This window comes from Harpia harpyja, chromosome 3, assembly GCF_026419915.1.
Source record: "Harpia harpyja isolate bHarHar1 chromosome 3, bHarHar1 primary haplotype, whole genome shotgun sequence".
NCBI lineage: Eukaryota > Metazoa > Chordata > Aves > Accipitriformes > Accipitridae > Harpia > Harpia harpyja.
In genome coordinates, this window is record NC_068942.1 from 57,616,699 (window position 1) to 57,905,056 (window position 288,358).

General features: G+C 44.2%; 3 protein-coding genes and 3 long non-coding RNA genes across 13 annotated transcripts; 4 read left to right on the forward strand and 2 right to left on the reverse strand.

The window, feature by feature from the left end:
* Nucleotides 1-10,064: 10,064 nt before the first annotated feature.
* LOC128139825 (uncharacterized) lies at nt 10,065-129,533 on the reverse strand. The gene is made up of 4 exons (XR_008234522.1): nt 129,453-129,533; nt 120,723-120,803; nt 66,610-66,789; nt 10,065-11,152 (listed from the first exon to the last, which is right to left on the reverse strand). It is a non-coding gene; the product is annotated as an uncharacterized LOC128139825 (long non-coding RNA).
* A 648-nt stretch (nt 129,534-130,181) lies between these two features.
* Nucleotides 130,182-145,407, forward strand: VASH1 (vasohibin 1). Of its 6 annotated transcripts, none has more exons than XR_008234523.1 (8): nt 130,182-130,457; nt 135,339-135,427; nt 136,532-136,588; nt 137,663-137,737; nt 138,767-139,148; nt 139,533-139,645; nt 140,241-140,444; nt 140,669-145,407. XR_008234523.1 is itself a non-coding variant. In XM_052782798.1 (8 exons), exons 1-8 carry the CDS (start codon nt 130,387-130,389, stop codon nt 140,311-140,313), a joined length of 1,008 nt encoding a protein of 335 aa, XP_052638758.1. In that variant the 5' UTR covers nt 130,262-130,386; the 3' UTR covers nt 140,314-145,407. The 6 variants fall into 6 exon arrangements, 4 of the variants coding, with proteins under 4 accessions (XP_052638757.1, XP_052638758.1, XP_052638760.1 ...); XR_008234524.1 differs by having other exon boundaries at nt 140,716-145,407; XM_052782798.1 differs by adding an exon at nt 132,837-132,984 and having other exon boundaries at nt 130,262-130,457; nt 140,241-145,407.
* On the reverse strand, nt 131,133-161,497 carry ANGEL1 (angel homolog 1). 3 transcript variants are annotated; one of them, XM_052782795.1, is made up of 11 exons: nt 161,440-161,497; nt 158,874-159,473; nt 158,116-158,342; nt 157,458-157,527; nt 156,605-157,038; nt 155,784-155,910; nt 154,784-154,894; nt 153,938-154,007; nt 153,334-153,497; nt 152,305-152,469; nt 131,133-131,268 (listed from the first exon to the last, which is right to left on the reverse strand). In XM_052782795.1, the coding sequence occupies exons 2-11, from the start codon at nt 159,238-159,240 to the stop codon at nt 131,258-131,260; spliced, it is 1,746 nt and encodes a 581-aa protein (XP_052638755.1). In that variant the 5' UTR covers nt 159,241-159,473; nt 161,440-161,497; the 3' UTR covers nt 131,133-131,257. The 3 variants fall into 3 exon arrangements, with proteins under 3 accessions (XP_052638755.1, XP_052638754.1, XP_052638756.1); XM_052782794.1 differs by lacking the exon at nt 161,440-161,497 and adding an exon at nt 161,227-161,362; XM_052782796.1 differs by lacking the exons at nt 131,133-131,268; nt 152,305-152,469; nt 153,334-153,497; nt 161,440-161,497 and adding an exon at nt 161,227-161,363 and having other exon boundaries at nt 153,954-154,146.
* Nucleotides 161,498-163,648: 2,151 nt separating this feature from the next.
* LRRC74A (leucine rich repeat containing 74A) lies at nt 163,649-182,672 on the forward strand. Its single transcript, XM_052782801.1, has 14 exons — nt 163,649-163,764; nt 167,858-167,968; nt 169,214-169,389; nt 169,962-170,069; nt 170,797-170,893; nt 171,325-171,374; nt 172,167-172,248; nt 173,880-173,965; nt 174,313-174,507; nt 176,171-176,266; nt 179,107-179,250; nt 180,399-180,506; nt 181,131-181,216; nt 182,514-182,672. The coding sequence occupies exons 1-14, from the start codon at nt 163,701-163,703 to the stop codon at nt 182,587-182,589; spliced, it is 1,479 nt and encodes a 492-aa protein (XP_052638761.1). The 5' UTR covers nt 163,649-163,700; the 3' UTR covers nt 182,590-182,672.
* Nucleotides 182,673-202,386: 19,714 nt separating this feature from the next.
* Nucleotides 202,387-211,294, forward strand: LOC128139299 (uncharacterized). Its single transcript, XR_008234310.1, has 3 exons — nt 202,387-202,407; nt 207,801-207,869; nt 211,137-211,294. It is a non-coding gene; the product is annotated as an uncharacterized LOC128139299 (long non-coding RNA).
* Nucleotides 211,295-224,793: 13,499 nt separating this feature from the next.
* LOC128139829 (uncharacterized) lies at nt 224,794-244,744 on the forward strand. The gene is made up of 3 exons (XR_008234525.1): nt 224,794-225,220; nt 238,573-238,663; nt 244,409-244,744. It is a non-coding gene; the product is annotated as an uncharacterized LOC128139829 (long non-coding RNA).
* The last annotated feature ends 43,614 nt before the right edge of the window (nt 244,745-288,358 follow it).

The following is a 288,358-nucleotide window of genomic DNA, read 5'->3' on the forward strand; positions in this document are numbered from 1 at the left end:
CTGGCTTAAACCCAACAGTGACATCATGAGTGTTGCAAGCATTACAGCAGCTGTCCAGTGCTTATAAAGGGGGTGCAAGTGCTGAAGTCATGGCATTTGCATTGATCTGGTGGTCAAGTGGTGCAGGAGGGCAAGCTTATGTCTGCTTGAGAAAGCAGAAGGAAACGCGCTGTGGTAATTGGGGCAGAGACATGAGAAACAAGGACCCCAGTTTTTTATTCTACCTCTGACTCTGCTGAGCGCAGAGAGCATCACACCCTGTGTAAGGAGCACCATCTCCACACACCTCAGCCAATGCTGCTAAGGTCCTTCTTTCAGGCAATGGCACTCACCGGGATGATGCGTCCAAACCAGGCAACCAAGAGGCCTCTCAGCCTGCCCGCAGGAGGAGGAGGAGGTGGCTGAATTATTAGTGGTGGCCAGCAGGAAAGGCCATGGGCTAGAAATGAGCTTGAATGAAAAAACAAGATGAGCACAGAGCTAGAGAGCGAGGTGGAGAACAACAAGGTTTTTCTACACTTACAGCAGCTAACCCCTGCCCCACAGTCACCACCACTCTGACCGTGACAGGCTCAATCTTTGAACCAACACAATCCCTTTCCAAGTTCAGATAGGCACCTCACAGTCCCCACCTGCTCACACTCCCCACCCATAGCCCACCTGCATGGAGCGCTTGGGCCGTCTGAATGGTGTATCCGTTCACAGAAGGTTTGGAATTGGCCACCACAGTAGGACTTCAGAACGGACTTTACTTTGGGTTAAATATAGCACAGGGACGGTCAGTCTGTGGCTTTGCGAAAGGCAGCAGTTCTGGGGTTCTGAAAAGTTTATTGGTACTGGAGCTACCAGTGTCAAGAGATTGGTAAGGGTAGCCAGAGGACTATGGAGAGCTCAGGCCTCACTGGTCTCTTCAAACACCATTCAAGGGACATAAGCTTTCCTCAGTCCCTAACCTCTAAAGTGGCAGCGGCCTTCCTTACATTTCCTGGGCACCCTTCTGCTTTGTCTATGTTTTTCGAGGCTTCCCTTACTTTCCTTATTATTGTTCACTCACACTGGAATTTAAAAAAAGGGGGGGAGGAGGGGGTTGGCTTTTTAGTAAGCACACTGAGCATTGAGAGAAACTGAGGACAACCTGAAATTTCCCCTTACAGAAAAGCTTCACAGAAAAGACTGGAAAAGTATTCTATGTTTTCTCGGATTAGCTGGGGAGGGAGGGAGGTTTCTCTACTAATCAATGTTGAGTTCTTTAAATACATTTCTCTCCCCCAAAGTTAAAGGCATGTTTAACTGCTTGGATATGTTCTTAAACTCCAAATGTTAAAACATGATTGCAGTAGTTATTTGTGGCTACCTGCACACAAAATAAAATGAAAACCAACAAGAGTTTTCTCTTTCAGGCTAAGGTATCACACAGGGAATCAAAGCAAACATTAGCTGATGTACAGAAAACTTCAGTGTTCAACTTTCCAGTAACAGAAAGCTAGAGAGGTTGTGCTGTGTGCCTGGCTTTCTTTACAAAGACATTCTCTCCCATTGCAACCAATTTGAAATGACACCATGGCAAAACCTGGACACCTGCGCCTGGGGAGCAGGAGGACTAGCCTAGCAGTGTGCTGTGGTAGCTGGAAGAGACAGAGGCTGATAAGTGACTAATGCGAGTTGGGTTTAGAAAGCACAAGGATGGTTCAGCAAAGCACAGCTTCCTGATCCAAAACACTGCTGCCCGCCAGCCAGAAACAACACCCTTGCTCCAAAAGAACTGCAGCCAGTGAGTCGCTTTACATTAGTACTAATCAGCTTTGAGAGGCTCATCATGCTCCTGGTCTTTGTGTGCTTGCTTCCACAGGGCTTGGGTGAGGCTAGAAAAGTCTTCAGCTCTGGGAGTAGCAGCATCCAAATAATTATAAGTAGGAGTGAAGTCACAGGAACGATCAGAGCTGGCCAAAGGCTCGAAGTATCTTTTGTAAGAAAAACTGAGAAGGCAGACAACAGCTACCACTAACACATCACAGATTTGCTAAAGACTTCAGTGCTTCACCGAGCCCTTTGTAAATCTAACCAGTCACACATCAACTGCAGCCATCTCTTGGCAGCACGCACAGCACGTGCAGAAACAGCTATATTGGTTCAGATCACAGACGCATTTAGGCCAGTGCCCCCTCTCTGCTAAAGTGGCCAGTAGCAGGTGGCCAGAGAAGAATGTAAAAACAGGGCAAGGAGGTATGATTAAGTCTCCCAGCGATTTAAGGATCAAAGACTACCTGAGCTAGAGATGAAGTCTTTGCATTTCACACGCCTCCCCAATGATTATTTTTATATTAATTTTTCCAGTCCTGTTTTCAACTACAACAAGCATTCAGCCTCTGCAGCACCCTGCAGCAATGAGTTCCATGGATCACTGCTCAAAGCGGTATCTTTTTGCCTGTTCTGAGCATGCCATCAGTTCATCCTATTATTTCATGCTCCTACGGCTCGTATTAGAAGACAAAACAAACAGGCCCATGCTCACTTTTCCCTAGCATTCACAATCGTCTATGTCTTGATTTCACTCATGGTCATTTCTTTTCAGGGAGGAAGTAGAGCTGCCAGCCTTACCCCTTCACAGGGTACACATTGCACCAACTAAGTTACAAAAATGTTATAATGAGAAAGGCAAATGGCTACCTTCCACCACTTGATCTTGATGGTTTAAAGACAAGTACAAAAACCTAGTCCCTATCTGAGATGATACACAGACAGATAGATAGAGACCTTGCTTTTGTAGCTATCCACACACCAATATACACACTCATTGCATCTCTTAGCTATGCTTTCTTTCACAGCACTACTGGAGTTCACGTCTACCTTCAAAATAGCTGAGTAACAAGATTAGCCTATTTAAACGATATTTTCCCAACAACAGCAGATTGGAATCCCTACTCCTTTACATGAATGCAGCCTTTTACCCGACAGATCTTTTTTCTCTTTTTCATCCATCTGAAACAAACAGTGGAAACTAAAAAGGCACCTTGGCCTTTCTCTGATATAATCCTTTTATTATAACACAAATGAGTGTTTTAAAAACAGAAGATTTTAATGCATTCCTTGATGTATTGAATAAGATTTTTTTTTAAATGTATTCCTTCCTATTGCACAATAAGGAGCTGATTTCTATTTAGAAATCCCAGCTTACTTAGTTCAGAAATACCAAACCCTTGCTTTTCTAAATGCTTAAAATCAGCACATTGACCATTCTATAAAAAGTCTCAGCATCCAGTGCATTATTTTGATCAATGAAATTATTATACAGTTTGTTCTCTGATTTCAAGAAACTGGCATTACATTTTCAATAAGCTTTATCACACATCCCTGACGTAACTGCAATTGTTGAATAATAAAAGGCAGGGCAGTGATCAGGTAAGGAGAAGCCAGGACAGAGCAAACTGAAATCACTTTGCCTAAAGAGGCAAGAATCAACACAAAACAAGGTTGCATTTAATAGATCGGTTAGAACAAAGCACATAAATCATGTTTTTGAGAGGGGTTAATTTACACCATATGCCAATTAAGTCAAGTGCAATACATAAGTAAGTTATGAATAATCTCACTGGAGTGAAGAGTGCTATATTTGGAAGGAAAACAATTTAACTGAAGCCAAAATTATAATCACCTTCAAAAATTACATTTCCAGCATTGTAAGTTCTTTTCCATCGCAACATTGAAAGCAGTCAATGCTGCAAGTAATTTTCTATTACCATTTACATTATTAAACTCAAACACATTAACCAAACTCTTGTTTATATTTTTTTGTCAGTGGTTAATGCTACTACAGATCAATGATCCTTTGGGTCAGTCTTAGGAAGTACAATTTCATCAGATATTTGTCAAACTAATGAACCCTCGTAACCATGCCTGGGGTAATCACTTATTTCCCCCATTGCTTTGTCATTTCCCCCATTGTTTTTGTCATCACATCATAAAAATTCAGCAGTGTCCTAAGGCAGTAATGCTTATGGGAACAGCATTAGCACAGGCATCAGCTTTTCGGGGTGCTCTTCCACTGCCTTGAGCACTTTTAGCTCAGCCTCACTTTTTCTAGCTGCAGAAAATCCTAAATCACTACTGCTGCTTCTGCACATTTCTTCTTTCCACCGCAACTCTATGATTTCTCATGATGAGTCACCTGCTATGATCCAGCCTGTTTCTCTGGCTAATCTTTGATAGATTTTTGTTTCGTCACTACTGTGATAGTCTCTCTTTCTCCTGTCCCCCTCCTCCCGTCCTGTTTCTGGCACACTGCCCATGTGGGTGGCGAGGCCACCAGTGAATATTGAGTCCCCTGTGGCAGCCGACCACACTGAGCTGCTCCAAATCCCTTTGGGATAGACTGTTCCAGCTCCCTTAAAAAGAAGGTCCCCATGGCTAGCAGCCAGCTCACTGTTCTGGATACCTTCCACTTAGAAGGAGTGTCACCCCAGTTAACAATTTTTATTGTTTCCCATTGCTGAGGCTCTGCTAAGATGTCCTGGCTTTCCAGCCCTGCAAGGAATGCAACGCCACCAAAGTGACACTCAGCAAACCAAAGGGAGTGTTACAGGAGGGCATTTGCAAAATGACACTCTTACTGCCATTTGGGCCAGGTTATCTTTCGCCTTCACGCTCAAGCTTATATTTGGAGATAGGAATGAAGTACAGGCCGGCGACACAGTCCACGGTCAGACTAGATCACAGCAGCTTCTGTGGCAGCTCTAGTTAATTAGACAAACTATGCCAAACCAGTGAAATACCTCACTCACCTCAGGCTCCACTGCACAACTCAAGAGAACCTCAAAATCCTGCCTGCATAAGCCAGCAAGGCCATGCAGCAGGGTCGCACATAGAGACACGTGGTGTTGGCAGTGCTGAACTAGAAAAGCTGCATTCCTGTGATGCTGTATTCACTTGGCAAAATAGTTATTAACCCAAATTGAGTTACAGCAGTTATAGAAACACCACCACATTCATACTCAGTGATCACAGAAAATAAAAACATTTTACAAATAAATCATAAACACCTTCTAAATGTGCCTAGAAATGTAATCCTGAGAGAAAAAAGCAGTCAAAAAGAGAGAACAAAGCCTGGACACATATTGACCTCTGTTTCTCAACTTTCTTGAATCAAGAGACCACCTTGCCTTTTCAAAAAAAAAAGAAAATGCCCGGACTACCGCGGGAGCTGTGTACTGTCAGCTGTAAATGAGCAAGGGATAAATAAAACCTCAGTAGACAGGCAAAATGTTTTGGGTTTACAAAAATGATAAGGTTATTATCGTAACTATGAAAATCTTATGTAAAATTTTAATTGATAGAAAAGCAAATGTGACCCCATTTTGCAGATCTCCCCTGAGCCTGCCAGCCTGGGCTGCAGGTAGAGTAAAACTGTGTGAGAGGAGTAAAAGCTTCATACCCTGAGTGTATTCTGGGGTCTGTAAGAGACACTGAAGCTGGATAACCCCGCTGCCCAGCACGCTGAGCTGTACTAGCTTGGCACTTCCTTCTGCCACCCATTGCCTACTGCAAGCATTTCAGGCAGGAGTTTCCTTTTTGTTCCACAGCTGCTCAGTGCACATAAAAGCAGGCCCCCGGCTTACCTCTTCTTCCCCAGGGCATGTTGCTTGCAAATAAGTGTATCCTAAATGTGGCTGAAACCTCAGATAAATGATGCCTGGGACCTCTCAAATTCTGGGAGACTTAATCACTGCATTGGCTGAATCAGCTTGGACCAGGACTTGAGAACTGTCGGTTTTTGCTTTTCACATAGAACATGTCCACAAAAGGGGGCATCAATGACTCATTCCAGAGTTTGTGGTTGCCATGAGTCCCATGTTGCTAAGTTGCTCCTGTCAGTCCTCTGGACATTCTCACAAACAAAGATAGCACTAGACTACCTACAGCTGCCTGACTGCTGTGTATGTTATTTAACCCAATACAAGGAATAAATAAATTACCCCAAGTTGTCAGTGAAATACCATGCTAAGTACAAATGATGACACCTCCTTGGTTCCAGGTTCTATACTCTGCTAGTTACATTTATTCTTGCACAGGTCATCACAGCAAATGCCCTTTTGACTGAGTCTGGCCCTGCACCCTCCACAACACTAACTGTTCATCTGGCGGATAAGCATTACTCTTTTCAAAGATCAAAAGAGTCAAAGAACAGAAACTGCAACAGGAACTGTCTGGGCTACGTCTACGAGTAGTTGCAATTCAGCTGTAATATGCCAAGGGAGAGGGGCTAACCTGCCCTGGGCCAGTGCTTCACAAGGTGAGCAGGGCTGGCTAGATGCCCTTCACGAAAGTGTCCTGGTGACTTCCCAGCCATGACTGAGAAATGAGATAATCATCTCTTCCATGAGCACTCATCAGGTAACTAGCTACCCAGCAAGTCGGGAACATGTACTACGTCCGAAACAAAAAAGGAGAGAAAAAATATGATATAATGATAACACAAAAAGAACATTAAGCAGCATCTCAGCATCTCTGTGCTCCAGACTTGGCTGAGGAGTCAAACACCTGTTGCAGTTAGCTTTATGCTTCACTGCTTACTGCTGCTAAGCAGGTTAAAAAAATAACCTCTCTTCTGTTAATCCTCTCCCTTCACAGTCCCCAACCTCCACTTCTTAATGGGAGGGGGAGACGTGGGCATAATATTATTTCCCTGCCAGTCCACACCATAGGTACCACTTATTTCTGCTGGATCATTTCTCATGACTAGGAAGGTTCCTGCCTTTGTGCTTAGATGTATTTTGAGCTTTCAAGGAGAAAAGAGTGAGAGAAGCAGGACAAAGATAAGAAAACACGATAGTTTGTTCCTTAACTAGTTGGCATAACTAGCTTTACTGCCTGTTTCCCATTCATCAGGCAGGAAACCATGACAGAGACATGAAGATTTTTGCCCTACCTTCACTGTCAACCCTTGCAGCAGTGAGAGCGCAGTACACAAATGGGAGGCCAACATGCTCCTGGCAAAGAAGGAAAGAAGCAACCATTAACAACAGAAAACACTACTGTCATCTTGTTACTCGCCCTAGCCCTCAATATGAGTGCTCTGTTCCTTCTCTTCCTAGAGAATCTTGGATGATTTATCCTGGTTTGCAAGTAGATGCAGGAAAGAGAAGGGAAGAAAAAATACATAGCAAAAGGGAGAATGTATCAATTCAGAGCTTCAGCATCAATGAAGCTGAAGACTTCCTGAACACATCAATGAAGCTTAATCAGACTCCCACATACAGGAGGGGTGACAGGCAGCTATTATGTGTTTTTACTGCATATTCTGTACTTCCAGATAGGACAGTAATACTGAGCAGGATGAGAAAAGTCCATCTGAACAAGGCAGGCAGAGCCCAGCACTCTTCAAAGCCAACGGAAAAGCGGAAAGGTATTTTTCCCATCAGCAAGAGATTTCCCCATACCCCCACCGCATGCTCTGTTCTCTGGGAATCATCATCTTTTTGGCTGAGAAGCAGAATTCAACCTATTGCCCCAAATCCGGGTTTTGATAGCCAGGAGCAAAGAATCCAAAGCAGAGAGAATGAGGGGCATTAGATTCAGAGTAAGGAAGTTCTGGGACTGCTTCCCAGCAGGAGGTACAGCAGCAAAAACTATGGTTACCTTTGAAATGCAACTCAACCTGTATACCCTTGTATGAGCCACAGGGTCACTCCTGCTCCAACGTTCATGTGGTCCTAGTACTCTTCTTTATGGAGAAGGAATGGCTGCACACAAGGAAGTATCTCTTAGAGAAGCAGGCCTTAAAGGCAAGTACTTACCCAGACATCAAAAGATAGTGCTTCTCTATGTCAGTCTGCACCAGAGAGAGACCTGCTGGAGAGACCTTTCCCCTAGAATTACCCTCTCCAAGTAATGAAGATGAGACACCTTCTGCGACTGAAGTGTCAGCAGAACAGCTGCTGGAACAAACTGCTAAAGAATAACAAATCAGCAGCATGGTGTACCATATACATCCAAGAGATCTGTAGGCATTTGGGATGGAAGTGGCTGAGCTGCTAAAAACATGAATTCTCTCATTAAAATCAGCTGTTCTACTGGAGTAATGAGGGGTAGCAAATGCTGTAAGTTGTTCTAAAAAAGGCATATGGGGTGATCTAGGAAGTCACAGACCAGTGAGCTTTACTCTGAATCGGGAAATTGGTTGAATTAGCAAATAAAATTAGAATCACAGGAGAGGACTGGCACAAAGAATTCATTTAGTTTTGCTCCAGTGTCCTTGCCCTCTTTCCACTGTTCCTCAGTACTTACAAGTCCAGTTGATTCTTCTGAAGTATCCTGCTTAGATCTATCCCCATTATTTTTTGCATGTTTGGCTATGTTCTACAGAAAAATGGCTTTTCTTCCTCCCCCATTGCACCTAATTCTGTCCTGGGAAAAACTGCATAAGCAAAATATTTTTACTTACTAATGTAATAACTGTATTGCCATTGTTGGTACTACAGAGGAAAGCACCAATAGCAGAAATCATACGTGATGTCCTAACGATCCAGCATCGGTCTCTCACTTCTCCCAGTCTTAACAGATGAGAACTATATATTCTAGGAAGCTAATTACTTAAACTACTGCAAACTGGGCTTTTCCATATGAAGACCATGCACCAGCCTGTAAGAACATTTTAGCAAAGAGTTTTCTACATGAACCCTTATATGATGCCTAATCCAGATGGAGCCTTAGGATGTAACAAAAGGCCAGATGATCTTTTCAGTTTCCATGGCAAGATACACCAAAAAGAATGATCCAGCAGGTGTCTTGGTTCTGTGCCTGGGGATTCTTCCCCTGGAAATAACCATTCCCATCCACCCCCCTCCCCACTGATTCAGGATTTTCTTTTATATTGCAGCACAACTCCTTTTTCTGAACAAATAGTGGGGAAGAAGCAGCGACCTATGAAAGATGCTGGCCAAGGTATGGCCAGGCTATTGAGGACACAGCCAGGATGTGACAAGCCAGGAGCAGAACAGGTGATAAATAGAGAGTACAGTCCACTCAAGGAACTGGGAGCAGGGGAGCTTGAAGCAGAAGACAGAAACCAGCATGGGTTTCTTCTGGGACAGGCAGGCAATATGTCTAGGTTCCCACCTGTGGGGAAACATCAGAGGCTAAAGGCAGAGGGATCCCAATCAGAAAACCCAGAAGCTCTGGTATGTGTCCTGCAAAAACCTATGCTGAAGGTGCAGAGGCACCCAGCCTGCAGCTGACATGCCCTAAAGGTGCACAGGCAGACACTATCACAGTTTCACTTCTCCTGTTTAGATTATTGCACTGTGAGTATTTGCAAACCTACCCTTTCTTGCCTAGTAATTATTGACTTACATTAGTTTAAGATTACATCGAACCTAATTAACACTCATTACTTTGACAGGTTTGCTTCTGGTACTGTAATTACTACAGAATATCACATTTACTTAAGTAGAAACTTAACAAGTTATCAGTTTTAACAGTTTTTATTGTTCAAGCAGACCAGACGATAGGATTTTACCTAATACCTCTTCATGCAGTCTGGTGTCTGGAAACACCACCCTGAAGAAGGCACCAAAGAATCATGCTGATCCTGTACTACTTTATCTATCTATTTTGCATATTCATTTTCTAAGTACTTAATGTTTCTAACATCTAATTCTTTAAGCACCAAATGTTACTAAGTAGTGACATTAATGAACACATTAGACTATAATTTATACTAATTATCCGTATCACTTTGATCAAACTAACTTCAGTGTTTACTTGGACACTACCATAGTTAAATTCTTATTATAATTTCTGTCCACATTTTGTTAAGCATTCTGACTTAACAACTTTCATAACTATCATGACTTTGTTTTCCTCTCTAACTAAGAAACTAGGATCCCAGAACTTTTCTGAGTAGACATTAGATTCCATGCATCCACATGATGGCAATGCAATTCACTTTCAAACTCCTAAGGTCTAAATTTCCTTGTTTGGATTTCTGGAAAATTAGAACATCCTCTGCAAGGTCACTGCAACACTGCCTTTTCACTTTAGTCCCAAGTCCAAGTGGATATTAGGATTTATAAAGCTTATGGCCCTTATGGCCTGGGAACTGGAGCATCTTTGTTCTTGCCTCTTGAGTCACTGTGCACCTGATGCCTCACTGATCCCCAAGAGGTTTGGTGGACCATGGCACTGAACAGCTATAATTAACTTCTGGAAGCCAGCTGCCAGTCAAGTGACAAAGAAGTCTGCAGAGCCATTTCCCCCAGCCCACGCCGCTGAGCACTTGGACGATTTGAATACAATATTAAATAGAACAAGACATGGGCAATATGTTATTTTTGCAAAGCTGAGCTTGTCACATTTGCAAAATTAATATGGTGTGGCAGGAGATGAAAGGGCCACCTTCTCCATGGAGCTCCCATGTCTGCGGAGCCAGACAGCGTGAGCCTAATGATGAAGTGCCTAGCTTTACAAAACCACAAAGTTTTCAGACACGAAATGGGCAACCAGGAGTACATTGCAAGTCCTTTGAGATAAGCACAAAGATGAGAAAGTAATGACAGGAATGGGTGAAAACAGGTATTTCCTACTAAGCCTAAGCAAAACTTTTCTGGGTCTCACTGGAGCACAGGCCTCTGAATTTTGTTGAAAGTGTCTAAGCCCTCACAGTGCAGCAAGCCATGAGCACCCGGAAGGCAAAGAGCACTGGCAGCCTCTAGATGTTCTTTCTGGGACCTCTGGACAGTGTTATGTAAATGATTTTTATTTATCTGGCCTCCTCAGTGATCCCTGCACTCCATGGACAAAGGGGAGGACTCAGTGCCTGCTCCAAGAAACCCTGCAGCCTAAATTACAGCTAAGTCCCTGCTGCTATTCAAAGAGGGTTACTTTCTGGGCAAATTTCCTTTTGTTTTGAAAAAAAGGAAACACTTAGGATATAAAAAAGAAGATAAAACAACTGCTGCCTTTCCAAAGCAAGCTGCGATACCAGCAGTATCACCACAGATATAATTTTGTTCCTTTTGCCCTTCCTTCAAACAGAACTTAAACTCAACCATTTCCTCCCTTGCGCACTCTCCTCTTCAGAGAAAGACTGGCTCAGGACACCACCTCCAAATCAGAACTTCACTTGGACACATCCTACCAATAAAATCCCCAGTAGAACCTGGAAGAAAGCGTGGCATCTTATGCTTCTTTGGACAATTTGCAAGGTGGATTTTTTTATATACATATATGTGTATGTATACACACACATAATATATACATACAATACATACGTATAATATATACATATAATATATATTGTACATATGCATAATACATGTGGATAATACACACATATATTCAGTGCTGCATGGGTGCCAGCCAGCTCATGTATTCCCAAGACAGAGATATGCTGGTGAATGTGGAGGGAGCCTACCCTGAGCCTGAAATCTGACCAGGAAAGACTATTTGAAGGAAACATGGGAGGCTTCAGCCTATGTGTCCCATTCAAGGTTGACCTTCTGGGTGGAAAGCCCATTGACTGTGTGACACTGCCCAGAGCTGTCCACAAGCAGTCACAAGCCAAGACACACAGCAGGCGTTTGTCTCTTCCCCTCCAAACATAAGGTGGAGTCAGTGACCCGCTCTTCATCCCACTTGAGAGTCCTCTTTGGGAAAGAGAGAGGCCATTTTAAGAAAGGGAAGGTATGTCCTACGCTGGCACTGGGAATCCCACTGAGTGACAGGGAGCGGTTCTACAGCAATTGCTTTGTTTAAAATGCAAAGTGCGGATGTGTTTAGAGGACATATCAGCATCAATCACTGTATGCAAATACTGCCTGTGGAGAAGAGCTTCCTCTGTAAGTCACTCCTCACTGCCCTAATCGAGTTAACGCTAGTGACTGAGGGCATGTTGAACCTGATGGGCCGCTGATAGTGCTGTCCCAGGAGAAGATTAATAAAAGGCAGCAGAAGTGCTTAGCCCCAAGCAGGGCAAAAAGTCAGAGGGGGAGGCGAGGGGGGAGGACGGGGAGGACAAGGGTGTCTTTCTGTCTAGCAGTCATTGCCCATTACCACGGACACAAAACCTTGCAGCCCTCTTCCACAATCACCAGCACACTTGTGGAGGAAGGTCAGCACAGATGACATGCACTGACTTGGACAGGAGATATTGCTGACTTGCACTCTGTAACTCCCTTCACAGGGGAACATGGATCCATAAAAGAGAGGTTAAAAAAACCCAAGCAACTCCGCTGCTGTTAAGCTTAGATATACCTAAAACAGGGGTCTGCATCCAGCCTAGGGACCCTTAAGCTGACACAGGAAACTAGAGTTGCAGAGAGAAACAATGCAAGGATTTGCTTAGCACATCATGAAGGAGGAGAGAGACACACTATACACAGGCTCTGACAGTCACCGAGGAAAAAACACCACAGTTCTTGTGCCAGCTCTGCAAGGCTGATGGTGGCAGCCCTGCAATGCCCATAGCCAGTGCCTGGCGAGGTGACAGCATGAATCCTAGCACTGGGCTACCTGTGACTGCACGAGAATTGTTTTTCAGGTGCCGGTGATGTCTATCTATCTAAGTCATGAAGGCAAGGCCCTGGCTGGAGTAAGTAGTACCAACTACAAGTGAACTTCTCTGGCAGATGCAGCCCTTGTCCCTTCCTGGCAGATGAACTGTAAGTACTGCTAATGATACTCATTAACATCTTTCCCTCTCTTGGCAGCCAGAGCAGTAGTAGAAGGAGAGTGAGGAGGGTGCAGATGTTCTCAGTTTTCTCAGTGCTGGGAGCAGGAAAGGGATGGAGTACTGCTAGTTAAGTTGCTTTTCATCCATTCATTGATAGCAGTTTCACTGCCTACACTTCCCCCTTCTCGTCTTAGTCAACTCCTAAGCCTTCTACCTTGCCACCTTCTTTTAGCTTCTCCCATCATCTCCTTGGCCGCATCACCTACACATGCTTCCTGCACCAAATTATTGCCAAGTTTCCCTTTTCTCACAGCCTCCTCTTGCAAAGGCTTCTGCCCTGAGCTCCTCTTCTACCATGTCTGCCCTCCTCAGAACTTGAGTTATTGTCCCATGACTCCTGTACATCTGAGTTACTGTCAGCTCCTTGCAGAGTGGGAATCTTCTCTTTTATGTATCTGTAAAGTGCTCAGAATGTTTATATTGCTCTATAAATAAGGAGAGTAAGAGTCTAATGCTGGCAGCTCCAGCAGATGCATAGGAAAAGGGTGATGGCCTGCCCATGGAGTGATATCATTCTGCTTACTGGAAGATTTCGTACCAAAACAGGCTTCTGCCTGGAGTCTAATACCTATCAAAATCCTTCTGAGCCTAGCAAGAGCAAAACTAGTGCTGTGTTAGGGAGCTGATTTAATGCAACAATTCTCAGCGCTGCACTTCCAACTGGCAAGCAAAACAAAGAGTTTCTATAAGAAGTACTGTCCATATACACCAGTCAGTGAAGTGTAACTTTTGCTCTCCTAGAAAACACCTAATAGTGTAGGGCTAACCTGGTCCATGAGGAGCTTGAAATCAGAGATGATGCCATCAACCCAGCCGGAGATTTGTAACTTCTAAACCACTAAGAGGACACCAGACCCAGTCCTCCCAAAAAAGGAGCTCACATCATTAAAAGCCTCACAAAGCTGGTCCTTCTGCAAGCAGTCATACCATTACAGCCTGACTCTCCAAGGTGGGCTGAGGAGTCCCACACAGGGGGCACACAATATTTCTAGAAACACAGTACAATGCTAGTAGGCTTCTAGAATTGAGACTCATCATTACTGCTGAACCAAGAGTGAGATAGTGAAGGCAGGAGAAACAAATTCTTTGGCACAGTTCATGTTTATACTACAAATGGTAGCAGTGTGCTGCACAATTCCAGCTCCAAACTACATTTTTGCAAGCTTCAGGTTGTTGTTATCTAAAATCATTGCCAGAGCAGGAAGGGCGGGCTGAATGCTAAGTGTCCTTTCTTCATCCTGTCATCTCCAAGTCCCAACAGATATTTCTGATTGCCTCTGAGTCATTTCAGCTTGTCCACAGAAACTGATGGACCACTGATCTGCAGTTAGAGGGCTGCTTGTGGGTTATTTTGGGACATGGATGCAAGACAGAAGATGGCAGGATGCTCTTTCAGTTATGTTCTAGCCCCACATATTCCACAGCTCTGACACAGGCATACTATAGCCCAAGCAGCTTTGAGGGACTTACTTACACAGAGCTGAAGGGTAGGGATTTTGCACACTGCATCTCTGTCTCCATCTCTAGCATTTGAATGCTTATGTCCTTCCACAGGCACCAGCTGTATAAGAGTTCCCCACATTCAGGACTGGCTACCAGCTCTATGGGATAAAGATCAGCTATCAAATAAGCTCACTATCAGCTCTCTACTCCATGATTGGAGTTGCTCCTCTAAAGCGCAAGAGCTGAAATCCAGTCCAACCATCACCATCGGTCACAGCAGTGGCTTCAGGGAGCAGAAAGGATGCTGTGTCTTTTCTAGTACCCAGTGGAAAGACAGTTTGTTTCTGGCATACAAGCTGTTTCCCTACCAGGGCAGGAGTGGAGAGGGAGCAGAAAACCTAGCATAGAGGGAGGGTGGGTGAGCAGCAGGTTCTGGCTTTACAAGAGGATGATAAATGATAACAGCATTAGGAACAAAACCAAACATCTTTCATGCTGTCAGAGCAATGAAGCCAGCACATAACAAGACGTGGGCACAGGGCAGTGCCGTTGCTTTCCAGAGAAGTGCACAAATATCAAGTTACTTCTGCTGTGAGTCAACAGACCAATTCATCTTCCCTGGGTTCCTGCAGAAGAGGGCAGGGGACAAAGGGGTAGTCATTTCTCTCCAGTTAGCTAAGAGCTTCAGCTGCTCCACAGCACATTGAATTCAATAGACAGGGTCAGGTCAGCACTGGATGCCGGTGCAGAAGAGCTGTAACAGGATGTGGATTGGAGAGCTCTAGATGATGGACTTCTTCCCATACTGCCCTAGTAGTTACCAAAGGGTACTATGGGACACTGCCTTAACACAGAAAGGAAAGACCAGTCCAGAAGATAAGGACCACAGTGTCCAATACCCTTCACAGTGTTCCCGCAGATTCAGACTGCACAGAAAGCATTCCTGCAGATGAGAATAAAAATCCTTTGCTGGGGTTTACCGCATCTTCACAGGAGGTCACCAGGGCAATGGCAGTAGCTGGTGAAGGGAGGGCTGCAAAAGCAATCACCTCTGTCAGGCTTTGTGAGGAGCAGGTTCAATGAATTAGTGTTCTGTGTGGTGCAGCTGTCCACCTGAATTTGTGGTAGTCCAAGGCTTGGCAGTGAGGAAAAGATTAATGGCCAGCATAGAATTAAGAATGGGATGGGTTGTTATGCCCGGTTTTGCTTTTACCAGCACCCTATCATCTCCTTCTATGTCCAAAGATGGCCCTGTTTTGACATTGAATCAAGCAGAAAACATGATTCTCAGTGAACATACGTGCATGTAGCCAGGAAGGACTTTCAAGCACTACTGGCCTGACAGACCATTCCTTTCAATATTAGGTGGTGCTGGAAAGTCATTCCTGCTAAACTCCAGTGAAAGTAATTTCTGCTAAACTCTAGTTCTTTTTAACAGAACAGTAACAATACTTGGTGGTTCTTCCCCTGACAACCACATCTCATCTTCCTCCACTAATGGCAAGAGACACAGATAGCTGTTACTGTTCTTAGCTTGTGTTCTGGGGAAACTGGGACACTGTAAGGGAAGTGAGCTTCCAGGGTCAAACACAACAAGGATTCAAACATAGGCTTTCACAACTTCCTACTCCCCATATTGTTTACAATCTCTTTGTTTTGCAAATGCTCTCTCTCAAGAGGATAGAAAAACCTCTAGCAACCCACATACTTAAGCACCAGACTGTCCATGAACTAGGTAGGCATCCACCTCATCTTACTGCAGACAACTCTGTAAGGCCCCATCAAGCAAGAAGGCTCTGCAGTACCAGCTTGGTCTTGTCTTCTTTTGGCTCTGAGGACTGCTGGTTACTTTCCCTCCTGCTGTGAGGGGTGGCCATGGACATAGAAATTAAACAGAATGAATTGCTTTGCTAAAGACACCCGACGCTCAAGAACGCAAGCAAAATGGGAAAAGTGTGAATATTCAGTGGAAAAGGCCTTTGGAGTCAGGCATGAACCAGACGTGTCATGTGACAAAATGCAACAGAAAATGCAAATCCAGCCTGAAAGAAGGCAATAGAAAGCAACATAAAAATTCACACACCAGGTAGAACTGAGCATGTCTGGGGAATCCTGAAACCATCTACCGAACTCATTAAAAGTAGCTTTGTGAGCAGTGGGATGAACAAATCCCAGCTTCCTATGGATTTGTGTCTTGTGTTGAATTTACTATGCTGCATATAAAAACAGGTGAACTCCAATCAGAGTCTTCCCCACAACTAGGACATTGATGCACCCTTTTTGCAGGACTGTCTTTTGTCTGTCTGACAAGGGGTGAGGTTAGGTTTCACTCAGAGCAGACACTGAAAAATTGTCTTCTCTGTCCAGGAAAATTGTTGGGACCCAGCACGTTTAAGATCTCTGCATCTCTTTCAGGTAAATTAATTTGGGGGTGAGAGGTTCAATTCAAAATTTAGTGTGAGGAATGAGTGAAAAAATATAGACGGTCACATACAGACAGCATAATCACTTAAGCCTTGTTTCATTTGGAAACGAGGCTTGAAGGAATTAAAATCTTCTCTGTATCTACTGGAAATAGAAAGTTTACCAGAAAATTGGTTGGTATTTGAATTATGAGAAGATTTACATTATAAGAGGGAGATTAAGGAAGACAATGACATTGTAAGAAAACAGCACTATTTCTTTGGCACCAAAAATTTTGAGCAGAGACCGAACTTGGAATTATTCTTTTCAGATGACAAGGATGAAGCTTGGAAACAGCAAGACTCACAGTAGGAAGAACTGGTAAAAATAATAAATTGAAAAGGAACAATCTCTCAGGATTTTGTCATTTGTTTGGGACCCCTGAAGAAAATGAAGAATAGAGCAGCCTTGCTGCTGAGACAAAGCGCATTATAGAAATAGAATTTGCTGCTCTACAGAGTAAATTCCAGCCACCTACCCAGCCTCTACAGCACAGTAAAATGACTGAGGTCACTGGAATTAGTGAGAGCAAAATCAGGCCCACCCAAAGAGAGAAGAGCTTCCTCTGGCAACCTAGCTGGTGACGTTCAGCATGCTTGTGCATTTCCCCACTGTTGGATACATGCCCATTTTTCTAACCACTCCTGGCCTTGTAATTCCAAATAAGGATGAAGAACAATGAAGATACCTCTTCTGCCAGAGACCTGAAGCTTCGAATTGCTTTTTTCATGCTGGGCTTGGCCCTTTTTCCCTCACACACCAGCTGTCTTTTCTGCATCCTGCGTGGCTTAGTCTAGCTCCTGTCCTGGGGACGTACTTTCTCCCCAAGTCAAAGTGGGTGATTCAAGCCCTGTGTCTGACATGGAAAGCCATTTAAGTGTTACTGCACTAATACTAACATTAGTTCCCAAGAAGGTCACACACGGAATAGCTTAGCCAGCTCCTGAACTGGAAAAGGGGGAGCAAGACACAAGTTAGAGAGTAAGGAATACTGGTCCGGTTGCAGTATGAAGTGACCCACTGGGACCCCTACTGTTATTGTAAATAAAACAACATCTGTGATGGGAGTCAAAGTCTAGGGTGAAACAGTTGTTTAGGGAAGTAAGAGAAATCATCCAGCTGTGTCTGAGCAAAATCTAGGCTGTATAAAAGCCTAAGCCATAAGCCAAAAGCTTATGCCATAAACCATAAAGATGTCTTATCTCTCAATAATGATCTTATGGAAGCATCTTCTATCCAAGCACAAGTGCTCCTCCACAGGGAATGTAGTCAGTCTTGGTCTACCATCCCTACTGCTGTTCCCATGTCATTCCAGCCTAGATGGCAATGCCCCATCTTCTCTATGGCGAAGCACTCAGATCCTCTAGTACCTGCCTGCCTCTCAGTCCAATTCTGGACCTTTCTTGTCACATAAAATGGATTTTTTAAATGCATATTTAACTTCATAGAATTTATATGCCACTGAGGAGAAATTCACACCCTCCCCCCAAATGAAAGAAGGAAGAAATAAAATCCTGTCCTTGACTTAACCTTTTACATGTACTGTCTCAGCAAGGATGGAATTCATTCAGCAACAGTTCATTGTAGCTTTATTTCTAAATCACAAGTGAACAGTGCCTGACCCACAGGCCAATTATAGCCTCCAGAACTGTACAGCAGTACAAGATAGTCTGGTGACTCTTTTATCACTCAAACAGTTTCCAGTGGTTCTTTCTAAAGGTCCCAATGTACAATGCTCAACTCAGACCTTTGTTTGAGTTCTGTGGAGCACCACATGGTTTGCTATGTAGTTTTCCTGGGTTGTACCTCTTTTCCAGACACAGAGGACCTTTAATTTGTTGCACTGGACCCTATCATCAATGAGTTCACTAGGAAAGAAGTGGGTTACAGTTACACCTATCTGCAACTTCTGCAGTGCAAGGCAGCTTGCTCCACTGAACAAGTCTCCATTAAGTGGTGTTCCCACAGGAGGTGCTGTGTGCCCCACAGGAGCGCACACAGGGTTAACATTCTTGAATTTCTTCCCAGAGACAAATGGTTTGTGTTGAGGAACTGCTGCTGGGAAGGAAGGAAAAAAAAAAGGCCCTTTTTTATTATTCTGAGGTGCATTTTAATTTGCACAAGCGACATTGTGTCTGTGATGGATTACACGAAGGGAAACATTACAGCCCAGCAAGCTCGGTAAGGAAAAAATAAAGGAGATATGGGGAGGATTAAAAACAACCTATTGCAATGCAGAATTCTGATAAGGGGTCCATGGTGCCTTCAGAGTGGGAGCAGGTGGAGCTCAGAGTACCAAGAAAGAGAAGGGGCATTGTATAGGGTGAGGGAAGGGGAGCGTGGTGGAAGCACAGACTGGAAGAGTCTCCTTGGTCACATAGTCCACTCTCTTCCTGCTACCAGCACCATCACAGAAACCCTTTCATAAAAGATCAGGCTCTGTCTTAAAATTCATTGTTTCTTTTCCCTTGGAAAAGTGTTACAGAATCTCACTTCTCTTTCTGATGGTTAGAAACCTTCGTTTATTTTCCAGACTAATTTATTCTCAGCCAGCTTATACCCATTTGTTCTTGTGCCAACATTGTCCTTAAGCTTAAATAGCTGTTCTCTCTCTTGAGGGTTTTGTGGTTTGATGTATTTATAGGCAGAAATCATATCCCCTCTTTCCTTATTTTGCCTGACTGAACTAGCAAAGCTCTTAATATCCTGTAAAACAGATTCCCCATACCACTGGCCAACCTAGTACCTCTCTGTGCTCTGTTCTATTTGATACCCATCCTTCTGTGATATTGGTGACTGAAATTGTATGTGCTATTTCAGCAGTGGTCAAAACGGGTTCTTGGACAATTGCACAATAGTTCCATTTCTCTACTGGAAGCATCTCTGTGCTGAAAATGCCTCCTAGCTTTGGACCTTTCATCAGCACTGTGCTGATCATTTGGCCAAGGCCATTAATGGTCAAGACAAGATCAGTCCTGAGAAGAGCCTCCTTTCAGCATAATACTTTGACTTTCAGTGCTACCTGTTGCTGTCCCCCCCTTCAGTCACCTTTGTGATTCCTCCACTAATCACCATGCGGCACCTTATCTAATGATTTTCTGAACTCATGATAAACAAGGTCTAGCCAGTTATCTTATCAAAGCCAGCTACCTCATTGCTTTTTATCCCATCTTCTATTTTGCTATTGCAGGTCCTTTTCCTTTAAGAGTACAAAACTAGTGTACAAGCTAGAGAAAAATTCCTCTTGCCTGCTAATGGTATATGGTTTATGGCACAAAGGTAGGTAATTCTGTCCCCTTGTTGGGGGGAGGAATGGTGATATGCAGTGGTCTCTTTACTACAATCTTATATTTTCTTACACACTCTTCAGGGTCTCAGCAGCATAACCAGACTTTTTGTACTTCTCCATTTTTTTATCCAGCCTCTTCTTGTTTTGAACTAATACAAAAAAACATTTCTTCAGAGATATTAGTGTCTGGAATTAAAGAAGATAGATTTCTAGCACTTAGGGATAGAGGCATTTAATAACAATAAAAATGCAGCTTTGTAGGTGGTCTGAGAAATGCCCTAACGCAGCAGAAAAGACTCAAGAAACCAAGCTGAATTAGGCAGACTGTTGGTAAACAGAAGCATCATATTTTTGTACTGTGAATCACAGGGAGCTTTTGAAGTGACCACAATAAACATTTATCTGTTAATTTATAGGATATGCCTTATTATAAAGGTCTAGGCACATCCATAAAAAGGAATTAAAAAAAACCCACCCAGAACATTCTCATTAATAAGCACATAAAAAAAAAGAGCCAGGCTACTCCAAAATCTAGCTAAGCTCCAGTTCAGAATAGTACTGAGCACCTGGCAACACCAGCTATTTCCCTGGAAGTTACACAGGCTCAAAATCTTTCCTAATCAGAAGTTGAAGGCCTATTGCCATAAAACCTGGAGGCTTTTCCTGCAGAAGAAATAGGTAAGCCCTGTAGGACCCCTAAGGTCACTATAGCTGGGCGCTGATGCACCACGAATGGTTTCTGTTGAAAACATTCGGCCATCAGTGCACGTACGTATGTTCACACTGCAGTGTAAACACATATCTCTTTGTCTCTCCTGTACTACCGTAAATGAAATGGTGGCTAAAACCATAGGGGAAGGCGTGAGTACTTGAAGCCTAATGACTTCAAACATAATGTGCTTGCTTTTATAAGGCTACCATTACTTGTCATGAGTAAGCTCACCCAGGTCTCACAAAATCATGCTGTATTCTGTCTGATTCCTTGTGCTGTGTCAGTAAGAAATGCCCTACTGCTTAAATACTGTCTGGCCCTGACTAATGCTACAGACACAATGCAAGTGTTCCTTGCCTCCCTCCACATGTCTTCTGGGAAGTCACGGATTGGACCCATTCAGCTGGTAAGGGAGGAACAGAATCCTGCATCCTTCCCTATGGCTCTGCTGCCTCAATCGAACTACAAAGTAAAAGGTCACAAATGCTTCTTTTTGATTCCAGAGTCAGTAAGGCTAACTCTACATAACTGCTAACAAGAAGGTAACATATTCAATGACGGTTTTCAGAAATGTATTTTCCATTTTCCCCATTATCTGGGGCATCCCAGTACCCTCTATTAATGAAAAGCTGACTGTGATCACTTTTCAGAGCAGAGCTAAACTCTGCTACTCTAAGACTCTAGAAAGGTCAGTGTTACACTTGTACTTGTCATGTCACAGAAGTAAGAAATCCCAGAGTCAACTTCCAGAAAATGCTAAGTGAAAAAAATTAATGAAATAGGGTATTACTTCCGAAATCTGCTTGTCTCTCTGTGCCTCACTGTCCTGGCCAAACCTTTTGCAAGCAAGTATCTTGCTATATGCTTGAAGAAACTGTGTATCCCTCCTCAGAACACACATAAACTCCACTTCCTCCTCTGGGGGAGTAAAATGTGCTCCTTTAAATAAATTCATAGCAGAAAATTAAGAAGTATACAGTATTATTTGGAAAATTCAATGTCTGCTAATTAGTAATGGGCAAACAAGTGTTGGAGTGGGAAGAGACTGAACACATTAGATGAGTCATTCAAACTGAATGCTTTAGGCAGCTCAAGTGTTAAGTCCTGTTCCTTTACAATAACTGTCACTGAAAAACAACAGAACTAGAAAGGGTGCTAGTGACTTCTTCTAGGCAGGTCTTCTGAAATACAGCTATTTCCTTCTCTCCCAGTGCATCCCTAATCCTGCCAGCTCCTTTCTCTTTTAGGCGAGGTTTAGGTAAGCAGGCAGCACAGCCTAATTGGTTTCTTTGATGTGATGGACATAAGAGGGGATCGGTTGAAGAGCTCCATGATAACCTTCCTCACTGAGATTTGTTTTCGAGACACAGTGGATGTAGTAGGTGGCATCAGTATAGCCTGAAGATCTCTTGATATGGGAAGGGTCCTTTTTCACAGTTGATAGTATCATAAACATCCAATCACCTAAGCAAGGCCCACCATCCTTCTGTGGAATGAATAGGCAGTTCTCAGCCCCATTCCTGGTGCACAGACATGCACCCAGCTGGTGTGGGAGGGCCAAACCTTCTCTCCAGATTCCTGAGCAAAGCGCTGTCACAGGCAGGGTGACAGTACTGAGAATAGGCAGCAGCATTGATGGCCATTGCTTCTGCCATAGTTGCCCTGCAAAGAAAGCCTCAGGCACATCCATTCCCCTACATCAAATGTGGGTTTAAAAAAAATCTATTCTACCTCAAATTCAATAGTGTTCTACCACTGAAGCTCTCAGATTTGCTCTTGCTCATGGCTAGCAGAGTCAGTACTGTCTGAAGTGGGGAAAGGATGGCTGGTGTCACATAGAGGGTTGGGACGTAGTAAAGAGAATGCAGGGCCCTTGCTTCTTGTATGTGGGGACCCTGGGGAAGCTACCTAACAGATTCAAAGGAAGGAGAGGTGGGGTGGGAGGCAGTCCAGGCAAGCCCAGAAGTCTCTGCTTGCAGTCTTACACAACTCTGCCAGGTTTCAAGACTACTCAACATAATTGCCTCTGCTTGGATACACAGCCTGTGTATTTACTTACTGCCTTGATACCATGTTGGTGTTTTTCCAGAAAAACACAAGCTGCAGGAAGGAAACAGTGATTTCTAGTAGCCAAATCCTGAAAACAACAACAAAAGCCCCTTTTAAAAGCTCTTTCCTGTCAAATTTCATACTGCCATGACACAGTGGAGCTGTCAGAGCATCTAGAAACATAAGTTTAGAAAAGGTTGATAGAAGGCAAACTAAGGTCACTGCCTCTTTCCCTAGAATGAAACTGCTGTGAAATAGCAGGGATTTCTACGGAAAACTCTGAACATTAAATCACTCACACAGAGTTTTTCAACAATGGGACAGCAGAGCAAGGTAGGGGACCTGTCATGTCAGTTTTCAGTATATGCCAGGTCCTTGGGAGGAGCCAGCTGGAAGATTAATCTACTATCGAATTACCTTTTTAAAATTATGTTAAAAAAATATAGGTCAAGCTTCAAGGATTTTTACCTAAAAGAGATAGTCAGTGTCACCAGCCTGCTGGTGTGTCAGATGCTAACCCAGTGCCTGTATGTCTGGGTACAGAGTGAATCTCAGTCGCCCTACAAGTCATGAAACAAGTTATGGGTTAATTCCATGTGTAATGGATGACTTTGCCAAGGTTCAGTCAAATCTTTGACATTATTAAAAACAACAGTGCCAGCTTACAATTACTAAAGAAGTCTCAAGTCACACAAGGCTTTAGAGATTATACCCAAAACTTTGATAGGACAAAGTTTACATGTCCATGGACTACTGTCCTCCTGAAAAAAATGAGTTAAAAGATTTGCTCTCACTAACTCTTGGGAGGCTCCCAGCCCCTCCCCGGGCTCCTAGAGAGCTGTAAAAGCTCTACTTTTCTGCACATTTCAGGAAATATGATATGTTGGAAACACCTTGCACAAGGACCATTTGTGCAGCTTCCCCTTCTTATTCTTTGCCAGCAATTTTCCTCCACAGCTCTATCAAAAGAAGATCACCATCTTCATGCCTACACAGGCCGTGGAGACTGGGGTACTCCCAAGTCAGGAATAATTCAGTTTAGTTTAGTACAGTTTCCACTATAATGTCAGCCCACTGCTGGACACCTGAAAAGAAAACATGGTATCCTTTATGGCACAGATTATTCTCTCTTCAGGGAGATGGATTTTTAAGTAACAGTATCAACAACCCCTTTCTCCATTATGCTTTTAATGATAATAAAGTATTATTATTAAAGACAAGTAAACAGAACACACTTCATCCTGACACAAGTCTTGACCTTGAGCCCGCAGCTTTCCCCACAGGTCAGAAGCATGGCTCTCTTTTTAGGCTCTATTTTCATGTGCACAGTCAATAGCAGAATTAAGAATTGCCTTGTATTGCTCTTCATGGAAAAAGATTTCAAATATAGATTGCACCACTGCACACTTTTTGGATGCACTTAACAGTGTCGGACATAATATTGTCTTTTGGCCCACAGGAAGATGCTGTAGGATGAAGTCAAATCTCCACCATCTCCAAGTAACTCTCTCTTATGCATGGGTTGCCCACCCCAGAGTACACTGAGCTCAGAGTGTCATTGGTCTTTAGGGTGATGTGGAGCGGTATTATTGATTACTGAGTTACATAGTGAGTGCCAGCAGCCATTCGTTGCCTGACAGGATGGAGGGAGTGTATATGAATCACGTGGGATAGGAATGACTTGAGTCATGCTCAGTTAGCTCCTCTATTTCTTTATTGAAAGATGCATGTGATACTCCTTGGTCAGAAAATAAGACTAAGGGCTTTAAAGAATGAGAATAAAGACAAAATGAGAATAAAGAGGGAAAATGAGAACACAGAGGATTTCCTCTACTCTTTCCCCAAAGAGAAAAAAGATAAACTGCCAGATAAACATGAACTGACGTGTTCCCTTTGCCACCCTTGTTTTGCTGTAAAGGCCTTATGTCAAGAAGCTGGACTATAATTAACTCCTGCTTTGTTTTACTGTTTATGCGTAAAGGCTACTGTTCCTCAGATGGAGATGGCAATACCCACTGCAGAGCATGCCAGCTATCTCCTTGCTCATGGGTTCTGGCACCAGCCAATTCCTTTCTGTGATTTATTACCTGGTAATCCATCTCCTCCATCCATTATCCTGCACAAAAATTCAGCTCTGGACAGCTGCTTTCTCTGCAGCATAGCAGGCAGAGTTGTCACTTTGTCTACCCTGTTCTCAGCAGGGCAAGGGAATTTTGTCTTTTCAGATTCAGTAAGCCTCGTGGCAATTTAGTTGAATGTCTTACAGGTGGAAATAACAGCTCTGTGCACATTAGGCTAGACTGATGACCTGCGTAAACATTTCTCTGCAGTTGGGATGGTTCTTCCAACTTAGGATTTGCCAGCATCTGTAAGAATCATGCAAGTTAACCCTCATGAACCTTTTTTATTTTCCACAGGCTATTTAAGCATCAGTTAATGAAGCCTCACTATTTTACTGAAATCAAACAGATCTGTTGCCTCTATGCTGAACTGATAAACATGGCATACAGTGATTTCAAATGCTCCAACTGTAGCCTGTGCAAACATTCAGCAATAATTTATGTTGTGAAATAATATATATAAGCAAAGCAATGCATTATTGCATGCCAATTCTTTAGCGTTTGAAATCTATTTCTAGGATTTTTATATATGCAATCCATGTGCATATCCATCCAGCATCTAAATAGTACACCAGACTTACAGTACACTAAAACACCATTCATAAGCAGTATCAAAGGTTTTTATATTAGAAAGGTATAGTTATATCAATAAATTCAACACATTCTCCTGAAGTAGACACTTGCTTATTAGTACAAGCTTGGTTTAAATTGATTTCATGTACGGAATCAATGAAGCCAACAAAAGTTTCTTGTGTGGACCCAGCCTAAATTATCAGGGTTTGGGTCCAGATCAGTGCCTGCGTATTTGTACAACAGCTAGCTAGAACTTCAGTGCAAATATTAGCAGTGGTGAAACATACGCAGAAAAATAACACACTGCAATAGAAATTAAAATTCTCCTGCCTGCAGCTGTGCACCTCACAAAATATCTCTATTCTGCAAAAAACCCTGTGTAAAATAAAGAAAAAGGGAAAAAAGGAAAAAACTATGTTTTCCTTCAAAGACTCAACAAAAAGCAAGACATCCTTTCAAGAACAAGACTTTCACCTTTGATACAGCTGTACTGGATCTAGAATTTGTTGTGTGCTTAGGGAGAGGACTCACAAACCCAAAGAGAGTTCAGGTTGGGGAAAATAATTAATTTCTATTCCTCTCCTTCAGCTCAGTCAACCTCATGGGGGGAGGTGCCAGAAAACATTACTGCCCTCCCTTTCTTCAAATTAAAAAAAAAAAAAAGTAGATGAGGAGGCAAAGGGGTAACAAAGATACAGAAAGAAACTGGGGAGGGGAGGAATAGGGATGGGGAGCTGAGAAGCAAGAAGAAAAAAGCATTTGTAAAATTAAAAGGCAGGGCCCCATCAGGTTGTGTCGGGCAGGGGAAAGCGTGTCGTAGGCAGGAGTAATTGGTAATCGGAGCAGAAGTGAAGAAGGGGATGATTTATGGGAGCATGGAGACAGGGGTGGAATAATTTTTGGAGCAGAACGGGGAACTTACTGAACGCCTGAAACTCAGCTACTTATCCACTCGTTCTCGTGATAAATTAGCTCTTGTTTAAAGTAACCGGAGCTCCATTTTTCATTCTGATTACTACACTTGATATCTCTCTCTCTCCTTATGTTTCTCTCTGACCACTGCCCCTTAGCAGGTTCTCTGAGCTGAGGCAATGGGTTTATGGAAACTCTTCACCCCTCCATTACACTGTTCCCCCCACCTTCCAATTACTGTAGGGTTAACTCTTTAAGTTGCTGTGTGTTTCTCTGAGCTGCTTAAACTGTTTCTCAGGGTTGACCTGGGAGCATATGGAACATGATCCTCCATTTATGCTACGGTGGGGGGAAGGTGGGGGGGGGGTGGGGGGGTGGTGCACGATGCTTGCCTGCATACAGAAGAAGCACAGTGGTATGTCACGGTTTCCAGCATTTGTGTGTGTGCTTCCCATGTTTGGAAAACAGCAACATGTCTGGCCTAGAGCACATCAGGTTATTACTAGGAATGATTTATTTTATGGTACCACCCAAAGCCACTGCACCTGCCTCAGGCTCAAGGTCTCACTGTTCAGTTTACCACCTAAATCCATATGAAGACTCAGGTGAGACACAATAGGCAAGATTGAAACAAGTGGCAGAATGAAGGAGATGACATACAGTGACAGACTCATCACAAGCAAAAGTAGATGATTTTAAGACAAACTCATTTAAAAATATGCTTTTAATAAGAAACTGTAAGGCAAAGAAATACTGATAAATATCAAGTTTCTTACTGACATCAGAACCAGTTATTTTCCTAAAAGCATCAAAATACTGAAGTGGATAACAAGGAAAGATTTGAAGGATGAAGTGGTTTTGCCAGTCAGTTCAGGGAATACAAAAGACAAAGTATAAAGGGTACCACAGGAGACAGACCAGCTAGGTTTTTGCTACCTTCCTTTATGAGTGAGAAAGACATGAAGAGCAAATTGCTGAGAATACTGAGGAATAAAGTACAAGAACAGACAAGCCAGGAGTTGGCTTGTTATTGCCATTAGTCTAGAACTAGGATATAAAAAGAAGAAGGGTTTATTCACAGAAATTAAAAGATGACAAAGTAATTTTTCCACACACAAATAGTTAGGTGGTGCAATCTTCACCTTAGCTGCTATTAATGCCAGGAACTTGGCACAATTGAAAGGGATAAGACAGGTGTAAGGACATATCTAGACCTATGTTGGTGTGGACACCAACAGCTGAGCCCCTGCACAAGAAGGCAATTTCTACATATACAGACTCAGCAGATATGACCCCACAGTCCAGCTTTCCTTAACTGCCCCCTGCCTGGAGTCCTTACACCTTCTCAACTCATTTTGTGTCATCACAGCAAAAGACAAGGTATCAGGTTAGCAAAGGACACCAGATCTGACACATCACAACAGCACATGAGCTCCCATATAGGGAAGCCCAGCCATAAAACCTTGCTGAACAAATATGCTGCCTGCCCAACATGGCTTACACTCAGTGAAAACTCTATCACATACAACAGCACACAACATCGGTTAAACCACACATTCATTTCTAGCTCTTCTGAAGGAGACATATTCTGTTGAGTGTTGTCTGTCTGATTTGCTGCTCCTGTCTGCTGTGACACCTCCTGTACTGCCAACCTGAATACACTCTCTTAGGTACAGTTCAGTTAAATCACATTGAGTCACATTCAAAATTGAGCTAATTCTAGTAAAGCTAGCATAAACTTAACTCATGTTTCTCTCATATTTCTGTAGGCAGCAGGTAGTATAACCACACATCATCATCTTTATGCCAGAAAAGGTTAATATTATGGATAGGTACTTTTCCAAATGAGAAGATGCACCTCAACAAAATGTGTTCATACTACTGTCTCTCAATACAGGCCATTTTCTTATGGGTTTTCAATGTTTATTCTATAAACATAATGATCTCCAAGCTCAAGCAGGGCGATCCCATCTCCATTGCCTCCTTATTCATACTACTATACAATTGTGTGTTACGTGAACAACCTGGTAGCACTGAACACCTGCTATTACCTATGTTAGTGTGAGAGGCATTCTTTGAATAAGTAATTACAGCTTCAGTTATGAGGTGTTTAGGAGGAAAATCTAGGTAAAGTAAAAAATTAGAAAAAAAGCTATAAGCATTGTCATTACCAAAGCCAGCAGTTGGGCAGGTTGCTTGGAAACAATGATGGAGTCTCTGCCTTGAAGGAGTCACAGACAGATTAAAAGCCCACACCTCCTGAACACATATTTACAAGTTCACAGTCTGGTGTGGTTCTCACAAAACTCACCAGAAAGGTATCTTTGGAAGATAAGTGGGATCACCAGGTATTACACCATCAGTATTTCGCCAGTGATGTCAACACAACTACGCTGTGCAGGCAGGACTGCAGACCAAGGCCCAGAGTAAAAAGCAGCTGCAAGAGAGGCAACAGGCAAGGACAAGGTGTGCAATAAAAGGGTGAAGATAATGAACGTGCATTTTCTTTGAGGTGAGTGTACTGCACATCCTCTAACCTTGGAGGATCCCAGGGGGTTTTGGAAAGGGGATGAGGGTGGTTCACAGTTGTTAATACATTTTTATTATATATTTTATTATATTAAGTAGAGGGCAAACTGATCACTATGACCAGACAAGGACAGGGAGATTAGCCTTACTGCAGTGGTGGGCAGTTTCTTACTTGGAGTCCAGACAGCTAATCTACCCACCATGTTTCAGACAGCACTCCCTTTATCTCTACTTGGAAGCCCAGTCCCATCTCTCCTTCTCATACCTTTGATAGCAAGCAGCTAGATTTTCAGAGATTTCAGAAAGCCAAAGCATATGAAACAAATAAAGACTCTGAAAGTTTTGCTTTTATACACAGCAATTTCAATGCAAGAGCATCTAGCATAGTCTCAGAAAGGAAGAATTATACCTGAGGATCGAAATCCATATCCTTAAAATGTATTTATACTTCCCCAGTTTGAGGCAAAGAAGTAGAAATCTGTATTTTGAAGAGAGATTCCTCAAAGCTGTGGAATAGGAAATGCAGCTGATTTAAAGAAATACATACATAATAATATTAGCTTAAAAAAGGATCTTTCAGAATTAGCCCAGAACTGGAACTGTCAGATTTCATAGGAAAAGACAAAAACCAGTGAAACAAAATGCCTTCTCCTGAAACTCCAGCATAAGGCACTAATCCAAGGGAACAGAATTGGTGGATTTCAAAGAATAGTACTCTGTTTTCCCTTACTCTGCTCAGTACTGTGGCACAGGAGCGTGTATTTTACACCAGAAGAATAGAGAGCACACAGCAGCTTTCACGAGTTTTGGAATACTTCAAGTTGAAAAGCATAAAGAAAATATGCAAAATTTTTCTCTGGGAAGACCAGTTTGTTGCAGAAACACCAGGTAGTAAACTTGCATCCCTTACCACAGCCCATAAGAAGACAACTAGGAAAACAACCTTTTTTTTTTTAAATCCCAGAGGAGACCTATTGTTTTTACACTTGGATCCCGGCTGACAGACTTGGCATTTGAGATATAGCACTTGAAAACACAAGCAGGACAAAAGCAGAAGCTTCATTTTATGGAAAATTTCAAGGGTAACAGGCCACAATCCTGAAGTAATAATTTTATGCTTTCTTCAAGGAAGTGAAGTAGATGGGGCCTGAATGAGCTATATGGGTCAAATCCAACCTGCATGAAATTTGGCACACCTGTAGTTTTAAACTGGTGTCTAGAGCAGCTTGGGTTTTGAAAAACAAACACTTGTTTTTCCTGAAGGACTCTCAAGTGGTGAAAACTTACTAGGCAGGTCTTGCTATAGACCGTATGGGGGGAATGATTCCTTTGTTAGACTGTGATAGTTTCCCTTGTGATTATTTTCTAAATGACCACTGTCATGGTGGCTTACAGTAGCGGCTCCTTTCTTCTAGAACTACCTGACCAACACAATGCTAAGATAGCTTATAGACAAACCAGAAGCAGCTTAGCATAAAATGGTATACTGGTTACCTCTGGCATCCAACTGCCTTTTTACTGCCTTGGCTCCAACCTAGTCAACAAACTGCAGAAGTGGAGTCAGAGGGTCATTTGCACCTCAACCTTGCTGATGAGACTGCAACAGGAAAACTGCCCAGTGCAACTCTCAGCCATTTTCTCTGCAAGATGAGTGAGACACTAGTTCAGCTGGGACACTAACTCATAGTACACGGCCATGAGGTAGTACTGACTGGCTGTGTTACTGCAAGGTGAATGCTGCAGACCGAAGGAGTACTCAATCCACAGCCAATCAACTGAGCAACTCTCATTTATTATACCTCAGTGTATCTGATACTGTAAACCAAAGGTTCACATATAGCAGCTGTCTCCTTCAGTGACCAAGATCACCAGGATGTAAATATGACACAGTCCTTCACGTGTTGGCAAACTCATCCTGTTTAGCCTAGGAGCTCAGATGAGCAAGCAAGCCAGCATCATCTTTGTGGCCATCGCCTTCCTGCCTCTGTCCTGCAAAACCAGCTAGCCTTCAGGGGAACATCCAGCACTCAGTGGAAAGGAATAGCTGAAATACTCAAAAGATGTCAGGACATACCTTCCTTACAAAGAAAGAAAGTATTCGTTTATGGGACAGAAACAAAAATCTGTGGCTCTGCTTTCTGGCCCTCTCAAGAGTTAGAGAAGTCATTGTTACTCAGTGGACAGTGAAAATTTCTCCCCACTTATTTCCCGTGCCAAGCCAATGGAGAAAATCTTTTGTGGAAACTTCTTTTGAACAAGACCTAAAGACCTTAGAGGTTCTTCCATTTCTGATGGCCTTCTAGACCATACTGGAATTCAAATAACCTGATTTATTTGGGGATTGTAAAATACCACAGGTAGAAGGAAGAGGAAGGTGGAGAGAAGAATCCTAAGATACAATGGATATATTTATTTTTTTAAGAACTATCGTTGCTCTCTTCTATGCCCCCTCCCCTGGCAAAGGTGAACTGCATATCTTTAGTTAATAATTAACTTGTCATGAGCTCCATCAATATCCCATCATCTAAGTGACAGAGGGAAGGGAGGCGATGGGGGAGGTGATCAGTACGACGTGCCAGCTCTGCCCGCAGCCTGCGATCTCGTCTCAGCCATAATAAATAGGATGAAATGCGCTCCTGATAAATGCCCATGTCATGGAGAGATTTTACCTTCACTCAGAAACAATGTAATATCTCAGCTATTACCCAAAATAATTTATCAATGTGTAATAGCTTTGTGCAGAGCTCAGATAGGAGGGGAGCAGCGCTGCCCGAGATGGATGGATCCTACCTTCTGCTTTTAATTTTTAATGCTCGTAGGCAGCTTCACATTAAAGGCCAGGTGTCATATATAGACTTAATGTAAGAATGGAGTTCATGAATTCTAATCAGGAGAGAATCTCCCTCTCTCTTCTCTTGCTTTAGTCACTTCTCTTTTTTTTATTTATCAATTTTCCTCTCTTTCCGTACTGTCATCTTCTTTGCCTCTCTCTTTTGGTCCATTTCTTCCCCCCTATTCTTCATATACATTTTACTCCCTGTCTCTGCAACTGTCCTTCTTTCAGCTGGGATAGAGTTAATTTTCTTTCTAGTAGCTGGTATAAAGTTTTGGGTTCAATATGAGAAGAATGTTAATAACACACTGATGTTTCAGTTGTTGCTAAGTAGTGTTTAGACTAAGTCAAGGATTTTTCAGCTTCTCATGCCCAACCAGCAAGAAGGCTGGAGGGGCACAAGAAGTTGGGAGGGGACACAGCCAGGACAGCTGACCCAAACTGGCCAAAGAGGTATTCCATAACGTGTGACATCATGCTCAGTATATAAACTGGGGGGAGCTGGCCTTGGGGGCGGATCGCTGCTTGGGAACTAACTGGGCATCGGTTGGCAAGTGGTGAGCAACTGCACTGTGCATCACTTGTTTTGTATATTCCAACCCTATTATTATTATTGTCACTTTTTTATTATTATTATTATCATCACTTTATTATTATTATTATTACCATTATTAGTTTCTTCCTTTCTGTTCTATTAAATTGTTCTTATCTCAACCCACGAGTTTTACTTTTTTTCCTGATTCTCTCCCCCATCCCACTGGGTGGGGGGAAGTGAGTGAGCAGCTGTGTGATGCTTAGTTGCTGGCTGGGGTTAAACCATGACAGTAACAAAACCATTTGGGTAGCAATTTGCTACTTCCAAAAACTGTACCATCACTTATGGACAAAACAGAAGATCGGATCTACTTCTGTCTTGGTCCTGGTGTCATCATCTGCACAGAGAAGAACAAACTCCACAGAGGTACCAGGCCATAATATTAGTATTTTATATCGAGGCAAAACCAACAGCACAGTAGTGATCAAGAGTGGAAAAATCTGGACTGTGGCCATCAAAATTCATAGTGCAATTGCATTACTGAAAAGATCCTGGCCACTGGAGAAGACCCATCCAATATCCCAGCCAAATCACATATCCCTGCAAAGAAACATGTTCCTCTAATTGGCAAGAATACAGCACTGGGATGTGTGGATCCAAAAAAATGCTGTATCCCAAGGTCTAATTTTCCTAAGATTTCTAGTCTCCTTATAGCCATGTCAGCCACATAAATATTCTCCTCTTCACTTTCAACATTATGCATGAAAACCCAGTTGGGACCCATCTCATCTGGTGGCCTGCATCACAGGAACCTATGCAAGGACCTCTGTAGCAGTACGTAAAATCTCCAGTATGGACAACGGGACAATGCCAGGAAGTTCTGTCATTAAAAACACACCGTTAGGGCTCACATTAGAAATACCATTATTGTACCAATAAAATACATCAAAGTATGACGTACCGTCTGGGTGAGACATACCTGAAAGCAACAGCAATGTATGACAGCACTTCCTAGCTCTGCGCAAAGAATGGAGCTGTAGGAAGGAAGAAGGGAGCACCACTTACTGGCCAGAATGTGCAGCAGGGGACAAGACGACAGTGAATACACCCAGCAGACACAAAGATCAAGGAAGAGCCACAGGCTGCAAAAAGGAAAAGATCGACTGTTTGGACAACAGCTTTTGTTTGCACTCCGACGTGAAGGAAACTGAAAGCTCACCAAGGCAATACTGCCCACAGAAGGAGCACTGCCAGAGCTGCAAACCCTTTTACAACCACTTTGCTGACTTGCAAGTTATGTGGACACCAGTGCTGAGAGGAGCTTGGGCTTCATATCCTGCTTTCGGTTAACAAAGGTAACGTTAACTGCTCCATTTGTTGGTTGACAATACAAGGACCACAAACTGAATCACTGTCGGGAATTCCTTCAAAACAAAAGACTCTTCTTGTGCCTAAAGACCAGGACGTCATAAAAAGGCTCTGCTGGTGCTGCTCCAATGTCCCTTTTAGCAGATAAACAGAGGACAACCACCTTTAGGGGTTGCATTGTCAGTGAACTATTTCTCTTTTCCTCACCACTCAGACATCTTTCTTTCCAGAACATGAAGAATTCAAGACACAGGCCATTTATTCCTGTGTGGTACTTAACATATTCCTCTGCCTACTAGAACAACACAGCAGAGTTCTGTTCTCAAGCACCAAATTTACTACAGGAACAGTGCGTAGGAAACTTTCCTTTCTTGTTTCTTACCTTTTGCAAGGATTGCTCTGAGAACGTTCCTCTATTTTCACTTTACTCCTTTCCAGCTCTGCATATCACACAGTTCTGGAGGTCAGCTCTGTCCCAACTAAAACAAGTAGCACACCCCAAATTTCATTGCCTTCACATTGCTTTTCACTAGGTGGTTGATCAAGGGAAGAGAAAGGCTGGTGTCCCACTGTGACAAATCCACTCTGCACACTAAGAAGCCATCTCTATAAAACATGTTAAAAACAAGTTTTAAGAAAAAGTCATTGCATAATTGATAAAAGACAAGACTTAGCTTTGTATTCAGCTTTGTGAATGTCAGAATAAGAGACTGCAAATCTTTGGACAGCAGACCTGAAAAATAAGAGGGTGGAGAGCCAAAGTTGTATTGCTGGGCCATAGTGTGCTACTTCAGGGTACAGGGAATGTGTGGCTGTTTGTGGGCAGAAGCTCTGGAAACTTCAGGCTGTCTGTGAAGATTCCCAGTTTTTCTAGGAACACTTTACAAAGACTGCCTGCATGCTCATCCTTACCAAGCACATTTTGCTCGTCTATGTCTGTGTATAAACGTAGCACTGCAAAGGCAAGACACTAGCATCCCCTGGTGCAGCAGCCTTAGGATACCCTCTGTGATCTGAACTAATAAGAAAGAGAGATGTTGTTTGAAGAGGACAGAAAGATAGCCTTACCTCCTCTGAATACCACTCACTTAGTGGCTTTGGCCTGGCTCCAAGCCAGGAGGAGAACAGCATGCCCTTGACTGTGTTGAATGAAAGCCCATTGCCTCCTGCCAAATAGCCTCAGGCAGACAGTGACTCTAAGGACCAAACTAAGAGCTCTAAACTCATTCACTCTTGGGCCAAGATCCTTCCTAACCCTAGGGGGGAGTGAGAGAGAAAAAAGAGAGACATCCCCCAGGTAACAGTCCTTTGCATCATACAGCCTGAGCCTAATAAGGGTCTATTGCTGTCTCATTCCATTGCTAACACTGTGACTCTAACTGCCGTGTACTACAAATTAATTCATTCCTGCAGGCCTTGCTGTTCAGTAACTGGCTGTCACAGCAATCTCCCGAGGAGCTAATTGAGAGTTGTGATCCATGCAGTATTTCCATTAGTGCTGTAATGACAGGCAGCCAGACACACACACATGCATGCTCGCACACACAGAGCACAGGTTCCTCTGTCCTCACAAAGGGAAGCAGATAACAAGCCAGAGCCATCTCAAGTGTTAAGCAGCAGCTGCAAGAAAGGGAAAACAGGAGGAACAATTTCCATGATTCAGGCTGAGGTCACCCAAACTTTGCCTGAATGAGTGCGACTTGCTGGGAGCTCAAGACAAGCTCCTAGTTCACATTAGTGGAGTAAAATCCTTCACCCACTCCTCTTCTGTACAGTGGCACTGTTCCCAGAGACTACAAATTCTACCCAACAAGTCACCTCTATTTGAATGGCCTTCCCCATTGCATGGTGGGATCTGCAGTCTCCATAGAGATGCTTCCTGAATAAGGATGATTACAGTTGTGTGTAGCACTGCAGAAGCTACTAATACTAGAGTCTTACAGGTTCTGCTTAGGAAACTAGAAGAGGTGTTAATTTGGGAAGAACGTATTTGATCAGTTATGATGTGGTTCATTCAGGAACCTGGATAGCTCAGGCCTGAAGTCTGTTTATAAACTTAGCCTCTTTTTTATTTGTTTTTCCTTTCACGCCTAATTTCCAGAGGATTAGCAGGAAAACATCAAATACAGCACCTCCTGTAGCTGTGCCACCTGCTGGTAAAGACTTAGCCATCTTAAAGGACACATTTTATGTCCTAACTGGACTACATCCTCACAGTTTTTACCCAGAAAGCAGACATGCAATTCGGTGCTGTCACTGATGATTACCTTTGAACTAACTCTAGAATTAACCCTACCACATTTGAGGCCTTGTCTATGTACAGACAAATGTATATCCATTGAACTTAGTTGTCTTAGAAGTTGGTCAAACTGATGCAGACTAGTTCAGTAGGCACTTTCACTGAGTGCTTTATTAATTCCAAAGCTGTGACCAGTTTCTTTATAAATTAAAGACAAAGTCCGTTAACAATGGGGAATGAAATCACAACAATTCTTTTGAATGACAATGAATGAATCCTTTAAAAATGTAGTTCTGGTGTTGGTCTTTTAGCCTTAAAATAAAAAGAGAGACTATTTAAAGTTTCCCTAGTAATTAAAATTCTGTGACATTTTAAGTATCTAAGCAAACCAGGATGTATTTGCAAGTGAATTATTTCAAAGTGATCTGTGCGATTATCATAGCAGCCAGACATATCTAAGTCAAAATTTCTAGTCACCCTTAAATTGAGACTGTTGCAATGGCAGAGGTTAACTCAGCCATGTGTAAGGAGGTAGCTCATGCTGGGGAAGTCTCAGAGGATAAAGATATCCTCGCTTGGGCCTGGACTATCTCACATAGTCCCAGGTCTCCAAAGGCAGCTTTTTAGCAAGGGCATGAGCTTCAGGTTCTTCAGAGCATTCCAGAGAGCACAATATGTTACTCTGACTACCAGTGCAGTCTGGCTTTATAAAAATACCTAGGGAAGATACCTATTCAAGGTACACAAACAGCCTTTAGGGCTCAGATAGAGGATTAAGTTACTGAGCCTTAAGAAGTTGTGGCATATAATCTTAGCTTGATAATTGAACACGTGCATGCTCCTGGCATGTGATAAATGCAAGGTCATTTGACTTAACCTAGGAGAAGACAGTGTTAAGTGGAGTTACCCCATGTCTGCTGCAGGCTAGTTGTGCACACAGCTATTACCACAGCTTAGCTGATACATAGCAATTTGTTCATTTGTGCTAAATGTTACTGCATGTACAAACCCTGATTCTGCCCTCTTGTGACAATATCACAGGAAAATGAGGTTCTTTTAAAAGTCAGATAAATTTGATAAAGGAAATATAAACATTTCAAAAACTTTCACAACGTGAAGTACTCCTGGAAAGTGGGTTAATGTAGAATGTTCTGAGATATCCATGTAGACCCATACTGTAATACGTTTGGCTTTCCTGTATATAACTGTAATTACAATTTTCAATTGGACATAGCTGCAATAGATATAAAATAATCTCAGAGGGATACAGCGGAAGGCAACAGATCTGGTGCATCTGCCTCTTCTGCAGACAATCAAACTGAAATCTCACACCACACCAAGAACAGACCCTACCATCACTCATGGCAAGCTTCTGAAAAAAGACAAGAGGATGTCGGTGAAGAAAGTTCCAAAAGCCCAGGGGCAGAGGAGATCCTGGAACAGGCCACACAGCCCATTAGGGTATGGTGTGTCCTGGGGCTTCATTTCAAGGATCATTCAGGGCATGCCCAAGGAATATAAAAAGTGGGCATAAAGCTTATCTCTGTTATCAATGTTGGGAAAGCTGTGCTATAAATGGAAAAGGTCCCAAGTTCTGACCAATAACTTCACTGTTACAGAAATACTATGTGCCACAGAACAGCTTTGGCTTCTGGGAAAGTCATGCCTTTTCCCTTAAAATGTGATAGAAGATGGTTTCCAGCTGAGAGGAGGGGGTGGAGTGTGGACATACAAGTAATGATTTATTCCAGACTATTTTGAACTGATTACTTGGAGGGAGCTTCCAAAATACATTTACTGAGCATGGCATATATTTCAACACAAACTGATGTCTCCATAACTCTGTAACTACATATAGTTACATAGCATAACAGGATCACCCCAAACAACCTGAATCAAATTCTGCGGCCATAATATGTGACAGAAGCCCCTGTTCATGTCAGCATTTGACATCCTCATGGTCTCCATGCACAGCATAATTATGGGGTCTGACTGTTCTGCTGCTAGCAAGCCTCAGTGTCTGTGTTTCCTACAACATAATCCTGTCAATATTTGCACAAGTTTTTTCCCGTGGCTCACAGATGCTTGAATTTAATTTTTTTTATAGAGGAAGACCTCAAGCCTGTCAGACTTTCAGTGCTCACTGCACCGTTCAGTTCAATCACTCAATCACATTTCCATAGCCTTTATTTGAATGTTCTTGCAATAAGCAATGCAGTCATAGGCAGAACAGCTCCTGCACATGTGCTGTTCCACAGCTCAGTCATGGTCTGGGGTGGGCAGAAGAGGAAGCACACTTGGACTTATTTGGTACATCGGCAAACAAAGAGCACTTGTGCACATAGGTTCAGGGAAGTCTGGTAAGTTCTTGCAAGATGCAGTGAAAACCAATTCCTAACAAGATTTTTTCAAGTTAGTGCAACACAGAGAACTCTGGGCTGTACTTCCAGAGATCCTAGCATGAAACTTGGGTAAGTACTTGGCTAGTGTATGCACATCTACTGTATGTGAGTAATGGGGTGTGTGGCTCTGCGGAACTGCCATGCTTCCTCCTGGAAAGGTCTGTCATATGGTATACTGACAGAATACCTGAGGGGCAGCTGTATAATATAACAATGTGGAATGTCCATAAGCAAAACAATGAAACAGGTCTGTGATACAGTAACTGGTCTCTCATTCACTGGTCTGTACTGGGTTGGGTACAGCAACATGAGGTCAGCCAGTCTCCTTGCTTTTATCTAGCATACCCAAGAAAAGAAGCAGAACACAAGTCTATTTGCAGCTTTGACAATACACCACTGCGGTGAAGCTCATCCTACCAATTAATTTTTGATAAGCCAGGCAGTGGCTGGTGAAACTTTTTCATCCATATAAATGTAGCAGTAAAGTCCTGAAAATAATACACAATCACTTGTATACATGAGAAAGCTTTACCATTTCAACCTAAATCTCATTTTAAACCTGTTCTCTACCTTCAGCAGCCAAAATATAAGGAGCTGCTCTCATACTGAAACAAGGATGTTGTAGTAGAACCAACACCAATTTGACTAAGCAGGTTTAGAGGTCACCTATCAGCTTAATTAGTTCAGTTGTCTCCAACAGACAAGCATTAGGAGTCTTCCCATTAGATATTGTATCCTCCCTCAGTGCAGCAGGGCTAGACCTACAGTTCTGCAAGTGTCATTAATTCTCTGTTAAGTTGGATGAATCATGGTTCCTTCACATTCTTCTTGCTCGCCAGCAGGGAATAGGTTATTGCTCCCCACTGCAGTTTGATCTTCACAGGGTGGTTCTAAGCTGGACGCAAAAAACTCCAGTGTGAAGTGGAAGGAAGGGCTAAGCTGCACAAGTTCATGAGATATACCCACTGACCTCGCTAGCAATGCCCAAGTCTGCTGCTAGCTCCATACATCTGACACACATAGCTGAGAAACTGGAGACAAGCTAATGTGGAGATGCACCAAGTCAGCATCTTCACAGCAGAAAGCAGATATGGCAACTAAAGCCCCTTCACAGGACACCTTCTCCAGCAAACCCAGGGCAGCCTCAAGGCACAGTATGCTGCACCTGTCTCAGCTCAAGAGCTTGTGTTTGATGGAGGACACCTGTCTACACTGTGAATAGATCTGCTGTTCCTGTGAGAACAGGGATCTCGAGAGAAGAAGAGTTGTCGTGATGCAGCGAGCTCATCAAATCATTTGGAAAGAACCTTTGGGGGACAGTAGTCCAGTCATGAAGTGGGACTACCACCACCACTAGAACATGTCAGCTGTGCCTCTGTCTAGCTGAGTCTTGGAAACTTCCAAGGATGGAAGTTCCACCATATCTATGAGTAACGTGTTTCACTGCAGCACAGGCTCCCTAGGGAAGTTTTACCTATGCCTGATTTGAATATCCCAAGACACAGTATGTACTGCCAGCCATAGCTGGCAGAAGACCAAGTCCTACCTAGACTATTCTAAAAATGGTAACCATAAAATGAGCAAAAAATAAGCAAACATTTGGAAACAGGCTCACAAAAACCATGTACAAATGCATTTCTCATGCTACCTGAAACTTGGCACTAACTGCAGGAACTCCTTCAGGATTTCTGTTTTCAAAAGCGCTCTCAGTCAGCAGAACTGAAGATAGATTATGGTACTCTGATACTCCCTCTGACAGAATAAAGCTGCATGAAAAAAATCAAGATGACATTAAACAATGTCTGACTGCAAGCCCAGCTTTCACAGCATTCTCTGCTCAGTAGGGCAGTTTACAGAGCAGGGACTTCAGTCTCTGATTATGGCCCCCCATTTATGCTGCTCAGTTCTCCAAGGTAGTTATCAAGTGCAAATAAACTCACAGGGGGACACTTGCCTCCTCTAGTTCTAATTAATGCCACTGAAACTCATCATTAGCTAGGCATATGAGGGCAGCTCATACACTTGCAACCATCTATCAGGAAACACCTATTGTATGGGTGTAATACCAAACAAAGGGTCTGTTGAATGAAGGGAGCCTTTTCTTCGCAAGATACTTCTGTTTCAGTTCAAGAGAAGGTTAAAGAACCAAAACTCATGTACCTCATTTGGCTCTTTGCCCACTTCTCTTGCTAAAGCAAGGAACTAGTTTTATTCTGGTAACTCACTGTGTAATTTAGTGTAGCTGTCTAACAAATCACACTCAGAATCACAGAATTAGGATTGGAAAGGAGACCTGGAAGTCATCTGGTCCAAGCCCCTGCTCAAAGCAGGCCCAGCTTTGAACTTAGATCAGGCTGCTCAGGGCAAATTGTCACTGTCTCTGAAGATGACAGCCTCTCTGCAACCACTCCCATTATGAAGAACTTTTTCCTTATAGCTATTGTAACTCCCCTGTTGCAGGTTGCATTCATTGCCTCTCATCCTTTTGCTATGCTCCTCCAAATAGAAACTATTTCTGTCTTCTCTTTAACTACCCCTTAGGCAGTTGAAGGCTACAATTAGATCTCCCTTAGCTTTTTCTTCCCCAGCTGAATGAACTCGGGTTTTCCAGTCTCTCCTTTTATCTCATGTGCTCCAGTCCTTCAACCATCTTTGTCACCATTGGCTGGACTTGCTCCAGTTTGTCAACATTTTCCCTATACTGGTCAGCCCCAAAATGGACACAGGACTCCAGGTACAGTCTTGCAATTGCTGAATAGAGGGGAATAATCACTCCTCGACTTGCTGGATACAATCCTATTAATGCAACCTAGTATGTACTCAGCCTTCACTACCTCAAAGTCATGCTGTTGATTGATCTTCAACTTGTCTGTCAGGATCCCCAAGTCCTTTTCTGCAGAGCTGCTCTCTAGCCACGTGGATTCTAGCCCACATTTCTTCCAAAAACAACATTCACTTTCCAACACACCTTAGCATCATCACAAAATCAGCATGCAGCTTCTAATTCAAAGGCAGTAAATACACCTCATGAGCAGAACAGAAAATAGGTGGTTTGTGGGGATGCCTGAATGTGCTTGCAACTGACAATTTCGGGGATATTAATGCATAATTTACAAATTGTATTCCCCCACCTCCTACTTTACTTCTTTTGCCAGCACAGTATCTGTGCCTTACGCATTTGTGTAAGATGCCACAACTTTTGCCTTCTCCAAGGCCTCATGCAACAGATGTAGCAGGACAGCCTGATCATCTGGGGACCACTGGACAGAGTGAACAAGGAGCAAATATCTGCTACCAGAGTCAAAGGAAGCAAAAGGGACACATGCTTGCACCACAGTCTCTAACCTGTGGAAAAAAGAAAGTTCTATGGTTCAGAGTATCTGGTTTAGAGCAGAGGCCAGGGAGTGAGGGGTGGAGGAAAGGCTAGCACCTCTCCCCCCCATCTTCTCACTCTGAGTTTGAATGAACAGAGGGAGGAGGAGAAGAAAGAGGACCTGTCTGGTCAAGAGAGTAGCAGAAAATAGTGCAGCTCTCCAGAGAGGAGACCACAGCAGGGAGCAGTGAGGAGAAAGGTGGTTCAGGAGCCCATTATGTTTTCACCAAACTGTGCTTTTCCACCAGAATGCCCTAAACTTTTTAGCACTGGCTCAGGAACAGATCTACAACATCTCTCCCTAATCTAGTTCCATACCTGGTTATACCTACCTCCCCAATGTACACATCATCAGATTTTATATTCCAACTCATTTGATTTCTGGCACTATTTACGCTTTAACTCACAGTATGTTTCTATTTCCTGTGGGTGGTTTAGACCAGATTTCACACCTGTTAGGCTTTAAATAAAGTATCTGTTCTACTTAGTTGTATTTTAAACGATTCGCACTCTGCAGGTATGCCTCTTTCTCCCCTCTATCTGCTCTGTTTTCCACTTTGCCCAAGCACTATAATCTCCTAAGACAAGATCCATTTTGTCCAGCACTGTAGCTACGTCAGTCAAGGGTGCAATCAGTGTTAGAACGTTGCCTCTGGCAATGGCCTAGAGCAGATACTTAAAGAAAGATGATTAGAGACAGAGCAGGAACAGGATGACTGTGTCCTTGGGGCACTGGGCTGATGCTTTGGAGATCTAGCCACAACGAGCCAAAACCCCTTTCCAGGTGGTAATATAAAACAACATAGTGTGGGTCATTTCGTCTCACCCCCTGCCTTTGCCCTGGGCATGATTTCACATTTTTCAATACTGTGAAATCCTCTGTCATGGTGATTCTTCCATTTTTATTTTTTCACATATCAACACATTTAATTGTCCATTATGGCTTCTAGTGATCTGCTTGGCCTAGAAAACTTCCCTTCCTTGGTTTTGGAGTTAGGTAGTATCTTTGCCACCCTCCTTCCCTGTGATTTAAGTAAAATGTGATTTTGTGATGAATGCAGACACATTTACAAAATCTGCTAATGCAAACTTAGTAATATCTTTGGAACTGTGCTGAGTGGGAAAAGATGAGGCTGGTACAAAGCCCTGTCAACAAAGCTCCACAGCTGCTGCCATATTATTTGCATTCATGCTAAGCACACGTATGGTAAAGCTTTCCAGGTATAATCTTAACCAAAGAAAGAAAGTAACCACCACCAAATACAGAAATTCACTTGATGACCTACTCATTTAAATATATCAGTCTTACATACCAGAAACAATCTTGTAAGGGGACCAGCATTCTGTAAGGATACATCTTTGCCCATACGAATCCACAGTCTAGACAACAGATGCATACAATAACTGTAGAAGCATATGCTGCCAACAGGTTCCTATAACATGGCAGAGTTTTAATGGAGAGTTGATCATTTTAACAGTTTCTCTTTTTATGTTACTCTGCCTTGTACAGATTATCTCTGTGTAATAACAAAATAAATTTATGGTATCTATTTTGTTTGTTCTGACCTTATATATAACTAACATCCACTGACGCAAACTGAAAGAACTCCATGGCAGATCCAGTATTAAAATATTCAGTCTGAATAAACTATTTAGTAGGATTTGGCCAATCAGGACAGTATTAAAACAAAACCAGTAATTAATAACATCCTATTGCTTAGTACTTATACCACACTTTACATTTAGAAGTACTGCAAAAAACATTACTTGATTAATCAATTAATCAAGAAGCTATAAATTTAGCTACATTAACTAATTAATTAATCAAGAAGCTATTAAAAGCCTGACTGAAAGGATATCGATTACTGCTAGAAATAACAATGCAACTGCAACATTGTAGTGCAAAGATAAGAATTTCAGAGTTGGGAAACACCAGTTTACGGATTTATGAGGATTCACATGCATGGATTTGAGATGCACCCTAAAGGTGTGTGGCATGGAAAATGAGAAAAGAGCTAGAATACGTATTGTCAAACATAAATGTAAGGGTTTGTTTGAAATGGCATCACTTTCAAAAACAAAAGAACAAGCTATGGCTGAGATCTTGCCTTGCAAGTAATTCCCATCCTGAAGAAAAGGTAGGAAAAATTAAGAGAAAACTTCCACTTTGTTTATCAACCTCGGTATCAGCTGCTACTTTCATTATGGGTTCTCAGAGACCTACTGAGATAAGAACTAAAATGGGTATTTACCAATTAATTAATCTCTGATGAGAAGACACTAATGGCTTGCTCAATACACGCTGCTCACTCTATGATCATGACTCAGTTCTAAGTCTGCAAGAGTTTTGCTGTTAGCTTGTAACATAAACTTCAGAGGCAGGGGAGACCAAGAGTTGCACCCAAATATGGATAAAATAGAGGAAGCACAGACACCCTACCCATCTCTGCTGAGGGCCATGGTGTGGAAGGGCCAAGCCCCAGGGGCAGGAATGCAATTTCCCCTGAGGGCAGGTGGGTTAGAGATCCACTTACTCTTCAACTCTTGCTTATAACCAGGCTATCTATTTTACAACTCAAGAACCTTACCAAGCTATATACCTTACAAAGAAGGACTGCATCTGATTTCAGCTAACTTACAGAGCTAACTGCAGCTAACTTCTCTGATCTGATCCTTCTAATTGCTGATTTTTTTGCCCTGCTTTGACAAGGCCAGCAGTAGCTGAGTTTCATCTGCTGTTAGCACACACATGATTCTAAAGCTACGGGAAAATCTGAGCAAAAACAGCCATATTGATGATTGCCAGAAGGTCTTGTGCACAAGGTTTACCAGAACTACAGGCTGATTGTTCAGGATCCTCCATCTCCCAATCCTACAGTCATACTTCTGATGGGATACTGAATTGCAATAGCAGCACCTCTGGCATAGAAGGGGTGTCTGAGACACTGGATCTGCTCCACCTAGCGATTCCAGAACATGTCAGGCTATACCTCTGTACTGGAGATGAAGGCAGCCGCAGGCGACAGTATAGGGCACTATGGACTGTATATAATCTGCAGGCTACTGCTTGGTGATTGTGGCAGTAGAAGAACTGAGGTGAGTTTCCCATTCTTCCTAAGCTGACCTGTGGTAAGACAGGTTTTATGTAATGGGATCATTGATCCCCTCCCCCCACTTTCTTATTCCAATTTTCACCCCCCTCCCTTATATTTTATTAAATTTCAATCTCTCTTTGGTAATAGCGAGCAAACAGAAAATGAGAGCAGAATATTATATCCCATAGCACCACAGCAGCTTGAGAGACAGACACATCAGCACAACTGAAGTGGGGAGGAGGGGAAGCTCATACCAGGTATGGCCTTCCCTCATAAGGCAAATATATAGACAGAAAGAGCTCTTGCACAAGTAAAGAGTGCTCTCAGTTTGCTTGGCCCTTGAAACAGAGTACTGGAGCAGCCTACACTTCAACTTAATTGGCATAAAATGGAGCACATTATGGCAGTCAGCGTCTCCAAGGATGAGCAGCAGGCACAGTCTGGTCCCAATCCTTGCATCCTGTGAAGGCTGTGTTTTTGTGCATATTGCATTGCAAGAGCCAAATATGCTACAGATGATGACCGAGGTTAGGTGACAGGGTTAGGTGCTACAACTTGGTGCAAAAAGTGAACAGCATCTCTGTGACTCAGTGTAGAACAAAGGCTAACGTTTTCTATACAAAAACATTTTCTGTTCCATTTCCCAATTCTGAAAAGCATAGACGCAATGTCTTTTCAGTCTAGCTGTAGTGAATGTCTATATGGCATACTGCTGGTGAGGAATCTTTCCTTTAGCTGCTAACACTAGATTAGTAATTCTCTCTTTCACACTGTATGGCTCTGGCATCAACCCTACTGTTCAGGAAAAGCCCCGTCTCCCTGACTGAGATCACTATTTATACTGGATGCCCATTAATTGCATTGCTTGGAATGATTTGCTGTGAGGTTTTTTTTTTATTCTAGCTGCATTATGTCGTGATCCGATGATTGATTGGGCCCTGTGAGCAATCATGAGCCCAAGCCTATTGCTGCTAGCTTGATAGAGTGTATATCTCTATTTCATATTCAATAATGATGAATGGTCATGGCTTACATTTATATAGCGCCTTTCATCCAGAAAGATCCCAAAGCGCTTTACAAATTGATTTACTGTGCAAACTATGGGGTTTATTCTCTGCTTCATAAGCTCGTATAAATCCCATTGAGTTACTTGCACTTCATCACGGTACTTGGTATTGCCCAAACAAAGCACAAGCACTCTTTATAATACACCTAGGAGAAAGTCAGGGAACATTTATAAAAATATGCAAGTGTTCAGAACCTCGGGTTTATGTCTTATCCAAAAGGCAGAATCTTTAGGAGCAAAGCATCCACCTAACCCTGGGAAAGTGCTACTTTCTGCACTACTAACAGGGCTTCCTGCAGCAAAGCATTCCTTGGAGAGGACACCACTAAGAGCTGAGCCTGCCTGCTCACATGAGTGCACCCTGAAGCAGTAGCTGCTAAAAACAATCAGTTCCTTCTGTTTTAAAAAAACACTATTAAACAGAAAGCTACTAGCAATTGAACATCAGGAGCCATCAATGTAGGTTGCATGGGTTTCTTCTGGGTTGCAGAAGAATGAAACAGGAAGAAGGCTCAGGCAACCTTTCTGGCAATAATTTTGAGCAATTATTTAGCCACAGCATGATGCTCTGCACTAAAGCTTTGAAGCAAATTATCCAGTTGCCTTCTCTGTTTAACTTGGGGTGGGGAAGGAAATGCACCAGGTATGTGCCTGGCTTCAGAAATTGCTGCTGTTCCCCACCTTGATGACTAGCAAAAGGGATTCCCAAATCTGGAATCTAGCCTTCACATCTTCCAAGCCTGAGGGATACAGAGTGAAGTGGGGAACTCATGACTGAGACAAAAGGTAACCACCTCAAGTATTTTTTCCACATTCTCCACTCAGTCTAAAAGCTTTAAAGGAGCAAGAGCATCTCTACCTCCATGACTTTGGCAGATAGTTAAGTGAGGTGCATAAAAACAAATGCAGAAATTCTCATGAATTGAGATGCCAACAGTGGCTCTTACCAGTATGCCATGGGTATAAGCTGAACAAGCTCCCAAGTACCTTTTTTTCCCTGCTGTTATCACTTCTGAAATGGTTGCAGCACCAATGCTGGTTCTAATCTGATCAAAGACAAAGTCACGTCAAGTTATCCAATGCTTGTGTGAAAGACCCACCTCCTAAGGGATTTTAATCCAAATGTGTTCTCTGGGAACCCAAAGAACAAAAAGAAATAGCTTATAGATATTTGAAGTTAAAAGGTATCGATCTAGTGCTAGAATTACATATAACTTTCAGGTTTTGACCACTGTCTTTTCTTTCTTGGCCTATCAGAATTACCATGCTGACATACTACAGCAATAAGTACAGTTAAAAAAATAAAGAGAGAGAGAGAGAGAACAAACCCTTCCCTCCGTTATTACATTATGGACAGTTTGCCGTATTCTTTATTAATGTCAGATCAAAAAAGGAAGATGACAAAGATTAAGACAGGGAAAAAAAAACCTTCTTGAAGACATGAGTATTTGGAAAAATAAATCTAGCAGCAGGATTGACAGCATCAGACTGAAAGGCCCCATGTAACATGCATTCCTGGGGCAGGGGGAGGGGGAATCACACAGAAAACATGGGAGGATTTATCCTGCAGTTTCATAATATGTTCAGGTCAATATAGCTGCAGTCAGTCCCTCAGTCATGCATGTCCCACCTCTGTTTTGGTCAGCTCTAGCAGCTTGTCCAATACCAGTAAAATCTTTTGGATCACAAGTGAGTGAGGTTTTAAGGAGACTGTAGGTAGACTTGTCCTCCTCTCTCCCCCTGTTGTGAATGTCCTGCCCATTTGGCCTCAGTGGAAGGTGGTTATGGTGAATGTCATGGCAAATGGGATGGTGAAACACAGGGAAGGCTTGGAAATTTCCTGTGGTATAGGCAGAGAGAATGCAACAAAAGCATTGCCCAACAGAAGATGCTGAGGCCAGTCAGATGCAGGGCACCTGCCTCTACTGCTCACCTAGGGCATGAGACCCCACTAACCATACACTGCTTTCTCTGAAGACTGCTCTCCCACTTCAGTGAATAGGATAGCATTCCTGTATTTCCATTTGTCATCTGTATTTTAAGTGAGGACCTGGGTCATGTTTAACACACAGCTGCATTTAGCATGGGGTTTAAATGGAGTATCAGTTTTTTCTTGGACATCTCCCCTCTAATACCTAGATGTGTCACAAACACTAAGAAATTTCTCTTCCAAATATCTGCATTGGAGCACATGGTGTTAAAGAACTGCAAGATGATGGGTACAGCCTAAAGCCTACATCATATATTCCTTCATTTTAGGGGACTGCCATGGTGTGGTGAAGGCCTGTTTTATCAACCTAGTTTTCGCAACTTTTGTGTGGCTAAATTTTAGCTCATTTTTACTTCGATTCAAATTCTTCAATTTCATCTTCAACTTTACATTAGGTGCTTTGTATTTGCACCCACGAAGTGAGAAAATGAAGAATATTTTTATATAAATGGCCTGCTTAGCAAGAGGGGAATTCTAAGCAACCTTCCAACACCTAAAAGGAGGTTACTAAGATACAGCCAGGATCTTCATGGAGGCACATGGCAGGAGAACGAGAGACTGTGGAATTAATTGCAAGAAGGGGATTCTGACTGAACATAAGGAAAAACATTTTCACCACAAATAAGCAGTGGAACACATTATCCAGAGAGACTGTGGAATCTCCATCCTTGGAGTTTTTCAAGGTCCAGCCTGTCCTTTCCTGCACACACTCCTCTGCCCATCTAGCACTTTTCCCAAGCCCCTCCCTCATTTGTTTAATCCCTCTTGTGTCTTATGTTCTGCATGCTGGTGTGGCTCCTTTTTCTCCTTCTGACTTTGATGTCAATAGGAGGAGAGTGCGAATAAGAGCAAGACTCCCAGTTCTGGTCTGTAAGATGACAGTGGCCTTCAAATGTTTGGAGAAACAATGACATAGAAGACCAGATCAAGGCCCACAGATGTGGTTCCACTTTTGTTACCAAACAAATGTTTAGAAAGTATGCACTTCCATAACTGTCCTATTTGGTGGATTTTATAGCCAACAAAGAATAACTAAGTCATGACATCAAAGCCAACATGAAACTTTCCATCTTGCAGCTCCCCAGAGATGGTGTGACAGGAGCCCACAGCATCCAGAGCTACGTGTCTGATAAAGCCCTCCTAGCTGAATAGCACATGACAGTACCCAGGATCATCACTAAAGCAGGAAGGGGGTCCAAAAATTTATGAATCAGGGCCTGGGAAAACAACGTTTTATGGGAGCTTGTTACAAAAGCAAGTGGAAAACTACTGCGCTCCTGGGGCTTTTTCCTTCCCAAAGCAAGCAAGTGCCAGAAAGCATGAGTCCTATTTGTGTAGGAAAACACACAATCTTCTTCAGACTCCCAGTGTGGAAGAGCATGTTGAACCACACCATCCCCCTGCAGCCCTCCCTCCCTCTCATCCGCTGTAGATATACAAGGCTAAGTTGATGAGCTGTTCAGCTTAGTGTGAAATGTGTTACATTTTCCCCCCAGCTGCTTCCTGATTGCAGTATTTACTTTTAATCTCCTCTGCCTCAATGCCCGATAAAAACTTTGTCACATTAGATGGTGACAGATGGGAAAGAGAAGGGGGGGATCACTGCAAGGGAACGTCCTGGCTTCCCAATAATTTTTCACAACGCCAATTATGTCCTTCAGTGCTTCCCGGCATGTGCACCCATGTCAGCAGAGAAGGAAATAGAAAGGCATAAATAAAGACAAAACCAGGCACTGCGTGGCTTTAATCTGCAGAATAACATTTCTCATTTGGGTGAAATATTGTTGGATTCTCTCCTGTGCTGGAAATGGAGACACACACACGTATATACAAGATGCACAGAGTTCACAAGTGCTTTCCTTATGCATGGGTACTACCATCCTCACAAGCAGCTCTTCGGCATTGTGAAAAGTGCAGCTGTCTCCTGCTTTCTGAAAGGTATCCATGTCCACCAAGCCAAATCTTGTGCTCTTTAATCCAACCACCCTTGACTAAATAGGGGTAATGTGAAGATTCTCATCTTTAGGGTATAAAAGACAGTTTTTAGAAAGTTTAAGATCACAACATACTATGTTGTACTTGAGGCTGCTGGCAAACATCCGTTTCCAAGCCTAATCCTGGATGATGCTACATTTGCCACCTTTAGATGTTCCATCCAAGATGACAGGCTACAAAGGGAAATCTTTTGAATTTTAGTTACTTCTTGCTTAGGTGTCCAAGAGAAATGAAAAGCAGTAGTAACAACCTGTATTGGTGGAGATGTATATACCAGCAGCTGAAGGTAATCATGGAAGCAATGGGAGAGGGCCCCAGGAAGAATGTGAGAGACAGCTTTGCCTGGGCTGGGATTTAGTCAGTTCTATCAGGACAAAAAACCTACTTTTGTTTGCCCTTGCTATATTCAAGAAATAAGACATTATGTACCTTCTTTGTAAACAAGAAGGAAAAAAAAAATAAAATCAAAATATAACACTTCCCCAGACATTTTTATTTTGAACTAAGATAGCCACACATGCTTTGGACCACAGCTACTACTCTCTTCTTGACAATCCTGGCTCAGTTCCAAACAGGGACAAGAGTATGGTGACTTCCATTCCAAGCAGAATGGACAGGCAATGTCCCAGAGGAGTGCATAATGAAACAAGAGCAGCTGCTCTAGGGCATGATGGAAGTGTAGCAACAGAGATAATGAATGGAAAGGATCCTCAACTGGAAAAGAAGGAAAGGGTAACCCTCCTAAAAAGTGAAGCATATTAGGATGGTGTACATGAATGTTCACAGGTAGGGCACATTCAAGCATCTTCCACCAGGCCAGAACTTGGCCTGCAGGAATCTTGGTAAAAGCCAAGACAATGCCCCTCTCTACATTAGATATGAAATAAGATATGTAAATATGTAATAAAGCAGGTACTGTCAAACAAGGAGGCTTCCGGGTACCTACAAATTGGGCATCAGCCAAGGAGTTATTCACTCACTCTCGGGGGGGGGGGGGGGGGGGGGGGTGTAAAAAAAAAAAAAAAATAAAGAATTAGAAGTCTCTGGGCTCAGGGCTAGAAGATTTGGCAGATATCAGGCAAAGGGCTATGAGCCACAGAAGCAACGAAGAAGCCACTGGTAAAACGAACTATGCTTTATAATAAGCCAGGGAACAAATGGCTGGAGCTGGAACAGAAAAATAAGGCAAAGGACTGTTAGTATTAAGTTCTTTAACTGTAGATTTGCTCTACTGAAAATAGCTAACTAGTAACAGAAACATTATGATCTTAGACAGTGTGTCCTTATGATTGTGCATGACCAGATTTTGGCAGTCATGTCTGTATTTACATGCCTGTCAGAATGAACATATTATAGGCAGGTTTACAGAACTGATTATGCCATTGAAACTCGCCCAGAAGCTCAACTACAATGGCCTCAGCCTGATACTATAGTGGCAGAGAAAAATGCCCTTTTCCCTACAGACAGAACCAGTGAGGAAACACAGATCTCTGAAGAACTTGTTGACTGAAAAGGGCACAAATTAGCAGTCCCAGGCCAACCAGACCTCAATGGATGTAGGAGCAACAACAGCCACTTACGAGGGAAAATTAGTATGAAGAGAAATGTCAAGGCAAATAGATTTAAGGGGAAGACTAAAACTCAGATCTGAATAATTTTTAAAACCCTGTTGCCTTTCCAAAGGATGAGCGCTGAAGGCTAGGAACTGCACATGGGCCTTACCCACTAGGATCCTCTGAGAAGTATCTTTGACAGAGCTGCTAAAAAATAGCATCATGTTTACAAACAGATATAGCAGACAATTGCTTCGGTGTGGTACCATGTCCTAGGGTGAGATTCTTTGTTCCTTCCTATTTTTATAAATACATCAACCCCAGTCACTTGTGGTTGACTAACTGATAAAGATTTTTAAAAAGTAAAATGTAGATGCATCCAGATTATTTGTTTTCATCTAGCCTCCAGATTAGTTACTCAGCAAAATAATATTCTCAGCTCTTCATGGCATTATTTTTGCAAACTAAGTGAAGGTGTTTCTACAAAGAAAAAAAAAGCAGACATCTACTGTCCTAATGTCATTTGATCTAGAATTGTCTTTTTCTTAGGCAGGAGAAGAGCTGAATCACATTTTATTTCTCTAATTCTCGCTAGAGATTGTCAATTAGTTTTATTTGAATTTGTTCTCATTTGCAAACTACGTTAAACGAGTGGGAGTGTCCTAGGAATCAGAGGCGGAAGAAACATGTTCCTACTTAAATTTTGATTTCCTTCTAAATGAGAAGGATAAGAAGCCCATATGCAAAGGACTCTCTTCTTTCATCCCAAGTTTATCAAGCAATACTCATGCCACAGTTTCTCCTCTTAGTTTAGCTGCCTTACCTTCCAAACTTTAGCACAACATGATCAAAGGGTTTTCTGCCCACCTATCTTAGAGTTTACACTTAGACTGAAACTACTTAAGCACAGTGACCAAGACTTAGAGAATTCTTTTCTTTTTCCTGTTAAGAAGTATGTATGTTTTCATATTCCTCCCCCCAAAATCAGACTTTCCCTCATTTAGGCACAATAAACTTCCTAATGATGGGAGAAAAACAACTGCCAGATATTCAGTGACTGTGTAGCTGTGTACCAGGAGGATTCCACATGCCACCCCATTAACTTCAGTCTCTAGAGGAAAGACAGGAGCTCAGCTTCAATATGCACTCTCAGCTTTGCTCTGCCCTGACTTTTCTTAGTGAGCATCACCAGTTCCCCAGGGGAAAACTCCAGCTCCTGAAAATAACAGAAAATTCACTTGGTTTCCTCTAACCACATGGTCCAGCATAGTAATGTAAGGAAGCCAGGTAAGCTAACCTTCCAAGTCAAAGATCTGTCTCTCCGTTCAACACAAAGCATTGCTGATTATATGAACAAGATGGTCACTATATTACAGAATATAAACATATAGGAAGGTCTTGCTTGTTTTGCCAGCAAACTGTTCTTGAAGGAAAAAAATACAGAGGACCCAACTTTTCAGCTAGCAACCCGGCCAGCTGTCCAAGAAATACCTATGTCGCTTTTAAGGGGTATTCAGGAATTAACAAGCATGCTCTTCCTTTTCCTGCTGTATGAACGTGTGCAGCACTTAAACCTGCAGCTTCTCAGGGAACTTGCATTTGTACCTGGCAACATGCTTGTCAAGGTACTTGTCAACAACAGTACAAGAATATAGCCTATACTTTTTTAAATAGTCCAGCAAGTCCCATCAGCTTTCCACAAACATTACACTGAGATTTGCAGAGGCCTATGGAATTTAGATAAGAATTCCCAAACCAGCTTCTCTTCAGTCATTTTGAAGAGTCCATCCCCCGTTTGCATAACTCGGAGCAACAACAAGGGGGGAAAAGAGTAGTCTGCAAGTAAATTTTGCCTGACCCTTGCAATCTCAAAATCACAGGATGTTTACCATGGTCCTGTGGGAGATCCCATGTTTTTCAGTACTTACCCAGCCCCAAGGCACTCACTGTGTTGCACTGCTGCAGTGCCAGCCACAGCAGTGACATGCAGTGTGTAGCCAAGTGGGCAGAACAGTGGACAGCCCACTGACTCTTGTTGAGTAGCCTTCATTAAAATTTCCAGACCCTCAGTGAAAATTGAGTGGTAGTGGCTCAGAGTACACAAGTATTCATATCAGTACTTTTAGTCAGCCATTCATTTTCATAGTCATCCCCACTTGATACCTGCCCTTCCAAAGGAAGCATATGTAGGTTAAAAGGATTAGGAATACTTTACTCAGCTGGTACTTTTGAGGTATTTAATATAGTATATAATACAGTATATAATAATTCCTGACAAGGAACAAAAAGAAACATTCTCCCTGCCCTACACAACATTAAAGTCAAATACTGCATACCTGCATCATCCACAGTAACGGTTTTCAGCTTACAGTCTGCAGACCAACAGGATTCTTCAAAATACTTGCAAAAGAACCACAAAAGACATTTACAAGAAGCAATCCTATTGTCAGGAGGCTCAGTGTCACTCTATAGGAGCCCACACATCCATGGAAGCGTTTTAGAGGTCCACAAACTTAAAAAAAAAAGGCTGAAAGACATCATAAGTCTGGCAAATACTACATAAACAGAAACATTTTAGCTGGACTAATGATCAGGCTTCAGTATGTGGACACCATTACTAGATCTGCCATGGAAGTCTTTAATGATAATAAGTGAAACTCCTTCTCAGTAAATTCTACCGATTTAAAGGATAACAATAGATGTTTGCAAAGCATCTGTACTATTTTGTTTCAAAGCATTTCTTATTTTCTTAAAAGATGACTAGACTTATTTAGGAAGAAATCAGAGTGATATTTCATGTGTTTATCATTCAAAGTCTTTGTAACAACAGCATATTTTCAAGACAAGCATATTTTTCCCTTCTGTTCTGCAGAAACTTAGTATGAATAGCAACATATTTATCTGTAGGGGAAAATAATGCAATATGGCAACAGAAACAAAGAGATCTGGTTAGAGAGCAGTGAGTCAGTGGAAAAGCCTTTAGTCACAGCAGATACCAAATTGTTCAGAAGCAAGCAGTGTGATTTTAATACAAATGCTGTTTTAATATTTATCTACATACACAACTTTTGTGAGACAGACGGGTGACAATAACTCCTCTTTATTCAAATTTAGTGAGAAGCTTTAGGGCTGTATTCAGTACCTCCCCCTTGCATGTCAGGACACAGGAAAATCAGAGAGAGTCCAAATAAGGTCTCTGGATCTGCTGAAGGGATTAGCTAGTATATTCCAAGCCATTCAGCATGGAATAGAGATATTGCAGAGCACCTGGAAACAGACCGTAATTATGACCAGGGCAACAGGGGGAAAAAGAAGAAAGACAGAAAGAAAGACAGAAAGAAAGAGAAAAAACCCACACAAACCCACAAAAAGTTGTTATTGTTAATTCTGGTGGAATGGCCCAAACTGATATGAAGCAACAACTCCCAACTGCAAGCTCCCTGTATCCAGCGGTCCTCAGATCACATCAGCGGACAGAAGCGTCAGGACTGGACCTATGTACAACTCCTCACCTCCTACTGAACAGGAGGAAACAGCACAGGAAACTACTGGATATGGTCTGTAGATATTAGGTGACCAGTGAACCACAGCGGAATAGGAGGGGGCCACTATGACACAGAGGCTTAGCTTAAGGACTGTACCCTGCTCCCACAGAACCAATGAGAAGCAACCCCGCAGGCTTCAGCAGGGTACAACAGTGAGCTAACTCAGACAAGCAGGTCTGAAACACTAACATTAGGATCTAGGACCTCCACCTCTCACCTTCAGGCGAGAAAAAACACCCCACCTCTTTAAAGAAGTTTCAGAAGTAAGTTTTGACCATGCATTTTTGTCCACAGCTAGTTAAGATGTGAATTTGAGCCCTGTGGAAGCAGAACAGGGGCCCTTTTTGCTTCTCAGGGTTTGTGAAGGCGAGGGTAGTGGGTTTCAGAAAGATTATCTCACAGTTCAAACTCGTTAATGAAAGAAATAAATTAACCAAGCTCATTTTTCAGGGAATTCTTGTGTAAACTGGAAATTTTCCAGTCTGTGAGCCCCGCACTGTGCTAACCCATAAATCACAGCAAGCAGGTTGTCTGTATAGTGAGAGCAGCCACGTTCGGAGATGGAGGGGGGGCAGAAACCAGCATATGTTCATGGAGAAAAAACCCATAAAAGCAAAACAGGAAAAAAGAATACCTCCCTTGCCCACCACTGGAACAAAATAAAAGGCTTGGCCTCAGGCACTGGAACATACACTGTCTGCAAAGAGCCCCCCAAACCAGGGGAAGGCACCTGAAACAGGTCAGCTTTTAATTGAATACAATATTAATTACCGCGTGCACCATTAACGGTTTGTGGGATTTGACTAATTAATGTAATAGTTTGAGTCACGCTCATTAAATATGAAAATTACGCCGGTGAAAGGTATCGGTTTCATTATCAATCTTGTATGGACAGGAGGGGGGGTGGGGAGAGGGTGCAGTAGAAAGATTCCCACCCTGAGTTATTGTGTTATTAGCTCGCTCCTCTTGGAATTGGTTCAAGTGGGCAGAAGGAAGAGCCAAAGTGAAAAGGAAAGAGGCAAGGAGAACAGGAAGCATTGCCTAGTGTCATGAGCTAGTGGCTGCAAGTCAGGACCCAAAAGCTATCCAGCTCAGAGTGAATGTACCCTTTTGCTTAGTGGACAGAGCTGGCTGGTCTGCATGTAGCTTCAACTAGTTGTTGTCAATTCCCATCATAATGCTTAGTTTCCTTCATCCCCTTGGAACAAGCATAATGAGAGAGACCGAGGACACATGGGCTACTTAATTTATTAACCCATGTAAAGCATGTGGTGGCTCCTTAGTGGAAAACTACAGGGAAGGTAATTATCACTATTAAAAGTCAGCTCCAGAGCATAATTATGCACTAAGAATATGTTGAGATATACTGTTATGGGACACACCCCTCACATGGGGCAAAACTGTTTGTTACAGGAAGACCAGAGATGTTATACCTCTCATTCCTATCCAGCAGTCCAGGGTAGGGGCAGCACTGATGTACTCTAGAGGGAACTGCCATCAGTCCTGTTTGAGGATGGGGAAAGAAAGGAAAGAGAACATCAGTGCTGCAGGGTACCTGTGTGCCCTACCCACCACAATGGAGCAAAACACAGAGGTCATCTTCTAGATTGAATTTGAGAACAAGTGCACAGGTGAGACAGTGGGAGGGCAAAAAAACCCTCAAGAGTGAGATAGAAGTCTGACATCACTTAGTGGGACCATTTTTCCAAGCACCATAGAGGGAGGTAGGATCACCATCCTGTTAACAACAATGCATAAATGCTGCACAGGGAGCCCTAAGGGAGTAGGAGGAGCAGAGGTAATGCCAGTGCTATTATTTTTGTAGCAGTCCTCTTGACCGATTCTTAACATATTTGGCACATGCTGTGGGGGTGAAGAGGGGAAAGGGGATGGCCTTGTGCCAGAGCTGCACACCTTCACATTCATGCTGCAGGTGTATATCAGCCTGGAAGGCCCAGATACAGAGAAGAGAAACCAGCCAGTGGGGAAAGAGCCAGAAGGGGACAACAGCACACATGCAAAACCCAACGAACAACTCAAATCCCTGATTCTCCTTAAAAGGTAGGGAAGAGAGAGCAAACAGTAAACCTGTAAGAAAGAGGAAATCCCATACATTATGTTAGGGCTTTTATCACTTTGTCTAACAAGTAATGGCTTTCTAATTTATTTTTTCTTCAAAATAGATGCCAGCATTATTTCTAAATAGCATCAGCTTGCCAGGAATCTGTGGCTGAGCGTGTTGAGAGTTGGTTAGATTGTGCACAGCCTGTTCCTCTTTGGGCTTATAACATGCACAACCAAGAACAGTCTGCAGGCTCCTGTACTGCATCTAAGGCATTATCCCTTCTCCACTGTACATCTTCAGCCCAGTCACTCACCCATAAATGTTTCTTCATACTCCAAGCCTCATCACCTTGTGCTGAGCAAGGAAGTCAGGTAGCTACAGTCAGTTCTGTTTCATATAGGAACTGAGAGTGCCATGGGCTCTGAAAAAGCTGTAAAATTTGGAGGGTCCTTGGTATAATTGAATCCAAAATTTTCATTAAGATGGTGGCAGGGCTCTTTGCAATCATATTAACAAGGCTATATTTACTCTCCATAACAAGACAAGTAATCACTCATTTATGGAGTGAGAACAAGTTCCTCCTGTGATGCAAACCTTATACCAAACAAACAAGAACTCTTCTGGTCTGAAAAAATGTCCCGTACAGGTGGTATTTTCTGGTCCTCCCTTCTTTCAGGTCACAAGGTTTCACTGAACTCCTTCTCACCTATTTTAAAGATGAGCTTTACATTTTTAATCTGAGTTCATCAGAACAGCCAGGGCCCTACAAGCTGCCCTACAAGCTACTCTGGAGCTGTCTGAAGGTATTTTAGTTACACAGTGTATGTTTCAGGGATCAAGAGAAGGTGTAATTCACACTCCTCCCCCTCTTGCTTTGCTAAATGTAGTTCAGCCTGGGCTTACAAAGGTCTCTGTAAGGACCTTTCATCACAGTAGCTAATAGAAAACCTTTACCTCAGGAAGGCCCGAAACTTCTGGATTACCGAACACTGCCGTTCTTCTCAGAAGTGTGCAATAGTGCACATCAAACAGGACACAAAGCTACATAAATTCTTGTTCAAACTTTTACAGCTGCTTCATACTGCCATAGTTCCCACAGATTTTGTCAGTGAGAATAGAGAGGACAAAGATCCAAAGTTTCCCTACCAAAAGCAGAGTTAAGATACTCTCCTCTAGGACGCATGCTGAGAAACCATGCTCAGCCCCTTGTTTCTCACTAGCACTGCAACAGCTTTTATCAGCTCACACTTACTTTTAGCTTCATTGACTGTATCCTCTACACACTAATTCGATCCTTTTCAGTTCCTCTCATTTTCCACAGCTTTTTTCATACATCTGTGCTGATGAAATAGGGAGGACCTTCCAGACTGGAGTAAAGGCCAGGATTCTACATACAGAAGTCCTGGTTGGAAAAAGAAAACCCACACACAACACAGAGCAATTTATGCTAGAGGGAAAGCCTTTGCAGCTATGAAAATACCCAGGTTGCAGCTACATAATCTTTATATATCATGGTCTCCTGTATCTCCCATAACTTTCCTAATATGAGTTCACAGTAGTTAATTCATTTAGCACTATATACTGTTGAGATATGCTGTCACTGTCTGTTATTTCTTTGTATTTCATTTTAAATGTTTTCATAGCTCAAATGTGTCTCTGAATGAAAAGTCAGTGTTCCCAAATGAACATGGCATTAGACACTTTCAACTTCAGTTACAAGAGCAGCACAAATAACATGGAAGATAATACTCAAACTTTAAAGTGGGTAAGCACAGCTGTACTAAAGCTGCAGCAAATTAAGTTATTACTTAAATAACAGTCAGATGAATACAACAGCACTGCCCTTCAGATCAATAATGTTCCATGAGAAAGTGAACCACCAAAGAACAGGAGGGGTTGATTGTTTTGTTATGTGTTTTTGTTGTTTTAGGGGTTTTTTTAAAGACATCTCTTCCACCCCATCACACATTGCAATTATAGGTATGTGTCAGCACCTGCCAACAAATATATTTAGGAGATAACACCTAATTGCTGCCAGTACCTAATTTAATTGTTACAACTGCACAGACTTTATTTATGATACCATGACAAAGTGGCATTTATCTAAGCAAAGTTGTAAGTACTTTGTTCATCACCTCCTCTTCTCAGTAAAGCGTGTGGACTTGAGTGGATAAATTCAGACTGCCTTAGATTGCCCCTTAAAACATCATTCAGTGCTTCTCTGGATTAAAAGAGGACAACAATTGGTCAATGTAACAAACAAAGTGTGGTAAAGCTAAGGCAATAAACAGTTTTCTTCTTACTGTAAGGACTTTCAGGTTCAGAACAAGTGTCAGGTTCTGCTTTTGTAAGCTTTACAAGAAGAACAGTTTAATTTTTCCAAATGAATAGATATTAAGAAACCAGCAAAGGGATTTTTTAGTTTCTTCTTTATCATTCAGCCTAGCAGTTTTAGTCACAAAACATTGGTTAGGTGTTCTTTCTTGCCTGAAGACTTTGGAACAATTTCAGAGGAAAGTATTGCTGTCCCATCAAAAACTATAGCACAGAGACCAATAGCAAGTTCTGCAGGACAGAGGAGTCAGTGACAGAACTAGGAATACAAGCCCACAGCTGTGACATTAAAGCTAAAAAAAAGCACATAATTCTGAGCACAGGGATAAAAATAATGTCCTACTGTTAAATGATGCTTCACAAGCAGAAACACATCAAAACTACTGCTCTAGAGAACTTACAGTGCCAGCATCTGTGACAAAATCCCTAAAAGCAGCATGTTGATAGACGTAACAGGATTTGAGGTATATATGTACCAGGCTTGGTCTCCTACTTGCTCAGGCAAGCTGACTATTGGCATTTCAGTATGGAAGGGATGTATTGATCACATCATGCACTATGTGATTTATGAACTTATGCAAGGAACTGTCTGTCCTAACAAGACCAGGCAGCAGTGAGTAGAGTAGTACGTTCTATCTAAGCCAGATCTCTGGAGAGAAGCCTTCACACTGCACAAACATGACAGTGTGAAATGAAATTTAAGACAGGGAAGCAAGCAAAAGTGAGTGGGTCTGCAGTCAGAACAGTTTGCTGTCCCATGCAAGCCAGACAAAGTGCCATTTGCCTTTTAGTTGCTAGCAGCATAAGAAAAATGAGAGTTCATTTGTATCCAATAGCTTCCTCTGCTGGTAGGGAAACCTAAAGTAACAGCCATCGGTATTGCTAACACATTAGGAAGAAAGTGATGTTTCTTTCAAATGTTTCACTTTTTTGTAATGTTGTTTTGAATTACCCAACTCATGTATTACCCTTTCCCTAGTAGTATTCAGTATCTGGGCAGAAAATTAAGAGAGCGAGCATTCCTTTCCAAGTTGAAAGTCCTTGCACAGGGTTGACTGGCAGCACTCCCTGAACTTATCATCCAGCAGGAGTAATGAGTTCTCAGAGATTTGGGACATATGTTTTCTACCAAACTGAAAAGACAGATTTAGGGCAAGACTCCAAGAATTAGAGGGTAGCCTCCCTTACCAGGCACAAGGCAGCACTTTAGTAAACAGAAAGAAGAGCACAAAGGCAGCTTATAACCAAGTCTATTGCCACTCCTGGCAGTAGCTATGTGATAGGCCTCTCTCATACGGAGCTTTCACTCAAGTTAGCTCTGTATCCCATAGACTCACAGATAGACACTCTTGGTGGCTGGGCCTATATGGAACATTTTCAGAGGGGAACAGGTGGGTGAGAGGACATTAAACTCTCTGCTAGAGCTTGTGGCATGTTCCATAATTTTATCTTCTACAAAATATCTACAGATTATGATGCTATTTTTATTCCTTCATATCAAAATGTGAGGCAAGAACAATGGATGGACCTGACCTGTACTGCAGCACTCTTGTCTGCATTTTGCTTTCTTAGCCACTCCTAATTCATTTCTTTCAACAACCCCACCTTCAAATAGCTTCAGACAGCAAATAAGAACATGGCAGATCACTACAGGTATCTGCAGGAATAGGTCTTCACACGTAGAATCCAAAAAGCTCTCCTGACAAATAGTTCAGAGAGGGCACATAGCTCACCGCTTCTACCAGATGCGTATTTTCTAGAGATTTGTCCAGTCTAGTTTTAAATTCATGCCAAGCAGCAGAGACGGTATCACTTGTCTTGAGAAATTTTTTTTCTATCTTTGGTCCAAGATTTTTCTTTAGTTCTATTATCCCTACCAAGACTTGCCAAAAAGGATCAAATGCTAGTGGGAGCTTAAAACATTCAGTTTATTTGCAGATTGAATGCACTTGGGTCTCTCTCCAGCCCCCGATCAGTTCTTAGGCTTCTCACTTGGATATACTCAGCTGCTTGATCCAGAAGAAGTGCTGTGTCTGCGCAGAGACAAGAGGGAGAAATTGTAGCAGCCATTCAGGAAAGCAGTCATATAAGGCAGACTCTTGATCTGAAAGAGATCTAAGGAATACCCCTTTCCCCTGTTCACACAAGAGTAATATCGTTACAGGAACATGTAATAGCACTTCTGAATCCAGCCAGGTGCGCTCTGCTTAGGTTCAGCAATCCTGGTCTTGTACACCACTTAAACTGTGAGGGGCAACACTACTTGTCAGTACTATTCTGCTGGAGAAATGCCCAAGAATACTCCTCTGCTTTGGCCGCCATTTACTTAATTACACACTCCACTCCCAAAATGGCAGCCTCTACCCGTCAGGATCCTTTCTGAGAGGCAACAAGAGGCTTTACCGACTCTGTGCTGCTATACAAAGATATGTGGATCATTAACTCAAGCAAGCCTCCAGCTTCACCATTAATCACTGGCTGGCTCAACACCTGCATTCTGCAGACAGCCTTCACTGAAGAAAGTTTGCAGCTGGCCCAGCTCTGGCTGAGCTTCCTCATACCCACCAACTACCTCCACTCTCCATTTGTCAATTGTAAGTGATAATTTCTATTCAATCTGATACATATTATAAGAATATAAACAAATGCCTCTGGCTGTATCATGGCTGCGATCACTTCCCTTTATAGCCATCATTTATTACAGGCAGACAGGTGGCCATTCATTGGAATGCCGAAGAGGCTATCACCTGGACAATCACCATGAAACACACTCACATTTGCATTCTTCCCAAGCAGACCAGCAAAAGAGGTGTGTGATTTCTGGAAAAACTTCACTATGCTCCAAAATTTCTTCCTTTCCCAGCCATGTAAGTCACAGGAGCAAATCTGAATATTACCAGCCTAGCCCATGAATGAACACCAGATTTCAAATTTAAACTTATTTAGGATTTTTGAAAATAGGGACAGGATCTGGGGAAGCTTTGCCCCCAGTTGCTTCATTTTATGTCTTACAGTTTTGATGGAGGATATGTGCTTTTTCTAAATATTGACTGGTTTACTTCACAAATGTATACAAAACACTGAGATGGCAGCACCTTTGTTGCTCAAATGGAGTTTGAAAGAAGGCTTGTTATCTACTACTGTTAGGCACAGGTAGTGTTTCATTTCAAAAAGACCTTGGAATTCATATATAGGAATCATTTCACCTCCCTTTAAAACACTGTCACCTCTAAAACAGATATATGTCCGGTTACTTCACAACTCAGGCAGCAACAGTCAGGACAGAAAGTGAACAGTATTGCAGTAACAGCACTTGCAGAACACAAAATATAGTTTACACATTTGTCAAATTCTAGAACAATAATGTTAACATTAGCTCTTGCATCAACATGAAAGGACCTCAGCCTTAAACTACCTCTGAAACACTGCAATCTCACAAGCACAGCATAGCTGAAGATCAGTGCAGGGTATTAGTTCAGAACAGACTTGCATAATCACAGGTTCAGCAAGTCCCTAGCAGCAATTCTGTGAGCAGGACCTGGGCTCCCCACGTAGGCCCTGGTACTAGTTAACTTGTTAGACTGTTGGAAACGGGACTTTTGCACAAAGTGCCACAAGGACAGAGCAAGGAAGACTGGAATGGAAGAGTTGCTGTAGGATCTTGTAATAGCTTTTAACATTACTAACTATCCATCATTCTCAAGATTAGAGCTTACATTGATTGTCATAGCAAAATGTGCATTATCAAGTTCCTAAAAACAGACAGACCAAAGGTCCATCACACCAAATATGCTGTCTCACCAATGGCTAGCACCAGATGCTTGGGAAAGAATCCACCTTCTCCAGGTATACTCTTCTAGCACCCAGTCTTTCAAGGAGTTCATAAGGCCAAAGGCTGTATTCAAACCATTCCATTTATTAGCCATCAAAGGACTTGAATACCTAAACTCATTTATATTTTTGGTCACCCACAACATCCACTGAGAACAACTTTTACTGCTAAATTCAACTTGATACTTGAGAGTATTTCCCTCTGGTCTTCACGTAGCACCCAGTGAAACCTAGAGACTTATTCACTAGTTTGTACAACTTTGTTGGTGTCAATCACAGTTGACCACCCATTTCCCATCATGCACACACCTCTCTCCAGTGCTGTCTTCCCAATAGGTACAGATGAGAGTTCCTTTATTACTGCCCAGCATAGCAAAGTTATTATTCAGTGATTGCCCAGTCTATCAGCAATGTAGTCACATTTTAGGGCACAAAGGCAGGCACCAGACTTGAGATGTTAATGCCTAGTGACTCTATCTGCAGACCTGGGCAAATCCCTTTGCCTCCTTTTACTTCCCTACCTTCAAGCTAGATGCAACACTTCCTTACTTTAGGAACATCATCTGAAGTTACACTATAAATGCCTGCGAAGTATTTTATGAACATGAATAAAGGTAACCAGAAATATATTAAATGTAACTCCCCAAATTTCCACAGTCTCCTACCAAAGATCATTCTGATAAGACATAGGTACAACTGAAAGCCATTAGCTTAGAAACAGAGAAGAAATACAGCAAACACCTTTACCACTTCAGTATATGACCTGGAGATGGAATCAAGGTGGGTTAGAGCAGAGCTTCACTCAAGCAGATGGCATGTGACTTTCAGCATCATGGATACCTATGAAGGGACTGTAATAATATTCCTGCATGTAACAACATAGCTGTTCTCAGCACCTTGGGATGATCCTGTGAAACAAACTTCCGGGATAAGCATGAAGCTTGAGTAGGTGCCATCTGTGATCATGTCACTCGGGAATCATTGCTGCCAGCATGCTCAGCAGAGCTTATTGCACATCAATACTTATTGCTCAACGGACTTTTTAAAAAGCAGGAGAGGCAGAAAGCACACAGTCTGCCCCCAACCTCCTGAGCCACAGAGCAAGCTGTAGGCTTGGTGCACACATAGCATTGTTGAAGATACTTTTCCACAGAGGGATGCTATTGGTGTCTGTCCAGTTGCATCCGCCAGCCATCCTGAGATATGCTAAGGAGAATTTCAGCAGATAAATAATAAGTAAGTCAGTTGGTATCACCCCGGGGAAACAACTCACTGGGTGCTACACCTCCCTCATGGCCAGTAGAGATATTTGTTTTCACTTAAAATCTGTGCAGGCTCCGGGGATCACAAGCTCTTCTGGTAATTCTGTCCTCAGGTCACCTCACATTTAGTCCTGCCACTACCAGTTTTCTGTCACGCACAACACTCCAAAACAAAGCAAGATAAGCAGCATTGTGTACTATCACTCCTAAATCCTCCTCTGGTGGCACCTTTCTTCCTTCAGAGCTGTGACATGCAGCAGTACCTCCTCATGTTCTCTTTAGCTCCCATTTAATGAGCCTGTTGTCCACAAATTTTTGGTTAGTCCCTCTTTGAACATGCTAGTGCTCTCAGGTACCACAGTCTCCAGCAGCCAGGCACAGAACCTCTTTCCTTTACCTGCTTTAAACCAACCTCCTGTCAGCTCTGTGAAGCACTGCCTTGTTCTAGTATAGTAGAATTCAGCAAGTAACAGTTCTCCATTTTCCTTATCTATTATCTTCTTCCATAAAGGCAACTTTTGAAAGCACTTCCACAGAGCTTTTTTCCAGAGACAACCAAAAATTCACCACCCTCACTATAAGGGATCCTTTCCCCCCAAACAGGGCTTTTTACCACAAACGCCCTAAATAGAATCAGGTGCAGCCAGGAGGGAGAAACAAGCCTCCTCCATTTCCCCTCACTCTGACAGTCTATCAGCTGCACTCATCAGCCCCTGCCTTGCAAGAGGGTGCTGAATTCCTTTCCCCAGAGGAAGAAGCTGGGAGAGTGAAGTTAAGGGACTTGATGGCACTAAAAGTGGTATCTAAAGACACAGGTCCTGGGCTTTCAGTTTAATGCTTAGCCCAATAGATGAGGCTATCCCCTGTGCACATGGCTGTGTTCATGACCAAGGGACACACTAGCTCCTTCCCAGAAGAATCAGCTTAGAAAGATGCAATGATTGGGACTGAGAATGTAGACAGTTGCATGCCAGAGATAAAGGCCCTGCTGACTCTACTTTTATGGTGGTAGCTTGCTGAGGCTGTTGCATGACAAAGAACTGGAATCCAAAGGCCAGTTTGCAGCAAACTTGGGAGAAATTATAGTGGTTTTAGCCCTAGCAGTCAGTTAATACATGTGCGGATACTGCACCAACAATTTCACTATTAAATTGAAGGGTAGGACTCTTCTTTCCCTGCAGAGGCCTTCCAAATAAGGAGGCTCCAGCTTTTAAGGCAGCCAGCCAGCCGTGGCACCGTAGGCAAGATCTGCATGTGGAGCCCAGAGGTAAGTGAATAGCTAAGCCTATACTGCCTGTTGTGTAAAGTGCACAGGAGTGTCTCTGAGCAGGGACACACCAAATCTAGATTGCTTTAAAAGTCCTGTGGAAGCCTTAGGCAATGAAGGCATGTGCAACACAGTTGCTGCTCCATTGGCTTTTTAATAAAGCACTGGTCCAGACTGCCTTAGTTCCAGTTCAAATTTGGATTTTGCAGGCAGGAAACAGGACCAGGATCAGACCCCTCTTTTGGGGGCAGTGACAACAGAGAATACCCAACTGTAATTAACCTAACTACTGAAAGGAACCTAACTGTAATTAACCCAAACCTAATACTGAATAGAAATTATTCCTGGTAATTGATAAAAAGTGAGTGGAGTTACCAGTCAGTGATGTGTGGACTCCGCCGATGTCTGTGTCTCTCCAGGATTCCCAGCAGAAGCAGCAATGAAGCATTTTTCTCACCTCCTCCCTCACTCCCACAAGACAGTTTTCAAAGGAGCTGGACTGCATGCATGACTATATGCTGTCCACCTGCACGGCTCTCCCCAGCCCACAGAAAGGGGAAGAGAGGGATCCAGAAAAGGCAGGACCATATGCCAGAAAAGAAAGTCCCTACCAAAACCATCTGGCCCAAATGCTCACAGATCAGGCAGGCTCACAAAAGCATCTCGGAGAGGTCACTGGTTTGGTTGACTGGTTCATTGGCAAATTCCCTCTTTACCCATCCAAGCTGTCTTTCCTGTGCACTACCTGTGAAACATGTATTTCTAACCCACTATCTAGCGCAGGACAAAGCAGTCTAGCTCTGGCTGAGAATTGGTTTGCCAAAAGACAGCAAATGGTAGAAGCCATCCATTACAGCTGAGAACACCATTTTGTATAGCTGTTTGATTTCCTTTCCAAGGATTTTGTATCTGCCCCTTTCCAAATTTATTGTTTCGTCACTCTGATATTTCAAAACACAATAAGAATTCATGTACTATGACAATTATTATTTTACATACTGACAACTGAAAGTTCTTGCAAGCCTTCCCCCAAATTAATTACCTTTGACATAATTACGATTTAGGGGAATGTTTCTGCTTCCTGTTGAAACTTAATATTTTTCATTTAAAAAAAAAGATCTGCCACAGTGCTCTGTAGTGGTGGTCTAAGTCCTCACCAAAGCTTCTCAGTGGGGCTGTCAAGGTACATCAAAGGAGACATAATCCACCAAAAAAGCCCAGCCTAGTGAGAAAAACAGAAAGAGAAGCACATGAGCTGTAATACCCAGGAAGAACCATTTAACAGTTCAAATCTACATAGCCAGTTAATTTGGATTTCATTTTGCATGGAAAATTAAACCTTCCGCTTACACTTCCATGCTATTCTCCAAACATTTTCCCTCAGATGAAACAGCCTGTTTTTCCAAACAACTCAGCCTGCTACCTAGCTCTGAAATGCTTCTATTTCTGCATTAATCTGTGACAGAGATGACCAGAGCTGAACACAATACTCTTAGGCTATCATTCTACCATTTTTGTGTTATCTATAGTCGATAAATTTTTTATTCTGTTCTTAAATACTGGCTGGTGAAAAGTTAGACTCTCTGCATTTCTAGTTGAAAAACTGATACTTAAACATTTTAAAGCAGGACTTAAAAAGAAGAGCAGAATTCCAAGATTGTTTGTTGGTTTTGTTTGGTTTTGTTTTTTGTCTGAGATGATGTTTACAGCACAGAGAATCTGGAGGTGCAGTGCCCAGATGTGTAAAACTTAGGGTCTGTAAAACTGCAGAGCAAAATTGGAAAAAGGTTCAGCTCTCCCCATAACAAATAAGCCTCACTCAGGATAGTCCTAGAACTGAAGGTCAAAAAAGGCAAACTCCAACAGCAATTTGGTACACAGTTTGACATCACATTGCAGGTTCATCCACAAGTCCACAAACTCTCTCTTACTTTCAGGCATTTTCCCCACTAGGGAAAATATGTTGGATGAGAATAAACATATACACTGAAACCTTGTCGTGGTTTAACCCCAGCCAGCAACTAAGCACCACACAGCTGCTCACTCTCACCTATCCCGCAGTGGGATGGGAGAGAGAATCAGGAAAAAATTAAAACTTGTGGGTTGAAATAAAGACAGTTTAATAGGACAAAAAGGAATAAAATAATAATGATAATAATAATAAAATGACAATAATATTAATAATAATAATAATAAAATAATTGGAATATACAAAACCAGTGATGCTCAACACAATTGCTCACCACTCACCGACCGATGCCCAGTTAGTTCCCAAGTGGCAATCCCCCCGCCCCCCCCCTCCCCCCAGTTTATATACTGGGCATGACATCACATGGTATGGGATACCCCTTTGGCCAGTTTGGGTCAGCTGCCCTGGCTGTGTCCCCTCCCAACTTCCTGTGCCCCTCCAGCCTTCTTGCCGGCTGGGCATGAGAAGCTGAAAAATCCTTGACTCAGTATAAACACTACTTGGCAACAACAAAAAACATCAGTGTATCAACATTCTTCTCATACTGAACCCAAAACATAGCACTATACCAGCTACTAGAAAGAAAATTAACTCTATCCCAGCTGAAACCAGGACAGACCTTCATCTAGTTTTCACATACCTGCATGCAGTGTATCACTTTGAACAGGCCACCTGGATTAAATAGAAATTAATTAAAACAATCCCTCATTTTTTGCTATTTAAAACTTAAGACTTGGTAAAGGAGGGGTAAGACAGGACTTTTTATTACTCTTAGGTGGTGCTAAGAGGACCCATAAATACATCTCTTCTTCCTGTGATCCCATTCATCTTGCTGCCTTTCCTACTCCTCTTTGCCAACCATCAGATCCCAGTAAACAACCTCAAGTGAAATTTGCAACTGTCAGACAAACATTAAAAATGCTTTTCTTGTCCTTTCCCATTGATAGTCCCATTAATATTGTAATAGAACAAAAAGTTATGAAAAAGAATGTGTGCTGGTTTTGGAAGTGAATGATGCAGACAGCAACTGTGAAATATATACACTTGAATATGCATAGACAAAGAGATACAGTGCACCCACAAAGAAGTGTGTATATACTTACATGTAATATTTTAAGATACAGGACTCAGTTCTAACCTCATGCTACTGTACACTGTGAAGCAACTCCATTGACTTTTGTCTGGTGTAAATTCAACACAAGTAAAATCAGAATTAAACTACTGTGGCGTTTTTTGAGAAAAATATTGTATCTACACAATTTTTCTGTGCTGTTATTTTTTTTAATCTTTATTTTTAGTCAGAGGCTAGTATTACAATCTCCTTTTGCCTATTTAGTACTTCCTCACAGCATGCAAATCTCTGGTTGTATGTCTACTGCTAATAAAAAAAAAATCTGTACCACGAACTTAAATGAAGGAGTATGAAAAAAAAAACTATAAACATTAAAGTCAATCTCTTTCATTCAAACTTGCCCTTTAGAAACATATTAATTCAAACAGTATCCACTAAAAGTCTCCAAAAAGGAGCAGTACAGTCCTCCCAATCCTGCAATGAAAATGTTGTATCTGGTGTCCTCTGTCCATCTGAAACCTCAATGAAATCATTGACAGTTTTGCAAAATGAGAGACTTCAAATTTGAGTCAGGTTCCAAAATAATCCCCAAACTGTCTTAAAACATCATGAGGTATTGTTGTCTCATATATACATTTTTATATATATATATATATATGCATATACATGTATTGGATTTTCCTATCAGGCTTTTACATTTTCTGAGCTTTTAACATTCTACTGTTTCAAGCTTTTCTGTAGAGATAAAAGCTTTGCATGCTTTTAATAAAATGAGAATTCTTCAAGGAAAAGCAGGATTTCAGAGGCTAGAGTTTTAGGAATACTCCAGGTAGAGAGGCAGCTGTGATGGGTTGGTAAGCGTGCAGGGAGACTCCACAGAGACAAAGTCTGCCTGAGAGGCTTTCCCTGCTTGAACAAGACCTTAGCTCTCTGAACAAAAACACGCTGCCAGTCATATTGTTCTAATTCCCAATTTAGTAAAATTTTGTTGGGTCATTTCATAATGTCAGGCGGCATTTAGACGCTTCCAGTCATCTATTTGCGAAGTCCCTTAATGTTACACGCCTAGAATTCACTCTCTTCTGAGCCTTGTACTTTTCAAATGCAAGTCCTACATGCTTATACTTCTATATGCAAGCCAAAAGATACTAGACTGGGAATGCTGACTGCATCTTTCAAATTCATAGTTCTCCACTGTTCAGGTCAACTGTCATTTTGCACAGAAATCATTCCCTAGTTGCTTATATTAAGCAAAGATAAAACAAAAGAACAACAAAAAAAGGATGTTACTTTTATAGTGTTTTCTAACATCATAGAAACAGACTGTCAACATTCTCAAGTTGCCAACAATCTTGAAATGTGGTATATTTCTACCTGGTATAAAACATCATTGCAAAAGCAAAATTGTTTTTTGATGTTCTCATCAAAGTCACAAAAAGGTCAGTCAGTCTTATCAGATTTCAACTGCTCTAGTGCCTTTTGAACTGAAATTTGTTTCATTCATCCACTCTGAAATACTGATTATGGAAAAATGCCACTTTAGACTTCTGCTATTTTAATCACAGATCACCGAAAAGTAATCAGCTTCTGGAGTTTGTATTAAAATTCCTTCTGAGTGGCAGTCAAGTTAGGTGTAAAGATTGCAGTTGGATGAAATTAAAAACTCACATGAGACTGTCTATGTTGCAGACTTTAGCTTAAAGTAGCTGAGAGCAAGGGACCGTACTGCAGTCACGAAATCTGGATAGTCAAGAGGTACTGTGTGTCCTTCCACAGGCAACATATTCTACTGAGTTAACATAAATACAATGACTACAGTTGGTCACACTTAAAGAATATTTCCCCAAATACCTCACAGGAAATGTTCACCATTTTCTTGGTGCTTTTCTTTGTAATTTATTGCCAAATAATCTTTGGGCTGATAGTGCACTACACTTCAAATTAGAACATGGTCTTACAAACATTAGTGTCTACCTTTCACGAGTCGCCTGAGAGTACTACATTTCAACAGCAACATTTACTGGAAGAGTATATACAAAGATGTCAAGTTCCCTCACAATTAAATTTTTTTTTGTAAGTTTGTTTACAAAACAGCTTTCCTGTTCTAATGCTTTTTGATTTAGATTTGTGACAATTTATACAAACACCTTGCTCATATTTGTTAATTTAGGGTTTGAATAACAGTTTTTCTTCCTGTACAGTTACCTCCCTTTATTTTGTACACCATGTTACCATTGTCACAAGAATCTTCTTTTCTGGTAAGGAGAAAGGTTAACTGCTTACTCTGGTGTCTTGCACAGTTACCCCACAATTCACTACCAACCAGCTACAGCTCCAAAATGGCTTTCTGTTCAAATGTTCATTGAAGCAGGTCAGTTGAGGTGTCATAGAGTACAGGATGAAAGAGCTTTCCACTGACTTGCCCTCATGCTGTCATTTGCATGAGGGCAGTAGGGCTATAAAGAGTTCCTCTCCTCAAATGGGATTTTATGCCTATATAGCATTACTACAAATAAGGAAAAAGAGACAAATTAGGAGCAGTCTGCTGCTGGACATGCCCAGGAGTAATAACCATGAGACCCTGTCATGGAGGGACTTCGATAAGCAAAGGATTCACCATGCCTTTGTTGAGATGGAAATGCAGCCCACAGCACCAACACAAAGTTCAGTCTGAATCTCACACTCTGTTTGCAGTTCGTTTTTTCTTGAGCCTCAGGGAAACAAGCGTGGTAGAGTAAAGACAGAGCATAGGGCAGAGCTGGAAACCTTCTTCCACTTACCAAAGCATCATCAGAGAGCAAGCATCAAGGAAAATAAGCACTATGATGATCCGTGTATTAACTTCTTGCCCTCCAAGGTCAGCATTTCTTAAACCATCCAGGACATTACATTCTCTGCACAGGCTCCAGCCATTTAGCAATGGATGGCAAAGGAAACTAAAGCTCTAATGGGATGAAGTGTCAAAGAGAGCTTTTTATTTAAAGAACTAGAGAAAAGAAAAGAAAATGGATATTTAAACTTTTATCTTGGAGTTAGTTAATATTCACACTTAACTGCTGAACTGGCTAAATTCTTTTCTTTTCTTAAGGACCTTTATAAATTTCATCATTAATAAAATCAGACATTCAATTAGCAGGGAATTTCTGATTGCTAACTGAGATTTCCCCCCCAACAGTTTCTCTTTTTCATTCTTTCTAGTCTCTCTTTTTATTTTCCCCTCCTACCCCTGTGTCCCCCTTCTCTGAAAAACCAGGGGAAAGTGAAAACTGACTCCATTAACCTCTGTCATTACCTAAATCCATCTCTTAATTAATATGAGTTAATATGATTAATCAAAATAATGAGACAAACCTATTAAATTGGGGTGTTTAAATTACAAATGGAAGTGGTAAAGGCAAACGGGCTGATAACGAATAGCTGCAGTCAGAGATGGGGTTAGCTCTTGAAATGATATGTGACAATCAGCAGAGAGAATCTAGAATGAGGGGAAATCAGCAAGATCCATGTGAGAAAAATATTCTACATGCACAAAGAATGATGTTGTTCAAATGCCTGGTAGTATTTCAGAGGATCAGGTGTGATAAGATAATATTTTAATCCTTTTCATGGTGGAATATAATATAGATAACAATACGATCATCAAATCTTTCAGCTTGCAGTTAGCTTCAGTAGGGTTGGATGGTACAGATTTTGCCCAGTTAGAGGTCCCCAGTAGCAGTTTGCTGAGAACTCTGAAGCATTTGCTAGTCATATTAACACTGCCCCATGGAGACAAGATTGGACAGGTCACACATTTCTATACCGGAAGCACACAGCCTGAGCAAAAGCCTGCAGTCCCAATACTCCATCTCCGATTCTGACCTTCTTTGTGACTTCAGGCAAGCACCATGAACTCCTCTGTCTTGCTTGGCTGATTTAGATACACCATTCCTAAACGTAGTTCCATATTTTCTCTAAACTAGAATCTTGAAATCTGGCAAGCTCTGTCACTGCAGTCCTTTGAGTGCTGAAGAGAAGTTATGCCAACAGTGACCTTTCCCCAAGAACTCACGGACAGTCAGAGTTTCTCATTGGATTTCCATCACTCAAATACCCGTTTGAACTACAGTCCTGAAATCTGTTTAACTCCCTTGTTATAGACCACCAATTAAAGCAAAAAGAATGTCTCTATCATAGGTCACTGTAACAACAAATGTGATATTCATTTTGGGAGGTGATTATGTGGAGCGGGAAGTCTTCCCTTTGGAGAAATCCATTAGCAGTTTCTATTTCAGTCAAAACTATCAGCAAAGGAAATAAATGTAGCACAGGACTGATGCAGGTAGAAAACTGCACTTCAAACTACTGCCAAAACATTCAGACATCAAACAGCAGGAGGTGATGGTGTTAATATATATTTTTCAGGCACAAGGAACCCCTAAAACTAAAAGGAAGTGGGGAGAAAACAACCATGTAGATGGAACATTTCAAGATCAGCCCCAGCCTTTGTATCTTTAGTATATCATTTGTGATCTCTATATAAAGTTGAGAGCATGCTAGAGGCTGTGGGGTTAATAAAACATAAAATTGATGAAGACATCTTGCAATGTATGATTTACAGGCCACTTTAACTGCCTTAAAAAGGCTGCAACTGGCCAGGAAGTGCTCCAAATAGCAAAAGAAACCTCTCTCTCCATGGCACTGCACTGAAGTGGCAGCATGAGGACAGTGACATGAAAACAGAAGAAAAAGAAAGGTCCAGCAGTCACTCAGCAAGGGAGGAATAAGCTTAGAGATGGCTGGTTAGCCAGGGGAGATGACAATAGCAGGAGAAGGAGGCACAAGAACCTTGTATTTGTAGCCCCAAAACACCCTTTCTTAGCTGGCTTTAGACTGAGTTTTAGAAGGGGCTGGTGAGGTTATGGCTGGCAGCATTATTTTGTGAGCGCTGGTGCCTGACCTTCGGCATCGCAGAAGATGCTGTGGAAACCCAAGGAAAAGAGTGCTGAAGCAGCAAAGAAGGAACTTCATTATTAATTATAATCTCATATTGGGCATTATGCTTTATTTACTTTGCCTGTCTTTCTAGCTTTGTCACTGAAACAGGCAAAGGTGCAATCTTTCTCCAGGAGGAAGCACAATTTCTCAAGTCAGCAATACCCAATTAATAAGGTCATGAACATATATAAAATGATGGGAAGGGAAAAAAGGGAACATAGAGAAGATTCGGAGAGTAGTAATAAACTGCAGTTGAGTCATTATTTCCATTTCCATGTAGAACATCAACATCCTACATTAATGGCTTTCTAAGAAGACGTGAGTGTTGAGAGTGATCACAAACATTCAAAGGAGCTTGGTAAAGAAGTTTGGAAAGAGCATTTCCAGCATACCATATGGAAAGGCACAAGTATTTGGAGGCTGAGGGGCTGAAAGGCAATAGGATGAAATAAAAAGATTATCACAGGTACTCCATGCTTGGAGGAATGATTGGGAGCTACCAGAGTGTATAGTACAACTGGTGTCAGCCAAACACAGTGCTTTTCAATTGATGAAGTGTACAAGTAAGTAATGTTTCAAAATGCCCACTTCCACAGAATTGATCTGATGCTCACGTATCACCCGATAATTACCACCTTCTTCTCAACCCCCTTGAAAGGCAGCACAACCATAGTGACAAGGTGCTATTCCATTTCTATAGCCAATGCCTAGCTTAATAGACACATTGCTAAAGATTGCAGACGCACTAATTCATAGTAGAAAAAAAAAGTTTTTCATTGCCACATCCTGCTTTTCTGAACAACAGTGTCCTAGAGCCATACTTGGGACAGTACTATTTCTCACATTTTTAAGTAAATTTCTCTTCCATCAAACACAAGCAGGTTTCAATACAGTCTTCTAGCAAGGACAACCTTCTAGACAGAATGATCTAAGGAATGTAGATAACACTGATGGCCAGGCCTACTTGTTGACACCTACTTCTGGGTGACAGATATAGCATGAGGAAAAGAATGAAAGTTCTCTTTAAAACAAAAGCATAGAATTTTATTGTCATGGGCAGAAAATGTACTAGTGTGTTATTGTCCCTCTTTGGTGGAGGGTTGAATCAAGTTCTTAAAGTACAGTTTGGATGCAAGAGGGATTTAATTCCACCTCTGTGTACACTTGCCAGCAAGGATTCAAATCCCATAGCCAGTCCTCCCTCCTCACCCAAAGGAGGCACTTGGGGCAAGAAACTTGTCCTCAGGCAGCCTGTGTACCATCAAGCGGAGGAATAGCCATGTTCTTCCCAGTCCCCTGTCCTCTCCTACACTGTCAGCGCCTGCTGCTTGAACAAGAATCTCCTTGGAGAGCAGTCACCAGGCAGCCTCATCTGAACTACCTCTAGCAAGTGCCTATTGCCCACCCTGAAGCAGGAAGACTCTTGTTCTTAACATTTATCATTTGTTTATCAATTCATAATTCACACAAATGTCCTGACCTTTGATTCCCAATAAGTTTTGAGCCTGTTAGTCAGGTCTCTATCTGGATTAGGATTTCTGCATGTTACCAAACAGTAATAAGCTGCTTAGTTTGTTCAAACTGATTCTGGACTGTGAAATGGTGCTAACACAGCACAGGCTCTGATTTTGAAGAGGAAGGCTTAAAACACTCTACTCCAAAGCCTCATTCAGGGCCATTCACACAAAGGCTGTTGTTGACTAGTGACTTTATTTTTCACCACAATTGATCAGATGAGCAGCAAGCAAAGGACACAAACACCTCTGGTTAGGAATCTCTTCATTAAGAGGAAATATTTAAAGAAAATCCAGCTTCACTGTACAGTGTTAGTTTCAAAATGCTGTAAGTGTATAGGCACAGCTGTGAATCTTGTTCAGTTTCACAGGAGAGCAATAGAGAAGTGGGGAAATGGAAAAGGTTGCTGTTGCAAAATTGAAAACGTTGAATACAAATGCTGTGATCAATTCCCACTCCCTTTGTTTCCTTAGAAGAACAACTTCAATGTCAGATTTTCAGACTTATAAAAGTCTCCACTCTTTTGTGCTCAACCTGGAGAACAGAGAGAAGAGATCTTAAATTTCAGCTTAAACTTTAGAGTTATAGCATCTGAAGCTGGAGTCAGGAGGTAGGATTACATTTCCCTTCTTGATACACTCAAAAATTTTCCAAAAGTTCTGCAGTTTCTTTGCAAAAACTGCACCATGCAGCTGGCACTGACTGACCTGTTATCCAAAAGCCCTGAAGAGCAATCTGGAGAAAGAGCAGCTTTGTCTAGCTGCCATCCCTGCCATGCTGTCTAGATTCTGAGAGTCCAGCTACATTCCCTCTGTTTCCTCAACTAGCAATAAAAGGCTCTGCAATGGAAACATTTAACCATTATATGGATGGTGAACAAGCCACAGAAAGATCCAGGCCTGTCTCCTATAGGCCTCCTGGCTTTGCAAGCCCCGCCAGGAGTACAAAGCAGCTGGTCAGGAAACTCAGCAAAATCTTGCAATACACCCAGGGGTGTCTCTCAGAGAAAAGGAAACATTTTCAGAGCCAGTTTTACTCCTTTGGAGTTATTACTTCAAGGCGTGCAAGAGGACCCTCTGCATCCATTTCTTTAGGCTCTTTGATTGCAAGTCACTGCAGTAGCTTCTAATTATCTAACGGTTTGTTCAAGCCCTGGCTTCTTTGCCAAGACTACTGTCAAGGGGGCCAGTCAATGCCAGCCGTGGTTCTGATCCAGATGTCCACTGGCAATAGACTGGGGCAAACTCACTCCAAAGGCCAAACAACTATTGGAGAATGCTTTCCAAGCAGTAGTGGAGCTGGATGAAAACCAGTGCTGTAGAAGTGACCTTGCACTTAAAAAAGCAATACCAAGTGTCTGGAAGGAACAAATCCTTCCAGTTACAAGCAAGCACAACAATAATTCTAGGAAGTGGAAGGTGGTGAATCAAAGATCTGCTCAGATCTCTTTTGATAGCACTGATTAGCAGCCCTGGTCCAAGTGAGCAGAGAGGGGAAGAGGCCATGTATCTGAAACAAACAGCCCTAGGAGCTGCTCCAAAACAATGGCACTGAAAACAGGAAAAGTAGAGCGAATGTAATGGCAGGACTTGCTTCCATACAGGCCAAAATCCCAAAGTTCACGTCTGCACATGAAAGCACCACAAATCAATCAACAACTCCATTCCTCCTCCACACAGAAAGGAAACAGGAGAACGAAGGGGTCTGTGGCATTCTGCAGGCACACACTGCATTCAGGAGAGAATGATGCAAAACTGCCAGTCCTCCCTATGATTTCAAGTAAAATTCCTTCATTTGCCACACACTGCAGCCCAAGTACAGAAGACACTTGCAAGAACTCAAAAGAGAGACATGGCTTAAGCAGCTGCCACAAGTCTGCCCGTGCTTGGGCAACTATCTAATTATCTCCCTAACATCTCCCTCTCTACCTACTTGTCAGCACCTAACCCATAGAACTGCTCATGGTTTGGTTTTTTTTCCTTCTGTCTTTGGCATAACCAACTTTGTTGGGAAATAATTTGTTGAAATCTACATGTTTTGCAGGAACTCACTGTCCTGAGGAAACCTTTGCTAGAGAAGGCTCCCTAATTTGCATTGGGTAACACAGAAGCCTGCATGTAGAAGGAGACCTACATGGGATATGAGAGATTGGGGCTCAGGTTCCTGGTCTACTTTTCTGGACCTGAGACTTGAACTTGGCTCTTCCCCAGCATAGCTAAATGCCTTGACTGGTGTAATTTCTTCTTCTGGGAACATTCTCTGCTGTTGGAACTTTTTCACTCTGTGTGAATTAATAAGTGCTTCTTTGGCAAGAGCTCAGTCCTACAGCTGCTACAGCACTAGCCTGTGGAAAAGTCCAGCTCAGCACTAGCCTATGGAAAAGTCCAGCTCAGATTTGCTCCAGTAAATATTTGCAGTATCCCACATAAGAATCCTGACCACCTGGATACTGCCTATCCTGCAAGACAGAGAATTTTCTTTTCCTCTGACAAAGCTTCACAGAGTGCTGATTTAATCACACATGGAACAGAAAAAAAAAATCACAAAATAATTCGTTGGATTTGAGAAAATGAAACACATATGAGAAAAAGTCTTGGTCCACAGAGACTCTGGTAGGCTTTGCTTTCTGCCACAGACACATCACTTTCCTTGCCAACTGTAAAGTTGCTCTAGGCAGGTTCATTAGCAAACGGCAAGAAAGAGCTGCCATTTCTTCCAGCCAAATTAAGATGAAAGAGGGGGGCCAATGGAAGTAGAATGATCTGAGAAAGGCTTAAACATTAATGCTATTAAATCAGTGGTAGTGCCATTACAGAGAAAGAAGGCAAGGATAAAGGGCACAAAGTGGTTGCAAGGGTCGCTGACCCTGGCCACAACCACTGTGAGAATGCAGGGGTACTGCCAGGAAAGCAGCACTAGTATTTACAATAGGATTGGCTGTTGCCTCAGCTCGGTGAATCCAGCTCTGTTGGAAGCACAAAAAAGGAGGAGAGGACATAAGCCCATGTCCATTCTGAGAAAGAAACAGGATGATGCTGCAGTTCTTTCATGAGGGGGACACATAAGACTCTGGGTTTTCCAAACAGCAGCTTTGCCTGCAAACAGTTTTGCTTAGTCTCCTGAAAGCTTCTAATAGGAAATCTTACTATAGACCTCCCCTCAGCCTCCTGATACTGTTCTTTCTGCTCCCTCTATCTCATATCTTCTTCTACCTGTTTGGCTGTTCCCCATCTTTGCCTATTAATTTTCATCCAAAGCTTCTGAGTATTTCCAGTATTTCCCCTCCCTTGGATCTGCAAACCCATAGATGCAAAGAAAGGGGACATAGCAGAGCTTTTTCCCACTTGGACCTACTGAGACTTCCTTAGCACCCTTTTAATTTCCCACAGCTTCCCATATTGACTCCTACCAATAGAGAAGGCCAGAAATAGCCTACCTGCATTCTAGGTTGAGGAAGAGGGATCTAGAGCAGTATGGACCAAGCAAAGTCTTCAGAACAGTCAAGAGCTCTAGGTGTAGGTTGAGGGGCCAGAAAATGAGACTGAGATACAGCAGGCTAGCCTGACTCAGCAAGCTGACTGAAGGTGGCAGGTTGGAAATATAGCCTAAGCTGTTAACAGAAGGCTTCTTCTCATGGCCAGAAACACACTCATAGGGAGCACTTAGGAGCATAAGATGCAAGAATGATGGTTCTTGCAAGTTATATACATATATAAAGAGAGAGAGACTGTATACATATACACAATACATCGTCTGGTCATCCAGTTTGTTCTTTTTGAATACTGGCACAGAGAGACACAGCAGGGTTGCATACAACCTCAGTATGATGCGAGGACAAAGATGATGCTTAGTCAATAGGAATCTCTTCAGCATGTTGTTTACTTCACAGAATCATACTTAAGGGCAGAAAGACCATGTGGATGCCCTCCTTTATATTTCAGGCCACAGAATTACACTTCGAGCACAATGGTAATGAGTTTAAATTACTCTTTCACTGAGGCACTGGATAGATGCTGAGGATATGCAAAACAAGAAACATCCTTGCTAGTCTTTCCAATATTCAATCATTCTTTTATTGAAAGAAATGTACCTTATTTTTAATATAAACTACATTAGCAGTTTTAATACAAACTGCTCTAGCTTCCAGATGTTGGTTCCTGTTGTTGTGAAAGGGTCCTCTGATCATGGTGGGGGGAAAAATTGCACCTGGCATTTTTTTCTCCATGAAGGTACTTCTATACTAAGTCACTTCTCAATGTTTTTGAAACTAAAGAGTTCTATTTGCTCATTCCAAGTCATCTTGCTTCCTGTGCTGTGCTCTTTTCAGTTTTTCTACCTTCCTTTAAAAACTCTATACTAGAGCTATATTCTACTAGCCATACATGCAGGTTAAAAATCACTCCCACTTCCTGCTCCTGTGGTCGACTCTAAGGAATGCAATCTACAGAATGGAGGACTGCAAGATACAGTACTTGCTCCCAAGCGTATTACTTTGTATATGACTGCTAATACATATTTTGTTAGAATTAGCTTTCCTCGTGGTGCTAATCGCTTTATATAAAGTTTTTCTCATTATTTATTACCCTATCATGTGACATTGCAAAACTTAAAACTCAGCTATGGTTCATAGTTACTTCCAAATCGTGGACAAACCTGTTGAAGAGCATGGAACTTAATATCAGTTCTTACCCAATCCCCTGGACACTCTCTCATTCAGCAATACTTCCCACAAATGATGCCTTTGAGCTCTCTTAGCAACTGGTTCTTAATCCATTTAACAGGCACTTTACTGATATAGTGTAATACTAAAATTTTAGCCAGACTATCATGCAGTACTAAGTCAAATGCTTTATGAAAGTATAAGTACATCACATGTACACAATTGCCTTTAACAATCATTCTTTGAGATTACATTCTTGAGATCAAGGGTTTTTTACAAGACCTAGTTTCCATAAAGCTATGTTGACTGGCATTAATTATATCCCTATTCTTTAGCAACTGACTTCCATATCAGATTTTTCCATTGCTCCCTTGTTCTTTTTTGACTTCTGGCATACAAAGGCAGGGCAGGATGCAGTCACAGCATGGTTGGGAATGGGAGAAGTGCAGGAGAGATGTGTAGTGATGTAGTCACCCCCAAAGGCACCACCAAACATTACTAACAGGAAATTGCAGCCCTCCTAGCTGTCTTCCATTCCATATCCAGGGTGAACCTTCTCCAGGTGATCGCATAGTCCTTCAAATAGCGAAGGAATCCCCAAATGGAACAAAAGCTGTTATCAGTAATTCAGAGATTTCCTAAGACCCTTGACTTGGTCATTTAAAAGGGTTTTCTCATTTTGGATGTTGTTTAACACTCCTTTGTGGTAAATAATGGACTGGAAAGGCCCACGGATCCTCATGTGATATACAAGCACATTGTCCTCTTCAGATATACAGCAAAAATATTTTTTGCGTGTGTCAGGTTCTGCAGAGGTTAAATAAACTACACAAGACTCAGCAGGATTTTTGTCTAGCATGTACAGCTTTGGAAGTCTCTTACCACCATGGGTTAGATTATGTGATCTTCTACAAACAGAGAAGCCTGCCCATAAGAGATTTAATTGGTTTACATAAAAAAAGTAAAGCCGAAAATCACAGAGCCAGAGAACTGAAAAGGGATTTCAGCTCTGAAGCTTTGTAAAACCTTTAAAGTTTTAAGCCAGCAAATGGGAGCTGATGACTTTGCAACAGTTACGTAACGCAGTTTTATGCCTTGGGACCCAGTCAATTTGGGACTTAAGACTCTGAACCAGCTTATAGGACAGTGGGGCATTTAAAAACATAGCTAAGGACTTTGGGGTGCTCTGAGAAAGATATTACAGGACTGCAGGGTATCAGGGTTCATGCACCAGACAGCCAAAGATTTTGCTGCCAGATTCATACCCCAAACACAGACCTATGCTCTGGAGTCTAACCTCTCACCATGTTTCTCAATTTCCTGGTTTCAGGGGGGGCTCAAAACTATGAAAACTGGTGTCATCAGGTGGCTCCTGTAGGAAGCCTGAAGCCACAGCCTGCCCTTCCCACTTCTCAGTGCTGCAGTCTCTGCAGCTTTTGGCAGGTTCCTCAAGAGATGAAGGAATTCAGGATCTCTATCAAAAAAAGCCTACTCTGCCGCAGCCGAATACTCAGCATTTTCATGTCCATCTGTTACTATACGGCTATACAGCAAGGGTTCAGGAACAAAACCTTCCATTGAGGCAGAAAGCAAGACAAATAGTGGGCAGGGCTAGTTTGACAAATTACAGGAAGTCATTCACAACCTTGCTTGAGTTAGCAACTTGTCTGTAAGCACCTATGACTACATGCTCTTCAATGCACAAAATAACCACAACTGCCAAGCCTCTTTTCCACTAACATGCCAGCTATTTTTTACACTCTCCACTAGCATCCAGGGATGTGTTTGTTCCCAGGTGCCTTCAGACTCTCTCATGAACCACAGAGCAGCTCAGATCTGAGAAGCCAAAGAGTACACAGGGCTAAAGCCGGCTCTGAGCTTAGCCCTTTCCCCAGCACAAGCAGGAACATCAATGTTCTGAGCTGCACCACCTGGTCAATGTCACTGAAGACAGAGCATCAGTTGTGGAGCCTAAGCACCCTACATTTTTTCATGCAATAAAAAGACCTTTTATCAATATATTTTATGTTAGCTTGTCTTCTACATAACCTCCCTCTGGTGTGAAGCGAAGGCCTAATCAGTTCCCTGCCTCAGTTACACAGTCAAAGGATCAAACTGTACTCAGCGATTCCCTTGCCAGCCTGCCTAACATGACCGTCCACCAGTACCTCATCCTGCCTTGCCATGGAGCTAGCTGCTGTACACTAAGCTGATGGCAGCAGGCAAGACTAGGGCTTCCCTACATCTCGATTTAGCAAAATGGTGGCCTTTAATGGAGGTGAACCACAAGACAGTGATTTTCAAAGGTCTCCACTGCACCTTTCAGTGTGCACTGGTCCCCAGAGTAGCCAACATTCATTTGTTCTGTTAAATTCATACATAGTGCAGAATCAGGCTCTCCTAACCGTCTTCCTGCAGAGCTACAGGACTGACATGGGCCAGACTCATATCAGCAACTGGCACATATATTTCTATGAGTCTGTGCCATGATCGACATGGAATAGTTGTGTAGTTGTTTTACCCCCGTGAGAGCCTGGAGTGCTGTTCACTGAGCGTCTGCCTTTCTCAGATGAAAAGGAAGATTGTTCAAAGATGTGACTTTGAAAGGCTCTTCCAGATTTCTGAGGAATTTTTAAAAGCAGCATCAAAACAAGTACGCACAAAAGAAATTGGCGGGAGGCTGCGGTACCCTGAGGGATGATGGTGACAGAGGGCAGCACCCAACTGCTGTGTGGGGAGACGTGAGAAACTTCCCAAGGCAGGCACGCAGTCTCACGCCGCTTCTCTCCTCCCTGCCGCCAGGTAAGCGACCAAACGCAGCGTAGCGCTGCCGCTGCTCTTCCCCGGGCTCCACGGCTGCGACGCGACGCGACGCTGCGGGGAGGAGGGCAGCACGAGCAGGCCTCGAACCCTGGTCCCGGGAGGCGACAAACCCCCGCCGCCGGGGCCGTCAGTAGCTCCCGGCCCTCCCCGGCACTCCCCGCCACCAGCCCTGCCTCCAGCCCGCCTCTTAGTAGGGTCACTGAAGCTCCACCTGGGGACAGTCGCTGAGGGCAGCCCCCCTGCCCCTCCCCGCAGCTCCCCGGGGAGGCGCAGCAGCCGGCCCGCGGGGGCCCGCGCCCGCCCCGCCGCCCCAACCGTGAGGCTTTGGTGCCCCTCTGTGGCCAGCGGCCGGAACAGCAGGATCCGCCCCCCCGGCCGGCCGGGGCGAGCTCTGTCGGCCCCGAGAAGTCGCCTGTGAGAACCGCCGATTTGGAGCCTCCCCGAGGAGCGGTAGAGAGGGCGAGACCTCTCGTTTCTCCTCATGAGCAGGAGTACAGAGCTGTAAGATTGCTCTGTTTCTAGGCACAGGCGAGAGTAAAAATGGCAATAAAGAATATCTTTTTGCTTAGGAGAAAAGGCTTCAACAACTCTGCCTGCTGTGAAGGGCGATGAAAACTCCCTCTCTCTGTTCGACTCCTCCAAAGAGCCCAAACATAGCAAAGGAAGCACGCTTTTTCCCTGGGAGTGGGGAGGGAGGGGAGAACATATTTTTGTGAATGGGAGGCACTTATTAATGATAAAAAGAGCAGGAGCCACCAGCCTGATTTTTCTTCAAACCCCTCTTTAAACACACGTAGGGGAAAAACTTAGGGGAAAACAGTATGTGCTCGTAAATTTTGCTGACTGAATAGCTGACTGAAAAGAGCTCCAGGCATTAAATGAGACAATTCAAAGGGAGTTGGTAAAAAAAAGACACCAATGGGTACATACTCACTGGGCGTACACAGCCTGGAAGCAGTAAGACACTGTCTGGACAGAAGTGGAGTACAGAAGGAAGAAAGAGGGTGTTCACAGTACAATGCAGGCACCCCATGTATAGGGGTACAGACATTTTAGTGTGAAGCAGAGGGACATCCATCCATCTGCTGGGATTACTCCACACATATTCACTGCTGGGACTTGCTATCAGCTGTTTTGCAGTACAGATTTATGAAGTGAGAGAAAATAAAGCTAAATTCAGCTAGTTGTATTATGACAATGCAAAAGGATGACCTGGCAGGTGACAAAAGCAAAGGAGAATGCAGGCTGCATATTAAGAAAACCTGAATAGGCTCTCTCCCTTGGTATGAATCAGTTTAATCCTCTTTATGAACAGCTGAAGATGAAGAGACACTGGAGAAAACAGTCCTGGGCTGGTTTCATAAGCCAGGGTTTTGCAGCATTTGTACCAATTATTACCTGAAACCCTGCACCCTAATTCTAATCTAATTTTTGGCCAAACCAAGACTTTTAATGTGCAATGATCTTCCTAAATCTATTCTTATGCTCTGCAGGAGAGGAAAAAAAAAAAAAGCAGAATTAGCTTAGAAGAAAACACACTCACCTCCAGGCAGAAAGCATATAATGAAATTATGAACACCTACCTTCCAGCAATAGCAACATGGAGATTACATTTTTACTGTTTTCAGAGTAATATGTATACATGTAACCTACTCAGTACTTGCTCCTTTCATCAGCCAACAGCCACTGCTGTTGTCACAGGACAGGCAGAATAAGCTACAAATATCAGCAGTTTAAACTTATGTTGGACGGTAAACTAGAGCAGCTGAAGTGCAGAAGCATATTCCCTTTTGTTTTTTAAAAATAGTTTGTTTAATATTCATCTTGAAAAGAGCAAGCAGTACAGGTTCTCAGTTGGCACTTTAAGTCGAACCACTATATCGATATAACCCACTGTCCAAACTTCTTGATTCGTGGCTTGTTAAAACAAGAATCTTATTGTGACAACAGGAGCCTTTTTTCTTAATACAGGGAGATGTTTTGGTTTTTTCAACTAGTTCAGTTCAAAGACTTGTTCACTGAGAGCTGAGAAACCAACTGGGAGCTGAAAACCAAGAAAGCTCATTTTTCTTTCACAAAACATTAAGAAAAACAAGGTGTGAGAGTAGAAGTTAAGCTAGTTTAAAATACTGAAAGAAATGAACAAACAGAAACAATCTGTTCAATTCCCTAAGTATAGATGGACTCTTCAGACTCAGATTTCAGTAAAAAATATTTTCTTAAGCTTTAAGTAAAACTATCTTCAACAGTCTGGACAGATAACTAATAAAAAAATTTAAAGCTATTTGTGCATTGTAATTTAATTCCAATTTCAATCCAGTTAGATCTTGACACAAATTAATCTTCTGATAAAAACAAACCCATCATTTTCTAGTAAAATAAAATGTAAAAGTTAGCATCCTGAATGTGTGCACATTAAACTACACCATTGCTTGATTCAAACTGGTACGGGTATAGGATATCCTTCTGGTCAAGAGTAGTATCATACTTAGCACACCAGCCTGGATGTATTTGCCAAAAAAGAGGGCAATAGTGAACACCAAAATAAAATTAGTATTTCCTTAGCAATTTAAAACATAAAATTGCATGACAAGATTAAAATAGATTAAAGATCACATTTCCTGCTTCTCAGTTTAAGTCCTCAATCTGAATCCATATACCCTTGCAAACTCGTGAAGTAGAAATAAAATTGGACAAAGAAATTGGATTTTAGCTAAATTTGTTAATCCAAAGGACAAGAGAATGAATCTGATGGATTACATTAATCTTCCTGGAGTTACATGGTGCTCAACAGTGAGAAAATTCTTGATTTGCGATGGATTTTCAAACTCCTGCACAGGAAAACAGAAGTTTAGTTAGAAAAGCAAATACAGAGGCCATTTCCTCACTCCAGACAACTGAGAAATCATACTAAGTACCAACATTCTATCTGATCCCTAGCACATAGGAAAGACAAGGAAATACTTTTTGGCCTTAGCTCTATGCACATAAACACAACAGAAATTAAGCTTCTGCTACCTGATGGGCTGATCTCCCAGACTGCTACAGCTAAAAAGGATTCCATGAAATCAGTTAAATGCACTTTTCAGATAGCTGGCATTTAAAAAGAAATCATGTTAATGCTAAACATTAAAAATACCACCATACACCTCAAAAAGACATGGTTTTGATTAAACAAAGAAAAACCCCACGAGGTACTGTGTTTTTCAAATCATACTGAAAATTTATAAATTATACACTTCTCAGACTAGAACAGGATAGAGAGAAGAGCTTCTGGCTTCCAAAAATTTCTTGATTCTGAACCCTAAACTGTCAAATCTTTACTAGTCAACAGGCTGAGTGCTGGGTATTTTTGCTCAGTTCAGGACTGAGTATTTTAGATCATAGATAGTGTTCTAATGACAGGTTCAATACCTCATTTACAACCAGATGGAAATATTACTTTCAAAGAATTGTTATTTTTGTGTCCACACAGTTATCTGTTAGCAGAAATAATTTTCATTTCTCCATAGACTCCAACAGTGAAAACACTTCCTAGCAAACATCTGCCCTAACGAAGGCAGGGGACTTTGAGAATCAATTCAAGTAGTGGCCATCTAAGCACAGAACGTTTGATTTTGTGTGAAGGCATCCATCTCACTACTTTACTCATCTCGTTCCCTAGTGTGCTGTATCTGCTCTAGAGAAAAAAATCTGTGTTTTGACTCTGTTGAAATCAGCAAGCAGAAGTCCCATTACCTTCTTCAGGGCCTACAACCTACACACTTTAAGACAGAGCACACAAACTGCCTTGCGTGATGCCAAGCACTGTGTCAGCATGAGGCCATAATCACAGAAATAACAGAAATCTCTCCTTGAGGTAGTTCTAAGACAAGTGCATCAATGTGCTAGAGAAACAGTATCATACAGTAGCTACTCTTTAGGCATATTGGATTTTATGTCATTCTTTGTCGAAGTTCATGACAATTAAGTGTTTAGTTGCATTGGTCCATGCCAGGCCTCATGGTGTCTCCAGCAGAAAGTGGCCCACCCTGGATTTCATCCCAGCTGAAACAACAGGTGCACATCAGCTCAGAAAATCAGGCAACTTCTTCAGAGCCTAGCAGATTCAAGAACTGACTCCAAGGGCCTAGGCTTGAGGAACATGCTCAAAAATTTTTTCTTGATAGGGATGCCCCATCAAAACAGTTTGGAGATGACTGCTCTATAAAAACAGACACACAGTATCCCTCATTGGAGCCATTTACCTTTACTACAGACCCCAGATCCTTCACCTAGGGACCCCTTTGTCCGTATTATCTGTGTGCAAACACAAGCAGATGCTTAACAAAAGCCTAAATACATTTGTTTGTGCTACCATATTACCAATTGCATTGAGAGTGTGATTGCTGCAAGCTCTTCCCTGTCTTTTCTGAAGACTGGTCTCATGTTGTTAGTCTTTAAGATATATTTTCTCTCTTTGATGTTTTGTCTGAGTTGAAATACTGACTAGATGTAGTGATATTCTCAGCTAATATCATCCTTCTAATCTACTGAATAATCTACTGTTTCTTTCCCTTACAACCTTCTTACAGTACAAGAGAGTTTATTTTCCTCCTGCTCTTTACCCCAGCTCTGTATGTTTACAAGCCTCATCTTTTCACTACATGTTTCAGCAGCACGCTCTTAATTTTAGGCTTAAAGTCTATGAGCAAATTTCTGCTGGACATTTTATGCTCCTTTGCACTCTCTCCTTTCAGGGTGACGGATCCACCCAGTCTTAATTTGTCAGGTCTGTAGGATTTTCTTGACCAATTCACAGATAACTTAATACTTCTTCCCACTGTGTCATCACTAAATTTTTTTCAGTCCACATATATTGATTTCTGTAAACCTGTTCCATGGGACTGATGACAGGAACATTGATCTGTCAAGGAAATGACCCATAAACAGTCTCAGAACAGTAGGGTTTGTCCTGTTGTACAAGCTGGAAGAGGTGCATCTACCCAAGAGAAATTTCTTGGTTACGATGAGTTGGAAGTTCAAGAACTGATTTTGCATAATGTCGTGGCTTAAGCCCAGCCAGCAACAGAGCACCACGAGGCTGCTCGCTCACTCCTTCCCCTCAGTGGGATGGAGAGGAGAAAATATAACAAAAGGCTCGTGGGTCAACACAAGGACAGGGAAGGATCACTCACCATTTGTGGTCACGGGCTAAAAACAGACTCAACTTGGGGAAAAAAACCAAATCAATTTAATTTACTACCAATCAAATCAGAACAGGATAATGGGATGTAAAACCAAATCCTAAAACACCTTTCCCCCACCCCTCCCTCTTTTCCGGGCTCAAGTCTACTCCCAATTTTCTCTACCTCCTCCCCTCCAGCGGCGCAGGGGGACGGGGAATGGGGGTTGGGGTCAGTTCATCACACCTTGTCTCTGCCGCTCCTTCCTCCTCAGGAGGAGGACTCCTTACTCTTCCCCTGCTCCAGCGTGGGGTCCCTCCCATGGGAGACAGTCCTCCACAAACTTCTCCAACGTGAGTCCTTCCATGGGCTGCAGTTCTTCAAAAACTGCTCCAGCGTGGGTCCTTTCCATGGGCCACAGTCCTTGAGGCACAGACTGCTCCAACGTGGGCTTTCCCATGGAGTCACGGCCATCTTGGGGGACATCCCCCTGCTCCGGCGTGGGCTCCTCCACGGGCTGCAGGTGGGCATCTGCTCACCCACTCACCTCCATGGGCTGGGGGGGGACAGCCTGCTGTCTCACCATGGGCTGCAGGGGCAGCCCCTCCTCCGGCGCACCTCCTCCCTTCCTTCTTCACTGACCTCGGTATCTCCATAGGTGTCCTCTCACATTCCAATCTCCTCCCCCACTGCAGGTTTCCCTTCTTAAGTATGTTATCCCAGAGGTGCTACCAGTGTCACTGATGGGCTCGGCCTTGGCCAGAGGTGGGTCCGACTTGGAGCCAGGGAAGCTTCTAGCAGCTTCTCACAGGAGCCACCCCTGCAGCCCCTCCCCCGCTACCAAAACCCCACCACACAAACCCAGTACACAGGATATAATTAGATTTGTTGAAAGGCCAGAAAGCTTCAGCTCTGGTCAGGTCTACTAACATTTTATGGGCTGCTCTTCTGATTGATGTGTATTTGCTGTTTCCCAGAAAGAACAGATACTCTCTTCGGGTGGTGGTTCCACCTATAATCCATTTTGAACACCTGCCAGCTGCTATATTGGAGGGATTTTCTCTCTGAGGGTTCAAGCAAGTGAACAGAACATGTATGACCACAAAAAAATCATTTTTGTCCCTTATTACAATGCAGGAATCATCAAAGACAGGGCAGTCATTGCAAAAAGCCTTCCTGGGACAGATTCAGGCAATGATCTTGGGTTAGCATGGCCTTTCCTTAGGTCCTGGGAGGAGAATAGGAAGTGTAGCCAGCCTGTCATTTCACTGACCATACTTTCCTCTCTGAAACCAAATCAATAATTACAGATTGATTAAATGCACTTGCAAACTCCTTATTTCAGAATTCAACCTGGGACATGACAATATTCTCAGACGGGAACACCCCATGGAGAAAAATAAAAATCGATGGATACAACCTTTCTGGCCTCTATTAAGGACACTGCCTGGTTGCATTCTGCATTTTAAATTTGATTTTGCAATAAAGTTAATTTTTTAATGGCATTCCTTCTGAGACTATGGCGAATTATAGGACTGCTTTGCTTATTCTCCCTTGGGAATCTCAGACTGAGCTGCCATGTTCTAAATCATTTCTCACAGGCCCTATTAGTCACCCAGGGCTTTGCACAGCTGGGCATCATATTCTCCATTGATAATTCCATATATTTTTACAGAGCTGGAAGTATCTTCAAGTGCTTTGAAAACTATGTGACAAATCATCCTTTTCTCATAGAAATCAACTCAGTTACATAGAAACTATAATAGATTTCAGGGTAAGGGTCAGTATCTTCTGTGGTTCATCCTTGTAGTTTCATCTCCTCTGCATGAGTAAGTAAATCAAAAGAATAAGTTACACATACACATTTCCACCTCACTGGATGTGTATAACACAACTGGAGGGAGGATGAGGAATTAACTTCCTCTTCTAAAAACAAGCAGGAAACACAGCTTTAAAAAATATTTAAAACACAGGTTGATAGGAATGGCAGCAAAGCAAAGGTTCCACAGGTCCAATTCAGGACTGCAAGACAACCCGGCATCCTTCATATCCTGCCATGAAAGACCCACCACCAAGCTCCCTGTCTGCCTTCTGCCTGCTTGATGCCAACTCTCCTTGGAAGGCATAGTACCATAACATAAAGGACCCTTCCATACATTCTCTGCTTCTGGCCTTATAAAGCACAGATACTACTGAGTCTCAGGAATCATCTCACCCCATGACAGCAGCTGGTGAGATGTAGTGTGTACTAAACCACTGTAAAACAGCCATATATAGCCATGTTAAGACAAAGCTGTAGCTATAGCAGCACTACTAGGGAAGTAGAATGACTTCACATGACCCCATATCTGCCCTTAGGTCTCTCCTCAGTGAGGAAAAAATTGCCTGAAACACCCATCACATATTTGAGAGTTAGAAACACTTCCTGATGATTATTTCTGCATTTCCTTGCCCAGATTTTTCTTTTTCTTTTTGATGAGGGAAAAGTATGAAAAATACATCTCTTTCTGTTATGTTCACTTACAGATGAAGTAGCGTGGACCGATAGATAAATGGCAGTATTTCCTACTGGTTAGAAAGCTATAGACTACCTTCCTTACTGAGGGAATATCAGCTGGTGCCTACTTTACAAGGTTGCTAGTTTACAAGGATCTGTAAGGATGCGACCTGCACATCAGACAGCAGGTACCGATCTCTCTGGCCTCTTTGACTTAGGAAGGGGCATGTCCAGTTCACTCCCTGTGAAAGAGCTCAGTGACTCTGTGCTGTCAGTAGGCTGAGGATGCCACACTAGAGAAACCGCACAGACTTACATGCCACACATGGAATGAAGGAAGCCCCCAGTCTTAGGCAGACTAACACTTCTGGGGAACAGCAGGGCAGACCATTTAATATAGGCTTATCACAATGAATGCACACTTGGAAAGAAGACAAACACTCAAGAGATATCACAATTAAAACAAGACAACGCAAGTTCTGTAGACATCTTCTGACTATCTGAAAATCAGAAGGGCCAAGCAACAGGAAAATGAGTCTTCCATTTCTATCGGACAAGTTATTTCCAAGCAGGCTTGGAAGATAAGACAGTCCCAAGCATTATGGATGAGACGGATTTTTATTTTTAGGTAATCAGCATCAACCTCATCAAAGGCATAAGCTTAGACGCCAGTGACTTTTCAACAACTACTGGGAATCATCTCTACATGAAATGAATAGGCAGATTTTAGCACAGAATCAGGAAGGCAGGCAGAGAAAGTCTGAACATCCAATGCAGTTAGCAGACTTTGCCAAGACCCTGATGGATCATGCCAACTCCATCCCTCCATTGCTACAGATGGTATTTCTCCTGCTCAGGGCAGAAGTAAAATGGCTGTGTAGTGTGCGTATGCAGAGGTTATCATTCTCTGTTTCTGTAACAAGTGCATTAATAATACATTATGTGGGTTTCAAGGCTGCATACTCTAGTGTGCTCCACCTGTGTTTAATTTATTTTAAGAGGGGAAGTGCCACATCCTGAATAATGTAGCAGTATAGAAAATTTGTTAAATAATAGTATTCAACTCTAAAATAGTGTAAGAGTCTCCTCTCTGTTTGGGATTCAATATAATTTCCATTGCCCTGTCTATGGAGGTCACCTCCTTGTTATCAGTTCCTGCTAATTAAAAGATTAGGAGATCAGGAAAGTCACCCTGAGGAATCAGTTATTACTAGCAGTAACAACAGCTGGCAAAGTAGTAGAGACATGTGACTAAATGTCCTAACCCCCTTCCCTTTACACAGCTTTCAAGTTTATCAGAAACTGCAAGGGACTGGACCCAATACTTAGCATGATCCTTTTTAGTTCTATGATCTATGAAATTCATTTCCACTCTTCTGGTGAATTTGCTGCTAATGATGTTTCATCAAGAACTGGTTTCCAAATGACTGGTGTATGCAAGCCCGTGTTTCCAGTAACAACCTTCATGCTCACTAAAAAGTTTATAATCTGAGTTCAATCTTCAGAGGCACATACACATGCACGATAAAGGCCACTTCTAAGTGTTGGGTCACTGCTTGGCAGTAACATGTTACCCCATGACACATTTTTTCTTTGCTTTTTCAAGGCAGCAGTAGGTACTATATTTTTAGACTTGATGGCTTCAGTATCATGATGACAATGTTGTCTGTTCCTAGTGCCATAAAAGAGACCTCATAGGCCTCTGATTGTTTTAACACTTAGCATTGGAGAGGTCCTGGCCTGTTGATGCTATTGCTCCCTCATACTAAACAGTGCCTCCCACATCTAGCCTTGCAATTGTTTCATTTGTGGTATCATAGTAGGGAGCAATAGCCAGGGTTTATACATGAATTAAGAGCTAGGACTCCTGAGGCAAAGTTCAGACAGTTTACTTGGAGCAATGAGTACCCCATGCATTTATAGGCCGTTTAATCATCTGAGGATCTGAGCCTCGTCCTTTTCCTAACCAACTTTCCTCTCTGGATTTCCCAGTCACCTTGCCCAATTCAACATCCTACCCTGTGATTTTGTGAGCTTATTCTATGCAAAACAATAGTCCCTGTGTTAAAGACTTCTCACAACATTAACCTTTCTTGAAAGTGCTTTGAGAGCCATGGATAATAAGTACTATGAATTGCAAAATACGTTAAGTGTTTTGGAATCATTTCCACATGACTTAGTTCACAGTGGGCCTTCTCTCAGACACCTACTGTAAAACACTCTTAGTCACAACCTATCTCAAAACAATTTCCAACAAAAAACATCCTGTAATGTTTCATGTTTCCACCACCCTCACCCACAATTACAGAAACATTCTAGCAGTGGCACATACGGCAAAAGAAAGCAGTTTTCCCTGCTAGACCATGAGCAATAACTCATAAAGCTCTCAGCAGCTATGAAGAGATTTCTGAAAACCACTTTCCACATTCCAGGTAGTGACTACCTTATACCAAGAGTCCTGCTTGAGGCCGAAGTTTGCCAACCTGACATGAGAGGAGTTCCAGGTACTCCAAACGGAATCGCTTACAACAAAGCAGAGCTGAGCCTGGCCAGCCATCTTCTGGGAGACCTGAAAGAGGGCAGCATCTTAAAACCTCCTGGCACCCTTCTGGAAGACATGAAATACAGTTTGAAGCCCTACGCAAAGCAACTTTGACAGCTTGCATATAGCGCGCACTCTGAACACTAAATTCTGGTTTTCTTGAAGAAGATTAAGGAAATGTCTGAAGAGTCCTAGCTTATAATCCAGTGATGTCCAAGATCAGATATGACATTGCATCGTTATTTAATTTAAAGTATGGACACTATAGAAGGTGGAATTTTACTGGTCAGCCAAGATCTGCTGTAGGCTAAACTCACCTTATGGCTAAGCTCATCTTATAGCTAAGCTCACAGCAGTGGGAAGAAAATTAAAAAGGATGCAAAAAGAATAATGGAAATATGCAGACACAGCAGAAATAGATGGTGCCTTAGTGCAGGGAGTCTACCTTGAAACAATAGCAGTAACAGCAGAGCAACAAAATGTTTCCTTCTGAGGAGTTTACCAAAGAGACAAGAAGATGCTCTCATGGCAATAGAAAAATAATGAACAGTCTAGAGCAGGTAAGTGTGCTCCTGTCTATGTTCTCATAAAGTGAAAACAGAAAGGTTTCCACAGGAATTTAAAAAATAAATAATAATTAGAGTTCATAAATCCAAAGACAACTAAGCCTTGCCCCTCCATTTTGCTACAAACGATTAGAAACATAAAAGCTTAGCACAATTATTTCTATCACTATCCAGGTTTGATTTTATTGTTCTCAATTTAAAGTTCTTTGAAACAACCAGACCTAAAGATGGCTAGATTGTTCATCTTCCCCAAACTAAGGGGACTGGCTGACAGCCTTCTTGGTAGAAAGACTGGCAGTCTTCCATAATAAAGACTTTATGTCTGGATCCCTAAATTAATAGCTGCAGCCACTGAACCAAAAGAATTTTGTTCTAGTAAAAACTGTCAAGCTGATAACTCTGGAGACTGAGGTGTCTCATTTATTCACAGAACAATTAAATTATAGAAGGCACTGGGCAAATTCCTCCCAACTATGCCTTTCAGATGTTACTCCAATAAAATCTCTATTCTGAGGCATCTCTGCTGCAGTGAATGTGGATTTTTTCACAGCTGTGGATGAACCTGTCAATAGAAAGGGGCAATTAGTACAAATCCCTGATTGCAGATGTGCAATGGGAACATCTGTCTCAGCAGGAAAGACTGACATCCAAGACACTTTGCAAAAGCCAGAGAACAGGCAACAGATGGCAGCAATTTTCAGTCACCAGTGACTGGCTTGGACTCCTTTCTGGCTAACAAGCGTGAATGGCTCAATTATCTGGCCAGTTCCCTCAGACTTCTGCGTCTATCTAAAGCTGAGAGAACTGCACATTTGGTGACAGTTGTTTTTAAAATTACCTAATAAAAGCAGAGCTAGTAACAGCACTCAATTCCCATGAAGTTCAGTGGGAGAGCAAGGATGCTTAGCTGCTCACAGGCTCTGACCCTGCATCTTGCCAGTGGCCAGAATGGTGACGTACATGCTCAGTTGAAAGGCCCAGTTTTTTCAGTGGGATTCTGTCTTTCTACCACAAGTCTAACAGAGGTACAAAGAGACCAACAACCAGATGAATCAGCCTCCAGCAAAAATGCAGAAAATTCTTCCTCGTTTTGTGCACCTATAATTAGTACTTCCTGTGCATGGAAACATACAAAAGCACATAAGAATATAAGCACTCCATCTACCCAGTGATAAAACGGAGTCTGAAGACCTCTCCCCTCCCAAATCCACAGAGCAAGACAAAGAAACATTTAGGATTCCTGGCAACCTACTCCTTTCCCAGCACATGCTAAACAAAACCCTGCTATCTAACAGGGAGAGAGGATGAATTAACATAACCACCTCTCCACACAGCAATTAGCAAATGAAATCAAAACAAAGGAAATGTCCTCCATTAATCTTTCCCTGCCAAAGAGCACCTGACTGCCATATAATCCACAGCAATTAGCCAAATAATGGGAGCGCAAGAGATTTATCTTGAAGCAGGAATTAGGGAGGGCACGATTAATGTACTGTACATCAAGAGTGCAGGCAAAAGCTGGTGATCCCTCAGTGCAGGGTTGTTTGAGGAAACTGCAAAGCTTAGTAGCCTGAAACGAGGTTGCAACACATACACCCCAATATTCCCCTTTAACATATCCTGAATAAGTCTGATCGGCAGTCACTGCATATAGGAGTATCAGAGCTCATACCCAAACTTACACAAATAAACTTCAGTGGTGCACCAAATAGCTTACCGATATCTTCTGTTAAGGAAGGCAATTGACAGCAGTATTTGAAAAAAAAAAATCTGTGGGCATGCAGAACAGGAGGCAGTAAAACAGCAGAGATATTGAAGGTACATCCCAACTCACAAGCAGGACCCACCCGCTCCATCAGGCATGGTACTATTTACCAGGGAATATATGAGCCAACATTTGAGACATGTGGTCCATTTTTAAAAGACAAAGCAGAGTAACACCAAACACCTCTTGTTTTTATTGTGCGTACCTACACTATCTCTTAAAAATCATTCTGCTGCTTTGCAGGATGCTGTGAAATAATTTGCAGATCTTATTTTCTGAATGGTCTTGCTTTGGGCTACAGATCAGCTGCCACTTTCTAGCCAGAGGTGACTGCAGGTGATATATGGATGTTCCTGAATAGTAGGGTTTTTTTGTAAGTTCATTGTATGAGGAGATTCCAGGATGCCAAGGAGTTTAGGTGGTATGGCCCATCAGGATGTCCAGAGAAGCACTGAGAGAACTGCCACTGTTAATCACTATGTCCCCTCAGCTCTGCACACTGTGGGAGCTGAAGCCAAGAAAGCTCCAGAATAGCCTCTCCAAGTGATACTGTTTTATGAACTAAACTTGATGACAAAGTGGAATCTCTCACATTCTGAGTATTTTCTTTCCTGCTATTTATACCTTTTGAAATCACAGTGCTCTGCTGCTTTTCACTTTTGGTTCTCATCTGTTGTTTTTCCTGCCCATTTACCCGGTTATTTTAGTGGGGGTGTAGCTCAAACAAACCTGCAAAGCAATAGGGAATTTAAGAAGACTGAGTAGTACAAAGCTAGAAAAAATGCAAAGCCCCAGGTAGGCAGATCCTCCACTATGGGGCAGTTAGAGGATCAGGTAAGAGAAGTTTCAACATGCAAAATACATATATCTTGCCATTAGCTGAATATTTTTTAAATTAGAAGATTTTTTTTCCTTTCTTCAGTTTCCTTTCTCCAGAGTCACATGAAAACTGAATACCAAACATGGAACAGCATACAGGGACACCACAAAGCTCTTTCTTACATTTGCATCAGAAATAGAGAGTTATTTTAACAAAATTAACAAGTCAGTGAAAGAGCAATACCCTTGAACAGTACAAAGCCATTCACATTATGTTAAACATAAAGGTTTTCTATCATCCAGCAGGCTGGCACAGGAGAAGACATTTAAGGAGATTTACAAAGATTAAGACCTCTGCCATAAATATCTGTGCCAAAATTTTACTATGGGACAGTAAACAATTTATACTCCTGTGACATTAAGTGTAATAGGACACAGGGTAGGAACTGGATTCAACAAAAGACTTATTTCAACAATATTTTCAACACTACAGAAAATGAGACTCTAACCAAGTGGAATAGGAAGAGTACAGACTCTGCATACTACTAAAATCAATGCTGAAGTGGTGTGCAAATACCTTCTTGTTATCAACTTAAATATCAACTTACTAGGCAAGCCAACAGAGAATTTGCTTTGGGCAACTGGTCTCATAGGTGTTGCTGTTACTGAGGCTTTTAGGTATTCAGACAGCTCAAGAGGAATTCTGAGGGCTCTGTAATGATACGTATTTTGAAATGATCAGTTTTAGCCATAGATGAGAGCTTTACCCTACAGAAAGCCTGGCAACATATTTAGCCTTTCTCTGCTCAGAATACATGGCTTCACAGATTCCGTCAACTGCCATACCATTGTACCTTGTCTGTGCTCCAGACCTATGCCTGATGTCTTTTCGCACAGCAAATATAATAGAAATAAACACAGAAATTGAGACAGGGTGAAGCCACAAATCATTCCTGAAAAACCCTGGATGGACTCACATTCCTAAACCTGTAATCTTGCGGTTGACTTGTTTCAATAGAGCAGAGAACTTGCTTCCAAAATCCAAAGTTTGCCCCCTAGTCCCTATGTATCATACTTCTAATTGGAAAAAATAATGTACCTTTCTGCAAAAAAGACTGCTTGTTAAGTGAGGAAAAAAATTAATCAATGTCCATCTAGAGAAGTTACTAAAATTTTGCACAAGGGTTAAGAGCAATTTGAAAGACTCTACTCAGTAACAATGTTTCAGTTTAGTTTTCTCGCAAGTTCCTCCTTAGCTTTTATTCCTTCTCTTTCTCTTTCCTTTCTTTCCTACCCCCTCCCTCTCTTCCTCTCCAGAAAATCTGAAAATATTTTCTGTTACCCTATCCTTTAAGCTTCACAAGGAGGACATGCTACCTCCTGGAATATACTGTATAGATCTCCTCTATGTGCTTAGCATACTCAAAAGTGGGAGAGTGAGGGGGCAAAAGAAGAGAAAGTAAGAAACTAGCTCCAGTGAGGTAGTTACAGCTATACAACAACTCTCTTAAAGTTCTCACAGATTTAATCCTTCTCCTTTCCCTGGAGTTTCATCAGCTGACCCAGCAGGGTCACTTTGCCCCGGTTGTGGCAATCTGAGGTGGTTTCCCACAAAATCAGTTGAGTTGTTCCTCTAGCTCATGTAACATTGCCTTTACCATTGCTCCCATGGGTCTCTTTCCTTTTTTTAACTGTTAATTTACTGTGCTTCATCAGTATTTTTAGAAAGAAATGATAGAACAAAACAGAGGATACCATTTCTTGTCTCCTTTTTCCAGCATACACCAGTCATTTACCAGGCACTGAAGAGTAATGAATCTGGAACTGTTTGCTACTCTCCAAAAGTGTTAGCATGTTCTTGCCATCTCACATTGGGGATCTAGTTCTAAATGTGCATGAAAAGACAACAGCAGGTGCCCCTTAGTGCTGCCTTCTGGGGAATCCTTAATAGCAGCAACAACAAAAGATTGCGCCAAATCATTCAATTCTTAACCAGACATTTCCACTCTCTCCCACAGGGTCTGTCTCCTGCCCATTACAGTCAATACATTCCCATGACACAGAGATCAGCACGGACCTGCCAACACAGCCCAGCACAGGCTACAGCTGCATTTCCGTCTAGCCACTCACAGCAGTCTTTCTGAGAGCATTTGTTTTAAGGAAAGTAAGGGCGAAAAGAATGGCATTCAGCCAGTTTACCTGCTGCACTGCCTTACAAAATGGAAATGGAGGGCAGAACCTCAAAGGTGAGCTGGTCAGGCTAGTGGTTGCATGGCTAGTCTATCTAGCTGTTTTCCTGTTAGTGGGCCAGTTGCAAAGAAGTTACTGTTTGTCACCAATTTTTAGTCACTGGGATATTAGCAGACTTCTCCCTTGATGCATTCCTGATTCATATTTTTAATGCCTAATCGCCTACACAAGCTAGTGTTTTAATTTCCCACGTGGCTGGCTGAAACTCTTTCAACATGAGGGCTCTCATTGTCATTCAAGTATAAGGATGAATTCCTAAACTTCCTTGTTCACATAACATGAGCAACAAACCTGGTGGAATGCTGGCAGCCATAAGAGTATGGTCTGGCAGAATTCAGTCTGGTCTAGGCTGAACAAAGCTACAGCTACACAGGGCATTCTTGATAGTCCGTACTCGGCCCCTAAGCAGTGACGCTGTTGTGCCTTAATTTGACAGCAAGAAAATAAAGAGTGGTTTAAACAGAAAGCTGTATGTCAAGATTTTCTTCATAACAGACAGATTTGGAAAGAACAAAGTTATCATTATATTGACTGTTGAGATTCTCCTTTGTGAAACTGTGAAAAATCTAATAATGCATATTTTTTAATAGAGTCAACGGACAGATGGATGAGGTTTTAGAGAGACAGAGACAGAAATGTATAAACTTCAGCCAAATACAAAGAACGAGAAACTGCCTGGGAAAACATAACTGAGAGTAACTCAGCGTGGCTTGGTATTGGGAGCTGAACTTGCAGCTTTGACAAGGCTGACTTTAAGGCGACCTTCAGTAGAGCTCCTTAACAGTGTATGCTGGGCAATCGCTGGTAAATCTTTATTAATTTTAATTGGCGGCACCCATTTATAAGAACCATTAAAAAGGATAAATTGAGCCCATCCGGCGTAATGTCTTTTGTTAATTAGTTTGTCAGCACTGTTTTAATATCCCCTAATGACTTCATATTTCAGGCCTGACATTAAAGGAGACGCTGTGAGAAAGGAAATGGTCTTATCACCGTGTACATTTTTTTCTTTTTTTGAACAAAAAGTGTCCTTCCAGGCCTGACCAAGGTTAGGTGTCATTTAACTCAGACAGACAGGTACCACAAGACTTGGAAGGGCCCTATCACCCTATCCAAACTTCACCTTGCTATTGACCAGCATGCTCTGCTGAGATTTCCTCTTTTTACAGACCCACACAACAGAAGAAATTCAAAGTCATCAGTCACCAAATTCCCACCCTCCATAGCTCATTATGGACTTGTCTCCAGTCTCAAAGCACAATCATGTGGGAAAAATATGGGAGAAACCTGAGATACAATTGCAGCAATGCAATTGTAAAAGTAAGGTTAAACCCCACAACGCTGAAGGTCTTTTGATGCACAAGGACATGCACAGCACCAATATCCTAATCTGTCTTGGGGACCACAAACTTACAGATGAGAAGCTGATAGGTAAGAGCATCAGCAAAGAATGCTTCGTGTATGAATTTGATTTGTAAAGGAAGACAATGGAGAAATTATTTCTCTAGGTATGATGCTTGGCCCAGAGCAAAGGGGAGTGAGCAAATCTGTGATTTTGGTGTCAACAGTTCTCTTCTTCCTCCCTTGTGCTCATCTTATATTCCTTGGAATAGCACACTCAAACTGCAAGCCTGGAAGATGAGGAACTTGAATTCAGTTACAAATGTTGGAAAAACATGGCTTTTCTACTTCTAATGAGCACGATATTTTAGATCTTTATGTCTCAAATAGATTATGAAAATTTTATATTAGGTAATAAAAGCAACTTAGCACAAACATTTAACCCTTTCTCCTGAATATGTATGCACTTGATAATCTTTATCCAAGGAGGAAGTGTATAAGGTAAGGGCCAGGAGAAGGATCAACTGTAGCCATCAGAGAAGGTAATGCAACCCATCATTGTCCTAGAGCTCCCTTTATGGGGTTAACCTGGTTTTCTTAGACACCACTGTCTCTCTCCTCATGGTTCTGCCACACGTTAAATGTCTTTGAGCTGATGAACACTGGAATTATTCACCCAGGGAAGCATTTCCTCACTGTGAGGTGTGCAGCAAGTTTTATCCCTGCTCAGTTTCCTACAGTGGCTTGATCAGTCGGGGGGAGATCCTGAAATAACGTTGACTTTTTGTCAGTGAAGGCCTTTGTCTTGAGAGCTGGATTCTATCAGGCTTTTTTTAATTGAAGATTACAGTAGGTGACCAATATGAGGAAAATAACATCCTCCACCAGTTAATATCACATTTGATGCTTTGGTGTCTAGTGTTAGATTAATTAACACAAGGGTGAAGTGAATAAGCAAGAAACAGCTAATAAGAAAATTAGTTTTTCCTCTGTCTTACACAGCTTTGCAAATCATGAATCATTCCATTAATTGTAAGGTGTTTGCATTTATGCTGGTAATAGTAAAAGGAAAATTAAATCTTTAGCTAATAAAATAGCTTTTTTTTTCTGAAATTTTAAGATAACCCATAAATGGCTCTTTATAAGCATCATACTGAGAATTGTAGAGACACATGTTCCACTTTGCTAGATCACCTTTCAGCAAAACACAAACACATAATAACTGTAAAGACTGAATCAGTTACTAGTTTTATTACTGAGCAAAATCCTTGCCTCAAAGTCAATGGAAATCTTGCTGTAAAGGTCTGGAGAACTAACAGGGTTTACTTTTTCCATTAAAATTTAGGGCTAATGATTTCACCACAGATTTTTTTTTTGATGGATACACAGTCACAGCACTTGAATATTAAAAGCTGCTCTATGATCTCCCGAAAGCCATCCTACTGTCATTGCAAGCTTGTGCCATGTTTCATGCAGATTTAAAATTTTCAGGGGACTGCTAAAACTATGCCCTATGTGAAGCACACAGTAAAAGCATGCCTAGGGTGAAATAGATATTCCCAGCAGGCCGAACACCTCTTTGAATGAACTGCCTTTGCAGCTAATAAAAGTCTTGAGTTTTTCCTCCAGCCAGCCTGTCTCTTGTGCACTGGTGTGCTCTACAGAATTCAGCCTTTTATAATCAAAGCTCTGCAAAACACTGCCAACATAGTTGGTACTTAGTCTCCATTTTGCAGCTCTGACAGATACAAATTTACATAATAGTCTTTCATTTCTATACAACATCATTATTCATGACAGTCTTCACAACAGAACAAAAACTTGTATTTCCATTGTCTCAGTATTTTCAGCTTTTGTTGTACAAAAAAATTATGCCTTAATTAGTTTTGCTATTGCTAGCTAAAAAGTGAAGAGAGATTATTTTCTTCATATGCATTAACTCAATGACAGCTGAAACTAACCGGGGAACTGAGAAAGAAGGAAACTAATATTCCTGTTTCCAGTCACATGTATGAGCCAGAGAGAAGAGAATGATATCTACCACTGCCAAAATGTGGCAAACTTAGGCCTAGGTATCCCGATCTATTCCCATATATATTCCAACACTATTTTCACCTGTTGATATCTTTCCTCCTTTCATATAAAACTTTCTGTCCTCCAGTATATCATTCTTGATTCTGGTCTTCACAATTTAGGTATCCAGTAATCAAATTTCCCAATACTAATAAAATGCCTGTATTTTAATAAATTTTTTAAGTTTGAAAATGCAAACCCTGTGCCTAACATATTTCAGGTACTTTAATAAAATCTTAATACTTTATTGTAAATTTTTAAGAAATTATAATTTTTATCCAAAATCCAGCTTGCCAAATCCAAAAAACCCCCACATCTTAGCACCTAAGATATGTGGCACCCATTAAAATAACCCAACTAGTCTAAATAAGCCTAAACAATTAATTTTATGAATGTATATGAACGGAACTGCAGGCAGGCCCATGACATACAGGCCCTGTATGTGCCAGCAGAAGTTCCCTGACTGGTCCTCCAGGCTGGTTCTGGCCTCATTACCTGCCAGGAATCATTGAGGAACTTACACAGATTTATCTGTGTGCCTGGATTACTCAGTGGATATGTTGAAAATTTTCCTTTCCCTGACAAAGTATCAAGTTGGAGGAAGACAGACATCACAGAGATTACAAGAACAGTTTTTTCTTAATAAAGCTGTTATTAATAATAAACCCAAGCTGTTAATTTTAATAGCAGAAAACTACACACAATACATCCACTTCACACAGCTCACTCATATGCACGCCAACACACTAACTTGTAGTTACCAGATTGGAGCAACAGCTGGGAGGCCAACCCCAGCCATTTCATCAGAAGCAGAGGATTGTACTGACACAACAAAGGCTTCCAGGCACGTGTTCAGAAAGTGCTTCAAGTGGTCCCTTGTTTCAACTGGTGTATATATATACACATGTAGTTCCTGTCTGCAGATAGCAGCCACCACTGCCTCAGATACAGTGTGAGTCATGCAACCTGCTGTTGATCCTGGTGTTTCCTGGTGGCCTTCAACAGAGTTGGCTGACTCGTATGCTAATATATCCATGCTTGTGGATTCAACAGCATTACTAACCTCTGGATCTTATCAGATTTTGGGAGACTTTCAGACATGACCTCTCAGTGCACACTTTTCCCCTCTTTGACATGCTGTCTTCTGGTATCTATTTCTACCCCCACATCCTTAAATACCTATAGAATCCATTCACACTCACACAGAAGGGGCCTTTACAACACACACACAGAAGCTCTGATGTTTTGGGGAAAAAGCAGAGCTATTAGGCAGTACTGTGTGAACTGTGCTGCTATGTGCAGTAGCTCAAGGAGACAAGGGGTGCCAACAGACCTGCAAAAATCAGAGTAAAAGCTACAGATTTAATTGTTTAGAGTGAATATGAATCTTTTTTATGGAAAACAACTAAGAACTATAAAGGTAAAACAAAGGTGAAGTCGATCAAGTGCTTTTTTATTTGGCATATTATTTAAATAATCAATTAAAACCAAGTTCAAAATCAAGCATTTAAAAATCATTCCACAGAAACAACTTTGAAAAGAACCTGATTTTTGGCACCTGTTTTGATCACTCGTCAAGAGATCATAGGCTAATTTTTCATCAGAATCATCTTTGTAGCTTATATCTCAGCACTGGAAAAAACAATTGCCTGATTTTCCCCCATGGGAAAAAAAACACAAAAGGAAACAGAATATCACATGAATTTGTGTAAAATCACAAATGTCATTATTTGTGACTGTCATATGCTCCTAAATCCCACCATCATTTAGCCAGCAACTTCTTAGTCCTGCATCGTGCTGAGCATTCAGCATCAGAGTGCTGCTGTGTTAGCTTGCACTTACAATTATAGCTCTCAAACCACCTTACAAAACTGCCCAATATACTTATCATCATTTTGCAGAGAAGAAACTGAAACACAAAGATAAGTTGTTTGATTTTGTGGCAGAATCAGGATACATCTGCTTATATTTTTCTATGTATAGAGGACTAGAAAGTTGAGGCCACATATTTCTCAGCTCTCCTTTGAGAAGAAAACTACTTATCTTTCCCAAATTCCCTTATTTTCTTCAGTATCCCTCTCTCTCTAACTTTTTTCCAAACCAATTCTTGATCAAAAGTGATAGAAACTTCCAGTACTAATCTTTCCAATGAAAAGTTCCCTCTCTGGCTTCAGACCTGTCACAATCTCACAATTTTCTTTTAGTCCACTGCTTTCCATAATGAAAACAGTCACAACTGTAATAAAAATAATTTTGAAAATAAAGTGGTTTTATAATGAAGTTCATAAAGGAATAAAAACTTATGGAAGTCAATTAATAGGAGTCCCATGGCCCCTATTCACAGGACTACACTAAAATTTCCTCACAGAAGAGAAATTGGGCAAAGTCAAGTAAACATGAAGATAAATTTCACCTTAGTGAATTGTCTCCAAACATCTGATAGCTCACCCTTGTCCCTCGTTATCAACTTTTATTGAAGTAAAACAATCCACTGAATAATTCAGGTGAATAATCTTGATCTGGAGCCTATGTGCAGTAAGTTCCTTACATGCATTTTGTAATGCATATAATCTTACTTCCATTCTCCAGCCAAAAATGATGTAATTTTGGAATAAATTTATTGCCAAGAAGCTCCAGGTTCACTTTGTGGGACCATTCCACATTAAACTCACTATTTGCAATGAGATCTTTCAATCAACTTGTTCACAACAACATAGTTTCAAAACCAACAAAAGGACACTGAAGAGACAAGTGCATTTCAGATTTTGTCTGAATAATCCTGACCTACCCTCAGTATTTGCCTGCCTTTATGGGGCAACATCAGCTGGATCCTTCTAACGATCGCAGGAAAAAAAACCAACACAAAAAAAGATGAAACGGTGCTGCTAAGCCCATTTGAACACTGAGACTGGGCAATGAAGGTAGTGATTTGCCACTAGACGACAGACAGTGTCCCCATCTTTGTTTTTACCTCAGCAGAAAACAGCGGAGAGGGCATTTGAAAGCACTGAACATGACAGTCTCTCCCTACCTTCTCCCCATTACATCATGGATGGGCCTCTCACAACAAGCAGAACGAAATTGGGCCAGGGACAGGTGAAGTGCTGATAGCCAGGTTTTACATGCACAATTTAACAAAGATTGAGCACTGTATTTGGGGAGAGGGGAGGGAGAAGATGCTCTCAGTCTAATCTGAAAAATACTTTGTGATGCCAAAATAGGACTGTAGCAAAGTGAGTGCAGTCATCTGCTTTGCTAGCCGCACAGTGAGACCCGTGTCAACAGAAGGTGCCTCGTGCTTTCTTTGCCAGGAGCTCAGCTTCCCAGGGAGGAGGAAACATGCTTTCTGCTACATTTCACAGATGGTGGGGGCTCCCATGGCCTGTCATTAAATCAGTTCTTTGGTCAGAGGTACAACCTGCTGTGCTAAGGCTCCCTGCTTTCCCTCTGACCACCTGTGCTGGCCTAGACATACACTTAACATATGATGCAAGCTAAGGAAGAAATTCTGTGTTTAAAATTGTTATTTCCATGAAACATTCAGCATACAGACAAAAAGTTTGTGCAAATACCCAAAGATCTCATAACTCCTGCACCCCAGACTCTACCCTATGTATTTTAAGAATTTGTGCACTTAAATGCATAAGCTTGACATTCTTCCAGCTGGCCACCATTTATTTCACTTTAATGGAAGCAGAAAGACATGAAGCAACTTTACAACCTTTAAGTAAGCCAAGACTAGCCACCCAGATCTTTTTATATTATAATGTCCCATTAATCACTGCCCTCCCTAGCTTTGCACAGTGTGTTCTGGCCTCACAACTGAGCTGAGCTTGTGTTCAGGAAGATTACCTTACCCTTAAATTCAAAATGTTTACTGTCCTGCTCAGTTCTGATCTGGGGAAGTAGATTAACCAATTCAGCAGCAAAAGTCTTCTGCCAAGTGAGATTTTCATCCATGTTTTTCTACCTGAACCAGCCCCGCAAAGCTCCAGCCAGCTCCTTGCCTATGTCCCCCCAGAGAGACTCAACAGGCCTACTCCCACTGCTCCATCTCACTAGTCTCCAATAAGCAGAGAATTAGCTTCTTGCTTCCTGAACTGCAGCAGAAAAGTTGACGATGGGTGTTAACAAAGAGGAATGGAAATGGCTGTGTGCCTTAAAAACTGTGTGTTAACATCACATCAGAACTGCTGTTTGGGACTGGCTTCCTCATTGCACAGAAGGTACACTACTGGCTTGTCAACAGCCATTCTTCATAGTTATCAAGTTATGACCAGCTCCATCTGACATGCTGAGAACATTATAAAAAAAAAATTATAATCTTAGAAATAACCTATAAACTTCAGTGTGTGGCCAATATAGGTTGCCTTAGGTTTCTGGGGTGAAGCAGTCACAGGAATAGGTCAGCATCCATTCAAGCACTTCCAATAACATTTTCATTGTCTTCTCCATTAGTACCAAGGGTTGTGTATATAGGCAGGCCCTGCACAGAGAAAGCTGAGACACATAGGAGAAGGAAAGCTGGTTAGAGGTGCTTAAACCAGTGGGTACTAGAGGTGCTCAGGTCAGTACTTACTGGAGGGTGATGAGAGCTGTTCAAGTCAGCAGTAAATAGCTATTTGGTACGAGGGTTACAGCTGGAGGTCAACTGGAGAGATGTAATTGCATCCATACATGCTGCACTTGGTGGGTTGATAAAGGTAAAACGTGTGGGGTTACAAAGCTATCTGAGTTCTGCTTGGTGGGCAGCTTGTGATGATCCCCGAGAACAGTTCTACTGACTCAGAAGACGTGGAGCCTGGCCTAAGCCTAAGCCTGGCCTTGAATACTGCAAGCACTAGCTACTAATTGCTGGGTCCTCTACCCCAGTGTGGGTGCCAGGAAGAAGAGAGCAAGAGAGGCTACCTGCAGAGCAGCACCTTCTGGCAACTGGAACAGCAGCACTGCTGCTGCATTCCTCCTGCTTGAGTACTGCCTCAGCCTGGCTGCAGGAGCTCATGATTCAGCTGCTCACTGCAGGCTTTCACAGATCAGGCCTGTTGTATTCTCTCACTGTGTCTAACAGGAACTAATGCCTGAAGCCACATTGGTCTTGAGAACAGAGATGAGCCAGAGTTGCAATAAGCACAGTCTTTTTCCAAAAGCAGGATGTCTTAACATGAGGCTTGTTTCAGAACCAGCTGCATTGCATTGGCTTCCTGGAAGAAGTGTTTTGAAAGGTTTTTGACCTTTCTTTCCTATTTGGGGACAAAAGTGTTTCAATCATATCATCCAACACCTAAACATGAACAGATTCCCACTCCCATGTTTGAGAGCCAGAAGTATCATTTTAAAATAGCAAGCAGCTATCTTTGAGACAAGGCAAAATGACATGCGTTGCCAGTGAATAGCCAACATCACCAACAGACAATACTCACTTGTCCATAAAGCTTTAAATTTTAAATTACAAGATAAGTCTTTGCCTTGGCGGTGCTCTGAGAGACTCTAGATATGCTTCTGACTCCCACTGTTGTCCTACTGCTGGAAATGTAAAAGCCTGGAGTTAAGAGCCAACCTGAGCTCAAGTGCTCTTTTCTAACATCTTCGTGCTGAAAGTCTCTGCTGTTGGCCTGCTGTAGGTTGATTACAAGTGCCCTCACAATGATTATTAATGTTATGGTGGATCAAATTTATTTGCATGAAAGCTCTGTCAAGGTTAAAGACACCAGGGATGAGTTTGAGTGGGTATGTTTGAAATGGACACACAAAGGAATTTGGAGGTGCCAGCTCCATATGCCCTTCTTACCCCATAAAAACTGCAAGAAAGTGGCCATAGATTATATAAGAGATGTCCTCTGAGAAATGACCTTTCTACCTCTGTTTTTGATACTGAGACAACTTCACTCATGTATTTTATATTCCAACAAAAACATAAATTCTGGATGAAGAAGAGTCACAGCTTCCCTCTGATGATCCTCCCTGCTGTCCTAGGGCTACATAAACAAAAAGAGAAAGGAATGACAGAAAGCCTACTTGAGGACATCCTTCAGAAGGGTAAAGATGGGTTAATTAAAGATAAATGTACCAAAGTTTTCTAGAGCTGAGAGAGTTTGGCACCTCAGGAACTCTTGGAGAGGTGTCAGATGCTCAGGATTAAGATTGGTATGTAAAAAGGAGCCAGGAGGGCCTGGAGACAAAGAAATGCACATTAAGACAGGCAGAAAGATGCTCTTCCTAGTTCTGGTATTTGTTTTGTTGGGCACTACTCATCGAAGGAAGGCCAATACTTTACTGAGTACATAGAAGGATTTAGTGGGTCTGAGGTGCTGATTCCTCAAGCTCAGACACTTCACATGCCCAGTCCTGTGAAAGAGACAGAAAGCCCCACTCAGTGTACTTAACCCTCAGGATCTCTTAACGAACAGCAGTGACATGCTTCTGGAGACAACCTGCACAATCCCATCAACTGGGTAGGTGAGACAGTGAAAAATTCACTTGGAGAGCATCAAAGTGTGTGGACAGTCCCCACACATTTTGGAGGAGCTGGTTCTTTGAGATCTAGCTGTTGCTCAGTTAGATGGGTCATAGAAACAGCTCTTAATTCCCCCCAGACAGAAGATTAGGATACCAAGCAAGCGCTTTCAGAAAGATTCAGGGCCTTACACTAATTCAGTTTCTGCTGTTTATTCTGCACAGAGATCTCATGCAAAACTCTCTGCCCTCACTGTGATACAGCAATATGAGTTCAGTCACATGAACTCACTCATAATCTGACCTGGCAAAAAGGGCAATTCAATTGCTCAAAACCAAAGAATTGTAAAAGTTAGAGGAAAATCCTCATATAGTTGATTTTATTAATATTGTTTACATAGCTTTCTAGAGATGGCTTAGCTACATGAAGTACAAATAACCAAATAATTTATATGACAGTAGAACCCACACTTTCACTGAATCACCTATGCAGGGAATATTGATCAATTCTCTCCTCATAACAAAATAAACCTGACACTGCTCTCATCCATGCAGAAATAGCAAAGCAGGAATTGTGAATTTCTCTGTAAACTGAAAATCAAACTAATTCAGCAGAAACATTTTGTTACAGCACATCCAATAAATATATTATAGATCTTACACGAATGAGGATTCACTTTCGTATTCATACTTGGCATTTGTTTACTAAGTCTTTGAAATTCCTCAGAATCTGATGAAGCATGGGCTGGATAAATGGATTGTGAGGTGGACTGAAAACTTGCTGAACCGTCAGGCCCAAAGGGTTGTGATCAACGGCACAAAGTCCAGCTGGAGGCCTGTCACTAATGGTGTATGGCAGGGGTTGATACTGGGGCCAATAGTATTTAACATCTTCATTAATGGTCTGGACAATGGGACAAAGTGCACCCTCAGCAATTTTGCAGATGGTCCAAAATTGGGAGGAGTGGTTGGCATGCCGGATGGTTGTGCTGCCATCAAAGGGACACTGACAGTCTGAAGAAGTGGACCAAGAGGTACCTCATGAAATTCAACAGAGTGAAATGCCAAATCCTGCACCTAGGGTGGAATAACCCCATACACCAGTACAGGCTGGGGGCCACCCAACTGGAAAGCCACTCTGAAGAAAGGGATCTAGGGATCCCGGTTGAACATGAGCCAGCAGTGTGCCCTTGTGGCAAAGGTGGCAAATGGCCTCCAGGACTGGATGAGGGAGAGCATTGCCAGCAGGTTGAGGAAGGTGATCCTTCCATTCTGCTCAGCGCTGGTGAGATCCTACCTGGTGTGCTGTGTCCAGCACTGGGGTCTCCAGCACAAGAGACATGAACATAGTGGAGCAAGCTCAGTAAAGGGCCACAAAGATGATTAAGGGATTGAAGCACCTGTCATACAAGGAGAGGTTGAGAGAGGTAGAATTGTTTAGCCTGGAGAAAAGAAGGCTCAGGGGGGATCTTACTAGTGTGTATAAATACCTGATGGGAGGAAGTAAAGACAGAACCAGATTCTTCTCAGTGGTATCCAGTGACAGGACAGGAGGCAATGGGCACACATTGAAACACAGGAAATGCCATTTAAACGTAAGAAAATGAAGGTTTAGTGTGACTGTGGCCAAACACTGGAACAAGTTGTTTAGAGTGGTTATGGAGTGTCCGTCCTTGGAGATAATTCACAAACATGACTGGACATGGTCCTGAACAACCTGCTCAAGCTGACCCTGTTCTAAGCAGGGAGCTTGGACTAGATGACCTCCAGAGGTCCCTTCCAACCTTGTGAATCTCCACTGGACTTTAGACTCCTACCTCAAGATCTATTGCTTTCTGTAGGTAGTAAGCTCCATGATGTGGCCTAAGGAGAAGAGACACAAGAGATACTTAGAACATAATATTTCATCACAACTTTAATCAATGGCTATGTATTGTTCCATGTATTTGTGTATTCTGACTGATGCCTCCCTATGTATTTTTATATGCATGTAAGCGTTCAGCAGTGTTCCAGATTTGATTTTTTAAGCCATCACAACCTTGTACTCGCGGAGTAGCAGAACATTAAATACCCATATAATGTTGATATCTAGCTAAGTTTTTGTCAGTTTTGAACTCACTGCACTCTTGAAGGTTATTCAGAAACAGAAAGAGGCAGATACAACAATAAAGGAACATTTAAATCAGACTGTAGTTTGTAAATTGGGTAGAAATAGCCCTTCAGCTACTTTGACATGTTATTTTGCCACTGTGAATCTAAATAAACCAACATTCTGCAGGGACATGGGTTAGTATTTTCACTAACTGATCTCTTCTTTTTTCTTCATTTTCACATTTCCCATTTCCAGCAAACACAGTACTATTCTAAGCCAAAATGCAGAAAACTCAAGCCACTTACAAGCTAAGTGTCTCCTTAGGCTGCTATGACTGGTCTTTTTGCTAACCACATATTCAAGCACACATTTCCTCAGTGCCTGCCCTTGTGAGATTGGTTTTTATTATCAATGGACCCAATTCAGTATTTGTTTCTCTTTCAGTCCATAGAATGTAAAAGCCCCAGTAACACAATGGGGCAGGTGAATAAAAACAGACAGTGGATCTTTACTTGTCATCACAGATATGATCTACCCTCTGGGTAGACCTTTCGTGCTTGGAAAAGCCAGATGGAAAGGCTACCTCCATGTTAGTGGAAGTAAAAAAGCCAAATGTCTGGTGACTACAAAGAGAAAGGTTCTTTGAGACGGGTCCTCAAATGAAACATTTCCCTTCTTTGGCTAAACCAGAAGAAATATGCTTACCTACAAGGTATTCTGCAAAATTCACCCAATGAAGAGAGCAGAGATGGAAGATACAAGAACTGTACTGGGTCAGACCAAAGGTCAGTCTAGCCTGACAACTTGTCTCCTACACTGCCTAATAGTTACTGAATGTGCAGTCCCAGAACAGACTTAACTCTGGAATGGTTAGCCTGAACAGAGACATCTAAACAATTTCTCTTGAGGTCTGTGCTGCTATAAACAGAGAGCAATGACAGATACCTAGGGAAAAGTGTAAGAATAAGGTAGTGCTACATCCTGTGCATGGTCTAACTTTCAAAGTAACCAGCTATGGCTTGTGGAAGATATTCTAGGCTATATTACATACACTGTGACTTTAAAGGCATTAACTGCAAAGACAGGCATTTATGTATTTAAAACAGATCAAACAACAGCTGCAATATCCTCTTCCATTCCAGATCCCACTATGATCATAAGCCAAGTAGAGCAAATGACAAGTATGCCGTGCTTACACACCTGTAAGGAGTTCCCAGCCTGCAGTGAAAACTGGAAAGCTGTCAACAAGAACACAGTGAGCCCAAACCTATCCCAAAGCCTCAGTAAGAAGTATGAACCTGGGGAGTTTGTGCAACTGTAGTTGGTACTGGATAATGTTGTCAGAGACTGGCTGCATGGTCTCCTCCCCTGATGGATGGCACCTCGACTTTGGGAGGGCCACATCATCCCTGCAGAATGGCTATGCAGAACACTCACTGCTCCCTGCCTGCAGCAGCACAGGCAGTGCTTTTGAGCAGTGACTGGGGAGCCAGCTGAGGAGAAGAAAGAAGGTTGAACCACACCTGAAGTGGGATTTCCTCTCCACTAAGCAGCAGTCCACAAAACCCCTCTATTTGACAGGGAGAGGTAGATAGCCATCATACTCCTCTTTCCATCAGAGGACTCTGCAAGGGAGGGAAAAGCAAACTGGCCAGCCACATATGTCTGTGGATACAATGCAATTCTCTGAGTACTCTGTAGGGTAACTGGAGAACTGACACATACCCATCTGTCCTAATTTTGTGAGAAACAAGATCTGAACCGTGTGGCCCACCAGACCATGGTGGGGAGCAGGCCCAAGAGGTAAGCCTGAATTTGCAGCCAGAGAGATCTTGGAAAGCTCCTGGAGCAAACACTCCAGAGCCCACTGGAGAACATGCTTTCCTCCATGCTCTACCCCAGATGACTCCAGATGACCCCCAAAGTCAGTGGTAGGGTTGGTAGTATGTTCTGACATAAAGATCTCTTCAGATCTCTGAAACAGGGCATACTGCTCATGAAAAATGATTCTTCTCCCAGTTTTTTCAAGAATTGAGCCTTCATCTTCTTAAATGTAATATAACACTACTTGTTGGTCTGCCTGCATGAGGCATAGAAATCCTGATTTTGCTGTGGGGTTACCTTTTCACCAGAGAAACTTTCAGACTTCTCACTACACAGGTCAATGACAAGCACTGTTTCTTTAGTCTCAGGTTTTATCTCACTGGATCTTCAGGGAGCCTGAAGAAGTTTATCACAACTGCAAAAGACTGCAGCAGAAAGGACAAATACTTAAATAAGAGAGGCTGCTAGAAGACAGGAGGGGTTCAGCAAGGGTAGATTGCAACAGAAATAGGACAGCTAAAGAAAATAACACATTTCAAGCCAGGAGAAGGATGGAGAAAGGAGCAGCAAATACACAGAGATGAGGGATGGCAGCTAATGGCAAACATGAAAGTGTATACAAAGAAGCACTTCTCGCCTCTGTGCCTGGGAATATCCTCCTAGAAGCTATGCTAAGGCACATGGAGGACAGGGAGGCGATTCAAGACAGACAGCATGGCTTCACGAAGAGCGAGTCTTGCCTGATCAACCTAGTGGCCTTCTATGATGGAGTAGCTACATCAGTGGACAAGGGAAGAGCTACAGATGTCATCTATCTGGACTTCTATAAGGCCTTTGACGTGGTCCCCCACAACATCCTTGTCTCTAAATAGGAGACATATGGATTTCATGGATGGGACTGTTCGGTGGATGAGGAATTGGTTGGATGGTTGCATCCAGAGGGTAGTGGTCAATGGGTCAATGTCCAGATGGAGATCAGTGACAAGTGGTGTCCCTCAGGGGTCTGTATCGGGACCAATACTGTTTGATATCTTCATCGAAGACATAGACAGTGGGGTCGAGTGCACCCTCAGCAAGTTTGCAGATGACACCAAGCTGAGTGGTGCGGTTGACATGCCTGAGGTACCTGGACAAGCTCGAGAACTGGGCCCATGTGAAAATCATAAGGTTCAACAAGGCCAAGCGCAAGGTCCTGCACCTGGGTTGGGGCAACCCCCAGTATCAATACAGGCTGGGGGATGAAGGGATTGAGAGCAGCCGAGAAGGAGGACTTGAAGGTACTGGTGGATGAAAAGCTGGACATGAGCCGACAATGCGCACTTGCAGCCCAGAAGGCCAACGGTATCCTGGGCTACATAAAAAGAAGTGTGACCAGCAGGTTGAGGAAGGTGATTCTGCCCCTCTACTCTGCTCTGGTGAGTTCCCACCTGGAGTACTGCCTCCAGCTCTGGAGTCCTCAGCACAGGAAAGACATAGACCTGTTGAAGTGGGTCCAGAGGAGGGCCACAAAAATTATCAGAGGGATGGAACACCTTCCCTATGAGGACAGGCTGAGAGAGTTGGGAATGTTCAGCCTGGAGAAGACAAGGCTCCAGGGAGACCTTATTGTGGCCTTTCAATACTTAAAGGGGGTTCATAAGAAAGATGGGGACAGACTTTTTAGTAGGGCCTGTTGCAATAGGACAAGGGATAATGGTTTTAAAAAAAGGGTAGATTTAGACTAGAGTAAGGAAGACATTTTTTATGATGAGGGTGGTGAAACACAAACAGGTTGCCCAGAGAGGTGGTAGATGCCCCATCCCTGGAAACGTTCAAGGTCAGGTTGGATGGGGCTCTGAGCAACCTGATCTAGTTGAAGATGTCCCTGCTCATTGCAGGGATGTTGGACTAGATGACCTCTCAAGGTCCCTTCCAACCCAAACTATTCTATGATTCTATGCTTCTATGTTGCAAGTGTTCTCCATAGTTTGAGAGCCTTCTAGTGGTACAGGATTGTTCAGCACACACTGGAGGGCTTTGCAGCAGTGAGAACAAATCTTCACTTCAGACTTTTTTGGCTCCTTCTGCGTTGGATGCATCTGGTCCATACCTGGAATGAGAGCTTCTGGTTCCATTTTTTCCAAAGGATTTCATATGTGGTTCACACATACCAGAATCACCCCATAAGATGAACCAGCATGCAGTAAATGAGGGCAACCAGATCTGCTTTAAAAGCACACTACTGCTCAGAAACAAAGCACTAAAGTAGATGCAGTCAATGTTTGTTTAAGGCCACTGTCTCTATCTCTGCAAGCATTTGTGGATCAAGTCTTAATGAGAGTGAAGACTGAATATCCATCTTTGAAGCATTCTGAAGCTGTACTCCCCTAGGACAATCCAGTTCACAAATATCAGGACAAGGAACTTGGAGAGTTCACAGTGTTCTTCCTACGGCATCTGCCTGGAAAACAGACTTCAGGAGATCAGGCAATTGCTGCATGACCTTCCAGGAAATGTGGTTGCCCTTTGAAATGCCTTGTCTATCACAGGAATCACATTAACAATACTGACACACTTGTCTATCCTTTAAAAAACAAGTTTTCCAACAAGGAAGATAACAAAATAAAAACAGTAAAAGCTAAAAAAACAACCAAAACCCACAACCACCAAGGAATTATTAACCTATTAGCTCTGTCTATGCTACATAGATACCAGTGAGGAATTTTATTAACACTATCTACGCTACATGGAAGGTGCTCAAGTAGCAGCGTATTTACTGTACATGAAAAACTGCTCAAAGCAATGGATGTTTCCATTTTCATTTCAATCAAAAATTTCCTTGCATAGTGTCACTTCATAAAACCAAAATCCGAGAAAGACTGTATTTAAAAGATGCATAAATGTGACACCTCATGGAATTTGAAATATTTTATAGTTATTTTGTTGTTACAAAATTTTGATTTTTATGCTAATATTTATAAATATTAAAATGTGATTCTTTTTCACCAGTGTGACTAAGAAATTAGTGTTTTGTTGTCAAAAGCCCAGGATGGGGGTTTCCTCAAAATTTCTACTGTACACAAGGAATCAACACCCAACATCATAACAGGAAAAACAAAGCTGAATGAATACTGCAAGTGCAGAGCTTCTGGCAGGAGGATTACACAGCAGAGGGAGCAGTTGCCCTGTGTTACTTTTTTCCTTCCAGCATTAGCATTGCTGTAGCTGCAAATTATTCTAAGATGAGTTTGTAGACCAGTGTAGTAGTTTTTATTAGACCAAACATGATAGTTGAAAAAAAGCCTTCAAGAACAGAAATCCTTTCTGAGTACAGCTGAGCACATATTGAGAACAAGAACTCTGTGTTTACTTAGACAGGCATTGGTAAAGCATCCAAGAGAAAAAGCAGCTGGTACCTGTGAAGGAGGAACGTTGTGTGCTTCTGTTAAGGGAAAAAAGAGAGATAACTGCTAGTGTGAAACAGCAAGAGTTTGTGGGAAGGAAGCCTATCATTCACTATAAAAACAGTATCTCCCCTGAGTCGACGGTTTATGGTGACAATTTTAGTTCCTAAGATTGTCTGTAGAAAGTGTTTTGAGAACAAGAGATGAGACATCAGTGGTGCACCAACCATGTACGTGTTTGTTCTTCACTAGTTGTCTGTGAGAGTTTATTCTGGTATGTAGTCATTGCTTATTTTGACTTATGAAGTTTCCAAGACACCATTTAGAATCATAGAATCATTTTGGTTGGAAAAGACCTTCAAGATCATCGAGTCCAACCATTAACCATGCCCCCTAAACCATGCCCTGGAGTACCCTATCCACTCGCTTTTTGAACGCCTCCAGGGATGGTGACTCAACCACTTCCCTGGGCAGCCCATTCCAATGTTTGACAACCCTCTCAGTAAAAAAAATTTTTCCTAATATCTAACCTAAATCTCCCTTGCCTCAACTTGAGGCCATTTCCTCTTGTCCTATCTCCATGCACCTGACAGAAGAGACCAACACCCACCTCACTACAACCCCCTTTCAGGTAGTTGTAGAGAGCGATAAGGTCTCCCCTCAGCCTCCTCTTTTCTAGACTGAACAACCCCAGATCCCTCAGCCGCTCCTCATAAGACTTGTGCTCAAGGCTCCTCACCAACTTGGTTGCCCTCCTCTGGACACGCTCTAGCAGCTCAGTGTCTTTCCTGTAGTGAGGGGCCCAAAACTGAACACAGTACTCGAGGTGCAGCCTCACCAGTGCCAATGGACAAGGTTACATTCTTGGCACTGAAAATGCAGCAGCTAGAGATGTGAAAGATTGACTCTGGGCAGTATCACTCTTACTAAGAGACAGGATGACACTCCGATCCAGAATGTATCCAGAAAAGGTGCTGCAGGTTTCATAGCACTGTGTGTATAGAACCTGCAAGAGAAAATGTGCCCCATGCCTTACACAATGAGGGTCACTGCAACACAAAACTGTTGTAGCTCACACTATTCCCACATGAATATGGCAAAATCAGCAATAAGATGAGAGTAGGTGGACACATTCAATGATTTTTATTAATATCTGAAAGCAACACTTGCCTTCATTCCATTTTTAAAATCTTTACTTTTCTAAAAGAGAAAAAAATATAGCAAATTTTCTGTTTGCAGTCTTCTGCTTACCAGACTATATAGTCATACATGTTTAGTTAGACCAAGTGTTAGTCTTAGGTATCTTTTCTTTTACACCCTTTAATTCTTACCAATATAATAAAATTAAACATTTCAGCCTTCCCTTCACTATCTAGTCAAATCAACCACAGGACTTAAAACTGAGAAAAGGGTCTGTGCTCAACATGGGTCCCAAAAAGAGCTACTCAGTCATCTATGAAAGTAATAACTCATCAATTTATGATTAAAAATAACATCTGGATTATTTTCAATAAACCAAGACAACTTAATCTGTAATAAGCTGCCAGAAGTCAAGAAAAGTAACATGTAAGAACCAGTTTTATCATAACCACACCACCTGAAGGTAACCTCCACCCTTTTTAGAGGCCAGTGAGCTGATAGATGTTGACTGCAGCATCAACTTACTCCAAAGATCCACTTCTTAAGATGGAGGACATCAGTGTCCTGGCCAAAACCAGTGCAAGTGCTTTCATGTGTGGCTGCTACCTGTATCTGCCCTGCAGCTGGCCACATTCTCACCATGGATATCCTGTCACATACAGCAAGGGTACTAACTACCAAGAAGTAAAAAATGACTCTACACATTCAGTATTGAGACAGGCAAGAATGACCACAAAAAGTACAAACGGATGACTGGCCAGCACTGTAACCCAAATGACCAGAAACTCCACATGCAAATAGTGAGGATCTGGCACTTTGTAACAGCTGGTTTCAGGCCAAGTAAAAGCTAGACATCCATAGGGATGGCTGTGAATTGGCCAGTCTCCATCCACAAAGTCAGAAAGCTGCTGCAATTCAACCCACAAGTGTTCTTGGAATCTGCTTGCTACAGCTTTAAAAAGGTCAAATAGAAGGTGCTCAAAAAAATAGTTATGCTGTGATCACTCTGGCTGCTTTAATTGGGCAGCCAACTCTGCCTTGTGACAGACAGCTGGGAAATACAGCTAGTGAGAGACTGATTTGTATTCACACTTAAGCATTTGTGTTTCATGCAAGTACATGAATTGTACAACAGGCATTTAAGGGATGGAGCAGCTGCATTACAAGCAGAGCTCTCTAATTTGGAGACATGCAGGCTGAGTGGGATACAACTGAGAATTACATCATGAAGGTGACGGAGAAAGTGAGAGCAGGACTGTTATTCACCTAAACTTGCAATATTACTATTATGGGCACTCACTCAAACTATGTGCAAGATAGGTTTAAAACAGACAAAAGCAATAACTTTCCTTTACAAACAGAGCAAGTAGTGAATTTCTGGTCATATGGGACTGAGGAGACCGATAATATCAGCAGGGTAGACAAAAAGAGCAGGCTATACAATCAGGATTAATTTATGGACAGCAGTTCCAAAACAGGTAAGGGAATGGGCACAAGTGTACCTCCTAACAATCCTAATCCAATGACTGTGGATGCTGGGAAAGAATGAGGGGAATGCACAACATGAAAGGGTCAGGATTGCGTCCTAGCCCCATGTAGTATTGTCTGCTGTTACTGTCCAGGGCAGAAATACTAGTCTAGGTGGGCCATAGGTTTGACACAATAAGGCATTTCTTACACTTTTATGCATGAAGCTGTGGCTGGAGAAAGGAGGCCTGACTCACTGCAGGAAAAGAAGCTGGTGTGGCTTCATCTGTAATTGCTGTCATACCACATACCATACTTGAAAAATATGTGCAGAAGTTATAATGCAGTAGGCATACATTTTGAAGAAGTTCTTCTACCTGTTAGAGCATGGAAGCTAAATTCAGAATGGTTTCTGTCATATCCCAATAGCTGTAACCACTGAAGTTTGAGAAAAATTCCTTTGCTGTTTTCCCCTACATAGAGCTCCTGTCCATAACACTCCCCGCTCCAGAAGAACTCAGTGATGGCACTGGGCTTTGTCCCTGTTGTAGTATGGACTTCTCCACAAAACATCCATCCAAACAAGCTCACCTTATAGCTTCATAAAGGAGGTAGCTAGCAATGACAAACCTGTCCTTTTCTCACAGTATGAGAGCACAGAGTTTTAAAGGAAAAATCTGTCATTTGCTACCATTCAAACACATGCTGACTTCCTGTGAGCACAAGAGATTTCACCTGTTTCCTTCCTTCTTCTTTCAGACCCTGCAGCTGTGACGGATATGTTACTAACACACACAGCACATGTGCCACACATCCCTTTATCTTCCTCTCTCCATTTCTGTACCCCTGAAGAACTGAAAGGAAAGCAAGCTGGGCAGAATCATCTGGATGTATCCAAGGCCCAATCAAAGACTCACGAGACCCGACAGATTGACACGGCTACTGCTCCTCCCTGGTATTAAATGCCACCTCTTTTCCCAGAATTTTCCATAGCTACATATGTATTTACATACTATACATCCCAAAAGCCTTCTGGAGCACAGAATTTGCCATATTACTTTAATTACTGGCTCAACTGCAGTGGCCACTAATCTAAGTTGACCCAAAAACTTACCCAACTTCATACTACAATGAATGGGCAGGGGGATTTCTGAATATGCTTGTGACTTCCCAGGAAGCCAGATAAGAGAGATTGATCTAATTTCCATGGATCCCGCTCCTTTCTCAAGTCTGAGGAAATGTCTGTTTCCATTCTCTCCAAAGCCTGCCAGGCCAGTGGGAAGACACAACATTTTTCGTTAGCGAGATCTAAAAAATATGACCATACACTAGCTCATTTCTTGGGCGTTCCAAATTAAACCTGAAATCATAGTGTTGTATAACACAAGAAGCCAAGCACTGCCCTGGAGTGACAGAGATTTTATCTAGCTCCTGCTTCAATGGGAACTGGACAGATGGAATTTGTTCATACGTATTTGATAACAAGATTAGTTAACACTGGTCCAGTAGCCTAGAAAATGAGTCCTTGGAAATTACAACAGAAAAGAACCTATTAAAACCACCCATTTCCTCCACCAGGCATCATACAGGTGTAATACACTCTGTACTCTTAGAATCCATTCAACAAGGTTGCCTGAGCTAGCAGAGACCTGGGCTGGATGATGGAAGTCCAGTCCAGGACTAGAATCTCTCGCAGTGGAAGTAAACAGCAAACAGTGTCTGTCAACTCTTCTAACACTGAGAGCAAAAAATGAGAAAGTTACATTCTCAACACAAGAAAACAGTTGATCTTTGCCAAGCTCAGTTTCTTTTCAAATAATTTTTCCTTACAACTGAGCTATTCATGAGATGACCTCCATCCGATACCCTAAAAAGAAATAAATCATAAAACCACATGATCCTAAAGTCATTCTGGTTGCGGGAAATGGATAGCCATGTAAAAATATTCCTAAAAACAAACAAACAATGAAATGGAAAATAGAAACAAGAAGACATTAGAGCGTGTTGGGAGTAACCAGGCCTTGGCACCAGACATTAAACTCACTCCTTGGCATCAGTCATCAAGCAAGAAAGTTACTGCTTACCAGAGGCTGACAGCACACAGAATTTGCACTGATCAGAAATTATGTCTAAATTTCAAGTTTTATAAATTCTAAGTGAATCCCAGGCCATTTATTAGGAATTGCTTTACTTTTCACTGTCCTGAGGGGAAAAAATTTAATTATGCACGTTTTCATTACTAACCACTAGATGTCACTCCTCCCATTTTGTTCTCATGCCTACGACCCCCGTAACATTTTTACCGGGGAAAAAAACTAAATAATCACTGTACGAAGAAATAGACAAATTATTAAATATGGCACAAAGCTTTCACAAACACAGCCTCTTTGTAAGCCTGAAGTAAAAAAAAAAAAAAATCTAGCTTTCAAATACTCACAGGTCAAGCTGAGACTTAGATTCAGCACCACTTCAATTGGAGAGGGCGAAAAATATAATCTCCATAGTTCTAAGTACAGGCTTATTAACTGTCCAACTAATTTCCAATTCAAACACTAACAAAGTGAACAATTTGGGGTGGAAAGCAACACCTCTTGAGCCTCTGCAGAGTCCATTATACCCCCAGAGTGTGAGCCTTGAGCCCTGCAGTATATTCCTTATATGATATTCCCTTGGAAAACTCATCTTTTTAGTCCACAGCCAGCTAAAAAAAAAAAATCAGCTCTTTGTACTACACCTTAACTTCCATGGAAACCCAACCCTACCTCCAAAATCTGCAGTAACAAATTCTCTCCTCTGTATGAATAGATGGCGCTGTGTGGCATCAAGCACATTCAATATGATACCTACCAAAAAAAAAAAAAAAGTAATGCATTAGTGAATGCAAAAGTATCATTACTAGGAGATTAGCAAGTTTCAGCAAACCAGGGTGATAGTGAAGAACTGCACTGTAAAATTCTTTAAGGATAGGGCTGGATTTGTCATGATTTGGCTGGGATTCTCTCCAGAATACTTCCTGTGCATTGTTTTCTGGTCCTTGTTTGGCACCCTAATGTGCCAGCTTTCCTCTAAGCAAGGAGACCTATACAGGAAGGAAGCAGAGAAGACAGACTGAGACATTGGTAAAATAAAAGCAGAGCTGTATTCTAGACCACTTTCATATTGGAACAGGCATCTTCTTTTCTTAAAGGCCTATAGTTTTATTTCTGGGAAATACACTGGAGAAAGAAGCCAAGAATAAAGGTCTCACTTACAAATCACCTTGTCTGAGCATCTCCAGCTTGAACAGTTAATTCTGTGGCTCTGCGTCAACCTGGTTAAATTTAGGTCTTCAAAACTCAGTATTTTTTAACAAACAGGAAGTGCACAAACACTCTTGAACTCAAGCGAAGTGCAAACTAGGACACTAGTGCAGCCTCTCTGGTCCTTTTCTTATGCAACGTATAACTCAAAAGTTTGCAGAGGCTTAGTCTGGAGAAGGAAATGATGCCAACTACTACAATACTTTTCGAAAAGTATTGTTCTCTCCACAAGCTTTTCTACTTTTCAGTCAGAGAATTGCTCCCCTCTCATGTGAATTTTAATGGAACATAATTTTAAAAATTGCATTTGGAGTTTTTCGGCCATTCTCTACATTTAGTGTTGATATTACTGCTAAGGCAAAAGGTGGGATTTGGCATCAGGAACACACTGCAGCTGCACCCACTAACACTCCAGTTTCCTCACACTTGCCATGCTTTCAAAGATGGCATAGAACACTACAGACTAATGCATCGTGCAAACGAGAAAATGGTTCCACACTGCAGAGAGCACAAAAAAATACCACCATCTTCACATCGTTGTCAGCTATTAAGTTGGGCACAATAGGACTATGAATTAGTAAGCAGGGAGAGGCGGAGACAGAATCAAGAACCAGGAGATTAACACTGACAAAAAGAATGTACCATTTCTTTAGTAGAGATAAACCCATTTTTTTAATGAAACATTTTATTAATGTTCTTCTAATACATTCCTCAATGTATAACAATTCCTTTCAGTCTCTGACAAAATAGGGCAAATCCATGCGTTCCTACTCTAACTTCAATAAAGAAAAGCAAGATGGAAGTTTGATGCATCAAAATCTTACTTGCATTTCCAACAGTGAAAAACAAGCTAAGCGTTTCCTTAGCATAATTAATCCCATTCCAACCAATTCTCTCCAGTCCCCCAAACCTATGTTTTTATAGGAATTAACCCACTTTCCAAAAAATATTGAAGAAGTCTTTCCAGATGCACAGAATTTTTACTCACTATTTATGTAGCCTAGAAACAAATTAAAGAAGGTTGGCTTGCTGCTTAGCAGAAAACTCACATTAAGTCCCTGCTCTGCCAGTGTCTTCCCGTGTGATCTTGGACAAGTCATTCAGGACAACTTTACACCTCACAGCAGAGAATGATGCAGAGCTCTCTGAGCTGCGGGTTCCAAGCCAGGAACCACATGTGGCACAGCAGTGCTGCACCAGTATGAACCAGAGTCAACGCTGGTACATTCAGGTGTCATTGCATGGAGGTGGTTCTAAACCAGTTAGCTGGCTCACTCCACTGAGCATACTGCTCGAGGTCAGTGATCACACAGTCTTTTCACCTACACTAAAAGCACATGCTTAAGTTGTCTCATTTCTCCTTTTGCAAAATGGGAAGAGTAGAACTGTCATGTTTTGCAAGCATGCTGCAGGCTTACAAACAAGAAAACTGGAGAAGCACAGACAGAACAGAGTACCAGAGAGGAATTAAAGCAGCATAGATCTCTAAAAGCCATGCAGCACTTGAAAGTTGCTTTGCTGCAATAACTTTATTCCAGGCTTCAGGAAAAAAAAAAAAAAATCTATTACCACTAAGTGACAAAGTTAAAACTGGAAACACTAAGGACCAAGCTGTGAACAAAAAAATGTTCAGGACCAATTTGACTGAGAAAATAATCAAAAATTTCTTGAGGAAATACTTTTGCTCTTGGAAAATGCCAGTGTATTGAAATTTCTTGAAGAAAAATAAATTTCTGCTAAGAAAGGTTACTCAGGTTCAAGGAGGATTTTCTGATCAAACCAAAAGGGAGAGGTGTCAATTCCATAACATACTATCTGCAGAGTCAATGGTAAGACAGACTTAAGTTCAAATCACATACATGATGAGACTTGGCACGGGGAATTGAACCTAAGGCTCCATGTAAGTTCCTGATGTAGCTAGTTTGGGAGTAGTGACTTTTGTATGTATAATTGAATGCTCACTCCAACCCATATAAAAAAAGACTCACATTATAGCCCAAGGTCAGCATACCCGTTTGGATACAAGAAATCTATGTTTACATTTCTATTTCGCACAAAGCATTGCCAGGATTTGAAAGCAGTTCTTCCAAAAACCTTAACAAATACCCTGCGTGTTGTTGTATTCGTTATTCTGGTTCCAGTTAAATCTTTCAGAAGTGTCTGTTCTGTACCAGTGTAGAACAGGAAAAAGGTTTTATGGGATAGAAGCCTGTTTCCTCTCCACCTCTAGGAAAAATATCAGATGGACAGAAAGGAAATTAAGAATTTGATGATAAAAGAACCTTCTAGCTTTATCCAAAAGCTCACTGGAGAAGAAAATTAACTTTAAAATCAGGTACACTTATTTTCAATTTATGTTCCACCATTTTTTTGCTAGTGTAACTTCAGGTTTTAACTGAGCTATATCTGTTTAGCACTCATATAGAAGAAAGTTCTCTTAACTCTTTTGTGACTCCTAAAACTGGAGTTTTCCACTCTCTTCAGAAAACAAAGCCCCTTTTCCTTCCCAGCTAAGTAGAATACTTTATACCTGTTAGCTATTCAACTTCCTTTCACTGAAGTTTGATGTGAAACTGTATCAGCCTATGGTCTTTCTCTGAAGGAGATAGCTGAACTTCAGAAAGCATTTCTACTTACAGTTCGTTCACTTAACACCCAGGTATCATGGTGCTTTTTCTGTTCCCTATCTGGATGAACAAATCTTCAGATACCAGTTCTGCACACAACCCAAAACTCTAGCTTTTGGTGTCACACCCTGCCTCTAAGCTGGGGTGGCACAGAGCATGCAAGATGATAGGCTGTTTGCTTCCTTTCCCAACCCTGAAACTCCACACCCAAGCCCTCTCCAAGTCCCTGTCATCAAGCAGAGTTATTATTAAGAACAAATTAGAAACTCCAAACAAAACAGTCCAATTGTAAAGTTCTGATCACCATCTATAGTCCTCTCCTCGTTCCAGCAAGTCCTAACCTTTCAGCCTTCTTGAGTCCCAGTGTGTGAATCTCCATGTGTTGCATGGCTGGTGTATTGACCGTGTGACAGACAGTACGGAGAATGCCGTGCCACAATGTGCTGGGTTATGTGACAGCTCAACAGGCCAATGATAAAGGAAGATAAATGCAGACATTTCACAAATATTTGCAGATATTTGATAACTTGACTGGATCTAAGTCTCCTCTCTCTCAGGTCTGACCTTCACAGGAAAAGTAATCATTATGACTGCACCTGAATAGGAAAATGTGTGGAGTCATTATATCGGTCTCTGATGAAGTCATTCTTAGCTGCCCACAGAATAGGTCTATTCTGGCACTGCTATGCCAGTCAATCTTCCAGGCAGACTAAAGGTTACATCAGCTTTGCAATCAAATAACAGAAGCTTTGCTGTTATCTTCAGAGATACTCCCGATTAGAGCCAAGGCAAGAGCAGAATTAGGGGCAAAGGTAGAATTCCTGCTCTGGGCAAAGATCTACTGCAGCATACGCATACTGCTCAGCAGTATACTGATCTCATCAGGGTTTTCTGCACAGCAGAGGATTTCATTGCACATAAAGACATTTGTATGAACAGGCTAAAGGCAGCACAGTTGTGAGCTGGAGAAAACTAAACACAGATAAAGGAAACACCACACAAACAAAAAACACCACTTAAAACATGAGTTTCAACCCTCTATCTTTAACTGAAAGCAGCTTTAAAAAAAACCAAAAAACAAAAAAACCCCAACAAGCCAAACACTTTAAAAAGGTAGTTCACATAATGTGTAAAAATGATATTACAAAGAAAACTTCCATTAAGCCACTCTGCTCTGCTGTTCCATCCTGATACACACTATTTCACTCATTTAAGTGCAGTAACTGGAATCCAAGAGGCTGTTTGTATGAGCAAGGGTCATTCATGGAAGCAAGCTGACCTTACTTCACCATCAAGAAAGCCCTGCAAATTGGCAAAAACTCACCCCACCTTCAGTGGTCAATACATTAGGCTACTGATTTTCAGGCACAGAAGAAAGGGCCATAAGGGATTTTAACAGGTCATATAGGTTCTCTCCCCACCTCCCAAAGGCAGGATCAACTCTAATTAAATCATAGAATTATTTAGTTTGGAAAAGACCCTTAAGATTATCGAGTCCAACTGTAATAATTCCTGACTGATGGCTGATGAACAATACTTGAAACTTTTCAATTATATCGACTCCATATTTTGCTGAGGCCATTTCTTCCAGTCTTTCACTGTCCTTATGGAAAGTTTTTTCTAATGTATAACCTGAATCTTTCTCATTACATTTCAAACATGTATTAGTTCTTGTCCTATATACCCTAGAAGCATAAGACATGGCTTTTTTCAGGGACCTTTTATACATCTAAAGATTGTACCCTCTCAGGGTTCTCTTCCCCTAGACTTAACAAATTCAGCTCCGCCACTTATTCCACAAAAAACACCAAGGTTCATGTAAATACGTTCATAGAACATAAGTACTGTGAATCCAAATTAACACCATATCTCATGTAATGATTTTGCATAGAGAATTTGCAACTAAAAAACTATACAGGTTTCATCCCCATCCCTTCAGTGAGCACAGCAGCTCTGCTAACCTGTCAGGTCAAGGCCATCTTGGACTCCACCATGACATCCCTCCCAGCCCATTCCTCTCTGCAGTGAGACTCAGCTAGAAACTGTAGGGCCCAAGCACAGTCAGGCAGCTGCAGACTTTGCTTCCTGCCCTTTGGCTCCTCACCTCTTCTCATAACTACCACCAGTAGACTCAAGCCTGGATGAAAATATGTGAATCTGCAGGAAGTTTCCTACAGGTGCAAAGCAATCTGTGATACATAGGAATACAGATCTCAGGAGAAGAGCCCTCACAAAGTATGTTGCAAGCTATCCAGCATGGTACAAAGGCACTGGGTGACTCAATTGCAAAGTTCTGAAAATCAGTTTAAACAAACTACAGGTACCTTTGAAAGAAGCATTCCAAACACACACAAAATTAAATAGAATTAATATGTAAAAAACACTGATGGAAATTCAGTGGGTTTTGATAATAGCTTCAGAGCTAAATAAACTCTGGGAAATAGATCCAGAAAGACACTGATTTGTCACATGAAGCTTTTCACTGAGCTCTTTCAGGAATACAGAAAAGGGAACCCACTCCAAAACAGTTACAAAAAAGGAATTTAGTGGCATAGAGAAGCTTAGGTCACAAAGAGTTAGGCCAAGATGGATAAAGACAGCACAACCCCTGCTCATGCTCTAAGCAACATTTAGTGTTATATAGAATCATAGAATCACTTAGGTTGGAAAAGAACTTTAAGACCATTGAGATCTTAAATGAAGGGTTCCAGTTCACACTAAGAAAATGTATGCTAACTAAACTATGGAAATAGTGGCCTAGAATTGCCATCGAGAACTAGAAATCTCTGGTGAGTGTTTTAATTGCTCCTATTCAAGTTCACAAAGACAATGCTTAAAGAACAGTTCAGTGCTTTTGAAGATTTTTTTAAAAACAAAATGACAGAATAATAATAAATGATTGGCAGAAATAAAAAAATGAAATATTAATCAAAATGTAAAAGACATTAAAAAACAGAAAGTCACCACTATCACTCAATATCCATGTTTACAAAAACAAATTTTGGATCCCCTCCAACTGAGACAAAACTCCCAATTCACCCAGAAGAGCAGAGGAGAGAATTTCTTTTTCAAGTGCTCTCTACACCACTTGAATACTTTTATCAAATATTTTATATCTTATGAAATAACTTCTTTATTCAAAGAAGTTCTGACTTGATTTCAATCCTTTATCAATGTTATTTATTCTTTCACTACCAGCAAATCTTAACTCTGTCTTGACAAAACTTCACCCCTTTAAACCATTCTCAGGTGTGATTCACACAGAGTGTCTGCACAGTCTTCCTCTACAGAGCATAGGTAAATGAAAGATTTATATTGTTATTAAAAAAACTTGAATGGTCTTCTGGTCCCTCATCATCCTAGCCACAAGAATCTGCTGCCAGAAATTAGAGGCAGTGTTTAATGTCCATTACACAGCTTGCGCCACAGGTAACAACATTTGTGGATGAGGAAACACTAGCTGTGCGGAAGAGGCAGCAAAGTCTCTGTCCTCTGTTGTCACCTCAGTTACGTTCAGTCCCCACTGCAGGGACTCACTCAGCATGGCTGTGCTTTACTCTTTCCACCTAAACAAAGTGTAGTACCATGTTATTACCTTAAAATACTGATCCCCTACTGCTGCCAAATTATTTAAAGTGATGGCCAGAAGGGAGGGATACTGCCTAATAATTAACTAATAGAAACTGAAGCAAAAGTCCCCTGACAAGCCTTATTTTGAGGCCTACTGACGATTATCAGCTACGTTTCCTCCAACCGAGATTTCAGAATATATTTTAAGGCATTAAAGTTACAAGGATTGTATTTCACTTCTACTACAACACATTATTTTCATTTTTAGGAAATAATAATTCTTAATGTGCCAAAAATGCCAAATAATCTTTACAGAATCTCTGGCTGCAGGTCAGGGTTATTAGCATTTCCCTCATACAGATGGAAAAGCTGAAGGATAGAAGGCAATGTGAATAATCAGCCATGAATTAGTGCTGGAGCTCAAAATCAAAACCAGGATCCTTGCTTCTACGGACAGCTGTGCTCAGTTTCAGCTAGGGGAGGCAATACAGCTCTAAAAGAAGCATTTAAAGCCTTTGCGCCCTGTCCTTTCCCCAGTGCTGTTACTGGAAATATACCCGACACTCAACCAAAATGCAGATGATGCCCCACAATATGCCTGTGCACTGCCATCGCATGACTGGCACACTTCCAGGCCTGTGTCCATAGAGGAACTGGGGACCACCGGGGAAGAAAGGACCAAGGACATGGGAAGGTATGAACTATTCTTACAAAATGCGTCCACTCAGGGGCCGCAGACCAATTCCTGCCACAGGCTTTGCCACCTCTTTAGATATAAGGAGTCAACCTCTGCCAGTTTCCACTTGCTCACATGTAAAAGGCAAAGACAACCATAAGAACGCTAAAAACCTTACTGAAGTGATAAATCAGCACTGCTCAAGGTCCCCATTCAAGAGAAAATCCTTATTCAGTGAAGAAGTATATGTTTAAGTATTACAGAAGTCCATGTAGGCTGCATGAAGCAGTGCTGGTGATTTGTTTGGAAGGCAGAAGGAAGAAGCAGGGATATGCATTCAGCTTAATTTTCCTGAAAGGAAATCAACCTTTCAACAATTTGGGCAATGTTGAGTTCAACAGAGATGCTGTGTTCAAGTATTTTGCCCTCAGAAATGATCTTATGTGAACATCTGCCCAGAGAGAATTACAGGAGACAGCGGCATTTCTCACTGAAACCTTCTCCCAGACTCGGTAAAGGTTATACCCAGTTCTCAGGACACATCAAATCCCATGGCAACCAGACCCAGGATGTGTTTCGCACATTCCCCTCACTGGTGCTGAACAACAGCCCTTTGTTTGGAGTGCTAAACGCAAGCATTTCGAGATGCCCTTCAGAAGGTTCCTCAACAGCTGACCTGTTAAATTGTACGCAGTTCTTTACCTGGTGCTTAAGTTACAGAACACTTTTGGATTAATATTACAGGGTGGTGAGAAAACACAGTCAGCAGGCTTGTCCACAGCAGGATATAGCCTGGTTCTTATGGATGAGGACGCAACCATTGTGCCAGGAACACACTGGAGAACAGGCTTCCACATCTCCTACATTGCTTGGAGAACCTCCCATCACAGCTGCACACTTCACAGTACTACAGGAGGGCTGAAATGGAGAACCAGACCATGAAACCAGAGCAAAGCTCTCAGCCTTTCACTTGTGGTGCATCTCCAGACCTTATATAAAGGTGCATTTTGTCTCTTTCCGGGCAGAAGAGCCCCGCTGAGCCCCTCCCATGAGGGACACACTACATGGTGCACACCCCAGATCAGCCATGCGGTTCCCACCTGGGGAAAGTCCATCCTTCATGACCACTTTGTACCACTTCAAAAGTCAAAACAGGAGCACCCCAGTTACCTTCTCTGTGACTCACTGCTTTTTACCTGGAAATTTTAGCCCAGCTCCTCTGTCTCTCAAAGCTACCTCTGCTTCGAAACCTGCCCCCACTTCCAGTGGGGCCACCTCCCCAGACCCTCCAGCCGCCCAACCCCGGCCCTGCTCACCCACCTAAACCCCCAGCGAAGACCGCTCGCAGCCACGTGCTAACGGCCCCGCACCCGGCCGCGAGTTGCCCCTCTCGGCGACCGTTAAACGGTCGCTTCGTGGCCCCGCCCCTCGTGGCCCCGCCCCCAGCATTCCCCCCCAGCAGCTCGCTCCCGCCCCGCCCCGCCCCCTTATCACCCGGCCGCAGCCGCCTCCCGGCCTTATCGCCCGCGGGCAGCAGCACCCCCGCCCCCGCCAGCGGCAAGCCGGCTCCCGGCACGGCGGTGGGCGCCCGCCGCGACCCGGGGCCTGCGAGGCCGCCCGGCCCGGAGCGGAGGGGAGGGGAGCGGAGCGGAGCCCGGCCCATCCCAGCCCCGCCCCGCCCCGCCCCGCCCCGCGCGGGGGCTTTGTTACCCCGCATGCAGCATCCGCTGGGGAGGCGGCTGTCCCCGCCCGCCCCCCCGAGCGCTCGGGAGGCGGCGCGGCGGGGGCGCCCCGGCGGCAGGCCCGCCCCGCCCCGCGCGGTGCCCGCCGTCACTGCCGCGGGCGGTTGGGCCGCCGGCGCCTCCCCCGCCGCGGCGGCCTGATGCGGCACCCGGCGCCGCCCCGCCTGGCTTTTTCTCCCCTTTTCCCCGAAAACCCTCCGCCTTGATATCTGCGGGGGCGAGGCGGGGGCGGTGACGCCCCGTGCCCGGTGCGCCGGCCATGCGGGGAGCGGCCCCCGGCGGCCCGGCGGCGGGTGGCGGGCGCTGAGCGCGGGCGGCGGCGATGCCGATGCCGGGGGGCGGCGGGGCCGCGGCCGCCGCCAGGCACCCCCCGTCCGGCGAGGCGGCGGCGCGGGACGAGGAGCAGCAGGAGGAGGAGGGCGAGGAGGACCTCCGCGACGGCGGCGTCCCCTTCTTCGTCAACCGCGGCGGGCTGCCCGTGGACGAGCCCACCTGGGAGCGGATGTGGCGGCATGTGGGCAGGATCCATCCCGAGGGGGAGCGGGTGGCGCAGAGGATCCGGGGCGCCGCCGACCTGCCCAAGGTGAGACACCCACACACACACCCCACCACCGCCCCCCGGGGCTGCTGCGGCACGGGGTCCCGGCGGGAGCGCCCGGGCCGGGCCGGGCCGTCCCCGGCGGGGCGCGGGGCGGGAAGAGGGGAAACGGTGGCATCCCGCTGGGAGGGGTCCCTCGCCTGCCCCCCGTGGAGGCTGGGCTCCCCGGCTCGGGAGCGATCCCTCGGGAAAAGGGCCCCCGGGGGTGCTTTTGCAAGAAGCAAAGCCACGCTCTAACTCGGAGTGCGGGAGAGTGTCTGCGGGGCTCTGCTCTGCCCTGCCGCGCCAGCAGCACCCTCTTCTTCTGAGGCCTTGCTGGAAAACAAGACTTCAGTTGGCTAATGGAGGTGGATTGCCCTAAGGAGGAAGACTGGATGAATGATGAAAAGGTGAGGGGAGTTAAATTAGAAGAGTCCGAATACTTGAGGTGGGAGGGTGAGACAGGCAGAGGCGAGTCTTTGAACCAGAAGAAATTAGATTTGGGTACAGTCTCCCACACCGAAAGGCATTCTTGCACAGAACGGTGTCCGTCAGAAAAGAGACTCCTCATGCAAAAGAGTTTTAAGAGGAGTTAGCGAACGACTGCAGAGCTTATTGCTGCTGTAGGGTCAGATGTTGTGATTTCTGAGCGCGTTCCTGGCCTTGCTGCAGAGAACTCTACGAAGTAAAGAGGAACTGGTGATCGTTTCACTTAACCTTGTGCCATACTGAAACATTTGCATGTGAACTCCTGTGATTGTTGCTATATCTGTGTTGCACCTCAGCTGGAGAAAGATCTCCCCCTTTCATTGGCATCCTGTGAACAAAAGACACCGCAAACATTTGGTGTGTCACTCCATTGGCAAGTTATCAGAGTATTGCCATCATGCAAACAGAGGAAATTCAAACACAAAAAGATGAAGTTTTTCCTGCCCGGGCTTTTTTAGCAAGGACTTAGCTCCTTGGGAAGGTAATTTGAAGTATGCAAGAATATGCTATTATATAGTGCACAGGCAATCTGTAATGCTTTCCGTGAGGAACTCTGGAGAAGCGTGTGATGTAATAGCCTTTGTGCAGTGAAGAGTTATAGGCATCTGTGGCAGCAACCAGAACAAACCTTGAATCCTGATTGCAGTCCCTATTCTAACCCCACTAGACTTTTCCTTCCTTTTCAGATTTCCTTCCTCTCCTCTGACTTTGTCCTGAGCCTGGGTGAAGGCTGAAAACATGTTTCAGATCAATCAGGACACACACTACTTAATTTCCTGACCAAAAGGGCAGATTTGGCCAGGAGAGGTGAGGGAAAGGGAAGAAAGAAGTTCACAAACAAGAGTCCGGTGCATGAGGGGAGGGAAATAGTGTGGTCAGTCTCTGGTTTTGGTCTTAATGTGAAGTACTTCCACTGTTCTCACTTTACAGTCTTGGTGCCAAAGGGTGATGGTTAGGGGACACAAGTGGTATGAGCTCTTGCAATAACAGGTGAAATTGGGCTATCCAATTTTTTGGCATCTGCTAGCACCCTTGGGAACCAGATCTATAAACTCTATTCAGCACTCCGCAACCCAAGATCCCATTCCCAAGCTTACCAGCCATACAGCTGAGAGGATGCTGGGATGCAGGAAGCAGCAAGGATGAATGGGCTCTGTTTCCCTATTTCCCTTTTCCCTCTAGGGATGTGTTTTTATTTTTGAGGGCTGCTTATATCACCACCTGTCTCCGTGCCATCAGGTTTCTTTGAATGGCTGATGCAACAGATGGGAATTAGGGCTATGAGTGTACTCTTCAGCTGCAGGGGCTGTGTCTTTTCACTGGGGTGTGAGACCTCTAGTCTCCATTTCCTTCCAGTAGATTTGGGGTGAGTGGGTATCAAGTGAGCTGTGCCACTATGGCAGGATATAGTTGATTGGGCACGCATGCTAGGCTTGAGAGTGCCACCCTCCTGTAGGTTGTTTCCTTTCTAGAAACAGGGTGGGGTGTTGCTTTGCTTGGAGCTGCCCGGACCATCAAACGGGTGCACACTGGAAATACAAAGTGATGTGTGCTTGCCTCATTAAGAAATGATGGATTTTAAATGAGGTCATTATCAGGGCAAAGACAGGAAGAGTTGCATCTAATGAGCTCAAGAAGAGATGGGAAAAAAATAGTTTCTTTAGTCAGGCTAATAACTGGGATTGGTATTGCTCCCATGTTGCTTGCAAAAGGAATATTAGGGAGAAGCTTGGATACATATAAGCACCATAAAAGAAACTGTTGCTAAACTAGGCTGGCCAAAAAAGCACCTCTGTGATATGGACAAGGGTGGAGCTTTGTCTGTGCCTCTCTCCCATCTGCCTTGTCTCATGTACAGCATGGCCCACTGTACATTAAGATCTCTGTTGTTCTCAGGATCCCCTTTCCAAAAGCAGAGTCCCAATCCCACACATATAGCCAGCCTGCAGGGGTGCATGAATCTAGGAGTGGGGTGATGCAACCCCTCCATACAAGTGGTGAGGGACCAAGGACGTGTTCAGTTAGTTTGCTAAGCCTGGCAGAGGTATGTGCTCTGGGAAATCTGGGCTCTCTTCCTGGCTCTCTCTCCAGCTTTCAGAATAACTAAAAGGAAAGCAAAATAGATCTGATTTCCTACCTTTTCTGTTACAAATAAATTCCTCTCTGCTTTCTGGAGGATTGTGAAGACTGCCTAATATTTATAGCCCTTCTGAGATGTGCAGTGGATGACCCTGGGTAAGAAGAAAGCATTAGGGTCTCCTATGCTGTCAGTGTGTGATTGAGGAATGGAGACCTTATTCCTCTCCTCCCGCTTCTATTGCCCCATTAAAACACTATAGACCTGATGCAAAAGAAACTGTAGCCCAGTCTGGGCTGCAGGCCCAGATCTGAGAGAGAGAGCAAGCTGTACTTTCATCAGTTTAATTACTTGAGGTGCAGGAGGCTCTTCTGCATTAACTAGTCCCCTGCTGAACTGGTTGCCATTATGCTGTCTCAGTGTTGCACAGTCCTTTGAGGAAAAGGGGATCTGGGGGTCTGTACTAGTAAAGGGAGGAGTAACTACCCAGAATCATTCATCTGTGCTGTCAACACGCACTTAATCTGTCTACACCTAAAAAGCATGAAAGTCTCTGTGCTGAAGGCATGAAACAAAGTTAAATAGTCAGACTGTCCTGGTTGTTACCTCTTTTCATTGTTTCTGCCTGGAAATGATTTCCTGTGACTCAGTGTGTCAGCTCACAACATCCAAACTGACTCAGCTTGTGCGGTTCCAGAGATGGCTCCATCTCTGTGCCGCTCTCTGGAGCCTTCCCTGCTCCTGCTGCGGCTAAACAAACCCAGTTTCACATCTGCTCCTGCCGCTCCTGTGCTGTCTCCTGCAAATGAGCCAGCCGGTGCCTCTGCTTGCTCCACACAGGGTATGGAAATGAGGCACTGGAGATGGCAATTGGCACCTCCAAGAGGCGCCAGGAAAATGGGTACCAGTGGCCAAATGGTGCTTCTTAGTTTTCCAAAAAAAAGAAAAGAAAGATCAAAACAGGAGAGAAAATGGATAGAAACTGAGTTTAGCTCAGTGTTTACTTGCTGATGGTGTTTGGAGCTAGGCTGAAAAACACAGGTTATGGTTTCCAGAGGCAGCAACAGCCCATCTCTGAAGGCTAAGCAGTCTCTGGCTCCTGTGCTGTGTGGGCGCAAGCAGAGTGCAACCATGTGGCAAACCAGGACGGGGAACTGATCTGACTGAAAACTACCCATGCTTGCTGGCTCAGCTTTCAGCTGTTTCAGGTGCCTGACCTGGTTCACCAGTCATTTGTGCCAACCCAGGGCAGAAGAAGGAGGTATGGAAATGAGGGGCCACAGAAATACACGTGGAGAGTGATGAGTGGCTAAGCAGCACTGCTGGCTACAAAACCATGGCCAGCAGAGGCAGTTGTGCACAGCAGAGTGGAAGGCCCAAGGGAAGGTCTGGTTCTGACTCACTCTTTCTTAGCTGGGGATAGCCCAGCTCTGGGGGAAGTCTGAGGAGGAACTGAAATGCTAAAAACCAAACTGCTGTGAAAAGCTGCAGTCTGGTATCAGAGGGGTGTGTGCAAGGCATGAGCTATCCTTTAGAGGGAAAATGCTAGGTTGTTTCTCCAAGCCTGTCAGTTGCAGCAAATTTGTGTCTTCTCCATTATATTTGTCCTGTGGACAGGACCCTTTTCTTTCCTTAGACACATTTGCTCAGCTACTGACCATTTGGAGTTATCCCCTGTAGAACAAATGGTGAGAAAAATCTGACTGGACCCATAAGGCTCAGAATGGGACAGCAGTCCGAATGGTGAACTTTCAGACGTCATTCTGTGACCACGTAATTCAAAACAACAGACACTGCAGAGGGGGGAGTCATGATGCTGTCAAGCCTGTGTCCTAGTCAGTGCCAACTCACCTGAGATGCTAGGAGGCACTAAGGGACCTTTATACCCTTGCTTACAGGACTGTTCCATGCTCCGGTGGCCTTGGGGAAAGTCATTCTCCGTCTTTGCCTCTCTCTCCTTGTTTTTGTTTTGTGTCTTCCAGTTTCCATACTCAAATTAGGCCAAGCTCCCTCAGGCGATAGCTTTCCTATCTTGCACCTTGCCTCATCAGTTAATTTTATCTAATTCTTCCAATGTAATGTTGCCTAAATGCAGAACCCTTTCACACAGTTTCTCTTGCAGCTCTGTCGTAGTGTTTCATTCTGAATCCCTTCCCAGTTATCAGTGTGGGAACAGAGGAATGTTCCTGGTGTGGTCACTTCGGGCAGCAAGAAGGGGCTTGTTTCAGAGGAACATGCTCCCTGTAGCTATATGCCACTGAGTTCAGCAAGAAGCTGGAGAGGTTTGGAAGCAGTGATTTACGTTCTGCTCCCCATTTCAGATTCCCATACCAAGTGTGCCTGCGTTCCAGCCGTCCACCCCCATCCCTGAGCGCCTGGAAGCTGTACAGCGCTACATCAGGGAGCTTCAGTATCCTTTACCATTACCTTAGCCACTGGTGTGATAACCCAGCAGGAGGGAGAAAGGGGACTTTCTTTCCCCGTGAAGAACAGAAAAGCTCATTCTGTTGTAGCTGGAGGGGAACTGAAACTTGCTCCCTGAAAACAGGAAGCTGGACTTGGGATGATGGTTTGTTTTGCAGCTGTGTTTCTCTTCTGCTAGAGCTACCTTCTGATCCTGTTCCCTCCATGTAACAAATGAGCGTGTTGTCAAGGCCCTTTCCCCACTACCCACCCTTCTAGGTCAGTGGCTTTACAGTGCCATTTTGTTAAAGTTATGCATATTTGAGACCCTGACAGCTGACTCTCAGCTGGACTACAAACTGTGTCACCTCGCTGTTAAGGCATGGGTGAGCTGTGGTGGTGAGAAAACTGCCTCTCAGGTCATCCTACTCCAACACTCTTCTCTGTAGCTGTCTAAGGACAGTCAGCCACCCTGCTTTTGTGCATCTGTGGTATCCTGCCCCTTTATATGCAGAGCTGCCTGTGTGACTCTGTCCTGGGAATGAGATTTCTCCATCCCTGTTGTGCTGGACAGCAGGTATGTGCCATGCAAGCACAGTCTCATCTCACTGATGAGATACAGAACTAGCTCTGGCTTCAGCCCTAAAACAAGGTACGAAGGCAGACCTTTTGGCACCTCTCATCCATCTAAGGTGGTTGTGCTCGGGATTGGGTCCCAGTCAGTCTTGGAATAAGGTACCATAAATGTTTCAATGCTCCATGCATTCCGTGCAGACCGGAGCAGGCAGACATCTATCAAACTTTGTTCTGCTCTGGTAACTGGAAACCTGAGCAGAGCATGTGCTGTCAGCATGGACATTTGGGAAATGGAGTGGAAACCTGTGTGTGGGGAGGAGAAAGAGAAGAATTGACAAGAAGGAAATACAGTGGAAGTGAGGAGGGACTATAAATGGGAGAAATGCAGGAAAGGTAGGTGGGGTCTTTCTTGCATTGCTTTTATTTTTGTGGGATCATGACTTTGTTTTGAGAATAGTAACATGGAAGTTCTTCAGACAGGTTTTCTTCAAACTCTACTTTCCAAGCTGCCAAGCCCTTAACTTCTTGCCTCCAGGTACAATCACACTGGGACACAATTCTTTGAAATTAAGAAGAGCAGACCTCTGACTGGGTAAGTGCTGGCAGCCCCTACAGCATTTAATCCTTGCTTTAAGATGTTGGGGCCTTGCTATACCCACTGCTTTTTCTTCCACCCCCTGGCCAAGGTCTAGGTGGCAGTCAGGGCTTTCAGTACTGCAGCTCCATCCTATTGTCTGTTGCCTGGGGCATGGCTGGGCAGAGCTGTGTCTGGCCTTTCTCAAGGACAAGAGTAGGTTTTCTTGTCATGAATCAGTAAATCCACTAAAATAACATAAATGTATTTCAAAGATGTGCAGATTCTGCCTGCTTCTAATTGGAATATAACTCTATGAACTTCTGATGGATTCTGAAATTAGGTCCTGCCCTAAACAAGCTCTGTAAAAGCCAAGTATCTTTACAGGTCTAACTTCATAGCTCCTGTGAGTGCCTTTGCAGAATCCAGGCTCACTAAGCTTTTGGTGTCACATACTTTGAAGGAAAAGGGGGATTCTCCTAACTGCAGATTTGGGGAAGAGCTGTGCCCCATAAGTTCCTGGAGATAAGCACCTGATGTTCATTGACTTTCTTGGCCAGCATATTGAGAGTCTTCCAAGATTGGCTTCTTACTATTGGTCTAGTCCATAGACTCATGTGACCCCAAATGACTTGTGTTGTAATCAGTGCAATGTGTCCTCCACAGTATTTGTTGAACAGAGAGTAGGGTTGATGACAGAGGGCTTCACTGTCCTTGAACCTTGTGAGGCAAACATTGCTGGCTCTTGGTCCTTTGAGGCTTCTGCTTGTGGTCACATTGGTGTGCATCCAGAACTCACTGAGCCAAGTGCTGTGGTTTCCCTGAGAACAGAGGTTGGCCTAGTAGGAAGCTTTGCTGTAACTCACTGAAGGGAGTTCTTTGTAAGCAGCGATAGAGAGCATGTGATAGAGACCTCAATTGGATTTAGTATGTTCCTAAAGAAGATATTTTCTTCTGTTCCCTGTCCACAGTGGGCCACCCGCTCTCCTGGAAACCTACCTTACGTATATGGTGCAAAAGGGCTGAACTGGCTGTACTTGCATAGCACAAGCCCTCTAACTGTCCTCGTCTTTCCCTTGTCCCACTCTGCAGGCTGATGGACCTGGCCAAAGAAATGACCAAAGAGGCCCTGCCCATAAAATGCCTGGAAGCTGTGATCCTGGGAATGTATCCTTTCCTCTTGGAATTGTGCACATCTGCCCATCCTTGTGTTTTTTCCTCTGCTTTCTCATGCTTTGAGGCTGCTGATAATACTGTCACCAAACCTCACATCCCTCTTTTCCCTCCCCAGTTCTCCCAAAAAACCCACCATTAAAATCCAAATCCAAGCAATTCTCTGAAATACCAGAACTACTTATTCGGAGTTGCTCCTCCTTACCCAAGAAGGGTGGTGCTGCTCTGGACAACTCTACATGTGAGTAAAAGATAAAGGATCTAAGGAACATCTAAAGAGGGAAAAAATATTAGCTAGAGTTAGGTCAGGAAGTCCTTTGTGGATAACATTGTCCCCCTACTGCAATGTTGCCTGCGTGTGTTCTACTTTAAAATAAGTTAGGGATCCTCCCCAACTTCTAATTATGGTGTATGTCACTTTACTATTATGTCTAACACTGCCTGCCAGCTTAGGCAATACCTTTATTAAATCTAGACATGTGTTGTCTTTAAGTACACCTTTCCTAGCTATCTTCCAGGCTTAGTCTATGTCACTCGGGCTATAGATTCTTGATGCGCATTGGCAAAGCCACCTGGAGGCAGAGATGGCAAGTGAATGGTTCAGAAGGGTAGTCTGATGAGTATTTTGTCCTGAAGGTTCCTCAGTTTGTGTGTGAAGTAGTAGTTAGTAAACCAGATTAAAACAAACTGAGGAATAATGCTACTGTGTTAACAGTTTGAGAGCTATGGAATACAGTACACTTGAGGTGTTAGCATTGCAACTTCTGCATCACCAAACTGCCTCGAAATTAACTTCCCTTTGTTGACGGTCTTGTTGAAGAGGGCAAATCTGGTTTCCCCACGACCCACGTGAAAGTAGGGCAGCTTGCAATGAGCTGCACTCTTGATCTGGACAACAAATCCTGCCTATATGATGCCTGAATTAGTGCTGCTGAGCAGGCTGGGAGGGTTTGGAGCAAGAAGAAAGTATGTTGTCAAGAAAATGGTATCACTGGTTGTTTCCTGAATAGTGGCTGCTGTCAGTTACCTCACCAACAACATGACCACGCTGGACCGTTTCCCCATCAGCTTCAAAACCCACTTCTCAGGGAACTACTTCCGACACATTGTGCTGGGGGTGAACTTTGGAGGCCGCTATGGGGCACTGGGCATCAGCCGACGTGAAGAGCTCATGTACAAAGCACCCATCTTCCGCACACTGAGCGAACTCATCTTTGACTTCGAGGAGGCATATCGCCGCTGCTGGCACACTCTCAAAAAGGTGAAGCTGGGCCACTGTGTGTCCCATGACCCACACAGTGTGGAGCAGATTGAGTGGAAGCACTCCATCCTGGATCTAGACAAGCTAACCCGGGAAGACTTCCGCAAAGAGCTTGAGAGACATGCCCGTGATATGAGGCTGAAGGTAAGCAGCAAGGATGGAGAAGTTGTTTGCTGCTGCGTCTGCTGTCGTGCCTGTCTGATGGTGTGCTGGGGGAATGAAGTGGCAGGACACTCTCCTAGATGGTGCAGTAGAGGGTGAATTGGAGGCTGGGGACTCTTTTCCTTTGGTCCCCTAATGGATGCTGGTGCACTACTGCAGTTGCAATTAGCTTGGTCTGTATACAGTCCTTGGAGCCATAGCTGTCACTGTAGCTTGTTTTTTCTGGCTTTTGCATTTTCAATGCACTTGCCTTGCCTTTTTGTCTTTTATTCCCATATAATTAATCATTGTTAGGCTTTGTGTTTTCTGGTTACTACTTGTATTGGTTTTCTGCTCATGTTGCTCTTACTTTAATTTTTCTGGCAGATTGGCAAAGGAACTGGGCCACCATCTCCCACCAAGGACAGAAAGAAAGATGTCTCCTCCCCACAAAGAGGTCAGGCCAGCCCCCATCGGCGCAACAGCCGTGGGGACCGACGGTGAGTGGGGCTGCTGGGCAGGAGACCTATCTAGAGCATCTCTGTTTTACTCATAGACTCTACCTTGCTGTCTGGTTTTGGATCCTTCTGATGTCTTACTGGGGTTCTTTATAATAGGGGTTACTTCTCTGACCTGCAGTAGCATTCGTCCCTAGTCTGTGCCTTTGTGAGTTTATCATTGCTTGGGGAGTGTGGGGACAGCTGGGGGTTTTTTGTTTTGGCAGGGAGGAGGAAGGCAGCTCAAATAGGCAGTGATCTTGGTAGCTGATATTTAACCTTATGCAGGGGTCTGAGCTCTGGTGTCTCACAGACCTGTGCCCCAAAGAGATTCCAAAAATTACTGCTGTCAGTGAGATTGTTTTCCTGAAACAGATCTGGGGTATCAGAGTGGACTTGCTACTCCTCCTAACCTGCGTTCTCTTCTGTGGAGATCATTGGGACAGTTACTGGAGGTTGTAGAATAATCCTGCCCTCAATAGCGTAGGATAAGTCTGAAGCTTTCCTGTACCTTTTCATGTGCTGCCATCTCTATGTGCAGCACCTCCCAACTGAAAAAAACCAGTTTCTGAATAGTTCTTACCCTCTTTGCTCACAGGCCATCTGGTGAGAAGAAGCCTGCCGATTCCAAAGCCATGCCAGACCTCAATGGGTACCAGATCCGGGTGTGAAGAGAGCTGTGCCTTATGTGCCTAGCTCCACAGACTTCCTGCTGGCCACAGTTGGGACCTGGATCCACCTGCAGTGATTCTGACAAAGGGGACAGGGGAGCAGGAGCAGAAGAGAGTGCTGATCTTCCCAGGTACTTCCTAGTGGGCTAGTCCCAGAGCTGGATCCCATGGGTCCCAGAGGATTCACCTGCCTGTTTCTGGGAGAGGTGTCCATCTTAATTCACTGAAACAAGTATTTTTAAAAAAAAAAAAAAAAAAAAAAAAAAAGATCTGTACGTTTGTGGGAGTTTGCTGCAGAAAGAATATGAAGTGAGTGGGGCCAGCAGACTTGCTATCAATTTTTTTGTGCTGACAGCACGTAGATGAAGCATCTTGTCGACTGTACTTCTTCCCTGTCTGCAGAGAAGTCTTCAACCTATGCAAGGCCTGCAGGGCTGAAGGAGAAGTGATGCTGGAATGGGATGGACCTCGCATCTTGTGCAAAAACTCCTGGTTTTGTCATTATGAACACTTTGTTTAGCATTGCTCTTGTGAGAGACAGGGCTGAATTTGCTCAGCCTGATAAATTGATCATACAAGGGCCTCTCATCCGGAGAAACCACATCTTGTGTGTTTAGTCCTGCCTATTTCAAAGCATTTCGTTGTCTCTGAGGGGGTAGACAGTGGGATGATGATCCTCTTTACCCACTGCGAGGCTGGTGAGCTGTTGCTGTAAGTCCTTTTGTGGTTGAGTGGGTCAGGATGTGCCTATGCCATTGCCATACGAAAACAGGCACAGAGACCTCAATCGTCCCAGCAGTGGACGCAGGTGCAGGCAGCAGCTGGTGGGAAGCCTGAACTTTGAGTCACCTCTTCATCAGCCTTCTCTCTTAACTTCTAGTGACTGCTACTGTGAAAGCTTGCGGAAGGCACTTCAGTCGCTGAGGTACGAGTTTTAAGAGTAAAAGTTAAAGGAGGATTTAATGATGTGAACAGGTTTTACAAGCATTTTTCCTTTCCGCAAGGGTCTTGCTCCTTCCTCACTGTAGTGTTAGTGCTAGGGTTACAGACACCTGTTGCTGGGAAGCCCTGCTCAAAGAGATTGCAGCTGCTTTCCTGACAGCTCAGCCTGGAGCCTCCTGAAAGTAGTTCCCCACCCCAGTCCCAGAGCTGTGCTTGTGTTTTGGCTCTTCAGATAGCTGCAGTATTTAACAGCACCACTTATGCTAGCCTTCCCCAAAGGGCTGGGCTGGGCCTTTCTGCCCGCTTACAGCCATGACTCTTCCCACACTTCTTTTCAGGGGAGTGTTGTACTACTGATTAAGCAGTGTAATACTTGTCAGAAATCTGGAGTGTTGTCAGACGTCTCTTTGAGGCCTAGGGCCTGGAAGCAGTGAGGTTGCCAGAAGTCAGAACAGCACGGCCTTCAAGTGATCTGGATGGTTGGATTTAGAGGATGCAAAAACTGAGCTTGGGAGAGGGAGCATCCTTAAGAGAAACTGAGTCTTGTTTTATCACAGCACTGACAAAGAGCTAAACTTTCTGAAATACTACATTTAATTTTGTTAGAAGTGGGTTTATTCTTTCCTGTGAACTTGTTAGAAAGACGATGGAGCTTAGCTCTACCAGGTTTTTTGTTGCAGTATTGCTTTGCCACACCCTCATATAAGCAGTGCTATTTTGGTGGCAGAGAATGGGTTCTTATGCCCAAACAAATCAGCTCTTCTGTCCAGTTAAAGCAGTGTTAATCCTTGAAGCACCACCCACAAGCGATTTAACTCAAGCCTTACAGGTTCCTAATTGTACATCCTGAACTGTGATGTAACTTGCAAGGCGCTATATCCATACCACTGCAGTCTGTCCTTCCAAGCTCTGTTTGTACTTTTCTGCTATGCTGTATGACCAGGAGGACAATCAATAGGGAGGTAGCAGAACTTGGTGCTGATTCAAGATAAGGTTAATCCAGAACAGGATGCCAGTTTCCACAGCGCAGTTTGACACCTGTCCCCTCCCTTGCACTCCAGCTACAGGCAACACTTTGAAATCAGACAGCAGTAGCAAGCCAAGCACCCATTTGAATGTGTCCTCTGGTCAGTTTTGTGTAGCTGCAAATTAACATATTTAGTGTCTGGATGCTAACGATGATGTTAGCTGTAAAGGTACCAGGGTTACCTGTAAATAATATGGGTCACTTGGAAGCCACAAACTGCCTTTGCATAATGTTTGCTATGCAGCGGACTGACAGTTCAGGTGCCACTGTGAATCATACGATAAATACAAGCAGCAGTCAGCAAGGGAGACTGAATGTCAGGTTTTATTAAAGTGGATGAAATCCAGAAAACAAATTATAAAAGCCCCTTAGATAAAACTAGGATGCATCCTCACCATGACTTTGGTTGCTTGGTTGGTTAGTTAATTGAGAGTAACTGGGAAGCTCTTGAGAATAATTAGTAGCTTCATACAGAGCACATTCAATAGCTGGACAGACTTGAGCCTTCTTAGGTGGAAAGGAGGGGAAGTGTGTTGGAGGGAGGAAGACTTCAAAACAGATGGGGCAAGTGAGGGGTCAGCTGCAAGCTAATGATGCATTCTTGAGAGCAGGGCAAAAGGGATGCTCAGCAGTGTTAGATCACCAGGGCAGAATGGCTTAAAACAAAATGCTTTGTTTGACCTGGTAATTAAGTGCTTTCCTGCAGGATGTAACCAAGGCCAATAGCTTAGAAAACCAAAGGAAGTGGATGTTTAAGGAATGAATGACAGGTAGAGTTCAAGGTCTCTTAATCCTCAGCTGTAGCCAGACAAGAATATGCTCTTTCAAGACTTAGTTGCACAATTATGTACATCAGGAGGCATTTAATTCTTCTTATATATCTAATGTTGATGACTTCCCAAGATGGACACAGGAGCAGACATGAGCCCTCTGCTAGGGTTACTATTCCAAGCCTTCTACTATGTTTCCCTGTGTGGTAGAATTCCTGCCCCTTACTATTTCTGTATCTCCAGTTTAGCAGATGGTGCAGGAAACTGGAAAATGACCAAACAATTCTCCCCTTCTTGCTCCCCCATCTTAGTAACAAGATCAATCACTTAAATACAAAGCTTAGCTTCCTTGCTAACAAACAAGACAGCGTCCCCCTGTGACAGAGAGGATTAGTGCAACCAGTTTCATGCCGTATGAAACCTGAGGGTACAATGAAAGACGAACTTATGCACTTCTGCTTCTTTCCTCCCTCATCCACCTGCTGTGGCTTCTGGTCTGTCTGCCTTTAACTATAAGGAAAAAAAAGGCTGGAGATGAGTATTTTTCACTTCTGCAGTCTTTAGAGCTACAGAGAAGGGATGAAAATAAGGAACTAGATGGTAACTCATACTCCCTGGTGCCTGCAGAACAAAAAAGATGGTTCTTGAGGAGTCCTGTTAATTATTTAGTGTTAAATATTAATATGATTGCTCATGTAGCTCTGGGGTGTAAATTTCATTGTTCAGTAGGTCTCATGTGATGTCTGTTCTGCAGTACAAGTCATTCTGAACTCTGTGGAAGGGAACTGTGTCCATACACTAGGAATGGATAGACACTGCCTATGTTGTATGTCAAGTCTAAGTGAGCTTTGAAAGACTTGAGCAAATGCTGACCTACTAGTAGCAAAACTACTTTAGATGTAATGAAATAAGAGTTCCTCTTTATACTTTTATGTAGACAAGTCCCTTGATACCTGGCAAACTGCAGGTTTTTTAATGGGTGAATGGATTAGTGAGCAAAACTTTCTGCTACAGTGTCACTCTGACAGAAACTTCATATACTAAAGAGCAGGGTTGGGTGTCCATCAGTCTGTGACACACTAGCCTTTTTTTTTAACTCTGAGATGATAAGCTAAATGAGCCTTTAGGAACTTAAGGTATGTTAGCAAGTGTTTTAGCTGGGAGTGGAGTGCTTTTTTCAGTTGACTATTATACCTGTGTGGCACTGTGTGGGTCAGTACATAGTATGCTTGGATCTAGCAGAATAAATTACTGCAGAACTGTGGTTGAGACATAGTTTCTGTTCATGCAGTGGCTGTATTGCTGTTATCAGATCTGCTTAACGTGAAGAAATTTTTTTTTAGTATTTCAGGTGAAAGCCTTAATCAGGTGCCTGCCCCTTAAGGTAGGCTCACATATGGTGGTGTATAGACTGAAACATGACTGTCCTTAAAATTGCGGAGTTTAAGAAACCATAATGAACAGAAGAATGCACCTGTTGCCAAAGGGCAAGAGTCTGGATTAGATGGGCTTGACCTTGCTCCAGGGGCTCTGGCTAATCACTTCAGGTGGTTGCTTTAGCCACTTGCTCCTTCTAAGTAAGTGAAGTATTTAAAGTGGTCCTGATGATCAGGCACTAGATATAAGCAGGCGGTGCCCTGTGTCCCACGCGTACTGTGTGTGCAAGTCTGGCTGAAATAACACCGCATATTCCAGTGGTCTTGCACTGTTGTCCTGTCAAGATTAAGACATGCATTATGGATTTATAACTTAACCTAAGAAAGCAAGTGCTATTCTGGCTTGGTGTTTGCTCTGCCAGAGCAAGGTGGAGGTGGTCCCTCTACAGCCAAGCTGAACTCCTTAGGGGAATTCAGTATTTTTGTCTGTTTTCTGAGCAGGTGTTTACTTATATCACAACCACTCTCCTTCAGTGGTGCCCTGGCCCTGTCTGCTCAAGAGCAACTCAACTTAGGCCCAGAAGGCTACTGAATCCCCCGTAATCTCTGCAGAGCAGAGTTTCCTTCCAGGTCAGGGCTGAGATGGTGCTAGTGGGACCAGAATGGTCCCCTTCCATGCACATCAGTATTCTACTCTAGCACTGATAGGGTGCTCCAAAACCATTTACATCTTTATCACTGGTACAGCTCAGAACTAAGAAATGGAAGGTTCCTTTCTTTAAGAAAAATATCATGTGTGTCTCTTTGTAATTAATCAGTGTGGTTCTGCGTTCTTATGTAGCCAGCACAGAACTTGTATTTAGATTTAGTTCTTACTGCACTTCCCATAGCGTTCATGTTGATACTTCTTCCTGCTTCCTTTGACACTTAGACAATAAAATTGCCTCTGTACTGCTCTCAGCTTGTGCAGAGAAAACAAGATGTCTGTACTGTCTTTCCTTCCAATTTCAACTTTCCCGTTGTCAGTCAGCTGAGAAGTCAAAAGCACAGCCTTGACTGATGGTATCAGACAGATTATGTATAGATGCCCTGTACTTGCAACACTTACGGACATGGAAGAACCCTCATTCTCCTTCAATCATCTGAACAGGTGAGCATGTCTGTACAGACCGAGGCAGCTGCCAGAGAGTAAGTATGTGGCTGTGTAGCAAAGGCTAAAACTCATCTTTTCCTCTTGAACTGCCATCAGTCAGGCTGGATGGAAAAAAAAGTCAGTGGATGCAGCAACAGACATTTCAGTCTTGAAACAATATTGTAAGGGTTAACACAAGCCTCTGCTTGCACTGCTCTACTCTTCAACATATGATCCAGTCTCCCTTCCTGGCCTGAAAAGCAATTCTGCTTAAGGTCTGTAGTTTAGTGGCCTTCCAGACTACTGACCTCACCCTGACTTCTCAAGACAAATGCTGGGTTAATAAAGGACAGTCAGCTGCAAGATTCAGTGCATTTCCCCAGCAAGCGGGATCCAACTTTATTCAGACCCCTTCTCTCTAGGGAAGTGAGTAATAGCTGGGACCAGGGCCAGGATGTAGGCAAGCCTACAGTGTGCAGAGGAGGGGAATAAGCATCCCCTAACCTGTTACTCCAAAGAGAATGACACATGCAGTAGTCCCTCGTAGCTAAGTTAATCATAAGAACAACTTCTGTCCTGAGGGGAAGTAATTGCACAGCACCTGCTATATGGTATGAAGACACAAAAGAAGAAAGTAGCCATTTCATAAGTCTGCATGGCCTGTGCTCAAGCCCAGGAGTTGACAACAGACTTCAGCAGCAGTCAAAAGCTTCTTGCTCCCCTGTTAAATACTTAAAAAGATTAATAATATTAGCAAAAAAAGACTAAAATGCTGTGACTTTTATAAACCTCTACTTCAGATGCTTGCTTGAAAATACCCTCTGCCTCATGTCTTACAGATTTTGCTAAAAATCAGGTAACTAACTCATAAGCCCCCTATAGATGTATAGGTCAGGGTGATTGCTAGACAAGAAGGCAAAACAGTGACTTGGCCACTGCTGAGATTAAAAACAAGACTTTCTGCTCCCTCTTAGATCAGGCTTTCCTGCTACTGATAGTTCGTGCAGTTTTAGGTTTTTAAGTCAGTTAGACATTATGCTACTTGGACCTTAGTGAAAAACCTTTATTGTGGAAAGGATACACAACTCAATGAAGCAGTAATTAAAAAAGAAAAAAAAAATTACAAAAAGAAACCCAGTCAGCTACTACGCTGAGAAGCCCAAGACTGCAAAACTTAAGGCTCTCACATGCCTAAAAGCATATAGAAATCCATTCATAAGACTGAGAATGAGCCTTAAGAGCGCCATTCATGCAGACTGCAGGATTATGGAAGGCAAAGGCATATGACATGCTGTGGATAGCAGGCCATTACAGACTTCAGTTAACTCAGCTGAGTTGGCTTTCCTGGATTATATTTTTATTTTGGCAAAGAGTGACTGCCATCCTATCTTCAGCCTCACTCTGGGGGAGGAAGGAAGGAGAGGAATAGCATTAGAATAACTACTGCATTCATCTGCCCCCAGTTCAGAAACGGCTCCTAAAAGTGGCCAATAACTGAATAAACTTAAGACTGCTGTAGAAGGCTTTCCATCCAGAAAGAAAAGGCTAAAAAACTAAGTAACATTGCTAAGGCTTGAAGCCAAGTCTTTTTGGTGTATAAAAGGAAAGATTGGATGGAACAAATGCATCTGTTGTAGCACGTGCCAGCATCTAGCCTAGTCCTTCTCCCATTTGCCACCTCAGCACCTTGAAAGCTGCTGTGTTTGTCTAACCAAAGTTAGGAAAAATTTTCCAGCTCTACTATACAGCATTCCTATTCCCTTAGAGCACAAGAATGTGTGGTCTAGATCTGAAATAAAATAAATTTAAAAATAAATAAAAGGAAAAAGAGCTTCAAGACTAGAATGACATTTTCAGTGGAAGTTAGAGGATAACTTGCCTTGACAGGAGAAGCCAAACTTGTACACCTGACAAAAGGAAGGAGCTTGAGGCATGCCAGCTCTTAAATCAGTCATCTTGATTATCATTATAGCAGGTGAGTTCTCTACAGAAACTCAGTATCATACTTTGAAACACAATGCAGTACATTCAATGGCAGTGATCATGCAGCTTGCACGTTTCAGTGTGACAGCACTAAGGAAAGCACTACAGGCCAGGCAGCTACAGTCTGGTAAGGAACAGGTCATAGCCAGCAATTCAATTAACTTGCACAACAGGAAACCTACTGAAAGGAGATGGTATCCCACTAAGGCTTGTGTGCTCCTCCTTTAGATGAGCCACCAAAGGCTTCATCTGCATTTGTATGAACCATGGATATGTCTGCGAGGAGAAATTGCAGTGTAGCAACACCCTGCTTTGCAGACCGTTTGCCAACACCACTCTCAAATACCATTAGAGGCAGGACACATACCTTGATCAGCTCTTAAAAGAGATTCCCTCTGAGATGCTGAACTGTTCTTAGAGCCTCTAAGAGACTGCTCAGAGAAGAGGAACTAAGGTCAAGTCTATTTCAGAGTTCTGTGCTTCACAAAGCAGGTGGTATACATGGCACTAATGATAAATCTTAACCTTTTTTTTTTTGTTTTATATAACAAGAGTTATTCCCATCTAAGTGCTGGTTTCAGAGCTCCCACCCCTCCCACTTAACTCTTCAGGGGTGAGGGAACCCACTATCTTATGGCTTGACACTATTTAAATGTTAAGTTTATAATAAGACTTAGTCCTAAAGAATTCCACCCATAGCTTTTAAGTGAAGAAATACAGCTGCAGAAAAAAATAATCAGTAACTCAGAAAGATAACTGGATATGGCAGTCGTGGGAAAACAGCTGCTGCAGACATACCTCGTAAGGAAAAAGCATGGAGAAAGAAGACCTCAAGCAGCAGCCAAGTTTCATTTATTTAGAAAAGGAAAGAAACTAGAGCAATTATATTGTTTACCACTCCTCCCATCCCATGTAATTGGGAAAACTGATTATAAAGGGCATCTTCCTGAAGTGATGAACTTAAAACTCTGAGAAAGTGAAGGAAGTCCAACCGCTGTCTAAATAGCGTAACTAAATACAGCCTAGCAGCTGTGGTGCAATCTAAGCTGTTGTCTAGCAAAAATACTTCGTCAAATACGTGTTTGCCTCTACAGCTACATGCTCCTGCAGCTTAGGATACTGGTAACAGGGTATGTATACACACTGTCAGTGGTCTCTGCCATCCCTTTACCTAAGTACCAGTCTTCCTGAGCTCTATATCACTACTAAGATGATGTAGATGATCCTACCTCTATAATACCTTCCCTTTCTGAGTATAGCAGATATTCCTGTGTTCCACTGCCATAACCATTTACAGACCCCTCTGTAATTCATCAGAAAGCTGTGCTAATGACTAGTCATGCATTTAGGTCAGGAAACAGTGTTAAGAGCTACATCTGCAATCTTAGTTCTGCATCCCACCAAGACTTGCTTATTACCACTGCCTCTTATTATATTACTGTGTGCTATTCTTAAAGCATCACAGAACACATTATTTTCTCCCTACAACTATATACTAGTTACTATTTTACAGGTAGGGACTCTTTCCATTCACCCCACCTCCAAACTTCTGCTGTAGTCCCCCACAGCCAGAGGCATTCACACATCTCTAGCTCCATTTGATGTTAACTCCAAATTGCTCTAGAACACAGGTTTTCTTTCCTGAAACAGGCCAACTCTGTAGGGGTCTATACCAGAGCTTCAGGGACAGTGGTCAGAACAACCACAGCGATCAACTCTTCAACTCTGCCTTTGTGAATCTGTACACAGTCACTAGCAATGGTCCTGCATTTCTGCAGTAGTTGCACCTATGAATGCCCAAGGAAGCATGTGTGAGCCACAGCTTTGGGAGCTGCAGGTCCCTCTGAAGGAGCTTTCTAAACTTCAGAAAGAAGAATCAGAAGACTTGCAGGCATTGTCCTGGGGTTTTTCAGCACATGACTCCATATCCAGTGTTCTACAACTTAACCATTCCAACTTCACACCGTACTATTTCATGTATCAAAAGGGAAAGTATTAGCTTGACCTGCAGAACATTAGATTTTCCAACAAAATGTAGCTGGAACCTTAAAACCTCTCTGAGAGATGCAAGTTACCCAAAAGAAAAGTCAAGTCTTTGGTTTAAATAAAATGGAAGAAGCACTTGTGATGTTGAAGCACAGCTCCTACGCCTCAGTTACATCACAGGACTGGCAGGGTGCTTCGGCCAGTGCAGGGGCAACCAGTTCATCTGATGGTGTACTGTGCACACCTTATGGGTCTCAATAGGTGGGGCAGGAGGGCTGCTTTCACACAAACACACACACACACCTCATCAGTTGACCATCAGACCTAGCCAGCAATTACAACTGAAGCAGATAGCCAAAGTTGTAAGTGCCAACACTATGTGTCACAGTGTTCTATGGTTTGCTTTTGGTTGGTTGTTTTTAAATCTTCAGTGTCTTCCAAGTTTCCTATTACAATGTTACCAGCTGGTGGGAGTTATCTGCAACCAGGCTGCTTTCTGGCAACCTCTTTTCAAGCCTAGCAGAAAATAAAGCTCTGGGTTCACCGATTTCCCTTTCCTCCCCTCCCTTTACAAAAACAACCAACTAAAAAATCAGAATAAGAGTACTTGCAGAAATTAGTGCAACTGTCAGATAAACAGAGCCATAGAAATACACAGCTCTGCATCCCTCCCCACATACAAATGCCAGTGCCATGCCAGAACCATTACCTGTGAAACTAAAGGCAAACAAAGCTGCGAACTTATTCACCCGCAGATTGCTGTTCACTTATATGGACTCCTACATGTTATCCCAACTGGGGTAGCAAAAGCCATCCACACATCACCAGGCAAATACCACACCATCTGGTAGGGACAAGAAGGGAATACGCAGTCCTTACACGATCATATGGGCACAGAACACAATCCCCACACACCCCCCTCATTTCTGTACAGTTTACACAAGTGAGCTGTAAAAGATCACCAGTACTTGCTTGCTTTGGGAGGAGGGGAAGGGTTCTTGAATGCAAACCGTTTTCTAAGACAAGCCCGATGCCAAATAAACCACCTCTGGGATTTGGGGATGTGCTGGGATACAGCAGCTAGGCCCACTTCTTCCCTCCCTTCAACCCTCACTACTAGTATCCTGTGTAGCTAATTTGTCCTCTCCTCTTTCACATCCCAGCCAGCAAAGCCTTGTTGAACAAGTCCTCAGAGGGTTCAGCTGCCAGGAGCACAAGGTGCTGCAGTTACTTTGTGGTTTTTTCTTAGATTAAAAAAATTTTATTTTTCAATAAAGAAGGTAACATTTAAAATATGAAAGCCCCCCAATATAACCCAAGAAGAGAGAACAGTATTTCAAGTCTCATACCTTCCCACAAAAACCTGAGGTGGGACCAGATTTCCCTGCCTCATTTGTGAAGAGAAGATTGATACTGTTTCTGCCAATATTGCTCTCATCTCTCATGGAAAAACTGAGCACCAAATGTCAGGCTGAACTGGGGAATCTGCCCTAGGAACAGGTACAGTTCTACTGTTTTTGTACTGGCCAAGCCACTGCTGACAAAAGTACACTGATAGGACACCAAAGGTACACTGGCATCCAAGCGATTGACAATCTGGCTCCAAGTTACAGAGCCATCCCCTCCCTCCCAACACCTGTCAAGAGACAGGAGTCAGTCCTACAGGTTCTACCTACCTAAACATGGCTGGCTCCAGAAGGCGGCAGCAGCATGAACTTCAGTCTGGCACAGGAGGATGCTACAGGTTGGCTATCTGACCCCTGGCAGGCTGAATGGCATAGGGAGGGCACAGAGAAAGAGTACGGCAAGTGACAAATACCAGCTCTTCCATCTGATGGCTCTGCTGTCTCTTACATGCCTTCCATTTTCATCACTCTTTTGGGACCTCCCTGAGCTATACCTCCTGGGGTTGTCGTGCCTAGCAGGACGATTTTTTCCACCTGATATTCACTGCAAGGATTGTAAATATTTTTCCTACAAGTGCCAGACTAGGTACCATTCTCAGACTGGTAGAAAGGAAGGGAGCCTTCCCCAAGGCCTCTAGGCTTTTGCTGCAGTTCTAGCGCTCCTGCGGGTGGCTCTGTAGAACCCCTGGCTCCATTCCTAGCAATTCCATTCCCTGGTCCGTTAGTCACAGCAGGCAGCTTTTTGTAGAAACTGTTCAACTGCACAAAACCTTCTGCCAGGAAGACAGTCCTTACACATTATTAAGTGAAAGCCATTTCCAAGCAGTTAGCAGAGCCAACACTCTCAAAGGCAACATGGCGACTAGTCCTGGAAGGACCATACTTCATAAACTATCACTGAGAAATTAAAAGAACCATTGTTTTGGTGTGAAAGAATATTGACGTATACATCCCCTGCTCCTTGCTAGCAACTAACTAATCAGAAGTAGGCAGTGTTGCCCCTCTTTCCCAGCTCCTTGAAGATCTCACACAGGGACAAATAAATATGTGAGTTATATTGATTCCCGCAGCACTAAAACATCTGCTAAACAAAGCAGTGGAACAAGGACCCCTTTTAGAGATGGTAATGCCTGAATACAACTGGAAGCCCACTGGGAACACAGCTCAGGTTTGCAGAGACCCATAAAATACCAATGCAAAAAGTGCTCCAACTCTCCCATCCCTGCTTTTTGTGAGCGTGTGAGGGAAGAAAGGGACTTTTAGGGCATGACAAAGAAAAGAGTTTTCTTGCAAGCAGGTTTTGCAATCCAGAGCCTCAACTGCTGTGTTCAGAATGGTTTTTCTTCAGGGAAAGGGAACCAACACTAACCCTCCTTGAGGCTGGAGATCTCCAAGCCAAAGCTAGCCAGCAGGCAGAGATGATCAGATGAACAAAAAGGATTTGGTAAGCCATTTGCCAGCAACAGGACATCTTCAGAGAGAAGGGAAAGGCGGCCAAGCAGCTTCAAAGCTCCATCCCGGTACAGCCTGCGACCTGACAAAGAAAATGGAAAGAAACATCAGCCAGAGACTGGTGCTGTAGATTAACTCCATACACTCACAAAGGGATGCTTGTCAATGCTTTCCTATTCTTTCCCTGATGAACACAGACAGCCTGCACAAACACTGCACGCACCTTTGAGCCTAGATGTGAAAGCAGTGAGCATCCTGTTTGATGAATACCACTGTTCAATGGTTTCATATACTTGCAGGCACAGGAATCAAGTATATACTAAATTCACCAAGCAGCTGCTTTCTTGGGAAGTTCCTTTCATGGTACTAAGTCCTAGCAATAGCTTCAGATTCTCCCTTGACGAGGAATTCATCTCTTCATTCCTAACTTCCTCCCCAGAGTTGATTTTGACATGATCCAAACCAGCTCAGAGACAGTTCCTGGATGCATTTACATGCTGTCTTTCATCAGCATAACTCCTGTTTCAGGTAGCAGAGAGATGGTACCATTGTAAGGTAACCAGAGTCACCGCCTTCTAAGGCCAGTGTGTGGTCTCAGTCAGACCAGAAGTCCAAGCCTTGAACTTAGGACCCAGCACTGCCTGTTATCAGGAGCACAAATAAGATGCTTATACAAAAGAACAGAATCTATTCTGTTCTAGCTTCCTCAAAAGTCTACATGAACCTAAGCTAAGCAGCTTCAGTTTTTCCACAGCAAAGATAAACAGCGTCTTCTCATACCTGAGCAAATGTTGTTTCCACTTTGTGCATCATTTCAGTCAAAGTCACACCCTGTAGATCCACCCCAGCTCAACGAAACGCACCGCCCAACACCGAGCTGCATTCTAGCATGCCTCACAGCCCTCTCCCAACATCACAGGGGTAAGCCCCGCACTGCCACACTCACCGCCCCTGCTCCCATTCTCCACGGGTTCTGCTGAGTAGAAGATATAATCAACAGTGGCTCCAAGCCCCATGGGCATCGTTGTGACCTCTGGGCGTCCCCTCTGTGGCAGGAAGTGGCTGTAGACAGAGGTCAGGTTGAGGCCATGCTGGATAATGCCTGAAGACCTGCACATGAACAGCCACCATTTACCAAGGAAGGAAAGAGAATGATGCAGTGTTCCATACTGCGGTCAGAGCTGAAGTTGGATGTTCCCTTGGTACTGTAACAACTGTCCAAACTATTTCTACTTCGGGAACACATAAAAGACAGTCTTTCAGAATTATTCACTCCACTTACACCAAAGACAAAGTGGACTACAAAATTCCTTTGTCTCCAATGCCCAGTCCTGTCTATGCCCTTCATTCTTGACCTCATCAACACAATGCTGACAGAACAGCGCCCAGCTGCTGGGACAACCCTGTGTGGATCTGGCTCTTCCAGACAGCCCTCCTTACTCTCTTCCACCCTCACCTCTATTTCTGTCTTTACTGCAGCCAGATTTACAGTGCTCAGGAAAACGAGACCAGGCTTGAAGAGTGGGGCCATTGAAGATGCACCAAATTACCTTGGGACAAATGGCTGGGGATCAGGGTCTTTCACCATGGCAGCAGGCTTGGGCCAATGTGCAGGGCGGTCTGCAAAGGAGCAAAGAGATTCCAGCCAGACCTACATAGATCCTGGCACGGGCTGCTCATCCCAAGTCTGAGAAGCTTCTCCTGAGACCAAACGCAACTTTTTGCCCAAGAAGAGCAGATAGCGTCCAGTCACAGGCACCTTAAAGAAAAATATTCAGAGGAAACCCCAGCTCTAAGACTAACAGGAACATCCTGAGGGCAGATCAGTGCAAACAACTAAGAAGTCATATTCTGTCCTGCTAAGGACATGTCCTTAAAGCATTCAATATCATCAAAGCTCAGCATACTTCAACCTTTGCTCTCAAAGAAAGTTCATTTGCCTTAGCCTACAGCTTACTCAAATGGTGTCTAGAAAGGCAGAACAGAAATGGAGAGAGCAGAATCAGCCATGCCACAAGGCACAGAGGTGAGGCAGTGTCTGCTGAGTACCAGCATCCAGAAACATCTATGTTGTGCCCATTGCGACATCACAGTCTTCAGGTTTGTTCTCCCCCTACCAAAAATCTTGAAGCAGAAAAAAAGAAATATAAATATATTTCACTTTATAAGAAACAGCCTCCAAAAGAGGCTGAATCTCAGTGCATCTCAAGGAATACAGTGTGTATGAGGGTGGTAAGACTGTAATCCTCTGACCTCTCATGGAATCCATTGTAATCACACAGCCACAGAAGGCACCCTTCTGCCTTCCCCCTTTCTCACCAGGCATTACCTCCACATGATGTTTTCATCAAAATCGAGCTAGGAGAGTCACAAGCTGAAAAATCGCCCATTAATACCTGGTTTAGCATCTGTCACACCTTCCAAGAGGACCAGCTGCGGTGGTCGTTCACAGGCAACATCGCAAAAATGAAACTGGAGCAGGAAGTCCCTGCTGTACTTACGTCTGCCTGCAGAGAAAAATACAAGTTAAAAGAAGAAAATAACTGCAGCAAAGTCACATCTACAGGGAACATCTGCAAACTCTTTAGATCTTTAGACCTCTTAGACCTCTTTAGTTTGAGAGAGGTTTTTGTGCCCAAGCACTCTGATACCACAAGAATGGGAATCACTTAATAACCTAAACGTAGAACAGAACAAACGCGTAAATGTAGAAGAACAGAGCACAGTTATTTCTATCCCTTTAGCTAACGCAACAGCCGTGGTCAGCATCTTGATGAAACAAATTAAGAAATGTCCCCTCTGAGACACCATAAGTTCAAGGGACTTTTAAGCAGATCAGTTAGTGTGCAACTCAAGGAAACGTCTGCTGAAAAAGAAAAAACAATTCTGGAGATCGGGTTGAATACAAGTTCCACATCCAAGATTCCAACAAAAGCTATTTAGTGTGGGCTCTTTCTTTTTTTTAAATTCTCTCTAAGGACAGTAGAGTACAGTCATGATTGTAACTGGGCTCTTAGGAATGATTTCCTAACAGTGGTGTGCAAATACTGCCCAAAACCACTCCCACAAACACCTGCAGCTGAAAGCTGTGGCTGCTGAACATGGTTTACAACTGCACAAAACTGTAAGTCTGGGAATATTAGATACGTAAAGCAATGGTTACTGGTAGGGGACCATTCCGCTCCTGACTAGAGAAAGAAAACAGCAGAAATTGGGCTACAGCAATGGACTCTAGAAAAATTAAATTTAATTCACGTACCAAGGAAATGGATAGAAGAAGAGAATCTTTGCTGAGTGCCTCATGCAACACATGTCCAAGCTACTGAGAGAGACAGCAAGGCCCACAAACTGTCCATCCTCAGCAGACTCATGTTCTCAGTGGACACTGGAACTCACCTGATTTCTTTGGCTGGCACAGAGTGACATATTGGCAGTTGTCCGTTATACCCAGCGAGCTCGGCCACAGTGGGGCCAGCAGTTTCCGTGAATACAACTGCTGGGAAAAGTCTTCCTGACCAGACACCTGCAAGGAGGCCAGAAACAGGAGAGGAAACATCAGCAACACAGAGCAGAACTTTTGCAAGCTATAGACAATGTACGTATACACACTTGCCAAGAGCAAGACAGGAGAATGCCCTCACAGAAAGACATGAACTAAGCTATTCAGAATATGGCGCAGATATAATAAACCTTCAACTGTGGGGGACAGATACAGTTAGCTAAAAGTCACCTGACAAGATACTTTGAAGGCATCTATTATTGAACTGATGATTTAGCTTGAAAGCCAATGACATATTTGATCATGGATACACAGTAACAGGTAACCACAACAGACTCTAGCACAGGTGCCTGTTTCAACCTGTTTTCAGATCAAACATCCACATAAAATTTCGGTAAGTCTTGATGGAATTGTACTCCCCTACACTTCCAGTCACCCAGGCACAAAAATCCCATAGCAAGGGAGAACCAGGACCTGAAATTAAGTGGTCTGTTATCACTGGTCTGCCTCAAGAGAAACCAAAAGAGCAGTGGTGGAAACAACATGCACACATTCGTCTGCTTCTTTCCCCAGCAGCGCTGGAGGCATTGGGGAAGACTGCTGAATAACTGAATTTGATATTTGGACTATTTCCTCACGAGAGAAAGAATGCAGCCATGCATTTCTCTAGCAGCATGCAATAAAGAGTTACCCAATGCCAGTTCTGGCTGGCACCTACCTTCCAGGCTGGCATCCCATGATAGGAAAGTTCACCGTTCCGGATGAATTTGTAGAGTGGAGAATCAGGTACAGAGTTCAGGTCTCCACACAAGATGACAGGATAGTAGCTGCCTTCAGTAGTTTTTGCAATCTTGTCAATCTCTGCTAAGAGCAAGGCCATCTGGGCCAGTTTGATATCTCCCCGCCGGGGATTGAACAATACATGAGTGTTGGCCACACACAACGGACTGACTGCCTTCAGATCTAGGCCCTCTGGGAGCAGAGGCTGTAGCAGCAGCACCAAGCCCACATTATCCCGATTGAGGATGTCCAGGCCAGGCCGGAAGTATTCTATGGGGCTGAGGCTGATCAGCTGGAACCTGCTGTGCTTATAGCACACTGCACAGCCATCTGTCTTCGTCCCAGTTCTCCGTTTATAGAAGCATGCAAAGCCTGAAAAGAAACCATCACCTGTTGAAAGGTTTATCCAGTCACTACTTCAGTCTCCCCCCATCAGCTGGGGAGTTCAGCAAGTCTGTGTAGCAGAAGAGGTTCCTACTACACTTGGGTACAGCATTATACCCAATTCTGTTCCAATAATCAGTTTATCGTTTATCATTGAGGCTATTTTCTCTCTTCTTGTCCTTCTAGGACCCTCTCAGTTTTGTTACTCTGATCTGTCAACTCTCTGAAAGATCAATTACAAAAGAAAGGGTAAAGGTCTAGGCAGACAGTTCAGAAGCAGGGCCAGCAGCCACCTGACACACAGGAACAGCTCTCTCAAGGCCAAGTGCCTTGAAGACATTAAGCAGGAAGCACTGCTAGGCCAGTCCCACGAGCTGGAGGTGTAGACGCACAAAAGCAGGACATACCCATCTCCTTGAATGTCGGTTCCAGCTGCTCCCAGTAATGGTTCTCTTGCACCTCCTGGAGACACAGAACCTGGAAGGAAGGCAGAGACCTCACTTGCTCCACCAGTATTTGCTAGTTACCTTGTTTGGGGGAAGAAAGAAAGCGGAAAAGTGCACTCACATACCAACCCTGCAACCAGAAAGGTCATCACTGCAACTCTGTCCTGTACTTTCCAAATAGAGAGCAATAACCTTCTGGGTCACATTAGCTTATCATTCAGTTTTCCAGTGCCGAGGCAGAAGATCCTTTATCACACAAAGAGGACTCAAGGAATAGCGAAAGTCTTCTATGCAAGCTTCCCCTCTTGTGCTGCCTTACAAACCTGGTCCTTTCCTCCCCAAACACACATCATCTCTTCTTCCTCTTCTACTGCTGTTTAAAGAAGCTAAGTCCTGCTATCAAAGTATGACTAGTTTCTACAGTAACACAACCAAAGCAAGACAGACACCAAAAAAACGTATGCACAAGGCCTCAGTGAGGAATCAGTGTTCAGTTATGAAGCAGGCAGTATCTTCCTAGGACTTCCCCTCTATCTTTTTTTTTTTTTTTTTTTAATGCTGTTAGATCAAACAAGGAATTCAAATTCTGTTGACACTGATGTGGCTCAGTCATACTCACATCAGGATCCCAGTGCTGGATCTCCTGCAAAAGGTTTGGAAGGCGGTAGTTCCAGTTCAGGATGTCTGGATGGCAGTGTAGATACAGATCAAGGCCCTGTTCCACCAGGTCCTGGGCAAGTATGTTGTAAGACATGACTCGAAATTCAAAGAGAGGAGTGTTTCTCAAGACCTGCTCTAGCACACAGGGTTGGACAGAAAGATCCTCCCAGTCTCTCCATAAAATCTCTATATGCAAGAGACAAAAAGCCAAGTTACAGCCATGCTGGCTATCCTGGTGATGCTTTTGTTCCCCCAGGACCCAGAAAATAGCCATTCTCATTCTCTAAGCTAGGATGTTCTTGCCTCTGAGCAAACCCTCACCCACTGTGGTTTTCAGGTGGTCTTTTTGGATGCCTTTGGATAGTTGTCAATGGGGATGGCTTAAAAGAAGACCAGAGTCAAGCATACTGAAACACTCAACCAGCCTTTGGGTGCTTTTTATATTATAAAGCCAGCACCTGGGAACAGTTCCTGGGAAATGAACATGTACTGATGCTCAGACCAGACAGCCTAACAGCACAGAGACTACTAGCTGTGACCAGCCCTCCCTCAGCAAAAACTCACTTTATAGTTTTCACTAGCAGATCCTGCCAATTCTGCACGGACAGATGCAATCAATGTCTTACTGACAGCAAGCCCAGACACAATAACCTGACCACATTCACTACAAATGCAAGTACCAAACCAAATATTAGATTCAGAGCTGTTACTACTGACCATGGTAGGGTACCTCTGCTGGGAGCGGACAAAATTGTACCGTATCCTGAATGGGCCAGGCTGGGGGCTCCGTTGGCACTGTCTCTGCACCATGCGCTAAGCTCCAGGCCAGCACAGCTGGGTCTTCATTCTGCACTTCTACATTGATAGTGGCACAGCCAGCTATCTGATGATCCGTCTGTGGCACCACAGCTGCCCAAGGGGCACTGCCTGCTACAGCCACTGTTTCCTCAGCTGGTAATTTTGCCAGTTCAGTCACTTCATGATCTTGCGGTTCTGAAGAAGCCAAGGCGTGTGGCTCTGAGAGCTGCTGATCAGCACACCAGGTGACTTCTGGAGCCGAATTCAGGTCGCTGAGGCTAGTCATCAATAGCTCTGAACCTTCTAACCAGTCACTAGTGAGTGTAACTGATGCTTTCCCCACTGCTGGAGCACTCTCACTGGCTGACAAATTCCCTGCTCCTTCCTCCAGCCACTGTTGGAGAAGGGCTTCTTGCTCTTCTGGGACCGACTTTCCTCTGGTCGCAGCAAAGATGCCTTCTATCTGGGTGGACGTGCTCTTCGCCAGAAGCACATTCTTTCGACAGGTAAAGAAAGCATCTGCCATTTAAAAACAAACAAAACCAACATAAGACAGATAGAAATCCTTTCTCACTCACTCTTTTCTTTTTCCTATGCATTTGCTTTAACTCTGTACAATACAACCATTCAGTATAGCAACCCAAACAAATTACTTCTCTGAAGAAAAACAGTTACAGTCTGAATAACTTACCCTGCCTCCTCCTGAATGCTAGGCCACAGTCCAATTCTAGTTACATTAGCCAAAGTCACTGAAACTGTACGGGATGGCAATGGCTTCACCAACTCTAGGGAATGCAATTCTAACTTACGCAGCACCACAGCCAGTCAGCCAAGCCAAAAGGCCTTGTGGAAACTATAAGCTCTCAGCAACACATGTAAAGGCACAGTCTGTAGAAGTTAGCTGATGGGATGCATGGGCTGAGAAGCCAAGCTCTTGTAGATCACCACTTGGAGCAAGTTTTTTTTCAGGGATTGAGTAAAAAAGTAGCGCTCAGCTAAGAGGATCAAATGTATCACAAGAATGTGTTGTAGAAGAAAAACTGTTCTGTTATTAAGAGATGAAAAATAAAGACACAGAGGGACCAACATGTGCAGTTAAAAGCCTTATTAGAGAGAATATATGCACAGAAGTAGTCCTGGTAAGAATTACAGATCACCTGATGACTGACATCTGCGGTAAAAAATTAAAAAAACCCTGCTGTTAATGTAACAGTTGAATATACTAATATTGGTGGGGTAAAGTAGAAAAAGACGGGCACTCTTTTCACTTGTATCTATATAAGAGATGACAGCGTTTACGTTTTGCTATGAATTCTGCACAGACGCTAGTCCCTACTGTTGACCAGCAATTTCTGTTGTCTACAAATCACTTTTTCTCCACTGTATCCCTGTGACAGTCAGTCAGCCAAAGCAGTAACATACAGGAGTCAGCAACATCCATGTATGCTTTTACTGTACCTTTCACATCAAAGCTTTCTGTACACGTCAGAAATGGAGCTTTAAGAACCATACTCCTCTCTGTAGTTTTGTAATTAAGTTCATAAACGTCAGAAACACCAATGCACCAAGGTAATATTTTCACACACCACTAGCCAGGCACGGCTGTTACAAGAGCCTGTTCCTACAGGATAGGAGCTGAATTTGAGAGGAGTCAGCTAGCTGCTCACTACAACCACAGCGTGCCAGCGGCTGCTACAGGCCTGGGGACAGGTTCAGGCAGGAGGGTGGCTTTATATCAGCGCAGTCACCAGGGACTGCGAAGAAGAAGCAGCAGCAGCAGCATCTAGGAAACCAGGTGAAACAGTGATGCACCCAAAGCAAGCGTCCACCCACGAGTCACCCGCAGGTCCTTAGGGAGTAACAGGCCTAAGAGCAGCCCATCTCTAAAGACCTCCCTAGACCTGCAGCACAGCCCCGGGGCAGGAGGGTCGGGCCTCTACGCAGGTTGCAATCTGCCACTGCGGCACAACAGTCCGGCGACTGTTCCCTCCAAAAACCCAGCCCCCCGCGCTGCCCCGGGGGTGAGCAGCCCCGGCCCGGCACAAGCGCCCACGCCACCTCGGGCAGCAGCCCCAGGCCCCCCACCAGCCCGCCTCCCCCGCCGCCCAGGGCGAGGGACTCGGGGGGCTACGGGGCAGCCGGCACGACCCTGGCTCCCCGCTGCCGAGGCCCCTCCGGCCGCACCCGCCTCGGGCCGGGGCGGGGGGAGGCGAGGGGGTCCCGCACCCCGCCCCTGCTGGCCCCCGCCGCCGCCCGCCCGGGGCCGGGTTACCTCGCAGGGCCCGGAGGAGCCGCGCCGCCGGCAGCAGCACGTAGCAGAGCACGGTGCCGATCATACTGCCCGGCGCGGCCAGGCCTCCACCGCCCCCGGCTCCGGCCCGGCCCCAGCGAGGCGACGCGCCGCGACGCGCCGCGCCGGCCCCGCCTCAGCAACGACCTGACGGCGCGGCCTCGGCCCGAGCCCCGGCGCCGCGCAGGCACTCACCGCGCCGGGCCGGCACCGCGCTGGGCTGGAGGCCGGATCGGGCCTGGCCCTCCTCCCGGGCCGCCCGCCCCCGGCAGGCCGCGGCCGGCGGGCGGGATGGCCCCAGCTGCGCGGCCCCGGCCGGGGTGGGGCCGTGCCCGCCCCGCTGTGGGGCAGGAGCGCAGCTGGGGCCCGGGCCCAGGCCCGGCCCCGCGGGGAGCCCGCAGCCGGCCGGTCCCTGCGGCGGGGGCCGGTAGCACTGCTGTGCCCGGGGGGTCAGGAGTTGTGACCTTAAGCTGGCTGATGGCAGCTTTCTGGCCCCGCCATCCCGAAATTTGTGTTTTCAAACAGAAGTTTTCGCCCCCCATTCTCTGGAAGTCCAAACAGAAAGGAAAATTCCCAGGATTTTTTTTCCCCTGGAAAGCCACCAAGCAAATAAAGTCCCATTTGCTCAGATGAGTTAATAATGACACAGGCTTTGCAAGCACAGTTGACGATAGTCAAGGTTTTGCAGAGCGCAACCTTTATGTGTACAAATGCCATCGGGGGTGGGTGAAATACCGGTGCGGGAGCGTGCTCTCCCTCCATGTGCTGCTCACAGGTCACCACAGCTCTGCAAAATCACTCCCTCTCACCTGGCTGTGAGCGCACTGTGGCCTCTGCAAGTTGAGACCCATCACATGTTGAAACCAGACAGTTTCACAGGAAAAGAGAAGTCCTGGTTGAAGTCCATGCTTTTAACGTTTTGCTTCATTCCACATTCGAATGTGTACAACATCTTAAATGCAAACGATCGAACTGAGCACCGCTATCAAATGCACACTTCTATGTGTGTAGCCTTCTTCCAAACTCTCTTTAAGATGGGCACTTGCAATGAAGTCAAGACTCGGGTCATGCCTGCCTTTTGTGCTGACAAGTGCTGCCAAACTGCTCCCTTGATGGTGACCAGCTGCTGTCTCATGGGTTATACTTAGACAAAACACTTTTTGAGGGACAACCTGCCTCTTACCCTTTTTGTGTATGGTGATTATCACAATGGGTGTCCATGGCTAGGATCTGAGCTGATGTTATAATGTATATAAATAATAATCCCAACAGTCTCGTTTTCAAATCCCCAGTTATAAAACATCACAGACCACAGATGCAGTGACTTGTCTCAAATCCCACAGATGTCTCTGGCAAAGCACAGAACTGGACTGTGGTCTCCCATATCCTGCTGCAGTAAGCAAACGCCAGAAACCATCTTTGGTTTCTAATCAGAAAATGGAGGGTGTTCTCCAGAGTAAGGATCTGCAACATTAAGGGCTGATGACTGGGGCATTTAAAATAAGGCTGTTCTTTAAAAGGAAAGATCTAAGAAAGTATCTTCAGACTCAACCCACATCAGGATAATCAGACTGAAGTCAGAGAAGAATGTTAGCTGGTGCCACAAACAAGCAAGTATCCGGACAGCCACAGTTGTTTGGCCTACACTAGAAAAAATGTTTACAAACTTTGGCAATAAAATCAAAGCTGACAATGGTCATCTGCTTCAGGGTCAAACCTTCCACTGGCTTTTGCGGCATTTTGTTCTGTATCCAAATATAACCCTACCATGGTCTCAAATGACTGGACTCCTTGAGAGATTTTTGTAGAACCTAGGGGAATAAAACCACTAAAAGTACCCTATCCTTGGGGAAATGGACTTTTTCTTCCTGTCTGTATAGCCCATATTACACTGTGTAGGCTACCTAAACTTCAAAATCTGTACGAGTGATTATGTTCACTGAGCATCACCCATAATGGTAAGATTTCTAAGTGTATATATTAGTTCTGCTCAACCTTTATCAGAAAGTCTCTTCTGTTACCGTTTTGGTTGAAACCCCCTCCCCTTCAGAAAGGTCACAAAGTCCTTGGTATAAATTATGTAAAATAATAAGCACTGAACCAATTTTGGCACCGCCATCAGTAATTGGTGGGATGAATGAGTACTTGATTTGAGGCCCCATTAAGTGCTGACATGTTTACAAGCCACACTTTATTACCAAACATACCGGGAATTTGGCAGTAGGGAAGTCTGAATCTGTTCAGGACTAGTAAAGCGAATACACTCTTTCTATCCTTGTCTCCTTTAAGACTACAACTGCCGCAGTCTGGCTTTCTCATGAAATTGTACAAACTGGAATACAAACTCAGAGGAGAGGAGAACTCTTACCAGCAGCCTGGCACAGCTCTCTGATACGTGGGGGGGAGGGTTTCACAGCCAAAACTGCAGCTGTTCTCTTCTCAGTTATCAGGACCCAATGGGATCCCACAGCAACAGGGTTTCCAGCACTGAATGTCACCCCTTGGAGTCGGAAGGTGCAGGTGAGGTCACAGAAGGGTAGTGGTGGTAGGTCGGGGGGACGGGGTGGCCGCAGGCTCCACAGGGCTTTTTCATGACATCTGGCCAGCCCCTGCAAACGGGAAAAGGGATTCTCCCGTTCATAAGCAGTATAAATCAAGAACACAGATCTTACAAGTGGCACCATTCCTCCTGGAGATGTTTTAATCGTAGCCAGGCAGCTGCGCTTTTTCTGTGTAGGTTTGAGGAACTTACAGGGTCTAGGAGGTGGCCGTGAACTCCTCATTTACAGAAGAGAAAAAGCAAATGAACCCACTGCTCGCTGGTGCTGACATGGAGAATGAGTCTGAGGAGGATGCAGGTGCGGTGTTTAGCTAATAGCAAACTCACTTCAAAAATAGTCAGAAATGGCCAAAGGAAAATTGCCAGCACCCAAGAGGGACTACTGTCGCAGCAGGCTGATCACCAGTTGGGAAGGCTTCCCTTCCCGAGGCCAGGCAGCAATAAGGAGAAAGGTGGTGAACGGGGATCCAGGGTGCCAGTGCCCAGAGGCAGGAACTGCCACCCAGGAGCAGCTTGGAAAAAACAAAATGCATCAGAAGAGGCCTTGCCAGTACCAGCTTCCAGGCAGCTCCACCCAGCTGCCCCTAATGCCCGCAGGAGATGTCGGAGCTCAGCACCTTGTGAGACCAGATCCTGTTTGAGCCCTCCATCGCCCAGAAGGACAGGCAGGACATGAAGGGCAGAAGAGTTTTCTGAACCTGCTGCTGTCAGGCTGTGCTTGTACACAGCAGAGTCAGGCACCAGGTCTGCTCGCAGCATTTTGGCCTGACTTGCTAGCTTAGCGTAACGGTTCCTCTCAAAGTTCAAAGACTACTTTGGCCTGTCACCTAGTCATTAGAAATTAATTTCTTATTTTCCTTCATAATGCAATTACTGTAAGGGTCAGATATGTGGGACTTGGTTCTTGTTTTTCTGTATTTAAGTAGAGTATAATGCAATTTATGAAGTGTTACATAATAATTTCCCCTAATGGTTGCTCTAACAGATGAGATCCTTTATCAAATATTTTCCATTGCTTCAAAATGACATTTGTCTAAATATCCTTTCTTATTTTTCTGTAAAGTAGCTCTGGGGGATTTTCTGATCCAGCAGTAATAATTTATTGCCTATTTGGGATTAGTCCCTTTTAGCTAGCTTCTCTGTAAACAAGGTTGCTGTTCTCAGCTATGAACTCTTGAAACTTTCACTCCTTAAGTGGGATCTGAAAAAATTAATTACCTGCTATCAAGCCCAAACAATTATATTAAAATTAGTATTTCTCATGAGTTTTTGACAGTATTAACTTAAAAAATATTATCACTAGGAAATACCTGGTCAGTTAATAGTTGGTTGCCATTTTTCTTTACATATTGGCTTAAATAATTGTGGGTAAAATGCTGGCTGAATTTGACTGACAGTAGCAGCAAGGAGAATGGTATAATTGTTAATCCTACCCTATTTCAGAGGCAAAATGTCAAAATGTCTGGTTGTTTTGCTTTTTTCTTGGTCTAAATTATTTATATTAGGATGGAGAAAAAAATATCTATTTTATTTATATATTTTTATTTATATTTTTTTATAATTTCTCTAGAAGTCTTTTGATATCCACAGTGGCATGACTTAAAATAGGAGATAAAGATTTGATACCCTTGACTAGATGACCAAGCTAAGGCACACACATTTTTTTCCAAACCACAATAAAATTAATTTCTCTATTTTTCAATAAATGACAACATTTAGAATATTAATTCCTAAATACTTTGCTTAGACTTTGCTTAGATACAAAATCACGTGTCTCATAGCTGTTTCCTCATAAATTCCTTCAACACTTAATACTCCCAAGTTAGTATAATCATATAGTTTGACACATCACCAAATTAACTAATTCCTTACAGAATGTAAAAAAAATGCTTATATCTGAGCGTTTACATTAGTATCATTTTGTCTCCATACTGCAAAATTCTATGTTCCATTTTATGAGTTGCCCCAGTTGAGCTGTTACTCTGATGTATTTCTTATGTCAGACATTCAGAATGAAAGAAGTGAGGACAACCTTGGTAGCTTCCTTTCACAGCTGAAATTCCTTAGTATATATCAATTAGATTTTATCCTGGCAGAGAAGGAGAACAATTTATTAAAATCTTCATCTGACCTTTACATCCATCACTAGTGATTCTAAGAGAGACCACTTCATTAGTTTAGCGGCACGAACTAGGACCTTGTTGCAATGCTAGGGAAAAAATAAACATTTTCTCTGCTCCAGAGACCTATTGAAGTATAAATTGCTAGTGTGATTTATCGAATACTTGTACAACATAAATGAGGGGACAATATAAAGCAACGTCCCCAGAGAATAGGCATTATTAACCTAGCATGAGAGAAGGGATTTGCAGTTATCTGGATGCATTCCCTCACAAGTCATACAGCAAACCATGGAGTCAACTCCCCTCTTAGCTCCTGGTTTGTGACTGGTACCAGCCGTGCATGAGGCAGGCTGACCAGAAAGCTGTGTCTGCAGCCCCAGCACCTGGGGAAAGGTGATAAAGGAGTCCCCAGACCCATCACTTTCCATTGCATTGGTTTTAACACCAATAATCATGATTCAATGCTTTTCAAATTTCTGCTTGAATAACAGTATTATCATCTGTATCGGTGCTAACTTCTACAGCTCCACAGGGATGCAGGGACCACTTCTGGATCTACCTCAGAAGGCTCAGTCCACACACTGCAGGACTGGCTGATGTACTGGGCACATGACAGCCATGTTATCGGGGGATGATGCAGTCTGGATGGGTTTTGTATAACATAGACAGTCTGTTCCATAGAGTGGGAAGTTTATTTTTATCAGAATGTCTAGCATTGTAGGGCCATTAAGCAAAGAGGATCAGTGGGTACTGTCATAATGTCCCAAATCTTTGGTTCTACTTGTCTCATGAGTTCTTTATGTGGAATTTAGACCTATTTTTACCCTTTCCTTTGTCTTTCTTGCACTAAAGTAATGCAAGTAAACCCATCATTTGAACAAATAAAGTCTGGCAGAAGGAAAAGGTCTTAATGAAGGAGCTGCAGCTGCAGGGCTGGTTGAAATGCAGTGATGTGGGTGCCAGCTGGCCAGTCTTTCCCTCACATAGGTCTGAATGAACAGGCAAACTGCGAGCTCCACGTCACACATCGATGCTAAGTGATGCCCAAGAAAGGTATAAAATTACAGGTCAATAGCCTGGAGCTCCAAAGAGAAATAAGGAGTAAGGGAAGAAGGTAGTAAAAGCAGTGACAGGGAATGAAAAGGAAGATTCAGAGTAGGAAAAAAATATGTATTATATTATTAGCCAGAAATTATTTTGGCAAAATTACTCTTTATTTTTTTTTATGCATTTATTCCTCTTAAAAAGGAATTTTCCAAATTCTCTTTCTCTCTAACTATAAAATAAATTATGAATTGTGGGCAAGAGAAGCTGTTTCACTTCCAGTGGGTCTAGTCACACTCAGTCCCAATATACAATAGCATTCAAATGCTTTCTTTTCTGCCATGCTTGAAGAGTACTACCAAGCATTCCCAGTCTGATCGCAAAGTCCCTCAACAGTGTCCTGCCTGTGCCTGGGGAAGTGCAAGTCAGTTCAGGAGAGCTAGGAATAACTGGCATGGGTTTGGCTTGTAGGTTTGTGGGGAAATGGGATGAAGAGGGGGAAATTCACTTTGCCTGGTGGGCTCAGAAATTGAGAAAGGGGAGAAAGGCAGCTCATGAGGGAATGAAGACCTAATGTGGGAGAACTGTGAGTCTCCCGCACATGGGCTGCAGAATTTGGGGAGGGCTCTTTCCAAAAGCTGCCAAGCCACGGCCGGTCTGCAGATCTGCAGCCCCAGAGTGAGCTTATCCCCACACCAGCGCCAGCACTGCATGCGTACAATGCACAGGGAGCGGTGGGCACGAAGTGGGTCTGGGGAGGGAGTACATCCGCAGCATGTTGAAGAGGGGCGCAGGCTTCAGTGAGAGCAGTGGGAGGTCTATCACATCCAAGGAGTCACATCTCTGCTGGGCTTGCATTGACAAAATGAATCTGGTTTCATGGCAGACCAGAATGAAGAGACGTCCAAAATCAGTGAGTCTCCGGAGTCAGTGTCACTCGCTGACACCTCAGCAGAGAAGGCCACACAAGGCTCTGACACTGACCTAGAGGTTGAAGGTGAGTGTTTTCTGACCATCTGCCCTCACTAGCCTTTCCCCTTACAGAACTGTACCTACCAACTGGTATGTATCCGAAATAGAGACCAAGGACACAACCCTGCCAGGGTCCTGACAACCACATGTAATCTGGCGATTGATAAAAACGGGGCGGGGCGGGGGGGGGGGGGGTGAATTTCCCTCTAAGAGCTCTCCCTTTGATGTCAAGCATTTCCTTCAACTGCTTTCTAACCACCATGGCTATTCCTTTGTTCCTTCTTCTCTCCTCTAGTCCTTAATAATCAACACCACTGGAGCAGCCCACCACTTAGGCAGCAGGAGTAGCTAGCAGAAACCAGGGATGGGACTGAGGCCCTGTTTGTGTGCTCCTGATGAAACACTGCATAGCAATTGCAGTCTGTGTACCATAGGTTTGCCACAACTGTCCTAGACTTTTCTGGTGGCTCTCCTACCATCTTCTGCCTGATGAAGTCAGTCCTCTGGCTAAACAAGTCTCGCACTCATTTTTGTAAGAGTAGGATTCGTCCATAATTTAGGATGAGAACTTTTTAACTTGTTATAAATGGAAGGAAAATCAAAAGCCATAAGAATGCAAGAACAAAAGACTTTTTTGTTAGAGGCCTCAGATTGAACTGGAAAATGGCTTTGATGAGAGGGGAATTTGTCTTGAGGTCAGACCATTGAATGCATATAAGAACATGGAGAAATATGAGCTCTAAGTATGGGGTTTGATGAAGGAATTCCAAATGACAGGTTTTTGTGGAAATACAGCCGCCAGCTGCACTGGTATGTCTCACTGCAGCTGTGTCAACAACACCCAATGGCCAAGATGAGAATGCTGGGATTCTTTCTGCTGGTTGTAAGCCAAAATGTTCTGAGCTGCCCTAGCTCTGCTGGCAATATCAGCTGCGTGCTTCAATTAAAATTAAAAGAAAAAAAAAAGGATGAAAATGTTTTTGCCTGATGTCAAGAATTCTCAATTACACCAAGAAAGGTTTAGTCACATTGCAGACTGGTGAGAGCTGCAGCAAGTCACTGGATGCCAGATGGAGAAGCAAGGAGGATACATTAACCCTTGGATGTCTGGGATAAAGGGATGGGGAGAACCAAGGGACGATAACCCTTTAATAGTAAAACCCTACTGTCATTGCATAGTGTTACTTAATTTTATTAAGTTACTTAATTTATTTAAAAGAGGAGGGAGGACACTGAATGCACCACTCATCAATATACTTTTTCTCTGTAGATCCTGAGAAGGCCTTTGTGGGCATTACAGGCGCAGAGCTGTACTTGGAAGCATGCAGGCTGATGGAGGTGGTACCTGTCTCACACTTTATTCAGAACTTGGCCAAGCCTTACATAAACCTGAACCACCGTGGTCTAGGACCCAAAGGTGTCAAAGCCATTGCTATTGCTTTGGTGGTGAGTAGCCAGTAAGAGTGGGGCCACTGTTCTCAAGAACAATAGACATTTTAGGCCTCTCTCAGGCCTGGAAGCCGTCACTGAATACACAGTGTGGGAGAAAAAGTAATGTATCTTCCCCACAGGAGCTCTGAGCATCCCTAATGTTTCTAATCCCCTGCACAGGAAAGTCTTGTGTGGCAACTGCTGGCCTTTGCTGGAGTTACCCCCAAGAGCAAACTGATGCTCTTCCCTGGGACACAAGTCCCCAGTGCTCCTAATCCCTACAGGGCCAGAGGTAGGGCTGGAGGGACTGGTATCCCCTGCTCTGGGTTCTGCATAGGGATGTGCTACACGCAGCAATGGATAGACTGAAGATGCCTGAATTGGAGCTTGGATCTGAACCTGGGTCTCCAGGCTGGCAGAAAGCAACAGAAAGTCCTACCTGCTCAAAACATCTCCAAAAAACCATCTCTTTTGTATGCCGATTCCCAGTGTCTGTGTCCAGTGTCTGTTGAACTGAGGAAACTATCCCCTTCATTAACTTTTCAGCAGTTTTTTGTGTGTCTTTGTTTACCTTTGTGTCTTCCCAGTCCAACGCAACCGTCACCCGTCTAGAGTTGGAAGACAACTGCATTCTGGCAGAAGGAGCCATATGCATAACAGAGATGCTACGAGAGAATTCCTCCCTTCAAGAACTGGTACCCAATCTGGCGTAGTTTGTAGCCAAAATTATTGCTCACCAAGTTCAATCATCTGAAAGAAAAACAATTCATTCCATTATGATTTTAACCAAATAATCATTGTTCCCATGCAAAATCATTCACATTCTGAAAGTCATGATATTTTGTGCTGCTCTACTTTTAAAAAGTACAAGCTTCTGAAAAGCAGAAGTGTGCATGTGATGGCAGTCTGGTGAGTCTGGAACTGTTCTCTTCATTAGCAGATGTGACAATAATTACCATAACTAAGTCTTTCCAGTTCATGCTTAGCCAATAGAAAAAATGTTTTGGTCAGGAACTTTCATTCTCCGATATGACATGGGGAAACTTTTCTAAAGAGCATAAGGGAATAATGCAAAACCTTCAGATATGGACTGGTTCCTTCATCTGAAACTGGGGTATACAAAATGCATTTTGATAGGCCATGGCATCTGTGTTACACTGGAATAAAAGACTCTTGGCCAAATGCCTCTTGGTTCACTGAAGACAAAGACCCATGTGAAACTGATGGCTCTAGGGCTTTATTCCTGTTAGGAAGGATACAGGGTTAAACACACCTATAAATCACATGTTAATTACTGTCTGGCTGACATTTCTCGTATTGGTTGTCTTGCATTATTCCCTTGATATCTTGGGCATTAAGAAGACAATAGAGCTGGTTCATTCTTTGCACTCATCCTTCTTAACCTCCCTTCTCTCCTTCCAGAACATGTCCAATAACCACCTAGACACAGCAGGAGCTGAAGCCATTGCCAGTTTGCTTTTGGATAACATGTCCTACCTCCACACTCTTCAGCTCTCAGGTGGGCTGTATGCACCCAAACAACAATGGCAGTGGAAGTGAAATAACATGTGTTTCATTCCGGTCTCTCATCCTGAGGATATTAGTCAGACTATGGGCAAAATCAATCTCTCAGCTATGTCTCTGACAGGAACCCAGAGTAACAGTGGAAATCTAGATTTATAGTGATGTGATTAAATATTTGGCCTGCTAAACCTCCAGCACCTCTGAAAACCAGTCCTTTATGAGAAACTTAGATAATTGCTGGAGTGTCTCCCACATCTTGGAGTAATTCTACTCTATGGAGCAAAGTGGAATAGTGACTAACTTCTTTACAGCCATATATGGGCCATGATTAACTGGAGGTTCCACCTAAAAGCACAGCTTCCTGCAGACCCCAGCACAGCACCAAGGGAGAGATCAGCACACCGTTAATACACTTTTCTTCCCCAGGAAACAACTTTGGAGAGGAGACTGCAGCATACTTTGCTGAGGCATTAATGGTGAGTTACCTGAAATCCAAGGTCATTTGCAGCCCTGGCTGTGTAACAGACTCTCCTCATCTTGAAGCTGCTGCTCACTTGGCATGATTTCACTTGGCAATGCCCATATGATTTCCTGGCATAATTCTGCCAATTGCCTCTTGCTTACTTCAGAAATGACAGAGGCTGGGAGGACGCAGAGCAGGATGGACTGTGTTAACATTTTCTCAGGACAGCTGTGCGAGTCTGGCTGAGAAACAAACCTTCAGGACTGTGTAACAGAACAACAGAACAACATCTGGGTGACAAAAAATTTTCAAGAAGCATAAGTAATCCAACTTCATATCATTTTTCAAATCTCCAGTAAAAATAAGACACTTGACTTCTCTGATTAGTTCCTGTCTCAAAGCCTTTGCATTATCTGGCACCACCAGAAGCTACCCTGAAGCAAGGCCTTGACCTGATATCAGAAAGTGCTCTCGGTCAGGGTACAATGGTGGGAGTGAAACAGGGGCAGGAACAGAATTGCAGGATGTGTTGCAGGCCAGACATGAACTGTGTGAGGGAAGTTTGCGCAACCCAAAGTCCCATTGCTTTTGCTGTTTTAGGATAATCACTGTGATGTTATATGCCTGACAAAGCTTTGTTTTGGGACACGCAGTGCCGCAATCTCCGTGCTGATGATCTCCCATGCACTGAAGATTTCAGTGTGTCTGATATCCCTCTGTTTCATCCTCATGTGGGGGCCTTGGCATGGCATCTGGTTGCAGCTGGCTGGAAGATCTCATTGTCTCTGCACATTTGTCTCTGCAGGGCAATTACCAAGTGAAGGAGCTGGACCTCAGCCACAATGAGTTCTCTGAGAAGGGAGGACAGCTCCTGGGACAGATGCTTGGTAACTTAATTTATTACTCCCGCAAAGCGAGGATGGTGTCAGCACAGTGAACACGTATTTCCTTCTCCAGCAAATATGCCCTATGACCTGGTGGGTAGTACAAAAGACAGGGCGCCCAGATTTAGAGCTTTCTGCATGGTCCACAGGCTCACCCTCATCACCACAGGTGACTCTGGCAACTATGACTAATGTATCAGAACACAAATGCAGGATGAGAAACCACAGTAACAGAGCAGTCCATGTCAGAGGGAAGGGAGCTGAAAGAGAAGTCCCTCAGGGAGTATAAAGCAGAAAATTGCATTTTACTAAAATCTAATAGGATCAGAACTGTTGTTTGTTTTAAGCTTTTGATTACAAAGTTCAGGAGTGATTTCAATTTTTCTTAATGGTTTGAGCCATTGCACAGCAAGCAGCGAGGGAAACAGATTAGGAAGAAATAAAATTCAGCTGCCTAATTTATCTGTTCAGACAAAGTGAGATCCAGCATGTGCTAGGAGAGAGAAAGCAAACAAAACAGTTACAGTCTTTCAGTAATCTCAGGTGCTATTAGTGCACTGGGAAAGACTTGCATGAATATTTGACAGCTCTTCTTCCCTCAGTATGTCCAACATGCCTGCTACCATAATGGCCACAAGCATGTGCTATGAGCATCCAGTGTTCCTTGAGCATTTCAGTAACACAATGCCTTCAGTTTAATTAACTCTTTCCTTCTCCTGGTTGACTATTTCCACTGATATGTTTCTCTTTCTAATTACAGTCCACGTCTTTAAAAGATGGATCAATTAAAACTGCAGTGAGGACAAGGCACTGTGCCCCTGCCTTGGACAAGCCTGCAGGCAACACAGAGATCACAACAACACAAGTACTAAAACTTGTGACTTTCCTAGCCCAGAAAAAAGCCTCTCCAAAATCAAAGGTCTTACAGCTCTTCTCTCCTTCCAGCTCACTTGAGGCAGGAGCAGCAGAGATTACTGCAGAATCTGTTACTTTTCTGTTTTGTTTCTTAAAGGAATATTTTTAAGTCAGCTAAACTCACCATCTGCCTCCATCCAACCTCCATCCATGACAAATCTGGATGAGAAATTCTTTCTGAGAATGAGAAGCAAGTGTTGGCAGCAAGTCCTACACCTCCCAGTGTCACAGTAGACACAGATGAATTCGCACATACCCTGCTCTAAGTAGAACTTACACCGTGAGGTGTGCTATGCATGTGAATTGGCACTGGCACATATACAGCTGGGCACATTCCTCTCTTCTGCTAATCAAACATAGGCAGAGTGAATCTTGTTATTTTAGATGTGGCAAGGAGAAGCCAGCCATTTTTCACAGTGAGAAAAACAGTGTCTATTAATATAAGAAATCCTCCCTCTCTCTATCTTCCTCCTTCACAACTTATTCTTTGATTAAGCCAGAAAAAAACCTGTGCTCCCTTTCTGCTTGTGATCAACAGCCCATTCTCTGTTCTTTGGGTGCTCTGGACAGCAAAGACTCTGTAGGTATGGGTTCCTCCTACTGCAATCAATGAAGGCTGTTGCTGAACCCCTAGCAAACTTTCCCTTAGTCCCTAAGTGGGTCAGCAGCTGTGTCCAGACCACTCTTCATGAGCTCACATCTCAGTTTCTCTCTCCTAGCCAGCAACACAGCACTGGAGATTCTGGACCTGAGCTGGAACCACCTGAGGAGGAAGGGGACAGTAGCACTGGGCACAGGTCTCAGGGTAGGAATGCCCCTGTTTTGTGATACCCTTCACAGTGATTATTACCAGGAGCTCATTGAAACACTGATTGGGAACTCACATCCCTGAGATCTGAGCAGGATTCAGTAGCTCTAGCAAGGTTCATTCTACTGACAGTGGCAGCCAGTGCCAGGAGAAAGACTAAAGCAGTGAGTAAGTCTGGTGACTTACGTGGATGGAGAGACCCTGGTGACATTGCAGAGATGTTGGATTCATTGGGGCTCCTGAGTGTGACTTGAGAGATGCTCCTGTCTCAGCCAGGCAAGAAAGGGCAGAGTGGTAGCATGCATGGGCATGCAGTAGCTAAGATCCCTCTTCTTTCCCTGCAGGGCAATGGTGCACTGAAAATACTCAACCTTTCTTGGAATGGCATTGGCAACAAGGGAGCACTGGCCCTAGGAGAAGCTCTCAAAGTCAATAATGTGCTGGTTCACCTGGACATCAGCAACAACCAGATCAACGACGAGGGAGCCAAGAAGCTCTGCAGGGGCCTTGAAGTCAATGGAAAACTCAAAATCCTAAAGGTAAAATAAAGCCAAGGCAGGGCTGGAGGAATAAATGGAGGGAGTAGAAAAATCTGAGTCAGGAGGGGCAGAAGACAGAGGTGAACTGTCTGAGCTAGAACTGGAGGAAATGAGTATTGCTGTGGGTTGAAGGTGAGCAGAGCAGAAGGAAATTCTATCCCATTAATTCCTTCCAGGGCAACTAAATGGCACTGTTCCCCCAAAAAATCCCCCAGGGGGCTGGCTTGGCATAACTTCACACCCATTATCACCCCAAAGTGGTTGATTGTTGTCATGTCTAGTCTCAGTCAAGTGAGAACCTAGGCATTCAACATGTCTAGCAGAGAGCCTAGGCATTCAACAGGTCTGCATATATACATAAAATGTAGTTGTGAAGGTACACAGGTACATGTAATATGCATTTCAACCTAAGGCAGAGGTTCACACTGAAGTTGCAGGTGGGCAAGAGTGTGCCTTTCTCAGTGTGTTAATAATTTGCTAAAAATTTATTCGAACATGGGATAAACTGTCATTGCCACATCAGGGCAATGCCACAGCACTACCTAAAGGAGAGGAGTATTATCAAGCCCTAGAAAAAGAAAGCCAAAACTGCCTTCTAGTAAGCTAGGGATCAATAATCCTGGAAAGGGCAAAACTGAATGACCAGCCAAGCTGGCTTCAGAGGTTAGGGTTGAGAGCTAGCATGTCTTTTCAATCCACGATCATTCTCTAGGAATTCAGCTCAGAAAAGTCAGCTTGCTTACAAGCTGCATTCTCAGCTAGATCTAACATAACCATCCTGAGAGCCTGCAAATGGCAGCACGGTGGTTGAAGGGCATCTTTAAAGCTGTTTATGTAGGCCTATCTTTGGACGCATCTGTCCTTGTAAATCACTGCAACCACACAAGTCTTTATGACTGCTGCTTTAGATTATGTAAATAAATGTGTCTGCCTTGCTCTTAACCTGGCTTGAGGTAAGGTCACTAGCTAACACCAAGGCATTCCTCTCTCTGTAGCTGCACAGATTGTATTAGGAGTTGATAACATAAAGGACTTAAAGGAGGACATGTCTTCTGCTGGCCAGCGTTAACCAAGAAAGTTTTCTTTCAAATAGTGGGAGTGGGGACTGCACATGAAGTCCAAGGTGGGGGAGAGGTGATGTTCACACACTAACAGATGCACATGGCAATGCCAACCCCGTAACGCCAGATACCTGGACCTTGTAGGCCAGAGGCAGCTGATCAGCCTGAGCTCTGATGTGCTGTGCTGCCAAGACGAGTCAAGGGTATGGGAAATGTCCCGAGGGGCATACCCCCATCCAGAGGGATCTTACGAGCAAGCACACATTCAAATGCAGCCCATTGCCTCAGCCTCTCCCCATCACATGACTGAACATGATCCACACCACATACTCCTGCATGACAGATGTAAGGGACCTGATATGTAGAATTTCACACAGAAGCTGAGAGGGCAACTCCACTGGGAAGTTGCATTGCAGAGTTTAGTGGGACAGAGACAAGAGATGGTGAGCTAACAGACAAACCTATAGAAAGGGACCACAGTTACTCTACAGCCCTGCTGAAGAATGGGAAGAAACAGTCATCCTTGAGGTTACAGCATGCCTTCTGCCAGGCATGAAATCCTCATTCTCACCAAGTCTGGATCTATGTCTCTTCTTCCACAGATGGCCAGTAACCCCCTGACCATGGAAGGTGCCACTGCACTACTCACATCTGTCAGAACGAACCCCAAATCCATGATGGAGGAGATCAACATTTCAGTAAGAGCTTATGTGCTGGAAAGCCTCCAGGACCATACACTATACATTTTTAGGAACTGAGTGGATCACAGAGCTGCCCCCTTCCAAAACTGTTTTGAGACTTGCTGTTCGTTTCATTTATGCACAGCCACTAATAAAAAGAGGCTACTATTTGACAGCCCTTCTAGGAGCCACATGGAAATTATAGCACTTTGGTTTAGCTCTTGAGAGGTGCCTGTAGTATCATCACATGTCACTCCCTTCCATTTTGCAACAGCAGAACAAGAACAAGGAGTGAATTCCCACTGGAGGATAAATTCTCTTCATCCTCGGAGCTGTCTCCCTCCAGGGTAGCCTAAGATGCTAGATACTGTGAAGTGCTTTGATACCCTGTCAGTATGTATGAGGAGTAGAAAAAGATGGATGCTTCAAGGCATTGAAAGCAAAGCAATGTTATTTAAAAAAAACAAAAAACCACAACATTAAAAGGCTGGTGTGGAAGGAAAAAAAAATCAAAGAGGTCAAATCTTAGTATGCCAGGAGCACAACACATATTCTTGTAACCTCATGTGCTGCTTCTAAAATGGGAGACGCAGAAATGCTTCTGAGCTCCTGCATGAGGGCAGGGATTGCATTGCAGACCGACACTGGGGAGAGACCTGGGCACACATCGGTCCACTCCTGGCCCTCCTATCAATGCACTGGTGCTTCATGGGAGCAGTTACAGAAGGTGTCAGTGGCCTCAGGGCCCTCCATCCACCTTTGGGAGCACCGTGGTTAAAGGAAAGAGCATTTTCACAAAGATTAGGTTTGGGACTTGGAACATAAGTAATACGTTCACACTTGAAACAAGCTAAAAAAAAAGTTCATGGGCAGTTTTGGAGACTCAGCGTAATGGGTTGTATCTAAGTTACATCTGCATGTGTGTCTTTGTCCTTTGGTTACTGTATTAAAGAAAGAAACTAAAACAAAGCAGAATAAATAATATTCATCTATAGTCTTTCCTGAGAGTATCGAGGGCTTTCAACAGAGATCATCTAAAGAACAGGCGTTCCTCTAGGGCAGACAATTTTTCCTGCATAAATTAAGATCAAAGAGAATTATTTGCCCAGTCTGCAAGCAGTCAGGCCTCATTCTGCAAAGGAAAACTAAAATGGGCCATGTGGGAGTAAAGGACTTCATTACAGTATACGTGGTTCTGCTAGTTTTATTACTAATAGTCTAAACAATTCATAAGCTTGAAAAGAGTAATGTATTTTAGCTAAATTCTGAGAAATTAAAGAAATTATTGAAATGCATTTATTTAAAAGGAGGCACTCAAGAAATTCTGAGGCAAGGAGTTAATTAACATTAAGAATCTTCAATCCAACCTAAATCTCACTGTGAATTTCTGCTTTTTAGGGTTAACAGATGCTCTCTTCACCTCACCCTTCAAAAAGTCTAAATTACCTGGCATTTCACAAGATAAATGGTCAATGGCATAAATTTACAATGACATTTTGGTATCCCAGTCAAATGGTTGTAGGCAAACATGTGATCTGTCTGACAGACTTCATTCCACATGTAACGTAGGGAGTCTTGCATTTCAATTCAGAGTATTTGCAAATATATAGCACCAAAGATCTTACACTGTCTTAAACCTTTACAAATTAGTAAAGGTTTTAATCTTTTACAGGAAACTAAAGGGAAGACATAAACAAAAGCCTCTTCTGCCCCTTTTCCCAGTGGTAAATGCTTATCTTGACTTTTAAAGAATGAACGGTGGATCTCAAGCTTCTAAAAAGAAGCTATAAGAATGCATTGGGAGACTTTGTAAATAAACTTTGAGAAAAAATATGGTGCTTGATGCCTTGGGAACTTCCCGCAATGACAGAAAACAGAAGCTTTCATGAATTTCCTGAACTGCCTTGAAATTTCCAGCAATTAAGTATATTATAAACTAACATAATATATGAACAATTCCCCTGTCATCATGGGTATGAACAAAACCATAATCATGTTTTTAAAAGATCAGTCAAGGCAAAGGCAAATCTGTCATAACTTAAATTTAGAAGAATAAATTACAGTGACATCAATAATATTTGCATTGATAGCTTACTTTCTAATATCCCAAAACCCTAAATCAGGATGCTGTGCTGCTGCCCATTCTGTAAGTGCTATAAAAGAAAATTCACAGTGTGAGCTCTGAAATCCTGAGCTGTCACTACCTGGTTTGAAATTCTTAGGAAAACACAAACATCAGGTCTTGTACTGCTGACTGGAGCATCCTATTAGCATTACACAATGAAACAGAGCTTTACCAAAAGTTCTCTTCATCTGGAGACACCCAGACCTTTCCCGGATAGGTGCATCTTTCTTGTCTGGGCTATAAAGCTACATTGCTGGAGATACTAATCCTTTTAGGCCTTGGATGATTTTTTTTTTTTTTTTTCATTTTTGCAGAACTCTATGGCACATTTTGGCCATTAACTGTTCAACTTGCAGTCTGCACCTTCACTGAATGGAAAGGAGACCCATCTAGAACTGTCTCAGGGATGAACATGAATCACTTGAATAACCTAACATAAGAGGTCTTTAGTGTAGACATTTACCTGATGAATATCTACCTTGCATTAAGCTAATTTCTGCATAAATTCGTACACCCTTTTCTGTCTCAGACATGGGAAAAGAGAAAGAAGAACACTTATTTAGGGTCAGGCCTCCACAGAATTCCTGAAAGTGAAGAGCAGGGATAGGAGAAAGCACCACCCTTAGGAGAGAATGGTTAATGTTGACTTTAGATGGATTTGTGAATACAAACAAGTCTTTCTTGTTCTTTGGGTATCCACACTGGCTGCACTTTCCTTCCTCCCATGTACCAGAATGTGTTGGTGAATGAAACTTTCATCAAGTTGCTGGATTTGGTGTGTCGAATGCGTCCTGAACTAGATGTCATCTATGGTGAGGTCGAAGGCTGTATCACCAAGATTCCCAAGCAGCATCCAAATCCAATGAAAGTGATCCAGGTGAGCTACTGAATCTGGGTCCATAGCTCCCCTGTACACGGTACACATGCTCCAAGCACTTGGAAGGATGGCGGTTAGAAAGGGTAAGCTTTCTTCCACGTGGGAAATTCAGCCAAGTTCCTTCGGAAAAGTATATTCAAAAGACTGTCACAATGTTCACATATCTCAGTCCATGCAGACTGACTAAGCAAATCCTTTGATTTTAAGAAGCTAATGCCTTAGGATCTGAGAGCACTGGGGAAAAAAAGAATCTGAATAGATGTTGCTCGCTGTGTAAAACAAACTGATTGATTTCAGGTCTGATCCAAATGAGTGTCCATCCTTATCACAAGCCCACTGTGATAGCTGACTTTCGTAGAACGCTTCACTGACAATTGTGCTTCATAAAAGTAGTATGTGATATTACAAGCAAATATTGTCCTAAATATAAATTACTTAGCTTTTCAAGGTCTGTAATTTCTATGGATAGCAGCAGATGGTGCTGTCCTCCTTGCTGGAAGGCAACACAAGCACTTGAGCATTGCTGAGTTAAGTAACACTTTTGCACTAGCAGCTTCACTGTGTTTCTTAGCTGCTCTGCAGGTTTTCAGCTAATTGGGTGACACTTTGCTGTAGATATGGATTCAGATGAACTTAAGCAAAAGCTTGGGCTGTTAGCTCACATCAAACAGTGCTGCTGTGCTTCACAGCAAGTGACGCTCACACTAGCATGCTTTGCAGTTTCTAACGGCTATTATGGTACTCAGATGTGTCCTCCTTCAAACAGACGGGAATTCAGAGAAGAGCAACTAAAGTGATCAGAGATCTGGGGGAGAGGACTGTCTCTGAGTTTGACAGCCTAGCCAAGCAGTGGCTGCTGGGATGAGGACTAAATAACCACATGCAATTATCAGAAGAAACAGGTTTACTACTGAGTCTCATTTCAAGGTAGGGGGAGAAGGAGGTATAACTGAGAAGAATGGGATTAACCTGACAAAAGGATTTTATTCTGACAATAGGGTGGCTGCAGAAGGAGTTAAGGACTCATATATCACAGTGATGGGCATAGTAAAGGCAGGGTGACACATGGAAGAATAAGGGGAGAGCTGGAGGCAGGTATCAGTGGCTGTTTCATGGTTACGCCCATGTTTTATCTCTGCTTCTTTTAGAACTATTTGAAAGAGCACAACCTACGACTCTGGGACTTTTTTAGGAATATTGACAAAGATGGAAACATGAAGATCCCTGTGGCAGCCTTCCGGAGAGCCATGATGCAGGTGTGCCTCTGAAAGCATGGCCAGGGTGCTCTTCTGGCAGGGTACTGCTCCAGGGAAACCTCTCTGCTGCAGCACAGCCACCAGCCAGCCTTGCTGGTGATGTCATTCAGGCTAAAAGGCTAAATTCACCCATCACAAAAGTTGAGCCCTGAATGAGACCAACAGAAATGCTATGATATCCAGTAAATACTGCAGATGGCATCAGTGATAAAGGATCAACTTTAGAATATCACAGAGGTCCGCTGTTGTATAGGACATACAGGATCTTGATAGATACTTACGTCTTACTGCTACGGGAAAGTGAAAAAGAAGCATTTAAACCCTTGCCTCTAAACACTGAGTAGAGAGTTCTCTTCCTGCCAAAACCACCATGGTGCTTGGGATCAGTAGCAATGGTCAGCCAGCCATGATGCTCTTTTACAAAAAATTTTTAAAAAAAGTCTTATTTTAATCCTAAAAGAGTGGACTTGGCTCCCCACCACCAGTCTGGATTTTTTCCATCCCTTTCTCCGTGCAGCAGGCCATCTGTTCATCTATTAAAAGATGGCCAGGCCCCAGTCTGATATGGAGGATTTTTCTGCTTAAAAATACCCAGGTTTGCTAGTATTTCTCTTCTCCTCTTAGCAACCAAGCATCACACTGGATCAAGTCCAAATTGGGGAACTAGTGCGCAAGCTAGACCGTAATCGGACAGGGATTGTGGACTATAGGTGAGTGAATGACTCCACTTACTGTCCTGGCTCGTCTTTCTTTTTTTAATTTGGCTCAACACCAAATAAACATAACCTTATTCAGCTTTAGAGATGAAGGGACATACGTTTTTGGCCAGTCTATTAGTTACCAAAGTAAAAGGTAGATGAAAGAACACCTTGTATTCTTAGAAGCTCTGTTGAGTCAAACTAGAAGTCAGTCTTATTCTTCTGTTTGATAAACTTGCTGTGAAGGTGCAGGGATCTCAGATCTGAATGGCATTTTCATTCATTCTTGTAAGCCTGTGTGAGAAGCATCAGCTCAATGCTGTCCTCCCCCTGAAGTCAGGGTAAGATTTGCAAAGACAGAGTATCTGTGCCTTCAGACCTTTTCCTCCATCCTCAGGGACTCTCAGTTTTTTTCCTGCTCTCTGATCCTCCTTCTTAGGAGACCTAGTTTTCCCTGGAAACCCGCCTTCAAACTACAGAACTTTTCATTCTCTTGAAAGTGCCTCTTCCTTAGTGCCTGTAGCAATCATGTCCAAGTTCTGAGAGCCTCAGCAGTCAGCAGCAAACTCCTCGGAGGTTGTCAGTTGCTGCAGGCTAAACTGCTTGTCATTGGACCCAAAATTCCCCTTAGATTTTCAGTCAGTTCTGACATGTGACTCATCAGCTGAAAGCCCTACTAATCATGCCCAAATAGTCCCAACCCTCAGCACATACTGAAGTGTTTAAATATATGCTGTAGTCCAGGTTTAATGCTAGAAGCAATGGGTCAGTTTTGCAAATCTCTTCCCCTCTTAGCCTCCTAATGTTTTCAAAGAGAAGCTAATTGCTTTGTTAGGTCTGGTCTTTATTCCTTCGCATACATCGGTGCCATACTAAAAGCATCCACACTCAGATGCTAGCTGGGCCTTAGCCTGGTTAATCTTGAATCAGAGGTTACATGGGGTTCCCAAGTACTTTAGGCACAAATTACGGAAATGTGGTTAAGTAGCAAGCAGATTAGGAAATATTGAAACACAACAGCCAGCAAAGACTTCATTTGGTGCCATTAATGTGACTGAGTTGGTATGTGGGGAAAAATAAATGGAGATATCTACTCCTTATCTAGCTTCCTAATGCATGCACTGTAGCATGTGTGGTAGTGGTAATATTCTCCTAGTAGACAAGAGTCAGAAGAGTTGTGACCTTTTCTGTCCTTATCATTCCCACCTCGGACTGTTTCCTCAAGGTCCTCTCAGCAGCTTTAAGATACCTGACAGGGAAGGTTCACTTTACTAGAATAATAGTTGTTCACCTCCTTCTTTTGAATCAGTCACTTAAAAGAACAGAAGCCAGCACAGAAAGCTGTGGAAGGGGAAATCAAGGAGGAAGAGAAGGAAGAGCCATAAAAATGAAGCAAGGAGGCGGGTCAGACGATGAAAGATTGTATGAAAAACACTGGAAGAAAGCTCAGAGTGGCCCTGGGCTTGGGGAGGCCTAACACTGGGGAGCTCTGATAGTCTAAGTTGTTGAATGTTGAAATAAAGTTGATGTTCTACTACACAGTAGGTGTCTATATAGTCTGGTCCTTTTGGTTAGGGAAAGATTGGTCCTTTGGACCTGGTTACCAAATCTGTCTTACTCTGTATGCTGACAATGCTGAACTTATTTGCAAAGACGGAGACAAAAAGTGGGAATTAGGAAACTAAGGCACTCATATATTGTTGTTATCCCCTTTTGAGGGAGAGCACATGGACAAAGACTGAAGCAAGTGCCCTGTGGACACCCCCTACCAGACTTAGCAGTTCTGACACAGGGACCTTTGCAAGAGGAGAAAAATAAATTTAACGAGAAACTACAGCTCATGTTGCTTAAAAAGTTATGGGTAACAGGAATTTTATTTATTATCTTCATGGGAAAAAACATGCTAGAAGGATGGAAGCCATAACAGATTTTAAATAGCTTAGATACTGAACTGCTTTTTTAAAACCAAGATTAAAAAAAAAAAATCAACAACTCTTAAGAAGGAATGAAAGCCTTGCATATATCAATATTTATAAATAAACAGAATTTAGAAAATGTAAGCACATACAGATGAGCAGTTCTACAGGAAGTACATTTTACCACGTGAGCAACTGCCAACGTAGACTTCACCAAGAACCTTGGAGAACTGGAAAATGTCGGCGACTTTGGGAATACCAGCCTTCAGTGGAAAGGAAAAGAAGCAGCCGGTTACCATCTGGTAAGTCTCTCTTTCCCAGCAGAATTCCCACATGGAAAAAAAATCTTTGAATTGAGTTCAGGTGGCTCCAGTGCCTCATCAGAGGTCCACATGACTGTTGACATGGATGGCATCGGTATGACTGCTCAGCCGTCACCTTCATTAGGCTTTACCTCATTACCCCAGCAGGTCTGTGTCCTCCGATGCCTGTGATTCTTCCAGAATCTCCTTGTGATTGTAGTCAGTGCCCTCTTCGCACAGGGAATATGCGGGGTTTGAGATGAAGAATCAGAGCAGCAGAGAGCATTTGAGAGGTTGGGTCGTTTGCACGCGCAGGGGCATAACACTGGGGTTTTCTGTTCCAATCATTCCTAGAACCTAATTAGCTTTTCTTGACCATTCCTAAGCACTGGGGTATGTTTCCAGGGAAGCGTACACCAAACCTGCAGGATCTTACTCCTGAACGCCAGGGGAGGGCGGGGAGCGGCCCATGCCCCTCACGGCGCACGCTTACTCCTAAGAGGGACCTACTAGCGCGCTGCTCCCGTGAGAGGAACGGGCGCCCCTGCCGCACAGGGCTCGGCTGACGCCCAGGTGGCTCCTGCGGCCGCGGCTGGGCGGCAGCGCCGGGGCGGGCCCCTAGGTGTCAGGGCAGCCCCGGCGGTGCCCGGCCAGAGGGGCTGCGCCGCCGGCTGCCCGCGGCGGGGGACGCGCTGCCGCCCGCCCCCTCCCCTCCCTGCCGGGACTGAACCCCCCGGGACCCACCGGCTTTGCCCGGAGCCTGCTTTCAGCTCCTCTTCTGAAAACGACTTCGTTGCTTCTTTCCTGAGAAGGACTACCCGCAGGAGCATCATTTCAACTGTTGTAAGACGTTCCTCCACCGCCCTGCTCCGGAGGCTGTGGCTTGGCGAGCAGCCACGCGGGACTCGCTGCATCGGTGGTTGAGGGACCGGAGACACCTGACAATTGGTCCCGACCCATGTGGCAACTCTGACATCGCTTGTTGGCCCACGCTTGCCGTGTGTACTGAGAGGTTTCACTGCTGCAGCGCAGTTTTAGTACCTCTTGGATCCACTGAAGTTAGTGCGCATCAGTGTAGTTATTCCTCACTTCTGGAGGGGGCTGTTGTTTAAAACAGGTCATCTTCTAGAATGTTCTTTGGCGGCTCCACGCCTGTTGACCAAGTGTTCACCGGCTATGCCAGTGTAAAGTGTCTATGCCTCTCTCTCCCTCAGCCCCAAGAAATCCTTTTTTGAGTCTTTTTTTAAGCTTAAGAGGCATACAATGTAAATACCAACACGTGCAGGCTGAGAATAAGCCCGGGCAGCTGGGAACACCTAATGGTTTTATATCTGTACAAAAAAGGGGGGGGGGGGGGGTGGCATGACCGGCAACTATTGTTACCTGACAGAGAACAAGATTTACAGCACCCCAGATTTTCCTCAGAAATGAGCCTCTTGGCTTATCAGCAGGCAGATGCTCTATGGTCAGTTAAGCTGGATCAGGGGTGAGAAGTTTCTCCCTTGTTTCCAGACTGGAAGAGAGAACAATGGGGTCTCAGGGTATCCGATGGCAGAGAGTGAAGGTCATGCTTCACTGTCCCTACAGCACTGTGTTTGTTCTGCAGAAGAGGGTGCAATTTGGAGTGGAGGAGTAGCACGTATATACTGTTAAATATCGTTGTCTTTTCTCCTCACAGTGTCTTGGGTTTGTGTTGCATATATTACACATGCATCTTTATCTCATGCAGAGTGCTGTTGTGTATTAGTCACACATTACTATTCCACTTAGGTTTCCACAGAATCAGCTGCCCAACTAAACTGATTTGTCCAATTATCACCCTTAAGATTCTAGATAAGCTACAGCCATCAAAAATCTTCTGTAAGAAAACAATATAATCAAATAGAGATGGGTACTGGCCTGCAGCAGGTGTGGACTTTATTTATTTGAGCGTCCACTTAAACTTCAGACTCAACAATGATGTGGCAGCTAGATTGTACCTTTACACCAGGAAAAGCCTACAGGGTGATTGGATGGTTTCTTTCAGCTGAAGAGTTTGAGCCCAAATTTCCATTCCAGAAAGGCTTGATAAATGCAAACTATCTACTTTGCCAAACACAAAATCAAAAGAGATTGGATCTCTGGGAAGGAACTGGATGCAACCTTCTGTCCTACTATGTGGCCTGATGCAACTAAAATACTAGCAAAAAACTGGGAGTGCTAGTGAAAATTTTAGTTCTCCAAATTCACATGCAAGCAGCGTGGTGGAGGGATGTAGTTGCAGCTTGTATTGTTGCAGAGTCTCTCTGAGCACTCTCAGATCAATAAAGCTTTTTTCAGCTTGGTGGCAGCATTTGTCCCCTTGCTGGGAATTCAGCAATAAACTGTGGTAGATAACTGAGCAGGGGCGATCAGGGAGTGGAACATGAATTGCTCTGCTGATCCTGCACCTGTGAAATGGCGCAGAAGGAAATGGTTTGGCCAGCATAAATTAAGGCAGCTCTGAGACTCATCTAACATACCTCAGGAATTCAGGCTGCCAGCACAAAATTAGACAGTGCAGAAAGCTGGCTAAACATAATCTCTGTATCTTCCATGGCTTGTGAGAGTGACACAGACGAGTGACATTGTCAGATCTCTTCAATATTAGAAAGAAAAGAACACTGTTTAAGTAACAGGGTTTGAAAACACAGCATGCACCAGAGTATTTAATGTGTTAGCTAGTTTAGATGAACCTTTAGATCTCTTGCAGGGGAGATCATCTTTTTGTTGTGGATCTTATCCAGCAGAATGAGACCCAGTTCAGACCGATTTCCTAGGTGCCACCGCAATGCTTAGGACAACATATCATTGCATTAAAAAAGACATCACTAATCAGAATTTCTGGAAATCTCAAAGTATAAAGACTAACATTACATGCCAAACTATCTCAGCTTGTTCATGTTGAAGATCTTTGATCTGTCTAGCTGAACTGGCCTAAAGGTTTTTGGCTTTACTTTCAAAGGAGAAATCTCATGGGCTGCCAAAGTGGGTACACTGATACTAGTCTTCATCTTTTAAACTTGCATCAATGGTTCTTTGTTCCAGTGGCCTCCCATCCATATAATGAGTATATCAAAAGGTGTTCAGTGTATGTCAGTGGACATACGGCTTAAGCAAAGGGCCATCCTGCAGCCATGCACAAAATCAAGCATTATGGGACTGGGAGCATGCCGTGCACAATGTACTGGTCAGTGCAACTGAGACACAGTCCCTGTCCATTCATCCACCGAGTAAAACCTCACCTGGATCTGTCACAGCAATGTTATAGAATCTAAAGAGATGATGAAGTAGAAGTTTGCAAGGACAAAATTTAATTTTTTCAGCATGAGCCAGTCAATTGACTGATGCTAATGGTTTTTACAAGACATTGGAAAAGGTTGAGATCAGAATCATAGAATCATAGAATCGCTTAGGTTGGACAAGACATTTAAGATCGAGTCCAACCATCAACCCAACACCACCATGCCCACTAAACCATGTCCTGAAGAGCCTCATCTATGCATTTTTTGAACACCTCCAGGGATGGTGACACCACCACTTCCCCAGGCAGCCTGATCCAATGCCTGACAACCCTTTCAGTAAAGAAATTTTTTTCTAATATTCAATCTAAACTGTCCCTGGCACAACTTGAGGCCATTTCCTCTCGTCCTAAATAATGGACATCTCGGTTCTTGAAAACATATGTTGTAGTTGTTCTTTTCTATCTAGCTATGGGATCTATCAACAATACTGAAGCTATTTCATTGTCTCTTAATCCAGAGAGCCCAGCCAAAGGATTGTATTGTGAATTTGGCCCACCAGAAGAATGCAATCAATCCATAGTTCATTCCTTGCTACCCTCTTTCTTGCAGACTGCTGAAATGGCAGCCAGACACATGCCACAGGCTGGACAGCTTGCTCTGGTAGCCTTCTCTGTCCAGACACTTCATGAGGACTTAGTTCCTCCACTGACATGCTGTTAGCTGTGCATCTTTCAAGGGACAAATATGCTAGCTTCCACAGCCTCACGGGAAGGGGGTATCTGATCATGTCACAGGAGGACAAGGAAATAATGTCCTGCCATATAATCTTACTCACAGGATCCTCCTTCCAGGAAATGGAGTCTGTGCATTCCCTGATGGTCTATGTTTGCATTTGGGATGCACAGGATAAAGTGGTCATATGATGGAGAAGGTCTGCAGGATATGGTCCTCCGTGAGGGACTGAGACCGGATCCACCTGTGATCTTCCCCAGTAAAGGAAGATCAAGCCATTTCAATAGCTCTCTTTCTTTGCCAATGGTTTCTCCCTACCCCATCTTTGTGGAGCTGGTATGGGAGCCTGAGTGACGTACACGTGCTGAGAAGTCCAAGCAGGGCAGTTAGAATCAGAGGCTTACCGCTGTTGTACAACTCGCAGCATAGCTACCTGCCGGTACCGTGAGGGCACCGATGTGTCCATGCACCATCCGCTGCCTTCTCTCAGTGTGCAAGCGTCTAAGGAGGACCTGTGCCTCAGCAGCAGCAAGAAACTTGCTTCTCCACCCTAGAGCTGCACCCTTGCCTGCTTTTCCTCCCTTTCCACCTAGCAGAGGGCGCTCCGCTCTCAGAAGTGGCTCCTCAGCACATTCCTGGGATGGAGCTTAACCACTGGGTCCCGCACACACACACACAGAGACAAAAAAAAAAAAACAAACCCAAGCTCAAAACAAACTGCGCGCTGAGAAAAGGGTTGTTGAAACCCTTGAAAATCCAGCCAGCAACAGGCTTGTGAGCCAGCGAGGGTGCGGGAGGCCCCCGGCCGGCCGGCCAGGCACAGCGGCACAAACTGGCAGGCAGCGCTTGAACTCTGCAAGGCTGTTCCCTCGCAAAGGGCACCCTCTCCCTCCCCGGCCTCCCCGGGAGCGCTGGGCGGTCTGGTCCCGCTGCCACATTATTGTGCAGCGCGGTGGAAAAGCCACAATGCGAGCTGCTCTCTGGGGGGGGTGGAGACAGACACAGGCGGAGTCAGGGCTCAAATTCTTGAACCTTTCACATCCTTTCTGTAATTTGAAACATACTTGTTCCCATTCCAGAACCTTTTTTTTTTTTTTTAAATTCCTTCCTTGAGGCTGTGGAAATACGTTGCGGGGGGGGGGGGAGAAAGAAAGAAAGAAGGGGGAGAGAAAAAGAGAGAAAGACAGAAAGAGAGAGAAAGACGGAAAGAAGGAAAAAAGAAAGAAGGGGAGAGAAAGAGAGAGAGAAAGAAAGAAAGAAAAGAAAGAAAGAAAAGAAAGGAAGGAAAAAAGCAAGCCCACTACTTATCAGAGGCTCCAAAACAAAACAGAAACGTGAGAGCATAGCCTTCCCCAGCACAACTGCTTGCGGGCTCAGATTTCCCTTCAGAGGGGTCACGGCTGCTGCAGTCACGGGTTTGGAACGCAGCTGGTCCTGCCTGCAACAAGGCGAAAAAATCCCATCTCTTCTGCAAATGGCATTTACCTCCTTTCGCTTCGCAAGCTCTTGGCATTCATAGCAGAGGAAGCCATTTGCAAAAAGCTTGAGGCGCTGGTTTGTGCCCTTACAGATCCTGGTCATCCTCAGTGGGTAATTCCCCCTCCCAACGCCCAGCCCCTTCCACCCACCCTCCCAGTTGGCCTGGGAGGGAAGGGACATCTGCATGTCCCTCTCCTGTGCCCTTCAAGTCACACACCTATAAGCACTCCAATTTACCTCCTTCCACAAGACTGTCAGGTAGACAGTTCCCATGTTTAGTGTGGGGTGTAAACATATGGGAGAGGAAAACTGGCTAATGTGCACTCTGAAAGACTTTGAATGTCCCTGATCTCCCCAAAAGCACGGAGCAGCATGGAGCACTCTCTTGCATCAGCCAGGTCATCACTGCCTGCTCGTTTCACCCTGGGTAAACCACAGCAGGTGACTGTGCTGGTGCAGCAGCAATTTTTGTTTGCTTTGTGTAAGGAAGTAACAACTACCAGCAACACTAAACGCCACCTCGGGTCAGAAGTGACCCGAAGCTCTTGAGTTGCATAGAAGCAGTTGCAATGCAGCTGCCTTGCCAGTGCTGCACCAGGCATTGCTGGAGCAGGGCTGTTAAGTTGTTAGAAAGAGAACCTACCCCTCTCCCATCCACTCAAGGACTCACACCCTGCTCCTTCAAACCAGAAAAACAAGGATGAGGGGAGAAGCTTTCATGTTTCGTTGCCATTATCATAGGTCTCAACTGTGTTAACGTAGTATCATGCTGTTTACATGTATATGAATATGGATGGGTGGGAGCAACCCTTAAAGAAGGCGTGAGGTTTCCAAGGAAAGAGTCAAGTGGGCACATGTGCATCACCTGAAGCAGCTGGATGATGACTGCCTCACCAGGAGTCACCTCTGCACATAGGGGAGAAGTCATCCAGAGGGAAGGGCAGTCCCCGGGCACAGGATATAGCCCTTACATGCTGTACTCCTCCCCTGTCACAGCCACTGCTCTGCAAAGCTGGGGCAAGGTGGGGAACTTGAAGAGTATTTCTGTTTCCGCGGTTACATAGCTAGAGGAGGAGGAGGAGCAGGACTCTCTGCAAGGCAGAGATGGGGTGGATACTTTTTTTTTTTTTTGGAAGGGACAGTGTGACATTTCAGGGTTTCCCCGCAGCTGAGATACGCCTTTCAGCCATGTGCCCCATGTAGGACGGCAGCTAGGTTATGCCCATCGGGGAACTCCTCTCCTTAACCCAGCTCCTGGCACTATAAGTCACCACACTGATACTTCGCAGATTGGCAGGGAACACCACAAAGCCCATGTGTGCTTAAATATTTCATGTCACACAGCACATGCTATTCTGGCTGCCTTGCAACACTGTAGCATTTGGGCTCCCTCCCTCTGAGGAGATAAAGCATCCTGGTAGTTTAGCTGTGTTTATCCAGACACCCTCGCGACAGTCTTTGTCTCTGAAGCTGGACATTTGATGCTCACAGCATCTTCTGAACATTGCCCTCAGATGGGAGCGATCCTGCTCAGGGCATCCCCACCATCCCTCTGTGTCCATCCTTTGTCCTCAGCCTGGATTCCTGCTTTTTAGCCAATACAACTGTAGCATGGTGTCTTGTTTATCACATTTCTATCACTTTTTGCAAATAAGCCTTGGCTACAAATAAAAATGCTCTGCTGACTTTTTCTTAGGCATCTTAGATACTAAGGGGTTATTAGTGCTCTATTCAGGCCCATGTTGGCATTCCCCATCCTTCTCTAGATTATCATGCAAGTCCAGTTGGAGTTGCTATTAAATATGAGACAAGACCTCAGTTACACATGTATTAAGTTAGGGACTTCTGGGGTGTTACCAACTTTCTAGAGATACCACATGTGACTCGCTGAACTAGATGACTGAGTAATAACTTATTTCACCCAGTCATATTTATCAGAGCAGGTTTGTCCTGCCTTTTTTACAGGGACTCCTGTCCCATGGGTAGCAAGCAGGCCAAATGAAATCTGTTCCTACAGGCACTGCTCTCTGCAGTTTTTTTTTTTACTCTATTCCAGTCCCACATACTTAATTCATGTTCTGGCTAGCTGAAACAAAACAGTTCAGTCCCCTATGATTCAAAGAATTTTGGAGGAAGACACCTAGATTTCTTTGGGCCATTGTTCAATGGACAAACTCTGTAGATGGGACTCCCATCCTAATCCAAATGGTGCATTAAGAAGTGATGGAGAAAAATCAGCACTTGTCAGTTTTCCAGAAAAGAAAATGTCCCAGAGCACACTATTCTTCCCTGGCTGCTTCCCTGTACCCATCACAACTCCTGGGCACTATCTGTGGACCTCTACAGAGCTCATGATCTAAAGCAAGCAGCATGCCAAAGGTAAATGGGCCAGAGCCTTAGCCTGCAGCTTGTCACCATTGTAATGTTGGGCACCTCTAATGGGATATTGAGTCCTTCAAAAAAGGTAGCTGAAAACTGTCCTTACGTAGGGAAATCTCTGTCACATGCTAGCTAAGAGAGGCATCCTACCCATCTGGCCATACTGCAGAGACAGGTGGCATTTGGGCCCTGAGCCAAATGCTCCTTAGCTGTTCAAACTGGGGACCTTTGTATCTTCAAGACTGAAGGAAACTAAGAGAAGCTCTTACTGGTCTTTGCTCCTATATCAGATCCTAGTCTTAGGGCATGTGGCTGGGATAGACATGCCAATAGCTGCAGGCAGATAGAAACCTTCTCTTTTATAAATACAAGCTTGTACCCAACTGCCCTTTACGTGCTAGGCTGGTTATTCATTGCTGAAGTGAGTTTGAGGAAGGGAATAAGACAGCAAGAGAAAACAGCCCAGGGAGAGAGGCAGCAGAGACGAAAGGACTAACACGACCTGGAAGAAGAGAGCTGAGGCTCTCTCTGCTGACAGAACTTTGCAGGGGCTTAGAGGAGACACATCATAACGGGCCGGCTGGAGTCACAGTGGTGCTGGGAGATGGAGGGGTGCAAACATACAAACATATGCTCTCCAATGACTTCAGTCTCTGTGCAAAGGAGTATGTGCTACTTCACGAGGGGTGTGTGCGGGGGACTGCTTTAGTAGCCTTATCTTCTCTGCTAACCTCTAGAAATTGGTCGCTTTTGAGGAGGTAAAAGCATGTAGGCAGACTTGAAATGAGGACAAGAATCCTGACCTCAGCGTGACTTCTAACCGCTTGTCCCAGACACAGGCTGGGACTCCATTCCAGGGTCTGGGAAGCCCAAAGGAAGATTTAGCTACACAGGAGGGATCCTCCCGCATCCCTGCACAAAACAGAAGCAAGGTGGTCTCTGGGTGACAGGGTGCAGGAAGGCAGGGATTCCTGAACATCAGTCTCCCTTTTGACACTGATTTGCAATGAAACATTTTGCCTTATAAGTCTATTTCTCCCTCTGATTTTATCTTCCCTTTTAGAAAATGGGGCAAATAAAGCTGAGCTGCCTCATAGCTTGTGGATGTCTGTACTATACCAAACAGCCCTCCAAGGAGGGGAGTTAAAAAGGGTAAAGGACTAATATGAGTCTTTGCAAGGACCTGTGTCCATGCCAGGAAAGGGTGTGATCCACAGTCCTGCTCCAGTTCCATTCCCCAGCTTGTTCCAGTCGGCTGTGACTTCTGTTAATCCCTGTCCTGGGGCTAGAAGAAAGCAAGACCGACGGTTCAGTTTGCTCTGACAGGACCGAGCCCTGCTTGAAAATACTAGGAAACCTCCTGAGTCAGCAGCTCACTTGCTCCTACTCTTGGAATAGCTGAGATTCCCGGACACAGTAACTTGACTCTACTCCTGGCTCAGGGCAGCCACTAGCTGAAAGGCAAAATAAAATCCCCTCCTGGCCCATTAACGAGGCCTATTCTGGGTTCAGGAGAAACCAGTCTGACTGATGAACTCCCCTGGCTCAGGGGCTCTGGCTGGGGCTGGGAGAGTTATTCTTTCCTTATTCAGCAGACAGGAGGACGTTAATGGAGAGCATATGGGAGGGGAGGGAGTTCTGTGGATATTGCTGGAGGACAGCCAGACTGCATCAAAGCCCCAAGAAGCCTATTCTCCATCCGGGCAATGCTAAAACAGGCCGTGGAGAGACGAGAAGTCCAGCTGTGATACGGGGGAGTTGGGAAAAAAGCCCTCTGCCTTCCCTGGCTTTTTTACTCCCACTCCAAATGGGACAATGGGGCAGTATTGTCACATAGTCCTGTAGGCATGGTATTCACAGCGGAAGCCTTTCTGGGGAAGAGAGTGCCTCAGCCAGGCACCCCATCCTGAGAGTCCTGCTATAGACTTCAGGGAAGCAAGAACTGCCTCTATGCTTGCGAAGTGCCATCTAATTTATGGTGCTATAGAAATGATGAATTACAACAGTCCTACAGGCTAGAGATTGAAAAGCCCTGTTAACTCCTCCGGCCCATCTCCCAGAGCTGATGCAGGACTGTTGCCTCTCACACATTTCCTGTTTCTGTCTGGACATGTTTTGAACAAGCAAGCAACTGAGGTTCATGTATTTTTCACTTCTTAATTCTACTTTAAAAATAAACCCCGACATGATTAATGTAGGATGGATTACCCAGCCGCTTGGATATGTCAAGCAGGATGGAACAGGGTGCATCAAAGGCAGCCCACATCTGCCTTACCTTAAAGATAAAATGGAGGACTGGCTAGTGAAGACTTGATCACAGCTTGAACTAAGAAGCTTCCCATTAAGTAGGAGGGCAGTTAGAATCGGCTCCGGTAAAAATTAGGTGTGTCCTTTTTGGCTCCTGACAATCTGTTAATGTAGCCCTGACTGAGGCAGATTTTGGGCATCCACGATGCTTGGCCTTGCATCATTCACCAGAGCTTAATTAACTAAGGAGCCTGGCTTGTTTAGCCTAGCAAAGGGGGATATAATTGCAATCTATAAATAAATACTTCAGGGGGTGAACACATGGGGAGGAGGAAAGAGCTATTTAAAGATAAAGGACAATGCTGGCACAAGAACAAATGGGTATAAACTAACCATGCATACATTTAGGCTAGGGATTGTCAGGTTTCTAATGCTGAGAGCACTGACACTCTGTGAAGGCCTCCCAATGGGTTTAGTAAGGCCAAAAACCAAGCTGGTTTTAAGAGGCAGTTAGATACATTTACTCAACTGATTGTATGAAATGGCTGGCTGTGCAAGCAAGGAGCTACACTTGACAAGCCCAGAAGGAATGTCCTGAGGTTCTCTGGGCTGCAGTAAGTACAGGATGAGTTTTGGCTAACCAGCTGCAGGGCCCAGTAGGAGCAAATTGGGAAAGAACTGGAAGACTAATAAAACCTGAGAAATTTAAACTGCACCTTCATTGCATAATGGGCAGATTATGAATCCAGGTAAAACTGTCACCTGAAACTAACCCCTTTCCAATGACTAGGCTGGCTGGCTTGGTTTAGAGAGATTTGTGGGGGCAGGAGGAGATTATCGACAACAGTCAGTAAAAAGAGTCTGTGATTAGTTTGTGTGAAAACATAGGCAAGAGAAAAGAAGAAAAGAAACAATGATTGGTTTTCCTGTGAGCAGGTTGAGGTTGGGAAGCCCATAGCTCTGTTTTGTCATCCGCAGAGGCAAAAAGATCTCATGATCCAGAAAATGTCATGTTCTCCAGTGGAGTAACAGCTCAGCCTGACCTCAGGCCAAGACCAATACATGGTGCCCCTGCATGCAGTAATCCTTCTCTATGAAGTCATTTGCCAAGCAGACAGTGGGTGTCTTTCCCTGTGGCTATCCTGCAAAACAGTTAGAATAAGAGAGACCTTGACCTTTGACTAAGGCATGCTGGAGAGGCAGATGTCCAAATCTTAGCTGCCTTATCCAACTGGAATATATAACAATAAATCTCATACTCCAGTTTACACCACCAGCACAAACAAGATAATGGACCTTGTACCAGAGAAAGATCTGTTGTAATATAGCACTTTGTTTCATCCTGTTCCTGCTGAGAGTAGAGGGATGAGGGACAGCGAGCAGAGAAGGGACAGCTATACAACTGGCACAGTCCTCCCTTGTATTGAGGGAATTTTCCTGTGGGAATCTCCTGCCTGTCTGAGTTCTCTCTATGCTCCTTAACCAGTGTAAAGCAAATTTAGCAGAGACCAGAGAATCCACCTTTAAATGCCTTAGGGGGACAGAGAACATGGTATAAATGGAACTGCAGCAATGTCTCTTCTAATTCTTGTAATCTGTCACCTAGCTGCGGCAGTGGTAGGTGCTTTAGAAATCCACAGACAGTCTAAGTATGATTTGATCACATTAGCAGTGGCCCATGCATCAAGAGATCCAGAGGTTTTATTCGGAAAGGCATTAAAATAAAGCTGGCTGTGCTTCCAAGTCTCTTTTGTCTGGGAAGAGGATATCTCCTAAGGCTGGCTTTACTCCTGACATTTCTCATTCTTTGCTTTTCCTTACAGATCAGAAATATAACACGAAATGCCTTGTCTTGCTGTTTTCATCATTCTACAGTCAGTCTCAGCAGGAATCTGAGGCAATGAGGATGGGAGGTGATGAGCTGAGTCAAGTCTGAAATATGGTTCCTTGCACTAGAAGGATGTAGATGTGGCTTCTGTTCAAGTCACCAGTTCAGGTCGTCTTGATGCTGAAAGGTGACAGCTGTTACATGCTTTCTTGAAATGAGGCACAGGGTTTCCATCCAATTACTAGCCAGCCTTGTGCAGTAGTCTAGGAACCTGAGAACTGCATGAATGAAAGCACCAACATGTTGGCTGGGGAACAGCACAAAGGGGAACTTGTCCTGTCGCTACTTGCATTTTCCTGGCTGTGTGAAGCTTAGACATTTTTCATCCTCCAGGTCTAAAGTTCTTGGCCTGGTAACCTTCACCAAGTTGATTCAACTTTAAAAAATAGGAGAGAAGATGAGGGGAAAAAATGATTTTCCTTAGAGGGGGGCTTTTATTTGAGATGCAAACCAACAGATTTTTGCCTTCGACCTCCCAAAACCGAAGAGAATTTATTGGTCATTTTCGCATTTTTAACTGACATTATAATTTTCTTCACAAAAACACTTCAAACATAGAGAACCTCAATAAATCTCTAAAGCACACAGTTAAAAGTGTTCACACAGGCCATAAAATTGTAACTCTGGATTTGTACAATTCATGCTTATGGTCAGTCATGTCAAGCTTTAAAGAATCTACCACTTCAGCCATCTCAAAAAGGCAGTAAATCTAGATTATGCATTGAAAGTGCTTAGGGAGTCTGGGTATTTATACCAATGAAATGCCAAAATATTTTACTGACACGCTCCATTTTTTACATTCTTTTCCTAGCAGTTAATTTTTTTATGTATATATATATATATTTTAATGCTGACAGTTATATTTTGGCTATTCTTAGTTTGCAACTGGCTAGGCCTCTTCTAGTCAAAACAAGAGTCTGAACAATTTCACACACATAGCACCCTGGGCAGAAGACAGTGTGCAGATACGTGTGCAGCCTGGGCTGAATATAGTTAGAGCTACATCTTTGGAAGTTCTGCAAATGTCACACGCAGAATTTCTGGCTGTTTCCATAGGAGTGATTCACTGGGGTGCTGCTGCTAAAGAGTCTGTGTCAGTCCCCAGTGTCCCCACAAAGGGCCAGAGCTGTGGTGCTGTGGAAGTGAAAGGGGTGACTCAGTAGGGAATATTTCTTCTGCGTCAGAAGCACTTTAAAGCACCTGAGGGGTGTAAGCAGCTAGAAATGTAAACTGAAGCCTCTAAGGGGTGTCTGCCATATAGTGCAGTTAAGAGATGTCCAATTCAACCCTAGTACCCAAAGCAATACAGTCGCATTAATGTAGCGCTCTCACTGGGCTCCTTACCCTCTCTTTTAAACGTATGCACCTAACACAGCTACATTTCTTTCCTGACCCAAATTAGCTCTCCAATCTAATTTTGAGCATCTCTGTATGATACTGCTTGGTGCTACACAGGCATCACCAGTAGCTCTCTCTGCTGGAAGGGTGCCAGGAGCACATTTTATTTACAGATGGGAATCACTTAGAAGAGGCCAAATTCCTTCTGGAGTGACAATGAAGTCGCACAAAACTGGTGCATAAAAGACTTAAATGTAGTTAACTAACTCAGACCAAGCTCACTCAGACTAAAGGAAGAGTGGGAGCACGCTCAGGGAGCCCAGATCCAGCCCCAGCCACTTGGTGACCCCAAACCAGGAAAATGGCATGAGGTTTCCGATGCTGTTTTTAAACAGCTCACGGTGTTTTAATCCTGACTGCCAGGGCCCTGATACACTCACCTGGGTCTCCCCCCATGCTGCCCATGGCCCAGGACCCCATTTCAGTCCCTGCAGGGCCACCAGTCCCTGCATCAGCTACACCACAGGCTGCTGGTCTCCAACCCCCCCATCGGGGAGCTGACAGCACAGCCCAGCCTTGGCCTGTTCCCATCCCCAGGGAAGTTCCCGATGCCCAGGGCTGGGGCTGCCCCAGCGCCCCTGGCTGGGGTGGTGGGATGAGCCTGGGCTGGCAGGCCCTGCCCTGCTGCCCCACAGGGTTCCCTGCAGCCCACCTCCAGGGAGCCACCAGTCCTTGCTCTCCCCCGGCACCAACTCCTCTATGCTCAGTAGCTGCTGCCTGGCTCTTTCCTACAGGTCAGGATGTTAAGAAGAAAGGACAAACTCCAGAGATGACCAGCTAATGCCATCCCTACTACACTGTAAAGCAAAAACCATCTAAGGATCACAACTATGGTCTCCCTCCTCCTCCTCAGAGCCCAGACTATGTACTCAAAGGCATAATTGAATATAAGACATATACTTAATTCCTGGCAGAAACAGAAACTGCTTTGGGATTTGAAAGACCAGCTACCCTCTGACCCCATGAGCAAGTTTGGTTTTATTGTATTGTCCATTCACTCCTCTGACTGGCTCTCCTGTTTGTGTCCTTCTGGGAAGTATCAATATGGTGCTTTCTTGCTATGAAGAGGATACCATGAACCTACCTTCCTTCAAACTGTTTCTCAGCTCACCTTTTGCTGTGGTGTCTCCATGAATTAGGTACCAACCCCAATGATTTAAAGATAGTGAAACCCATTATGTTTTGTTTTATTTCCTATGTATTTACAAATACTTGGCATAGCAAGTGAGACAAACTCAAACAAATGACATTCCTAGGTTTGTGTCTCTCTCCAAGTATGACATGGTAGCTACAAATGACTTTACTCCACACCCTAGGGAACAGTTCAGGTATCAAGCAGTTTTGGGAAAAAAACCCAGAAGTTCAGAGATTAGAAACCATTAGAAAAGCCCACTGCTGCCAGATTATGGCACTAGAGGTCATGCAGTCAACCCTCCCTTACCCGCTCACTTAAATACAAGATGCTGAAAAGAATCAGCAGATCAAATGGCAGATCATGACCAAGGCACTTTCTCCAGGCAAAGGATGCCCAGGCCAAGGCAGAAGCTCTATTGGTGAGGTTTAAGGGGAGACTTCAGATTTGCCCTGAAGGTCTTTCCATACAATGCTGTGCTGTAGAAGATTACTTTATCTTTGACAGTCAAAAGCCAAAGGGACATTATGCTTACCTAATGTTATATATCAAAGCAGTGACACAGATGGAAGACAACCAACCATGTTCAAGACCTACAGTATTACAGAAATGTTTGAATAACAGCATCATGTGCTACTGACCCTGAGAAGGAGAAGTCTACTCTGGCAGCAGAAGAGCCACTAACTCTTAAGTGCTGCAGTAACATCAACAGCAACAGTCTCGTCCTGTGGGGAGGCAGCCTTGTGTGCTTTCTCATGGCACTTCTGGGTGCCATTAAAAATAAATCCATACCATAGCAATGGTATGGAACACAAGGGTGCTTGTAAGGGATCTGTCTTTATTTTCAGGCCATAGCCATACAATCTGGGCCAATACGGATAGCACATATAGCCATGTGGAAGATTTCATTCTTTCCAGCTGCTCCTCATTACCATTTGCTTTCAGTAATTTCAAGGAATACTGTAGCTGCCTTTTCCAAGTCTCTGTCAGACTTTCTTCCAGACAGAGGGATTCAGGTGGCTTTAGTTGTTCCTTTTTTTTTCCAAAGAAATCAGACTTCTTCTAATATGGTGTAATAAGGGCACTGTGTCCCCAGGAGGGACTAATTCTCATTTCCTGGCCCAACGCTGGAGGTAGGTAAATTACAAAAATAATTCTGCAATCTGTGGCTACTGTTGCACACTGGAGCTGGCACTTAGGAGAAGGTTTAGAAATGAATTGCCTATTTCCAAAGGAACCCCAGGGTAGTCAGGACTGGCTTGTTCCATAAGGAGTACAGCAGGACTCCCACCGCACTACTAAAATAGTAAGAAGAGTAACAGGGACTGCTACAGGAATGAGTAACCCAAAGGAGGGACCGATTTTGTCGGCTGCACAAAGGCAGCTGTCACCTCCTCCCGCCAGCCATTCAGGGAGCAGACAGCAAGCGATGCATAGCCAGCCATCTTGTTTCCAGTCAGACTCAAAAATCCATGTTTGCCAAGTAAGAAGGAGCAAAAATGTGTTGAGCAAAAGATTTAATTTCCCAGTGTCTACAGGGAAATCAACAGACAATGGGAAGCAACATAAAAAACATATACATGAAAGACTGTTATTTAAAACCAGTTGACATAGTCATTTTCAGTGGAATCTGGCTGGCTGTAGCCGGTATTTAATTCAAAAATTCCTCAGGAATGAAGGTCTTTTGCAGGCCAGCTTTATTTGGCTGGGGCTGGGCTTTGCTTTTTCCCACATCCCGCCTGCTGAAGTTAGAGGTTGATGGCAGGGAGCCTGATTCCTCTGCCTCTTCCTGTGCCGGACACAGCCAGCCAGCATCACCCCTTTTTTAAATTGTCTGCTAAAACTGCTGCATGCAACAGAAGCTGGGGTGGGGCAGGGAAGGAACAGGATCATCTGCTCTCCCTTCTGAGAACAGAGCAAAAAATTACCTGAAGCACAATCCATAAGGAGTCAAAGAAGTTAAAGAAACCACGTACAGTCCGGAATGGGCTATGTATGCTCCCATGGCAGCAACAGCTTTCCTGCCGATACCCCATAAGCCGTTAAGTGCTGCAAAAAGAGACTTTCTTGCACAGCGGACAACAGCAGCGACGCACTTGCTGCTAGCACTAGACAAAGAAAATGAAAATAGTGACACATATAAAGAACCTTTTTAGAGCATTGACCAAAAAATCTTAGATGATCATTTCCTACCCTCTAAGACATATGCAGTTGAACTAGGGGCACTTAGAAATTCTGGCTTTACAAATGAGGGATACAAAAAGTAGTCCTACTCAAATGTTCAGCAACACATGTAGCAGGTAGAGAATACGGAGCAGGCTGGTGTGGTTGAGCAATTCCCATGTAAAGCCCCTCTTACGACAGTAGTAAGGTAACCAACCCAAACCCACTCTTAAATCAATAATACACCCCATTACACTTCTCCTCTCTCTTGTACACCTCACTCGCTCTCGTTCTGTCTCCTGGGATGTTCAGCCCTAAGCCTGCTAAAACCGAGGTATTGTCTCTTGTTGACTCTGGCAGGCTGGGTGGGGAGGAGGAGGGGGGGCAGCTGATACGGCAACTGCAGATGTGCTTTTTCTATTCTTTGGAACTGTTCATCAGAAAAACAAAAAGCCCTGCGTTGCTATGGAGACAGTATCTCTGGCACTGATGTACCCAGTGGGCGGCAGCAGCCTCCTGGCTGCGGAGACGCCCAAGGCCTGCTACTTGTGCGAGCTCCTCACTGCTAGGCGTGCTCTGAAACAGAGGGTTCAGATCGGATGACAGGCAGGGTTTTCTCGAAGTGGCCAGGAAAATTAGGAAGTGGTAGATCCAAGGATCTGGGGATTTTACACCCGAAAAGGAATGTCAAAGTGAGACTAAGGTGAATTTGGAGGCAGGCAAAAGCTGTATAAATCCCCAAGAAGCAGTGCACAAGGAAAGCCAGTAGCCTCTTTTGAGATGAAAACACTTTCAGAGCTTTGAACTATTGTATTTATAGAGATAATACTAGGAACAGTGGAGAAAATAAGCAAGATCTTTTTGCAGAAGAGGATTTTTTTTTTTTCCAGGAAAGCAGTGGAAACTCCATCTTTTGAATCATTTAGAACTTATATCTGCACTTGGTAAAGGAAATGATCCTCTGTTGGTCCCCAGGAGACACATGAAATGAGACCAATTAGGGCTTCTCCAGCTCTAAATACGAGGACTGTGCAAAGACATACTTTATCCTTATTATCTTTGAAAGTGAAAATGAATAGGGTGTGCCCCAGCTGAATTAAAATCAGGGCTTTCATTATGTAAAAAGCCAGAGTAGATGATCTGTTCTGTCCTTAAAATCTCTGAAAACATGAGCACAGGGTTACCAGATTGACCAGGAATATCTGTTTATGAAGGCCAGTCTTAACAATTGATGAAGCCTCAGAGGACAGTGAGAATAGCAGGTAATCCATCTGGCCATGAGTATATTGCGGTATACAGTGAAAGAAATTTTCTTGAACCAGGGGAGTGATCCCTAAAACCTGAAACTTCTGTTTTAAGTGTATACTGTATTTACCTTATCTGGCTGCTATTCTTTTCCCAGGCAGATACTGCTAGTGATCAGAAATTATCCAGACCATTTTACAGCCCAGATCTAATAAATGGGCCACTTTCATTCCTGGCATAAAATGGTGCATCCTAATTGAACTTACAGAAATCACTTCAATTGTAACAATGTTACTCTGACCCTTTGGCTCTGCCCTGGGCAGTAGGACAGGGATCCACAAAGTGTACAGAGTAACCCCACTAATAAAGATTAGGCCATGGGATTGCTAGAAGAATTGTGTTGTGGGTTGCCCCACAGTGTAGATGTACATGTGACCTTCTGGATGTGCTCACAAGAAGCCTGAGAAGGGTCTGGAGTGTTGCCCACTCTCGTCTACATTTTTCTCCCCAAAGCAGTTTTGCTTCATTACTGTTCAAGAAACTGAGAACGGCTGTTGACAGGAAGAAGCCCTATTAGCAGAGACACCCTCCTGGAGGTGGTAAGGAACAGACATTAGGCTGCTGTCTAAATCATGCAGCAGTCCAGCTGGCCAGGGCTTATTCTTCCTGACATCTGCTTTCTGAGGTACTGCCATCCATATTAGATTCCGTCAAAAGCCATTTTGCCACCAAGCTGAGTAGCTTCCCGGGACGTGTGTCGCTGCAGGGGGCCCACCATGCCCCATCCATTGTCCTGGAGAGATGACATCCACCCCAACAGCAGAGGCTGGGGGGGGGGGGGTTACAATGCCTTTATTCAGAAGCATTGGAGATCTTCACCCCACAGAGATACTCTGCATTTGGCTGGCTAAAATAGAACAAATTCATCATTTGCTATTGCAGAATTAGAAATGCAGACAATCGTGATGTTTGCTCTGAAGCTAATTCAGGAGAGTGTTCCCATGGGGGCTCAGACGCAGAGGTGTCTGACTGGATGACACCTTCTCAGAGGAGTCCAAGGTAAATAGGTGCTACAGGAGGCACTGAAAGTTCAGCAGGCAGTGAGGAGGGATCCCACAAACCAGTACTGTGTTGGGCACATGGTATAGCTAGAAGACTCATCCCATTTTCAAAATTGAAATTCCTTTCCTGGCCCTGAAATAATGCATGGCTCTGCTGGAGAACCGTGGTGTTAATTGGTATTCCAATTTGACCAATTTAATTTTGCTTCCTAAATTTTCCATATCATAGGTGGTTGGATGCAGCATCCTGCTACTTCAAATGTTGCATAGCGTTGCTATGCTCTGTTAAATAACTTCCTTCTTCCTTGCCAGAAATGGCTACATTTCAATAGTGAGTGAAGAGATCCTATTATTTATAGTTTCTAGAACTTCTAGTTGGGATCACTGAGATGTATAACATAAATCTATGGTTTGATTTTGCTGTCTGGAGAAGAAGCAGTTAATAGGGAGGAGCATCCACTATGGTCAGCTTAGCCACTCCACCAGAACCTGCCAGGTAATGGACATTTCTGCCCAACCACTCTTTCCTCAACCCTTTCCACTGATCTTTGTATTCAGACAGCCTGAAAGATGCTACTCTGGAGCCTGAAGACGACAGGATACTTCACTAGTGCTGTTTTAAGCTGTGTTTTAGACTCTGTGACAGAATATTGAGTCGGTTTAGACCTTCAGCAGGCTGATGATGTTCCCCTTCCGCAGGATTCAGCCCACTAGACAATAACAGAGGCAAAGGGACCAGTCATAGTTGCTGGCAGGGCTACTGGGAGGGCATTCCTGCTGGCAGGAGTGTCTGGGGAGGTGAATGTACCCAGCAAGCTGGTGAGCTGTGTTCACTCACCCAAGGGCTGGTTTAGATCAGAGGGGGTATGTGAGACCTTGGCCCCTCTCCAGCTCTAGCTTTCCCCCTTCTCTCAGGAATAGTGGCACGGGTTAAAAGCAGAAGGACTGAAGAAAGCGCAGCCTTATTTAACCACACATGGAAATAAAGAAACATCTACAGCAATATGGGGAATCAAGGGAGAGGAGGTGAAAGGAAGGAGGGAGATAGGAAAAGAGGGAGGGAAGGAGAGGATGGCAGGGGATCCTTTCCAGCCCTGCTTACAAGGTGCTGGATAATTCATGGCTCTTGTTTACACTGCTCCAGACCACATCACAGACATTCCTGGTTAATGGCTTCCATCTGGAGCAGCCATTTGCTGCCCAGCCTCCCCCTCACCACGCTGAGGTCCCTGCCAGCAGAGGAGTGTCTCCCACCAGACCTTCCCACCCTCCTGCCTCTCACACGCTGCTGTCACTGAGAGGATTGGTGCATGCGCCGTCCCTCCCCAAGACATTACTGTCAAGTTTCCGTGACCCAGGATAAGGGGGCTGGGATATACCTCAGACAGCGGAAAGCCCCATTAATGTGGGGCCCACAGGATGTGCTGGAAATGCGATGCAGGGACACCCAGTCGTTCTGCACAAGCTCAGCCTGAGTCCAGCAAGGATTATTAGCTCTGGCTCAGCATCAACCCTGCTGGTCCTGGGCTGCTTCCCAAAAGGACCAGTCAAGTGTCTCCACATTGCCCTTCCCAGCACTCTAGGTTCAGGAGGGTTTATTAGCTTGGGCCCAATGCCAGACATGAGCTGCCTTTCTGCATCTATATAGTCCTTGAACTAAGAGAGCTTCACCATGCTCAGAGCACAGTGGAAAGACACCTGCCTGACTCTAAGGGAGCCCAGGGCTGGCCAGGTTGGTGCTAAGCCAGGCTTAACAGGCCCTACTGGATCCAGCAGGATTTGTGTGAAATCTCTCAGGTGTCTTTGCACCATAGTTCCCAGCCCTTGCAGCTCCAGCAGTGTGGTCTTGAAACAACCCCACTGGTTCTGCCCAGGGCAGGTTTATCAGGTTGAGCTCTGCATTTTGCAGAAGTGGCAAAGCCGCTCAGAGATCCGAACCAGCTCTGGAAGGAGCGCGGCCACATTCACACAGTGCAGCACAAAGCCTCGGTTTCTGAGTCCTGCCAGACCTGGCCTGGCTCAACTTTCTCTGCATCTGCAGCGATGACTGAAGTGCAGAGGCAGAGCTCTGTGTGAGCTCCAGGACCAGAACAGTGAGGATGCTGAAGGACAAAGGTGCACAGTGGAAGTGGAATGGCCAGAGGATACAGTAGCAAGGAGGGACTGCTGCAGATCTGGGTAAGCTGCATCCGGAAGATCCAGCCCTCAGCTGGCCCAGAGGACAGCAAATGGGGCCTGAAAACTGAATTTAGACTGTCATGACATGCAGAAAATTCACTGAAGTTGGATTCAAACCCAGGCTACTAGGGCAGTTAAAGCTAGTTTATTTATTGAGTGTCCTACAAGGTCTTGGAGGTGTGGTCATGGGTTAGAGGGAGAGACACTGGGAGATCAGCTCCTTGCTCTGCTCTTTGTTTCTGTCATGGTCTCTCTCACACTCTCTCTCTCAGCTAGGCAATACATTCCCAGCATCTGTCAAGTCTGATCTGCTCTGAGCTCCAATGAGAGGCAGGCGAGGAGCTGAGATGGGAATGAAACAGATTCCCGGTCCGTGACGAGGCGCTGAGACTCCTCACCGCACCCCATGCGGGTTGCCCTGTCATAAATCATCGTTTGTCAAATTCAATAAGCATCTTTAACACAAAAATGACGCTATCTCCTGGGAGCCACAAGTGCCTGAAATTCTGCACAGATGTGGAGATACCAAAATATGAGGGAAGGGGGGAGGACAGGGAGGGAGGAGGAGGTAGGACAGATTTTGCATGGCAGAAAGGGGATTCTTTTCTATCCTCTGCTCCCTCCCCATCCCCTCACCCCCCACCACACATGCAGCCATGTACGCCGTCTTCCTGGGAATGCTGCAGACCCAGCCCCTGGCACATGTTTTGCATCCTCTAAAAGGAAGAAGCAGGCTGTGTATGCAACATGGAAAATCCATCCACTTTGGGGGTCCCAAGCCTACCACAAAGAGCCCCCCTGCTAGCCCAGGGACATGGGGGTGGGAGGAGGCCCCTGGGGAATGGCTTTCTGCTTTGGACAGAACAGGTCATGGGGTACATTTCATTAGAAATCACGCTGCTGCTGTTTCCACTCCCCTGCCAGCAACACGAGAACCGAAGTCTCAGTTAGACGCCCCATCCCTTATTGTGCAACAACAGGAGGCAGGAGAATAGGGCCACCTCAGGGGGTTCAGCTGTGAAATCTCACTCCTCACTGGAATGCGCTGCACACCGGCCAGAGCCAGGGACCAGCACTATTGTAAAGAAAAGGCTGAGTGTGTGCTGCTCTGTGCACTGAAGCTGAAAGCAGGCTCCGTTTATGCATGTACAGGTTGCATTGCACTGTACATTACCCATGCCTAAAATGCCACATATAAATAGGGATATATGCAAATAGCCATGACAGCCATTTTGTCTCCCCCTCGGGACTAAGTGCCTGTCTCCAAAATGTAAAGTGCGAGTCTGTAAAGCTGCTTGAGCTGAAGTAGCAGACAGAGGAGAGACCAGCATCCTCTGCAGATCAGGCATCCGGGGGACACAGATCACGATACGCCGTCACGGCCAGCTGAAGCTGAGCCCCGCTGCCCAAGATGCATCCCAGATGAGGTCCTGCTTACGTGACACCCACCAGCCTGGTTGACACCTGGGCCGGGGATGATAAAGCAGGCTCGAACAGCCACGCTCCGGGGCTTTTGCAAGCGGGGTTTGGGCACAGGGAGACAGCACAGCACTCCCTGGTTGACAGCAGGCTCCCAGGCAGGCTGAGCTGCATGGCTTTCTCTGCACCCGCTCACACACCCCCCTGTTGTCAATGAATCATTCAGGTCACTGCAGACAAATCTCTAACCACCTATCGCCATTTATTCTTTCTAAGATATGTGTGCTACAGAGCAGCCATTTTAGAAGGAGTGTGAAGCTTTCTCAAACCTTTTACGGAGGCTACTTTGAATGCCTCTACTTGCCGAGCCACACAGATACCCTGGTACCACAAACCGAATTGCTGAAGTTGCAGAGGGGCAGTAGAAAAACACATTAAGATTCCAAATAAGTATTAAAAAGATCTTCAGTAGATAAATATGTCTTGACTTTGAAGGTCAGAGTATTGATCCATCTGAAGGCTAGAAGCAAGTACTTTGTGCTGCACTTACGATCCTTCCCTTGCTGTTATTATCATTATTGGCATTATTGTCGCAGTAGCGACACCTCAAGGACCTATTCAGGATCCAGATGCCATTACACTGGGGACACTGAATTCAAATGAAGAGACATGTGATGAACAATCTGATTCAAAACAAAACCAAACCTATACATGACAAAGCAAGCACAGCAAATCCTTGAGGGTCGAGCTCGGTGCCACTGCAGCCAGCCGGCTCCCAGCACCCAGGGCAGGCCGTTAGAGGGGCTGTAGGATCTCTGCACCGTATTGCGGTCCCTCCTGGAACCAGGCTGTTGATATACCCAGGGACTACATCCGTCCTGAAAGCAGCATGTATAAACATACCACAGATCTGTGTACTTGAACTACCTCTGGGGCTGCTCCTCAACATGTTCCTCTTTTTCACCCAGAAATGTTGCACAAGTGCAAAGAGAGGAATGAGGCCACTTGTCTGGGGGCAGCCCCCTTCCCACCACAGCTCTGACAATGTGCCTGATGCCAGGCGGTCCCAAGCAAGCGGCCGCTTTACCCGCAGGCAGGTGGAAGGCACATGCCCATGCGCTCACTCCAGGCACGCACAGATGGAGAGTATGTGTCCTGAGCCATCGCTCCGTGCATGCACAGACGGCGAGCGCAGGCCTCGTGCAATCGCTCTGTGCGTGGAAGATGGCGTGCGCCCGGCTGGGCCGCCGGCCTCCGCGCGCCCCACGTGCCCGACACTCGCCCCGCCACAGCACTCTGCCTTCTGCCCTGGCAGCTGCAGAACTGGAACTGCAGTTGCAGGCAAACACGTTGCTGCCCAAGAGAAACGCAACAGGCCTAATTTTAACCTAGCGCACATCAGGAGGAGGACAAGGGAAGCGCAGCAGGACGGGTTGCTGCAGAGGCAGCGGGAATTCCTGGGAATGGGGTAATTGTTGAGGCAGCTACCTATGGATCACATTTCTCCAGCAGCAGTGGGTTAACCTGAATTAACCCAGAGAAAGCTAGCTTGGGTGTGCCTCTCTGTTCTGCAAATACATTCCACAAATCCAGTTAGGAGAGTATGCCCAGTGAAAACTGGTGAAAGACAGACTATGGTATTATATAGGTCAGTTATTTCGGACATGGAAATTATTATCTGAAACTGGGGGGGGGGAGGTAATCTTAAAGAAATAAATCAACTCCTCCCCCCACCATAATTCCTTGGCAAGAGCTTTCCAATAGGATAAAGCTGTCTTTTTTTTTCCCCTGCAGGGAGCTATCAGACTCGAAGACTCCTGGTGTTACAGGTCTGAATCTTGCCTAACTTCAGTCTTAGGCCAGGTAAATTCTGCTTGGTGAGAGAAGTAAATATTCTTCCTTAGACTACCTTCCCAAGGAAAGCAAGTTTATGGGAGTGTGCTGCCTACACACCTCTCTCCTTTGTTACCTTTTTAACACTGTGATGAGTTGCAGTCCAATTCTCAGAATTCTCAGGCAATTAAATCCCAGGAAAAATCTCATGCAATAAGTTTCATGAAAATGAATGGCTGGATAAAGCACTGCAACCCAAATCAGTGTCTCCACAGAGGGGAAGGGGGCAGAATCTAACTGTGGCACACTCTGGTAGCAGCCAGCTGACCAGTCAGCCTGCCTCTACTGGTGCCCAGTCAGCACACAGGCAACTTGCATATGTGCAGTTTCCTACCCAAATGGGGTGTTGTAAAGATGTGGAGATGACATGGGCTACTGTACAATTTAGGAAGAAGGGCGTGAGTCTACAGGAGACGAAGCACCACTTGCTTACAGAACATTCTGTCAGCGGCACCTGTTCAAAGCTGCTTGAGGGTCTGCACTGCCAGAGGCAATCTTGATAAAGACTAATTGCTAAGTTCCTGAGTGTCCCTAACTCTGAAATTAATGCAGGAGAGGAAAGGAAAAGATGTATGTAAATATTTTTAGCACGTGGCTCCACAATTAACGAACAAGATAGTCATATCATACATGTACCCATATATCTGCTCATATCCTTCATTTCTCCTAAGCCCCTAGGGTACTGGTAGTAGTAGTTCACAAACACAAAGCAAAGGTCATGATGCTGACAAGATATCCTTATTGCTAGACAAGTCCCCAACCCACCCATGATAAATTAAGGCACTTATTCCTGCTTAACCCATAACCTTTGTAGTAGACCCTGAAGGTCAGCCATTGCAAATTTTCCAACCTGGGGACAGGGGCAGGTAGGAGATCCACGTTCAAAGGTCCCTTCTCTTTCTATCTGATGCACAAATCAGTTCCCATAGCCTCAGCAGTACATCCATACCCACACATGCAGCACAGCCACACAGAATACTTGCACAAACGCACTGCAGTGGAGATAAAGCTAATAGTTTACATGCAAACACATGCCCAGACATGTGTTCCTTCCTGGAGACGCCCCCTCCCCCTTGCGCTTTACGCATTATATAAGAATTTTATTCTGTAGTATGCTCTGAGGAAGGCGGCATTTTGCCAGATTTCAAAATGGCCTCATTTATCACCTAAATCCCCTATGAAAGCTAGGGAATAAGGTTTGTAAAAGAGCCCAGATTAATGAGGCTGCATCTACATCTTAATAGCTTTTGTGTATGCACAGTACTTCAACCTGCGCTTGTGAGCAGTTTGTATTTTTGTGGTTTATGGACTCTCTTTCTTCATCTTACCTGGTATATCTGCGTGTGCTTGCATTTCTATCTAATTCTCTGCCTCTGCCCAGCACATAAAACCTCCTTCTGTGACTGCAGCTGGTTATGCCACACACAGGTGAAATTCTCCCTGCGAGTACCTCCTGTTTTGCAAAGGTGGTATGTACAGAGAGCCTATTTATGCCAGGGTTTTGATATCATTTGGTATAATTTTGAGCATGTTAAAGTTACCACTTCAGTGCCAGCTCCTTAGGCAACAGAGGCCTGTATTTCTTCCCTGTGTTGGGGGAATTTCATTTTGCTGCTATATATCTGGTGAAGTAATTAACAGAAGCCTCCAGAGGCCTGGTTATGAAAACAAGGCTCCACGTGCCAGCTTCAGAGGAACCTTGTACTCCTTGCAAACTCCTCCAGGCAAGGAAGATATTGCAGCTGCAAAGGGAACATAACCCAGGGCAGGGAACAGCGAGAACCGAGGAGGTCTGTTTCTCAGTCCTTGAAAACAGCTTTAGCAGAAAGATGGAAAACGCAGCAAATTAGAAAATGAGGTTCCAGATGGGATCACGAAAGAAAAGGGCATCAGTTCCATTGACAGTAAAGATTAATTTTTAAATTACATACCAAAAAAACCCTCCAAAAGCATTTGACCTGTGTCAATCTAGTGGCTCCATTCATCTCCTATGTGGGACAGAGGGAATACTTGGAAATTCCCCATACAGAGTTTCCCCTACGGCTCTTTCTTAGCTGCTTCTCCCTGCATTTCTTTCATCCTTTCCTTATCCATTTCTCCTTCCATCCCTCTGATGAGGAACTGCTGCTGCTGCTCCTTTTCTCCCCTTTCCCTCCCCCTGTCTGCTGTCAGCCATTTCACTTGGCTTTTTCTGCTCTTGCATTCACCAGAGCTGAATTCAGTGACAGCCCCTTGGCAATTTCCCTTTGCTGGTGACTCAGGTAACTGGATCTGGTGCCTTGGGGAGCTGCCAGGCATGATGTCACAGCTCTGCAGAAAAAAATACCCTATGTAATTGCTTGATACACTAGCTAATGTCTCATCCCAGTGGAGGGAGGAACTCTTGAGCTTGAGGGTTGCCAAGATTTCAGAGACTCAGGACTCTGTGCTTGAGGTGAATAAAGAATTATCTTTATTTTTTGTTTGCACAGGCTCTTACTTGTTTACTACGTGCTCATTAACTGTCCCCTGAGCAAGGAGTCTGAATGTTCATAATAAATACCGCAGTCCCTTTATGAAAAGGGAAGGACTGTGAATCTTTCATTAAACAAAAGAAAATGGGAATGAAACATCAATACAGTAAAAGAATGAACAGCTCTACACACAGTGGTGTAACCCTGCATCAGGGTTTATTCTGCCCTTTGACAACATTTGCCTACCAGCATTTAAACACACTTGGATCCTTCAATTCTTCCAAGACTGCAGGAAGACATCTCTCTTTTCCTAGCTGCAAGGAGAGGATCTGGAGGACAGGCTAGGGATCAGAAGGAGTTGTGTTAGTCTCAGGGTAGACATCAGAGTGTACCTGAAATCCATTAAGTGAAGCAGCAAGATGAGAATGAGCTAATGGGTGATTCTTGCTAACGCACTAATAAAATGGAACTGAAGGTTTCTGGCTCTTCCCTGCACTGCCCCATCTTCTTTGGAAAAGAAACTCTTGGGACTTCAGTATTCAGAAGAAGCTGACTGTTCCAAGTTCTGCATTTCAGATGTTTTATGTTGATCTTCCTTCTTTTGTACATTTAAGGAGTCCAGCCAGCAAGGATCTGGCAGGGTGAAATGTTTGGGCCTCAGCTCTCTTCCCACAGTTCATCTGTAAGGCTGAATCCATTGCTAGAGGTATTGATTGCTTTGCCAAGAGGAGGGGATGGGAGTATGAGAATTCAGGAAGGAAATCTTTGATTGTCTTCACTGCAGGAAACATTTTCCCCAAGCAAAATGGGACCTGGATGTAACAAGGTGCTTGTAAATGCCTCAAAAGACCTCACAAGAAAATTGGAGCATTGTGTCAGATATGACCTGCTCTGGAACTCCAAAGTGAACAGACAGGTTTGTTGCAAGAGTGTTTTTGTCCTCTCCACTACTGCAGCTGATGTTGAATAACCTGGAAAACTTAGCAAGTCCTGAGAAACAGGTAATCATTTTTAGATAGGTCACATTCTCCAGCTAGAAGAGACCCGTCCTGACTGTCCACCATGCTCTGTCCAATTCAGCAGATGATAATAACCATTCCACTGGGCTGGTTCTCACACAAGCACAAATATCATATTTCTCAGCTCTCTGTCATAGCTGTTTGTTCAGGCAGGTCACCAAAAGCTGGATTAGGTCTCTTGCCATGTTCTCTAACACCCTTGTATTTCTAATCCTGCCAGCCCAGGCCTTTCCCTGGTCTCCTGTGGCTTTGATGAAGAGATGAAGTTTCCAACTTTGCTGCCTTAGTCCAGCCCTCCTGGAGGGCTAGTTTAGTTTCCTCTTCAGACATTAGACCTGTGCAGTATTCAGGCTGTTCTGGGTGGCTTGGAAATGATTTTGACAGAGTCTGGAATAAAGTCAAGAGGGTTTCAGTTCCCATTTTTCCAGACTCTTTCCTCCTCACACTCTGCCTCCCAATGGCACACTGGTATATGGGCATCTAAATGGTATCATAGCTGCAGAAACCTTCCAAGCTGATGGCAGCACTCCACTTCTGGAGAAAGTGTTAGAGGTCTTGCTGGGGAGAAGAGGCCACACCTATCTCTAGCCTCTCTTTAGGACCTCAGATATCCACAATAGTTTTAGCTGGCTTGTCCCGGTGCCTCCATTCAGACCCTGGCAGCACAGCTGTTATCAGCAGGATACAGTTCAGCTACCTAGGAGGATACTTAGGTGGAAGCCTCTTCAATTGTTGAGGGACCAGCAATGGCCTTAGAATGATTTTTTAAAAGGTAAAAAAGTGGGGAGAGAAAGGCAAATAATCCACCCATTCTCATTGTGGTTAGTATTTTCATCACTTCTGTTATTAGGGGAATTTAAGCACTCAGTGGAGAGATCAATTTGCTCTGGAGAAGCCGTTTGCTCAGGGTCTGGGGAATCTCCCTCTGTTCCTCAAGGCTGCACAGGGAACTCAGCAATCTTCACTGATGTTTCCAGGACTGCACATACAACTTTCCCTGGTAGTACATTCCTCCCAAAAATGCACAAGCATGTATGATTTGTGACAAGAAACACAAATCCATACCATTTTATCCTCTCAGATTTTCTCCTCAGATCACCTGAGATGTTTAGGCTAGTCATTCAGAGATATTTATTGCTTCTGATTTCTCCCCTTGAAATCCTCAGTCAACCAACAGAAGTTGTATATGGATATAAGGACTTGGAAGTAACAAGTGACCCATGAAAACTCCATATTTTCATCAGTGTAAAAAACACTGCTGTATCATGACAAGGCAGCAGCACAGCAGAGAAATTTGAACACCTTATTTGGGAGCTGGTGTGAGCACTGAGAAAGGTATCACTAGCAGTAGAGCATACAAGGGAATACGAGCTATTCCCAATGGAAGGAGCAGATCCAAAGGCAGCCTGGCCAACTGCCCTCAAAACCATTTTAGGAGACTCCAGTCCGCCAGTCTGAAGGCAGGGTCAGCATATAGAAGAGGGCACCAAGATCAAACCACCAGATAGCCAAAAAAGCAACCTGACTACACACTCAGCCCTAGGGCAGAGAACAATTGCAGCAGCTGACTGCCTCAGCAAGCCCAGAGATCAAAGCATTATTAATTACTGCCATTATAATCATTAGGATAGTACCCAGTAGTCCTGGTCATGGACCAGTACCCCACTGTGTTAGCCAGTGTGCAAACAGAGAAGAAAAGAATGGGCCCTGCCCAAGGAACACAGAGTTTAAATATTAAACATCAGACAGCTACAATGGGAATGGAGGGGACAAAGGAAGCAGTAGTGTCACAGGCAGAGGAAAGCTGCTAGGGATCCGGACCAACCACTGCTGGCTACCACCAGGGCAGCCTCCGAATTATCTGGCAACAAGCAGGTTTGCTTAAAGGTCTTTACAATGCACTCTGGTTCTTTTAATTCAATGAGATGGTTCATACAGGTGCCAGATATCCATGGTTTGTCTCTTGAAACACAGCAGCTGAAGGCATGTTTAGGTTATTCAAAGTAGGGAGGGGAGAATGGATCTGCACCTGGAAAAAGGCTGGTTGAACTCTGGACTGTGCAGGTGCTCTGCAATGTCCTCGCCACGCTTTCCAGCACATGTTGCCTGTTCTAACACTGCCCAGGAGGACAGAGACCATGGGCAATGTCTCCCTGCTGACCCAGGGAAATGCACTATCTGTTCTCAGTGTAGTTCCCATGGTTCCCACCTTCCAAAAGCCACATCACACCTGGCACTTCTTCCTCTCAAAGGAGCGGTCCAAGGCTGAATAAGCTGTTCATCCTCAGGTGGCTCCAGGACTGGTCTGAGGCACAGCTGGAGATGACAGCCATTTCTGTCCCTGCTTTATGGAAAAGGATACCAGATACCTCTCACTGATACTAAACTCTGGAGGGATCAGACAGGTGATATGCCCCTGCATCAGAACAACTGTCCCTGTGTCACTTCTCTGTCTTCCATCAATGACAACATCCATTTTATTTTTAAAATAACAGAGAGTCCATGTTCTTCCAATTTTTTCTAGTCAATGTTATGACTAACAAATGGTGGTATTTTTTATCTTCCTCTAGTACATCCCCGTGAAGAGCTTACAATGTTTCAGACTTCAATTAATGTAATCTCCCCATCTCTAATCTCACATCTCCCTGTCAGGGCCCTTGTACCCCTGTGTCACCAACAGAGAGGATGGTGCCTCATGCATGGTATGACTTAGAGCCCACAGCCAGTCAGTGGTGACATTGAAATTTGAAAGTAGAAAAGGTACGACTGTCCACACTGGGTCTTCCAGCTCTGGGCAGAATTCTCCCACTCCCATGTGATTCCCTTATAACCACATCTGTAAAAATGTCCTGCTTAAAGCTTCCTTTTAATCTTTCTTCTGATGTCTCCACATTCTTATTTTGTAATGGTCATGCTCACATTTTGCTCATTTTCCCAGTGCTCTAGCAACCTCCTCAGATGGTGATTTTTCTTCTCCTTTAAGAAGAGATTCCAGCCACTTCTTGGAAATCTCTTTATTTTATATACCTCTAGGTCAGATTGTTGGATAGAGCCTATTCCTCAGTATCTGAATATCTCATAATCTTTAAAATATTTATAATGACAATATCCCATGAAGGAGGCAGATATTACTCTGTGTTTTAAAGTTAGGAAGCAGAGGCACAGAGGGACTACCCATAGCCACTAGCCAGTGCTAAGTATTCATACACCAAAAGTCAAGGACGAAAATAATGAAACATATTCAAATACTAACACTGCTGTTCATTTTCTAAGTCTGATTTCTGAAATTGTTAAGGGGTCAACTTTTCCATCTTTAATCTGCTGTCATGAGGATGTGTCCATGTAAGGAATCCTGAAAAACGCAGTCTCATGACTCCAGGAACAACAGCCTGAAGAACGAAGCCCCAAAAGAGACTGTCCTGTGCATTCCAAAATGTCCACAAGGAGATATCCCAACAGCAAGTAAGAGGGCAACTGCCTCAGCAGTTTCCTCCCCAAGGTGGCCCACAAGGAACCAGATTCGGTTAATAAGGGCAATGCTGATTATGTATAATACCTCTTTTTATCAAATACTCATGTGCTTTCCCTAAATACAGTCTCCAGTTGGCACTGCTGGAAGCAGAAAACTAAGCTAGGCGGACCATCAGTCTGACCCGGTAGGACATTTCTTATACTGTCATATAGGTCTGGAAAACTGTAAAAAAACCTTTATACCTTTATATTTATTAAATCCATTGCTAGTGGATTTGGTTAACACAGGGAAATTTAAGTCCAGATAAAAGGACATGTCTTTTTTTGAAATAGCAATCCATGAAATCTCAACTTTTTTGTAACCATCCTTTATCACTTTACCTTTTGCTTTATACGGTACTGGATTAATTTTCACTGTGTCTCCTTTAACTTCCTGATGCCACCACTGGTAACAATGTAGGAACTGCACATTGGCCTATGCCATGCAATGTGTACAGACCACAGGTCTGCAGCCATTCTTTGTATGAATAGTCCCAAATGAAGGGCCATATAATCTCCTTCCTTCAGTCAAAGGCTGCAGGCTCTGTCCCTAAGTGATCAATTGCCTTGTCTGGACACCAAATTATCTCAGCAGAGGTATGTAATAAAGACGTATCAGTGTATCTGTGTTAGTTTATGGGATAAAAAAGAGAAGCTGGATGCCTAGCTAAGGAATTATTTAGAGCCCACATGGTCTGGTCATATGAGTAAAAATGATTATGCATGTCTGGGAACAAGACTATTAAAAGAAGGAATGAGGAACTTCCTGAGGCTGGCAAGCATCTCAACTGACCAGCTATCCAAAAGGTGAAATAAACTGTTCACCTCATGCATTTCATAGTCAAAGAAACAGAACAGCACCCCAAAGGACATTTCATACTCTGGCATTTCATCTCACCTACTCAGAAATATACCTTAGAAACAGGCAAACTGCCCTCTTAGCACAGACTATGGAAGATGCTTACGTGACTAATTTACATGAGGTCCTAGGGCTTAGAAAGCTAATGTTAGGCAAGGTGTATGCCACCCTGAATCTTTAATTCTGATTTCTGTTTAATAAACTTCAGAATACCAAGACAATTCTAGCACACCAGAGAAAATAACCTGATGTGTGCAAATATTTACAAAGCTAAATAGCATGCTGTGTGGCTTCTGGGCTGCTTAGCCTGGCATTAGTTCTGTGAAACTGGGAAGCAGTCAGTGAAGTATAAAAAGAAGGTGACGTGATTGATACCAAACAATGTGACAATATGGAATATCTTGTCCCACCAAAAACCTTAATGTTGGTTTTGATGCATTTATAAATTTGGTTGATAAAGTAACTGGTACTGATATAATATATTTAGGTTTCTGTAAGGCAGCTGAGTTTGTCTTTTCTGGCATTTGATAAAAAACAGCACTACACAAATCAATGTTGCCCTTATTAAACAAATTCAATTCCCAGTCAACTGATATATCATAAAAAAGTAATTGTAAATGGGGAATCATAGAATCATTTAAGTTGGAAAAGACCTTCAAGATCATCGAGTCCAACCATCATCCATGTCCACTAAACCATGTTCTGGAGTACCTTGTCTACGTGCTTTTTGAATACCTCCAGGGATGGTGACTCAACCACTTCCCTGGGCAGCCTATTCCAATGTCTGACAACCCTCTCAGTAAAGAAATTTTTCCTAATATCCAACCTAAACCTCCCTTGCCGCAACTTGAGGCCATTTCCTCTAGTCCTATCACCAGCCACCTGACAGAAGAGACCAGCACCCACCTCACTAGAACCCCTCTTCAGGTAGTTGTAGAGAGTGAAAAGGTCTCTCCTCAGCCTCCTTTTCTCCAGACTAAACAGCCCCAGCTCCCTCAGCCGCTCCTCATAAGACTTGTGCTCCAGACCCCTCACCAACTTGGTTGTCCTTCTCTGGACACGTGTCAGCAATCATCATTATACGTGAGTTATTCTACTGAGCACCTACGAAATCTGTTTTGGGCACAGAATTACTCAATATCTCTATCAATTAAGTAAAAGAAAAATAGAGAATTCATTTGTGTGACAGAAGAATTGGCAGAGAAATAAATAATGATGGGACATGGTAGTTATAAAGATCCATCTGGAGAGCTTTGTAAGGTGGGCTTATCTGAACAACACGTGTCTGACCACAGTCAAATGCAAAGTCATATATCTAGCACAAGAGCTTCCGAAATGGGAGTGTCTCCAGGACTGCAGGGACCTGGAAATATATTTAGAGGTGATGAGAGGAAACCAAATACACACATCTGAAGAAAGGATGCTGATCAGTTAGAAAGGGTTCTGAAGAAAGATAAAGGAATAATATGAGAACCATAAAACACATCCCTCCATGACAGACTGGGATGCTTAATCTGCTTATTTAAGGTAGTTTGTTTACAGTCTCTAAGTGGATATATAGGAAAGAGTTCTGATAGTACTTGACTGTATTGTTTTTAAGAAAAAAGGCCTATCAATATTTGGTGGTTTGAATCAGGCACAATGCAGATTTAGATAAACACAAAAAAAGTTTAACAATGAGGTCAATTATCTCATCTAGGATGCAGGAGAATTTCTGCTGTTTGAGTTCTTTAACTCAAGAGAGAGCTTAAAAATAGGCTCCCACTCAGCCCTGGATCACCCCTTACAAGACGGATCCAGAAACACCTGGTGAGCATCTATGGTTTGTGCTACACCCAGCACAAAATGACCTTTACAATCTTTATGTTCTTCAGCTGGTCACTTGTGGGACAGTTAGTGTTAAAAGACATGGGGAGAGCGGTGGGAGCTAGGTATCCTCACACCACCAGTTCACTTAAGTTGAACAAGGATTCAGAATAGAGTAGTACCAAATTCAGGAGAACACAACATGGTCGGAAAACAGACTGATCCCCTCTCCCTCCTTGGGCTTCACTGCACAACCCCTGTCTAGCCTGATTAAGCCCTGCCTGTCCTGAACCACCGTCACAACCCAGCTGCCATGGATGTGATGGAGAGGCAAAGCAGAGCAACACCCAGTTCACTCCCTTACCTACACTGGCTTATCAGAGTAGGCAATTATGTCCATCAGTAAAGTCACTCAGAACAACTCTGTGTTCAGTAGCAAGAGAGAATTTCTACAAAGTAATTTTTTCTGAACCTTTTAATAGGAGTCTCTGGAATAAGTGAATAATGACCCTTATCTTTGGGCAGTACATTAACCTCTTTTAGCCCTCCCTCTCCCATGCCAAAGACAACTTAACATCTTTGTCAAGAGGTGTAAACGTGAATTTAGGAACCTCATGTTAGATCACAAATATTGACCATAGTTATCTAAGATATGGATTTTTCATTCTTTAATAAATCAACAGCTATTTCAGTAGCAGAAGGCACAGCTCCCATCTACTTGAAGCATCTGTGCTAGAACCAGGCCCTGCGTGCCCATGACTGCACAATTTGGCTGGGGAAGAAGGTGGCAGAACTGTAAAGCCTCTGACTTGTGGCTTTTCCACAGCCAGGACTTGTGCCCTTATTCACTGGAAGGATGACACAGTGAGAGCTGCAGCCATGGAGTCACAGGGAGGCCACTGAGGAGGGAAAATAATAAAATTCCTATATGGAAATGCATCAAACATTTGAAAGTAACTCTGTATGGGGGGGGCGAGAGGGGGTGGTTAAGGGTGTTAGCAGTTCTTTACGCATATACTCGTGTAACTCTTTCCTCTCTGAATACCTGATGAGTGTGTGACATGAAGTGTGTGTACATGCAGGGATTTCTTCTGCTCCTTTAATGTTTTATAGAACCTGACTATGACAGCTGTGACTGCTGATTTGAAATGACCCCGAGACAGACACGGCACAGCCCTTTGAAATAAATTAATCTTTGCGTCATTCTGATTCTGGATTTGATCTGGGCTGGGGTTTTTTAGTTGTTATTGCTGTTGCTGTCACAAGCTCCAGCACACACACTTCAGTTTAGTCTCCACTCTCTGTGTGACACATGACACTCAAAATGACAAGTGTGTGGCTACAGATTTTGCCAATGAGAATCAGGGACACACATCAAGGCAAGAATCAGTCTTTCACCCTAAGACTGGCTGTGGCAGAAAACTTGATAGCTGCTGGTTCACATGTACTTAATCCCTTTACCCCTGAAAACTTTCTTGACCCATCTTCCCTTCAGCTGCCCAAAATCCTGTCTTATGCTTGTGCTATACACAAAGATAAGATTAAAAATCAAGTGCCATAGACAAAAATATATTCCCTCTTCCAGAGATATTTGCATACCAAAATCAGTTCACATATACAATTTATTAAACATTTTCTTGGGCTAGAGACACAGAGTCAGAAAGGCAAAGCTTGAGGCATAAAACTCGCCATAGTAGCTGCACAGAAGCAGGCAGCTCAAGAGTTTGGAAGCCTGCGCAGGCTCCATCCTGGCCCACATGCATACAAAAGCATGAGTTACCCTCTGGTCAAACCAGGACAGGAGCTACATCATTTTGAGAGACAAATCAACAACCTCAGCTTAACCTGTTCATGTGCCCCTACTCTGAGGTTATAAGAAAAGTTGTATAGGGCTATTGAAAATAGCCTTACAAAATTGCTGTTTAATAAAAACATCAAGCAGAAAAGTCTCATTTCAGCCAAATAGGTAAGTAAATAGAAAGTAAAGACATGTAGGACTGGAAGGGCTCTGAAAGATCACTCTTGTTCTAAGGCAGTGTATCTTAAGTGCTCACAGAGCTCTTTGTAATCTATGCTGACACAAAGAAAGGGATGCCACTTGCCTTTACTGAATCAGGTTTTGGCCATTTCTCCGTCAACCAGAACCTTACAAATTCTGATCTTTGTCTAGGACCAGCATAGCCCTGTATGGAGGCTCCTCTTTAAATGCTAGCTGCCCATTTGAGAGCAAACTACTTACTGAGAACTCTTCCTTAAAAATGTATCTCCACAAATTGTGCTCCTATTTCATGATAATTTAATTTACATCACATTTCTGCCGTATGCTTAGATGAAAGTCAGATGAAACATTGTTGAAATCCTTACTGAAAGCCAGACATAAATACCTCTTATTTTGCCATTCACTGTTAGGCAGTTACACTGTCAAAAAGGGATTTAGATTGCTTTGACATTATTTGTTCTTAACAAATGAACCCAGGTTGTCCTAGATTACCTTGATATCCTCTAGGTGCTTATGAATTGATTATTTGATAATTTATTCTGGTGTTCTTTCAGATATTGAAGCTAGCTGACTTGCTTACAATGTCAAAGTCTGCTTTTGCCCCTTTTTAAGCTGGGTGCTTCCCTGCCCTCTATTAATTCTCTTTAACCTCTCCATACATGTATTAATGCTGAGCAAGTGATGAAGTACTCTGCTCAACAGTGATGCTGCGATCAACCAGTATCTCACGCTCCACTGTGAGGCATCACTTGTTAATACATTCCTGACTTAAAGCCCTGTTGCGTATTACTGAACCCTGTGAGTTGTTATGCCTTCAGAAACATCTTTTGCTCATTTATTTCAGAATGACAGTTAAGGTTTAGTTTCAAATTTCTCTCTAAATGTAGGGCAATATGGTCTGTAAAACTAGATCTTCCTAACATTAAAATCCACCAAAGCGTTTTGCAATTGAATCCTTGCTGAGGAATGGGGATGCACCATGATTTTGTAAGTGGACTAATTTATATATGGAAGAGGGAAAGAAGTTTTAGGTGTATTATGATATAGTACAGCAAAAATAAAAACAGATGGTCCTACCATAGGTGAAATAAAAACTGCTATTTGTTTATGCAAAGAAAATCTGGAAAATTATTTTGTCCGTTGGTAAGGCTAAAGTGCTACAAACAGCACTGTCAGACTTGCACTGTGTCAGAAGAAAGCTGGACAAGGGAATGTAGCAGCCACTGAGCTACGTTAATTTAATGATCAGCACTGTAAAATGCTGGTGGATATGTGTGTTTTATTTAGATTTTTATGTTTCAATTTTAATCGATAGTGTGTTCTAGTATCATGAACCAATTAACGATTAACTACCCTTTTTAAAACCTTTATGACACTGACACTAAAGCAGTGCCATGACACTTCCAAGAATTACAATCCCATTACAATCTTATTAAGTCTCTTGGACTAAAGGTTTGTGGGCCTTCAAAAGGATGCGCATGGGAGTGGAGGTATCTCTCTCCATGCCAGACCCCTTACACTGCCATCAATATATTCTCACAGTGGCCCTGTGATCTGCTCAGTATCTGTAGATATTGGAGTTGTTTAGTACCGGTACATTAAGAGCTGTGGCATGTCCTTGGAAAGAGTGTATTGCTACAGTGCACTGGAGAAAACACAATTTTAAAGCTGCAGGATGGAAACATGAGAAGGGCTAAAAAATACATGACATAAAAGTCTTGGATTTGGGGTACAATGCCATATGGAAAATAGCTGGGAACCCTGTGGCACAGGACTTTATTTTGTTTATATATGGGACTGAAGGTCTGCACAGAGCTAGACTGGCCTAAGCTGTATAAGCAGGGACATCACCTATATAAGCATCTCTGTAGTGCATGGAATTCCTTTCTCCGTGTGCTCATAAACTCTCCCTCTAGAGTAGCTGAGAGCAGAGCAATGCATGGCATCCCACTGGGCTGATTTTCCTTCCCATGTCTCAGGAAAGGTAAAATCTTTTTCTTCATTATAACTGATTTAATTGCAATTTTCAAGCTGTTTCTTTCCTCACTCCCTCTCTCTCACTGCTTTAGCTCTTCACTCATGCTTTCTTTTTATCTCTTTTTTTCTTTCACCACCTTCTTTTTTCTTTGCTGTTTTCAGATCTGTCTTTAGTAAAGCCAGAGAAAGGAGATTTATATCTTCAAGCAGAGTGACCTGTAAAGCCATGACCTTGCTGTAGAGAACACCTTGTCTTTCATTATCCCAAGGTTCTGAGGAACAGTGCTACTAACATGCAAAGAAAGAGGCTTTTCTAAGATACTCTTAGATAGTTTCACAGAAGGCCTTAAAAATAAATATCAAGACCTAGAATTGATGTAGAAAGTACTGGGGGGAAGGCTGAAGCCTTCTGGGGCTCTTCACATGACTCTGAATGCAGAGGAAGCAGCTATCTATGACCATCTCATGTGAACAAACATTCTTAGAAACAGAAAGGATTCATTTCACAGGCTCTCTAAATATCACTAGTGTCTGGGTTAAGAAAGTTTTGCTGAGGCTAGCTGTAGCAAGCACTGCAGGCAGACCCAGAAGAATGAATACAGAAGTCCTCTCCCTATCTGTGGGTTTGAAGGAGGTCATTTGTCTGTGCTGCCAGCACCCTCCATACCACCACCAAGCCTGAACCTCTGCTGAAGACTGTCCAAGATTTCAGTGATGGATAGGTGCAGGGGCAGCAAGTCTTCATGGGCCACTCTACTATCTTGTTTGAATATAGCAGGTTTGACACCAAGTAGTAGCCTGGAAGATCTGATTGCTCCAGAGATGCTATCAGTAGGACTGGCTGAACAACAGCATGGCTCAGAGCGGCGCAGAGCTTGACCTCTTCTTCAAAGGCAGTGTTAACATTTCCTGTCAGCTGCAGCCTAAGCTGCTCCCAGGCACCCTTTACCAGCCATCCCAGCCATAGCAGACATGGGTCTGAAATACAAGTGGTGACTGATGCTTTACAACACATCTAGGGGGTCTCATGATACCAAAATGCCCTAAATTGGAGAATGGGGGATGTTGTGTAGCACCTTTAGTTCAGGGTGTACTTTCTTTATAGTTTTGTTGATGGTGAGCTTGTGCAAGCAATACCCAACAAAGATCCTGTACTATGAAGAGCAAGTCACTCTAGGGGCATAAAAACACTCCTGGTTAACAAAAAAAGCACGATTCAGATGTTGTAACTGCAGAATTCTTTAAGGACGGCATGCCTGTAGCTGCATGGAGTGGAGGGGATGAGCCCCACCATACATGGCTTTCACCGCCCATGCAGGCCCACTGTCAGAGCACTATAAGGCCTTACTACAAGCCAAATGCAGCTTCCAAATCTGCGTATGCAAGTAATTAGAAACTTCATGTGTGTAGTGTTTTTTTCTCCTCTGTTTTCTACAATACCTAAAACATTGTATAAATTAAAGTTAGAAAAATTGTATCTGATCTCATTTAATCGGTCCCTTTACGGTCAGTACAGAGTGGCTTCTTCCAGTGAAGTCCCCGAGCACTTTTTTTTGCTAGCGCTTTTCCTGTGTCCCTCAGGCTTTTCTTACATTTGGTGTGATGGAGATTACCCACATCCACTTTGAGCAATTTAGAATTTACTTATTTCTATATTGGTATGTACAGGATTTCTTACCAGTTTTCTCAAAACACTTAACAGGTTAGTTTACTCATGTCTGCAATGGCTATACCTATATCAGTCAATATAAACAGATTTCATATGCTGAGAGACTATTTCTGTGCTGATTTGGCCAGAAGTGGATTTAAATGTGCTACTGACCTTATGCAATACTTAAAGCTCCTTCTGCGAAATGGCCACAGGTGCCTATTCTCTCCTGCAAAAAGGAGCTATTGAGTTGAAAACTGTCTTCTTGAGTATCTCAGAGGGATTCTCCTTCCTGACCTGAATCTGCCCTAAAATTCAGCTGGTCTGCTTGTTTGTGAAGACCACCTCCCGCCACGCTGGCCAAACCAGTTCACTGCCTGCTGGGCCTCCCCTGTCTATCTCTGCCCATTGCTTGTCTCTTCTCTTATAGTGAGACTGTGAACACTTTGGGGCAGAGACCCTTTTTCAGTATTACGTTATACAGTGGTCTTGGTCCACAGTTAGGACTCTGAGGTGCTACTGGAAAAAAGTGACTGCAAAACTCAAGTGCTCTGAAACCTCATTTGGCAATTTGTAATTCTGAGCTTGGCACCTCAACAGACACTAAATAAAGAGGAGCAGGGAGACTGGGCTCTGGAATTATTAGTTTTATTATTAAATGTTAGTATGATTAGTTATTCCTTTGGAATCAGCGATGTGTCTAACATCAGAGAGAGAAGACAGGCCCTAAGGCTCTAACAGCCTAGATGTGAGTGGAGAGATCTAAAAGCCTGAGTACATCTAGTTTGTTGAGTGTCAATGTGGAGCAGGAAACAAGGATAACTGCAGCATCTGAGGGAGGTGAGTACCTGAGACAGATAAAAGGCAGGTGAATAAAAAGATTAAATTGGGTGAAGGAAAACGCAATGTGTGAGGCTGCAGAATACTCTCAAACTTTGCTGTATGAAGGGAATGACCCAAGACTGGCCCTGCAGGGAATGCACTGCATGGATTTTAAGCATGTTCCTACCTCTTAATGTCTCTGGCTCTCTGATCTAAAGCAAACGTGACGGAACGTGCAAGTACAAACAGAAAGAAAACTTCGCACAGAACCACTGCCTGGACTGTTCACCTTTCGAAACACCTCCATGAGTGGGTGACAGGAGAAGCTCCCTGGGCGTGAGGTAGCTTTAGGCCTGCAAAATGAGCCCAGTGCACAGTCTGCCCCGCCTGCATATCCACGCAGCCACAAAGCCTGGCTGCTCATGGCCAGCAGGCTGTGTTCTCGCTCTGAGCTGGCCCCAGCTGCTGTTCCTTGCTCCTTTGACGTGTATGTGTGTGTGTTACATGACTATAGAAGGAGCAATCAGTCAGCTCCCAGGAATCTTAGCAACAGCCGCGTCCCCAGAAAAGGCTTGTAGCAGCTGGAGCGGTGATGACTCAGCAGCATGGTCTCTCTGGCCTCTTGCTGATCCCTGGCAAGGACTGCAGTCCAAGTTCTGGCTCCCTTGTTTGGGTCAGTGCTTTCTTGCTGGCACCAGTAGACGAATTCCTGGATCCTGCTGGCCTTGGCATTAGAAAGCAACCAAAAATGAGCTGATAGCTGCAGCCAAAAAACTTTTTGGTCTCTTTTTCCTTTAACGAGAAATTCTAAAAAACAAAACAAAACTGAACAAAACCCGCAGAATCCTGTTAGTACTTCGTAACAGAGGAGACAAATGGCAGAGTTCATCCGCGGCAGATGTGCAAGTTGACGGTTGCAAGCCAGGAGACCCACGTCCCTGCCGTCCCTTGGGGAATGAAGCAGATCGGTGGGGTTGGGGCTGGGCTGGAGACTATACAAAACATCACTAGAAGGTTTGTTTATTTTATGTTACAAGAGTTTGGGAATGTGATGTTGAGTAATTCTGTCGACATTTCACCTAGTTTAAGTCACTAGCGCAATGAGTCTGTTTGGCCTCGAGTTGTTTTCGCCTCCGAGGATAGTATGTTTATATCACAAAGTCTCCCCACCCTGCTGCAGTAATTCCACAGACAAGCGAGAAGAGAGATTGGGATTAAAGAGTCACGGGTCAGGACTGCGGCGTGTCTGTGCGCGGCGGGAGGAACCTCGCGCTGGGGCGGCAAAGGGACGGCGAGGGGTCTGCGGCACGGGTGGGCAGAGGGGCTGCAGGGTACAAGGGCAGCGCTGCAGCCGGAGTGAGGCCCCCGAAGAGCCGAAGGGGGGAGAGAGCGGGCGAGGAGGGGCCGCAGGAACCGGGACAGAGGGGGGGGGGGGCTGTACGTCTGGATTTTTTTGGCAAAGGGCTGCCGGGAAGCTTGCTGGTCTTGTGCCAGGCTCCAGCCATGCTCCGCTTAGTCCCTCCCTTTCACGAGCACTAAAAATTCACCCCGAAACAAAAACATCCATGTGTGCGCGTGTAACAATCTGCCTTCTCAGCAGCACCACCGCCACCCCGGCATCGCTGGCCTCGTTACCGGGAGCAGGAAATGAGTAAAACATAAATGGCTTGGGAGGAGGCAGGAGGGGCCGCCCCGCTCCCCGGCGATGGCCGCCGCTCCTCGCCGTGCAGCGGCGGGGGTTGCTGGGAGGCTGCCGCGCCTTATGCAGATGCCGGGGACCTCAAATGTCTGCCGGAAATTACAGCTCATGTCGGGCGGGGGGAGACGTGCGTTTCCCCGGCTGGGGAGGCCAGCGGGAGCCCCTCTCCCCCGCGCCCCCGCCCCCGAGCTGGGGGCGGCAGCCCCAGCCCTCGCCAAACCCAGCTCGTAAATCAGCTCGGCAGAGGAAAAATACACGTAGGAAAATGTCTCGGGGCAGGAGGAAAAAAAAAAAACAACAAAAAACCCAAACCAACCCTCGCCCGGCGTGGTTTGCGGGAGGGCCGGAGCCGGCTGGTGCGGGCCGGCCCGGCGGGGAGCCTGGCGGCCGCCCCCGCACCGGGCGGGCGGGGCTGGCGGCCGCGGGGGGCCCGGCCGGAGGAGGGACCCGGCGGGGAGTGCGCGGCGGTGCCCCCGCGGCGGCGAGCCGAGCCGCCCGGCCGAGGCTGTCCTCCCCCCTGCCGGTAAATAGCCCGGAGCGTTTCCAAAAGACGTGCCGCGCGGCCCCGCGCGTCGCTTCAGGCCGGGGGCGAGGGAGGCGGGGAGCCATCCCGCCCGGCGGCGGCGGGGGCGGCGGCGGGGGGCTGCCGCACTGCAAGCTCAGCGCTATGGCGCGGCCCTGGCCGCCTGCCAGAGGGAAGCGACTGTGCCTCGCTCAGAGCCGCAGTCTTCGGGGCGGCGAACCCCCGCAAAACGCTGGGAATGTGGGAGAGGGATCTGGGTGCGCAGCGAAGCAGGTTACAGGAGGGTGTTTTGAGTGTAAGAGGAGCGTAAGAGGAGCGTAAGAGCATTGGCGTGCCTTGGGCAGTGTCTGCCTGAAGAGCAAGAGCAACACCTCCAATGCCTTGAACGGCAAAGAGCAGGGTGCCACATGGTGCGGTTCCAGCATTACTCACCCCAAGGCTCAGGCGCTTCCCCACCCAGTTACATATGACCAGGAAATTATAGCCTGTGCTGCTCCCCGCCTGGCTGAATGGCTGCCATATCATATGATACACACCAGAGCAGCGCGTCTGATGAAACAACAGAGCAATGTGTGTTTATTGAAACTCTCATGCTTTGCGGAGTAGACGGGCTTGGCTGGGTCAGGCTGTCATTTGGTATCCTGAATGCATGCTCTCTCTTGCACATCTTGCCATTAATTAAAATTCTGGATAAAAATTAAATCCTAATCTTCCTTTACACTCGCTCTTCACTGCTCTCCTTTTACTTCTAGTAGACTCCACAGCCAGCCCCTGCGTGGCTTAGATGTTAACAATTCCGCGCTCTTTCTGACTCCATCCATCCCATATGTGGGCAGACTTTAATTTATTTTCACACTCGGTATTCACAAGATCTTTCTCCTATAGCCATCGTATCAAGGGCTCTGCATCTCTCGTCTTTTATTAGTATAACATTCAGATCCCAGGTCTGATGTGCGCCTCTCCTCCCTGCAGTACATGGCAAATGGAGCTACAAAGGTCATCTCTGCAGCACACTGTGTCGTCTTGTTCCTGTCTTGAATTTATCCACTACTTCCTACTTAATGCTGAGTGTAAGGATCTTGTTATAATGAAAGTCACCTGTGTAAGACTGCTCATCCATCTTTTCCAGTATGTTTCTCCCTGTCTCCTCCACTAATAATGTGAGCTCTCGCTAGCCCTGCCAGTCTCCTCACACTCTTTCATGCCATGTCTCCACTACATACCTCTTTTTGCTCCACCTTTTGCAGCAGCATCTCTACCCAGGTCAGCTCTCTGCAAGCAAGGTAGTCTGATTTCCTACAGGTTCGTGTTTCGTTTACTCTAAGCACCAGTTAAAGCCTTTTCTTCTAACTGGGTGTTTTTAAGAGCTGCCGCCCATGCAAATTTTCTGAAGTCTAAGAAAATAGGAACTCCTATTGCAACCTTCTTCTGAGCTGAAGAAAAGGGTCTTCTCTTTTCTTGGCTTTTTATTTTAATGAAATTAAGTATATCTGAGCCAGCTTCTCATCCATCCAATTTGCTTTTAGTTGACCGATGCATCAAAAAATTATACATGCATCTGACAGACATATGATGTCATACATGCTCCACCCGCCAAAGATCCCGTGATCACTTTAACCTTCCTTCTTTGCAAAACCAGACATAAATTGTAACTGCAAAACCATGTGCTGCTTCTCATTACACCCCTTCTATGTTAATTGTTTTTCTTTCACCATTCCTCTGTGCTTGCCCTTTTAGATCTTCTACTCCTGAGGGCAGGGACTGGGCTCTCTTCTGTGCCTGGAAAGTGTTAAGTACCTTATGGGCATAACAACAATTTAATTAGTTAATAAGTACTAACAATTTGCATTAGTATCATGCTTCCTGCTATGTCACATCAGACCACTGCTCCAGCCAGTCAAACATACCCTCTTTCTCGTGGTGCTCTGAATTCATTGTCCCCCAGCAAGGCCAGGGCCTCACATGTGGTGGTGGTTGGACCGCCGACCCCAGTCTCATTTTGCAGAGTCTATCCAAGGCTTGCTCGTTCTGAATGAATCCATCGCCTGGCCAATCTCAGATCTGAGCTCCTACTGTATAGAGAAACTCCTAGCTAATTGAGCTTGGTAAAATATCTGATGGAGTGAGACTTGCCAGACTATTCAAAGGAAGGGATGACAGCTCTGTAATACTCCCAGCATGGCCCTATTCTAGGATAGGCAAAATAGAAGGATGAAGCAGGACTCCTCACTGACCCCAGTCCTCCTGTGCCTCCCAGTATTGGGGGTTGAAACTTTCTTGCACCCAACTGGCAGTGCCTTTCTCCTTCTTATAGATGTCTGTTTCCTCTTCAAAATATAGTATTTGCTTCCCTAATATTGTGCAGTAGCAAATTCCACAGTTTATCCTGTAGCTTTCTGCTTCAAGGAGGGATAATCTGTACTTGATAACTTCAAGTGATCTTTTACATCCTGTATCAATTATATTGAATTATAAGGAAAAGTAGGAGTCTCCTGGAAGAGTTTGATGGCTTTACTGTGGAAAGAATCAGGAATGTGAGACTTGGGTGAAGAATTTCAATTAAAAGGAAGCCAGGAAGACCTTTGAGACAAGGCGGACACCTGTATTATATTTTAAGAGATATCTTTTATTTGTATGTCTTATATTCCATACCCCTGCCCAAAGCCTCTTTGTCTTACATTTCAGCAGAGAATCCTACCCTGAGAATCTGCAGATGGATGATTCGGCACAACAAAGACGACATTCAGGAGGGGGGAAATCGGCTACTCCTTAAACATTGTTCATTCATCTACTATTTGGTCTTTGTAGCATGACTGTCATCCAGCCGAGGAACGGGAAGGCAATTTCAGGCAGTGGAAGCAGTATGAGGAAAGATGGGACAAGACTGTGCTGGCACTTGGGAAGATTGTGGGGATGATGGAAAGTGCTGTAGAACTGGGCAAAGCCAGGAACTGGACCGCTCAGCGTATGCAGCTGGAAGCTGTGGTGAACATACTGTAAAGGCCTCCTACTGGGAGGTGACACTGTGCCTGCTCCACTGCTCCTTCCACAGCAGCTGGTCCCTGTCGGACACAGTGCCCTCAACAGAAGTTACAAGGGTGGCTGAAGACCTGAAAGAAAGTCTAGTGCACCCGATGGCTATGTTACACTGTCCCAGGGATTGTGTGAGATTAACAGCTGGTAAATGATGGCATACCTGGAGTAAGTTCTCTGTTGCCACTCTAGGGCAATATATAAGAAGAAAATGTGGTTCATACTACAGGCACACTTAAACCATATGAAGGAGACCTGTACATTGGAATGACAGGTCCTCCTCCGTGACTGGAGCACAACCTAGTTGGTGACTGAGATATTTGTTGTTTATAGGCAATGATTCCTGGCGAACAAATCAACTAAATGAACAAACTGGGTGATAAAGTAGAGCCAAGAACTGCATTGTCCTCCTCAGAGTCATAAAAACTCATCCCTTTTACAACTGCTGAGTGCTTTGCCAATATCATGCCAAGGTGAGAGCAGCAGGGGGAAGGGAAAGATACTGAAAAGGAAAATAAATGGGCCAGGTAAACAGTGCTGCTGGTGCTGCAGCAGCTGTGGTTGTCATGGCGACCGGGGTGAAGAGGAGGAGGAGGAGAAGGAGGAGGAGGAGGGAGGAGAATTGATCGATAGTCCTGGGCTGGCTCATCTGGCTTCCAACCACGTGCTGCTACAGAGGGAGAGAAAATCAAAGAGCCACACGCAGGGCAGCCGGGGCTCAGATTCGATACATGGCAGCAGCTTGATCAATAGCTTGTTGGAAGGTGGGTAATTGACTCCCCTTCTACCCAGGAGAAAGCGGTGCAGCGACAGAGATGTGTTTGTTAGCTACTGATTCTCAGCTCTACTTTATCACCCAGTTTGTTCATTTAGTTGATTTGTTTGTTTGCTTGCTTGAGATCCCCTCTTCGGTCTGATTTCTCCCCGTACCTGTCAAAGATGAGCACCAGCTGCTGGAGCAGAGCCAGGACTGCCCTCAAGTTTCTGAGTCGCTTTCTCTCTCTTCTCCTTTCTTTGGTCATAACTGGGTTTTTTATCTCACACTGGCAGAGGTTTTGACAGGGGAAGCTGGAAACAAGGACAGCCTTTTCTTACAGGATTTCTAGAGCTTAGTTTTCTGGCTGGGTCTGGAGGAACATAAGTATGGCTCATCTGAATGCAAGGAGCACTGTAGCCCCTCCCAAAATTAAACAGTTAAGTCTATTTTTGCACCTCACAAACCAAGTGAATTATAAGGAGAGATTTCAACTGTTATTTTTGTTATACTCCTCTCCAGAGGAGTTATCCACAGAGGGTGACAAGGTGATACTATCAGAAAAGACAAAAAAAAAAGGTAGCAGAGGAAAGGGCACGCTGAGGAAAAAAAGAGGAAGATGCAGAAAAAGAGATCTTCCTGAGGAAAGAACGTACTCATGAAGCACTGAGATAGTGTGAGCTAATTCTCCATTTCTACCTAGACCTGGGCAGGGAGCCCTGGGACAAGGTACCCACTTGACCTTCAGGCAGGCAGTGCTGCATTTTCTGAACAAGCCTGTACAATACAACCAAGTTCACCCTCCTGCTGAATAATCTTCTGCAGGCATTTTCCAACAAAACATAGTGGAATTTGGGTGGCAAAACCAGGACTTAAGTTTTATATCTTCTATCAAAGCAAGCAGCACAAATCTCCCTATCACACCTCCCTGGGGCACTAAGAACCTAATTGACTTCAACAGGGAAAAAACAATGCCACTCTGTGTGGTGCAACACCCATCAGCAAACTCTGAGCATAAAATGGTAAATCTAGACTCCGAGATGCTCTGGGAGGCAAGGACCATCTGTTTGCTCTATACTTGTCCAGCTTGCTGGAGTCCTGGTCTACAATGAGCATTTAGGCATATAGTAATAATAAGAGCAGTAGCGTCCATTGCTGAATAATTGATATTGCTTTGTGGAGCAACTAGCCCCTTAGGGTATGGCGAAGAAGAGGCAAACACACCAGAAGTATCACTTCCTTCAGTTCCCTGGATTTTTCTTGGAGCTATCCCATCCAAATGTGCTGCAGTTCAATTTTATTTAGCTTCTGAATTAAAAATGAAAACTTATTTGCCTGGAATTCTGCTTCTCTTAAGTTAGTTGGCTGCAGTCCAGCTCTCGGGGCTTGTGCTTTTAGGGTCTGATCCAAATCCCAGAGAAGTCACTGAAAATCGCTCCACTGATTTTAATGAGTCAAACCACTGTGTGAGGAGTAAGCTATCATCTCTCAAGGCCTTTTTTTATTATTTCCTTTTCATGCTTTGAAGCACTAGCAGGTGTATCTCGCAGACGCTGGATGTAAATCACAGTAGGAAGAGGGGGCTGTGTGAGCACAACTGCTCCCTGTTGCATAACCTAGAAGCTGCAGGTTATATCAGGCGATACTAACAGGGTAGGGACTACAGCTCTTTTCAATCCCCAGTATATCTGCCTCTGGAAATATTTACAAACCACCCAAAGATGCCTCTGTGCCCTGCAGAATATTTTCCTTCAGTTCCTTTGTGAGTGGGAAGGTAAGAGCTTCCTAACCTCTGGGCATAATTTACGGCAGAAATAAATAGCAGGATGGTAGAACAGCTCTAAAGTAAATTATTGAAAATATTCACCTGCCAGTTCTCCAGAGAAAGCAGGCAGGTGGGCGAGCCAGAATCAAGTCAGACTAAAAGCCTTAGAGGAATAGTTTCTTCTAGTCGTAAAGGAACAAAAATTGTTTGCAGCACCTGCAGGCTGCTTCCTCTCTAGAAGGAAGCCAAAAGGTTGGACAAAATACTAAATAGACAATGGAACAGCCTGTAGTTAAATTTGCACTCGGGCAAAATAAATAAAAGGACTTACAACATTCAACATTGCTATCAAGCTAAATGCCTGGACTACCTGCCAACAAGGAGTGTATCTATTTGCTGGATCATTATGCCTGACACAGATGGGGAAAGTAACTGGGTACGTGGAAGTCATGGGAGAGGCAGGATGGATCTCTTACACATCAGTCGGGCTCCAGGGAATCAGCTCAGTGAGTCTTGCTGCTTAATGCAAATTCAAGGGCCTGGCTACTGAAGTGTAGTGTAAATTCTGGGAAGAATGAGGTAAGCCAAATGCTCTGTGAGCATATGCGCAAGGGGAATGATGTAATGCACAAACAGCCTATGTCTTTCTCGCAAGGGACCATCCTTAAAGGTCTCTCTGAGGCTACATGGGAGCTGTAAAAAGGCATAGCTCACCTGCTTCTGCACTAGTGCACTTTCACATCTGTATCAGCAGCCTTGAAGACAGTGTCTGGTCAACATTCTGGTCACTTACTAAAATGCCACTTCCTAGGAATTTGCGCAGGAGCCTTCCTGATGGGGAACCAACTCCTCCCCAAAGCAGGAGCAGTAGGGGTAAGTCAACTCTGTCAATGGTAAAGCACAGGATTATGATAACACAAAGGATCCTGTATCCTAAAAAGTGAGAAAAACAACTGCAGTCCCACACTAGATGAAAGGTATCAATGCTGCCGTTCTGTGGCGCATATCATAATGCTTACCGGAGGCCTTGAAACACGGATCATAAAGCAAATCTGGGAGTGTCTAGCCTAGCACTGCGTTGTCTGACTGGCGGTCTGTGGGCTGGGATCAGGCCTTGACATTTTCCTTTGAATATCTTGGCAACAGAAGAGCTAGGGAAAGGTGATTAAGGAAGCCCTTGAAGGCCATTTGTTAGTGCATTCCTGCAGACTCTAGCCTGTGTCTCTGCAATTGCTTTTGTGTCCAGCTAGGAGGGGGAGGATAGGCTGGGAGGTTGCTTCTGACTGTGCCTGCAGGTCATCACAGCATCCACAAGGCATGTGAGGGAAGACAGGACTGTCTTTGGGTCCTTTAGCACTGGAAAAAACTGGATAGCTTGGTAACAACCTGACAAACTGTTCTAGGGAAAACACAGAGAACAAAGAGTGCATAGGAAGATCATCTGCTCTTAGAAGAGCAGCCAGTGGGCATGAGAGACTGAGATCCTGAGCTTTGTGAGGACCTGCTATAACTGATACAGATCAGGACAATTCTTGGGAGGGTCACTGCAGCTCTCAGATCCCCTTCCAATCCAGGAAGTGTGACAGTGGCTTAATTCCCTTTGCCTCAGCCCCAAAAGTGACTCGTGACCTGGAGCACTCAGCACACTCAGTTGAAAATCTGTTCCTGTGCCTGAACAAGCAGCTGCCTAAATCCTGAGTGTCCTACATTACACCCAAAATGCATACAGAGCCTGATGTATCTGACTTGACCTTAGAGCACCCTCAACCTGAGAAGCTGGGCCAACGCCCATCAGTAATGTAACTTGAATTTCTAAGCTCTGGTGCTGCAGAGATACATTGTTGTATGATTAATGAATGCCATTAAACCAGAGAGCCTCTTCAGCCAGCAGTGAAGACTCGGGAGAAATACCAGTCAGTCAGCCACAGTCAAGGGGGCTGAACCAAAAAAAAAGAAAGAAATGCTTGTGGCTTAAGAAAACTGACTTTCAGTCTCCTTTCAAGATTGCTCCATTCTAAATTGTTAATCCACATTGATCCACTTGAAGAAAGTTGGTAGGGCTGTCTCATGCCTGTGCAGCTCCCCAGGCAGGAGGAACAGTGCGAGTCCCAGCAAGGACAGGGCATGACAGAGGAGCCAGTCAACACTGGTGCTACCCTGATTCCTGTTCCTGTTGGGAAAGCAAAGCCTGGACATTTTGCCAATGCTACCTCAGGTTCTTTTAGATGTAACTGATCAGAGAGGTTGATACGAAGAAGAGGAAGGCAGCATGCAGCCAGTAATACCTTCAGCTGTGTTAGTACACCTGCTCCACTGCTGATGGAATCTTATACATGCAAGGATTTGCAGTAAGTCAGCCAAGCAAAGTTAGCTTCTACTGGTAATCAAAATGCACTTCAGTTAGCTCACCTGAAGCAAACACTGGTGATTATTTGGGGTTTTACAGTGCAGATAGATAACCTGATCCCTCATCACAGATGCTTGAGTCAAGACTATGCTTGAATGTAGACAAGAACTACTTTTGGGCACAGCACAGAACAAAGTGAAAATTGTGCTTATTAAGCAATTAAACTTCCAGTTACTTGTGAATTTGGACCCTTTTTTCTGGGTTAGCATTTGATGACTTCTCATGCTATGTGAGAAGCCAGCTGTTCACACCAGCGAGAATCCAGAGCCAGGGAGGATGTGGCAGACAGAAGAGCCTGGGGAGAGGGCAAAAATGCAGCTCTAAGTGCCGGGAACCCGGAGAAAAGCAGGTGGCAGGTAGCAGAAGTGTGTGAGGAGGGTGCACCCCTAAGCAGTCAGGATTGCAGATGCCTCCATCCCTGCACTGCCACATGGATGGTTTTAAAGCAGAGCCAGTTCCCATAGCAACAGCACCTGCCAGAGCTGCCAGCCGTTGGGATGCAGCTCCTGAGGAAGGTGAAGAGCAAGGCTGACCTCCCACACTGACCCAGCCAGCAGCACAAAGTCCCGTCCCAGGCTAGCTACGTGGCTCCCGGGCCAGTGCTTTCCCCATAAGCAGGAAGGCCAAGAGCTCTTCACCTGGGCCCCCAGTGAAAGCTGGATCAGCTGAACAGCAGCTCCTGGTTTGAAGCAATACTCAATCAGTTTTTGGATTCCCAGGACATGAAGAGATGTTGAGCTAAACTTCATGGTGTTGCGGGATAGGTCAGAGGACAGGAGAACACACAAAAGCATCCTTGGCAGAAGGGAACAGAGGGATCCCCACTTTCTGACATACCACCAGACAAGTGCTTTTCCTTCCCCTTGCACCTGTCTCCTAGCTCGTTTTTTACCTACTACTGCTTCTCTGCTGTTGATTTTTGTTCTTGCCCTCCTTCCAGTACTCCAGCAAGATCTTCTGCTTTGTAGGCATGATGCCAATGAAAACTGATGTTTATCAGCTCTAGCAGGGTTCATTTTCTTCTTTGCACATTCACACTTTCTCCCAGAAAGAAAGAAGTTGTGGAAGTGGGAGGCCGCCATTAGTAGGATTGAATGTCAGACACCTGAGAAAGCTGACACTAAAGAAGTGATGAAGGCAGTTCCCCATGAACAGGTGGCTACATCATAAAACCTCTTACACTTGATGCTACCTGGCCCCAGGCTGGCAGCCTTTTTAAAAAGGCCAGGGGCCAAATGGGTCAGAGACGGGCATCTGTCATGTCATGAGGGCTTCTTCTAGGGCTGGGCTGAAATGTGCTGCAATGGCTGAGTGCACGCTATCACCTATGCCTGCTTCTGCTCCTTCTCTGTTGTCCTCTTATCTGGGCTGTGAATCTTTCAGCAGAGTAGAATTCATCTTACATTGAATACAAGGAATAAAAATTACAGGGAAATTGTTAGGCTCTGATAAATAAACATTTTCAGGAACAATTTCATCTTACTGACTGTGGAAATGTGTGACAGATCTGAGCTCAGGCAAATCAAGCGGACTGCTCATTCTGATATTGTGAGAGAAAGCAGCAGCAGCCAGAGAAATGGAAAGATCGACAGTTAATTGGAAATGTTACATCTGCTGTTTATGCAAAAGGCATAAATATTTATATCCTGAAGGCTGACTTTTGGGTTCGCTCCTCAGCAGGAAGAGATTTACATTTTGAATAAAGACTTTTTTTCTTTCTCATTCTCAGTAAACGTGAGCAGTTTATTATTCTTTAAAGAGGAATCCTTAGCCAAGTCTTCCAGTCCTGTTAGTTACATGCATGCAGATTCCCTTGGCTTCAGGAGAAATTACAGGTGTGTGCACACTGCAGCATCCATCTCCCTTTTTTATAGACAGAAAGAGAGGAGTGAGACTGAAACAAAAGGGCAGGAACTGTGATCACAAAATGAGGAGGCAGAAAATACAGTGACAATTCAAAGGCACCCGAGATGCTGAACTGCTTTTCTAAATCTGTTTTCGGTAAGAAAATAATGAAAAGTCTGCACCTTGAAAGCGTGGAAAGATTTGATAATATTAGCTGTTGATACAGAGCAAGGAAAGAAATACTTGGAAAATTTAAGTACATCACTACATTGGATTAAGCAGCCCTCACCACAGTAATGAGTGAACCAGCTAACAAAAGTATTTACATATGCAGTGATTCTAGAAAAGCCAGGGAAATCTGCTGAAGTACGGCAATATTACAAACAACAACAGAAAATGTGTTACCCTACAAACCATCTTGTGCCTTATCTGGCCTCCACACCTCCTGCTTCTCTTTGCCTCTCCTTGCCCCTGTACTTGCTGAGCTAGCCTTCATCTCTCTCCCTTTCCTGTTCCATACTGCTGTGCCAACTTTGTTGCCCCCAGCTTGCCCACCCTCATACCCTGTGGTCTGCCATCCTGCTCCCCTCTGTCCTCTCATCTCTGCCTGCTTCCATCCTTGTCCTCTGACTCAGGCTTCACCTGCTCTCCTGCTCACCTTCTCACTGCTTTTCATTTTACCACGCACACTTGGCTCCAGCATCCTCCCTCTTCCCTATCATTTTGCAATTCAAGGCTCTCCTGCCTCACCTTCCCCTATTACTCTATCTATTCCTGTCAGCTTTTCCCTCCATCTGCTCTCTTCTCTTCCTCCACTCCCAGTCTCAGCCCTTGTGTTTGCCCTGTTACATTCTCAGGAGATGCCAAATCCACACATCTCTGTGTGGATGCTGAAGCTGTTTGCCTTCCTCTCCTCTACAGCATCATTCATTTCTCATTTTATTCATTCTCTCTGATTAATGGTAACATTAAAGCTAAAAAAAGACTTTCAGATAAACAGTAACAAAACACCTCAATGAGATGTAGGATGTTGTGGATTCCCCTCTTCAGTACCTATCAAACAGACTGGACCATCCCTGAAGGCCAGAGCACAGGTCGCAGTGCTGCCAGGCATCCAGCCGTTGCTTGAGATTCCCAGACTTAAGCCTTGGACATCTCAAACAGTGCATCTGGCCCCCTATTTAATGATAAAAACTATGCCTCTTGCAGGGACTAAAGAGTCTCCAAAGATATAATCTCATTATTTGAAAGTACTTGTATGGAGATTGGTTAGCTTTATAGAAGGAGACCCTGCTGTGAGCGAGAGGGATACCTGACTGGAGTACTGATTTGTGCCTCCATGGCGCAGAGTTGTCAATGCAGAGCAATTCACATTCCCACAGGGTTAACAGACCGGGCCAAAGGTATGGTGGCATTTACTTTCACCTCCTTTCTAGCAATCACTGGATCACTTCCAATGACTTCTCTCAAAAATGTAAAAAAGGAAAGCACCAAGATCATGAGAGGGTGTTTGCATTCTCCTCTGGTTTGCCCCTGGTTTCTGAGGCCCTAGAATTTCAAAGCAATATTTTATTTTAGTTTAAGGGAATTTGTGTGTGTGTTTTAAAATGGTTTGTCCTCTGGGACTATTTTTCCTGGCTCCCATCGTTTCTGTTTCCATGGCAACTACAGCTGGCTCAGATGTGCTGTTGCCTTGGCAACTGTCTGGTCCTCCTTTCAAACGATGCAGTGAGACAGGAATGATATTTGCATCCCCAATGCTGTATGGAACAAATCTCTTTCACCACTCATGGGGAAGACATAAGACAACTGTATAAAATCATGACAAAATCCAATCTAAATCCTCTCGGAGAGGGTTTTAGACAGCTGGTGATATGTGAGAATTGCAAAGAAATTGGGCTTTTCCATTCATGGGCTTAGGGGGGGACTGGCACTTGACTGGCATTCTCAAAGTCTGTTCTGGGCAAAGCAGTATGCTTGGAAATACCCACATGGGAAGAACACAAGATTTACCAGGAACAGCTAATTCATGTAAAAGCTATCACATCTTGTTTTCTGTAAGATCTTAAGATAAATTATTATGTGTTAAGAAACACATGGTAAAATATACCTCGGTATTTCATCCTAAAGAAAAGATCGAAGCTTGCATTACTCATGATTGTATCCTAGGATATGGCCAATGTAAGATGCCTGGGTCCCTCTTAGGCGTATACTGCTACAGATTCACAAAATAATAGCGCTTTCCTTTAATTGTCCATCTCATATCCCCCTCTCTGCATGTGTACTCCCCCATATATCGTGGAGGATACAAACCACAAAATGCCATAACTCTGCTTGCTCATCACAAGACATGGTACCAGAAGTGTGTTTCTTTTCTGTGACATTGGGCAAAAAAGTGACAATGGTATGATTTATTGTGTGGGATGTTTAAGGGCTTTGTTCTTGACTTTTAACTTCCTCGTGTCATCTACAGGTGCCTGACTTCGCTTTGTTCTTTGTCTTTTTGTTTGTTTTTCTATCTTGTTGCTACTGCTGGGACAAATCGGGAAGAAAGACATAGACAGGCCTCTCCACAAGGCTCCGCTGGTTCTGTCCTCTTCACTTGTCTTCTGTAGCTTCCCCAAGGATTATGATGTTCATAACAGGTAACAAAAGACAACAACTGTGCAATGGAGTACTGTGGGGAAAATTAGTGTATTTCCTTGGGGAAGCGAGGAGTTGGCACCTCTCTTTCATACCACCAGCTGCTGTCCCTGTGCTGTCCTGGGTTTTGTCATGCTGCTAGGCTGAACGTGATTTCCTGGGGAGTGCAGTCACATCTGAATGTTTTGCGTTGCAGATGGGCACTGTCCTGGCTGCCTCGCTTGCAACAGTCACAGTCCAAAAGACTGAATTCCTGAATTAGTGCATGGCTTTGAGGTGAGGTACTTTTGGTATCCTTACCATCAGCAAAGACCATTTAAAACCAGTGCTGTTAGTAGGAAGGAGCAAGAATAATTAAAGAGCAAAAATCACCACAGTCTCCAGGCAGCTGCTGCTAATTATTTATCTGCAGTGTACAGGCCTAGCCTCTTTTAAGGCACAGGGCCTATACAGTATACCTTATTTTTTCACTATTTTGCCCTGTAACGCTTCGTCCACTTCCACTGTTGTCTCCAGTACTTACTTGGTCCCATTAGCCAACAGAACATTGTAGACAGTCTTGAACAAAAAAATCTATTCTACCACCTAATGTCAGAGGAAGGTCATTATCCTTACTAGGTAGATGAGACAAGTAAAAGCCAGGAAACTTGCCTAAAAACAGAGGTAATCTGCATGAACACAAGGACTAGAACTCAGGAGACCTTCTGCTTAGTGATCACATCCTTCGCTGAAACCCTAGTGCCTTATCACTTAATTTTGTGCCCAGAGCTTTTAGGCAGTAACACACCTGCACCATCCCAATGCAGTAAAAGCCTCAATGTGTATGTAACAGATCAATATAAATTTCTGGATAAGATGCTAAGTTCTGTGTGGCTTTCCTTCCTTATTTTGGGGATATTCAACAAAACTCACCTTTCACTTCAAGAATGATGGAATCAATATGCTTTGCCATCATTTATGTTGGAAGGAGGACCATAATACAGCGCTCCTTCAATTACAGAAGATGGAATCAATACATTTCACCTCCATTTATGTGGTTAAGGTCTAAGTCAGCATGGCCCACCCTTTATTTATGGGGCTGGCCTCAATACAGCTCGCTTTCATTTAATGGGGAGGAACTAATATGTCTTGCTTTCACTTCTGGGGGGCGGGAAGGAGAGAATCAATACAGCCACCATCATTTATTGGGAGGGATCTATAGATCTCACCTTGATTTACTGGGGAGATCAATATCTCAACCTTCATTAAAGTGGGTGGTATGTTGGACTGAATAAGGTTCCTCTGCTTTTAGAGCAAATTGACAGAATATGGCTCTCCATGTATGTGGACATGATTCAGCATGGCCTTCATATACATAAGGCTTGGACACCATATGGTTCACCAGCTAACACAGGGATGCATGCAGTTCAGCTCTACATTAGGTCTGGAAAGACAGGGGTAGGTTCAATACCCAGGGATTGTGGACTCTGCGTGGTAGACCTTCCTGGCTCAGAAGGCTGTCTGTGCTTTCCCATTTATGAGATGCGCAGATTCAATTTGACTTTAAGTGTGTGGAAGCCCCTGGATTCAGTGTAATACATCTTCCTCTACAGGAGACGGTCTCAAGGCAGTTCTTCATTTATGTAGAGGTAGATTTGGTGGTGTTCTCCCTCATTTACAAAAGCTGGATTCACTGTTCCTCATCATGCTTTACAGGGAGCTAACATGAACTGCAAAATAATTGTAGGAGTAGAGAAAAGGGTATGATGTATTCCAGGACCACAACATTGTGGCAGCCTATCTGAATGTCTGAGAAGGAAGTACTTCTCTGCAGCTCCTCAGAGCACAATGAAGCAGGGATAGTGGGTATATTGGTATGAAGAAAGGGGAAGATGGCATGAGATCCCAAGCAACTTTTACACCAGGTCTGCTACTGGCATGATTTTTCTTTGCACCAGCACACAGTCTGCAGAAATAGCTGATCTCACTGCATTTTAGAATGGCTAATTCAGGCCTACAGCTTGTTGTCTTTGTCTCCAAAAGACACTAATCACCATCCTTCATATCATCCTCCCTCAAAAGAGCTCAAAGCCCAGCTGAAAAGAGTGCGACCTGTCCTCTAATCGCTTATGAAACATCTACCTCCCCAGGACTGTTTGCAGTGCAGTGGAGACCACAGCAGGGAGCCTTTCATATTTAGGCTACTGATTTGATAGGAGCTCAGATTATCAGTGACCAGAAGTAAATGCTAGTTGATGCAGCCAGGGGGTTGCATGATATGAGTTAGGGGGCATCAGCACCATTCCTAGAGGAGATATGTCAGAACAACTTAGGAAAAAATATCAACCCAAGTGCCCACCTTGCTGGGTTTCTCAGCAGGGAGCCTATGGACTGAAAGGACCCCAGAGATTGAACTGCTGTGTCACTTTTCATTATGTGCAATAGCTACATGGCATACAAGCACCTACAGCTCCCATTTCAAGGTGAAAAGATAAAAACCAACTAGAGGACACTTTAATATCACCATAGCAATACAGTATATTAAAAACACGACAATCCCTGCTGGCCTCTCCTTTTTCCTGGGTACCAAGGGGAAATGGGCAAGGGTGAGGCGAGGAACCAAAAGCAGACTGGCTTTGACTCAGGCCTGCTACTTCTTTTGGCTGATGAAAGGCTGCAGCAGATGTCTAGGAGGCAGAAGGTAGAATGTGCCTTTTCCATCCCTGATGTAGCAGGCACGTTTATTTTCATCACTGCATTGCATCAGCATCACTGCTTCTCCATGCTGGTTGCTTATAGTGCTGTACTTAAAACTCTTCATGTCTCTATGTGCAATAGAGCTTTTCACAGTCTGCCCTTTTATATGATACTGGGTTAGCTAGGTAGACAAGCTGAATGTTGAGAATGCCTATTTGTAAGCAAAGAGTATTTCTATTACAAACAGGATAATGCCACAAAGAGTTTCCTTCTCTTCCAAGGCTCTCATGTCTCCTTGTCCTCAAAGACCCTGCCTCTTCCCTCTTTCTGTTTCTTTTCGATCCAAAATTTAACATCAGTGTTTCTGAATCTCCCTTGCTTTATGCCCTAGTGTCCTGGCTTTGCCCCCTACCTTCCTTCCATTTCTCCCTGGAGTCTTTCTTTAAGACCTTAGACCTCCAGGTAAGCTTCTCTATATCGTCAAAAAATATGAACATCCTCCAGTCACCTCCATAAACCTATGTAATGTTGTATTATATCTCTTGCTAGTCAAATATAGCAGCAAATTAGAGAAAGAGTCATTCAGTATGTTAGACTTTTTTCTTAAAGCTTTCTGAGAAATTTTCAGCAGCTATGGATGACTGTGTGAGTTCTGCTGCTACTGAATTCTGGAGGCACACAATACAGCCAGAGTCTCCCATCACTACTCAGATGAACTCATGGACTGTGATTTGGAAAAGGACCAGACATATGGAGGGGATCCAACAGTCTACCTCGGAAATTATTGCAAATTCCATCCAGAAGTGGTATAAAGCAAGGGAAGGAATAAGAATACCCTCCTTAGGGCAGAAGTGTGCCTTAATTACAGAATGCAAGAGACCACACGGTATGATGATGGGCTTCTTAGAATAATCAGAATTAATATCCAGCTCTTACATGCTGCTTTTTGTTAGAAGAATTCAAAGTGCTTCACCAGTGGCACAAAAATGATGATGCTTGGCCAAAACCAGCCAGTGGCAGGACCACAAATGGAAACCAGCTGTCCCAAGCATCCTGGGAGAGTGTGCTAGTTCCTAGCCACGCTTTCTCCCATAAAAGGAATGAGTTCAGCTTCTTGCACACACCAACTGTAAATAAGCAGAAGGGCAGGTACGAATTCTTTCAGGGGTCACCTTCATTAAAAAAATCTGTTTTCTGTAGTTCTACAAACCCTTCTCCCAGGTGTGCGTGGTAAAGGCTGCATGGCAGAGCTGCTCAGGGTATGTTCTCCCTCTGTGTTTCTGCCTTAGTTTACCCTAGCAGCCACTGTAGCCTGGGCACAGCTTAGAGCAAGCCTAACCTGCACAGAAGTAATTCCACTCACTTCTAAGTTAAAGCAACACCAACTCCTCTTCTTTGTCTTGGTGTGAGCAGATGAGCGAATTCGGTGCAGTGATTGAGAGGTGTTATTTTGTGATCCACAATGTATTTTAACACCTTTTCAACATGAGATGACCATGCAGGCTTTTTGCACTCTTTCTATATCTATTTGATTGTGCTTTCAGAAGCTGTAAACAGGGACACAGTAACAGTCTTCCGTCTGCACGGAGCCTTGCTCTGCATTATTCATACATTTCCTTCCTGTTTCACACACTTATGTCAGTCCTCATTCAGGCAAAATTCATGTTAAATGATTCACGCGCTCTTTCTCTATACGTGTCTTTCTCTTTTTCTCTGTCTTTGAAATGGGAACGAGAGAAAAAAAGTAAAAAAATAACCTGTGATTAGATTTCTCTCTCAATTATTCCTTCCCTCCTCAGTCAGACCCCAATTCCCAATGACATCTATATCTGGTCTCTTGGTTTCAGTGTCTGATGCAGAAGAAAATGGAGCAGAGGAGCTGTCATTGTTAAAAAGTCCCATCAGTATTGGCCTGTTACGCACTGATTAATCCTAATTTCTGAGATTAAAGAAAGAACCCCCCCATCTGTGTATCCTCTTTGCCCCTGCCAGAGATCTGTAGTATCTTCTCTTTCTCCTTCCCCGCTCCCCCCCCACAGCCCCCCCCCAAGCCTCCCCTACCCCCACCCCGTGCACTGCCCTGCCCTGCCTTGCCCTCAGGACATTTTCCCTGAGAAGCTTCCATACCTATCTTAGGAGCGTCTGAAGGATATTAGTGGCAATTGCTCCAGGGCTTTTCACTTGCTGGGTGCTGTGCAGTTCTGTCTTGCCACTTTCATTACTTGATATTCATATGGGATTAATAGAAGGGCCAGCAAGAAGGCATGGCTCGTGGCATTCTGTATACAGGGATGAATCCCAGCTTTGTGGTTAGTCTTTTTCGACTTGCATATGATGCAGCTGAATGCCTTAACCCACAGTTGCCTGACTGTAACTCGCCAACATTAAATCAAGAGATGACTGAGGTGCTGATGATAGGTTGAAGGAAGCAACCAAGGAGAATGGCAGGGCTGGCATGAGTCTCTTTTGATTGCTGGGGCCTGTCTTGACTGGCACATCGGTTTGCCCCACAGGGAAGCTATCAAAACCCAGGATGATTTTAGATTACCATACGTGCCAGTGTCCAAGACTGCATATTTCTATCTTAATGTGGCTAAAAGGTTGCAACCATTCCTCTCGGAGCAGAAATCCCTACTGTCATCTATGAATTATGTCATGCTCAACGTGCTCTAAAGCACTGCATCAGGGGATGTACTCTAAATGCACTAAGAAACTGAAACTACTGCAGAATGCAGATGACTGCCAGCTAAATAGACTTTCTCAGTGGGAACTACCAGTGCTCGCCAAACTGCAGTGGGTGGCCATTGCTTTTCTTGGGGTATGTGAAATGTTTGTTTGGTTCGATAAAGCCCTGAGTGAGACCTGTGCAACTGAGAGATACCTACCTCCCACCGAGATCCTGCAGCACCGTAGTCAGCAGAGGCACTTCCACTGATGCCCTGCCTGTACAGATGAGGGGGTGAGTGCTCCTGGCAGGGCAACCCCCACAAAAGAGTCTTAGTTTAGGGATTTTTTCCTCCTTCTGGTCCTGAAATATATTTGTATTTTACATTTCATCTGTTGTATTTTAGGCTCTGCTACAAAAGCAACCTACTTTACTGGACTTCTGGATCAGGAACTCTCCTGCTGGAACCAGCCAGTTTAGTCCGATTATTCTGTTACCTTTTCTCTGAAATTGGCCCACATCAGATGCTTACAGGGAAAGTGGAGACAGAACACTGAAGACAGATGGCTTGAGTACGAGAATGCTTTCAGTAATATAGACAGTAGTTTTCAATTACAGAATTTTGTTTCGTGGAGACTTTGTAATGTTGCTGAGAAATGATCCTTTGTAAGGATTTTCAGTATATGTACTCATTACCTAGAAATGGAGCAGGTGTGGCTTTTTGCATTGAGAAAATTAGGGAATAAAGTAAGCAAAAAAGACTGATCTGAATATTTTTTCTGGTATTGATAGTAAATGCTCTTTCGTCTTTCTCATATTCTTCCTGGTTAAAGCCTTTTGAAACAATGTGAACATTTCCTTGTGGTCGTTACAGTTTAGACACCTGTAAGCACATCACTGTGCTTTTCCACATTAGCCAATTTTTCTAGCAGCATCAGCCAAAGGAAGCTGTCTTGTGCCAAGGAAGCTGTGTAATTGTGAAACTCTGAAGCAAGACACACCAAGAGGAATGGGAATTGTTTTATCCCTTCACACACCAAGAGGAATGGGAATTGTTTTATTCCCTCCCAACCGTGCCCCATTCTGTGCAACTTCATTTTCAGAGCGATGATTATCCTGACAGCTGGGTAAACTCACTTGGGCTTGCTCTCGCTGGACTATATCAATTAGTCCCAATCTCCATTGCTCATGATGCACATTTCTGAGTGGCTTCTTGGCTCAGTTCAGGTGTGGGATCCTCTTTTATCAGTTTAGGACCAGCTTCATGCTGGCCTCCAGCAATGGGTGGGATAGTCTCCTGGCCTTGCCTGTCTCTGCGATCCCTACACCTGGCTGTTTGTTCAGGGTGAGGGGGGAACGCTAACATTTGTGATGCTTTGTCTTCCCCCCCCCCCATCCCTTTTTTCATTCAGAAACCCTCTGGGGACCCAAATCCATCTTTCACACTGAGCTGCGACGCTGGGGAAGGGGAGGGACTGCAGCCTGATTTCCAGGGGGACTGCACTGCTCATCAAAGGGACTGTATCCAGGCAACCCGCTTCCCCTGCCTGAGACAAGCACGCACAGCTGGGACTTTGGAAAACTAAGAAGCAGCTACTGTAAAGAGTGGGCTACAGGGAGGAGGCAGGGGGAGGATATGGTGCAGGGAGGGAAGCCACGTTATTTTGAGCAGGATATTTCTGCCCTAGCATCAGCATGACACTGGCCCCGGCTACGGTAGCCAATGGAGCCATCCAGCTGCTCCTTTCCGGGTCCCCACCAAGAGCAGGGAAAGGGAGAGGCTTGTTCATCCTCCCATAGGACCCGGACGGGGAAAGGCTCGCCCTGCCTTTTGCAGGAGCCATTCCCCAGCTCCTGCAGGAGGAGGAGGAGGAGAGCGTGCTGTAACCCTGCCTCCTGGGGCACGGTGAGGAGAAATCCTGTATTGTTTGGAAAGCTCAAATCCTGCACATTAAGGGCCAAAACCATAAACAGATGGACAGACACACTGGCACGTGCAGGCAGAGATGCCATAAGCCCTTGGAGCACCCTATGGTGCTCCGCAGCCGAGCACCTCAGGAGTTGGTACTTTATTTATTGTCTGGGTGACAGCTGCATTGCTTTCTACTGACACCAGGTGCAGGTGACTTTTAGATCCTGCACTCCTGCTTTGACCAAGGTTCTAGGATTTTGGCCCAGCTTCAGACCTCACCTGATGCTTTACTGGCCAGAAGCTGGGGCAGGCTGCTGGCAGCTCTGCGAAGTACAGGAAAAGCCTCTCCACAGTGGCTGTCTTGATTCTCTCCCTAAAGACTAAGACCTGTCTTCCTCCGGGACACAGCACCCTCCCGTTGGCCAGCTGATCACCCTTCACTGGCAACTGCCATCCGATGGGAAGGTAAGAGGTGTGTCCTCTAAGTGGAGCTGCCTACATGCCTTCTCCTGATGCCTGCAGGACATGGGCCTGGCTTTGACGTGTAGGGACTCCCCAGGGGAAGAGGAAGCCCAGGGTCCTTTGGCAAGAGATCCTCCAGGCTTGCAGTCCTGTATGACATGGGCCTGGCTTTGACATGTAGGGACTCCCCAGGGTAAGAGGAAGCCCACACCCCTTAGGCAAGAGATCCTCCAGGCTTGCAATCTGAAGGAAGTAAAATTGCTCTCCATTCCTGTTTCGTCTTTTTGTCAGTCATGCTCCAACAGTGCACATCCTCCTTCACCTCACTTGGCCCCCTTTGTATACCACAACTCTCCTTATCCTATCTCCCCACCTCTTTTCCTACTCTTCCTTTACCCTCTCCTCTTTCCTCCTCTGCCTCCTTCACATGCTCTGTCAGATCTGAGCCCCATCACCCTGTCTGCATGGGCTGGCAAGCCTACTTAATAAGCAGAGCTAGGCTAGGAGGGGCTCCCATGCACAGCCCAGGCATTTCCTGACCTTTCAAGTGCCTCTCTCGGAGGAGTACCTCAGTTGCCTGCCCTTTGACTTTTTTCAGTGTTTTCTAACCTGTGACTGAGTAGCTCACAAAGTGCCATTTGCAGAGGACAGAAATAAGCTCGGGGAGCGCGGGGGCGGGAGGGGGGCTTCGAAAGAGCATTAAGGGGCTAAAAATAACCATGGGTCAACTCTGAACGAGCCTGAGGCACTTCTCCTCCCCCAGCCCCCAGCTGATGCCGCAGTCAAAGAGAGGACAAGCAGCCATGAAGAATTCTGTCTTCAGCAGCAGCTCCTCTCCCTTCCCTCAGGGCATCCCTGCTGCCAGGACCGGGATTGCCACACTGCTATAGAAAGAGGAAAACAAAACAAATGAAAAGGAATCTGCCCCAAAATAACCCCTCTGCCTCCTGGCACCACATCAGCCACAGAAAGTTTTGTGAATCAGAGATCTTAGGCAGGAAAAGACCTATTAGTTCCCATCGACTCTCCAACCAGGGGGGTGGTAGGAGAGGTTAGTGCCAGATTATCCCCTCCAGCCTATTTCAGTCAAGTATATTCAGATAGGAAATTCTCCTTAGACCCAATAGACAGAGACACAGCTCTCAACAGCCTCCGCTTTGAACACAGTAGCAGTGAGCTCTGTCACCCCTTCACCGATCCATCCAGGTCTGATTCGGAATGGCATATAGGGATCAAGTGATGAAGATTAAAAAGCACCATGACATAACGTCTGGTGTTTGGTAAGATCTAACCAAGCAAGTAAAAAGAAAGATAAAGACTTGATATATTTTGATTGTCCTAACCCATGACTTGTGTGAGTAACAGTTTCACCAGCTTGCATGAGCATTAAGGAGTAAGAAACACAAAGCAGAGGCAGGTGTTTCTAATGTGGCTGGGGAAATGACAGTAGTACTACTAATTTAAACACATTACAAATAGTATTTTAAAAACCTACATTTAAGTGTAAAGATTGCAGAGGCCAGCACTCAAAGAGGTGAGAAATGCATGTGCAGCAATCCAGTCTTTACTCTCATTTCCCTTCCCTCAGATCCCTGCCTATTCAGTATACCAGCCATCCTGAAGTGTTCAGCAAATGAGGACATCATCAATCTTCCTTCCAGCCCAGTGAATTGAGCCAAATTCAGATTTCAATGTCTAGTTTCCCTCTCCAGTCTTCCTACCGCCTGAGTTTATGGACAAGGGATTTAGTACTATTAGAAGGCTTGACATTTTTTCAAATGCATGTACTACTCAAGACAGAGATGCACAACTTGCCAGCGGATTTCACAGCTGTAGGCTGACAGACAAGAAATATCAGCATGCAGATATAATTAATTCTGATCCAGATTCCATAGGAGAGTGCTTCTGTGATTACATATACTTTTCCCAGCTTCATCAGTGTTCCTGTGACCCTTCTGCTGTCACTCACATACTTCCCCATCCCTCCTTCTACCTTCTACACCATCTTCTTGCCTGTCCCTGCCGTCCAACTGCTGCTCCTCTCATGCTCTGAAACCTTATAGAGAGAGCTTAAGACGGGAACCAAAGGATACTAGCCAGGTAGGGAGGATGGAGGCAATAGTGGCAAGAAGAATAATCATCACATAGATTTGCCATGTATGGTGCTACATGCTGGGATTCACTTCAAGGTTTGGGGAGCTTTGTTTCTGTAACTATTTATATTATGAAATGAAAATAGATCAGAAGCTCTGCAGTGGGGAGGGGAAGTGGGCGAGATCCTCACAATTTTTGTGAATTCCCCTCCCCTTGACAGTAAAATGAGAAAGAATAAAATTGGCTACAGAATTGGCTACTTCCCATGTGTCATCAGGCTGCTGAACACTGTACAGTCATGGAGGAAACAGTCTCTGCACAGGAAGTTCAGACAGGCTGAGACTTCCCAGCCCTCCCATCGAGGACATTCCCACTGTATTCCCTGAATTCTTCCCTAATGGCCCTGCTGACACCTGTGTACACATCCACTGGTATGATGTAAAGGTGAGGGAAACTGGACCAAATACATGCAGGGACTTGTGGACAGGTAACCCACCTAGTACACATCTTCAGGCAGGGCTAGCTTGTACAGAGCACGGAGAAGGGACAAAATGGCCCAATAATCATGGCGAGGGTGACAATAAGCTGTTACAGTGAACAGGCCTAGAGAGAACCCAAGAGAAGGATGTGGAGTGTCTCAACGGAAAGCCTCAGGAACAGTTCAGCTAACATCTGCCAGGAATGCTATCCTGCTAGGAGTAAGGGGACAAATGGAATGATCTTCTAATCCTACCTTCCAATCCTGTGACCAACCTAACTAAACTCAGGCACCGGTTTAAAAGGTAGTCTGCAGGATGCCCTTACAAGATGCTTCCTGAATTTATTTTCTCTTGTGTTTTAAAGAGAGTCTTCTAGCCTTGAGAAAGTACTGTTTCACATGGCTGGTGAAATGCAGAGCTGAAGCCAAGTCTGTGAGAAAAACCCTACTCAGCAGCAACTTTATTTTCAGTTCCCAGCACCTGAAACTGGAAGGCTGCCATTCTCCTCTCATCCCAGAGCACAAACCAGACTAGCCTCTTCCCACTGCAAACTCTATTAAGATACCACCCTTGCCTTTTTTCAGGAAGGCAATCCAAACTGTATCAATGAGCAGTCTGGTGTCCAGCAGAGAAGCATGACTCATTCTTTCTTTGTCACAGTCACAAAAGCCAGGATAGGACATGTTGCCCCTGATGGCAGGAGACAGGAGAGGATGACCCAGAAGGTCATCCTAGAAAAGCCTTTCTTCCAGTCCTGTGTTCCTTGCCCACTGAAACTGAGAGGAACAATGTTTTCAATGTTGAGAGAGAGGATCAAGAGACTTGAATTTGTCCCTGCCTTGCCACTGACTGTGTGGGGTTTAATGTATCCCTTCTATTACTTTACCTGTAAAACGCAGGCAGTAAAATGCACTAAACACAAGGAAACTGTAGAATTCAATGAATGTGTAATTGTGTATATCTCAGGAACAAAGTATACATTTCTAATTAAGTGAAAGGATCATTCTTTATTACCACCAGCCTTTGTAAAGCACTTCGATTGCTCGGAAAAAAACATATGACACACAGTTAGCAGTACACATTATTAAATTATTAATTCATCCTGCTATTCTATATGCCAGCATATTTATAACGTGCCAGTTGCTTTGGTTTCTAGGTGAAATGCACAGTATTGAACCTAAATTAATGAAATCAAATACTTTACACTACATACTTCTAATTAGAAATATTACAGATAATTTCCAAAATGATATTGTTAACAAAACAACATATGGCTTGCCTTGTTCACAAGCTTTTCAATGCTGCAGTTGGTGACACAGTTTGGGATCCCCAAGACAAAAGATGTTACTAAAATATCAAGGCAAAAGTATTTCAACAGTTTCTCTCACCAACAAAAGACCAAAGGCTTGCTTCATACTTAGCATAGTTGTTTATTTATTACTCTTACTATTTTTATTATCACTGTTTTTAAAAAGTCAAGTAATACAACACATTAATTATGATTAATTATGATTCTATGATCTATTTCTTTTAAGATGGGAACTGAATCCCAATAACTACCTCAGTTTGGGTAGTTAATTTCTACCATCTCCCACTTCCTCTCCAGTTTCAGCTGGATATAATCTGATTCCTCCTTTCCTTAAAAGACAATGCAAGTGCTGCTCTGTACTGTTAAATAATTGTCATGTTCAGCCCTAAGAACAACGTGATTTCAGCAATGGGATAAGCAATTTCTATATTTTATTTATAAGCACTTGGCATATTTCAAATTAAAAGGCCTACCTAAAGAGTTACTTTTCAAATTTTTGCATTTAGTGATCCTTACTCCTTCTCTTTGCATTTCTTTCTAGTCCAGATCCCCTGGTCTAACTGGGAGGGAGGGTTATGGAACCCCAAAGTGGCTTTAAGCTGCTTAAACACTTCAGTAATTCCGGGGCTAGTGGAGGGTCAGTTCTGCTCCCGGGCATTGTGCCAGTGGCATCACCCACCTGGGACAGGGCAGAGCTAGGAGATGGGACCTGCAGATCTGAGCCTGCATGGGCCAGAGGAAGAGAAATCATCCACCAAACTAGGACTGGGAAGCACAGTTGCGGGATGAAAGGGCAGCAGTTGTAAGAACTGAAGATTTCCGGAGGCAGTTTTTAACTGCTAGTTTGAGAATCAGCTGTGATTTCCACAGCCACATCTACCAAACTGGACTGAACCACCTCCAGCACAGAAAAAGCCTCAGGGAGGAGATGAAAAGTTTAATTAATTAACACTTGTAAAATGCTTTGAGACCCTCAGATGGAACACATGGGAGAAGTAGAAAGACTTAATTATTTTTACCATTGATATTGGGGGGGGTTAACTGCTGCTTATTGAGATACTATAGTCCCTTCATTCTTTTTGAGTTGGATCTGCTCTGCACATGGTACCTGAGACCAAAGAACAGCTGGAGAAAAATGGTGAAATGATAATCTCAAGGATTTGGTTTGTAAAAACATCTTTTCAGGGATATTTGCTTAATGCAGTTGGACAACATTATGTCAGACCTGCCGTTAAACAGGAATCGGGCTATGGCATGGGCACACCTTAAACCAGCCCCTGAATTGTGCCTTTGTCTCCTGCCACGGCAGTTCTTTTTCCCTTATTTCCCTTTACATGATTTTGCAACAGGAAACATAGCTATTAGCTAAATGGCAGCAAAATATTCATACTGACATTGTCAGAGCTAACCCCCTGAATAAGCACAAGGAGATACTGGCTAGCTTATCAGGACAGGAAAACAGACTCCAGATCCTTTCACCTCCATGTCACCAGGTCCAGCCCAGTCTAGATTGATAGTTGCAAAAATGCCATTTGACAGCTTTTTGGCACTCTGGACAAAATGAACTGGGCAAGGGAAGGATGGAAAAATCTCAGCCTGAGTCCCACTGGGATGAGTATCAACACTACAAATGGCACTGCTTGCCAGCTCAGAAAAGAGGCCATTGCATTCCTCAGACACGTTACTTCCAGGAGGGCAGGAGGAATAATGTCAGGGCCATGTTAAAGAAACTTGCCCTGTCCTGCATGTACCTTTTAGGCTCCAAAATTAATTGAGTGCCTTCCATCAGAAAAATACCCACTTGAAAGAGCAGAGGAGAGACAGCGGGTATCAGCCAGACAGGGAGAGTGTTATTTGCAGGCAGTTTCCTGAAACTAGCTTTTAGGAGCATGCCTCAGGAAAGAAATGGGAATTACTGCTAGTAACAATCTGTCATAACTCAGCATTACTAAAATACTGGTGCACCCCAGCACTGTATCCAAGCCTAGTTTGTTTGCTGCACGAAGCATAGCTCATTTGGAATAAAACATGGCTAGACAGAGGAAGCTGACTCTCAAAGTTACAGTATCTTAGACACACTTGTGTCCTCCCTATGACACCTGGGCACTACCTTGTCCTTGACATATTTTTCCTTATGAGATACCCTGATGAAGTGCCCCTTCAGGTGTTCTTTCAAATGCTGCAGTCAGCACGGATCTTGCTACAGCTGCACATGTACCTCATGTGAACAAGTCTGGATTTTTTAAACAACTGTATTTGGCATGGCCGTGTGGGAACCATGTGGTTCTCATATTCTGAAGCAGGGGAGAAAAAGCAGAGCAGCTGAAACTTTCTTTTCCCTCATAGACTGATGGCTGTGTTAGCTCGTGGTTGTATCAACGCAGTCACAAGGCCCATGAGAAGCATAGTATCTCAAAGAACAACAATTATCATAGGGTATGTTTCTTATATTTCTGATGGGAATGCAGGACCAGCTCAGAACAATTGAAGAAGCAGTATTGCTGGTATCACTCAAACAGAGTTTGGGATACTTCTCTCCCAAAGGTGTAATTGGCTCTGGCAGCTAGATCCAAAGCATAATGCTGAGAAGAGGTGAGCAGATTTCCCATGAACCAAGAATTTGAATAGTGGCATGTCCTACAAGCGCATGGTCTGGCCACTTTCTCCTCCTGTTCCATCTTGCCATCAGACAAGGGGATCACTGAGGTCTGTTACTGAAAGAGAACAAAGGTAAGTGTTGCAAAATGATGGCACTAAAACCAAGGGCCTGAATTTGCAGTGAGGGTGCCCTGAACTTTATCACTTGTAATGAAGTGATAATCCACTTTCTGACATTCACTAGGAAGGTTAAATGAGTGAAAAGAGAGAGAACTCAGCTGACTTTTGTCCATGGTTCCTTAGGGGATCCATATCTGATAAATTACGTGTGTTACTTGGGTTAGACAGCCCTGGTTTTTTCTACAAGGTGTAAGACCACAGCAGCAAGGTCTCTCTGAAATTTCTTGGTACTGCAAAAGTCCAAACCCGAGCAATTCAGGACTCACTATTTCCTTGTATCTGTAGTGGTTTGAGTCCTGGATTAAATGGATTTACTCCTTGTAGGCTGACAGGATGGCAAAATTGACAGGTTAAAGTTTTGAAGCTCAGGCACAGCAGCAATAGTCGGGCATAACCAAAGTGCTGTCTGACCACCACCACGTCAGAAGAAGCAGAAGCCACATTGCTCGACAGGAGCACAGGAGCACCTGGATGGTGACAGCTCCTCCACAGCCATATTCACGTGCAGGCGTACAACCCCGATCCAAGCCCAAACTACAGTTAGACCCTTTTATTAGGTGAAGAATTAAAGCACGGAAGAAGAGAGACCCAGATTCAAAAGCTGTTTAGACACTTAATGATGCAGATAGATGCCAGCTGGTATTTTCAGAAAACACTGTTCAGCAGCTAAGAGATCAGTAAAAATCTGCCCTAAATCAGCCTACAACCAAGCAGAAAATCACAGAGGTTGAAGACGAGGAGAGGTCACCACAGGAACAGCAAGCTGCTGGGTGTCAGCTACTCCACAGGAAGCACCTTGGTGCACGCTCCTCTCCTTTGGTAAATGTGAGGTAGCGTGAGGCAGCTTGTCTATCAACAGAAGGGGAATGAACTGTCTCAAGTTTAGTGTGGCATAAAGGAGTGTAAATGGATATGGCGCTGCTAGTCTCTGGATACAAAGACGACTTACAAGCGGAGCATTACAGTTCCTAGAAAGAAACCCAACAAACTCAGAAAATAAAACATTCTGACCTACTTTCACCTCCATTAACCTACTCCTTCCTTAAAAGCTCAAGTAGATACATTAACTTGTTGCTAGGCTCTCAGCAGCAGGATTTGAAGTCCAGGGATTCCAGTTATGCTCAGCAAAGGAGTGTGTTGTGGTGCCCTGGATACAAAGACCATGTCTCTCACCCCCACCCTTGCAAACAGGAGGACTGATAGCTTGAATGTTTGTGCTGCTCTCAGTTGAGCTCAACTTTTGTGAAAGCCTGTAAGCAGAGAGACGGGTCTCCGAGCACCCCGAACAAAGCCCACTAAACCTTCATGGGTCACAGCTAGGCCTTTCAGAGCTGGGAGCACCACTGAACTTTGGCTAAATCAGACTAACCAGCTCGTCGTGAATGAGGATGATAATATGGTAGTGTCTAACTTACCAGGGAGATGGATATGTAGTGGATGAAGGTGAGGCTAAAAAAGCAGATGTACTTGACCTCTCTTCCAGGGTCCTCTAAGGACTTTTGACTCGCACCCTGTCTGAGAGCACTGATGACCTGGCCTCCAAGATGGGGAGGCAAGAGGAGATGCACGGGATTTTAACAACAAAGTGTGTTTGTAGTTCCACTAGAGCCGAATCCAGGAAATGTCATTGTTCACAGCATGGGCCATGACCCTCGAGGCCTGCTTTGGAGGCAGTGACCTCTGCCAAACGGTGACAGAACTCAGCTCTTAGGTTCAGCTTAATCCTGACCTGCAGCTCCACCTTTTAGCCCCTGGCTTCCCAAATCGCTTTGACAAGACACTGAACTCCTGACCTACAGAATCCTCTTTTATTCCAGTCCTTATCCCCCTCTGTCTCCATCTATCATTTCATCGCTCCGAGCTCTGCCAAAGCCTCTCACTCTGGATCTGTGACACCCTTCTTATTCCAATAGTGAATATTAGTATTAGCAATACCATTCTCACCAGTAAACTCCTTTGTCTGACCATTGCCAACACTCCTTGACCCCGACAATACCTGGTTTTGTTCGCCACGCTGATGGGTTAAACTACACCCCTCCCAACCTAAAGTGCCTCCGCTACTGCAATTCAGGGCTCGCCCTTCCTCCAGCTGTGTTGATGCACCTCCCTCCTAAGAGGCTCTCAGCATACTTTATTCATAACGGCTACAGCCTGCAAAGATGCTGAAACAGGAAGCCAAATGACTGCTGCTCGACCTTGGGAATGCAAATTCCATGTGTTTGTGAAGTCAAAGCAAGCCATTTCCTTCCCCAGTCCCTCCTCCCTCCACAGGCGTGCAAGCCACAGCTAATGGGAAAACACACAGGCACACACAAAGCTTTGTCGATGCTAATTGCCAGGAGCTGAGGCCCAGTCATCCTGTTGACTAATTTGTCAGCCGCTGCTGACTCAGCAATCTGGGGGGACAGTTTCTCTCAAGCGCTCAAGTGCACTGGGAAGTAAATGGCTCTTATTGTTCTTTCCTTCCCTTCGCTCTGTGTCTGCATTTGTGGACAATTCCTGCCCCGGGGTTGACCTTGGCTGCAGCAGTGACTGGAGGGCTGGGATTGCCGTGGCTGGTGGGCCTCTCATTAAACCCTAATGGAAAGAACAGGCTCAATGGTGGTAGGAGAGAGAGAGGGGGGAACGTGTGACCCTATCTGGAAATAGCATGTGCATGAGCAGGCCAGAGTAGAGAGGAGAGGGCTGACCTGAATTATGTGTATTGCGTGGGGTAAAGACCAGTGAGATCAACAAACTAGGCCCTGTCTGCAACAAGAGTCCCTAAACCTGCCTGAAATATGCAGGACTTCCTCACTGAGCACTGCCTCTGCACTTTGCTTAAAAGGCAGATCTGGGCATGACCCCAGGCAAAAGTCCTCTGACCAAAGGGAGAAACTGCTGCTGGTGAACTGCAGATGACGTGGGAAGAGGCATGGGCCGATGCTGCAGGCAGGAGGAGAGACACCTGCAGCCGCTCCACACAGCAACATGCAGTTCTATACGTTTGTGCAACAGGCGTCCCGCACCCTGGCAACATAAGGACCTGTTTGTGGAAAAGGCTACCTGAAAATGAGAGACAGAGAAAGCAGAGGAAGAGGCAAGATAGGGCCCTGTGGAATTCCCTTTTCCCCAGATGCTTCATGGAGAGCAGTGCCCCAAAGGGCACAGGTGGGACAGCCCATATAGCACATGCACGTCTACCCCAACGCGCAGCTGCCAAAAACATGTGTGTCCCCTCACTGCACCACAGCTGCATGAGCCCATGCACACTTCTATAGAGCACACCTCTACACAGAAGGAGAAACACTGCCACGTGCTAACAGATATCCCATATGCACCCATTTATTTGTACATGGGGCTTCTGTACGGGCATACTGGTGTGGTGTATCTCTGTCCCAAGCATACCCATTAGCATCCCCAGCTCTGCCCACAGGCCTGACTCAGTCCATCCCTGACTGAGTAGTGCTATCAGTATTGTGAAACTTTGACTCAGCTGATAGCAGCAGAGTCAAATCCTTCCTTGGAGACTGGCAAGCAGAGTGCATTTCTGCAGTCACTGCGGAGGGAGTGCTACGCACGCATGATACTTGTTGGCAGAACGGTACAGCCAGGGATTCTGTTGAAGTTTTGTCTGGAGCCGATTAAATAATTCATTATCAATAATATTGTGAATTTTGGCAATATTTTCACTGAACAAATATTCGCAAATAGATTTCCATTATTTAGCCAGCTTTGGCTCTGTCCCATTCCATTTAATATGCAGCTCTATCAGACTTTGCTCCCAGGTAGGAAAATAAGCTGGATCTTGTAAGACACGTGGCTCCCAGCAAGTTTTAGCCAGTTTCACAATCAGCAGGTGGCATTTATCTAATTGTCTCTTTCTTACAAGGAGCTTTGCTATGCAATGTTTTCCTAACCAGTCTGGGAATCCCAGAGGTGTTTATTAAGAGGCCTAGGCGTTTACAGTATGCACAACTTCTGTCTGTGCATTTTCTTTAAATTCTTTGGTTTGTAGCTTCTCAGAAATAGTGATTTTGCTCTTTTTCACTTTGACCTGTATGCCCTGCTGATTGTAAACAGACTATTTTGAACAAATGACTCTTCTTTTGGAGAATATCCTGCATGAGTGGGTCCTCTGAAGATAGCAGATGTTTCTTTCAGGATCACTGTTTTGAGAAAGCCCTAGAAAACAAACCTTCTATCTTTCTCCTGCTGCCAAACCAGATATGAAATAAAACTTTGCAGGATAGTCCTGTGCTTTCTTCTAAACATCCTCAGTATAGCCTGCTCTGTTCCTGACTTGCAGGAGTCTAGATCGCTGTTAGGCTGTTAAAGAATTTGCTTTTATTCCAGGCTTTCTGAAGTTTACCTTCTCCATCTTTTTCCATCCATTTCAGTTTAGTTACAAATCTCTCTCCTCCTGGGAATTTCTCTGCTCTGCTAGTGAGTGTGCATCCTTTTATATGGCTCATAAAGAGCTCATGGACTCCTGAGAGGTTCAGAAGTCTATAATGAATGACTCAAAAAAATAATCATTCAGCCACATAAAAATACAGAGAGGCTCTAATTCCTATTGAGGACAAATCACACAAATGTGGCCCTTCTAAGCCAAACCCATTTTGAAATAGGATGTTCCAACAAATCACTGGAAGACTTTTTCAGAGATAAAAACCTTCTCATTTTCCAGAAATCTCCTTTATTAAATGCCTCGTCCAGTTCATTGCAATCTCTCCATATTAGGCATAATACCAAACACTAAAATATATCAGATAGAAAGAAAGATGAGAGTGATGAAGTTGGGATCTGAATTGTCACAGAAAATTACTTTATAATGTTAAATTGGACTCATGGCCACAGTCCCATAAAAGTGAGTATTTATCACAGAGAGAGACAGACCCTTCGTCTTGGCTACACTCTATGTATGTATTAAGTCCAAGGACAGAGGTGGCCTTAAACCACCTTTGGTGTCACCAGTCATGGGGTGCTGGGTTCTCTGATGTAAATTAGAGCAGCCCAATGAGTCTCACTAAAGGGGCTTGATTTTTTCTGGAGGTGTTGCCAATCAGTCACACACAGGCAGAGTCAAGTCCCTTTACCTTGAACAGGTTCACATAACCTGGCAATAAGATATGTGTTATAGGACTTCTCTCTGTCTGGAGGAGTGACATCCTCCAGAAGTCAGTCTAGGGCCCAGGCTAGGGACCCATCTATTCACCACCACAGCATTGCAACATGCACCTGCTCGACCAGCTTCAGAGAGTGAAGGCAATAAGCTCCTTGGACTGCTCTGTAAACCAAGGGTTAGAGCAGACCAGACCTGTGCCATCTCTTATTCCTACTGCAAAACGTGTCCCAGTTTCCAAATAAATGTTAGCTTTTGTTTCCTTTCCTGAGAATGGAGGGTGTTTCTCTAACGCATGAAGAATTCATGGAAAAGGAAAACCCTGCCTTTTTTCTTTTAATGTGGGTACTTTCATTTTATCTATGAAAGAAAATAGCTTCTTCAACCATCAGCTTCTCATGTGGAAATTACATGACCCTGAAATGCTAGTCTCTTTCTCCTTCTCCCTCTCTTTTTCCTTCCTTTTTTTCTTCTCTTTTCTTCTGCCTCTTAGTCCAACATTCTCTTACTTTCTCTATAGTAGGAATCAAGGATTTCAGTAACACAAATTTGAGCACAAAGGACATCTCCTGTAAAAGCTGGGTAGTTTGGATCCAGGGCTCTATACCTCCCACTTAGCTTCTATTTTAGTTACTGCTGACGTATCCTTCAATCTCGGCATGGGATTAAGCACACAGGTTACCAGATGATTCTGTCCACTCCAAATAAAACTGCATTGCTGGGTTCCCACCCCTTTTATTCCACTTGAGTGAGTTGCAGCCTTTCCCTCCTCCTTTTTCCACTTATGATAGCTTATCCCAAAAGAGTTTAGTGCATTGTCCCCTTTCCCCGGCTGAGGAATGAGGTTGCTAAATTATATTCATAGGTCCCATTCTGCTCTGTGACTGTGTAAAATTAAAGGCTTTTCCTGTCTGAACAGGTTTACAAAATCCAGGAGTTCTGCTGCTGTTGTCGCGGTGCCTAGGAAAGTCTTGGGAAGCACAGGCAATAGCAAACCAGGCCCAGCTCTGCATAAGGGACTTTTCTGAAGGAGGGAAGAGGAGCCAGTGCAACTTCTGCGGATTTAGGAGACAAGCAAGCAGCTTCTCATGAAAGAAAACAAGCAATTTCACTGGAAACTGCAAGGGCACCAGGCTTCACGGTCCCCTTTTCAGTACCTTGGCTTGAACAAAGAGTCCCTCAGTCTCTCCTGCCACTTCCCAAAGCGGCCCTAACGAATCAGTGAAGAGCAACGCAAGATACTTCTCCTTCAGGTGACGATGCTTCTGGTAGTGCAGTGCTGGGGAAGGCTGAAGGGTCAGTGGGAAGCTCCCACATGGCCCCACTTGCGGGCAGCAGCACTGAAGCAGGGACAGCCAAGCTGCGCTGCAGAACTGACTCATTTGCTCTACACCACCAACCAGCAGCATTTTGGAGGAACTCATCTAGGAACAGTATCTGGGCACCAAAATAACATTAAAACATAGGCTACATTGGTCCTTAAAGCCCCTTTCCCCCTCAATTTTCTCTGAGGGATTGTTTTTTCCCCCTGATTTTGTCTTCCCCTCTTGCTACCCACCCTCCCTGTGTTCCCATCTGGCCTGCTCTCTGTGGGACCTTGGACACCCCCTTACTGCCTCCGGTTTGCCACCTGGGGTTAGTAACACCAACCTCCATCCCACAGGGATGGCTTGTGTGAGTGATACTTGGTGAATGCACGTCTACAAGTACTCTGAGGTCCACTTACGGCCTCACTAGAGAATAGGAGATGACTATTTTGATTGCTGCTCTCTCTCCCAGCCACTTCTCAGGCTTGGGTCAGCATGATGCCCTGCCTAAGGCTCTCATGCCCTTTATACAGGGACGTGATGGTTTCTGAGCAGAGCCTTCCTCCCTCAGGTTATTTCTGTATCAGAGTTGCTGCACGCTAGGCTCCCTAAATCCGATGCAATCCAGGAAGAGGTGATTCCTCCTCTGCCTGCCCTGCTCACAGCAGGTTGTCACCTACTCTGTGAACTGGGCCAGACACTGTGCTGCAGCTTTGCTTTTACTTGGGGAATTACATGCTAAGATGGTTCCTCCTTCCCATCCCCCATATCTCCAGCCACAAAACCAAGCAAATGCTTGTGAGCTAATCCTGTGCAGAGACTTTATTAAATAAACACAACTGGTACTGGTGGCTTGTTTGTTTGGGGTTGCTTTTTTTTGCATTTGCTATCTTTGGAAAGCTAATCCTCTGGAGTTCACCCAGCGATTTCAGTCACCTCCAAATAACACTTACTAATAATCTTAATAAATCCATCTCCTAAGCAGCAGCCACTACTGGCTGGCACTGAAATACACAGAACACCTCAGCAGCTCTGCTTCAGCTGACACCCTTGTTTATCTTGATTGTAAATGAAAAGAAGCACTTGCTCCATACATTCTCAAATCTCCCCGAATGGCTCCTTTGGGTGGTGTCTGAACACATCAGTGAAAGGGAAGGCAGTCAGGAGGATGTGACTTGCAGGCTTCCTCTCTTCCCCTGCCCCGCTCCAAACCAGCTGCTGAGCACTTCTCACAAGGCTGCTCATATCTGGGGTAAGAGAACCCTATTAGATGCATGTGTAGCCATAAACACAAAGAAACTGCTTGATTTGTATGGAAAAATTAAAGCTCCCCATCAAAATAATGGTCCTAATTAAAGCAGGGGAACCCAGGGACACAGTCTCCACATTGTTGGTGCCCAGTCTGGTACTCATGGCAAGAGATGGGGTGTCAGGACATACTCTGTTCTAATCTATTTCATTGACTTTGTGTGTGAAGTTGGGATAAGTAACAAAAGCAGAGATCTATCAGGCACCAAGAATGGATAGTAAGCATTGCATATGTTTCAGTCCAAAACTGCAAACCTAACTCTTCCTAGGTTCCTCAGCCTCATTTAGGGTCCCTGAAAACTATGCAGGGCTCTTGTTTTTAACATTGTGTTTGCCCCAGTGCTTGCAGACCCTTATGCCTTAGGGCACTGAGGAGCTCAGTGCTGCTCTCATGCTGAACATGCTTCCTCCACTTTGCTCCCGAAGAACTTCAAACTGGCATGCAAGTTCCTATCAAATGAGTCTTCTCAGAGAGACTCCTTCAATAAGGGTCTCCATTTCCTTCAAAACAACGCTGTAAGAGGCACTGCTCTGCTTAAGTATTATTAACCCCTGGTGTTACTGATGGGAAAATTAAAGATCAGTGTGAAATGACTAGTTTAAAGCAGACAGGCCAGTGGCAAATCAGGTACCAAGGTAGAAAAAGTACTGGAGATTTCTTGCATGTAGATCCTCAGTCTGCACAGACAGACCTCTTTGAAGTTCTTTAGTTTAATGATTTAATCACAGCTTATTATATGCTCTGAAATACCTGGATGACAGACATTATGCATATTACCACTTTAACTTGTCTGTATGCCTTATTTAGAGTGGCTGACACTAGAGGCAGCTTCCTTATTGTGCCACCAGTGAAATCCAATGCTTGCTACAGCCTGGCTCCACTTTTTCTGACTGGTTTTCAGTATTCTCTGTTTCACAGGGGGGAGGAAGCTCTTGGGAAAGATGCCAGGGTGTTGGCCTTGATTACACTGATTGAGAAGTGAGACAGTTCCAAACCTCCACCAACAGAAACTGATAGAGAAGTTTGTACCACTGATGCCCTGTAATACTGGAACTGGCACGGCAGGGGCTGGGCAGAAAGAGAGAATCCTATTTCTAATACAAGCTCATCCTTACTTACTGCCATCTCTTCAGAGTCAAGGCAAGGTTAAGCCAAACACTAAGAGAATTAAGAGGTTTGCAGTTTTTATCCTACATTAACCATTTGGCCTCACCCCTCCAAGCACCCGATTAGAATTTTATCAGCTAAACCTTCTTCCAAGACCCTTGTGAGCCATTGGGGAACTACAGATTTTGGGGAGCTTATTTTTATTCTGCTTCCCTGTGTTGTGCTCTCTGAGATTCTGAGTGCTATAGGCAGGGGCCAAATGAGGGGGAGAGGTGCTAAACCAAACTGCCCACACGAATTTGCTATGTTGAGGCCCACTATGAGTTAAAAAAAAGGAAGAAAAGAGTGTACAAGAAACACGCTATAAAAAGGGGCCTGACTGTACATGCAGGATAGATTACATTTAAAACATTTGTTATGGGAGCAAGAGTTTGCAGTCTGATGGGGGAAAAGGTAGAAAAGAAAAGAAAAGAAATGACTGGGAAGAGAAGACATAATACTGTAGACAAAAGAGAGAGGAAGGAAAAGAAATAGTCTCATTTTCTTATTCATTCATATTTCTGAATTGTGAAGTCCTTTGTCAAGCAAGATGTAAACAAAATGCGAGCTATCCCTGCATTTCCTTTCCCCTTAGTGTATAGTAAAGGAAAATTCATCTGTGCCCAGTAGAAATGCAACTCCTACACTTAAAAGGAAAAAGACTGAGCAATGCAGACACAGAATGACAGATAAATATGGAGACACACAGATACATATGGGCATACAGCCACAGACACGCAGCACGCACAGACGTGAAAAAGAAACAACACAATAACCATGTGCATGCAACAGACCCCCCCAGGCATCGTGAATGAAAGCAGCAATAAAATCCTTCTATTACTAGCATTTTGCACTACCAGACCGGCGTCACTGTAAAGCAAACAGAAAGCTTCTCCTTGTCAGGGCTGCGCTCCCTGTGCCTGCCAGCTCAGCATGGCAGCGTACAGAGGCTGTTGCACGCTCTCCCTCTTCCACCAGCCTTGAGTGCAGACACCCAGCTCGGCCAAGGTCTGTCTTTGCTGTCAGAACTTTTTATGCGGTACTAAAAAACTCAGCAAGTTTCATATGGTTAAAAGGCTGAAATCACTGCCTCTGACTAATCTTCATTTTCTATTCAAGCTCCCCTTCCCCCCTCCTTTCTGATTGCGCGATTATACATGCAGCATTGTAAGGCACAAAAGTGAACTGTATTGTAGCTATGTGTACATGACTGTACAATCTCCCGACCAGACCAACGTGTGCTTTTCTCGATGACAACGCTGACACAGATCCCAAGTGTCGGGTGGCAAAAGCTGCAGCCAGTTTCCCATAAGTCTATTTCTGGTGTAATGCAAGTGCTTGAGCATGGGGCTGGATGTATATTTAACTCCACATGTTTTAATCCAAAGAGGTCAGGAAATAGGAGCATGAATGCTCTTGTTGTGGCAGATGGGAATGTGTTGGATTGCCCACATTGTCAGGCAAGGGGCCCTGGGCCTGGAGGTAGTGCTGACATCATTGTCTCTCTCTGGGTTTTGCCTGGAGCTGCAGACAGAGAAAGCTGTGCAGGCGGTAACCCTTTCCTGCCTGAGCTCCCATCTAGCACGCTCTTCCACAATCTCCTCTTTTGTCGCTGTTTCTGCAGTCCCAGCCAACGCAGCCTTCAAAGAAAATTGCTCTGGGCCTGCGTAGGCTCTGATATTTCCCTTCCAAAAGAAATAAATTGTATCAGCTCGGGGGGGGGGGGAAGGTCAAACATAAGGGGAGTGTGTCACCTCAGCTGTGGAAAAACACAAGCCCCGAAAGAAAGCCTTGGCATTTATCATTCAAATACACAGATAGGACTACACAAGGACACAAACCTTCTGCTGTGAACACCCAAACCTAAGTAAATTTAGGAACTACATAAAAACTTGACATTTAAATACCCTTGACTCAAGGCAATCGTATAAACCCAGGAAAAGGAACAGGCTCCAGCCTCGGCATCTTCAGTGCTTCCAGTGGGTTTCAGACCTTCAGGTAATGGCTGAGGCGCAACCAGCCCAGCTATCGCTCTGCTCTGCCCCGCAGGCACCCCCGTTTCTGACTTCCTCATGCTCCCCTTTCCCCACCCACACAACCTGTCCCTGACACCTCAGCAGGTACCCACAGTGTCACAGGAGTTAGACAGCAACAGCTCCCAGAGGACTCAGCACAACAGAGGATCAAGTGTTAGGTCTGCGGGGAGGCTCTGGCAATGCCAAGGGAGTATGCAAAATAAATCCAAAAAGTTAGAGCACACATAAATATCACTGTGCTTCCACGCATTGCTCCATGGCTTTTAGGCTCTCTGACAGTTTATCTGCACTGTCCATACTGATGTAACAGCAATTTGGAGAATTTGAACCCGCAACACCCATTCAGTAGCTCTTGGGAATCTTTAAAAGCCCCTCTTCCTTGTACATCAGCCCTTTTCTTCACCATTCTTCTCTGTGGTGGCATGGAAACAAGCCATGAAAAAACAGATTTTGCAGGAAAACAATTTGTGCAAAATCTGTATTTGCACTTTTCCACAGACAGCAATCCTCTAATGATTGGGGGTCATTTTCTCTTACCTGTTCCTTTTTATTCTAGCAACATAAAAAAGAAAGATCCTTAAAAAAATACTTGCTCACTGTTCAAATAACAGAGAGGGACTAACTCCCCTTGCCCCAGTAATGCCAGAGAATCCCACAAAGCACACTGACCTCTCCTTCACTCCCCCCTGTTCTGCCCAGGGATTACAGCAGTCTCAATACAGGCTTGTCCATGCATGGGCTGTGATTCCCAACCACTGCAAGATCTTTTATGAATGTAATTTCAGCCTTATCCACATTTCCTGACTTCTCTGTATTCCCATCAGACTTTTGATGTAAAGGTAACTGACGTGTTTAACTCTTCAGAGCAGGAATTTTGCAGTTTTACCCATCTGTAGGTGACCCTAGAGCAATACTGTGTTATAAAAGAAATATTAATATGGGGGGGGGTGCACATTGAACTGCAGAGGGGAGTATGAAGAAGAAGACAACAGTGGTTTGAAATAAAACTTATTTAGGATTTTTGTAACAGCATTTGTGAAACTGGGAAATGAGACAGATCTTCAGTCTCACCTGCAGCTCCTCTGCAGTTTAAATTAACCATTGCCTGAACTCAGGGCTATGCATTTACTCGTCACACACACATCCTCCTCAGCTCCATGTGGGAAGAAGGGCAAAGGCAGAGCATATGCTGCTACCTGCTCTCTGGGCAGCATTGCTGCTGGGACTGCGGCAACAAACACTGTTCAGACGTAGTACATCACTTCGGCTCCTTCCGCTGTGCTGGGATCTATATTAGCCCACAGCCGGTCAGAATTAGAGGAGTAAAAAAGTAAGTTGGGGGCCACTTTCTGCCCATTCTCCTAAGGTGCAGCAAATGCAAATTCAGCTCATCTTGAACTCTGTTCCCATCTGTTTAATTTGTTGTAGAGTGACATTTATATGACCATATCCAATGAATGAATCCCACATGTTCTGTGTAACACACAGTTTGGTGACACAAATGTACATGTCAGATGCTTATATGGATATTTACACACGGACAATAGGTGTGAATTGAGTATGGTTTCAGTCTGAATATATAACACAGATACATCCAGAACCCCCAGGTGTCTTCTCCAGTGCATGAGACAGCTCCAAGGCCTCTGACGGTGACGGGGTCCATAAAGTAGGAGGGACTTTAGCACTATACTGGGATCCGGGGCCTGCCTTTTAGCAAGACCCCTTAGAGCACAAGGGGTCTTGTGCCTGCACATCCTCTGGCTGAAGCACAGCATCATGGACTCTCTCCACACCCCGAACCAGGCACAGCCCATGAACATAACTAGCGATTGTCCACATTCAGTGCCTCAGGTGATGGAGTAGAAGGCAGGCCATTAGGAGATGTTAAGAGTGCCTTGGCTGCAAAATAGTGTGAGGCAGGAAACAACGTGTTAGTCTTTTACTCGGTGTCTGACTTGATAGGTCTCCATTAGATAGCTTTGGCAAAACCTTGTAAACCTTAGGGATCCCCTGCCAGCTACAAAGAAAAGCTCTGTGGTGACTGTGAACTCAAGTCTTCCTCTCTAAGGTCCTGTCTTAAGTAATTCGACAAATACCACTCCACAAACCTTGGATTTGGACCGCAGGCGAGGCCAGCCTGATTCAGTTGCCTTCTTTTATCTGCTGGCACTACAGAAGTTTAACCCATTCCCCGGGGCTCAGGAAAGAGGGCAGTGAGCCACACAGCTCTGGTGAGTCAGCAGCCACAAAACCAGAGCATCCCGACATGTTCAGTGTCTGCCCCGCTCTGGGGTTATGAGAAGAAACCCACCATTCCCGCAGAGTGGATGTGCATATATACGCCTGGGGTTCGTGCGAGCGTTTTGATAGTTTGCCTTACATTTACATGCTGCGGGTTTATTTGTGTGTGAATCTACACGCATAAGAGCGAGGAGCAGTTTCTGCTGGGATCACCAGAGGGATTTTTTTTGCTAGGAAAGGGTTAACCGGAGCGCCCTTGCTGAGCTCCGTGTCTCCTTGCATTCCAGGGTAAATGGTGTTTTGCAGAGCCCGGTTACCTATGGCAACAGCGGAGAGGAATATTGCAGGCGAATCTTCTGAATCACAGGATTTACAGCCCATATGTTTATTCTGCAGTGAAACACTTCCAGCCAGCTTCTGATGTGAGCTGGGAACCGCGAGAGGGCTTTGCAGAGCCATTTAAAAGGCAATGTGAGCTGGAAGCAAGGCATTTTTAATCAAAGGCCAGGTTCAAAAAAGAAAAACATAGCAGAATCAGAGGAGCCTCCACAATGAGCTCTGCTGTCACAAAGCATACCTGTAGTCGCAAGCCGCCGCCATTAATAATCTCCACACAATTTCGTGGTGACATAATAACTCCCCGAATTTCTGGCCTCAGACTCAGCTCTTGCACAGCCACCCCGGGCAAATCAGCAACACGAAGTGGCTCCGAAGCCGGCACGGCCACGGCACCGTCCCCTCGGCCAGAGCCGGCTCTCCAGGGCCTAAAGGCACCTTGCTCCCTTTTGAACAATACCTGGACTACGTACTGCCCCGTGGGCAGCAAGCATAAATTACAGCATCTGCTTTCTGATGTGTGCTTGTACTACTGACTTACAGATCATTGGATGGATGCTTTTCATTGGGCTTTATAAAAATTTGCATAGGATTTTTTTAAATGATCACAACTGGAGAGAGTGCTTTAAGCCTGTTAAGTATTAAGCATATTTACGGCACCCTTTGAAAAACAAGAGTACAAATACATGCTTTTACATACAATTTTGAAATGCCAATGGCTTCGCTGAACTAACTGCATCTCATCTCATCCCTTCTGAGAAAATACGCTGTTCCGGGCCTGGCTAAACTGTGGTGGGGAGGTCATCTGGGAATTCAGGAAGCTAACGGCACAAGCCAAGGAGCTGTGGTTGAATGCTTGAGCAAAGATTCATTTCACCTAACTCTAACCCTCCGAAAGTCAGGAATCTGGTCTCAGCTCCCTCTGTAGTCAGCAGAGATAAATTCAATTGTTCAAAGACAACTCATTACACCTAAAAGAAATACCTGCTTGGTTGAGCGTGTGCATGCAGGTGCATCTCGAGGTACTGGAGACAGTAATGTGATCCCAGTGCAGGCTGAGGGCAGGTCACTGTAAACACAGCTAGACAGACACATCAGACCCAATTCACGTGGAAACGTCCAATTTATACTCTTCTCTCTGGAACTTGAATGCTCCCATATGTTGCTATTTCTTTACTAAGAAATTAGCAGTGTATACTACATATTAATCTAGCTATCTCAAAGCTTGAGAGGAAAACGCTATTCTAGCTGAATGAGGAGCTGGACGTTTTGCAGGAGCCTGCTACTCATTTTTGAAAGCGCAGAGGCAGGTCATTGCAAACTGTACTTGCTGTAACCTAGGAGGAATTTGCCTTGCTGTTAAATATTTAACAGTCACGAAGGACTGATCTGCGATGCCTTGTATGGACACCCTTTCAATGGGTTCAAAGCAGTACATGCCATTTTTCAGGGCTGCAGTTCCAAATATACATTTTTTTTCAGAAAGGGAAAGCAAAAATAAGATACAAAACAGTTGAATCACAGGGCTTCTGTGTGAGCCCTCAGAATTCAGAGATGGGCACATCTGTTTAACTCAAATTTTTGTTCCATTTGGCTAAAAAGAAAACATTTACTTCTCCCTACTATTTTTCTTTCCCTCAATTTAGAAAAGAAAACAGAATCAGAGTTTATTGATCCAGTGAAATTTATTTGGGAAATTGCTTTGAAGCCGTGGACTAAGGTAAACAGTAATTCATAATATATGTAGCAAATGATCATGCAAATCACTGAAAAGGAGAGAGAGGAGGAGAGTGGGAGGAAGAATTCTTCCCTTAGATGGAAAATGAATGGGTCTTTAAAATAGGAGAACTGGCAGGGTATCTGCCTGCCTATCTGTGCATTGCTTTTTTAACGCACCCATCTATTGTATACAACCATCATATACAAAATTAAAACTTGAATTCGGTTTGCCTATTCATCATTCCCAGGTTTGGCTTTGTTTGTTTGTTTGTTTGGGGGTTGTATTCAAGCCCTCCTTACAGTAGGGAGATCTGAGAGGCAGTGGGGTTTGCATTATGCAGTGAAATCACTCGGACTTCAGACGATTTTGGTCAGATGGAGGAAGAGGGTCTTTCTTTTTCCCTACAAATCAATCCTGGAATTTGCCTCGCTTCTGGCTGAAGTTGTAAGGTTTTAGAAAAAGAACCAGCAATTCTGCTAGCAGGAGGAATTTTGCGTGGTTGAAGAATGGAGAGTAAAAGCCATCTTTCCCGCAAACGCGTGTGTGTGCACGTGTGTTAGTTTCTCATTCTCCACCATTTCCTGAAAACAGAGCTTGGGGAAAAAGCACACAGACACATAACATTTTTCCATTAGGAGATCAAGCGGGGGAAGGTAATGGGTTGGGGGGAGGGGGTGGTAATCAGAGATCTGCTTAGTCTTCATAGAAAGAAAAATGCCTGGGCGCCTGCTTTGCCATAAATTGCATCTGGTGGTTGGAGCTACAGCAAGTTATTAAAGCGACTGCATTAAAGTCATAATTCAGCAGGTCAGCAGCACGCTCTGCAGCCCCTCCTCCATCATCCCTCCCAGCCCCATTTTCTGAAGGGACCGAACACCGGTGGCCTGAATCAGCTCCTGCTGCCGCGCTCGGTGGCTTTTTTCCCTGGGAGGGGAGGGAGAGGGGAGGAAGAGCAGGCGAGCTCACGCTACTGAGGTAATTTGCTTTGCAGAGTCACGGGGAGACGGTGCTGCCCACCCAGGCCTGGCGATACAGGAGAAATCCCGCTTCCCAAATTTAGCTTTCCCCGCACAGCAGCAGGGTGACTCCCTGGCTCCAGGCCCCCTTGTGCTCTCTAAATCATTCTCCCAGCTTCCTGGCTGGGCTGGGAGAGGCGGGGGGGGGGGGGCAAAGCCAGATGTCAGTGTACCTCGGGGACGGGGTTGAAGGCAGAGGAATACATGCTGCTCCTGCCCGATCGGACGGAGGGACAGGAATGGAAACTGCATCCCGCAAACCCCAAGATGGATGCCGGAGCGGGGGCTGTGAACAGCCAGATTAGTGGAAAGCTCTCACTGCCGAGGTCTGAAGCTGGCTTGGAGGAGGCAACATTTGTCTCACATTTTGTGTTAATATATTTGAGCAGCTCCCTGCCTCACTGCTATGATGAAAGCTCCCCTCAGATAATAGCTTCCATTTCGTTTTCCTTTATAAAAAAACAGGCACATACAACATCAGTGCTAAAAGGTTCAGGAGTCCCCAGCAGCTTTTCTGATAATAAGCTTGTGCACGTGTAATTAAAAAGAGACTTCTAGGGCAAAAACCCACAAACTCCCAAACTAAAGGGAAAGCAGATTTTCCCCTCAGCCTCCCAGAATCCTCTAAAAGTGGTGATTTATTAAAAAATCAAGATTTTAAGTGAATCACCTTGCAAACATCCTGCTAAACATCCTCAAATGCAGAAGGTCACCTGATTGGGGTTTGGTCACTTTTTGTAGTTGTGACCCATTTCTCCCGTTTCCAAGGGGACAGAAGTGCCCTGAAATCACCCTTGCACCCTCGGAAAGCACTCTGGGGCTCTGTTTTTACTGGCCTGGCTGTGGGGAGCACAGCAGGCCACAGGGCGCCTTCCTTTCTTCTGATAGTAAATATTTTCTTAATGAATCTAAGGAGGAACACTGAAGCTGAAACTGCTGAGATGACAAGTAGGTGCATGAGGTCACCCAGCGATGCCAGCTCAAGAAAAATGCCAGATTTTCAATGCATGTCCACGGATGTGGGCCTAGAAAACAGCATGCAAGAGGGAAAAAGGCATGCACACCACTATTCCCTTAGCAGCAAAGATTCCTTGCTTAAAACAGACATGCAAATGTGTTATTTTTTCTGCAGATTACATGTGTTAGAGACACTCTGATTTTTCCTTCTGTTTTTCACTAGCAGTATAAATACCTACCTCACAGATACTCCAGCAGAACACTGGGGGATGGGTTTCTTCTGCTACCCAGGCTCCACAAAATTGTCATACAGCTCCCTTGATGCAGAGCCACACTTACACTCACAACAATGGAGGACAAGTAGAACATGCCACCGCCTTCTGGGTCAGGATTTTTTACTCCCATTGAGATTTTATTATAGGCTTGAGATCCTCTGAGAATTAAATCCGCTGCTTGTCTACAGAATAGATAATGGCAGGGCAAGCTTCCCACATCACTGCGTCCTGCCAATGTGGCTCAGCTCTGACCTGGCTACCATTCATGACTGGACAGAGTAGAGTTCATTCTCCGTATCCCATTCATAGCCACTGGCCTTTGCAAACAAGGAGCAATTTAGAATCCAATTTGATTATTTTTTTCAGAAGAGAAACCAACCAGCAAACCAAGCAGGAACTGAGCTGTGAGACACTAAAATAATTTTGAATAGATTTCCTGTATACAATGTGGATGGCAACAACTTTTGAGCACTAGTGGCCCAAGGAAAGTAAAGAATAAATAACAAAATTAAAATGCAAGCTATCCCGTACTCGCACAGAGCTGCTCCAAGCTTTGTGTGTGTGGCATTCGGCAGGGCCGCTTTCGAAAGGAAACACTCTTGCCACTGCAGCTTCACTTTCTAGCATTTACTAGAGCAGTAGATTTTTGTAGCTGTGGTGACCTAAGCACACAAGAAAAGTAAGCGTGTGATGGGAGAGCTTGTATGGCTGAAAGCTTGTCTGTGTTTCACAGGACTAAAAAGTTGAAAAAAGATACTGCCTCTGCCTACAAACCTCGCCTCTCTATATAGCTTGCCCTTCATTCATGTTTGCGCTTCTGAGAATGTAGCAGGTCAGACAAGCACTAGGCATTACAGCTGCGATTGCTGTATTTATTATTCCGGATACCACAGCAATGAGACAGACATTCCTATGTGAGGTCTACGATTTTCCCCCAAATGTGAGGATATTAGTCAAAGCTCTCACATCACAATGTGAAAACGGTAGTCCGTCGTATTTCCAGTGTTATTTCCAGCAACAAGGGGGCAGCAGGGAGCCTCGACCAGAGCTCGGAATCGAGCAAGAGCAGACGGGCTTCGGCTCCTTATTGCCAGCCTCCCTCGGGCAGTGATAGAGAACAGCCCACTCCTTGAGGAGTACGATACAGCCAAACCCCAGGAGAATACATGGGGTCTTACCATGTTTCTCAAGCAGACGGAGTGGGAGTGTCCTGCTAGGTCTCTTCAGTATATCTCATACTCATTTCTCATTCCTAAAAAATCTGATGGTACAAATCATCTTACTTCATCTAGCGTTTATGCTGTTTCACCAGAGTCATAAGGGACAAGCTAGGCTCCTCAGGGCTTAGATTGTCAAGAAGTCAGTTGCTGATCTTTCGTATATAGAAATTTACTTTGCAAATGTACTGGGTCTCACAATTCCAGTGGGTTTTGGGGTAGAAAACGCCATTTCAAACCTGCAGGTGCACCTGCACCAGTGGGACAGAAGAACCACAAATGTAATTTCATTTTCTACAGGACTCACCACAGGGAGTATCCCTAGCAAATTCTCACCCCTCTGGCTGCAGGGATGCTGGCTGTCCACCTTCCTTGCAGTCAGGTGTACAGAAATCCACCCATGGCCGTCTCTCCACGTCCTCCCCTGAAATGCCACACAGAGAAACTACCTGTAAAATGTCCCTAGCATTTTGGAAGCATTTAGTGTGTACAGCAGCAAAAAACTACTTGCAGGGCATTATAGGCATGCTTGGGAAATGCACAAATGAGAGGCAGCATGTGTTTATTGCTACTGTTCAGACAAAAATCGAGAGTAATATTCAAGAAGAAATCTGAGGGCAGCTTCACTAAGCAAACTACAGTTTAGCCAGATCTAGAGCTGCTGTCCTTCCCTGCAACAGGGCTTCTCACTAAATCACAGCAGCTGTCCCTCCAGTGCCAGCAGCAGCCCGGAACATAAGGAACCATTTTTTCTCTCCTTCCAGCGTGGAAGCAACACAGGAAAGTCACAGAGCAGCACTGAGTCAGGGCTCTGCGGCACAGTAAATTTCTGAGGCTGCCTGGTATTCTAGGCACATCCTTACAGCAATAAACTCCTCAGCATCATATCCCAGCCAGGAGAGAATCTGGAGCAGCTAAAAATACAGCCCCTGCATCTCAAAAGCTTGCACACAGCAAACTACTGCCTGTGACCTCCACACCCTCCTCTCCCAGCACACACACCCAAGGCAGGTGGTGATCAGCCCCAGCCCTCAAGGCAAGGACAAGAGAGCACTATACATGGTGATTGGCATTACACACAAATTAGGAATAAACCTGGGCTTCTGGTAGGAAGGAGAATCTCTCCTTTCCTGGCACATCAGAAAAGACAGGTGGGGTCTGCATTGCCTTGGTGTTTGAGGGGTGATTATTTCTCATTTTGCTTTGCGTAGTGAAACACCCCAAAGATTCTGGCATTAGCAGGCACTATAAATCTCGAGGATACCACAGGTGTGACTGGATTATTTATAGCTCTGCTTTTACATTACCAGCTCTAAAACATCACACAAAGAGGAAGGTAATGAAATCTCCACCTCTCCAGCCGTCGCTCTCTAATCTGAAACGGCATTTCCAGGAGCCATTTTCACTCAACCAGGGAGTCTAGGAACAAACACGTTCTCACCCTCCCACTCACTGTCAGACAGCCCCACAACTGGCACACACGTACACAATCACACACACATTCATTCTCTACATTTCTCACCAAGAGATACAAAAAGTCTCATGCATTTGCAGTTTATCACATGCAAACATACACATCTCTTCCCTTTCAGTCATGCAAATACACAATCACAAACGCATTCTGGGTTAAATTCTATTTTCACTTATGCTATGCAAATATGAAAGCTGAATACTGCCATTAAGATAACAGATTTACAACTGTGTAACTGAGATCAGAATATGGTGCTCTCTCATACATAAATTTCCATAGTTGCTCCTGAATTTGTCTTTTTCCTCAGCCGCCTCTCTGTGCATTAATCATTCAACATTTAAATCAGCCATCCACTTGCTTCTTTTTGCTTTGTCAATGAAAATTGTTCAGCATTAATTATAAAACTCATTCTCCACTGAGGTTTTCTTGGCTTTTTTTCATTAGTGGGTGGAAGTGTCAATTTACAGTCATCTTGTTCTGTCTTCAAAAATACCCAGTGTACCAGCTATACTGCAGAACACATTCTCTGTGTGAGAGCGCCTGTGAATGTGTGTGCGAGCTTGTGAATGTGTGACCTTGTGAATGTATATGCAAGATTGGGAATGCATGTGCATACATGTGCATATGCAGAAAAGATATGGAGATTGTGTTTGGATTAGAAAGGGTAAATGTTTCTCAGGGTTTATTTTACAGTTTGAATTTTAACCACTTTCTGAAGCTGAAGATTTTCATCCTAGAGATACAGATGATTTCAGGTTACAAAGCAAAGCATTTATGGCAACTGCAAATGTGCTCTAAATCGAGTATCTTTGGTGACAACAATACAATACAGATCTGATTTTACGTAGCAGTAAAACCTCTCCAGATTTGCTTTCGTATTTTATAATCCAAAGGATTGGACATTCCTGGTCCAGCACCCTGTGCAATCCTGCAGTACAAAACCAATGTGAGTACCACAGTGCACATGGTAAGATAATAAACCAGTATGCTGTAGCCAATAGCACATCACAAGGCAATAAAAGACAAAGGGCAGAGGATTTGGTTTAAATAGGAAATACTTTACTGTATGGACTGAATACAGTAAGGCGGAGGCTGACTAATCTTGTCTTTGCAGGTATGATTTTCACAATTGTGAATGTTTTACTCCGTTACTACAAAGCAGAAACTACACCAGCGCATAAATGCTTTCCAATCTTGTCATTATATTGGGATGCTGCAACCTATATTTAACCCAAGGGGAGGGATGTACTCAAGAAACAATTCTCTCCTTGGCAATCATTTCTCTTATCAGTTATATAGAAATGTTAGACCGCTTTAGATGCCAACCAGGGATTACAAAAAAGGGGAAAAAAAGGCAACCAGGAGAAAGCTGTATCTCTCTGCAAAAAGGTATTATGAACCAACGGAAGATCTGAGTCAAGAAACTAAAGTAATCTCCAAGGCGACAACAAAAAGATGAACAATGCAAATGCTTTTCCCCTTCTGGGATTCTGGTATGAGTTTGACTTGTCCTAGTACAGTTACGGTGTCATCCCCTTCATGGGGACCTTGCTTTGTGGAAAGCGATGGTTCAGGTAACCAGGTATGTGAAGTGCCCACTCTCTCCCCTTCCCCCAGATCTTAATTCTGTCTGGGCTAGTGGCCGCTGAAATACGGTGCCTGTTCTGTATGCTCTGCACTGCTGAGATGGACTTGCAGTTTCAGTTCTGTTTCACAGAACTGCTGCCCACCACAAAACCCTGCATTGCAACAGGCAGTAATTGCCTCAATTGCAGAAAACACCCAGACTAAAAACCTCAGGAAAGAGATCAAGAATGGAATCAATCCTGAACACTAAACTGGGGAGGAACGGGAAGCTGTCGAGAGGAGGAAGTTAGTATTACCCAAGCTATATACATTCTGTGAAAAACAAGAAACCTTCAATCTCCAAGACTATCAGGCATGCTTTTCACTCCTACTGAAAAACTGGAAAATAGAAAGTGTCTTTTACTATATGATGGAATGAAAATAAGTAGAAATAACAGTATTTAGTCAAATAACAGAGCATCTCTCCAATCTAACAGAAGTTGTGCTTTAGCTAAACGTTCAGAGAGTGAGCTGGGAATACAGCCCATGGTTTGGGTTTATTTTGTACAGAGCTCTGCATGTGCTGCTCTGATGAGGTTAGCACACAAAGAGGCAAGACACTGTTAGTCAAGTGGTGTTCTCTCTCCCACTGATAGAACAGGAGGAAAAAAGTGAGTTTGATTCTCATTTACATCAAAACCGCTTTGTAAGCAAAAAAAAGGAGCTCAAAGTCAAGTCTGTATTAGGGAGCATTTCTCCAGGGCAGGTAACCTGGAAAAGCACTACAAATGTAGTCAGAGCTTATACAGGCAAGCCATGCTTCTGCGGTATCAGAAGCAGGCTCACTAGGTGAAGGGACCAAAGGGGCTGTGGTCCTGGCTCTCCCATGGCTCCTCACGCAGTGCATAGGCTTCCAGTCACACCATGCAAAACTGCTTTGCAAGCCTCCTTACCTTCCCCTCCCCGCCCGCCGCTGCATCTTCCTACAGCAAGTAAAGTTTACTCCAGCTCGTCTCCCTTTCTCAAGTAAAATAACCTATTCCAAGAAAAGCACGGGTTTGCCATTATAAACACATTGACACTAGAAATTCTTACTAGCAAAGCTATGTCGGTCAGAAATCATCTGATATCATACTTATGTCAGCAGGGCTATGACAAAACTGCCCTTAGATGGACAGAAAGGTATTTTGTGCCAAATTCTAATTTACACCCATAACTCTTTGCAGCTCTTGCCAGCATGAAGGAACCTTGGAAGGAGCATATACCATACCTGTTTTGACCCTGCTTACACTTCATACTAGTGTGAATGAGAATTTGGAACTGTGAGTCCGTATGTGCCTCCAAATTGCTTCTAATTTTTCTACATGCTTATTTTAGTAGTATTTGTCACCCGTGTGTATGCAAATAAAGCTTGCAGAGGAGTTCTGAGTAATAGGGAGAAAACAGCCTACCACTGTTTATTAGACTACAGCTGATGCCACAGTAAAAAATACTGTTGGTAATTTTAGTTCCCTTCCTCAGGGACACTTCCTGCCCTTCCACATCGTTATGAAAACTGCTGGTGACAACGCATCCAATCCCAGTACTGGGAGCTCCTCACAGAGACCCATAACGAAACAGGCTCTTGAGCCAGATTTTTTCTTTTTCTGCTAATCTTCCAGGTCCAGATCATCCTTCTCTTCCAGACCAGAGCTGAAATGCATGACATGGCACAACAAATGAAGCTTTTCTATCCCTTGCCCATGGTCTCTTTCTCCTAAGGTCACCTAACTTCATTCACAAGAACTGTCAGTCCAATTCCCTTCATAGCCATGAAATTACCTGAAAGAATTTTTAATGCACTTAGATTTTGGTATTGTATTTTTACACTTTTCATCTTAGGTTTCATTGCCTGTTAAACCATCTTAGACTTTGAAAACCACATTTCCTTCTGAGTGACTCTGTCTTTTTCCACTTGGCAAGTGTCACATTTTTCTGTGATTTTCTTATGGCATTTAAAGCAACAGGATCCCTTTTTCCTACTTATCTCTCTGGGCATTAATATCATTGCTCGTTTCTCAAGAAAAATGCACAGCTCCAAGGTTGCTGCCCCTGCAAAATCATCCAAAGAAGCCCACCTACTTCATCTTCCCTCCAAAATTGGTGACAAATTTTGCTTTTTCCTTAAGTGAAAATTCTGAGAGATTCAGCTACATAGATTCAAGTTTTCAGCCACTCTACATATTAGGCATACACTAAATTTGAATGAAATCATTTGCACATGTGCAACCTACATTTATGCATGCAAATCAGGCAATTAGGTACAAAATTACCTGATTTGCATACATAAAGCTAGAACTGAGCAAGTAATATGCAACAAAAACATATTCTATTAATATTATTTTCTTCTGTTCTGAAATTGGCTGCAACTGGATTAGGAAATACTCAAGATTTTCACCACTCAAAATGATTAGTCCATTTGATGAACATTTCTTGGTCTACTGATGTGCTGGCTAATTATATATATATCAAATGATACCAATTTTGTACCATGTTTGGTAACTTAGCATGAATTTTACAATAAAATGTGCAATTCCACCTTTTTCACATTTGGAATTCGACTTAAAATTCATTTGCACAAATAAATCTTGAATGCATGAATAGTAAAGCATCGCAACACAGATGCCCCCCAAATTTGGTTTTGAATTCAAATATTCCTTGAATTTTTTTTGCTGTTTGTGCAATCCAGCTGCTTTTCCGTGCACACAAATACGGAGCTGCCATAAAAGCAGCTGCATATGTGGAAAAAGAAGCCAGTGAAAACAGAGTCCGTGGAGTCTGGAGGATATTTCCTACAGGACTGCAGTTGTAAGCAGACAGGTCACACCTCATAGATAATGCAACAAGAAGCCTTCCCTCGGCACAGCAACGCCAGAGGGGCCTGCCTTACTGCAAGGTAAGTGCATACCCTGGGAGGGCTCTGGTGACACCCTTGACCCTGACCTCTCCTTTCCAGTGGCGCTCTCAGCCTCCCACTGCATCGCTGCTCTGCACATGTAGCAACACACTTCTTTTGGTTTGCTTCCCTTCGCTGTGCTCTGTCTTGCTCAGAAGGCAAACTCCTCAGGCACAGACCTGTCCTATTTGTCTACAAAGTCTTATGCATACTAAGGGGCTTTAGCTGTAGAATAAATAAACAATAACTGCATTTCTGCTGTGGTGCAGAGACATTTTTGCATGTGTCTAACTGTTCTCATGGGCTTATCTCCAAGCCCCTTTAAGCCGTTCATTATAATTTTTAAGATGGGGTCACCAATACTCTTTCAGATAAGGGCAGATCTTTGGTTCCTGTAATGGCGGTACAAAGCTCCACATAGTGTTCAGCATTTAATTCCTCATGCATCCTGGCGTTTGCTTTCTGTTCAAAGGTGCCCAATTTACAAAGGTGAGCTTCCCGTAAGTGATCCAGTGGCAATCAGGTCTTTCTCCAAATATTCTGGTACCTTTAATTTAAAACTAGGCAAAATGCTGAGAAAATGGTTTCCTCACAGTGTGCGCAACTGTATATGCCATAAATTTCACCTGCTATCTGGCTCATTCACCTATCACCAGTGTGCCAAGTCCTACTGGTTTGATTTTTTTATGCTCAAACAGCACTTTCAAACTTTCCAACAACTCCTCTTGTTCTTTCTCCCTTAGCATTTAAATTGTAAGCATTTCTGAAAAGACCATGTCTTTGTCTTCTAAAAACTATGTTCCACATCTTTGGCTGATACAAGAAAATATCAATAAAGACCATCAAGATATTTGACAAGATCCACATTTAAGACCTGTCATCTTATGGCAACCTTGCTGTTGATTATCAGTTGCCTCTCATTTCAGGAACTTCTCACTGTGTCTTATTAATGGATGAACTGGTAATGAGGGACTCTTCACCTCATGACCTATTGGTCAACTATCTTATTTATTTCCAGTGCTTTTGCTGCTCTGCAAAGTTTTGCTGCTCCTAACTATGCAACCATTTGGCTCTTATTTGTCTGTCCATCACAACAGCTTCAGAGCATCTCCCAAACATTTAAAACCAGAAAACTCTGCGTGTGTCCCTCTCTTTTTCACCCCCACCTGCTGAAGGATAGAGCTTGTCTAGTTTTCCTTTCTTGCCTTTGCCTCTGGCACTTGTTCTTACTTCATCCTCTATTTCAGGCTAAGGGTCTCCAGATCTCCTTGACACACGTCCCAAAAGAGGTACATTTCCATTTCTTCATCTTTCCTGATGGCAACCGTCCCCTCCCACACTCAGCAATTTCATTTCTATAAGGAAATAAATATAGTAGCAAGTCAGCAGCACCTTTGTAAGCTCAAGAATTTCTAAGAGGCACTGGAAAGCCATGCAGGCCAAGAACGTAAGTGTATCTGTAAGTGAAATGTATTTCAAGCTATGGAGGTAAAAAGCAACAGTAGTTCTTCTGTCCCAAGTAAGGTGTACTTCATTCTAATCCTAACATCTATCACACTTCCAAATAAACAATGATACTTAGAAGGACTCAGGGCTTTTCATCGTTCATGTTCGTCACACATATCTAGTTCAACCTCACAAATTCCCGACGAGGAAAAAAGCATTTTGTAGGAGACGCTATGCTTATACCATATACAAAGCTTCCTTGATGTATTTGCAGACAAATTGCTAAGTGTAACCTGCCTCTCTAAAGACCCATGGACCTGGAGCAAACCAGCTATGTAAGGTTATCGGACCCAGCAGGGAAGGAGCCAGAGGAATTACAGAAAGGTCTTAGTAGTGGGAGCAAATTAAATGGGTGAGTTTGTGTGGTTTGCCTTGCTGTGGCAAGTGGGCCCCTCTAGCTATGTGTTCAAAGGGGGACAAACTGCTGACTGAATGGACTTGGGACCCTGAGACAGAATAATCCTTGGGGAAAGTAAACCAGAAGCTTGTGTACCATGAAGCACCTTGACAGGCAAATGGACTGTATCACTAAGAGAAAACTAGAGCAGCTACATAAAAGATAATGGCAAAACCGTATCTCAATGGATATCTCACATATCTCAATGGATTCTTCTGTTGTGAGGGGGGAAGACAGAAGTGCTGTTTATCTGCTGCTGAAAAACTAGCAGCAGACCAGGCACTCCTCCTGCAAGTCAACAAAAGCAACAGGAACTGCAGCTTGCACCTCAGCAGGAGAGACTGCTGCAATGTATGCTGACATGGGGTCTGGGGAGTACTGCTGGACTGGCAGAAGGTAGTTTGGGCTGGCTTAGCTCTGTCCTGATGGAGCTAAAACATTATCCTCAAATGCCCATCTGCATCTCTGAATGCCTACTCCTGCTGGTGTAGAGGGTTAAAACTGAGTAGCTACAGAGAACCTCCCCAATGAGAGGGGGCCAGGAAGCATAGAGAGTGTTGAGCTATTTGGCTCTTGTTCTGGCCAGGCTGAGACTAGCTCCAGAGGCATACTGTCATTGCATCTGGGCTGCATTACATTCATGGGGAATGTGCTCATTTATAGCAATCAAACAGCTAGGGAACATCACTACCTGTATGTTCAGAAATGAGAATGGTAGCCTTGGAATGACATCTGCAGGGTCTGCTGCTAGAGCCTAAACTGATTGCCACTCTGGGCGCTCCTCTCCAAGTAACATGATGGAGGAAATAGAGGTGGAGGGAATGAATTCATGTGACAGACTACAGCATTCTGCTACAAAAGGCAAGGAAGACCTGCAGCTTGCCGAAAAGCTTTAGAAGAATTATTAGCCCTACATCAGCTTACAGAAGGTCCTCCTGAGAGCAGGGGAACTCCAGTAATATGCAGCTGGCATGCAAACTTGCGCACATGAAGGGATCGTTCACTGGAGCATATATAGATATGTGCCCAGCATATACAGATACGTGTTATGCCATTTGATCCATGGGTGGAGGCCTCTGTTCAACACAGCAGCTTTCTGCTAGAGGCAGCCAGAGCAAGTCTTGAGTAGTGAGTGAGGGGTAAAATGTTGAATTGAGACCAAATAATCTCAGATTGTGTGGGAACTCCACTGTTGTCCGAATGAAAAATCAAGAGAAGTCTGGTGACTACATTGCCAGGCTTCTTTAGGGAACAACAGCCAAAAAGGCTTAAGAAGCTTAATAAAAAGAGCTACCCAGGCCCAGACATCTTTAACCATCAAGGAAAGCTGGTGTATCAGTATGCACACTTGACAACCCTGAAATGGAACATCACTGAGAAGTCTGTGTGGTAATGAAATAGGTTCCCATAAAACCATAGAACTAGTTTGGACAAGACCCTGAGTGTAATTGTGTGTGTGCTGCTGAGGACTGATCCCTTAAATGCTTGCAGCAAGTAATACGGTGACTCTCACAGTGCTGGGCAGGAATCAGGTGACTCTATAAAGAGCTCACCTGAGGAGGAAACTGTGTGGAGCAGGTGACAGCCTATGGTTCCCACAGACTTGGACCGCGATACGAGCACGAAGGGCCTGCTCTGAGCAGAGAAATAACCTTGCTCCGGTCTGGTCCCTTGGTTCTAAGGTTTGAAGAACTTGTACTGGTTTTAAGCATTTGCCATCTTTTCTGGGCTGGAGGACAGACCCGATGGCTATACAAGTACTGGGCAAATGAGGAAGAATACAACTCTATTTACAGGCTCTGCACTGGAAGGATTTTTTTCCTTAAAATATTAGAAAATAAATCTTTATGTAACTCCTTATTTGCAACAGCAGGAAGGACATGTGGGGTTTTTTAAAGGGACTTTAACCTGATGTCGTTGTTTTCAACAAAGGTGCTGTTAACAACTGTTATTGTTATACAGTTCTATGGAGTTATGTTGTAATTGATTTCCATAGCAACGTGATCATGTCGTATATTCTGGATTATAACTCAGAGGGAGAGAGGATGGGAAAAGCACGGAATGAATACTACAGAGCAAAACCTGTCCTGATTATTACTTCAATCTTGAATGTTCTTATTAGTCCAATTTGTTTAAACAGTGTTTATTTGTAGGTAACATTGAGGATCCAGCCAGGCTGCACCTGCCTCCCCAGGCATGCTCAAACACAGCCTGGGACTGCAGATCTTCAAGGGAGAGCAGGGTGGGGTTCCTTCAAATGACAGAACCTTGTGCGAGGAGGAAGTTTCAAGCTGTAACTTGCAAAATATGTACAACACACTACTGTAAAAATCCAGCCATCAGAACAAGGAAGATCTAGGCAGAGAGCTGCAACTAATCATGCAAAAAGCTGAAAGGAGTTGCTCTTTGTATTAAGCATGTGCAGTGCAGTTCCCAAGAAATGCCGTCGTCTCTTCTAGCATGAGGAAAGACAGGTACACAAGAGCATGAGAATTTCTGCATCATTTCCTGGTATTTAACTGTCACACAAGCCACTAGACGTCCTATCAAGGATGCTGACTAATGAATCTGTCTTAGGCTGCAGGTCCTTGTTAGTACAACGTGACTAAATGTCCACAGATCACACAACTGACACTATCCCTGATGGCTGCACCTCTTGCTGCCTCCCCTCCAGCAGAAATGATGCAATGAGCACAGCTGAAGGAGTACAGTTGGATGAACAGAAGAGTTGACTGTGGGAGGTGGGGGCAGAGGGAGAGAACCACTCAAAACCACAGCAAATGTTTGCCAAAAGTGAGTATGTATACTTACCAAGGTACAGCTCTTGAAAGGCTGCATCCTTTTGATAAGATACATGGCATAATCTTTCACTGAAGGAGGTGGGATAAAATAGATGCACCAACTGGCCTTTCTTATCAGTGCAGTCTGAGTTCTTCAGGGAGGAATTATCTTTACATGTAACAGGGAGTCAAGCACATCAACAACACTGAGCAAGTAATAAAAAATACTCCAAAATTTACTGCAGGAAGAAGAGAGCTCTTTCAGTTGTTTTAATCCTAGATGTTTTGCACCTTCTCTTTTTATTTTACAGAAATAAATTACAGACACTGAGGAAGAGAGTTCTAAGAGAAAATGTCTAGCATATCACGCTAGATCAAATAAGCCTGCAACGTCTTCAAGTCAGTGGCCTGTATTTTCCAGTAGCAGACCAGATATTCAGGCTTCCCACTCCTGCCCTAGTTCTGCCCCTAGCTCTGACACAAATCAAACCTACAAAAGCGCGTTGTCCTTACCCCAACTATGTGCCAGCCTGGACATGTTCAGATGAAAACCTGGGCTATGCTATGATCTTGTCTCTTGTTACCATGAAGCGTGCAGTGAAGAGTAAGATTGCCTCAGATAGGTCCAGAATACAGCAATTCAAAGCAACCCCCTCCTGTCTTTGATTTGGATGTGCTGTGCTTTCCATCATAGCCAAAGGGGAGCTCCTACCTCTGACACACAGGTATGCACTCTCCTTCACCCCAGCCCTTGGTATGTTGCATCAGCAAGAACGGCAACAGCCTCCAGCCTTGAAGTTATCTGAGCGAAGGACGCAGGCTACAGGCAAATGGCCTGGCACTGAATGCTGCTGTTCCCAAACACCTGTGTTGTTCAAGTGCTTTTGAGTTCAGCTGTACACAGTTGTTAACAACATGCTTCTATCCCAGAGGAAGGGAGACTAGCAGTTGGGGCAGTAACCAAAGGCCACAGTCGCCCTCATTCTGATAGGCATTTGCCGTGTGACCTTGGCTAAAACACTTGAGATTACCCATCTGGAAAACAGATAAACTAACGTAGTGACTCGAGGAGTAACTTCACTCTTTCCTGGGTGCAGTCCTCAATTATGGTTAGCAAAGTCCCAGCCAGCTTTGCATAAAAAAGCACGCACTTATGGAAGAGCAAAGCGCTGTTTTGGCTTCAAAACAGATTTGGGGCTGCCCCCCCCCCAGGAAAAGCCCCCCGCCCCTCACCAGTCTTCAGCGGCCCACAGGCAGAAGCAGGCTGCTAAATCAGTGGTTTGCCTGAGGAGCGAGCGGAGGCTTGCAGCAGCATGGCTGCTTTCTCTGCACATTCCTCTGGTGACGCTGCTTATTACCCAGCATGCAGATAACCCTGAGTCAAGGCTTTGGTATGAGCGGCGCTGCCAGGAGCTGCGTGCTCGGAATAGAGGGTTACAGTTTAAACCGAGGTGAAGCGCCGTCCCCAGCCAGCTGCACCCTGCCTGCCTGCCTGCCTCCCCTACTCGGCTGGAGCCAGCCACCCCTTCACCTATTTGCAGAAAAGGAGCTTTCCAGTCCCTCCCCTCCACCCCACCGCTCACGCAGGGATCATTCCCATTGAGAAGCTCTCAGCCTAATAGTAATCCCGACGAATTTAGCTGCTGCTAATAAATCCCACCCCTCTGCCCCTCCCAACCTGCCTCCATGCAAATCCATTTGTAGGTTACTTGAACAATAGCGGAGCTGTAATCAGCCCTCCCCTCTGGCAGCCTGCAGGGAGGGAGGGGAGGAGGATGATGACAGTGGGGAATTCTGCTCGGCTCCTTGAAGCTGCACAGACATGTTTCATGTCCCCATTCCCAGCTCCTGCGCAGAGGCAGGCAGGCGGGCAGGCAGGCAGGCAGGCGGGGATCACATGGCTGCCTAGGCCAGGCCCAGGCCAGCGGCAATTACATGCCGTGGTGGCCCGGTGCCCCATCGCCGGCCTAGCCCGGCCTGGTTCGGTTCAGCTCAGTTCGGTTCGCCGCCTCCCAGTGACTGCCTGAGCTGCCATGCTGCAGGCGTGCCAAGCCACTCTGTGCTGCGGTAGGGTTGCCAGGCTCGCCTCCACTCAGAGAGCACTGAACAAAGCAAAGGGCCTTTGCGCTGGCCAAAAAACTGAGGAAAAGACCCCAATGAAGCAGGCTCGGGGGAGCTGGTCACCCTGGCGCACCTGGTACTGCTGGGAGAGCAGTGCCAGCTGGAGAGAAAGTGGCAGCTCCCTGCTATAGCTCTCTTTGGGGACAAGGAAAAAACACAGCCTTCTTGCTGTTAAAGCTGATCCGTGTGGGAAGGGGGTGTTTTCCTGAAAATAAGTTGCCATTCGACAGCCGCTTACATCTTTGAGGCTTCTTTGCAAAGGGTCATAAAAGCAGCAGCGAGTGCATATGGCTGCGCAGGGCTACGGGGGGGGGGGGGGGGGAGGGCTGTGAGCGGATGCCAAATCAGCTGAAACCTAAGAAGCTTGACCTTCCTCACCTCCACCCCTGCTCCCACCGCCTCCAAATAACCTTAGAAGGGCGCATCGGGAAGGCAAGGCACGCAGCAGCGAGGGGAATGCAATCTCAGCCCAGCCGCAGGCAGGGCTGTGGGGCTGTGTGTGTGTGAGGGGGGAGAGAGAAGGACACTTCGGGGTAGCTGCAGCCGCTGTCAGCAACGCATACCGATACCAGCAAGGTTCATTTCGTCGAGCCAAGCACAGTAGTCAGACTGCAATCTTGAACCTACCTAGCCCCAAGTAGCTCAGCCAGTCCAACCAGTCAGAGACCGTACTGGCCGGACAGACTAGTGACGAGCATCCTCCCCCTCCCATTCACATGTCTAACTGCTCCCTTCTGCTTTTCACTCTACAGTTCCCTGAATGGCTGAAAGAGAGTGGGTTTGCTGTCAGAAACTTGCAATGACACGTAATCTCCCGTGTTTCTTCTCACAGAGGTAGGCGAGCCCGTTCCCAGGGAGAAGAGCTGGGTTCCCGCAGAGCCTCCCAGTCAGGGTCAGCAACATGGGGCTGGGCTGTCCTGTGGCAAACACGTGGAGAGGGAGATGTTCGGCTGGCTCGTCAGAGGAGCCCAGTAGTAGCCTCGCTCAGTGCGCACACACCTAATCCTTCTTTTAAGACATACACCAGGGAAAAGACCTCGTCTGCAGTTCTTTTCACATCACCCCATCAGCAGAGGCAAACCCCTTCCCAGTCTGCATTACAGGTTTTAAGGCAGGGGCTAAAACAACAAAAGCTCAGTACGCAGTTCTTAGACACTTTGAAAATAAACCCAGCAGTGCCTATTTCTATACAGGAGGGCATAACTATGCCCTCTGTGTCTTCCAGGGGATGGTTGTAAGGACAACTATGTAGGTACAGAGCTATGTTTTGGGTAGAAAATGCATGCTGTAATGGATTCTGATGGCTGAACGCCAAGGGGGAAGCTGTTCTGCTTCAAGAATAGCCTTACAAGAGTCAGCATTACAGTGACAGTTCAGTACTCTGCTGCGAATCTACAGGATGTGTCACTTTGGCAGAGAAAGAGGCTGCTAATGCACAACACAAACCATCCTACTATGAATGGAGAATGGCTGCATACCACAAAAAAAAAAGAAAATGGCAAGACCTAGGGAAGAGGGAAGCTGCAAAGTGACTACTGCATAGTAAGCTGGGAACCTGAGAGTTCTGAGGAGACAAAGCCCTTTCCCTTGAGGGGAAGAAACACGCAGCTTGCAAGACGCATAAAGAAGCAGACAACCCTTTTTCCAGTGATTGCTGCAGCTCTGCAAAGCTATGCTGGCAGCCAGCCTATTTGAAGAGATTGCAGTTTCAAAACAATGTTAGTCCTGACTAGTTTGGAGCTCAAATGTTAAACGGGGAGGGGGGAAAGAGCATGCTCATATACACAACATTGCTAAGCAAATAACAAACATAACAAGGTTTGTACTAAATGACACCAGTTAGCATTGGTGAACTCAAGCTCCTGATGAAACTGTGTCGTATTTCCCCCAAACGGACATAGCATCTCTTCGCTGCACAAACACTTCCATCTCCAACTCGCGCAGAGCTGCCAATGCTTGAAAAACAAACATCCAGTGACACACATGTTCTAACCCATTTCTTAGAAAATAGGCTACAAGGCTATTAAAAGAAATGTCGAGAATAATCTAACTGGAAAAAAAAAAAACAACCCTCCTTGGGAAAATAAACCATTTAAATACTTCCTTCTCATTACAAGAAGGAATGAGAGCACAACAAATGACCACCTGGACAAATAAATTCACTTACACGATTTATTCAAGCAAATGGGCTTTACCTGAAATAGCTGGCAAATATGGGGGAGGGGAGCATTACTGTAAAATACAGAAATCAGCTGAATCTCTGTACATGAGACTTGCTCAGTGGCTCCCTTTGCCTCAAAAAAAGGTTACAGCTTATTTGTCAGCTGTGGACATCTTCAGAAAGAGAAAAACCTATGGAGTGGGTTCAAAGAAATGCTAGCTAATATGCCCAGACTAGCTGCTTAATGAGCCAGAGTAAAAGAAAAGGTCACATGGTTACAAAAAACCTCCATACAACAAATGCCCTGTAGCTACAGTTAACTTTAATTAACTGCAGTATTACAATTCACTTCAAGCTTATTTTCCACCTATGCCTACTGCCCCTTACCTTTCCTTTGCCTGCTAAAAATCAAATTGATGAGTCTCATAAGTGGGCTTATGTTTCTAAAATTCTGACTGATAAGAGCTTTTCAAGAATGCTCTGCAATTAAAGAAATCCACCAAACGGGGCTCTTTCTAACTCCAACTAGTGATGACTGATTTCCAGATTACAGGAGTGGTTCTGTTTATATAAATCAGGGTATTCACGCTTCTGTGACACCATTAAGTGTTGAATAGCCAGTAGTTTTCTCTCTTTTAATGGCAGCTGCAATTCACACATGAATATTACTTCTCTCCTTGTTAGGTTTAAACTCGAATTTTATCCATGTGTACAATTTTTTTTCTCTGCCAGTCTTGAGCTCACAATGTTAGTCCCCCTGTCTTGTGATTTAGAAATAAACTGCTGTGTGGGAACTGCATGCTTAGAAATAATTGAGAATAGGATCAGTACAAATCTATGCTCTAAAAACCTTACAGGCTGTACACAATAATTAGCTCAAAATGTATAGGTTGGATCTAATAATTAACTCAAAACATTTTTCTGCATTATTCCCTCCAATTCATTACATAAGAACAATATGTTCTGAGATTTTTAAGCACCAATATATCACTTGGCAGAAAAAGAAAAAAAATATATACACGTCATCTGAAATCACAGTGATGCCAAAGGTTGAATCTCAAAACAACCCACCCACACACACGCACAAAATAGCCAGAGTATGTACCTATACAAGGGAGCAAAAATCCGTAGGCACATTAAGCATATAGTCTCAAGGCTTCTACCATCCTTTCCACCAGGAATACAAATGAAAAATGCCTTATTAAGAGCAGGCAGATACCATGCCACCCAAGACTTTTAAAAAGTACCTCTTGGGATTTTGGGGTGTGGGGATCCTTAATATTCAATAAAACTCAGAGCTCATAACCTATGACACTGTTGCATTTGGAACAGCTCTGTGTTCTGCTGGTCAAACTGCAAAGGATTTCTGCAGGGCTGCTGTTTTTGTCAGGAGTTTTCTATCTTTCCTCCTGGAAAGGACAAAGTTCATGTTAGGTTTGTTTGCATTTTCTAGCTAGTGTGAGGCCTGTGTATTTACTTTGCCTGTTGATCACCTAACAGGTATTGCACTGCTCCCCAATCTCCAGAAAACGCCAGTGTCACATAAAAAGTTAATTATACAAAGAATCACGTATGACAGTTGCCAAAAGGAAAGCATTTCACTTCAGTGCTTTAAGCTTCCTCACCTGAAAACACAACACAGCCCCTGAACTGTTCACCAGCTCAGTTATGAAAAGTCATTCCCTAAATGGGGTAGCTACCCCACCAGCTGCAACACCAAC

What these genes read in the sequence shown, in the direction of transcription:
- VASH1 (XM_052782797.1), top strand. Translation starts at nt 130,197, where the DNA reads ATGCCGATGCCGGGGGGCGGCGGGGCCGCGGCCGCCGCCAGGCACCCC. An exon ending in CCCGTGATATGAGGCTGAAG is followed by an intron (nt 139,149 to 139,532) that starts GTAAGCAGCAAG and finishes TTTTTCTGGCAG; the next exon opens with ATTGGCAAAGGAACTGGGCC. An exon ending in AACAGCCGTGGGGACCGACG is followed by an intron (nt 139,646 to 140,240) that starts GTGAGTGGGGCT and finishes CTTTGCTCACAG; the next exon opens with GCCATCTGGTGAGAAGAAGC.
- ANGEL1 (XM_052782794.1), bottom strand. Translation starts at nt 161,290, where the DNA reads ATGATCGGCACCGTGCTCTGCTACGTGCTGCTGCCGGCGGCGCGGCTC. An exon ending in ACCGACATTCAAGGAGATGG is followed by an intron (nt 157,039 to 157,457) that starts GTATGTCCTGCT and finishes GTTTCTTTTCAG; the next exon opens with GCTTTGCATGCTTCTATAAA. An exon ending in ATGGGATGCCAGCCTGGAAG is followed by an intron (nt 155,911 to 156,604) that starts GTAGGTGCCAGC and finishes GCCTCCTTGCAG; the next exon opens with GTGTCTGGTCAGGAAGACTT.
- LRRC74A (XM_052782801.1), top strand. Translation starts at nt 163,701, where the DNA reads ATGGGATCCCACAGCAACAGGGTTTCCAGCACTGAATGTCACCCCTTG. An exon ending in ATCCAATGAAAGTGATCCAG is followed by an intron (nt 179,251 to 180,398) that starts GTGAGCTACTGA and finishes TGCTTCTTTTAG; the next exon opens with AACTATTTGAAAGAGCACAA. An exon ending in ACAGGGATTGTGGACTATAG is followed by an intron (nt 181,217 to 182,513) that starts GTGAGTGAATGA and finishes CTTTTGAATCAG; the next exon opens with TCACTTAAAAGAACAGAAGC.